Source organism: Ranitomeya variabilis, chromosome 5 (assembly GCF_051348905.1).
Source record: "Ranitomeya variabilis isolate aRanVar5 chromosome 5, aRanVar5.hap1, whole genome shotgun sequence".
NCBI classification, from domain to species: Eukaryota; Metazoa; Chordata; class Amphibia; order Anura; family Dendrobatidae; genus Ranitomeya; species Ranitomeya variabilis.
Genome location: NC_135236.1, coordinates 599891693 through 600180050, shown reverse-complemented (window position 1 = coordinate 600180050; position 288358 = coordinate 599891693). Strand labels below are relative to the sequence as shown.

The 288358-nt window shown below is 44.9% G+C and overlaps 1 protein-coding gene and 1 long non-coding RNA gene across 3 annotated transcripts; one reads left to right on the top strand and one right to left on the bottom strand.

Moving 5' to 3' along the window:
• Nucleotides 1-108093: 108093 nt before the first annotated feature.
• Nucleotides 108094-264855, top strand: FBXW11 (F-box and WD repeat domain containing 11). 2 transcript variants are annotated; one of them, XM_077266029.1, is made up of 14 exons: nt 108153-108294; nt 163771-163872; nt 167945-168007; nt 188860-189085; nt 196756-196942; nt 197037-197127; nt 200566-200703; nt 220028-220146; nt 222330-222579; nt 223857-223975; nt 238640-238750; nt 252033-252111; nt 254901-255086; nt 261472-264855. In XM_077266029.1, the coding sequence occupies exons 1-13, from the start codon at nt 108250-108252 to the stop codon at nt 255060-255062; spliced, it is 1692 nt and encodes a 563-aa protein (XP_077122144.1). In that variant the 5' UTR covers nt 108153-108249; the 3' UTR covers nt 255063-255086; nt 261472-264855. The 2 variants fall into 2 exon arrangements, with proteins under 2 accessions (XP_077122145.1, XP_077122144.1); XM_077266030.1 differs by lacking the exon at nt 163771-163872 and having other exon boundaries at nt 108094-108294.
• LOC143773875 (uncharacterized) lies at nt 226578-228623 on the bottom strand. Its single transcript, XR_013215419.1, has 2 exons — nt 228483-228623; nt 226578-227661 (listed from the first exon to the last, which is right to left on the bottom strand). It is a non-coding gene; the product is annotated as an uncharacterized LOC143773875 (long non-coding RNA).
• Nucleotides 264856-288358: the final 23503 nt, after the last annotated feature.

Genomic DNA, 288358 nt, shown 5'->3' with positions numbered 1-288358 from the left:
AGCTGTGATATCGGGGAAAGAAGGTGAAAGTTCCCCCCTACAGTGGGCAGCCCCAGACACATCAGGCAGCAGGCAGCTCAGCCCTGGGTGCAGAGGGGGGAGGAATGATATCAGAACGAGCTCACTGACAGATCCTCCGTTACCTCATTTCACAGTCAACAATATTGTAACCCTTAAGGTTTTACATGAACTTTGATATCACCATGTATTGATAATGAACAACTTCAGCACCGGTCAGAGCTGCCTACATTCACACCAACATAGAACTATAAGCCTAATCCACCGCAGCTTCAATCAGCAGGCCGGACCCCGCTGCCACTACAGTACCCATCATGTTGTCCACAGTAGCCAAAGGGATTGAGTCCCAACCAGGGGTGCAGAAGACAGCCCCTCTCATGGTGACCACTGACCTGGAAGCGCAACCACCCTACAAAGACAGAAGAAGTGTCAAGTGTTACATCTGTGGCAAGTTTGGCCATTACCAGAACCAGTGCAGGGCACCCACGCCCCCGAAGAGACTGGACCCATGCAACCCAAGAGTTGGTCCAGAGAAACAGGTCAAGGAAGAAGTGCAGAAAGCAGTGAAGTACCCCATCCGAAGGACAGGGGCAAGCAAGCCAGGTTCGCAAGACACTACGCTCCTGACATATAAAACTTCATCTGCAAGACCAATATCTCAAATAATCCTTAAAGTGGATGGCGTTGTCAGATCCAAAGTGGTGCAGCCAGAAGTGTGATGACACCTGTGGAACTCGCTGATCCCACCTGCCTATCAGAATCCTCTGTGTCTCGCATGGGCATTGATGGTCAAGTCAGACATTCTCAGCTTACAAAGCCACTGAGCGTGTGCACTCAGCCAGGACACTCTATCCTGTCCCAGTTTGTGGTGTAAAGGACCTGCCACTCAACCTGCTGGGAGCGAACCTACTGCAGAAGCTGAAGGCAACCACAGTGTTCCAGGAAGATGGGACAGTGACACTTTCTTCATCCCTGACCCGAGAAGAGTCATGCTGGCGGCCCTACAAGAACATTAAACAATCGATGAGGCCTACCCAAGGAGGTACTGGATGTAGTACCAGAAAGTCTATGGTCTAAGGGTCCCCAGCACATGAGAAAACCTCAAGTTGCCCCAGTACGGGTGTCACTCAAGCCATGTACCCCGTACCCTCGTAAGGCCCGATCTGTGTCCCTGCGAACTCTCTGTCATATCACCAGTCTGCTGATTGGATTGTTCCTGCATGTGTACACTTTGTACTTTCTTTTCATATGATTGAACTGTTTGTTTAAATTTGTGTAATAAATCTAACATTTTTATAATGATACCTGAGATTTTGTATTTACTCCATTGTTTTGTTGTGTTGGATCTATTAGGGAGTAATCTCATTCTAAACAAAGATTATGGTGACATTTTTGATGGAAGAGTGACATTAGTTCCCTCTTGGCCACGGTGTAATCTTGTGCTGTATGACCCATCTAATCGATATTTGCTTTCTGTGTTATTCACAGCGTCTGGTGTTATGGTTCTCAATGGCAAGAGAACATAGCCCAGCAAACATAAGAACTAGCTCTTGGAAGGATGGAAACTAAAACTGACCATGAACTAAACCTGCCGCACAACTAATAGTGGCCGGGTAGCGTGCCTACGTTTTATCCCTAGACGCCCAGCGCCAGCCGGAGGACTAACTAATCCTGGCAGAGGAAAATACAGTCCTGGCTCACCTCTAGAGAAATTTCCCCGAAAGGCAGACAGAGGCCCCCACATATATTGGCGGTGATTTTAGATGAAAATGACCAACGTAGTATGAAAATAGGTTTAGCAAAATCGAGGTCCGCTTACTTGATAGCAGGAAGACAGAAAGGGCACTTTCATGGTCAGCTGAAAACCCTATCAAAACACCATCCTGAAATTACTTTAAGACTCTAATATTAACTCATAACATCAGAGTGGCAATTTCAGATCACAAGAGCTTTCCAGACACAGAAACGAAACAACAGCTGTGAACTGGAACAAAATGCAAAAACAAACAAGGACAAGAGTCCGACTTAGCTGGGAGTTGTCTAGAAGCAGGAACATGCACAGAAAGGCTTCTGATTACAATGTTGACCGGCATGGAAGTGACAGAGGAGCAAGGCTAAATAGCGACTCCCACATCCTGATGGGAACAGGTGAACAGAGGGGATGATGCACACAAGTTCAATTCCACCAGTGGCCACCGGGGGAGCCCAAAATCCAATTTCACAACAGTACCCCCCCTCAAGGAGGGGGCACCGAACCCTCACCAGGACCACCAGGGCGATCAGGATGAGCCCTATGAAAGGCACGGACCAGATCGGAGGCATGAACATCAGAGGCAGTCACCCAAGAATTATCCTCCTGACCGTATCCCTTCCATTTGACCAGATACTGGAGTTTCCGTCTGGAAACACGGGAGTCCAAGATTTTTTCCACAACGTACTCCAACTCGCCCTCAACCAACACCGGAGCAGGAGGCTCAACGGAAGGCACAACCGGTACCTCATACCTGCGCAATAATGACCGATGAAAAACATTATGAATAGAAAAAGATGCAGGGAGGTCCAAACGGAAGGACACAGGGTTAAGAATCTCCAATATCTTGTACGGGCCGATGAACCGAGGCTTAAACTTAGGAGAAGAAACCCTCATAGGGACAAAACGAGAAGACAACCACACCAAGTCCCCAACACAAAGCCGAGGACCAACCCGATGCCGGCGGTTGGCAAAAAGCTGAGTCTTCTCCTGGGACAACTTCAAATTGTCCACTACCTGCCCCCAAATCTGATGCAACCTCTCCACCACAGCATCCACTCCAGGACAATCCGATGATTCCACCTGACCAGAGGAAAATCGAGGATGAAACCCCGAATTACAGAAAAAAGGAGACACCAAGGTGGCAGAGCTGGCCCGATTATTGAGGGCAAACTCCGCTAAAGGCAAAAAAGCAACCCAATCATCCTGATCTGCAGACACAAAACACCTCAAATATGTCTCCAAGGTCTGATTCGTCCGCTCGGTCTGGCCATTAGTCTGAGGATGGAAAGCAGACGAGAAAGACAAATCTATGCCCATCCTAGCACAGAATGCCCGCCAAAATCTAGACACGAATTGGGTTCCTCTGTCAGAAACGATATTCTCCGGAATACCATGCAAACGAACCACATTTTGAAAAAACAGAGGAACCAACTCGGAAGAAGAAGGCAACTTAGGCAGGGGAACCAAATGGACCATCTTAGAGAAACGGTCACACACCACCCAGATGACAGACATCTTCTGAGAAACAGGAAGATCCGAAATAAAATCCATCGAGATGTGCGTCCAAGGCCTCTTCGGGATAGGCAAGGGCAACAACAATCCACTAGCCCGAGAACAACAAGGCTTGGCCCGAGCACAAACGTCACAAGACTGCACAAAGCCTCGCACATCTCGTGACAGGGAAGGCCACCAGAAGGACCTTGCCACCAAATCCCTGGTACCAAAGATTCCAGGATGACCTGCCAACGCAGAAGAATGAATCTCAGAAATGTCTTTACTGGTCCAATCATCAGGAACAAACAGTCTACCAGGTGGGCAACGATCAGGTCTATCCGCCTGAAACTCCTGCAAGGCCCGCCGCAGGTCTGGAGAAACGGCAGACAATATCACTCCATCCTTAAGGATACCTGTAGGTTCAGAATTACCGGGGGAGTCAGGCTCAAAACTCCTAGAAAGGGCATCCGCCTTAACATTCTTAGAACCCGGTAGGTATGACACCACAAAATTAAACCGAGAGAAAAACAACGACCAGCGCGCCTGTCTAGGATTCAGGCGTCTGGCGGACTCAAGATAAATTAAATTTTTGTGGTCGGTCAATACCACCACCTGATGTCTAGCCCCCTCAAGCCAATGACGCCACTCCTCAAAAGCCCACTTCATGGCCAAAAGCTCCCGATTCCCAATATCATAATTCCGCTCGGCGGGCGAAAATTTACGAGAAAAAAAAGCACAAGGTCTCATCACGGAGCAGTCGGAACCTCTCTGCGACAAAACCGCCCCAGCTCCGATTTCAGAAGCGTCGACCTCAACCTGAAAAGGAAGAGCAACATCAGGCTGACGCAACACAGGGGCGGAAGAAAAGCGGCGCTTAAGCTCCCGAAAGGCCTCCACAGCAGCAGGGGACCAATCAGCAACATCAGCACCCTTCTTAGTCAAATCAGTCAATGGCTTAACAACATCAGAAAAACCAGCAATAAATCGACGATAAAAGTTAGCAAAGCCCAAAAATTTCTGAAGACTCTTAAGAGAAGAGGGTTGCGCCCAATCACAAATAGCCTGAACCTTGACAGGATCCATCTCGATGGAAGAGGGGGAAAAAATGTATCCCAAGAAGGAAATCTTTTGAACCCCAAAAACGCACTTAGAACCCTTCACACACAAGGAATTAGACCGCAAAACCTGAAAAACCCTCCTGACCTGCTGGACATGAGAGTCCCAGTCATCCGAAAAAATCAGAATATCATCCAGATACACAATCATAAATTTATCCAAATAATCACGGAAAATGTCATGCATAAAGGACTGAAAGACTGAAGGGGCATTCGAAAGACCAAAAGGCATCACCAAATACTCAAAGTGGCCCTCGGGCGTATTAAATGCGGTTTTCCACTCATCCCCCTGCTTAATTCGCACCAAATTATACGCCCCACGGAGATCTATCTTAGAGAACCACTTGGCCCCCTTTATGCGAGCAAACAAATCAGTCAGCAGTGGCAACGGATATTGATATTTAACCGTGATTTTATTCAAAAGCCGATAATCAATACACGGCCTCAAAGAGCCATCTTTCTTAGACACAAAGAAAAAACCGGCTCCTAAGGGAGATGACGAAGGACGAATATGTCCCTTTTCCAAGGACTCCTTTATATATTCTCGCATAGCAGCATGTTCAGGCACAGACAGATTAAATAAACGACCCTTAGGGTATTTACTACCCGGAATCAAATCTATGGCACAATCGCACTCCCGGTGCGGAGGTAATGAACCAAGCTTAGGTTCTTCAAAAACGTCACGATAGTCAGACAAGAATTCAGGAATCTCAGAGGGAATAGATGATGAAATGGAAACCAAAGGTACGTCCCCATGCGTCCCCTTACATCCCCAGCTTAACACAGACATAGCTTTCCAGTCGAGGACTGGGTTATGAGATTGCAGCCATGGCAATCCAAGCACCAACACATCATGTAGATTATACAGCACAAGAAAGCGAATAATCTCCTGGTGATCCGGATTAATCCGCATAGTTACTTGTGTCCAGTATTGTGGTTTATTACTAGCCAATGGGGTGGAGTCAATCCCCTTCAGAGGTATAGGAGTTTCAAGAGGCTCTAAATCATACCCACAGCGTTTGGCAAAGGACCAATCCATAAGACTCAAAGCGGCGCCAGAGTCGACATAGGCGTCCGCGGTAATGGATGATAAAGAACAAATCAGGGTCACAGATAGAATAAACTTAGACTGAAAAGTGCCAATTGAAACAGACTTATCAAGCTTCTTAGTACGCTTAGAGCATGCTGATATAACATGAGCTGAATCACCACAATAAAAGCACAACCCATTTTTTCGTCTAAAATTCTGCCGTTCACTTCTGGACAGAATTCTATCACATTGCATATTCTCTGGCGTCTTCTCAGTAGACACCGCCAAATGGTGCACAGGTTTGCGCTCCCGCAGACGTCTATCGATCTGGATAGCCATTGTCATGGACTCATTCAGACCCGCAGGCACAGGGAACCCCACCATAACATCCTTAATGGCATCAGAGAGACCCTCTCTGAAATTCGCCGCCAGGGCGCACTCATTCCACTGAGTAAGCACAGACCATTTACGGAATTTTTGGCAGTATATTTCAGCTTCATCTTGCCCCTGAACTAGGGACATCAAGGCTTTTTCCGCCTGAAGCTCTAAATGAGGTTCCTCATAAAGCAACCCCAAGGCCAGAAAAAACGCATCCACATTGAGCAACGCAGGATCCCCTGGAGCCAATGCAAAAGCCCAATCTTGAGGGTCGCCCCGGAGCAAGGAGATCACAATCCTGACCTGCTGTGCAGGATCTCCAGCAGAGCGAGATTTCAGGGACAAAAACAACTTGCAATTATTTTTGAAATTTTGAAAGCAAGATCTATTCCCCGAGAAAAATTCAGGCAAAGGAATTCTAGGTTCAGATATAGGAACATGAACAACAAAATCTTGTAAATTTTGAACTTTCGTGTTGAGATTATTCAAACCTGCAGCTAAACTCTGAATATCCATTTTAAACAGGTGAACACAGAGCCATTCCAGGATTAGAAGGAGAGAGAGAGAGAGGAAGGCTGCAATATAGGCAGACTTGCAAGATTCAATTGAAAGCACACTCAGAACTGAGGGAAAAAAAAAAAAAAAAAAATTTCAGCAGACTTCTTTTTTCTCTCCTTTCTCTGCCAATTAATTTAACCCTTTGTGGGCCGGTCAAACTGTTATGGTTCTCAATGGCAAGAGAACATAGCCCAGCAAACATAAGAACTAGCTCTTGGAAGGATGGAAACTAAAACTGACCATGAACTAAACCTGCCGCACAACTAATAGTGGCCGGGTAGCGTGCCTACGTTTTATCCCTAGACGCCCAGCGCCAGCCGGAGGACTAACTAATCCTGGCAGAGGAAAATACAGTCCTGGCTCACCTCTAGAGAAATTTCCCCGAAAGGCAGACAGAGGCCCCCACATATATTGGCGGTGATTTTAGATGAAAATGACCAACGTAGTATGAAAATAGGTTTAGCAAAATCGAGGTCCGCTTACTTGATAGCAGGAAGACAGAAAGGGCACTTTCATGGTCAGCTGAAAACCCTATCAAAACACCATCCTGAAATTACTTTAAGACTCTAATATTAACTCATAACATCAGAGTGGCAATTTCAGATCACAAGAGCTTTCCAGACACAGAAACGAAACAACAGCTGTGAACTGGAACAAAATGCAAAAACAAACAAGGACAAGAGTCCGACTTAGCTGGGAGTTGTCTAGAAGCAGGAACATGCACAGAAAGGCTTCTGATTACAATGTTGACCGGCATGGAAGTGACAGAGGAGCAAGGCTAAATAGCGACTCCCACATCCTGATGGGAACAGGTGAACAGAGGGGATGATGCACACAAGTTCAATTCCACCAGTGGCCACCGGGGGAGCCCAAAATCCAATTTCACAACAGTCTGGTCTTAAGCAGATGGATTTTCGTACTCGGGACCAGACCTGGTTGTCCCGTCTGCAGGACATATTCAAGGAGGATTCTGGTGGTGTTTTAACTACAAGTGGTGGTGACTCCAGGGAACGGATTGTGAGATTAAAATCTTTATTGTACAAACGCACCAAGTTATGGTGGAACAGGGCTTCCCTGGGACAATACCTGGCTCGTGGTTTGATCCCCAGAGGGTTAAGGGTTCAGATATTTCCATCATTCCCAGTGGAGGATGAAGAGTTTAAAAGGGACTGGGAGAACGTTGCCACTGGTTGTTCCCGTGGATTCATGGAGCTATTGATTAAACTTGATGAAGGCAAGCTGAATGACATTGAAAAAGAAATTGATACCATTCAGACGCTTGTGAAGGAGGAATTAACCCCTGATGCCCTGGACAAATTGAATGGGGATTTGGAAAGGGATTTCTCTAAATGGGAACAGGAGATAGGAGCTTTGAAAACTAAGAAACTACAGAGAGACAACGCTGATTATAAAGAAATGAAGGTGTATCGATGGAGAAATAATAAAATCAAAATACGTCCCCCATCCCAATTGAGATCAGGCTCTATCTCTTCACTTACTTCTATTGAAGATTCTAGTGTAACATCTGATCAATCTAGAACTACAGTAGGGGGGGAAAGGAATAAACGGATATTACCAATGAGAACAACAAAAGGAAAATTCAATAAAAGGAAACCTACATCACCTCCGGTCTATGACCGTAAGGCTAAGAGTTCAAATCTAGAGGTGATTAATCTATCCTCACATATTCTCTCCGAAACCCAAGTTGAACTTCTGAAATTAGGTTTAAATTTTGTACCAAGCAATAATTTTGATTTCTTCACAGCTCTGAAGGATACACATTTATTTTGTCGCAAGCTTGTCCTTAAAAAGCTCCATGGGCATGGGAACACCAGGTTGGATACATCCAGTGATATGGAACGTGAGACATTGACCATCTTGGAGGATCTACTAAGGGAGCAGCAGCCTGATTTTATAGGTAATTTTCCCCGCTCCCTTTTCCCCAGATCGCACACATTCCCTCCCTTGTCCCTGTGTCCACAAATTGAAATATTCTGCAGATTGGTATCAGAGGACCTGAAAAGGATCCCTAGTAGAGTACAGAGAGATAATCTTACATGTGCTCAAAGGAGTGCTCTGAAAGAGCTCCAATTGTTGGAGTCAGTGGTGATTAAACCGGCGGACAAGGGGGGGAATGTGGTGATCTGGCCCATTGATAAATATGAAAGGGAGGCTTTCCGCCAATTGAGGAATAGAGAAACATATCAGGTGCTGCATCAGAATCCTACACACCTTTTTTCTAGCAAATTGGAACACTTGTTGTTCTGTGCGAGGGAGTTGGGTGTTGTCCCAGGGAAGATTTTGGATGGATTATTACCTCTACATCCAAAAGTGGCCACTTTCTACCTTCTGCCGAAAGTGCACAAGGATGTTGCTAATCCCCCAGGCCGCCCGATTGTCTCTGGCATAGGAGGGTTGAGCGATAATGTATGTAAACTTATTGATCACTACTTAAAACCATTAGTGGAAACGCTCCCCTCCTATGTCAGAGACACTACGGATATACTGACTAAGGTTGACGGGCTGTTTCTGGAAAAGGGTATGTTGTTGGTAACAATTGATATTGAATCTTTGTACACTTCAATTAAACATGCTGACGGCCTTAGGGCGGCCCGCTTTTTCCTGGAGACGACTAACTGGGATGGCCATCTCATTGATTTGATTTTGGATTTATTGGAATTTGTGTTAACTCACAACTATTTTGTTTTCAAGGATCGATTTTATTTACAGGTGCAGGGGACTGCCATGGGGGCGGCATGTGCCCCGTCGTACGCCAACCTCTTCCTGGGGTTCTGGGAGAGGTGGCTATTCCATGGCGACGGGGCACAGGCCGCCGACCCAGTGGTAGGCTGGTATAGATACATCGATGATGTTCTATTAATCTGGAACGGAGATGATACCAGCCTATCTAAATTCATGCAGTACCTCCATACTAATCCATTTAATTTGAAATTTACTTATTTTTGGCACCGAACTAAAGTTGATTTTTTGGATATTAGCTTATGTGTCGGAGAGGACGGTGTGATTGAAACAGATCTTTTTCGGAAGGAGACTTCCGTCAATTCACTGCTCCATGCCTATTCGGCACATAGCTATTCAACAATTAAGGCCATCCCAGTTGGCCAGTTTCTCAGGAATAGGCGGGTCTGCTCGACAGAGGAGCGTTTTGAGAAACAGTCCGTCACCCTGACTGATCGTTTTCGTGCCAGGGGATATAGCCGTCGGTGCATTAAGGCAGGATATAGAAGGGCTAAACACACGAGAAGGGAGGATCTACTCGCTCAGCCTAAAAAAAGTAAACAAGATGAACCCATGGTTCGGTTCATCTCAACGTCGAATTGCTATTGGGATCGGATCCATGGTATTCTGTCTAAACATTGGTCGGTACTACGCACTGATCCTGTCTTGGCGGCAGTTCTACCGGCATCACCAATGATGACACAACGTAGAAGTAAGAATCTTCGAGATAATTTAGTCAGGAGCCACTATGTGGCAAAACAAAAAACCATTTTTGGCCTTGGCGGCCCCAAACATGGATGCTTTCCCTGTGGGTCATGTGTCGCGTGTCCTAACATTCTCAGATGTAAAACGTTCACATCCTCGGATGGCAAGAGAGAATATAAAATCCGTGATTTTATCTCTTGCAATACCACACATGTGGTGTATTATGCTACCTGTCCGTGTACACGTATATACGTTGGACTCACATCAAGGGAGCTCAAGGTTAGGACACGTGAACATGTAAAGGACATTGGGGCCGCCAAGGACATAACTGACATATCTACGCTGAAGACCTTGCCTAGACACTTTCGTGAATACCATGGGTCCGACCCTCGCTTTCTGATGGTGAGGGGGATCGAAGTTATCCATGGTGGTGTTAGGGGTGGCAATCTAAATAAGCTCTTAGCACAACGAGAGTGTAGATGGATTGTCACCCTAGACACCTTGACACCTAATGGGCTGAACGAGAACGTGAGTTTTTCTCCGTTTCTGTGACCTCTCTTCTCGTGTCTTTACTATTAATATTACGATATCCCTGTTCCACTATTTACTGACATGGTGCCTTTGTACTCAGTAAAGGATAAGGTATGGTTCTTTCCGATGTCCCTGGAATGTCACTTACCATTTGTTTTTAATTTTATTTTAATTTGTATATGTTTGTCTCTTTTAGTTTGTATATACACATAAAGGGAGTACCGGGCTTATATATGAGTCATTCGATGATGATCTTGGTCGTCATGAAGGAGAGAGCTAGAGGAGGAGGAAACCCACCACTATCCACTATCGTTCGTTTTATTTTTGTATATTTTGTAACTCTATTAATATTCTGTAGGTATGCTGGAAGGGCATACTCAGACGCACTATATATTGTTTCCTTGCAATATTGATTATGGAGGTATGCACTTTATTATTATTATTGCACTCTATGCAAATTTTGCACTATTATTGCACTTTATTTATCATTCCAATGGTACTTATATGCTATAAAAATTGTCTTTATGACACACGTCTTCTCCGCTTTATATGTGCGAGATATATGATTGTTGCACTATGGTGGGTTAACCCCTGCTCATCTCGATTTAACCCCAGTGTCTGAGCTGTACGATATGTTCCGCAAGCCTGTCTGTTTGTGCGCGCATGTATCCGGGCTTCAGTATTCCCACTTTCCTGGTGGCTATCTGTTTATGTGGATTGCGCATGTCCTAGTGACGTCAGAGGCTGGAGTTCCGCCCACATGTGCATTTCCTCTATGATGGCCGCAGGGATTGTGGGTAATGTAGTCCGGATCATGCGCGCCGCTACCTTCAGACACTTCCGGGTGTCTCCCTTTTTAAACTCACGAGATCTGCTCATATGCGTCTCCTGTTATGGTTCTCAATGGCAAGAGAACATAGCCCAGCATACATAAGAACTAGCTCTTGGAAGGATGGAAACTAAACTGACCATGAACTAAACCTGCCGCACAACTAATAGTAGCCGGGTAGCGTGCCTACGTTTTATCCCTAGACGCTCAGCGCCAGCCGGAGGACTAACTAATCCTGGCAGAGGAAAATACAGTCCTGGCTCACCTCTAGAGAAATTTCCCCGAAAGGCAGACAGAGGCCCCCACATATATTGGCGGTGATTTTAGATGAAAATGACAAACGTAGTATGAAAATAGGTTTAGCAAAATCGAGGTCCGCTTACTAGATAGCAGGAAGACAGAAAGGGCACTTTCATGGTCAGCTGAAAACCCTATCAAAACACCATCCTGAAATTACTTTAAGACTCTAGTATTAACTCATAACATCAGAGTGGCAATTTCAGATCACAAGAGCTTTCCAGACACAGAAACGAAACAACAGCTGTGAACTGGAACAAAATGCAAAAACAAACAAGGACAAAAGTCCACTTAGCTGGGAGTTGTCTAGAAGCAGGAACATGCACAGAAAGGCTTCTGATTACAATGTTGACCGGCATGGAAGTGACAGAGGAGCAAGGCTAAATAGCGACTCCCACATCCTGATGGGAACAGGTGAACAGAGGGGATGATGCACACAAGTTCAATTCCACCAGTGGCCACCGGGGGAGCCCAAAATCCAATTTCACAACAGTACCCCCCCCTCAAGGAGGGGGCACCGAACCCTCACCAGGACCACCAGGGCGATCAGGATGAGCCCTATGAAAGGCACGGACCAGATCGGAGGCATGAACATCAGAGGCAGTCACCCAAGAATTATCCTCCTGACCGTATCCCTTCCATTTGACCAGATACTGGAGTTTCCGTCTGGAAACACGGGAGTCCAAGATTTTTTCCACAACGTACTCCAACTCGCCCTCAACCAACACCGGAGCAGGAGGCTCAACGGAAGGCACAACCGGTACCTCATACCTGCGCAATAATGACCGATGAAAAACATTATGAATAGAAAAAGATGCAGGGAGGTCCAAACGGAAGGACACAGGGTTAAGAATCTCCAATATCTTGTACGGGCCGATGAACCGAGGCTTAAACTTAGGAGAAGAAACCCTCATAGGGACAAAACGAGAAGACAACCACACCAAGTCCCCAACACAAAGCCGAGGACCAACCCGACGCCGGCGGTTGGCAAAAAGCTGAGTCTTCTCCTGGGACAACTTCAAATTGTCCACTACCTGCCCCCAAATCCGATGCAACCTCTCCACCACAGCATCCACTCCAGGACAATCCGAAGATTCCACCTGACCGGAGGAAAATCGAGGATGAAACCCCGAATTACAGAAAAAAGGAGACACCAAGGTGGCAGAGCTGGCCCGATTATTGAGGGCAAACTCCGCTAAAGGCAAAAAAGCAACCCAATCATCCAGATCTGCAGACACAAAACACCTCAAATATGTCTCCAAGGTCTGATTCGTCCGCTCGGTCTGGCCATTAGTCTGAGGATGGAAAGCAGACGAGAAAGACAAATCTATGCCCATCCTAGCACAGAATGCCCGCCAAAATCTAGACACGAATTGGGTTCCTCTGTCAGAAACGATATTCTCCGGAATACCGTGCAAACGAACCACATTTTGAAAAAACAGAGGAACCAACTCGGAAGAAGAAGGCAACTTAGGCAGGGGAACCAAATGGACCATCTTAGAGAAACGGTCACACACCACCCAGATGACAGACATCTTCTGAGAAACAGGAAGATCCGAAATAAAATCCATCGAGATGTGCGTCCAAGGCCTCTTCGGGATAGGCAAGGGCAACAACAATCCACTAGCCCGAGAACAACAAGGCTTGGCCCGAGCACAAACGTCACAAGACTGCACAAAACCTCGCACATCTCGTGACAGGGAAGGCCACCAGAAGGACCTTGCCACCAAATCCCTGGTACCAAAGATTCCAGGATGACCTGCCAACGCAGAAGAATGAACCTCAGAAATTACTTTACTGGTCCAATCATCAGGAACAAACAGTCTACCAGGTGGGCAACGATCAGGTCTATCCGCCTGAAACTCCTGCAAGGCCCGCCGCAGGTCTGGAGAAACGGCAGACAATATCACTCCATCCTTAAGGATACCTGTAGGTTCAGAATTACCAGGGGAGTCAGGCTCAAAACTCCTAGAAAGGGCATCCGCCTTAACATTCTTAGAACCCGGTAGGTATGACACCACAAAATTAAACCGAGAGAAAAACAACGACCAGCGCGCCTGCCTAGGATTCAGGCGTCTGGCGGACTCAAGATAAATTAAATTTTTGTGGTCGGTCAATACCACCACCTGATGTCTAGCCCCCTCAAGCCAATGACGCCACTCCTCAAAAGCCCACTTCATGGCCAAAAGCTCCCGATTCCCAACATCATAATTCCGCTCGGCGGGCGAAAATTTACGAGAAAAAAAAGCACAAGGTCTCATCACGGAGCAGTCGGAACTTCTCTGCGACAAAACCGCCCCAGCTCCGATTTCAGAAGCGTCGACCTCAACCTGAAAAGGAAGAGCAACATCAGGCTGACGCAACACAGGGGCGGAAGAAAAGCGGCGCTTAAGCTCCCGAAAGGCCTCCACGGCAGCAGGGGACCAATCAGCAACATCAGCACCCTTCTTAGTCAAATCAGTCAATGGTTTAACAACATCAGAAAAACCAGCAATAAATCGACGATAAAAGTTAGCAAAGCCCAAAAATTTCTGAAGACTCTTAAGAGAAGAGGGTTGCGTCCAATCACAAATAGCCTGAACCTTGACAGGATCCATCTCGATGGAAGAGGGGGAAAAAATGTATCCCAAGAAGGAAATCTTTTGAACCCCAAAAATGCACTTAGAACCCTTCACACACAAGGAATTAGACCGCAAAACCTGAAAAACCCTCCTAACCTGCTGGACATGAGAGACCCAGTCATCCGAAAAAATCAGAATATCATGGGCCGGTCAAACTGTTATGGTTCTCAATGGCAAGAGAACATAGCCCAGCATACATAAGAACTAGCTCTTGGAAGGATGGAAACTAAACTGACCATGAACTAAACCTGCCGCACAACTAATAGTAGCCGGGTAGCGTGCCTACGTTTTATCCCTAGACGCTCAGCGCCAGCCGGAGGACTAACTAATCCTGGCAGAGGAAAATACAGTCCTGGCTCACCTCTAGAGAAATTTCCCCGAAAGGCAGACAGAGGCCCCCACATATATTGGCGGTGATTTTAGATGAAAATGACAAACGTAGTATGAAAATAGGTTTAGCAAAATCGAGGTCCGCTTACTAGATAGCAGGAAGACAGAAAGGGCACTTTCATGGTCAGCTGAAAACCCTATCAAAACACCATCCTGAAATTACTTTAAGACTCTAGTATTAACTCATAACATCAGAGTGGCAATTTCAGATCACAAGAGCTTTCCAGACACAGAAACGAAACAACAGCTGTGAACTGGAACAAAATGCAAAAACAAACAAGGACAAAAGTCCACTTAGCTGGGAGTTGTCTAGAAGCAGGAACATGCACAGAAAGGCTTCTGATTACAATGTTGACCGGCATGGAAGTGACAGAGGAGCAAGGCTAAATAGCGACTCCCACATCCTGATGGGAACAGGTGAACAGAGGGGATGATGCACACAAGTTCAATTCCACCAGTGGCCACCGGGGGAGCCCAAAATCCAATTTCACAACAGAATGGTACTTCGGCGAGTTCTGTCCATGGACTCCCTCTGGTGGCTGTGAGTGGAGCTGCTGGTTCTGAGGTTCCTTCTCCAGCTGATCTCGTTTAGGCCTTGGCTGGCTGCTCTATTTAACTCCAGTCAGATCGTTACCTGATGCCAGCTGTCAATGTCCTAGTACTGGTTCAGTTTTCGTGGATCTTTCAGATGACCTGTCTACTTCAGCAAAAGCTAAGTCCCTGCTAGCTTATTTGTTACCATTGTGTTTTTTGTCCAGCTTGCTATTATGATTTTGTCTTGTTAGCTGGAAGCTCTGGGATGCAGAGTGGCACCACCGCGCCGTGAGTCGGTGCGGTGCTCTCTTTTGCACACTCTGCGTGGTTTTTTGTTAGTTTTTTTATGCTGACCGCAAAGATACCTTTTCTATCCTCAGTCTATTTAGTTTAAGTCTGGCCTCGTTTGCTGAAACCTATTTCATTCCTGTGTTTGTGACTTCCATCTTAACTCACAGTCAATATATGTGGGGGCTGCCTATTTCTTTGGGGAATTTCTCTGCGGCAAGGTAGGCTGTATTTTCTATCTTTAGGGGTAGTTAGCTCTTAGGCTGTGAAGAGGTGTCTAGGCAGAGTCAGGAACGCTCCACGGCTATTTCTAGTTGTTGTGATAGGATTAGGGGTTGCGGTCAGCAGAGCTCCCACTTCCCAGAGCTCGTCCTGTATTACTAGTTTGCTCATCTGGTCATTTCTAGTGCTCCTAACCACCAGTTCTATCATGACAGTACAGCTGGCCCGTAAAGTGTTAATGCATCTCAATAGAGGGATAAGAGAAGTTCTGAGACCATTTTTTTTTTCCTCTGCAGCGTGTTTTGTTTCTCTTTTCCCCTAAATCTCTGGGTGGTTCAGGACACAGGTGTAGATATGGACATTCAAGGTCTGTCCTCTTGTGTGGATCAACTCACTGTAAGGGTACAAGGCATTCAAGATTATGTAGTTCAGAACCCGATGTTAGAACCCAGAATTCCAATTCCTGATTTGTTTTCTGGGGATAGATCTAAGTTCATGAATTTCAAAAATAATTGTAGACTGTTTTTTGCTTTGAGACCCCGCTCCTCTGGTGACCCCATTCAGCAAGTAAAAATCATTATTTCTTTGCTGCGTGGCGACCCTGAAGACTGGGCATTTTCCCTTGCGCCAGGAGATCTTGCATTGCGTAATGTAGATGCGTTTTTTCTGGCGCTTGGATTGCTTTATGATGAACCAGATTCAGTGGATCAGGCAGAGAAAATTTTGCTGGCTTTGTGTCAGGGTCAGGATGAAGCGGAGGTATATTGACAGAAGTTTAGAAAGTGGTCTGTGCTTACTCAGTGGAATGAATGTGCCCTGGCGGCAATTTTCAGAAAGGGTCTTTCTGAAGCCCTTAAAGATGTTATGGTGGGATTCCCCACGCCTGCTGGTCTGAATGAGTCTATGTCCTTGGCCATTCAGATCGATCGACGCTTATGTGAGCGCAAAAATGTGCAACATTTGGCGGTGTTTTCTGAGCAGAGGCCTGAGCCTATGCAATGTGACAGGACCTTGACCAGAGCTGAACGGCAAGAGTACAGACGTCAGAATGGGCTGTGTTTCTACTGTGGTGACTCCACTCATGCTATCTCTGATTGTCCTAAGCGCACTAGGCGGTTCGCCAGGTCTGCCACCATTGGTACGGTACAGCCAAAATTTCTTTTGTCCGTTACTCTGATTTGCTCTTTGTCGTCCTATTCTGTTATGGCATTGGTGGATTCAGGCGCTGCCCTGAATTTGATGGACTTGGAGTTTGCCAGGCACTGTGGTTTTTTCTTGGAGCCCTTGCAGTGTCCTATTCCATTGAGGGGAATTGATGCTACACCTTTGGCCAAGAATAAGCCTCAGTACTGGACTCAATTGACCATGTGCATGGCTCCTGCACATCAGGAGGATATTCGCTTTTTGGTGTTGCATAATCTGCATGATGTGGTCGTTTTGGGTTTGCCATGGCTACAGGTCCATAAACCAGTATTGGATTGGAAATCTATGTCTGTATCCAGTTGGGGTTGTCAAGGGGTACATGGGGATGTCCCATTGTCTATTTCGTCTTCCCATCCTTCTGAAGTCCCTGAGTTCTTGTCAGATTACCGGGATGTATTTGATGAGCCCAAATCCAGTGCCCTACCTCCTCATAGGGATTGCGATTGTGCTATTAATTTGATTCCTGGTAGTAAGTTTCCGAAGGGCCGACTGTTCAATTTATCTGTGCCAGAACACGCTGCAATGCGGAGTTATATAAAGGAGTCCTTGGAGAAGGGGCATATTCGCCCGTCGTCGTCACCGTTGGGAGCAGGGTTCTTTTTTGTGGCCAAGAAGGATGGTTCTCTGAGACCTTGTATAGATTACCGCCTTCTCAATAAAATCACTGTCAAATTTCAGTACCCTTTGCCGCTACTGTCTGATTTGTTTGCTCGGATTAAGGGGGCTAGTTGGTTCACCAAGATAGATCTTCGAGGGGCGTATAATCTTGTGCGTATTAAACGGGGCGACGAATGGAAAACAGCATTTAATACGCCCGAGGGCCATTTTGAGTACTTGGTGATGCAATTCGGGCTTTCTAATGCTCCATCTGTGTTTCAGTCCTTTATGCATGACATCTTCCGAAAGTACCTGGATAGATTCATGATAGTATATTTGGATGATATTTTGGTCTTTTCGGACGATTGGGAGTCTCATGTGAAGCAGGTCAGAATGGTGTCCCAGGTCCTTCGTGCTAATTCCTTGTTTGTGAAGGGGTCTAAATGTCTCTTTGGAGTTCAGAAGGTTTCATTTTTGGGCTTCATTTTTTCCCCTTCTACTATCGAGATGGACCCTGTTAAAGTTCAGGCCATTTATGATTGGACTCGGCCTACTTCTGTGAAGAGCCTTCAGAAATTCCTGGGCTTTGCTAATTTTTACCGTCGCTTCATCGCTAATTTTTCTAGTGTTGTTAAACCATTGACTGATTTAACCAAGAAAGGTGCGGATGTGGTCAATTGGTCCTCTGCGGCCGTTGAGGCTTTTCAGGAGCTGAAGCGTCGTTTTTCTTCGGCCCCTGTGTTGTGTCAGCCAGATGTTTCGCTCCCGTTTCAGGTCGAGGTGGATGCTTCTGAGATTGGAGCAGGGGCTGTTTTGTCTCAAAGAGGTTCTGATGGCTCTGTGATGAAACCATGTGCGTTCTTTTCTAGAAAGTTTTCGCCTGCTGAGCGCAATTATGATGTGGGCAATCGAGAGTTGTTGGCTATGAAGTGGGCGTTTGAGGAGTAGCGACATTGGCTTGAAGGAGCCAAGCATCGCGTGGTGGTCTTGACAGATCACAAGAATCTGACTTATCTCGAGTCTGCCAAGCGGTTGAATCCTAGACAGGCTCGATGGTCGCTGTTTTTCTCCCGCTTCAATTTTGTGGTTTCGTACCTTCCGGGTTCTAAGAATGTGAAGGCTGATGCCCTTTCAAGGAGTTTTGTGCCTGATTCTCCGGGAGTTCCTGAGCCGGCTGGTATTCTCAAAGAGGGAGTAATTTTGTCTGCCATCTCCCCTGATTTGCGGCGGGTGCTGCAGGAGTTTCAGGCTGATAGATCTGACCGTTGTCCAGCGGAGAAGCTGTTTGTCCCTGATAGATGGACTAGTAGAGTTATCTCTGAGGTTCATTGTTCGGTGTTGGCTGGTCATCCTGGAATCTTTGGTACCAGAGATTTGGTGGCTAGATCCTTTTGGTGGCCTTCCTTGTCACGAGATGTGCGTTCTTTTGTGCAGTCCTGTGGGACTTGTGCTCGGGCTAAGCCCTGCTGTTCTCGTGCCAGTGGGTTGCTTTTGCCCTTGCCGGTCCCGAAGAGGCCTTGGACGCATATTTCCATGGATTTTATTTCAGATCTCCCTGTCTCTCAGAGGATGTCAGTTATCTGGGTGGTTTGTGATTGCTTCTCTAAGATGGTCCATTTGGTACCTTTGCCTAAATTGCCTTCCTCCTCTGATTTGGTTTAATTGTTTTTACAGCATGTGGTTCGTTTGCATGGCATTCCGGAGAACATCGTGTCGGACAGAGGTTCCCAGTTTGTTTCAAGATTTTGGTGGTCCTTTTGTGCTAAGATGGGCATTGATTTGTCTTTTTCTTCAGCTTTCCATCCTCAGACAAATGGCCAAACCGAACGAACCAATCAGACTTTGGAAACATATCTGAGATGCTTTGTTTCTGCTGATCAGGATAATTGGGTGTCCTTCTTGCCTTTGGCTGAGTTCGCCCTTAATAATCGGGCCAGCTCGGCCACTTTGGTTTCGCCTTTTTTCTGTAATTCTGGTTTCCACCCTCGTTTTTCTTCAGGGCAGGTTGAGCCTTCGGACTGTCCTGGTGTGGATTCTGTGGTGGACAGGTTGCAGCAAATTTGGACTCATGTAGTGGACAACTTGACATTGTCCCAGGAGAAGGCTCAACGTTTCGCTAACCGCGGTCGCTGTGTTGGTCCCCGACTTCGTGTTGGGGATTTGGTTTGGTTGTCATCTCGTTATGTTCCTATGAAGGTTTCGTCTCCTAAGTTTAAGCCTCGTTTCATTGGTCCTTATAAGATTTCTGAAATTCTTAATCCTGTGTCATTTCGTTTGGACTTTCCAGCTTCTTTCGCCATCCATAATGTGTTCCATAGGTCGTTATTGCGGAGATATGTGGCTCCTATGGTTCCCTCCGTTGGTCCTCCTGCCCCGGTGTTGGTTGAGGGGGAGTTGGAGTATGTGGTGGAGAAGATTTTGGATTCTCGTGTTTCGAGACGGAAACTTCAGTACCTAGTCAAGTGGAAAGGTTATGGTCAGGAGGATAATTCCTGGGTGGTTGCCTCTGATGATCATGCTGCCGATCTTGTTCGTGCCTTTCATTTGGCTCGTCCGGATCGGCCTGGAGGCTCTGGTGAGGGTTCGGTGACCCCTCCTCAAGGGGGGGGGGTACTGTTGTGAATTCTGTTCTCGAGCTCCCTCCTGTGGTTATGAATGGTACTTCGGCGAGTTCTGTCCATGGACTCCCTCTGGTGGCTGTGAGTGGAGCTGCTGGTTCTGAGGTTCCTTCTCCAGCTGATCTCGTTTAGGCCTTGGCTGGCTGCTCTATTTAACTCCAGTCAGATCGTTACCTGATGCCAGCTGTCAATGTCCTAGTACTGGTTCAGTTTTCTTGGATCTTTCAGATGACCTGTCTACTTCAGCAAAAGCTAAGTCCCTGCTGGCTTGTTTGTTACCATTGTGTTTTTTGTCCAGCTTGCTATTATGATTTTGTCTTGTTAGTTGGAAGCTCTGGGATGCAGAGTGGCACCACCGTGCCGTGAGTCGGTGCGGTGCTCTCTTTTGCACACTCTGCGTGGTTTTTTGTTTTTTTATGCTGACCGCAAAGATACCTTTTCTATCCTCAGTCTATTTAGTTTAAGTCTGGCCTCGTTTGCTGAAACCTATTTCATTCCTGTGTTTGTGACTTCCATCTTAACTCACAGTCAATATATGTGGGGGCTGCCTATTTCTTTGGGGAATTTCTCTGCGGCAAGGTAGGCTGTATTTTCTATCTTTAGGGGTAGTTAGCTCTTAGGCTGTGAAGAGGCGTCTAGGCAGAGTCAGGAACGCTCCACGGCTATTTCTAGTTGTTGTGATAGGATTAGGGGTTGCGGTCAGTAGAGCTCCCACTTCCCAGAGCTCGTCCTGTATTACTAGTTTGCTCATCTGGTCATTTCTAGTGCTCCTAACCACCAGTTCTATCATAACACAGAGGGCCCTTGTAGCGGAATTACTTAAAAAATTCCCATGTGAGAACGCTGGCAGCAGACATCAGAGTTTGTTGTACAACCAAGGAGTCCAAAGCGAGAGAGACAGAAGTACAATCCAGCTCAGGCAGGGGAACAATGGCAAAGTTCTGGGACAGTTTTCTCAGACCCTCCCATCGTGCCGGCACAGAGGCAAGGGGTGCTGTCACAAGAAGTGCAATGTTTAGGAAGATGCCGAGGGAGTACCTTGCAGATCGTACAAACGTACTACTCTATGCCTTTTAATTATTGGGTATCCAAGCTGGACACGTGGCATGAACTTGCTCTCTATGCCTTGGAGGTCGTGGCCTGCCCTGCTGCTAGCATTCTGTCAGAGCGGGTTTTTAGTGCCACTGGTGGAATTATAACAGATAAGTGCATCCACCTGTCAACTGAAAATGCTGACAGGCTGACTATTATAAAAATGAACAAGGGCTGGATTGGGCAAGACTTCTGTACACCACCAAGTCAAAACACCGAAACATAACCGCTAATACGTTGCCTTTTTTGTTGAGGTGTATTCTCATGCAACTTTTCACAACCACACATGAGTATACGCTTCCTGATTTGGTCTGTTTTGTTGTTATCCTCCTCCTTATCCTCATCCTCATCCACAGCCACTAGGGTGAACGTATTTTGTGATGCAAAAGTCACTCAATTTTTGTGCAAGGGTGTTTTTATGATGCCTGGTACTAATTTGAAACCAAAACAAATGTTACTCCCCCAGGGGGAAATGCCATAAAAATGAGATGTACGCATATTCTTCCCAGTTATTCATACACTTTCCATTTTTCATATCTCAGGACCTTCCTCTTATGACCTAGTGTATACCTCTCCAATACAAAAAAATATTGAAATACTATTATATTATATTCTTATTTACCCACCACACCATCGGATGGGCACACACACAAGCCACAACAAGCAAGGAAACTATACGGGTGCAACATTCATGTACTGGTCAGAGCTGGCATGCATCATTTGGTCATAGTAGATATAATTTATCTAGTCCTCATTTTTATTTGGTGCATCTTTGGGGAATAGCAATTATAATTCCGCTGCTTATTGATCTCTGGCTTTGAACTCGTCTGGTACTCCTCTTGGGATTCCAATAGCATCAATGTACATGTGAGGGTTGAAAAGCGTAGAAATGCTAGTGTCTCTGCTTTTCCATTGCATATTCGTGGAGCTTGTTTGTATCCAGAGTCACAATCTGGAATGTTATCAAGAATTTAATAATAAGGCTGGGGTCACACTAGCGTAGAATACGGACGAGTGCTATGCAAGAAAATATTGCTTAGCAGTAGGACCACTGTTTATCTAAGGGGCAGCTTACATCACCATTTATTTTCTCGACCGTATTCAGCATGTGTGTAAAATCGCAGCATGCTGCAATTTTACGCATATATCGGTTGAGTCTCGCCAATGCAAGTCTATGGGTGCGAGAAAAAATCGGACACCACACGGACCATCAGTGTAGCTTGCAAGAAATACGCAAACATTTTCCAGGTAACAGGAAATTGCCTCATCCATTATCTGGAAGCTTTAGCATGCAACATGGGCTGACATATTAATGTGGAAATACTGATAGTTCTGGTGCAGGAGAAGCCGGAAATATGGGACCAACGTGATGCCCATTATGCGGACCGAACTCCGAACTCGTAAGGATGCATTTTGGAGATACATATGGTGCCAGATGTTCCCCAATTTTTAGGAAAGTCCATGTGAGGTGCAGCAGGAAATTAGTAAGTAAAGTAAAAAGTACACAATATTAATTAAGTAATAAGACACCAAGAAAATAAGATAACATTATCCTACTTAATGTTCTTTGAAATATCCGGTCTGTTTCTCACTTTACACTTGTCAAGCAACAACCACCTACACATGACTGGAAGCCAGGATGGGCATACAATAGCAATCACAGAACCACTTCCACCATGTATCCCATCACCACAGCCACATCAAGTCCCATACCAACAATGCCCACAACATGTGCAATTTACAACTCCAGCTGCACCTGCCCAATATGGCCACTTGAACATACCCACTGTAGGAGAGTGGTCACAACATGGGTATGCTCGACATGGCCATTCTGGGGGGTTTACACAAATGACAAACACCAATCCTCATAAGTATGTAAATCCTTACCCAAATACCATATTCCACAACAGGGCTCTCCCTTGGTCAATAAGAAATACCATAACAGAATTTGTAAGAAATATCTCCTAATGACTACACTGCTTTGTTTTAAGTTGAAGGTTGCCCTGTAATAGTAAGCTAAGTTGCCATATGTTTTGAATACGTTTTTTTTTCTTCAAAAAACCGTGTTAGGAAAGAAAAATGTTAATTCAATGTGTGGTTTCTGTTTTGAACAATATATAGATGATGTGTTTAATTTCTTTTTTTTATATTATTATTAAAAAACATCACACACTTAATTCACTTAACATAAGTTTATTTTGAAAAAAATAAATAAAAGCTGCATCATAACATCGACACGGCATTGTCTTGCCATGGAGTATATCCCTCTGGTGAAACAAAATAATTAGTAAACATGTCACGCATTTTAAGGCCATAGGGCTGACGATGTGAATGATGTACATGTGTTGGAGCCATGCCATTATTTCCATCATCTCCATCATCACCATCATTTGATGTACAGACAGTCATGGATCCTCGCACAGGACTAGGGAAGGGCAGCGACCGGGGTCCGTGGCAGCTGAGCATGTGGTCAAAGTGGTAACATGCAGGACTAGATTACATTGCACAACTTCAGGTATGAAGAAACAAAGTTTACTAACAAAGTCATGATACAGAACACAAGATATTACAATGCCAGGCTCCCGATTCCGCACATCAAGTAAGAGTGAACATCACAGGTCTGCAGATGTCAGACGATGGCAAGAGGTCATCACGGGTTGATGCAGTCCAGGGTCATCTGGCACGGGCATATCAGAAGAACCTCTCAGTATAATAGACCCCATATAATGCCCCATACAGTTTAATGGTCCCCATATATTACTCCATACAGTGTAATGGCACCAAATATTGCACCATACAGTATAATGGGCCCCATATAATGCTCAATACAGTATAATAGCCCCATATAATGCTTCATACAGTACAATGGCCCAATATATTGCTACATACAGTATATAATATCCCCTATAGAATGCTCTACACAGTATAATGGGCCCCTTATATTGATCCATACAGTATAATGGGCCCCATATAATACTGCATACAGTAATGTAAAACCTATGCATAGTTATGGAAACTAATAATACATACCGTATATACTCGAGTATAAGCCGACCCGAGTATAAGCCGACCCCCCTAATTTTGCCATAAAAAACTGGGAAAACTTATTGACTCAAGTATAAGCCTAGGGTAGGAAATGCAGCAGCTACCGGTGAATTTCAAAAATAAAAATAGATGCTCCATACCGTTGATTATTGCCCCATAGATGCTCCATATAAAGCTGTGCCATATATAATGCTCTGCACCGTTCATTATGGCCCCATAGATGCTCCATATAAAGCTGTGCCATATATAATGCTCAGCACCGTTCATTATGGCCCTATAGATGCTCCATAGAAAGCTGTGCCATATATAATGCTCTGCACCGTTCATTATGGCCCCATAGATGCTCCATAGAAAGCTGTGCCATATATAATGCTCTGCACCATTCATTATGGCCCCATAGATGCTCCATAGAAAGCTGTGCCATATATAATGCTCTGCACCGTTCATTATGGCCCCATAGATGCTCCATAGAAAGCTGTGCCATATATAATGCTCTGCACCATTCATTGTGGCCCCACAGATGCTCCATAGAAAGCTGTGCCATATATAATGCTCTGCACCGTTGATTATTGCCCCATAGATACTTCATATAAAGCTGTGCAATATATAATGCTGCTGCTGCAATAAAAAAAAAAAATCACATACTCGCCTCTCTTCGCTCAGGACGCCGGCACTTTCATTATTTACCTGCTCCTCAAGCGGCTCCGTCTCCAGCACTGACGCTCAGCAGAGGGCGCGCACTGACTACGTCACCGCGCCCTCTGACCTGAGCATCACAGCCAGAGGACACTGATGACTGAGCCGCACCGGAACGAGGAGCGGTAAATATCGCGCAGCGCTCCCCTCCCCGTATACTTACCTGCTCCTGGCGCGGTCCCTGCTTCTTCCACAGCTGCATCTTCTTCCTGTATTGAGCGGTCACTGTTACCGCTCATTGCAGTCATGAATATGCATCTCCACCTCTATGGGAGGTGGAGCCGCATATTCATGACTGTAATGAGCGGTACCATGTGATGGCTCAGTACAGGAAGAAGATGCAGCGCTGGAAGAAGCAGGGACCGCAGGGACCGTGCCGGTAGTAGGTGAGTATAACTAGACAGCCCCCGCTCCCCCTCCCCTGCCGACCCCCGAGTAAGACTCGAGTATAAGCCGAGAGGGGGACTTTCAGCCCAAAAAAATGGGCTGAAAATCTCGGCTTATTTCGAGTATATACGGTAACTATAATCTGAGCGGATTGGTTTCAATTAAGGTGTCCAGCATTTGGCATATACCCTAATGGAAAATAACCAGACCCACATTGTAAATAAAGGGATACATCTAGTGGTTTTTAGGCCTGTCATGTGACATATACAGCTTGCACAAAACTGATGGTTGTTCTCGTGATGTATTCCTGTACAGATGTAGTTCTTGGGATGTATTCCAGTTCTGCTGCCAAATTCTTGTAGTGGTTAGGGATGAGCAAACCTGAACAGTAAAGTTTGGAGTGGTACTGGACACCTAGTGTCTGGTAACCAACCTCAAACATGGACTTTTTACTGTACGTCCGGTTTCCTTTTCGGGTTCACCAGTCTAATAAAGTTTGTTGAAAGGCTACAGCTCAGCCAATCAACAAATTTTAGACTGTGGGCACATCCGAAGCCATCACATCCATGCCACGTATTATTATGACAGTAATTGGAGTGGGCACTATGTAACTCGGCCTGTATAACCCCTTTCTGACATCGGACGGTATAGTACGTCCGATGTCAGCTCCCCTGCTTTGATGCAGGGCTCCGCAGTGAGCCCGCATCAAAGCCGGGACATGTCAGCTCTTTTGAACAGCTGACATGTGCCCGCAATAGCGGCGGGTGAAATCGCGATTCACCCGCCGCTATTAACTAGTTAAATGCCGCTGTCAAACGCAGACAGCGGCATTTAACTACCGCATCCGGCCGGGCAGCCGGAAATGACGTCTTCGCCGACCCCCGTCACATGATCGGGGGTCGGCGATGTGTCAGGACAGTAACCATAGAGGTCCTTGAGACCTCTATGGTTACTGATCGCCGGTAGCTGTGAGCGCCACCCTGTGGTCGGCGCTCACAGCACACCTGCAATTCTACTACATAGCAGCGAACAGAAGCAGCAGAGGCGATCGTGCTGTGCCTGCTTCTAGCCTCCCATGAAGGCTATTGAAGCATGGCAAAAGTTAAAAAAAAAAGTTAAAAAAAAGTTAAAAAAATAAAAAAAATATAAAAGTTTAAATCACCCCCCTTTCGCCCCAATCAAAATAAATCAATAAAAAGAAAATCAAATCTACACATATTTGGTATCGCCACGTTCAGAATCGCCCGATCTATCAATAAAAAAAAGCATTAACCTGATCGCTAAACGGCGTAACGAGAAAAATCGAAACGCCAGAATTATGTTTTTTTGGTCGCCGTGACATTGCATTAAAATACAATAACGGGCGATCAAAAGAACATATCTGCACTGAATTGGAATCATTAAAAACGCCAGCTCGGCACGCAAAAAATAAGCCCTCAACCGACCCCAGATCATGAAAAGTGGAGACACTACGAGTATCGGAAAATGGCGCAATTTTTTTTTTTTTTTAGCAAAGTTTGGAATTTTTTTCACCACTTAGGTAAAAAATAACCTAGTCATGTTAGGTGTCTATGAACTCGTAGGCAGGTCAGTTTTAGCATTTAGTTAACCTAGCAAAAAAGGCAAGCAAAAAACAAGTGTGGGATTGCACTTTTTTTGCAATTTCACGGCACTTGGAATTTTTTTCCCGTTTTCTAGTACACGACATGGTAAAACCAATGATGTCGTTCAAAAGTACAACTTGTCCCGCAAAAAATAAGCCCCCACATGGCCAAATTGACGGAAAAATAAAAAAGTTATGGCTCTGGGAAGGAGGGGAGTGAAAAACAAACACGGAAAAACGAAAAATCCCACGGTCATGAAGGGGATAAAGGCCGGGTCATGAGTGCCGCCGTCATTCTGCTCTTATTAGTGTAGGGGGTTATAGGATGTTTCTCCCCCAGCAGTTTGCCCCGGGTACATTTTGCCCCTGTACATTTTGTCCCCAGCATTTGGCCCCAAGGATGATACTTACCCGTCGCAGCTGCAGCTTCTTGGGTCACGGAGTGCAGTCTAGCGGTTCCCCGTGACATCAGATGGAAACTGTTGATTTAACATGTCACAAAAGTGCAGCACTCTGTACAGTACTTTTGTGACATTTGGATTGATGACGGACGGGAATTCATGAACCACAGGGACAAACGAGGGCGAACTGCGGGGGGCGAAATGTACCCAGGGGCGAACTGCTGGGGGTGAAACATCCAAATCCCAGTGTAGGGATAGGATGCAGCTGGAGTGAGGGATAGATTCTGACTCTGCACTCTGCAAAAAAGCCGCTGTGTGTACTCTGCAACCCATATCTGTGGGAGTACTGTGCCAAAAAGCTACTGTGTGTACTCTGCACCCTACGCCTGTGGGAGTACTTTCTTTAAGCCACTATATGTACTCTGCCCCCACACCTGTGGGAGCACTGTGCCTTTAAGCCACTGTGTGCACTCTGCCCCCTGCCTGTGGGAGTACTGTGCCTTTAAGCCTTTGTGGGTACTCTGCACCCCCCCGCTTGTGGGAGAACTGTGCCTTTAAGCTGCAGTGTGTACTCTGCCCCCTTCTAAACCACTGTGAGATTTCTCGTAGTCTGGGAAATAAATTGGCATTAGCCATCTCATTGCCTTTTGTAGGCCAAATAAATATTTTTTACACTGTTGTGTGTTTTCTAGTAGTCTGGGAAATAAATAATTGGAAACAGCCTTACTATTGCCATTTCTAGGCCAAAGAAGTAATTTTTCTAAACCGGTTTAAGTTTTCTAGTAGTCTCGGAAATAAATAATGGGCAACAGCTGTATTATTGCCATTTCTAGGCCAAAGAAATAATTTTTCTAAACCGGTTTAAGTTTTCTAGTAGTCTCGGAAATAAATAATTGGCTCCCAGCAAATCACAGACTGCCTTGTCGTTGGCTGCTGGGCATGCATAAATTGGCACAATTATGTGCCAAGCGTCTCCATTTTTTCTTACTATCTAGAGCAGTATGGCTATTTATATTTGATATGTTACATATTTACATGCTATAGCACTACAGAGTGCAACTTTATTTGTTTTTATTGTATATAGAGGTGGTTGCTCCTAGTTCGCACCTGTATACACCAGTTTTTCGACTTGGAAGTGCCAATAAGTTTTTTGCAATTTGTATATCAGACCTCTGAATGAGCACTTCACCCTCCAGTCTGTTACAGAGATTGAAACCACACGAACGGGTAAAGAATATAAATAAAACCTAAATAATAATCAATTATATTACCCCTGGTGATAACAATAGGAGTGAGTGGAAACCACTCTGATCATGAGGAAAAAACCATACACCTAGAGCAAGGATGACAGTCCCAGAAAAGGAAAACAGAGCAGAGTATATGTATTAATATAAATTTTTATTAGTGGTAATGATACATACAAATAAAAAAGTGCACTTGTTGGATAATAAATTAAAACAAGATTGCCAGACAAATATATATAAGCCACATAAGCCTACGGTGTGCCAAAAGGATATAGATAGTAAAATAATTAAATATGTCTCCCTAATGTATAAAAACGTGAGGTAATAACGTTAAAAAGAGGTAACCCTAAATAGGGTTAGAAGGTGCCAAAGTGTGAAAAAAGTGCCATGTGCAATGTAAAACTAAGTATAAATCACTCAAAAAAGTATATGGTGCTTTACACACAAAGGAGAAAATATATAAAAGGAGACATATACCTTATAGGCCTCACCGTATCCAACAAAACGCACCCCGACGCGCGTTTCGGATACACGATCCTTCGTCAGGACGAAGGATCGTGTATCCGAAACGCGCGTCGGGGTGCGTTTTGTTGGATACGGTGAGGCCTATAAGGTATATGTCTCCTTTTATATATTTTCTCCTTTGTGTGTAAAGCACCATATACTTTTTTGAGTGATTTATACTTAGTTTTACATTGCACATGGCACTTTTTTCACACTTTGGCACCTTCTAACCCTATTTAGGGTTACCTCTTTTTAACGTTATTACCTCACGTTTTTATACATTAGGGAGACATATTTAATTATTTTACTATCTATATCCTTTTGGCACACCGTAGGCTTATGTGGCTTATATATATTTGTCTGGCAATCTTGTTTTAATTTATTATCCAACAAGTGCACTTTTTTATTTGTATGTATCATTACCACTAATAAAAATTTATATTAATACATATACTCTGCTCTGTTTTCCTTTTCTGGGACTGTCATCCTTGCTCTAGGTGTATGGTTTTTACCCTCCAGTCTGTGGTGTTTTTGATTGCAGCAGGATCCTACCTACTCAGAAATTCAGGCTTCAGCCTAAGAGAGGTATTCACACTACACACGCAGGTTGGTTCCCAGCAGATGGGAGACTGTAGAAGAGGAAGTGCCCCAAAATGTATATCTTTATATAGAGATGTGTTTAGTGCATGTATTTCCCCCACATGTATACCACATGGAGCAAAGCCCTCCCCCCTCCAGCCTGCTGTAGAACAAAGCTGCCATGAGCTGGAAATACACTGAGGAGGGGTATCTTAGTGGACAATAGACTCGTGACCTCATCTCACACACCTGGGGCTGGACACACCTCTTTTGGCTGGTCACATAAAAGGCACAAGACACATGTGCTCGCGCTCTCTGGCTGTGGCTGCTTTGCCTGGAATCGCCATGGATGGTGGATAAGTATAGTCTGTATCCCCTTTTCTTACTAGGCCCTGTAACCTCATGCCTTAGGGTTAGTAAGCTATAGATTGGGAGGGCTGATATTGCATGTGTGATTTGGGTAATCGGGCTGTTAATTGTGGTTTTTATATTGTGGTATAGTTGTGTAGTTGTGATATTACTGGATATTGTGGATTATTACTGTTTGATATTGTTATATTACTGCATACTGTAGTGATACTACTGTATTAGAGTTATAGTATCTGTATATTGTGTGTGTATATATATATTTATAGTCACCAGCTTGAGTATAAATATATATGTATGTTATATACTGCAGACTTGTGTGTGTGTGTGTGTAATAAATATCCTTTATTGATACACGGTTTTGTCTCAGTTAGTGTATAGTGTAAGGAATAGATAACGTTGTAGTATTATTAAGTGGATATTAATTGTTAATAGCCAAGTTCGGCATTAATAGTTAATATCGGACCTTAATTAGAGGTGTAAGGAGGTTCCCCCCTTTAGTAATTTGTGGAGGGAAAACCCTGTCCTTCTATAGAGACTGTCTTGTCGTTGGCCGTTGGGCATGCATCAATTGGCCAAATTATGTACTAAGCGTCTCCATTTTTTCTTATTATCTAGAGCAGTAATGCTATTAATATTTCATATATTACATACTTACATGCTTTAGCACTACAGAGTGCAACTTTATTTGTTTTATTGTACAAACTAAAATGTGTATGCAATACACAGAGCATGGAAACAAACAAGGAACATTGGAGCTGCTAACACAGGAAGAGAGATACGAAGTCATAGGCATCACTGAAACTTGGTGGGATGATGCACATGATTGGAATACAAACCTTGAAGGCTACAACTTATTTATTAGAAACAGACTTAACAAGAGAGGAGGAGGTGCATTGCATGTCAGGAAAGCGTATATCTCCATAGAGATCCAAGTTTCAAAGAATAGTAGCTCTGTAGAAACGGTTTGGGTAAGAATACAAGGAGAGAAGAACAGAAATGACACTATTGTTGGTGTTGTAAGATTGCTGACAGACATGTTCTTGAGGGGAGATATGTATCATCAAGGTTGATAGCTTCGGTGATGTAAGCTCCGGAAAGCATGCTCCAGCACGTATAGTGCTGAGAAAGTTAATAGGGCATTGCAGGGCCAAGGTATGGCAGAAATAATAGAGACCAAGTGTCTCATTGAGTGCCTGTGGCTGGAGGTGTGGAGGCCTTCAGTGTGTGTTGCTGATAGACACTGACATGAGCGGGCAGACCCACAGTACTATATGGACTGTTTATTTTTTGTTTGTTATCACTTGGTGCCGGAGAAGGCGATCTTTTGTTTGCTTATGCATGAGCAGATTTATGGAGTTAATAAACCTGATTGTACATTTTTATGAAACTGCTTCCTGTGCCTACCTCAACCGCAGTTGAGGGAGTAAAACACTACAATTGGTGCTAGAAGTGCGAGCACGAATCTCAAGGGGTAGTGTGACTACCGCAGAGATACCGCATGTCCTCAGTAAAAGCGACTGCAGGAGCAAAATCTGACAACATGGAGGAGAAGATAAAGCAACTGGTGCAGGATAATCTTCAGCAGCAATAGATACAAACACAAGCAACAGATGAAACTCTTAGCAGATGCGATCCATGGCAGGGCAACCACCCCAACCCCAAGTCCAGTTGATGACTCACACGTGAGAAAGACTGTAAGAAAAGCATTGCAAAATGATGACCCCAGGTGATGACGTTGAGGCGTTCCTTATGGTTTTCGAAAGGGTGACGGAACACGAGAAATTGTCTGCGGAGGTTCTGGCGCCATATTTAACAGGGGAACCGCAGAAGGCCTATTATGACCTGGTCTTGCAGGATGCAAAAGAGTATGCTAAGTTGAAGACTGAGATCATGGCATGCTTAGGAGTAACCCTAACTGCCTGGGCACAATGGGTGAACCACTGGCACTATTGCGGTGACTAACCTCCCCTTTCCCAAATGTTTGACCTCCTACACCAACTAATCCAAAAATGGTTACAACCTGACTCTTCCTCCCCGACAAAGATGATGGAGAGGGTTGTCATGGACAGGTTCATACATTCACTTCCAAGGCCAGTGCAATCCTGGGTTGCTGAGGGAGATCCCGGGAATGCCGATGAACTGGTGGGTCTGGTCAAAAGGTACCAGGTGTTTGAGAGAAGAAAGGGGTCCTAGCATCTTGATATTGGTGTTCCCAAAGGGGGTGGACACCCAAAAGAGGAGAACTAGAGCCACATCTGTTTGAGATGCCACACCCCAGGTCACATAGCGGCTCATTAATCAACATGAAACTTAGCACTCAACTTAGGATGCTGGAACAGAAGAATTTATTTTGCAGTATACTCAAAACGTTTCGGTTCAACATGAACCTTCTTCAGTTACGTATACGGAATACATGTGATGAATGGGACTAGCGGTGGACTCCGCGTCTGGCGGCATGCACGCCTACACCTCGCTCTCCTAAAGCACTTCTCTCTGCATATCTTTGCTGTGGTCTCCCAGCATAGAATTTGTGTGGCCCACTGACTTCCGGCCCCATTAATCACATGTATTCCGTATACATAACTGAAGAAGGTTCATGTTGAACCGAAACGTTTTGAGTATACTGCAAAATAAATTCTTCTGTTCAGCATCCTAAGTTGAGTGCTAAGTTTTATGTTGATTAAGTATATGGTGTGGGAGCCTAACTATAGCACCACTTCGTAGCTGTGCTCACGGTGTTGTTTCACATAGCGGCTCATTGCCCTATGATTACTGAGACAATGGACTGCAGCACAGGATGGTGCTGCTAGTATTTTGCACATCTTGCCTGCAGTGGGTGACCGAGGTCCCACGGAAACTGGAAAACAACAATGGGTAATTATTACCATTAACTCTTGACTTGTATATGGGCTTATGCATTCAATGTTATTAGTACACTACGGCGGGCAGTCGGTTGATGTAACACTAGACATATAGTGATAGACTTTTATAATAGTAATCACACCGAGTGGCTGCCCTTTTTTACCGATATATTGCATTAGCCTGTGTTTATCTGGTTTCTTTGTGTGGACCATAGGTCAATTTTACTCACCTGGGTAGTTCACGCAACATGTACTTGATATGTAATATCCATTTTCATTATGTAAATTCTCTTTTGAAGTAATAAATAGCATATTTAGTAAACTCCGTGTTCTCCTTCTTATGTAATTTGTGCATGAGTGACTCTAAATAAGTGGATATGGTAATTTTTACTTGTACTTTTCTAATGATCTTGCCTGCAGTGCTGTCTCTCAACCAGACGAGGGGCTGAAGGCATGACCGGTATCAGTGAACGGAGTGTAAATGGCTGGCCTGTTGGACTCAGCTAGTTTTGGCTGATTCTGGGGAAGATGGTGGGCATAAGTTGTATCCATGGAGATGCTAAGGACTGTCCTGTGGCCTGAGTGGTCATAGATGCAAACTGTAAATACAAAACCCGGCACTCAACTTTGTGATGAGAAGAAATGGGTAATTTATTGTATCCCAAGAAAAAAACTCTTCGGTCACACAAAAGGACCTTCGTCAGTAACTGTAAAGTGCATATACCAAAACAGTTAATACAATCAGGGTAACAAAAATATAAATTAAGAAAAAATAAAATAGAATAAAACAAAGTATTTACAAAACATATACATCAACTTGTGTACACGTTCATGGCAATAGAGGCTTGTCTTTAGTGAGTGCTGGTGATGGAGAGTTATACCTATACAGTGGCACAGTGACTGAGGGAAAGTGGAGGGGTACGTACCGTGTACTGGGATAGAAGTTGGGTACTTGTGGCTATAAAGGCTGCCTACAGGAGAAAAAGGCTGGTAAAGTTTGAGAATGGGGTGGTGTGATAGAGGGGATATCAAGGTATAAGCCTACCAGTAATGCCTGGAATGCAACGCTGGGTTAAAAGAGACTGTACAGCCTGCAAGAGGTAAGATGCAATATTATAAGTCCATGTATGGGTGATAGTATATGCGGCCAAGTAAGTGTAGGGCACAACTTGTAATTACCTTAATGTCGGCTGGCAGCTAGCACATTTGAAGTGAGTTCGGAGGGTCAATATACACTGTGTGCAGAATTATTAGGCAAGTTGTATTTTAGAGGATTATTATTGATCTACAACTATGTTCTCAATCAACCCAAAAGACTCATAAATAATAAAAGCTTAATATTTTTGGAAGTTGGAGTGTTTTTTTTTAGGATTTGGCTATCTTAGGAGGATATCTGTTTGTGAAGGTAACTATTACTGTGCAGAATTATTAGGCAACTTAATAAAAACCAAATATATTCCCATGTCACTTTTATTTTCACTAGGTAAACCAATATAACTGCTCAAAATTTAGAAATAAACATTTCTGACATGCAAAAACAAAACCACAAAAAATTAGTAACCAATATAGCCACCTTTCTTTATGATGACACTCAACAGTCTTCCGTCCATAGATCCTTTAACGAGCCTTGTCACGTGACTTAGGATAATAGCCAAACCAGAATCACAAGGAGAAACAATACTTCTTGGATATCAGTCAGATGCATCTCACTCAGCCAAACCAGATCTCCACTTTGCATTGACGAGGGGCAGTACCGCGAAACACAGCGTCTGCAAATTGAGATTCTGGTTTGGCTATTATCCTAAGTCATGTGACAAGGCTCGTTAAAAGGACGACATTGAGTTGTAGGATTGCTACCTTCCAAATAGGTGGTACTAATGATCTAGTTTTCTTCCTCTCTGAAGAGACATCATAGGGTACTGAAAGAGATGGCAGAGGAAGTTGCAGAACCACAAGCCAGAATCTTTCACAAATGCTGGAGAACAGGAGAAGTCCCAGAAGATTGGATAAGGGCAAATGTTGTCCCTATCTTCAAAATAGGAAAGAAGATGGAGTCAAGAAATTACTTCTATGCCAGGAAAGATCTTTGAACAAATTATTAAACAGCATGAATATAAGAACTTGGATTAGAATACAGTAATTAACCAGAGCCAGCATGTTTTTTTTAGCAAACAATTCATGCCAGACTACTCTAATTTCCTTCTATGATGGAATCACTGACTGGGTAGATCAGGTAAATGTGATAGATACAGTTGTAGCCAAAAGTATTGACACCCCTGCAATTCTGTCAGATAATACTCAGTTTCTTCCTGAAAATGATTGCAAACACAAATTCTTTTGTATTATTATCTTAATTTAATTTGTCTTAAATGAAAAACCACAGAAAGAATTGTCCTAAAGCCAAATTGGATATAATTCTACACCAAACATAAAAAAGGGGGTGAACAAAAGTATTGGCACTGTTCAAAAAATCATGTGATGCTTCTCTAATTTGTTTAATTAACAGCACCTGTAACTTACCTGTGGCACCTAACAGGTGTTGGCAATAACGAAATCACACTTGCAGCCAGTTGACATGGATTAAAGTTGACTCAACCTCTGTCCTGTGTCCTTGTGTGCACCACATTGAGCATGGAGAAAAGAAAGAAGACCAAAAGACTGTCTGAGGATTTGAGAAAACAAATTGTGAGGAAGCATGAGCAATCTCAAGGCTACAAGTCCATCTCCAAAGACCTGAATGTTCCTGTGTCATCCCGTGCGCAGTGTCATCAAGAAATTTAAAGACCATGGCACTGTGGCTAACCTCCCTAGATGTGGATGGAAAAGAAAAATTGACAAGAGATTTCAACACAAGATTGTGCGGATGTTGGATAAAGAACCTCGACTAACATCCAAACAAGTTCAAGCTGCCCTGCAGTCCGAGGGTACAACAGTGTCAACCTGTACTATCCGTCAGCGTCTGAATGAAAAGGGACTGCATGGTAGGAGACCCAGGAAGACCCCACTTCTTACCCCGAGACATAAAAAAGCCAGGCTACAGTTTGCCAAAACTTACCTGAAAAAGCCTGAATTCTATAGAACACCTGTGGAGAGATCTAAAAATGGCAGTTTGGAGAAGGCACCCTTCAAATATCAGGGACCTGGAGCAGTTTGCCAAAGAAGAATGGTCTAAAATTCCAGAAGAGCATTGTAAGAAACTCATTGATGGTTACTGGAAGCGGATGGTCGCAGTTATTTTGGCTAAAGGTTGTGCAACCAAGTATTAGGCTGAGGATGCCAATACTTTTGTCTGGCCCATTTTTGGAGTTTTGTGTGAAATGATCAATGTTTTGCTTTTTGCTTAATTCTCTTTTGTGTTTTTTCATTTAAGACAAATTAAATGAAAATAATAATACCAAAGAATTTGTGTTTGCAATAATTTTCAGGAAGAAACTGAGTATTTCACAGAATTGCAGGGGTGTCAATACTTTTGGCCACAACTGTATAGTATGTCTTGACTTCAGCAAAGCATTTGATAAAGTATCTCATACTATCCTTATTGAAAAAAATAACCAAGTATGTTATTGACAAGGCAACGGTTAGGTGGATTTATAACTGGCTCAGTGATCGAACTCAAAAAGTGGTAATAATTGGTTGCACAACCAATTGAAAGAGTGTTTCAAGTGGGATATCACAAGTCTCTGTCTAGATATAGATAAGGAAACTGAATGTAAACTAATAAAATTTGCAAATGATAAAAAGCTAACACTAGAAAAGACAGAGAAAAAATTCAGAAGAATCTAGATAGGCTTAAACAATGGGCAACGACTAATAGAAAGGTATTTAACTGGGAGAAATGCAAGATTCTACATCAGGGGAAGAAAAACAAAATTATATCTACAGAATGGGAGGAATGGAACTAAGCAACATAACATCTGAAAAAGACTTATACTAATCTATTAATAGATCATAGACTGCACATGAGTCGACATTGTGATGTAGCAGCAAAAAAAGGCAAACACACTTATAGGATGTATTAAGAGAAGTATAGGGTCTAAATTATGCGAAAAAATTATCCCCCTCTACTCCTCCCTGGTCAGGCCTAATCTGGAATACCGTGTCCAGTTCTGGGCACCACATTTTGAAAATGACATTGAAAATCTGGAGCAAGTTCAGAAAAGAGCTAATCGGATGGTGAGCGGACTGCAAAGTATGTCCTATGAGGAACAGTTAAAGGATTTGGTAATGTTTAGCTTGCAAAAAAGAAGGCTAAGAGGAGACATAATAGCTGTTTACAAATATCTAAAGGGATGTCACAGTATGCAGGGATTCTCCTTATTCTCATTTGCACATGGAAACACGAGAAGCAATGGAATGAAACTGAAAGCCCAGGCCGTAGCAAGCCGCCCCTTCCCCCCACGCGGCGTTAAGCGAAGGCTGTCATGACAGGGCTTTGGAGAGGGGTGAGTTACTCTAAGGGGGTGGGTTTATGTAAATGGGAGGGGGTTTAGTTCCATCGCTGCTTACTTACGATGGGATCTGTTGCGCAGGTGTTGGAGGCCCTCTGGTAGGCGGCGGAGAGGCAGCCGCCTGGTTGGCTGGAAAACCAGGTTGCTGGGATTTTAGAAGGCAGCAGCGAGTCGGTGTCGGGGGATTCTGGAGGGATGCGGACGTCCCGAAGGGTACGTCCCCCTGAGCGGCTGTCTTTGGGCATGCCTCCCAGGTCTCAGTGCTGACGCAGGAGCCCCTCCGGGCCAGGTGCCTGCATGCAAGCACCCCAGCAGGCCCTGGTCCAGGAGGAATCTGCCAGCCAGGCTGAGGCCTACGGCGTCACACGGGCCTTCTCCTCCTGTGCTGGGGTGGAGCCTACACGTGCCAGTGCTGCAGTAACTTCCCGGGATGTCATGGCAGGTCACTGGGGTGACACACCTGGCAGGCGACCTGCTTCTTCGCCTGGTGTGAGACGGCGTGGGATTTCCTCAAAAGATGCAGCCACAGGTAGCGCCTCAGTGGACTCGGGGCTGCCGGACCTGCCGGGGGATTGTGGTTCACCTGCACTTCAGCCCAGGAGAGCCGGTGAGGGCTCACGGCAATTAACAACATGAAGTGGAGCGGGCAGCGGGCCTGAAATTAGGGGAGGTGATTCCCCAGCCGGGTTTGCCGGCTCACCCGAAGGTTACAGATCCAGCGTTTTGAGGGTCGGCGGGCCTGCTGCAGCATCATCATCCAGATCTGCTGAGTCATTGGTAGGCGGACCTCCGGCCCCGGAGTGTCCTTTGGGAGGCGTGAAGTCATCGATCGGCTGGATGGATGCACGTTCGGTGGCTGGGGGGATCACAGCTCCTTCGCAGCCTGGTGAGTATAGCTCTATATCATGTTCGTCTCCGTTGTTTCTTTTATCTCAGTCGGTGGGGGTTGGTCAGGCAGGGTGCCGTTGGTAGCGAATCAGGGTGCTGCGGCTGTCGCTGATTTAGGGGACGTGGGCATTCGGGAGCTGCTGGGTAATGTGAGGGATTTGATTGCGCGTTTGGATGGTGATAGGTCAACGCCGGGTCAGCTAGCTGCCTGGGTCGGGCCTCGGGGTGTTCGTCACCTGTTTCCAGGTTGGGGTTTGGTTGCAGGTGTCAGTGCAGAAGGAAAAAGAAAAGGAATGCAGGATCCATTTGGATGACAGGGCACATGGTGAGGTGTATGTTTGCTTTGAGGACCCGCTTGGGGTTCATCTTAAGAAAGAAGTGAGAGAGAAGATTTGGAAGGATGAATATGTGAAAATCTTTTCCCTTCTTCCTTTGGAAAAATTTAATTTAGATAAAGGGAAAAAGGATGAGAGTAAAAAGGAGGCGGAGGAGAAGCGTAAGTGGCGCCTTATCCCGCAGACTTTTGTTAATTGGTTGCAGGCGTTTGCAATTCTGGCGAGCGTTATGGGTGAGAAAGCTCCAGAAAATTGCTCTGGTCTTTATTGCTACATGGATTCGATTGGGGAGGCGCACAGAGTGTATAGGGGCCAGGCATGGCTGCGATACGACGAGCAGGTCAGGCAGAGAAAAGCGATCCATCCGGCTATACGCTGGGATCAAAAGGATATTGATTTATGGCTGCGGGTGATGGCACCAACGCGGTTGGGCCATCCCTTTCAGCGGGGGGGCTGGGGGCACCGGCCTCACAAGGGATGGCTGCAGGGGCCGGGGGTCAGTCGGGAGTCCAGAAACATGGCTTATGCTGGCAATTCAATGAGGGCCAGTGTAAATTCGGATCCACATGCAAGTTCAAGCACGTATGCTCGCACTGCAGTGGTTCCTCCCACAGTGCCACGAGATGTTTTAAAAAGAACGAGTCGAAGCCAGAATCTGGTAATTCAAAAGGGTGTGATGCCAATGAAGCTGGGCACGATGGCCCCTTATCTAAATAGATACCCGGACAGGAATGGGGCTGAGCTTCTAGGGTCCGGTTTTCAGGACGGCTTTAGGATCCCGATTCCTCCTTTTGAGATTCCTAAGTCTTTAAAAAACTTCAGGTCAGCCGAGGAATATGCTGATATTGTTACGGAGAAATTGAATAAGGAAGTTGCTTGGGCAGAATGTCCGGACCTTTTCAGGACCCCCCTTAGCGGAATTGGTGGTCTTGCCTTCAGGTGTTGTGCCTAAGAAAGAACCAAATAAGTTCAGGCTCATTCACCATTTGTCGTATCCTCGGGGCAGATCGGTAAGTGACAGGATTGACCTCGAGCTCCGTTGTGTACACGTCTTTTGATGAAGTTGCACGTTGGGTACGTCGTTGTGGTAGAGGAGCCCTTTTGGCAAAAACTGATATTGAATCCGCTTTCCGTTTATTACCAGTTCACCCCGAGAGTTTGAGGTTGTTGGGTTGCTTTTGGAAAGGGTTTTTTTTTTTTTGTGGATAGATGTTTGCCAATGGGCTGTTCCTTGTCTTGTTTGTATTTCGAAGCGTTTAGTTCTTTCATTGAGTGGGTTGTCCGGGACACGTCGGGTTTTGATTCTTTAATCCAGTACCTGGATGATTTTTTGTGTATTGGTCCTGCAGAATCCAGGTGCTGTGAGTTAATTTTGTGAGCGGTTTGTTGGGTAGCGGAGCGTTTTGGTGTGCCTTTGGCTCCGGGTAAGACTGAAGGACCTTGTACATGCCTCTCCTTCTTAGGCATTGTTATTGACACGGTGAACTGGGAATTTCGGTTACCTGAAGAAAAGGTTGTTGCGTTACGGGATGAGGTCGCGAGGGCGAGGCTGGTGAAGTTGCAGTTAAGGGAGGTTCAATCGCTTCTTGGTAAATTGAATTTTGCTTGCAGCATCATACCGATGGGGAGGGTTTTTTCCCATAGGCTGGCCTGCCGCCACGAGCGGAGTCCGGGCACCACATCATTTTGTGCGCTTGTCGGGCGAGCACAGGCCAGATCTGGAGGTTTGGGATCGGTTTTTAATGGACTACAATGGTAGATGTTTGCTCATGGATGATGTAGTGGGCAACGCAGAATTGGATCTGTTTACGGATGCTTCCGGTGGCATAGGTTTTTGGGGCCTCTTTCAGAGGACAGTGGTGTGCTATGAGGTGGCCTGTTGAATGGTCTATGAATGGTTGGGTCAAAAATGTGACTCTGCAGGAGAATTTTCCCATCCTGGTGGCCATGCAGTTGTGGAAGGCTGAGTTTCAAAATAGGAGAGTCTGGTTCAATTGCGACAATATGGTTGTGGTTTGCGCTATCAATAGCCTATCGGCGTCTTCACTTCCAGTGATGCGGGTCCTGCGGCAACTGGTTTTGTCTTGCTTGTCAATAAATTCACATATTCCTGCCTCTCATGTTCCTGGCATTCAGAATTCCATTGCTGATTCATTGTCTCGTTTGCAGTGGGAACGTTTTCGCTTGCTGGCTCCAGAAGCGGAGGAACTGGGTTTGGAATGCCCACCGGAACTCTGGGGCGTGGTCTCAGGGCAGCAGAACAATTGATACGGGCTTCCTTGGCTCCCAGTACTTGGGCCGCTTATCAGTCGGTATGGGGGTTATGGGAAGGGTGGTTGGAATCATGTAAGTGCAGCGCCCCAGAGTCTGGTCGTTGCAGTAATGTCGCTCTTCCACCAGGGGGGAGTGATGGTACGTCTGATTGCACTAAAAGAGTTCACCTTGCCAGGTATCAGTCACACATTACACTTCACACTCCGGCCACCAGGGAGAGCAAAATGTCTATTTACTAGGCCACTCCTCACACATGGGTAAAACTGGGGGTTGGATAGGAAGTTGGAGAGAAAGGAGTTGGGGAGAGTTCGAGAGAGGGCCTGTCAGGGGTGGGATCCTGACAGTGGCCTAGCACAGACAGATCGTTACGGAGCCGTGCCTGTACCTTATAGCGGCAGTCTCCTAAGAAAGGACACGAAGTGAAGTATATTGTGGAGAAGTGAGAAACGGGATAACAGCACAAGGAGATAGAACCAGAAGGAGTCATGCCCCAAGATCGGCAACATCCTTCTGAGGTGCGTAGCCGGCGGCCGGAGCGCCGAGGAAGTAATAGACTCTACGCATTACTTTGAACTACGGCAGGGCAGTTAACTTTAGGTTGGCTGTCTCACTTTATACCTAACGAAGACAACGGAGGCAATTGTGGGAGAGGGGCGTCTCTAGGGTCCCTATAAAATAACTCCAGGCCTACCCCGTCATACGGGTGCATCCTATCCATATCATCTGGGGGACGGAGAGAAAGAACAGAAACATACACGACAGTTGTGAGGACTATCCCGTGGTGCTCAGCAGGGAGGTACAACAAACAGGCGCTGGTAGGAAGACTACTGATTTCCACCTGCAAAGGGAACTCTGGATGTGCCTTTGAACCGGCCGGTCTCAGCCAGCCCTGTTAGCAGTGCTCTGGATTGCGGATGCCGAAGCCTTCAGTAAAAAGGTAAAGAGACTGCAACCCTGTGTCCTCGTCATTTACTACGACCTACACCGTCACTTACATCTTTAATTGGGTGCCCCTTAGTAGAGCCACAGACCGGGTCGGACCACCGTGACATCCCCAGAACCGAGGGACCAGGTACCGAGTACCCCGCTTCCCTGCGTTTGGGGGCCGCTCCATAGGATTAGTGGTTCTGCGGAGGATCAGGTGGGAGCTTTATTGTTGTTGGTGAGTAATGGGGCCAGGGAAGGGTGGTCCGCTGTTAAGGCAGGGCGTATTTGTTCAGGGTTGGCTTTCGGCTGCGGTTACAGAGAGATTTGACTAAAGTGTTTTTGGTTCGGCAGGCTTTGAAGGGGTTCGGACGACGGAGCGGCCTGGGGGACCGCAGATGCCCGGTGTCTTTTCAAATGTTGGAACAACTGGGGGCAGCGTTTGTCGGAAGTCTGCGTCTCCGATTTTGAAGTTGCACTTTTTCATTTGGCCTTTTCGTTGGAGTTCTTTGGGGCATTAAGGATCAAGGAACTTGTGGCTCCGAGCAGGTGCAGGCGAGGAGGTTTGCTGGCCGAGGATGCGTTGCTTGCTAATGGTCAGCTAGAATTTTGGATTCGGCGGTCTAAAACCAATCAACTGGGAAGGGGTAGAAGAGTGGTGTTGGGTGCAGTGGCAGATTTTTTTTATGTGCCCTGTCCGTTGTTTTCAGGGGTTTATTAATTTTCAGCCGGAAAATATGGGTCATTTGTTGTGCCATTTTGACGTTCGTTTCTTTCAAATTTTCAGTTTGTAGCGTTTTTTCGGCAATGCTTGGCGCTGTTGGGTTTCGATACGTCTCGGTTCGCATCTCATTCATTTTGTATCGGGGCGGCGCCTGAGGCGGCTTTGGGTGGTTTGCTGCCTGAAGTGGTGCAGACAACTGGGAGGTGGGATTCCAAGCGCTATAGGAGCTACATTAGGCCTTAAAGGGCAGGGTTTTTTCCGGAGGTATAGTGCGTTTTCGTTGTCACTGTGTACATTGTTAAGTTTTCTCTTTTTGTTGTAGGTGCCAAACCCCTCTTGGTCTGGATCTTGGGCCATTCCTATGTCCATTGGGGCGCTCGGCGGGCAGATATGCGTCCATTTAAAAAAACAACAACAACAAAAAACAAACATTTTTTTCGGTTTCCATCGGGACGTGGCGGTAGCCGCTGGTTGGGTTTCAGGGACATGGAATGGAACAGGGTCACACAAGAGGTTCATAACAGCACTCGGCTCGATCGGCCTCCAGATATCTTGGTACCTCATGCCTCAGGTAACGACTTGGGAGTTCGCCCTTTCCGTGAATTGGTGAGGGACGTAAAACATGACCTGTTACGGTTGTGGCTGTCGTATAGTGGCATAACGGTGGTCTGGTCGGACATTGTGCCGCGCAGATGTTGGCGCTACGCAAGATCTGTAGACAGGATTAATAAGGCTTGCATTAAACTTAATCGGGAAGTGTCTGGTTTTGTCCTGCGGAATGGGGGTGTGGCCGTTTGGCACTTTGAACTGGAGGAAGGGGTGAGGAGTTTCTGTTGGGAGATGGGGTGCACTTGAATGCTGTGGGTATTGATTTATGGGCACTCGGTTTACAACATGGTTTTGAGAGGGCCATGGCGGTTTGGTGTGGTGGGGTCTCGGGTTTTTGAGGTGGTCAAAAGACCCTCGTTGTGGCGATTGGGAGGGGTCCTTGAAGTTGGTGCTAAATTGCTCTGTGGGGTCCGTGGGTATATGGATTCCTCAGTTGGTGTTATGTTGTGGTTATTTGGTCTGGTGATTTGGGGGGGATTTTGCCTAGTGTTGGCCTGATCCTCAGGAGTTGAGTGGACAAGGGCACCCTTCGGGGTTATTTGGTGCTCCCGAGCCGGAAGGGTAACGGCTGGGAGTAAGTTATGGTCGGTTTGTCCACTGCATTTACGGTTTGTTTAATCACCAGATTTCAAGCTTCAAGGAACCATCCCCGGTTTTTATTAATGGTTATTTATGTAATGTTTAATATTGTTTGTTAAAATAAAAGGCTGCTGTGGCCAGTTTTATCCAACATTGGTTTGGTGTCTTTTTTGGGTGAAGAGGGGGACCCTCGGGTCCAGGGGGAAGTTGGGCAAAGCAAAGTCACCCACCTAATATCGACTATACCAATGTCAAGGGAGAAGATACAGATTAGACATTACAAAAAAACTTTATGACAGTGAGGTTGATCAATGAATGGAACAGGCTGCCATGAGAGGTGGTGAGTTCTCCATCAATGGAAGTCTTTAAGAAGAGGCTGGACAGACATCTGTCTGAGATGGTTTAGTGAATCCTGCATTGAGCAGGGGGTTGGACATGATGACCCTGGGGATCCCTTCCAACTCTAACATTCTATGATTCTTTGTAATATTAACACCATAACAAAACAAAATTTAGTACATACAAGCATACTATATATACAGTGGGGAAAATAAGTATTTGATACACTGCCGATTTTACACATTTTCCCACCTACAAAGAGTGGAAAGGTCTGTAATTTTGATCATAGGTACACTTCAACTGTGAGAGACAGAATATAAAAATAAAAGGCAGAAAATCACATTGCATGATTTTTAAATAATTAATTGCATTTTATTGCATGACATAAGTATTTGATGAAATACCAACCAGAAAGAATTCATATCTCTGAGAGACCTGTTAGTTTTCTTTAAGAAGCCCTCCTACTCTGCACTTACTACCTGTTTGAACTTGTCATTTGTATAAAAGACACCTGTCCATACACTCAATCAATCACACTCCAACCTCTCCACCATGTCCAAGACCAAAAAGCTATGTAAGTAAACCAGTGACAAAATTGTAGAACTGCCAAAGGTTGGGATGGTCTACAGGACAATAGGTAAGCAGCTTGGTGAGAAGGCGACTTTTGGCATAATTATTAGAAAATGGAAGAAACATAGGATGACTGTCAATATCCCTTGGTCTGGGACTCCATGCAAGATCTCACCTCATAGTGTATGGATGATTCTGACAAAGGTCAGGAATCATCTCAGAACTGTATAGGAAGATTTGGTCAATGACTTGAAGAGAGCTGGGACCACAGTCTCAAACATTACCATTAGTAACACACTACTCATGGATTAAAATCCTGCAGGGTACGCAAGGTCCCCCTGCTCACACCAGCACATGTCAGGCCCATTTGAAGTTCGCCAATGACCATTGGGATGATCTAGAGGAGGCATGGGAGAAGGTCATGTGGTCAGATGAGACCAAAATAGAACTTTTTGGTATCAACTACACTTGCTGTGTTTGGAGGAAGAAGAAAAATGAGTACAACCCCAAGAACACTGTCCCAACATGGCGCATGGTGAGTGAAACATCATACTTTGGGGGTGCTTTTCTGCAAAGGAGACAAAATGACTGCACCGTATTGAAGGGAGGATTGATGGCATCATGTATCAGGAGATTTTGGCCAACAACCTCCTTCCCTTTGTAAGAGTGTAAGGAGGTGGTGGAGACCCTCATCTGCCCCCTCTCCCTTGTCTCATATGGTTCCCGGATGGTCTATCTGTATGTTCTTATATTGTCCTGTAATGTATTGCCGTGTTATCAATGCTATGTGTAATGTTCCTTTGTTTCTATATTGTGTAAACCCTATGCTAGGGTCAGGGATAGCAAGAGTTAATTTGGTGGGCTGGACTTGCAGCCTGAAAGTGACAGGACCTTCCTGTCTCCTGAGCCGAGCCCGGGCAAGTCTGTTCGTGGCAGGACGTGGGCCCCGTCTGGGACAGAAAGGACCTCCAGCTGGGGAAAGGACTGCCACAGGACTGTCAGGCAATAAGAACAGGAACTAGGATTAAGGAGGTGCCCTCCAAGAGACTGTTAGCTCCCAGGAGCCGATTGGGAGTAAATACTTCTGCTGCTGCTGTTGCCGATGGAACAGCATCTTTGAATAGGTACACCCCAGGGATTGTTATCTTCTTCTTCACTTCATCTTCATTAAACAAGTTGCCACTGTTGGGCTGTAAAAAGTGTGACGTGTGGTTCATCCAGAGGACGCCATTCCAGCATGGAGAGCAGCCGTGTGCCAGAGGTAACCAACTGTGCCATAGGGCTGGGACTTGAACTGTCTTTTCATGTGCAAGGGGCCGGGGTACTCACTGACTATTATCTAGTGGACTCAGCCATGACTACCACCCTGTGCTACCTTGTTACAGGAGCATTGAAGATGAATCATTGCTGGGTCTTCCAGCATGACAATGACCAGAAAAACACAGCTAGGGAAACTATGTAGTGGCTCCGTAACAAGCACTTCAAGGTCCTGGAGTGGCCTAGCCAGTGTCCAGAACTCAACCCAATACAAAATCTTTGGAAGGACCTGTAACTTAATGTTGCCCTGCGACAGCCCTGAAACCTGAAAGATCTGGGGAAAATCTGTATGGAGGAGTGGGCCAAATTCCCTGCAAACTTGTGTGCAAACTTGCTCAAGAACAACAGAAAATGTCTCACCTCTGTAATTGCAAACAAAGTTTTCTGTACCAAATATTAAGTTCTGCTTTTCTATTGTATCAAATACTTATTTCATGCAATACAATGCAAGTTAATTATGTAAAAATCATACAGTGTGATTTTTTTCTGGACGTTTTTAAAGTTCTGTCTCTCACAGTTGAAGTGTACCTACGATAAAAATTACAGACCTCTCCATCCTTTGCAGGTGGAAAAACTTGCAAAATCGGCAGTGTAGCAAATGCTTATTTTCCCCACTGTTATTGTGAACAGTTAAGCAAATTGAAGATGAAATGGTCTCTAAAAAGACTCAAGTTAAAGATGACATTTCCTTTGTATTTTTTTTTAGCAGTTTAGCAGATGCTATTCTAACAATACTCTTAAAACTAAGTGTTTACCCAGTGTAAAGAAAGTAAAACACAAGCATTGGTGTAATGTGTCTGACCATCAGTCAATGGCTGATGAAGAAGAACTGAAAGCAATCTTCCCCAGAGTAGGTAGATTATAATGCAGTTTATTATCAGAGAACTTATGAAAGCCTAAGGGTTTTTCCGTCTGTCTGTCTGTCTGTCCTGGAAATCCTGCGTCTCTAATTGGTCGAGGCCGCCAGGCCTCGACCAATCAGCGACGGGCACAGCATGGCGACGATGATGTCATAAAGGTTGCCTCGACCAATCAGCGACGGGCAGTCTGCCGCGAACTCGCCTCGACCAATCAGCGACGGGCACAGTATCGACGTAGATGTCATAATGGTTGCCATGGCGACGATGATGTCATAAAGGTTGCCTCGACCAATCAGCGACGGGCACAGTCTGCTGCAAATTCTGGAATCATCATTGTCCATATACTACGGGGACATGCATATTCTAGAATATCCGATGCGTTAGAATCGGGCCACAATCTAGTATGACATAATCTGTTAAAATAGCTGTAATCTCAAACTTGGCCACAAGATGGCGATGGATGACGTGTGAATAGCATGATAGATTATACAATGGGTATGTGCTGTATCTGTGAAAAAAACCCCAGATACAACATGGATGTGCAACATGGACGTATAAATAAGACCATTAGGCAGATACGAAAGAATCTATAGATTTATTAAATATACACCAAACATCCGAATATGATTGTACACTCAAACTGCATCCTCACACCAAAGTACACAATTGTATGCACCCAGACGCACATCTACAAACACATATGTAAACAATTCAGGATCGGACTGAAACTACAGAGCTGCCCTAACATACAATCCCACAAAAAAACACATACCACACCATCCCTGCATTATGGGTGATGCAAAAAAATAGTTTTGTTTGGTATTTTACCCAGAAGCAAAAGATAATTAAAAAATATATTTAGAAAAAGTGCTTTGCCATCTCTGGAGCTCGCATTGAGAATGAGGTTGCATTTTCGACCTCCACTCCAGATGGGGCACTGTCCTCATGGTTTGTGGGGGTCCTAGTGGTCAGTCTCCCAGAGATCAGAAAGTTTTCCCTTATTCAATAATTAGCGGATAACTTAAATACTTGGCACAACCTTTTTAATCTGGAGCGGGAACTGCTTCATGGGAGGAGACCGATGCTGGGCCTCTCAGATTAATCTCTGCATGCTCTTTAAAGGGTTTTCCAGAATTAATTAATTTTTTTTTGCTATGGGCCTAAGAAATAACAGGCAGGTAGATGTTAACTTCCTGTCTGTTCTACCCAGCGATGGGTCAGAACAGTCATTGAACGCTCTTCTCCTTCCGGTCTGCTCTGTTGACATGGTGTCATTGCTGCCAGTGTCATGCTGATTGACAGCCGGTTCACCACATTTAGGCAGCGGAGAGCCGGCTGTCAGTCAACATGACATTGGCAGTTATGCCCCATCAACCAACTAGAGGGGAAGAGAAGTTGCTGCTCTGCCGACGTAACATCAGTGGAAGCCACAGAATAGCCAGCAGGAGCGGTCTGTGACCATTCTGTGCTGGCACCAAGCACAACAGGTAGGTAGGAACTGCCTGCCTCTTAGTTCTTAGGCCGATAGTGAAAACAATAAATTAGTCCTGGATAACCCTTTTAATCAGCTCCACAATGTTCTCAGTCATTCATAGACATTACACCATGCTCCCTATATGGAGCGGCCCCCAAATGCAGGACAGCGGGGTACTCGGATCCGGGTCTCTCGGTTCTGAGGATGTCACGGTGGCCCGACCCGGTCCGTGGTCCTGCTAAGGGGCGCCCAATTAAAGGTGTAGGTGGTGGTGTAGGTCGCAGTAAATAACGAGGACACAGGGTTGCAGTCTCTTTACCTCTTTACTGAAGGCTTCGGCATCCGCAATCCAGAGCACTGCTAACAGGGCTGGCTGAGACCGGCCGGTCCGAAGGCACATCCAGAGTTCCCTTTGCAGGTGGAAATCAGTAGTCTACCTACTAGCGCCTGGGTGTTGTAGTACTTCCCTGCTGAGCACCACGGGATAGTCCTCACAACTGTCGTGTATGTTTCTGTTCTTTCTCTCCGTCCCCCAGATGATATGGATAGGACGCACCTGTATGACGGGGTAGGCCTGGAGTTATTTTATAGGGACCCTAGAGACGCCCCTCTCCCACAATTGCCTCCGTTGTCTTCATTAGGTGATTAAGGTGAGGCAGCCAACCTAAAATTAACTGCCCTGCCGTTGGTTTGAAGTAATGCGTAGAGCCCAATACTTCCTCGGCGTTCCGGCCACCGGCTACGCGCCTCAGTAGGCGATCTCGGGGCACAACTCCTACTGGTTCTATCTGTTATGATCTGGTGGCTTAGGAGCAACATGAGACGTGCTCTGGAGGAGGTGGTACCTGTACTGACCGCAGACCCTGAACTTAACACAACAACTAGAAGTAGCCGTGGGATGTACCTAACAAGGCCTAGACACCTCGACACAGCCGGAGGACTAGATACCCCTAAAGATAGAAACAGGAAAGCTATCTTGCCTCAGAGAATATCCCCAAAGGATAGACAGCCCCCCACAAATATTGACTGTGAGAGGAGAGGGAAATAACATACGTAGTATGAAACCAGGATTTAGCAAAGGAGGACACTTCTAGCTAAACAGAAAGGACAGGACAGAGTACTATGCGGTCAGTATTAAAATACTAGAAAATATCCACCACAGAGAATACAAAAAATCTCCACACCTATCTATAGGTATAGAGGGTAAATCTGCTTCTCCAGAGCTTCCAGCTTGACTGAATAAATCCACACTGACAAAGCTGGACAAAAAAAACATAGAAATGCACTGAACTATAAAGTCCACAGCATGCGGACTGCAAAAACAAAGCCAGGACTTATCTTTGATGACTTTGACAGAATAGCAGGAGAATCCAGGAAGAGATGTGAATCCACCAAGAAAGAATGGACAACTGGCACTAACTAAAGGATCTAGCCAGACTAAATAGCCCAGTCAGAATTGGTAATAAGTGGGAGCACCTGACACCTGCTGAAATCCAAAGGAGCAGCAGTACCACTTATAACCACCGGAGGGAGCCCAAGAACAGAATTCACAACAGTACCCCCCCCCCTTGAGGAGTCACCGAACCCTCACCAGAGCCCCCAGGCCTATCAGGACGAGCCAAATGAAAAGCACGAACCAAATCGGCAGCATGAACATCGGAGGCAACAACCCAGGAATTATCCTCCTGGCCATAACCCTTACATTTGACAAGATACTGAAGCCTCCGCCTCGAAAAACGAGAATCCAAAATTTTCTCAACCACATACTCCAGCTCCCCATCAACCAACACCGGGGCAGGAGGATCAACAGAGGGAACAACGGGCACCACATATCTCCGCAGTAAAGATCTATGGAAAACATTATGGATGGCAAAAGAGGCTGGAAGGGCCAAACGAAAAGACACAGGATTGATAATCTCAGAAATCTTATAAGGACCAATAAACCGAGGCTTGAACTTAGGGGAAGAAACCTTCATAGGAACATGACGGGAAGACAACCAGACTAAATCCCCAACCCGAAGCCGGGGACCAACACACCGACGACGGTTAGCAAAACGCTGAGCCTTCTCCTGAGACAACGTCAAATTGTCTACCACATGAGTCCAAATCTGCTGTAACCTGTCCACCACAGAATCCACACAAGGACAATCAGAAGGCTCAACCTGCCCTGAAGAAAAACGAGAATGAAAACCAAAATTACAAAAGAAGGGCGAAACCAAAGTAGCCGAACTCGGCCAAATGGCAAGAAAGCCACCCAATCATCCTGATCAGCAGACACAAAGCATCTCAAATAAGTCTCCAAGGTCTGATTAGTTTGCTCGGTTTGGCCATTTGTCTGAGGGTGAAATGCTGAAGAAAAAGACAAATCAATGCCCATCCTAGCACAAAAGGCCCGCCAAAACCTAGAAACAAACTGGGAACCTCTGTCAGACACAATATTCTCAGGAATGCCATGTAAACAAACCACATGCTGAAAAAACAACGGAACCAAATCAGAAGAAGAAGGCAATTTAGGCAAGGGTACCAAATGAACCATCTTAGAAAACCGATCACAAACCATCCAGATGACAGACATCTTCTGGGAAACAGGAAGATCTGAAATAAAATCCATAGAAATATGCGTCCAAGGCCTCTCAGGGACCGGCAAAGGCAAAAGCAACCCACTAGCGTGGGAACAGCAAGGCTTGGCCCGTGCACAAGTCCCACAGGACTGCACAAAAGAACGCACATCCCGTGACAAAGAAGGCCACCAAAAGGACCTACCAACCAAATCTCTGGTACCAAAAATCCCAGGATGGCCAGCCAACACAGAACAATGAACCTCAGAAATCACCTTACTAGTCCATCTATCAGGAACAAACAGTTTCCCCGCTGGACAGCGATCAGGTTTATCAGCCTGAAATTCCTGAAGCACCCGTCGTAAATCAGGGGAGATGGCAGAAAGAATCACCCCTTAATTGAGAATGCCCACCGGCTCAAGGACTCCAGGAGAATCAGGCAAAAAGCTCCTAGAGAGGGCATCAGCCTTAACATTCTTAGAACCCGGAAGATACAAGACCACAAAATCAAAACAGGAGAAAAACAGGGACCATCGAGCCTGTCTAGGATTCAGCCGCTTGGCAGACTCGAGTTAAATCAAATTCTTATGATCGGTCAAGACCACAACACGGTGCTTGGCCCCCTCAAGCCAATGTCGCCACTCCTCAAATGCCCACTTCATAGCCAACAACTCCCGATTGCCGACATCATAATTGCGTTCCGCAGGCGAAAACTTTCGGGAAAAGAAGGCACACGGTTTCATCAAGGAACCATCAGAATTCCTCTGAGACAAAACGGGCCCTGCCCCAATCTCAGAAGCGTCAACCTCAACCTGAAAAGGAAGAGAAACATCCGGCTGACGCAACACAGGGGCAGAAGTAAATCGGCGTTTAAGCTCCTGAAAGGCAGCAACAGCCGCAGAGGACCAATTCGTCACATCAGCGCCTTTCTTCATCAAATCGGTCAGGGGTTTAACCACAGTGGAGAAGGTGGCAATGAAACGGCGATAAAAATTAGCAAAGCCCAAAAATTTCTGAAGGCTCTTCACAGATGTGGGTTGAACCCAATCATGAATGGCCTGAACCTTAACAGGATCCATTTCTATAGACGAGGGAGAAAAAATGAAACCCAAAAAAGAAACCTTCAGAACTCCAAAAAGGCACTTAGACCCCTTCACAAATAAAGCATTATCACGAAGGATCTGAAATACCATCCTGACCTGTTTCACATGAGACTCCCAATCATCGGAAAAAATCAAAATATCATCCAAATATACAATCATGAATTTATCAAGATAATTGCGGAAAATATCATGCATGAAGGACTGAAACACAGATGGAGCATTAGAAAGCCCGAAAGACATCACAACGTATTCAAAATGGCCTTCGGGCGTATTAAACGCAGTTTTCCATTCGTCACCCTGTTTAATACGAACAAGATTATACGCCCCTCGAAGGTCAATCTTAGTAAACCAACTAGCCCCCTTAATCCTAGCAAACAAATCAGAAAGCAAAGGCAAAGGGTATTGAAATTTGACCGTTATCTTATTCAAGAGGCGATAATCAATACAGGGTCTCAAGGAGCCATCCTTCTTGGCAACAACAAAAAAACCCGCTCCCAATGGTGACGAAGATTGACGAATATGCCCTTTCTCCAAAGGCTCCTTAACATAACTCCGCATGGCGGTATGTTCAGGCACAGACAGGTTGAAAAGTTGGCCCTTAGGAAACTTACAGCCTGGAATCAAGTCAATCGCACAATCACAGTCCCTATGCGGTGGAAGGGAACTGGACTTGGGCTCATCGAATACATCCTGAAAATCAGACAAAAACTCTGGAATTTCAGAAGAGGAAGAAGAAGAGATTGACATCAAAGGAACGTCTTTATGAACCCCCTGACAACCCCAACTAGTCACGGACATAGACTTCCAATCCAACACAGGATTATGTACCTGCAACCATGGAAAACCCAGCACGATAGCATCATGCAAATTATGCAACACCAGAAAACGACAATCTTCCTGATGGGCTGGCGCCATGCACATGGTCACCTGTGTCCAAAACTGGGGCTTATTTTTAGCCAAAGGTGTAGCATCAATGCCCCTTAAAAGAATAGGGTTCTGCAAAGACTGCAAGGGGAAACCACAACGCCTGGCAAACTCAAAGTCCATTAAGTTCAAGGTGGCGCCTGAATCCACAAACGCCATGACAGAAAATGATGACAATGAGCAGATCAAGGACACAGATAACAGAAATTTAGGTTGTACAATACTGACGGTAACTGAACTAGCGATCCTCTTTGTACGCTTAGGGCAGACTGAAATGACATGAGAAGCATCGCCACAATAATAACACAACCTATTCTGACGTCTGAATCCTTGTTGTTCCGTTCTAGACAGAATCCTATCACACTGCATTGGCTCAGGCATCTGCTCTGAGGACAACGCCACAGCGTGCACAGTTCTGCGCTCCCGCAAGCACCGATCAATCTGAATGGCCAGAGACATAGAATCACTCAGACCGGAAGGCGTGGGAAACCCCACCATAACATCTTTAACAGATTCAGAAAGACCCTTTCTGAAAATTGCCACCAAAGCATCATCATTCCATTTAGTCAACACAGACCATTTTCTAAATTTCTGACAATACAATTCTGCCGCTTCTTGACCTTGAAACAGGGCCAACAAGGTCTTCTCCGCTTGATCCACAGAATTTGGTTCATCATATAATAATCCTAAAGCCTGAAAAAAGGCGTCTACATTAAGCAAGGCCGGATTCCCAGATTCCAGGGAAAATGCCCAATCCTGAGGATCGCCACGCAGCAGGGAGATGACAATTTTAACCTGTTGAATGGAATCACCAGAGGATCGAGGTCTCAGAGCAAAAAACAGTTTACAGTTGTTTTTAAAACTCAAAAATTTGGACCTGTCACCAAAAAACAAATCAGGAGTAGGAATCCTAGGCTCTAAAAGCGGAGTCTGAACAATTTAATCAGAAATACCCTGTACCCTAGCAGCAAGCTGGTCTACACGAGAAACTAATCGCTGAACATCCATGCTAGCACAAAACTCCTCAGCCACCCAGAGAAAAAGAAGGAAGGAAAGGCAAAGCAGGCTACAGAAAAAAATGGCTCAACACCTTTCTTCCCTTCTTCTGAGATGCATTTAACTCATTGTTGGCCAGTTGTACTGTTATGATCCGGTGACCTTGGAGCCGCATGAGACTTTCTCTGGAGTAGGTGGAACATGTACTGACCGCAATCCCTAAACTGACACCGCAACTAGAAGTAGCCGTGGGGTGTACCTAACACATCCTAGACAACTCGACACAGACGGAGGACTAAATACCCCTATAGATGGAAATGGGAATTCTATCTTGCCTCAGAGCAGAACCCCAAAGGATAGGCAGCCCCCCACAAATATTGACAGTGAGTATAAGAGGAAAGACACACGCAGGCAGAAAACAGGATTTAGCAAAAGAGGCACCTCTAGCTAAATAGAAAAGGATAGGACAGAATACTAAGCGGTCAGTATTAAAACCCTAAAAATATCCACAGCAGATAATACAAAAATTCCACCATATAACTAAAGACATGGAATGTATATCTGCATCTCCTGGGAATCCAACATGACTGAAAAAATCCAAACACAGTCTAAGCTGGACAAGAAAAAACAATGAATAGCACTGAATTGTAAAGCACACAGCATGTGTGCTGCAGAAACAAAAACCAGTCACTTATCTTTGCTGAATTGTAAGCAGGGCAGGAGGAACCAGACAGAGATGCAAAACCTCAAGGAACAATGGACAACTGGCAAGGGTGTTGTGAAATTGGATTTTGGGCTCCCCCGGTGGCCACTGGTGGAATTGAACTGGTGTGCATCATCCCCTCTGTTCACCTGTTCCCATCAGGATGTGGGAGTCGCTATTTAGCCTTGCTCCTCTGTCACTTCCATGCCGGTCAACATTGTAATCAGAAGCCTTCTGTGCATGTTCCTGCTGCTAGACAACTTCCAGCTAAGTTGAACTTTAGTCCTCGTTTGTTTTTGCATTTTGTTCCAGTTCACAGCTGTTGTTTCGTTTCTGTGTCTGGAAAGCTCTTGTGATCTGAAATTGCCACTCTGATGTTATGAGTTAATACTAGAGTCTTAAAGTAATTTCAGGATGGTATTTTGATAGTGTTTTCAGCTGACCATGAAAGTGCCCTTTCTGTCTTCCTGCTATCTAGTAAGCGGACCTCAATTTTGCTAAACCTATTTTCATACTACGTTTGTCATTTCATCTAAAATCACCGCCAATATATGTGGGGGCCTCTGTCTACCTTTCGGGGAAATTTCTCTAGAGGTGAGCCAGGACTATATTTTCCTCTGCCAGGATTAGTTAGTCCTCCGGCTGGTGCTGGGCGTCTAGGGATAAAAAACGTAGGCAACGCTACCCGGCTACTGTTAGTTGTGCGGCAGGTTTAGTTCATGGTCAGTTTAGTTTCCATCCTTCCAAGAGCTAGTACTTATGTTTTCTGGGCTATGTTCTCTTGCCATTGAGAACCATAACAGTTTGACCGGCCTTAAAGGGTTAATTAATTGGCAGAGAAAGGAGAGAAAAGAGAAGTCTGCTGAAGATTTTTTTTTTTTTTTTTTCCCCTTCAGTTCTGAGTGTGCTTATAATTGAATCTCTTGCAAGTCTGCCTATGTTGCAGCCTTTCTCTCTCTCTCTCCTTCTAATCCTGGAATGGCTCTGTGTCCACCTGTTTAAAATGGATATTCAGAGTTTAGCTGCAGGTTTGAATAATCTCACCACGAAAGTTCAAAATTTGCAAGATTTTGTTGTTCATGTTCCTATATCTGAACCTAGAATTCCTTTGCCTGAATTTTTCTCCGGGGATAGATCTTGCTTTCAAAATTTCAAAAATAATTGCAAGTTGTTTTTGTCCCTGAAATCTCGCTCTGCTGGAGATCCTGCTCAGCAGGTCAGGATTGTGATTTCCTTGCTCCGGGGCGACCCTCAGGATTGGGCTTTTGCATTGGCTCCAGGGGATCCTGCGTTGCTCAATGTGGATGCGTTTTTTCTGGCCTTGGGGTTGCTTTATGAGGAACCTCAGTTAGAGCTTCAGGCGGAAAAGGCCTTGATGTCCCTATCTCAGGGGCAAGACGAAGCTGAAATATACTGCCAGAAATTCCGTAAATGGGCTGTGCTTACTCAGTGGAATGAGTGCGCCCTGGCGGCGAATTTCAGAGAGGGTCTCTCTGATGCCATTAAGGATGTTATGGTGGGGTTCCCTGTGCCTGCGGGTCTGAATGAGTCCATGACAATGGCTATCCAGATCGATAGGCGTTTGCGGGAGCGCAAACCTGTGCACCATTTGGCGGTGTCTACTGAGAAGACGCCAGAGAATATGCAATGTGATAGAATTCTGTCCAGAAGTGAACGGCAGAATTTTAGACGAAAAAATGGGTTGTGCTTCTATTGCGGTGATTCAACTCATGTTATTTCAGCATGCTCTAAGCGTACTAGGAGGCTTGATAAGTCTGTTTCAATTGGCACTTTACAGTCTAAGTTTATTTTATCTGTGACCCTGATTTGTTCTTTATCATCTATTACCGCGGACGCCTATGTCGACTCTGGCGCCGCTTTGAGTCTTATGGATTGGTCCTTTGCCAAACGCTGTGGGTATGATTTAGAGCCTCTTGAAACTCCTATACCCCTGAAGGGGATTGACTCCACCCCATTGGCTAGTAATAAACCACAATACTGGACACAAGTAACTATGCGGATTAATCCGGATCACCAGGAGATTATTCGCTTTCTTGTGCTGTATAACCTACATGATGTGTTGGTGCTTGGATTGCCATGGCTGCAATCTCATAACCCAGTCCTCGACTGGAAAGCTATGTCTGTGTTAAGTTGGGGATGTAAGGGGACGCATGGGGACGTACCTTTGGTTTCCATTTCATCATCTATTCCCTCTGAAATTCCTGAATTCTTGTCTGAATATCGTGACGTTTTTGAAGAACCTAAGCTTGGTTCATTACCTCCGCACCGGGAGTGCGATTGTGCCATAGATTTGATTCCGGGTAGTAAATACCCTAAGGGTCGTTTATTTAATCTGTCTGTGCCTGAACATGCTGCCATGCGAGAATATATAAAGGAGTCCTTGGAAAAGGGACATATTCGTCCTTCGTCATCTCCCTTAGGAGCCGGTTTTTTCTTTGTGGCTAAGAAAGATGGCTCTTTGAGGCCGTGTATTGATTATCGGCTTTTGAATAAAATCACGGTTAAATATCAATATCCGTTGCCACTGCTGACTGATTTGTTTGCTCGCATAAAGGGGGCCAAGTGGTTCTCTAAGATAGATCTCCGTGGGGCGTATAATTTGGTGCGAATTAAGCAGGGGGATGAGTGGAAAACCGCATTTAAGACGCCCGAGGGCCACTTTGAGTATTTGGTGATGCCTTTTGGTCTTTCAAATGCCCCTTCAGTCTTTCAGTCCTTTATGCATGACATTTTCCGTGATTATTTGGATAAATTTATGATTGTGTATCTGGACGATATTTTGATTTTTTCGGATGACTGGGACTCTCATGTCCAGCAGGTCAGGAGGGTTTTTCAGGTTTTGCGGTCTAATTCCTTGTGTGTGAAGGGTTCTAAGTGTGTTTTTGGGGTTCAAAAGATTTCCTTCTTGGGATATATTTTTTCTCCCTCTTCCATCGAGATGGATCCTGTCAAGGTTCAGGCTATTTGTGATTGGACGCAAGCCTCTTCTCTTAAGAGTCTTCAGAAATTTTTGGGCTTTGCTAACTTTTATCGTCGATTTATTGCTGGTTTTTCTGATGTTGTTAAACCATTGACTGATTTGACTAAGAAGGGTGCTGATGTTGCTGATTGGTCCCCTGCTGCTGTGGAGGCCTTTCGGGAGCTTAAGCGCCGCTTTTCTTCCGCCCCTGTGTTGCGTCAGCCTGATGTTGCTCTTCCTTTTCAGGTTGAGGTCGACGCTTCTGAAATCGGAGCTGGGGCGGTTTTGTCGCAGAGAAGTTCCGATTGCTCCGTGATGAGACCTTGTGCCTTTTTTTCGCGTAAATTTTCGCCCGCCGAGCGGAATTATGATATTGGGAATCGGGAGCTTTTGGCCATGAAGTGGGCTTTTGAGGAGTGGCGTCATTGGCTTGAGGGGGCTAGACATCAGGTGGTGGTATTGACTGACCACAAAAATCTAATTTATCTTGAGTCCGCCAGACGCCTGAATCCTAGACAGGCGCGCTGGTCGTTGTTTTTCTCTCGGTTTAATTTTGTGGTGTCCTACCTGCCGGGTTCTAAGAATGTTAAGGCGGATGCTGTCATGATCTCTGCAGGCAGAGATCATAGCAAGCCTATAGAGGGACAAGCTCTCGGAAGATGGAACTATACTGACCATGAACTAAGCCTGCCGCGCAACTAGAAATAGCCAGGTAGCATTTCCTATTTATCGCTAGATGCCCAGCTCTGGCCTAAGACCTAAATAGCTAGCAGAGGGAAATATAAGACCTGGCTCACCTCTAGAGAAATATTTCAAAAGAAGACAGTAGCCCCCCACATATAATGACGGTGAGTTCAGATGAAACAACAAACGCAGCAGGAAAATAGTCTTAGCAAATTTGAGGTCCGCTTACTAGATAGCAGAAGACAGATAGTATACTTTCATGGTCAGCAGAAAAACACTAACAAAACACCATCCAGAGATTACCTTAAACTCTGGCATTAACTCATAACGCCAGAGTAGCAATCCCTGATCAACGAGAGCTTTCCAGACACAGTAACAAAACTTCAGCTGTGACCTGGAACAAATAGGCAAAACAAAACAAGGACAAAAGTCCAACTTATCTAGTAGTAGTCTAGAAGCAGGAACAAGCACTGAGAGGCATCAGATAACATTGTTGACCGGCAAGAAACCACCAGAGAAATGAGCTTAAATAGCGACACCCACTACTGATGGAACCAGGTGAAACAGGAAAGAGGATGACAAGTCCAATTCCACAAGCGGCCACCGGGGGAGCCCAGAATCCAAATTCACAACAGTACCCCCCCCTCAAGGAGGGGGCACCGAACCCTCACCAGATCCACCAGGGCGACCAGGATGAGCCCTATGGAAGGCACGAACAAGATCAGAAGCATGAACATCAGATGCATTGACCCAAGAATTATCCTCCTGGCCGTAACCCTTCCAGTTAACCAGATACTGGAGTTTCCGTCTGGAAACACGAGAGTCCAAAATTTTCTCCACAACGTACTCCAACTCACCCTCAACCAACACCGGAGCAGGAGGCTCAACTGAAGGTACAACAGGTACCTCATACCTGCGCAACAACGACCGATGAAAAACGTTATGAATGGAAAAGGACGCAGGGAGGTCCAAAATTGTCAGGTGCACACAGAGCATACAGAGATAGGAGGAGAGAGAGAAAAAAGACTGCAGCAAGGCAGACTGGAGGAAAAAAAAAAAAAAAAATTCCAGCAGACTTCTTATAACTCTCCTTTCTAAACCTGGGTCTTTATCACTTTAGAGGCCGGTCAAACTGTCATGATCTCTGCAGGCAGAGATCATAGCAAGCCTATAGAGGGACAAGCTCTCGGAAGATGGAACTATACTGACCATGAACTAAGCCTGCCGCGCAACTAGAAATAGCCAGGTAGCATTTCCTATTTATCGCTAGATGCCCAGCTCTGGCCTAAGACCTAAATAGCTAGCAGAGGGAAATATAAGACCTGGCTCACCTCTAGAGAAATATTTCAAAAGAAGACAGTAGCCCCCCACATATAATGACGGTGAGTTCAGATGAAACAACAAACGCAGCAGGAAAATAGTCTTAGCAAATTTGAGGTCCGCTTACTAGATAGCAGAAGACAGATAGTATACTTTCATGGTCAGCAGAAAAACACTAACAAAACACCATCCAGAGATTACCTTAAACTCTGGCATTAACTCATAACGCCAGAGTAGCAATCCCTGATCAACGAGAGCTTTCCAGACACAGTAACAAAACTTCAGCTGTGACCTGGAACAAATAGGCAAAACAAAACAAGGACAAAAGTCCAACTTATCTAGTAGTAGTCTAGAAGCAGGAACAAGCACTGAGAGGCATCAGATAACATTGTTGACCGGCAAGAAACCACCAGAGAAATGAGCTTAAATAGCGACACCCACTACTGATGGAACCAGGTGAAACAGGAAAGAGGATGACAAGTCCAATTCCACAAGCGGCCACCGGGGGAGCCCAGAATCCAAATTCACAACAGGATGCCCTCTCTAGGAGTTTTGAGCCTGACTCCCCTGGTGATTCTGAGCCTACAGGTATCCTTAAGGATGGAGTGATATTGTCTGCCGTTTCTCCAGACCTGCGGCGGGCCTTGCAGGAGTTTCAGGCGGATAGACCTGATCGTTGCCCACCTGGTAGACTGTTTGTTCCTGATGATTGGACCAGTAAAGACATTTCTGAGGTTCATTCTTCTGCATTGGCAGGTCATCCTGGAATCTTTGGTACCAGGGATTTGGTGGCAAGGTCCTTCTGGTGGCCTTCCCTGTCACGAGATGTGCGAGGCTTTGTGCAGTCTTGTGACGTTTGTGCTCGGGCCAAGCCTTGTTGTTCTCGGGCTAGTGGATTGTTGTTGCCCTTGCCTATTCCGAAGAGGCCTTGGACGCACATCTCGATGGATTTTATTTCAGATCTTCCTGTTTCTCAGAAGATGTCTGTCATCTGGGTGGTGTGTGACCGTTTCTCTAAGATGGTCCATTTGGTTCCCCTGCCTAAGTTGCCTTCTTCTTCCGAGTTGGTTCCTCTGTTTTTTCAAAATGTGGTCCGTTTGCATGGTATCCCGGAGAATATCGTTTCTGACAGAGGAACCCAATTCGTGTCTAGATTTTGGCGAGCATTCTGTGCTAGGATGGGCATAGATTTGTCTTTCTCGTCTGCTTTCCATCCTCAGACTAATGGCCAGACCGAGCGGACGAATCAGACCTTGGAGACATATTTGAGGTGTTTTGTGTCTGCAGATCAGGATGATTGGGTTGCTTTTTTGCCTTTAGCGGAGTTTGCCCTCAATAATCGGGCCAGCTCTGCCACCTTGGTGTCTCCTTTTTTCTGTAATTCGGGGTTTCATCCTCGATTTTCTTCTGGTCAGGTGGAATCTTCGGATTGTCCTGGAGTGGATGCTGTGGTGGAGAGGTTGCATCAGATTTGGGGGCAGGTAGTGGACAATTTGAAGTTGTCCCAGGAGAAGACTCAGCTTTTTGCCAACCGCCGGCGTCGGGTTGGTCCTCGGCTTTGTGTTGGGGACTTGGTGTGGTTGTCTTCTCGTTTTGTCCCTATGAGGGTTTCTTCTCCTAAGTTTAAGCCTCGGTTCATCGGCCCGTACAAGATATTGGAGATTCTTAACCCTGTGTCCTTCCGTTTGGACCTCCCTGCATCTTTTTCTATTCATAATGTTTTTCATCGGTCATTATTGCGCAGGTATGAGGTACCGGTTGTGCCGTCCGTTGAGCCTCCTGCTCCGGTGTTGGTTGAGGGCGAGTTGGAGTACGTTGTGGAAAAAATCTTGGACTCCCGTGTTTCCAGACGGAAACTCCAGTATCTGGTCAAATGGAAGGGATACGGTCAGGAGGATAATTCTTGGGTGACTGCCTCTGATGTTCATGCCTCCGATCTGGTCCGTGCCTTTCATAGGGCTCATCCTGATCGCCCTGGTGGTTCTGGTGAGGGTTCGGTGCCCCCTCCTTGAGGGGGGGGGTACTGTTGTGAAATTGGATTTTGGGCTCCCCTGGTGGCCACTGGTGGAATTGAACTGGTGTGCATCATCCCCTCTGTTCACCTGTTCCCATCAGGATGTGGGAGTCGCTATTTAGCCTTGCTCCTCTGTCACTTCCATGCCGGTCAACATTGTAATCAGAAGCCTTCTGTGCATGTTCCTGCTGCTAGACAACTTCCAGCTAAGTTGAACTTTAGTCCTCGTTTGTTTTTGCATTTTGTTCCAGTTCACAGCTGTTGTTTCGTTTCTGTGTCTGGAAAGCTCTTGTGATCTGAAATTGCCACTCTGATGTTATGAGTTAATACTAGAGTCTTAAAGTAATTTCAGGATGGTATTTTGATAGTGTTTTCAGCTGACCATGAAAGTGCCCTTTCTGTCTTCCTGCTATCTAGTAAGCGGACCTCAATTTTGCTAAACCTATTTTCATACTACGTTTGTCATTTCATCTAAAATCACCGCCAATATATGTGGGGGCCTCTGTCTACCTTTCGGGGAAATTTCTCTAGAGGTGAGCCAGGACTATATTTTCCTCTGCCAGGATTAGTTAGTCCTCCGGCTGGTGCTGGGCGTCTAGGGATAAAAAACGTAGGCAACGCTACCCGGCTACTGTTAGTTGTGCGGCAGGTTTAGTTCATGGTCAGTTTAGTTTCCATCCTTCCAAGAGCTAGTACTTATGTTTTCTGGGCTATGTTCTCTTGCCATTGAGAACCATAACACAAGGGCTAATGAATCCTGCACACCTAAATACCCCAGTCAGAGCTGCAATCAGCAGGGACACCTGCCCAGGATTGCAACCCAGGGACAACTGTATTACCACCAACAACCACCGGAGGGAACCCAAGAGCAGAATTCACAACAGGTACGGCAGGAAGAGAAGAGTTCCACCTAAGGCAAGACAGTACCACAATGTCGGACGCCAAGGAGAGGTGGAGAAGGTGTAAAGCATCTCTGGTGGAATGACTGCGCAGTCCCGACGCGTGAAGGCGAGCCTGGTGGAACTCCAGCCTGGGTCTGAAGGTTTTGTCTGTGAGACTCAGCCCAGAGGAAAAAAAGGGACGTCCACTCAAGAAGATCACCGAAGTGCTTTACTACCTTGCCCAGCACGAGTTCCCGAAGGAGAGAAAGTGCCAAGTGTTCCTGCGGCACTCGTTTTCGAAGCCCTCGTCGATGAGAAGGAGGAATCACTAATATCGTCCCCTGAGGTGAAGAGTGTGCTGGCTGTCAGCTCACAGGATCCTGATCGAACAGAGGAAATGGAACAGCTGTGTGAGACAGGGAGTGTGCCTGAGAAGCCCTGTGGAGTGATGCCCGCAGAGTCCGGCGCAGATGACGAAGAATCCGGCTTGCATGGTCTTAATCCATCTGATTCTACTTTGGACAAGAATGCTCCTGTCAAAGAGAGGGGGAGCTATGGAGAAGAATTACTTGTACTAAGCCCCCAAACTGAGGAGCAGAAGCAAAGAAGCCCCTAGAGTTTCCGATGGCGACAAGGAAGAGAATGAATCTTCTACGTAGACATCTGCTAGCGGCAAAGCTAAGAAGAAGAAAAAGAAGAGGCCAGCAGTTGTCGATGAAGCAGAGAAGGCATATCTCAACCTGACCGATGAACAACTCCTAGACCATTTAGTTTGGCAGTATGTGAAAGAAAGGCAGAAGGAGATGCGAGAATTGCAGTTATCTGACTCCCCTCAAAAGAACAAAGAGAAGCACGAAGAGCCCTCGCCTGTGGAATGGCGAGATTCAAGAGAGGGGGAATGTAAGGAGGTTGCTTTCCCTGCTCCTTACCTGGAACCACTTAGTCAGACAGCTGGGTTGTCGGGGGGGAAGACTTTCTGCCCTGGACAGAAGGGACCATGTGACTGCTGGGGGCAGAGAGGAAGAGAGGGGGTGTGGTCAGAAAAGAGCGGGAGAGCAGAGCGCGCCAGACAGAGGGGACAGCGTGCCAGAGAGAAAGCAGGCTGCAGCGCCGCGCTCCCCGAAAGAGAGTGCTCCCCGTGAGGGCACTGAGGCTGAGATACCAGCCATAGTGAAGGCTGGATGTGAGAGTGTGGACTTGGAAGCCTCCATAATCAGAGACGACATATCCCCTTACAGTGACCTGAGCGCGCAGCCCCGGTGACCGCACTGACAAGCCAGGACCCCTGAGTGTGACTAAGTAAACTGCTCAGTGTGTGTGAATTCTTGCTGCAGAGAGAGAGATGGTCAGCCTAATATACAGAGACTCGCAGCAGAGTGGCTGTGTGACTTCCTTCTTGCAGCTTCACTGGGACAAAAGACTTAACCCCGGAGTTTCCAGTTCCCAGGAAACAGAGAAGAGACTTCGACCCCCTGGTCCCCGCAGTATCAGTACAGAGACTGTGATTCTTGGTGAGAGACTTAACAGTGCAGAGCCCCTGATTCCTGGCTGTGCTGTTAAAGCTAAAGACTGCATCTTGTGAGTACATGAAAGCGGACTCTGCTGGTGACTGTACCCACTCTGGAATTAGGACCCTCCAGTCAGGACCTCCCTGGACTGATAAGTTACAAGAACACTCGTTAACCCTTTTGTTTTCGCTTAACTGTTTACTGTTTGATTTACCTCTATTAACCCCCTGTTTATTCCCTGCGAGGAGAATCTTACTCCTGTTAATAAATTCCCCTCAACAGTTGGTCTGTCTGTTCCGTGGTGACATACTCAACCCTGCACCCTATTACACTTTGACTGCGCCCCTACTTGTATATGTTTGAGGAAAAGGTGTGTAAATCGGTGTGGCTTAAAAAATGGGTGCGGTTTTCCTATACACAACACACAGAACCTGTTGTTAAAAATTTTAATCCCACCCCTGCAACACTGCGATCAAACATGATCACAGTGTTCAGGTGGCATAGGGAAGCATCACGCAGGGAGGAGGTTCCCTGCCTGCTTCCCTGAGACCCACAGAATAATGCGATGTGATCGCGTTGTTCCGAGCGTCTCCTCTGTCCTCCTCCCTGCAGGCCCAGGATGCAAGATGGCCGCGGGGTCCCTCTGGGTCCTGCAAGGAGGTGGCTTGCAAGCGCCTGCTTAGAGCACGCGCGACGGCAAGCCTCCTGCACTGCCTGTCAGATCGCTGATCTAACACAGTGCTTTGCAAAGTGTTAGATCAGCGACCTGATAATATATAGTGATGTCCCATCCTGGGGCAAAGGAAAAAAGGAAAAAAAAAAATATTAACGTGTAAAAAAAAAAAAAAAAAAAAAAATCCTAAATAAAAAAAAATAAAATAAATATTGTTCCAATAAATGCATTTCTTTATGTAAATAAAAAAAGCAATAAAAGTACACATACTAAGTAAAAAACGAGGCAAAAAACAATGCTTTATCATCATACCGCCGAACAAAAGTGAAATAACACGCGATAAAAAGACGCATATAAATAAACATGGTACTGAAAACGTCATCTTGCCCCGCGAAAAACGAACCACCATACAGCGTTATCAGCTAAATAAAAAAAGTTATAGCCCTCAGAATAAAGTGATGCAAAAATAATTATTTTTTATATTAAAGTTTTTATTGTATAAAAGCGCCAAAACATAAAAAAATTATATAAATGAGATATCGCTGTAAACATAATAACCTGTTATGGTCTGGTGATTAAGGAGCGACATGCGACTAACTCTGAGCAGGTGGTAACTATACGACCGCAGTTCCTGATCTTAACACGGACACTAGCAGTAGCCGTGGGATGTTCCTGTCACTCCCTGGACACCTCGTCACAGCCGGAGATCTAGCTACCCCTAAAGGTAGAAACAGGAAAGCTATCTTGCCTCAGAGAAAATCCCCAAAGGATAGGACAGCCCCCCACAAATAATGACTGTGAGAGGAGAAGGAAATGACATACGTAGTATGAAACAAGATTTAGCAAAGGAGGCCACTACTAGCTAGACAGAATTAGTACAGGACAGAACACTATGCGGTCAGTAATAAAAACTAGAAAAAGTCCACCGCAGAGAAATGCAAAAATCTCCACACCTGACTAAAGGCGTGGAGGGCAAACTCTGCTGCCCAGAGCTTCCAGCTTAGCTAAATAGATCCATACTGATAAGCTGGACAAATGAGCAAAACATAGAAAGTGCTGAACAACAAGTCCACAATAAGTGAACTGCAAAAAGACAAGCAAGGACTTAGCTTTGCTGAAATGGTCAGAGTGGCAGGGAAATCCTCAGAGAGCCATGACTCTAAGCTCAACAATTGACAACTGGCATTGAATTAGGGAAAAGGCCAGACTAATATAGCCGAGCCAGAAAGACGATCAGTGAGAACAGCTGCTGATGGCTAAATCTAAGAAGCAGCCATACCACTCAAAACCACAGGAGGGAGCCCAAGAGCAGAACTCACAAAAATGCTACTTATAACAACCGGAGGGAGCCCAAGAGCGGAATTCACAACAGTACCCCCCCCCTTGAGGAGGGGTCACCGAACCCTCACCAGAGCCTCCAGGCCGATCAGGACGAGCCAAATGAAAAGCACGAACCAAATAGGCGGCATGGACATCGGAGGCAACCACCCAAGAATTATCCTCCTGGCCATAACCCTTCCACTTGACAAGATACTGAAGCCTCCGCCTCGAAAAACGAGAATCCAAAATTTTCTCAACCACATATTCCAACTCCCCCTCAACCAACACCGGGGCAGGAGGATCAACAGATGGAACAACGGGTACCACATATCTCCGCAACAAAGATCTATGGAAAACATTGTGGATGGCAAAAGAGGCTGGAAGGGCCAAACGAAAAGACACTGGATTGATAATCTAAGAAATCTTATAAGGACCAATAAACCGAGGCTTAAACTTAGGGGAAGAAACCTTCATAGGAACATGATGAGAGGATAACCAGACCAAATCCCCCACACGAAGCCGAGGACCAACACACCGACGGCGGTTAGCAAAACGCTGAGCCTTTTCCTGGGACAATGTCAAATTGTCTACCACATGAGTCCAAATCTGCTGCAACCTGTCCATCACAGAATCCACACCAGGACAATCAGAAGGCTCAACCTGCCCCGAAGAAAAACGAGGATGGAAACCAAAATTACAAAAGAAAGGCGAAACCAAAGTAGCCGAACTGGCCCAATTATTAAGGGCAAACTCGGCCAACGGCAAGAAAGCCACCCAATCATCCTGATCAGCAGACACAAAGCATCTCAAATAGGTTTCCAAGGTTTGAATAGTTCGCTCAGTTTGGCCATTTGTCTGAGGATGGAACGCCGAAGAAAAAGACAAATTAATGCCCATCTTAGCACAAAAGGCCCGCCAAAACCTGGAAACAAACTGGGAACCTCTGTCAGACACAATATTCTCTGGAATGCCATGCAAACGAACCACATGCTGAAAAAATAATGGAACCAAATCAGAGGAGGAAGGCAATTTAGGCAAAGGTACCAAATGGACCATTTTAGAGAACCGGTCACAAACCACCCAGATCACAGACATCCTCTGGGACACAGGAAGATCCGAAATAAAATCCATGGAAATATGCGTCCAAGGCCTCTCCAGGACAGGCAAAGGCAAAAGCAACCCACTAGCGCGGGAACAGCAAGGCTTAGCCCGGGCACAAGTCCCACAGGACTGCACAAAAGAACGCACATCCCGCGACAAGGAAGGCCACCAAAAGGACCTAGCAACCAAATCTCTGGTACCAAAAATCCCAGGATGACCGGCCAACACAGAACAATGGACCTCAGTAATTACCTTACTTGTCCATCTATCAGGAACAAACAGCTTCCCCACAGGACAGCGGTCAGGTTTATCAGCCTGAAATTCCTGAAGCGCCCGCCGCAAATCAGGGGAGACGGCAGACAGAATCACCCCTTCCCTAAGAATGCCAACCGGCTCAAGGACTCCAGGAGAATCAGGCAAAAAACTCCTAGAGAGGGCATCCGCCTTAACATTCTTAGATCCTGGAAGATATGAGACCACAAAATCAAAACGGGAGAAAAACAGGGACCACCGCGCCTGTCTAGGGTTCAGCCGCTTGGCCGACTCGAGGTAAATCAGATTCTTATGATCGGTCAAGACCACAATGCGGTGCTTGGCTCCCTCAAGCCAATGTCGCCACTCCTCAAATGCCCACTTCATAGCCAACAACTCCCGATTGCCGACATCATAATTGCGTTCCGCAGGCGAAAACTTTCGGGAAAAGAAGGCACATGGCTTCATCAAGGAACCATCAGAATTCCTCTGTGACAAAACGGCCCCTGCCCCAATCTCAGAAGCGTCAACCTCAACCTGAAAAGGAAGAGAAACATCCGGCTGACGCAAGACAGGGGCAGACGTAAATCAGCGTTTAAGCTCCTGAAAGGCCTCAACAGCCTCAGAGGACCAATTAGTCACATCAGCGCCTTTCTTCGTCAAATCGGTCAGGGTTTTAACCACACTAGAGAAGTTGGCAATGAAACGGCGATAAAAATTAGCAAAGCCCAAAAATTTCTGAAGGCTCTTCACAGATGTGGGTTGAATCCAGTCATGAATGGCTTGTACCTTAACAGGATCCATTTCTATAGACGAAGGAGAAAAAATAAACCCCCAAAAAGAGACCTTCTGAACTCCAAATAGGCACTTAGACCCCTTCACAAATAGAGCATTATCACGAAGGATCTGGAATACCATCCTGACCTGCTTCACATGAGACTCCCAATCATTGGAAAAAATCAAAATATCATCCAAATACACAATCAAGAATTTGTCAAGATAATTGCGGAAAATATCATGCATAAAGGACTGAAATACAGAAGGAGCATTAGAAAGCCCGAAAGGCATCACCAGGTATTCAAAATGGCCTTCGGGCGTATTAAAAGCCGTTTTCCATTCGTCACCCTGTTTAATACGAACAAGATTATATGCCCCTGGAAGGTCAATCTTGGTAAACCAACTAGCCCCCTTAATCCGAGCAAACAAATCAGAGAGCAAAGGTAAAGGGTATTGGAATTTGACCGTGATCTTATTAAGAAGGCGATAATCAATACAGGGTCTCAAGGAGCCATCCTTCTTGGCAACAAAAAAGAATCCCGCTCCCAATGGTGACGAAGACGGCCGAATATGCCCCTTCTCTAAAGACTCCTTAATATAGCTCCGCATGGCAGCATGCTCTGGCACAGACAGATTGAAAAGTCGGCCCTTAGGGAACTTACAGCCAGGAATCAAGTCAATAGCACAATCACAGTCCCTATGTGGAGGAAGGGAACTGGACTTGGGCTCATCAAATACATCTGAAAATCTGACAAAAATTCAGGAACATCAGAAGAAGGGGAAGAGGAAATTGACATTGAGGGTATGTTTCCACTGTCAGGATGGCCGGCGGTATCGCCGCAGCGGCGAAGCCGCTCGGCACTAAGCCCCGCCCCCTTTCTGGGACGCGATCATGCCGGATGTGTTAACTCTTCACATCCGGGATGATCGCTCTCTCCCATAGCGCCCTGTGATATGCCTTGCGGGGACGCTGCGTCTCCGCAAGGTGTACGGACATGCTGCGATCTGAAAAGATGCGCAGCATGTCCGGAGTCGCAGGGCCGCCGCGTGCGGGTTTCCACGCATAGTGGAGACGGGATTTCATAAAATCCCCTCCACTATGCTGGAACATCTGGACGCTGCTTGTTTGACACTGCAGCTCTGCGCAGCGTCAAACAAGCAGCGTTTCCTGGCCGTGGAAACATACCCTAAAGGAACGTCACTATGTATCCCCTGACAACCCCAACTAGTCACAGACATTGATTTCCAATCCAGCACTGGATTGTGTATTTGTAACCATGGAAAACCCAGTACAACAACTTCATGTAAATTATGCAACACCAGAAAACGGCAATCTTCCTGATGTGCTGGAGCCATGCACATAGTCAGCTGAGTCCAATACTGAGGTTTATTCTTGGCCAACGGTGTAGCATCAATACCCCTTAAGGGTATGGGACTCTGCAAAGGCTGCAAAGAAAAACCACAGCGCCTAGCGAATTCTAAGTCCATTAAGTTCAGAGCAGCGCCCGAATCCACAAATGCCATGACAGAAAAAGATGACAATGAGCAAATCAGGGTCACAGACAGGAGAAACTTAGGCTGCACAGTACTAATGGTAACAGATCTAGCGACCCTCTTAATACGCTTAGGGCAATCAGAAATATCATGAGCAGAATCCCCACAGTAAAAACACAGCCCATTCTGACGTCTGTATCCCCTCTGTTCCGTTCTAGTCAATATCCTATCACATTGCATGGGCTCAGGACTCTGCTCCGAGGACGCTGCCATATGGTGCACCACTTTGCGTTCGCGCAGGCGCCGATCAATCTGAATGGCTAGAGACATAGACTCGCTCAAACCAACAGGTGTGGGGAACCCACCATAACATCTTTAAGGGCTTCAGAAAGACCCTTTCTGAAAATTGCTGCCAGAGCGTCCTCATTCCATTTAGTGAGCACAGACAATTTTCTAAATTTCTGGCAGTATAATTCTGCCGCTTCCTGACCCTGACACAGGACCAACAGTGTTTTCTCAGCATGCTCTACAGAGTTAGGTTCGTCATACAATAATCCGAGCGATTTAAAAAATGCATCTACATTAAGCAATGCCGGATCCCCTGACTCAAGGGAGAATGCCCAGTCCTGAGGGTCACCACGCAGCAGAGAAATAACTATTTTTACTTGCTGAATGGGGTCACCAGAGGAATGGGGTTTCAGAGCAAAAAACAATTTGCAGTTATTTTTAAAGTTCAAAAACTTAGATCTATCCCCGTAAAACAAATCCGGAGTAGGAATTCTAGGCTCTAAGGCCGGAGTCTGAACAACATAATCTTGAATACTCTGTACTCTTTCAGCAAGCTGATCCACACGAGAAAACAACCCCTGAACATCCATGCCTGCATCCAAATCCTGAATCACCCAGAGATTAAGAGGAAGGAAAAAGACAAAACAGACTAAAGAAAAAAAAAATGGCTCAGAACTCTTTTTCTTTTCCTTCTTTTGAGATGCATTCAGCTCATTTTTGGCCAGTTGTACTGTTATGGTGTGGTGATTAAGGAGCGACATGCGACTAGCTCTGAGCAGGTGGTAACTATACGACCGCAGTTGCTGATCTTAACACAGACACTAGCAGTAGCCGTGGGATGTTCCTGTCACTCCCTGGACACCTCGTCACAGCCGGAGATCTAGCTACCCCTAAAGGTAGAGACAGGAAAGCTATCTTGCCTCAGAGAAAATCCCCAAAGGATAGGACAGCCCCCCACAAATAATGACTGTGAGAGGAGAAGGAAATGACATACTTAGTATGAAACAAGATTTAGCAAAGGAGGCCACTACTAGCTAGACAGAATTAGTACAGGACAGAACACTATGCGGTCAGTAATAAAAACTAGAAAAAGTCCACCGCAGAGAAATGCAAAAATCTCCACACCTGACTAAAGGCGTGGAGGGCAAACTCTGCTGCCCAGAGCTTCCAGCTTAGCTAAATAGATCCATACTGATAAGCTGGACAAATGAGCAAAACATAGAAAGTGCTGAACAACAAGTCCACAACAAGTGAACTGCAAAAAGACAAGCAAGGACTTAGCTTTGCTGAAATGGTCAGAGTGGCAGGGAAATCCTCAGAGAGCCATGACTCCAAGCTCAACAATTGACAACTGGCATTGAATTAGGGAAAAGGCCAGACTAATATAGCCGAGCCAGAAAGACGATCAGTGAGAACAGCTGCTGATGCTAAATCCAAGAAGCAGCCATACCACTCAAAACCACAGGAGGGAGCCCAAGAGCAGAACTCAAAAAAATGCTACTTATAACCACCGGAGGGAGCCCAAGAGCGGAATTCACAACACTAACCCGAAGAATAAAACTGCTTGATCAATGTTACCAAACGCGGAATGCTATAAACGCCCCCCAAAAGAAATTCATGAATTGCTGGTTTTTGTTCATTCTGCCTAACAAAAACCGGAATAAAAAGCGATCAAAACATGTCATGTGCCCGAAAATGGTACCAATAAAAACGTCAACTCGTCCCGCAAAAAACAAGACCTCACATGACTCCGTGGGCCAAAATATTGAAAAATTATAGCTCTCAAAATATGGTGACGCAAAAACTAGTTTTTGCAATAAAAAGCGTCTTTTGGTGTGTGACAGCTGCCAAACATCAAACCCCTCTTCATCACCCCCTTAGATAGGGAAAATAATAAAATAAAAAAAATGTATTTATTTCCATTTTCCCATTAGGGTTGGGGCTAAAGTTAGGGTTAGGGTTGGGGCTAAAGTTAGGGTTGGAGCTAAAGTTAGGGTTGGGGCTAGAGTTGGGGTTAGGATTACGTGTACGGTTGGGTTAGGGGTGTGTCAGGGTTAGGGGTGTGGTTAGGGTTGGGATTAGGGTTAGGGGTGTGTTGGGGTTAGGGGTGTGGTTAGGGTCAGGATTAGGGTTAAAGGTTTGTTGGGGATAGGGTTGGAGTTAGAATTGGGGGGTTTCCACAGTTTAAGCACATCAGGGGCTCTGCAAACGCAACTTGACGCCCACAGACCATTCCATCGAAGTCTGCATTATAAAAAGCCACTTCTTCCCTTCCGAGCCACGACGTGCGCCAAAACAGTGGTTTACCCCCACATATGGGGTATCAGCGTACTCAGCACAAATTGGACATCAACTTTTGAGGTCCAATTTCTCCTGTTACCCTTGGGAAAATACAAAACTGGGGGCTAAAAGAATCATTTTTGTGGAAAAAAAATGATTTTTTTACTTTCACGGCTCTGCGTTATTAAACTGTAGTGAAACACTTGGGGGTTCAAAGTGCTCATAACACATCTAGATAAGTTCCTTGGGGGTCTAGTTTCCAATATGGGGTCACTTATGGGGGGCTTCTACTGTTTAGGCACATCAGGGACTTTGCAAATGCAACGTGACGCCCACAGACCATTCCATCAAAGTCCACATTCCAAAAGGGCGCTCCTTCCCTTCTGAGCTCTGCCATGCACCCAAACGGTGGTTTCCCCTCACATATGGGGTATCAGCGTACTGAGGACAAATTGCACAACTTTTGAGGTCCAATTTCTCTGGATACCCTTGGGAAAAATAAAAAATTGGGGGCGAAAAGATCATTTTTGTGGGAAAAAAATGATTTTTTAATTTTCACGGCTCTATATTATAAACTTTAGTGAAACAATTGGAGATTCAAAGTGCACACCACACATCTAGATAAGTTCCTTAGGTGATCTATTTTCCAAAATGGGGTCTCTTGCGGGGGTTTCCACTGTTTAAGCACATCAGGGGCTCTCCAAACGCGACATGGCGTCTATTCTCAATTCCAGCCAATTCTGCGTTGAAAAAGTCAAATGGCTCTCCTTCCCTTCTGAGCCCTGCCATGCACCCAAACAGTGGTTTACCCCCACATATAGGGTATCAGCGTACTCAGGACACATTGCACAACAACTTTTGGGGTCCAATTTCTCCTGTTACTCTTGGGAAAAAAAATTGGCGGCAAAAAGATCATTTTTGTGAAAAAAATATTTTTTTATGGCTCTACATTATAAACTTCTGTGAAGTACTAGGGGTTCAACATGCTCACCACACATCTAGATAAGTTCCTTATTGGGTCTACTTTCCAAAATGGGGTCACTTGTGTTTTTTTTTCACTGTTTAGGCACATCAGGGGCTCTCCAAATGCGACATGGCGTCCGATCTCAATTCCAGCAAATTTTGCATTGAAAAGTCAAAGGGCGCTCCTTCCCTTCCGAGCTCTGCCATGCACCCAAACAGTGTTTTACCCCCACATATGGGGTATCGGCGTACTCAGGACAAATTGGACAACTTTTGGGATCCAATTTATCCTATTACCCTTGGTAAAATAAAACAAATTGGATCTGAAGTAATTATTTTGTGAAAAAAAGTTAAATGTTAATTTTTTTTTAAACATTCCAAAAGTTCCTGTGAAGCACCTGATGGGTTAATAAACTTCTTAAATGTGGTTTTGAGCGCTGTGAGGGGTGCAGTTTTTAGAATGGTGTAACTTTTTGGTATTTTCTATCATATAGACCCCTCAAAGTGACTTCAAATGTGATATGGTCCCTAAAAAAAATTGTGTTGTAAAAATGAGAAATCGCTGGTCAATTTTTAACCCTTATAACTCCCTAACAAAAAAAAAATGTTAGTTCCAAAATTGTGCTGATGTAAAGTAGACATGTGGGAAATGTTACTTATTAAGTATTTTGTGTAACATATCTCTGTGATTTAAGGGCATGAAAATTAAAAGTTGGAAAATAGCGAAATTTTCAAAATGTTCGCCAAATTTCCGTTTTTTTTTAATACAAATAAACGTAAGTAATATCAAAGAAATTTTACCACTATCAAGAAGTACAATATGTCAGGAGAAAACCATGTCAGAATCACTGGATCCGTTGAAGCGTTACAGAGTTATAACCTCATAAAGAGACAGTGGTCAGAATTGTAAAAATTGGCCCGGTCATTAACGTGCAAACCACCCTTGGGGGTAAAGGGGTTAAAAAAGTTAATCTCAATATTTTGTTATATATCCTTTGTTGGCAATGACAAAGGTCATACGTTTTCTGTAAGTCTTCACAAGGTTGGCACACACTGTTGGTGGTATGTTGGCCCATTCCTCCTTGCAGATCTCTAGAGCAGTGATATTTTGGGCCTGTTGCTGGGCAACACGGACTTTCAACTCCCTCCAAAGGTTTTCTATGGGGTTGAGATCTGGAGACTGGATAGTCCACTCCAGGACCTTCATATGCTTCTTACGAAGCTACTCCTTCATTGCCCTGGCGGTGTGCTTGGGATCATTATCATGCTGGAAGACCCATCCACGTTTCATCTTCAATGCCCTTGCTGATGGAAGGAGGTTTGCACTCAAAATCTCACGATACATGGCCCCATTCATACTTTCATGTACAACAATCAGTCTTCCTGGTCCCTTTTGCATAGAACAGCCCCAAAACATGATGTTGCCACCCAAATGCTTCACAGTAGGTATGGTGTTCTTTGGATACAACTCATCATTCTCTTCCAAACACGATGAGTTTTGTTTCTATCAAACAGTCCTATTTTGGTTTCATCAGACTATATGACATTCTCCCAATACTCTTCTGGATAATCCAAATGATCTCTAGCAAATTTCTGACAGGCCCGACATGTACTGGCTTAAGCAGGGGGACACGTCTGGCACTGCAGGATCTGAGTCCATGGCGGCATAGTGTGTTACTTATGGTAGCTGTCATGACCCTGGACAGGATGGTTCCGCTTCCATCCTGGTCAGGTAAGGCTACTTTTACACTAGCGTCGTTTGGAATACGTCGCAATGCGTTGTTTAGGAGAAAAAACGCATCCTGAAAAGTTGTTTGCAGGATGCGTTTTTTCCCCATAGACTTACATTAGCGACGCATTGCGACGAATGGCCACACGTCGCATCCGTCGTGCGACGGATACATCGTGTTTTGGCAGACGGTCGGCACAAAAAAACATTCCATGTAACATTTTTTGTGCGTCGAGTCCGCCATTTTCAACCGCGCATGTGCGGCAAAAACTCTGCCCCCTCCTCCCCGCTCATCACACTGGGCAGCGGATGCGTCGTAAGACTGCATCCGCTGCCCACGTTGTGATTAATTAGCACACTGGTTTGCGACGGCCCGTACCGACGGACTAGTGTGAAAGTAGCCTAAGGGTTAACTTTAGTTCGCCTCTGTTTGGTTCTGGGGTGGCTATTTAAAGGGAACCTGTCACCACGTTTTTGGAAGATGGGATAAAAATAGCGTTAAATAGGGGCAGAGGTGGGCGTTACATTAGTGTGTTTGTTATGCGTTTATTACCCACCTAAGTTGCCGAAATACCTTTGCAAAGTCTCCGTTTTCGCCTGTCAATCAGGCTGGTCAGGTCGCATGGGCGTGGTGTCTTCACCCAGATTTGCCGTAGTTTTCCGTTGGTGGCGTAGTGGTGTGCGCATGCCCAAGGTCCCGAATCCTCTGCCAGGGGATTTCAAAGAGCGCGGTGTCCGTTATTGCATTGGTGATCGGTGGGCGCGGCCATCTTCCTTTGGCCGCGCGTGCGCAGAAGCGGCGCTCTGCTGGCCGCGGCGCTCTGCTGGCCGCGGCTTCAGGAAAATGGCCGCCGCGATATCCATCTGCGCACGCGCGGCATCCCGCGGCCATTTTCCTGATGCCGCGGCCAGCAGAGCGCCGCTTCTGCGCACGCGCGGCCAAAGGAAGATGGCCGCGCCCACCGATCACCAATGCAATAACGGACACCGCGCTCTTTGAAATCCCCTGGCAGAGGATTCGGGACCTTGGGCATGCGCACACCACTACGCCACCAACGGAAAACTACGCCAAATCTGGGTGAAGACACCACGCCCATGCGACCGGACCAGCCTGATTGACAGGCGAAAACGGAGACTTTGCAAAGGTATTTCGGCAACTTAGGTGGGTAATAAACGCATAACAAACACACTAATGTAACGCCCACCTCTGCCCCTATTTAACGCTATTTTTATCCCATCTTCCAAAAACGTGGTGACAGGTTCCCTTTAATGTTGGCAGTTCCTGGGTTTGGTGTCAGTGATAATTCCGTATACTCGGCTGGTGGTTGCTGACCCAGGTTACTTCCATAATTGTTGTGCCTCTGTACTTGTATGCCTTGCTGTGTATGACTCAGTTCATCCCGACTTTCCTCTGTATCCTGCTTTGTACTGCCCTGTCTCTCCTGGTTATCTGTCCCCCTTGGCTTGTGTCCGTTTACTCTTTGTGTTATCCCTAGGTACTAGGTTTCCCTAGGTTTTTGAGCCTCAGCTTTCCTTGACCACGTGTACTGTCTTTGCCTTGCACTCTGTGCATTCAATTGCCTTCCCTGCACTCACGAGGGGTGGCTCTACCCCCTGGTCACGTGACTGCTCAGTTCCAGGTCCTGTGCACTGCTCACTGCTTAGTCTTAGGTCCTTGTGCACTGTGTGCCTTGTCCCTGTACTTCCTGTGCTCGTTCACGTGACCTCCTGATAGCGCCCCCTAGGCAGCGAGAGTGACAGGATGGGTGTCATCACATTATCACCGACCTTATACAATTTTTCAGGGGGGTCTTGTGTGTTGTTATGGACCTGCTGCGTGCTCTGTCAGATCAGGTATCTAACCTAAGATGATGCAGAACTTGTCTGTAGAGCAGAGCGTTGGTTGCTTCACACCAACAGGTATAGAGGGAGCTGGCAGATACAGTTAATATCCTCGGCTGGCAATGGGGAGGGTACTGTGTTTGATGTTTGCCTATCCTCTCCTGAACCCGCTGTCAAACTTCTGGATACCTTTTCTGGGGATAAGAAAAAATTCTGGGTGTTTAAGGAAAGTTGTAAATTACTTTTTTCTCTGCGTCCTCGGGCAGAGAAAGTCAAAGGGTGGGGATAGTTATTTCCCTGTCATGTGAGAGGCCGTAATCCTGGGCTTTCTCCTTTTCCACTACCTCCCCGGAGAGAATGTCTGTTGATCGTTTCTTCGAGGCCTTGGGTCTTATTCATGATGGACCGGATCATGAGAGATTGGCAGAGGACACAATTATGAGTCTCACCCAGGGGAAGCGCTCTGTTGAGTGGTACTGTTCTGAATACAGGCGGTGGGCATCCGAGGTTTCCTGGAATGACTCGGCCACTCGTAGGGCCATCGCGGGGGGGTTTTGGTGGGTCTCGCTTACTTCTGATGTGAGGAAATTTGTATCTGCTTGTGAAGTTTGCACCCGCGCTAAGAGCTTTCATAACCGGCCGGCTGGGGAATTGGTGCCTTTGCCAGTTCCTGATACCAGACCACGGACACATTTGTCCATGGATTTTATCACCAATCTTCCTCCCTCCAAGGGTAATACTGTCATCTGAGTGGTGGTGGACAGGTTTTCGAAGCAAGCACACATTGTGCCCTTAGCATCACTACCTTCTGCCAAGACCTTGTCTAAGTTGTTCATTCAACATGTGGTTCGTTTGCATGGTGTGCCCTTGAATGTGGTGTCTGATTGTGGTGTGCAGTTTGTGTCCACGTTTTGGAGGGCGTTTTGTAAGAGGTTGGGGGTTGAGTTGTCCTTTTCGTCTGCATACCATCCGGAGACCAATGGTCAGACCAAACGGTCCAATCAGTCCTTAGAACAGATTTTGCACTGTCTTGCCACATCCAGTCAAGAGGACTGGTCCAATGCTTTGCCATTAGCAGAATTTGCTTTCAAGAACCGCATTAACCACTGTACAGGTACCTCCGCTTTCTATTGTAATTACGGGTTTAATCCACTCTTTCGTGAGATTTCTCATCAGTTGTCCGATTGAGGGTCTGATATTGCCGTACAGCAGTTGAGGAAGTTATGGCTGGAGGTCCAGAAGAATATTGGAGGGGGTCAGAGTAAGTTTAAGCTTTTAGCGGACAAGAGACAAACTGTCGGACCCACATTTCGGTTTGGGGATACAGTGAGGCTGTCAACCAGAAACATTAAGCTTAAGGTTCCTTCGGCAAAATTGGGTCCTAAGTTTATTGGCCCTTATAAAATCAGGGAGGTGATTAACCCAGTGGTGTTTCGTTTGCACCTTCCAGCATCTTTTAAGATCCCCAATGTATTCCACAGGGCCCTGCTGAAGGCATTGGGGGTTGTGGAAGAATCATTGGGTCCCCAACCACCGATATTGGTGGATAGTCAGGAGGAGTACGAGGTTGAGTGCATCATGGATTCCCGGGTGGTTCGTCATTAAGGAAAGAGGAAAAAGGTACCTGTGAGTCTGGGCAACCTAGACTTAGGCGTTTCCCAACACTTTGGGAGTAGGAGGACAGGAGGGACAGTCCTTCTTCCAATGTCCTGGGGCACCGCAGTAAAAACAAAGTTTACCCTCCCGTCTACGTCTCTTCTCCTTCTTCTTGGTGCCCCGGAAGTGATCATATGGGCATAGTGTTTATCTGGATGCCGGTAAAAAACGATAGATAGAACGATAGGCAGGCGAGCGATTTTGGCACCAAACTTACGCTCGCAGTTCGGGCTGAGAAAAAATTACCGGCATCCAGATAAACACTATGCCCATATGATCACTTCCGGGGCACCAAGGCTAAAGTTACGACCCGCGCATGCGCAATGATATAAAATATGCTATTCACTGCGCAACTGCTAAGAAAAAGCGCGATCTGTGCCATTCACAGATCGCGTTTACGAAAGACACGCCGAGAAGCAGGGGGGAGGAACCGCTATTTAACCACGCCCATCCGACCTGACCAACTTGAGTGACAGGACAAAACGGACACTTCACAAAGGTATTTCGGCAGCCTAACGGGGGAATAAAGGCAACAAAAAGGCACTAATGTAAAGCCCAGCTCTGCCCCTATTTCACACTATTTTTATCTAATCTTTAAAAAACGGGGTGATAGGTTCCCTTTAAATGCTTGGGTCAGTGATAATGTAATGCAACTGGAAGACAGTTGCACGCAACCTCCACCAGGGGACACAGGTAAGGGGAAAAAGGTAGCACTTACTGTGTAGCACCACAGTGCAAAGCGAGGAGCACCACTAAAAGGCGGCAGAGTAGTCAGACAGGCCGGTCAGCAATAAACAGGAAGACGAAGTACCAGAGGTCACAGCAATGCACGTGGTCAGAGATAAGCCATAAATCGGAACCAGAGGGGAGCACGGGATCCAATACATGAGACAGAAGAGGTAGTCAGGGTACGAGCCAAACAAAGCCAGACGGGAAATGTAGTAACAGAGACGGAAAGCAGGAGGCAGGGTTCAGAATTCAAGCCGAGTCATACAATGTAGGGAACCACCAAACACACACTAAGTCAGGGATAGGGAACGGGTCAGGCACAAATACGGGTAGTCAGAGGCAGAAGGATCACTAGGGTATAGGGGTCAGCTGCTCAAGCCAGAGACTGGAACTATCTCTGACAAATGCTACCAGAAATGGCAGCAATAAATATCCACCCATGAACCAAAGAGATGCAGGAAAGGTTAACCCCAACATAACCAGGCCAGGGAAAGAAAAGCAAGAAGCACACCCTGACCTGGATTATGACAAGGTTTCCAAAACAGGTTCACTTGTGGGGGGTTTCTACACTTTAAGCACATTGGGGGCACTCAAAAGGCGACGTGACCACTTCAGATTTCAGCAATTACGCATTCAAAAAGTCAAATGGCGCTCCTTCCATTCCAACCACTGCCATGTGCCCAAACACTAGTTCTTCACATACTGGGTACCAGCGTGCTCAGTAGAAATTGCACAAAAACATTTCTCATAAATCTTGCATTTTCTCCTGTTGCTCTTGTGAAAATGCAAAATTTGGGGCTAAAAGAACATTTTTGTGGGAAAATTTTTTATTTTTTTATTTTCACAGTTGTATGATATAAACTTCTGTGAAGCACTCAGGGTTCAAGGTGCTCACCACACATCTACAGGTGCTTCTCACCAAATTACAATATCATCAAAAAGTTAATTTATTTCTGTTCTTCAATGCAAAAAGTGAAACTCATATGTTATATAGGGTCTTTACAAACAAAGTGAACTATGTCAAGTGTTTATTTCTGTTAATGTTGGTGATTATGGCTTATAGCCAATGAAAACCCAAGTCATTATTCTCAGTAAATTAGAATACTTTATAACACCAGCTTGAAAAATGATTTTAAAATCTGAAATGTTGGCTTACTGAAATGTACAGTAAGTTTCAGTAAATGCACTCAATACTTGGTCAGGGCTCCTTTTGCATCAATGTGGCATGGCATAGAGGTGATCAGCCTGTGGCACTGCTGAGGTGTTATGGAAGCCCAGGTTGCTTTGCTAGCAGCCTTCAGCTCATCTGCATTGTTGGGTCTGGTGTCTCTCATCTTCCTCTTGACAATACCCCATAGATTCTCTATGGGGTTAAGGTCAGGTAAGTTTGCTGGTGTGGAAAGGTGCCAAGTCCTGCTGGAGAATTAAATTTCCATCTCCAAAAAGTTTGTCGGCAGAGGGAAGCATGAAGTGCTCTAAAATTTCCTGGTAGATGGTGAAGCTGACTTTGGTCTTGATAAAACACCATGGACGTACACCAGCAGATGACATGGCTCCCCAAACCATCACCGATTTTGGAAACTTCACACTAGACCTCAAGAAGCTTGGATTGTGTGACTCTTCCTCCAGACTCTGGGACCTTGATTTCCAAATGAAATGCAAAACTTACTTTTATCTGAAAACAACACATTGGACCACTGAGCAACAGTCCAGTTCTTTTTCTCCTTGGCCCAGGTAAGACGCTTCTGGCATTATCTATGGGTCATGAGTGGCTTTACACAAGGAAAGCGACACTTGCAGCCCATGTCCTGGATATCTCTGTGTGTGGTGCTCTTGAAGCAATGCCTCCAGCAGCAGTCCACTCCTTGTGAATCTCCCCAAAATTTTTGAATGGGCTTTCCTTTCAAGGCTGTGGTTATCCCGGTTGCTTGTGCACCTTTTTCTACCACACTTTTTCCTTACACTCAACTTTCCATTAATATGCTTGGATACAGCACTCTGTGAACAGCCAGCTTCTTTCGCAATGACATTTTGTGGCTTACCCTCCTTGTGCAATATGACAATGACTGCCTTCTGGACATCTGCCAAAGTCAGCAGTCTTCCCCATGATTGTGGAGTCTACTGAAACAGACTAAAGGACCGTTGTTAAATGTTTAGAAAGACTGTTGTTTTTTTGTCAAGCTGGTGTTATAAAGTATTCTAATATAATAGAATATATGGCGAAGGCGTGGTACAGCTCATGATCCAAAGCATACTACATCATCTGTAAAACACGGCGGAGGCAGTGTGATGGCTTGGGCATGCATGGCTGCCAGTGGCACTGGGTCACTAGAGTTTATTGATGATGTGACACAGGACAGAGGCAGCCAAATGAATTCTGAGGTATTCAGAGACATACTGTGTGCTCAGATCCAGCCAAATGCAGCCAAACTGATTGGTCGTCGTTTCATACTACAGATAGACAATGACCCAAAGCATAAAGTCAAAGCACCCCCAGAGTTTATTAACCAAAGAAGTGGAATATTCTTGAATGGCCAAGTCAGTCACCTGATCTCAACCCAATTGAGCATGCATTTCACTTGTTAAAGACTAAGCTTCAGACAGAAAGGCCCACAAACAAACAGCAACTGAAAACCACCGTAGCGAAGGCCTGGCAGAACATCAAAAAGGAGGAAACACAGCGTCTGGTGATGCCCATGAGTTCAAGACATCAGGCAGTCATTGCCAACAAAGGGTTTTCAACCAAGTACTAAAAATGAACATTTTATTTAAAATTATTGAATCTGTCCAATTACTTTTGGTCCCTTTAAAAACAGGGTGGCATATGTTAAGGAGCTAAAACTCCTAAACCCTTCATCCAATTTTAATGTGGACACCCTCAAATGAAAGCTGAACGTCTGAACTTCAACTGCATCTGAATTGTTTTGTTTAAAATTTATTGTGGTAATGTCTATGACCAAAATTAGAAAAATGTTGTCTCTGTCCAAATATATATGGACCTAACTGTATATCCCATATTGGGTGTTCGGCAGAATATTATAAACAATCAGGATGCTGTCCTATCTCAAAAAAATGGATAATCAGTCAGTATGATGTATGATAATACATTTCAACACATCCCTGTCAGGATGTTCTGATTCTAGTGTCTCATAATAAAAGTGCACATCTCAAAAAGAGGTACTGCCAATATTCGGGTTACTTATACCAAAGGACTAGTCTAGTCACAATACTGCTCATGTCCGTAATGGGGCGGCTATCCCTAAGAACCCACCATGGGAGGTATATCCCTAGTTATTGAGACCATCACTCACACTGTCTATCAAAGAGAACCATCTCCGGGAAAATTACCTCAAATGCCGTAGAATGTGGATGTCCAGATCCGCACGTCATCCCTGATGCGCGTTTCGGAGATTTTAGTCAGGGGGCGTGTATGTGTGAGAAGAAGTGTCGAGTTAAAATAACCGCCAGACCGGAAGTAGCGGCAACGGGCACTGGAAGTGACGCGACCGCTGCCATGACTACCCGGAACGCCTTGCAGCGTCGGTGTCAAGCGGAGGTGCCAGCGCAGATTGCCATGACAACCTCCCTGCAAGAGACGCCAAGGGCCACAAAGCGTGTAGGGGCCAGGCGCGGACATGGTCGCGCCCCCGTTAGCTCCACCTACCCATCGTCACAATGTATAATGCTGCCAAATAAGAAGAATCCTAGCAAATGGTACGTGATAGATCGTACCAAACGTGACGCGACTCAATTAACAATCACTATGCTGGAATTACAGGGGTACCCTCGCTACATCAACAATAAACCCTGGGCCCATAATAGCTGCCATGTTCACATTTTAGCAACAATTTAACGGTTTCCTAAATGGAATACATGCACAATACTTATTTCTTATCATATCATCCATACAGAGCATTCCAGTTTACATGTACTAAAATATGTCAACAATGCCTAGTATAACATGTATATCCCAATTCACATGCATATATATAAGTTAAGCAATGTTATTATAGAGTTATTCCAAAATCATAGCATATCATTAGATCACGGCTGTATTTCAAACTTTATGGGCAGAGTGAGACGATGTGGTGGCAGAGTCAAGTACCAACACCGGCCGAAGCGTGAATGTAAATCTAAAAAGATAAAAACTAAATTAAAATCAAGCACAATCACATGACTGCACGGACCAGCACAGTCTATTTAACGGAACACTGATCACAGGAACGGCACATAACTAATAATGCAAAAACGGCTGACAGCACTGCTGCATAAAGTGGTGCTCGTCCTAATTCCACAGGACCCAAGTGGAGAGGTACATACCAAAGCTTCAAAGTGAAGGACAGCATCCAATCCAGGTGAAGACAGAAAACACTTTATTGTGCCATTAGTGCGACGTTTCAACCTCACAGGGTCTTTATCAAGCATACATAACAATCCACATGACGGCCTTAACCCCTTAACGACCGCCGATACGCCTTTTAACGGCGGCCGCTAAGGGTACTTAAACCACAGCGCCGTTAATTAACGGCGCTGTGGAAAAAGTGAATAGCGCCCCCCAGAGTCGGATTTTCTCTGGGGTCTCGGTTGCCGAGGGTAGCCGAGACCCCAGAGAACATGATTCGGGGGGTTTTTACCGACCCCCGAGTTGCGATCGCCGGTAATTAACCGTTTACCGGCGGTCGCAACAAAAAAAAAAAAAACGCGATTTGCCGTTTAATTTCTCTGTCCTCCGATGTGATCGCACATCGGAGGACAGAGAAATGTGGTCCCCGATGGCCCCCAATAGCCCCCCAATACTTACCTACCTCCCCCGGTGCTCCTCGTGTCTCCCCATGGGCGCCGCCATCTTTTTTCCGGGAAAAAATGGCGGGCGCACGCGCAGTACGCCCGCCGCCCGGCACCCGGATGTTCTTTGGGGTCTCGGCTGCCGGGGGTAGCCGAGACCCCAAAGAACATGATCGGGGTCGATTTGCACCGACCCCTGCTTTGCGATCGCCGGTAATTAACAGTTTACCGGCGACCGCAAAAAAAAAAAAAAAAAAAAGCGATCAGTTATTTCTCTGTCCTCTGATGTGATCGCACATCAGAGGACAGAGAAATAGGGGGATTCGGGGACCCTATCATACTCACCCGGGGTCCCTGGGTCCTCTTCTGTCTTCTCCTGCCAGCCGGCTTTTTCATCATGGCGGGCGCATGCGCAGTGCGCCCGCCATCTGCTGCCATCTGCCGGCCGGCAGGAGAAGACAAGTTGGGGCTAAAATTAGGGTTAGGGTTAGGGTTAGGGTTAGAGTTAGGGTTAGGGTTAGAGTTAGGGTTAGGGTTGGGGCTAAATTTAGGGCTAGGGTTAGGGTTAGGCTACTTTCACACTAGCGTTTTTTGGCTTCCGTCGCAATGCGTCGTTGGAGAAAAAACGCATCCTGCAAAAGTGCTTGCAGGATGCGTTTTTTCTCCATTGGCTTGCATTAGCGACGCATTGCGACGGATTGCCACATGTCGCATCCGTCGTGCGACGGATGCGTCGTGCTTCAGCGGACCGTCGACACAAAAAAAACTACATGTAACTTTTTTGTGCGACGTGTCCTACATATTTCAGTGCCACGTGCCACGTATTTAAGTGCCACGTGCCACGTATCAAAGTGCCACGTGCCACGTATCAAAGTGCCACGTGCCACGTATCAAAGTGCCACGTGCCACGTATCAAAGTGCCACGTGCCACGTATCAAAGTGCCACGTGCCACGTATCAAAGTGCCACGTGCCACGTATCAAAGTGCCACGTGCCACATCTTTCAGTGCCACGTGCCACGTATTTAAGAGACACGTGCAACGTATCAAAGTGCCACGTGCCACATATTTCAGTGCCACGTATTTAAGTGACACGTGCCACGTATCAAAGTGCCACGTGCCACATATTTCAGTGCCACGTATCAAAGTGCCACGTGCCACGTATCAAAGTGCCACGTGCCACGTATCAAAGTGCCACGTGCCACGTATCAAAGTGCCACGTGCCACATATTTCAGTGCCACGTATCAAAGTGCCACGTATCAAAGTGCCACGTGCCACATCTTTCAGTGCCACGTGCCACGTATTTAAGAGACACGTGCCACGTATCAAAGTGCCACATGCCACATATTTCAGTGCCACGTATTTAAGTGACACGTGCCACGTATCAAAGTGCCACGTATCACGTATTTCAGTGCCACGTATTTAAGTGACACGTATCACGTATAAGTGCCACGTGTCACGTATTTAATTGCCACATATTTAAGTGCCACGTATCAAGATTTTCCATGGAGAACAGACACATCCAGAGATATGTCTGCTCTCCACGGCTGCAGCAACACACTGACAGGAGCCATAGTTCCTGTCGGTGTGTCACTGCGCATGCGCGAGCGAGTTTACCGGCGGTCATTGACCCCGGCACTCTCGCTTAACGGCAGTGCTGCGTGGGAAAGTTCAACGCAGCTGTACTGCCGTTAACCGAGACGCCGGAGTCATTGAACTCCGGAACAGTACGCGATACACTGCTAGGAGCTTCGCTCCTGGCAGTGTATCGCCGGAGAGCAGCCGATCGGCGTGGGACACTCGTTTTATGGATTCTGCGGACAGGGAGTATGAATTTGGTTTATTATTTTTGGATTTTTTCCTGGAGGATCGAGGGCTTCGCCTACAAGTGTGCTGTTGGTGAGTATATACTCTGTGTTATATGTTGTATGTACTGTGTGTCATGTATGTGTATTGTGTGTAGGTGTTTTGTGTAACTTTACAATTGTGCTAAGTCGCCGGACACAGGGACAACTCTCCCATCCTAATACCGGATGGGAGTAGTAGTCCCATACGGCGACTTAGCACAATGGTGGCACTAGCGTCGCATGGGGACACACACACGCACACACACACACACAGAAGGACTCCATGCTGCTTCACTGGGGGGCGGGGGCTTCCCTCTTCCTGTCCGACGTCACGTCCGGTCCTGGGTGTCAACCCCTCCGTACAAAGACGCCGACACCCAGGACAAAGGCGCTGTGTGTGGAAGGTAATATGGGGCCCTAGGGGGATACGCAGACACGCCGCTGCGTAAAGAATTGACATGTCAATTCTTTTTACGCCGGCGTGTTTGCAGACAAAAGCGCCGCGTTTTTTTGCGGTGTGTCTGAACGGCAAAGTGAATTTCTCATTCACTTTGCCGGCAGACGAAAATTACATTGCGCATTTTTGAAAAGCGCCCGCAAAATAGCGCTCAAAAATGCGCTGTGTTTGAAAGTAGCCTAAGGCTTCTTTCACACTTGCGTCGGTACGGGGCGGTCGCAATGCGTCGGCCCGATGTACCGACGCACGTTGTGAAAATTGTGCACAACGTGGGCAGCGGATGCAGTTTTTCAACGCATCCGCTGCCCAGTCTATGTCCTGGGGAGGAGGGGGCAGAGTTACGGCCACGCATCCGCGGAAATGGCGGACGCGACGTACAAAAAAAAGGTTACATTGAACTTTTTTTGTGACGACGGGGGCTAAAGTTATGGTTAGGGTTGGGGCTAAAGTTAGGGTTGGGGCTAAAGTTAGGGTTAGAGTTGGGATTAGGGTTAGGGTTTGGATTAGGGTTGGGATTAGTGTTACGTTTGGGATTAGGGTTGGGATTAGGGTTAGGGTTGGGATTAGGGTTGTGTTGGATTTAGGGTTTTGATTAGGGTTATGGTTAGGGTTGAGATTAGGGCTGTTTTGGGGTTAGGGTTGTGATTATCGTTAGGGTTGTGATTAGGATTATGGATCGGGTTGAGATTAGGGTTAGGGCTGTGTTGGGGTTAGGGTTGGAGTTAGAATTGGGGGGTTTCCACTGTTTAGGTACATCAGGGGGTCTCCAAACACGACAGCCAATTTTGCGCTAAAAAAGTCAAATGGTACTCCCTCCCTTCTGAGCTCTGCCGTGCGCCCAAACAGTGGTTTACCCCCACATATGGGGCATCAGCGTACTCGGGATAAATTGGACAACAACTTTTGGGGTCCAATTTCTCCTGTTACCCTTGTGAAAATAAAAACTTGGGGGCTAAAAATCTTTTTTGTTGGAAAAAAATATATTTTTTTATTTTCACTACTCTGCATTATAAATTTCTGTGAAGCACTTGAGCTTTCAAAGTTCTCACCACATATCTAGATAAGTTCCTTAGGGGGTCTAGTTTCCAAAATTTGGTCACTTGTGGGGGTTTCTACTGTTTAGGTACATTAGGGGTCTGCAAACGCAACATAACGCCCGCAGACAATTCTATCAAAGTCTGCATTGCAAAATGGCGCTCCTTCCCTTCCGAGCTCTGCCGTGCGCCCAAACAGTGGTTTACCCCCACATATGGGGTACCAGCATACTCAGGACAAATTGGACAACAACTTTTGGGGTCCAATTTCTCTTGTTACCCTTGTGAAAATAAAAATTTGGGGGCTAAAAAAATCTTTTTTGTGGGAAAAAAAATATTTTTTATTTTCACTACTCTGCATTATAAACTTCTGTGAAGCACTTGGGCATTCAAAGTTCTCACCACATATCTAGATAAGTTCCTTGGGGGGTCTATTTTCCAAAATGGGGTCACTTGTTGGGGGTTTCTACTGTTTTGTTACATTAGGGGTCTGCAAAGGCAACATAACGCCCGCAGACAATTCTATAAAAGTCTGCATTCCAAAATGGCACTCCTTCCCTTCCGAGCTCTGCCATGCGCCCAAACAGTGGTTTACCCCCACATATGGGGTACCAGCATACTCAGGACAAATTGGACAACCACGTTTGGGGTCCAATTTCTCTTGTTACCCTTGTGAAAATAAAAACTTGGGGGCTAAAAAATCTTTATTGTTAAAAAATATATATTTTTTATTTTCACGACTCTACATTATAAACTTCTGTGATGCACTTGGGCATTCAAAGTTCTCACTACACATCTAGATAAGTTCCATGGGGGGTCTAGTTTCCAAAATGGGGTCACTTTTGGGGGGTTTCTGCTGTTTAGGCACATCAGGGGCTCTCCAAACGCGACATGGCGTCCGATCTCAATTCCAGTCAATTTTGCATTGAAAAGTCAAATGGCGCTCCTTTGCTTCCGAGCTCAGCCATGCGCCCAAACAGTGGTTTACCCCCACATATGGGGTGTCGGCGTACTCAAGACAAATTGTACAACAGCTTCTGGGGTCCATTTTCTCCTGTTACCCTTGGTAAAATAAAAATTTGGAGGCAAAAAGATCATTTTTGTAGAAAAAATGTGATTTTTTTATTTTCACGGCTCTACGTTATAAACTTCTGTGAAGCACCTGGGGGTTTAAAGTGCTCACCACACATCTAGATAAGTTCCTTAAGGGGTCTAGTTTCCAAAATGGTGTCATATGTGGGGGGTCTCTACTGTTTAGGCACATCAGCGGCTCTCCAAACGTGACATGGCGTCCGATCTCAATTCCAGCCAATTCTACATTGAAAAAGTAAAACGACACTCCTTCTCTTCCAAGCTCTGCGGTGCGCCCAAACAGTGGTTTACCCCCATATATGGGGTATCGACGTACTCAGGAGAAATTGCACAACAACTTTTGTGGTCTAATTTCTCCTGTTACCCTTGTGAAAATAAAAATTTGGGGGCAAAAAGATCATTTTTGTAGAAAAAATGAGATTTTTTATTTTCACGGCTCTACGTTATAAACTTCTGTGAAGCACTTGGGGGTTCAAAGTGCTCACCACACATCTAGATAAGTTCCTTGGGGGGTCTAGTTTCCAAAATGGTATCACTTGTGGGGGGTTTCCACTGTTTAGGCACATCAGGGACTCTCCAAACGCGACATGGCATCCGATCTCAATTCCAGCCAATTCTGCATTGAAAAAGTCAAACGGTGCTCCTTCACTTCCAAGCTCTGCGGTGCGCCCAAACAGTGGTTTACCTCCACATATGGGGTATCGACGTACTCAGGAGAAATTGCACAACAACTTTTGTGGTCTAATTTCTCCTGTTACCCTTGTGAAAATAAAAATTTGGGGGCAAAAAGATCATTTTTGTAGAAAAAATGAGATTTTTTATTTTCACGGCTCTACGTTATAAACTTCTGTGAAGCACTTGGGGGTTCAAAGTGCTCACCACACATCTAGATAAGTTCCTTGGGGGGTCTAGTTTCCAAAATGGTATCACTTGTGGGGGGTTTCCACTGTTTAGGCACATCAGGGACTCTCCAAACGCGACATGGCATCCGATCTCAATTCCAGCCAATTCTGCATTGAAAAAGTCAAACGGTGCTCCTTCACTTCCAAGCTCTGCGGTGCGCCCAAACAGTGGTTTACCTCCACATATGGGGTATCGACGTACTCAGGAGAAATTGCACAACAACTTTTGTGGTCTAATTTCTCCTGTTACCCTTGTGAAAATAAAAATTTGGGGGCAAAAAGATCATTTTTGTAGAAAAAATGAGATTTTTTATTTTCACGGCTCTACGTTATAAACTTCTGTGAAGCACTTGGGGGTTCAAAGTGCTCACCACACATCTAGATAAGTTCCTTGGGGGGTCTAGTTTCCAAAATGGTATCACTTGTGGGGGGTTTCCACTGTTTAGGCACATCAGGGACTCTCCAAACGCGACATGGCATCCGATCTCAATTCCAGCCAATTCTGCATTGAAAAAGTCAAACGGTGCTCCTTCACTTCCAAGCTCTGCGGTGCGCCCAAACAGTGGTTTACCTCCACATATGGGGTATCGACGTACTCAGGAGAAATTGCACAACAACTTTTGTGGTCTAATTTCTCCTGTTACCCTTGTGAAAATAAGAATTTGTGGGCGAAAAAATCATTTTTGTGAAAACAAATGCGATTTTTTATTTTCACGGCTCTACGTTATAAACTTCTGTGAAGCACTTGGGGGTTCAAAGTGCTCACCACACATCTAGATAAGTTCCTTGGGGGGTCTAGTTTCCAAAATGGTGTCACTTGTGGGGGGTTTCCACTGTTTAGGCACATTAGGGGCTCTCCAAACGCGACATGGCGTCCGATCTCAATTCCAGCCAATTCTGCATTGAAACAGTCAAACGGTGCTCCTTCACTTCCAAGCTCTGCGGTGCGCCCAAACAGTGGTTTACCTCCACATATGGGGTATCGGCGTACTCAGGAAAAATTGCACAACAAAATTTGTGGTTAAATTTCTGTTTTTACACTTGTGAAAATTAAAAAAAATGGTTCTGAAGTAAAATGTTTGCAAAAAAAAGTAAAATGTTAATTTTTTTCTTCCACATTGTTTTAGTTCCTGTGAAGTACGTAAAGGGTTAATAAACTTCTTGAATGTGGTTTTGAGCAGCTTGAGGGGTGCAGTTTTTAGAATGGTGTCACACTTGGTTATTTTCTATCATATAGACCCCTCAAAATCACTTCAAAGGTGATGTGGTCCCTAAAAAAAACATGGTGTTGTAAAAATGAGAAATTGCTGGTCAACTTTTAACCCTTATAACTCCCTAACAAAAAAAAAAATTGTTTCCAAAATTGTGCTGATGTAAAGTAGACATGTGAGAAATGTTATTTATTAACTATTTTTTGTGACATATCTCTCTGATTTAAGGGCATAAAAATACAAAGTTTGAAAATTGCAAAATTTTAAAAATTTTCGCCATATTTCCATTTTTTTCATAAATAATCGCAAGTAATATCGAAGAAATGTTACCACTAACTTGAAGTACAACATGTCACGAAAAAACAATCTCAGAATCAGCGGGATCCGATAAAGCGTTCCAGAGTTATAACCTCATAAAGTGACACTGGTCAGAATTGTAAAAATTGGCTCGGTCATTAAGTACCAAATTGGCTCTGTCACTAAGGGGTTAAATAGGAAGTGGGTAATCACCACCTATTAGGTCCGCCCATATCATTTACATATACAATATCTGGTGATCAAAATAACAACATAAATATATAAAAAGTGAAACATATACATTTAAAACTTTATCATAATGTCACTAGAAGTATCAGTTATGAATAATGCTACACACGATCATAGTAGCAGGCACATGTGGAAGGTTAAGACATAAATAAACAACACTATCCGTCACCTCTCAGCCTATCAGAACAATATATACATGAACTACCTATACCTGGGCTCGTACCACAACCACCAATCAGTACCTGTAGTGATAAACCAATCCGGAACCGCGATGCATAGCCACCAACTTAGAATGAAGCCAATCCAGGCTTCATACCGGCTTCCAACGAACCTCCTCCCCAGCTAAATATCCATCGCAACGGAGGCGAGGTCCCAAGCCTGTTGCGCATGCTCGTCGGCTCCACAGCTGCGCACTACATGTAAAACATGCAGCGCCGCTGTCAAAGGCCGGCGGACACACCCACCTGCATCCCTTCTAGCCCCGTGTAAGAGAGCCAATCCAGGCTCATTCTACTTCCATTGGAGACGCCCCTTACATTGGTCACATGATCGGCCCTCAATGACATGATCCTCTCGCTGATGTCATTGAGGGCCAATCATGTGACCAATGTAAGGGGCGTCTCCAATGGAAGTAGAATGAGCCTGGATTGGCTCTCTTACACGGGGCTAGAAGGGATGCAGGTGGGTGTGTCCGCCGGCCTTTGACAGCGGCGCTGCATGTTTTACATGTAGTGCGCAGCTGTGGAGCCGACGAGCATGCGCAACAGGCTTGGGACCTCGCCTCCGTTGCGATGGATATTTAGCTGGGGAGGAGGTTCGTTGGAAGCCGGTATGAAGCCTGGATTGGCTTCATTCTAAGTTGGTGGCTATGCATCGCGGTTCCGGATTGGTTTATCACTACAGGTACTGATTGGTGGTTGTGGTACGAGCCCAGGTATAGGTAGTTCATGTATATATTGTTCTGATAGGCTGAGAGGTGACGGATAGTGTTGTTTATTTATGTCTTAACCTTCCACATGTGCCTGCTACTATGATCGTGTGTAGCATTATTCATAACTGATACTTCTAGTGACATTATGATAAAGTTTTAAATGTATATGTTTCACTTTTTATATATTTATGTTGTTATTTTGATCACCAGATATTGTATATGTAAATGATATGGGCGGACCTAATAGGTGGTGATTACCCACTTCCTATTTAAGGCCGTCATGTGGATTGTTATGTATGCTTGATAAAGACCCTGTGAGGTTGAAACGTCGCACTAATGGCACAATAAAGTGTTTTCTGTCTTCACCTGGATTGGATGCTGTCCTTCACTTTGAAGCTTTGGCACATAACTAATAGTCTCATTAAGACCTTGAGGATGTACTGTTTTCAGGGTCCATATCCAGTGGGTTTCTAATTGTGCTAGACGTTGCAAAGTCTTGCCTCCTCTAATACCCACATCAATCATGTCAATACCTTTAACACGGAGGACACTACTATCACAATTGTGATACTGTTGTAAATGTCTCGGTAGTGTCTTAAGAGAGGATACGTCCACTTCATTAGCTGCTGCTTGAATACCAAGCACGTGTTCCCTGACCCTGAGTGTTAACTGCCGGGTGGTCAATCCTACAATATATCAGTGGACAAGGGCAGGATGCATAATAAATTACATTTTTGGATGTACATGTAATAGTTTTTAATATCTTAAATACTTTTGCGCCTGAAGAGTCAACAAACGTGTCATCCCTGGCTATGTTTACACATGCAACACAATGGCCACAAGCTTTGCATCCACCCCTCCTCTTATCCCTGATACCGTCTAGGAAAGTTTTAGGGGGATCTCCCACATAATGACTTCGTACTAAGTGGTCACGCAGATTTTTGGCCCTCCGATATGTGATTCGTGGTTTGTCGGATATTCATTTTGCAAAGGTTGGATCCTTCTTTAAGACCAGCCAAGACTTTTCTCAATACTTTTCGAACATGTTCAGAGCGGGAATTGAAGTTGGTCACAAATCTAACTTCATCTGTTCTGTGTGCCACATTACTCGTCTTATACAGTAAAGAATCTCTATTACTATGTTTAGCCCGCAAATAGGCTTTTTTAATGAGACGGTGGCTATATCCCCGCTCCCTAAAACGGCTCTTGAGATCCCTGGCTTGTATCTCAAAGTCCTCGTCTGTTGAACACATACGTCTAAGATGCAAAAATTGAACAACTGGGACCGACCAAACCATAGGACCAGGATGGGAGGAGGACGCGTGAAGCAACATGTTTGTTGATGTGGGTTTCCTAAATACACTCGTCTGGATAGTACCCTTTCTAAATCGATTTAATGTCACGTCCAAGAATTCAATTTTGTCTTTGTCTGACGTGGCAGTTAGATGGATGTTAAAATTGTTGTCATTGAGGCCTGCAACAAACTCTTCAAGAGAACTCTGGCTACCCTGCCAGACCAAAAAAATGTAATCTATGTAGCGCGTCCAAAGTAGGATGCGCCCCATAGATGACTGTTGATCAGACAGTAGGAGGTCCCTCTCCCACAGCCCCAGGAACAGATTGGCATAGGAGGGCGCGAAGGCCGCTCCCATGGCTGTACCCTAGAGCTGCAGGAAGAAGGACCCCCCAAAGGTAAAGAAATTATGCATGAGTGTAAACTCAAGGACTTCCAGTAAAAAAGCTCTTAGGTCAGGGGAACAATTTGACATAGAAAGAAAAAATTCTGTAGCTCGCAACCCATCACTGTCTTATACTAGTGTATAAGGACTCAACATCTAGGGTTCCCATGAAAGTATCATCATCCAGTATGAGGTTATCTGTCTCGCGAAGGAGTTGATTGGTATCTTTGAGGAATGATGGTAATTCATCAACGAATGGTTGTAATATTGAATCAATCCATTTGTTTATGCATTCCAAATAGTTCCCCCTCCCTGAGATAATTGGGCGCCCCGGTGGAGTCTGCAGGTTTTTGTGTGTTTTGGGAAGAAGATAGAAGGTGGGTACGGTTGGTTCAGTAATAGTAAGTGATGTAAAGAGATCTTTAGTGATGGTGCAGTTATCTGTTATGACCTGGTGGTTACGGAGTGGTACTGAGATGACCTGGTGGGTAAAACCAATCATGGACAAGCTCAGAGGAGGTGGCAGCTCCACAGACAGTAATCACCTATCTGACCTAGTGATTACGGAGCAGCACTGAAATGACCTAGTGGGTAAAACAAATAAAGTACTAGCTCTGAGGAGGTGGTAGCTTTAGTGACCGCAATCCCTACTCCTAACACCAACACTAGAAATAGCCGTGGAGCGTTCCTATCTCTGCCTAGACACCTCTTCACAGCCTAAGAACTAGCTACCCCTGAAGATGGAAACGGAAAACTATATCGCCTCAGAGAAACCCCCAAAGGAAGGATAGCCCCCCACAAATATTGACGGTGAGTGAAGAGGGAAATGACAAACTCAGAAATGAAACTAGATTTTAGCAAAGGAGGCCACTACTATCTAAATAGACAGAGATAGAAAAGGCTACTGTGCGGTCAGTATAAAAACTCAATGTCCACGCAGAGTTTACAAAAATAACCTCCACACCGACTCACGGTGTGGAGGGACAATGTTGTGAATTAGACTTTTTTGGCTCCCTCTTGTGGTCACTAGTGATTTGACTCTGGGATTGTCTTTCCCTAGTTTGGCACCCACCTGGGTCGTTAATCCAGGGGTGTTGCTATATAAACTTCCTGAATTCTCAGTCTGGTGCCTGGCATCGTTGTAATCAGTTCCTTTCTGTTTGCTCCTGTCTGCTGGTCGCGGTTCTTGCAAAATTAAGCTAAGTCCTGTTCCTTGTTTTTTGGTTATTTGCATTGCTCTTATTTATTTGTCCAGCTTGTACTAAATGTGATTCCTGATTTTGCATGAAGCTCTAGGGGGCTGGTATCCTCCCCCCGGGCCGTTAAGACGGTTCGGGGGTTCTTGTATATCCAGCGTGGAAATTTTGATAGGGTTTTTGCTGACCGTATAAGTCATCTTACTATATTCTGCTATTAGTCAGTGGGCCTCTCTTTGCTAAATATCTAGTTCATTCTTACGTTTGTCTTTTCTTCTTACCTCACCGTTATTATTTGTTGGGGGCTTGTATCCAACTTTTGGGGTCTTTTCTCTGGAGGCAAGAAAGGTCTATCTTTTCCCTTCTAGGGTTAGTTAGTTCTCCGGCTGGCGCGAGACGTCTAGAACCAACGTAGGCACGTTCCCCGGCTGCTGCTATTTGTGGTGCTAGGATTAGTTATACGGTCAGCCCAGTTACCACTGTCCTATGAGCTGTTTTTTTGTGTTTGCAGACTTGGTAATTACTTCTGAGACCCTCTGCCATTGGGGTCATAACAGTATGCCAGGCCAAAATTGAATGTTTAATGCATTGCAGAAGTGGGATAATAAGAAAGGAAATTCTGAGTTTTTTTTTTTTTTTCTTTCTTCCTCCCCTTTACCTCTGAGTGGCTTGTGCTTGCTGCAGACATGAATGTCCAGACCTTGATTACAAGTGTAGATCAGCTTGCTGCTCGTGTGCAGGGCATACAAGATTTTGTTACTAGTAGTCCCATGTCTGAACCTAAAATACCTATTCCTGAACTGTTCTCTGGAGACCGATTTAAGTTTAGGAATTTCAGGAATAATTGTAAATTGTTTCTGTCTCTGAGACCCCGTTCATCTGGAGACTCAGCTCAGCAAGTTAAAATTGTTATCTCTTTTTTGCGGGGCGACCCTCAGGATTGGGCTTTCTCGCTAGCGCCAGGAGATCCGGCATTGGCAAATATTGATGCGTTTTTTCTGGCGCTCGGATTGCTTTACGAGGAACCCAATCTTGAAATTCAGGCAGAAAAAGCCTTGCTGGCTATTTCTCAGGGCCAGGATGAAGCTGAAGTGTATTGCCAAAAATTTCGGAAATGGTCCGTGCTTACTCAGTGGAATGAGTGTGCTCTGGCCGCTAATTTCAGAAATGGCCTTTCAGAAGCCATTAAGAATGTGATGGTGGGTTTCTCCATTCCTACAAGTCTGAATGATTCCATGGCGCTGGCTATTCAAATTGACCGGCGTTTGCGGGAGGGCAAACCCGCTTATCCTCTGGTGGTGTTGTCTGAACAAACACCTGATTTAATGCAATGTGGTAGAATTCAGACTAGAAATGAACGGAAAAATCATAGACGTCAGAATGGGTTGTGTTTTTACTGTGGTGATTCTACACATGTTATATCAGCATGCTCTAAACGCCTAACAAGGGTTGTTAGTCCTGTCGCCATTGGTAATTTGCAACCTAAATTTATTTTGTCTGTGACTTTAATTTGCTCATTGTCCTCCTACCCTGTTATGGCGTTTGTGGATTCAGGTGCTGCCCTGAGTCTTATGGATCTGTCATTTGCCAAGCGCTGTGGTTTTGTTCTTGAGCCGTTGGTAAATCCTATCCCTCTTAGAGGTATTGATGCTACGCCATTGGTGGAAAATAAACCGCAGTTTTGGACATAGGTAACCATGTGCATGACTCCTGAACATCGGGAGGTGATTCGTTTTCTTGTTCTGCATAAAATGCATGATTTGGTCGTTTTGGGTCTGCCATGGTTACAGACCCATAATCCAGTCTTGGATTGGAAGGCAATGTCTGTGTCAAGTTGGGGCTGTCAGGGAATTCATGGTGATTCCCCCCCGGTGTCTATTGCTTCCTCTACTCCTTCGGAAGTTCCTGAGTATTTGTCTGATTATCAGGATGTATTCAGCGAGTCCAGGTCCAGTGCTCTCCCTCCTCATAGGGACTGTGACTGCGCTATAGATTTGATTCCAGGTAGTAAATTTCCTAAGGGAAGATTATTTAATCTGTCTGTACCTGAGCATACCGCAATGCATTCGTATATCAAGGAATCTCTGGAGAAGGGGCATATCCGTCCATCCTCTTCCCCTCTTGGTGCGGGATTCTTTTTTGTGGCCAAGAAGGACGGATCTTTGAGACCTTGTATTGACTATCGGCTTCTGAATAAAATCACTGTTAAATTTCAGTATCCTTTGCCTCTGTTGTCGGACTTGTTTGCCCGGATTAAAGGTGCCAAGTGGTTCACCAAGATAGATCTTCGTGGTGCGTACAACCTTGTGCGCATTAAGCAAGGAGATGAATGGAAAACTGCATTTAATACGCCCGAAGGTCATTTTGAGTACTTGGTGATGCCTTTTGGGCTCTCTAATGCTCCTTCAGTGTTTCAGTCCTTTATGCATGATATTTTCCGGAAGTATCTGGATAAATTTATGATTGTTTATCTGGATGATATTCTGTTTTTTTCTGATGATTGGGACTCGCATGTAGAGCAGGTCAGGATGGTGTTTCAGGTTTTGCGTGAGAATGCTTTGTTTGTTAAGGGCTCAAAGTGTCTCTTTGGAGTACAGAAGGTTCCCTTTTTGGGTTTTATTTTTTCCCCTTCTGCGGTGGAGATGGACCCAGTCAAGGTCCGAGCTATTCATGATTGGACTCAACCCACGTCAGTTAAGAGTCTTCAGAAGTTCTTGGGTTTTGCTAACTTCTACCGTCGTTTTATCGCTAATTTTTCTAGCGTTGTTAAACCTTTGATGGATATGACCAAGAAAGGTTCTGATGTTGCTAACTGGGCTCCTGCAGCCGTGGAAGCTTTCCAAGAGTTGAAGCGCCGGTTTACTTCGGCGCCTGTTTTGTGCCAGCCTGATGTCTCACTTCCCTTTCAGGTTGAAGTGGATGCTTCTGAGATTGGGGCAGGGGCCGTTTTGTCGCAGAGAGGCCCTGGTTGCTCTGTAATGAGACCATGTGCTTTTTTCTCTAGGAAGTTTTCGCCCGCTGAGCGGAATTATGATGTTGGCAATCGGGAGTTGTTGGCCATGAAGTGGGCATTTGAGGAGTGGCGTCATTGGCTCGAGGGTGCTAAGCATCGTGTGGTGGTCTTGACTGATCACAAAAATCTGATGTATCTCGAGTCTGCTAAACGCCTGAATCCTAGACAGGCCCGTTGGTCATTGTTTTTCTCCCGTTTTGACTTTGTGGTCTCGTATTTACCAGGTTCAAAGAATGTGAAGGCTGATGCTCTTTCAAGGAGCTTTGTGCCTGACTCTCCTGGAGTCGCAGAACCTGTTGGTATTCTTAAAGAGGGAGTAATCTTGTCAGCCATTTCTCCGGATTTGCGACGTGTGTTGCAGAGATTTCAGGCTGGTAGACCTGACTCTTGTCCACCTGACAGACTGTTTGTTCCTGATAAGTGGACCAGCAGAGTCATTTCCGAGGTTCATTCCTCGGTGTTGGCAGGGCATCCGGGAATTTTTGGCACCAGAGATTTGGTGGCTAGGTCCTTTTGGTGGCCTTCTTTGTCACGGGATGTGCGGTCATTTGTGCAGTCCTGTGGGACTTGTGCTCGAGCTAAGCCTTGCTGTTCTCGTGCCAGCGGGTTGCTCTTGCCCTTGCCTGTCCCGAAGAGGCCTTGGACACACATTTCCATGGATTTCATTTCAGATCTTCCGGTGTCTCAGGGCATGTCTGTCATCTGGGTGGTATGTGATCGCTTTTCCAAGATGGTCCATTTGGTATCTTTGCCCAAGCTGCCTTCCTCTTCTGATCTGGTTCCTTTGTTCTTTCAGAATGTGGTTCGTTTACACGGCATTCCTGAGAATATCGTGTCTGACAGAGGATCCCAGTTTGTTTCCAGGTTCTGGCGATCCTTCTGTGTTAAGATGGGCATTGATTTGTCGTTTTCGTCTGCCTTTCATCCTCAGACTAATGGACAAACGGAGCGAACTAATCAGACTCTGGAGGCTTATTTGAGGTGTTTTGTTTCTGCAGATCAGGATGATTGGGTGACCTTCTTGCCGTTGGCTGAGTTTGCCCTTAATAATCGGGCTAGTTCCGCTACTTTGGTTTCGCCATTTTTCTGCAACTCTGGTTTCCATCCTCGTTTTTCCTCGGGACATGTGGAGCCTTCTGACTGTCCTGGGGTAGATTCTGTGGTGGATAGGTTGCAGCAGATTTGGAATCATGTGGTGAACAACTTAAAGTTGTCACAGGAGAAGGCTCAGCGTTTTGCCAACCGCCGCCGCGGTGTGGGTCCCCGACTTCGTGTTGGGGATTTGGTATGGCTGTCTTCTCGATTTGTTCCTATGAAGGTCTCCTCTCCTAAATTTAAGCCTCGCTTCATCGGTCCTTACAAGATATTGGAAATCCTTAATCCCGTGTCCTTTCGCTTGGATCTTCCTGTGTCGTTTGCCATTCACAACGTGTTCCATAGGTCTTTGTTGCGGCGGTACGTTGTACCTGTGGTTCCTTCTGTTGAGCCTCCTGCTCCGGTGTTGGTTGAGGGCGAGTTGGAGTACGTGGTGGAGAAGATCTTGGATTCTCGTCTCTCCAGGCGGAGGCTTCAGTATCTGGTCAAGTGGAAGGGCTATGGTCAGGAGGATAATTCCTGGGTGGTTGCCTCTGATGTGCATGCGGCCGATTTAGTTCGTGACTTTCACGCTGCTCATCCTGATCGCCCTGGTGGTCTTGGTGAGGGTTCAGTGACCCCTCCTTAAAGGGGGGGTACTGTTGTGAATTAGACTTTTTTGGCTCCCTCTTGTGGTCACTAGTGATTTGACTCTGGGATTGTCTTTCCCTACCCACCTGGGTCGTTAGTCCAGGGGTGTTGCTATATAAACTTCCTGAATTCTCAGTCTGGTGCCTGGCATCGTTGTAATCAGTTCCTTTCTGTTTGCTCCTGTCTGCTGGTCGTGGTTCTTGCAAAATTAAGCTAAGTCCTGCTTCCTTGTTTTTTGGTTATTTGCATTGCTCTTATTTATTTGTCCAGCTTGTACTAAATGTGATTCCTGATTTTGCATGAAGCTCTAGGGGGCTGGTATCCTCCCCCCGGGCCGTTAGACGGTTCGGGGGTTCTTGTATATCCAGCGTGGAAATTTTGATAGGGTTTTTGCTGACCGTATAAGTCATCTTACTATATTCTGCTATTAGTCAGTGGGCCTCTCTTTGCTAAATATCTAGTTCATTCTTACGTTTGTCTTTTCTTCTTACCTCACCGTTATTATTTGTTGGGGGCTTGTATCCAACTTTTGGGGTCTTTTCTCTGGAGGCAAGAAAGGTCTATCTTTTCCCTTCTAGGGTTAGTTAGTTCTCCGGCTGGCGCGAGACGTCTAGAACCAACGTAGGCACGTTCCCCAGCTGCTGCTATTTGTGTTGCTAGGATTAGTTATACGGTCAGCCCAGTTACCACTGTCATATGAGCTGGTTTTTTGTGTTTGCAGACTTGGTAATTACTTCTGAGACCCTCTGCCATTGGGGTCATAACAGGGCAAATCTGCAACCCCAGAGCTTCCAACTAGCCGGAATATTTCATATTGACAAGCTGGACAAAAGAGACATAACTTAAACTAAACAAAAGGTCATAAGCAGGGAAACACCCAAAAACTAGCAGAACTTATCTTAAGCTGAAATGGACTGGCCAACAGAGAACTTCCAGGAAAGGACAGAATCCACAGAAAGGAACATTGACAGCTGGCATCCACTACAGCCAAAAGCCCAGTTAAATAACAAGGCCAGGGAACCGATTAGTGAAAGCAGCTGCTAAGTTCCACTTGAAACCACCAGAGGGAGCCCAAGAGCAGAACTCCCAAAAATACCATTCACAACCACAGGATGGAGCCCAAGAACGGAATTCACAACAGTTATCTGTGGCTCTAATAAGTATCTCCCTGAGTTGTGAGCAGAAGGCGGACAAGGGATTGTATGTTAGTTTTTTATAGCAAATTGCATTCGACAGCTGGCGCATAGCTTCTTTTTCATACATTTTTTTAGGCCATATTACAATATTGCATCCCTTGTCCGCCGGCTTGATCACAACATCAGGGAGACTTCGTAGATAAACCGAGCAGCACCCTCTCCTCCCTAGTTAAGTTGTCAGATTGTATAAATTGAGGAATTTGAGCAAGTTCATTGCTTACGACTTTTACAAACAAATCAATGGTGCTACAACGGATGAGAGAGGATTTTGGTGCAATTAACTGGGACGATATCCTGAGACATAAAAATACACAAAGAAAATGGGAGATGTTTATTAGCATCCTGGATAGGACCTGTGCACAGTATATACCGTATGGGAATAAACATACTAGAAATAGGAGGAAACCAATATGGCTAAATAGAGCTGTAAGGGGTGCAAGAACTGACAAAAAGAAAGCATTTAGAGAAATAAAGGAAGTAGGTAGTGAGGAGGCATTAAAGAAATACAGAAAATTAAATAAATTCTGGAAAAAGCAAATCAAGGCAGCAAAGATTGAGACAGAGACACTCATTGCCAGAGAGAGTAAAAATAATCCCAAAATATTCTTTATGTAAATAGCAAGAAAGTAAAAAATGATAGTGTTGGCCCCCTAAAAAATAGTCTGGGTGAAATGGTGGATGAGGATGAGGAAAAAGCCAAAATGCTAAATGACTTTTTTTCATCAGTATTTACAAAAGAAAATCCCATGGCAGCCAATATGACTAGTGATAAAAATTCCCCATTAAATGTCACCTGCTTAACCCAGCAGGAAGTACGGCGGCGTCTAAAATTCACTAAAATTGGCAAATCTCCGGGCCCGGATGGGATACACCCCCGAGTACTGCAGGAACTAAGTACAGTCATTGATAGACCATTATTTTTAATCTTTAAAGACTCCATAATAACAGGGTCTGTACCACAGGACTGGCGTATAGCAAATGTGGTGCCAATATTCAAAAAGGGTAAAAAAATGAACTCGGTAATTATAGGCCAGTAAGCTTAACCTCTACTGTGGGTAAAATCCTGGAGGGCATTTTAAAGGGAACCTGTCACCTGAATTTGGCGGGACAGGTTTGCGGTCATATGGGCGGGGTTTTCGGGTGTTTGATTCACCCTTTCCTTACCCGCTGGCTGCATGCTGGCCGCAATATTTGATTGAAGTTCATGCTCTGTCCTCTGTAGAACACGCCTGTGCAAGGCAATCTTGCCTTGCGCACGTGCAGTATGCTTTGCCCATCTGCGGACAAAGCCGAAAAGCATTACGCCGGCGCACTATGTCCCGTACAAGTATCTCGCTGTGTTCCGGGACATAGTGCGCCGGTGCATGCGCACTAATGCTTTTCGGCTTTGCCCGCAGTTGGGCAAAGCATACTGCACGTGCGCAAGGCAAGATTGCCTTGCGCAGGCGTGTACTACGGAGGACAGAGCATGAACTTCAATCAAATATTGCGCCCAGCAGGTAAGGAAAGGGTGAATCAAACACCCGAAAACCCCGCCCATATGACCACAAACCTGTCCTGCCAAATTCAGGTGACAGGTTCCCTTTAAGGGATGCTATACTGCAGTATCTGAAGAGGAATAACCTCATGACCCAGTATCAGCAAGGGTTTATTAGGGACCGTTCATGTCAGACTAATTTGATCAGCTTCTATGAAGAGGTAAGTTCCAGACTGGACCAAGGGAACCCAGTGGACGTAGTGTATATGGACTTTTCAAAAGCTTTTGATACGGTGCCACACAAAAGGTTGATACATAAAATGAGAATAATGGGGATAGGGGAAAATATGTGTAAGAGCTGGCTCAGGGATAGGAAACAAAGGGTGGTTATTAATGGAGCACACTCGGACTGGGTCGCGGTTAGCAGTGGGGTACCACAGGGGTCAGTATTGGGCCCTCTTCTTTTTAACATATTTATTAATGACCTTGTAGGGGGCATTCAGAGCAGAATTTCAATATTTGCAGATGACACTAAACTTTGCAGGGTAATCAATACAGAGGAGGACAATTTTATATTACAGGATGATTTATGTAAACTAGAAGCTTGGGCTGATAAATGGCAAATGAGCTTTAATGGGGATAAATGTAAGGTCATGCACCTTCAACCTTAATAACTATGTTACTACAGTTGGACAAAGGGGGGAACGTTTTGGAGTGCACACGAACTGATTGAGGTATCCTACCTCCTTCAGTAGTCAGATGTTCGCTAGACAGTTCCTCAAGAATTCTCAGTGCTGACTGTTCAGCTTCTGTAGGGAACAATTTATGTAAGTCATCGTCATAGAAATAACGTTTGAATAACGGAGTTTCACTTTTTGTATAGAAGAACTGAAATAACTTAACTTTTTGGCGATATTCTATTTTTATGAGAAGCACCTGTAGATACATTCATTGAGCTGTCTGGTGACACTTGAGGCGGATTTTCATGGTTTAGGCACATCATGGGCTCTCTAAATGTGAGTTGACGTATGCTCTCGATTCCAGCCAATTTTGCGCTCAAAAAGTCAAACGGTGCTGCTTCCCTTCTGAGCCCTGCCATGCACCCAAACAGGAGATTTCCCCCACATATTGGATATTGGCGTAGTCATGAGAAATTGCACAACAAATTTTGGGGTTCATTTTTTCCTGATACCCTTGTGAAAATTAAAAAAAATGGGTCTAAAATATTTTTTTTGTGAAATAAAGTTATTCATTTTTTCCTTCCACATTGCATTAGTACATGTGAAGAACCTGAAGGGTTAATAAACTTCTTGAATGTTCTTTTGAGCGCCTTGAGGGGTGCAGTTTTTAGGATGGTGGCATTTTTGGGTACTTTCTGTCATATTGACACCTCAAAGTCACTTCAAATGTGATGTGGTCCCTAAAAAAATGGTTTTGTAAATTTTGTTGTAAAAATGAGAAATCGATGGTCATCTTTTAACCTTTATAACATCCAAACAAAAAAAACCTATGTTTCCAAAATTGTGATTATGTAAGGCTACGTTCACATTAGCGTTGTGCGACGCAGCGTCGGGCGCCGCTGCGTCGCCGCATGCGTCATGCGCCCCTATATTTAACATGGGGGCGCATGGACATGCGTTGTGATGCGTTTTTTGACACATGCGTTTTTTGCGGCGCACGCGTCAGGGCGCACAGGACGCAGCAAGTTGCATTTTTTTTTGCGTCCAATTTCGGCCAAAAAGGACGCATGCGTCGCAAAACGCAGCGTTTTAGCGTGTGTTTTGCTGCGTTTTTGTTTGCGTTGTGTCGCCGACGCTGCGGCGCACAACGCAAATGTGAACGTAGCCTAATGTAGACATGTGGGAAATGTTAATCATTAACTAGTGTATTTTGTGTGACATAACTGTCTTGACTTATAAAGATAAAGTTTGAAAATTTCTGATTTTTTCATGAATAAACACAAGTCACATCGAACACATTTTACCACTATCATAAAGTACACTATGTCACGAGAAAACAATCTCAGAATCACCGGGATTGGATAAAGTGTTCCAGAGCTATTACAAGGCGACAGTGGTCAGAAGGGTTAACTGTGGCTCTGTCATGAAACAGAAAACAGGCTTTGGGGGTGAAGAGTTGAGAGAAGTTTGGTGTGGGGAAGTTGCGGTCACTGTGAGTGCGGACAGTTCTGGGGTCATCGGACATTACGAGGTAACAATTCTGCGGACGGTTCTGGGGTCATCATCCGGAAGATGAAATGTGTTCTTTTAACACGTGAGGGTGCCATATTCTTGGCACACTGCACATGACAGGTCTGTGTGCACATGAAGAGACAGGAGCAGTACTAGTCATAGTCATGTAGTCTTCCCCTGCGCCATTCGCAGCAGCCCCACTGTCCTCCACAGTAGCCCCACTGTCCTCCCTTGCGCCATTCACAGCAGCCCCACTGTCCTCCACAGCGCCATTCACATCAGCCCCACTGTCCTCCCCTGGGCCATTCACAGCAGCCACACTGTCCTCCCCTGCACCATTCACATCAGCCCCACTGTCCTCTACAGCGCCATTCACAGCAGCCCCACTGTCCTCCACAGCGCCATTCACAGCAGCCCCACTGTCCTCCCCTGCGCCATTCACATCAGACTCACTGTCCTCCCCTGTGCCATTCACAGCAGCCACACTGTCCTCCCCTGCGCCATTCACAGCAGCCCCACTGTCCTCCCCTGCGCCATTCACAGCAGCCCCACTGTCCTCCACAGCGCCATTCACAGCAGCCCCACTGTCCTTCACAGCGCCATTCACAGCAGCCAGTCCTCCACAGCGCCATTCACAGCAGCCCCACTGTCCTCCACAGCGCCATTCACAGCAGCCCCACTGTCCTCCCCTGCGCCATTCACAGCAGCCTCACTGTCCTCCACAGCGCCATTGACAGCAGCCCCACTGTCCTCCCCTGCGCCATTGACAGCAGCCCCACTGTCCTCCCCTGCGCCATTTACATCAGCCCCACTGTCCTCCCCTGCGCCATTGACAGCAGCCCCACTGTCCTCCACAGCGCCATTCACAGCAGCCCCAGTCCTCCACAGCGCCATTCACAGCAGCCCCACTGTCCTCCACAGTGCCATTCACAGCAGCCTCACTGTCCTCCACAGCACTATTCACAACAGCCAAACTGTCCTCCACAGCAGCCCCACTGTCCTCCCGTGCCATTGACAGCAGCCCCACTGTCCTCCCCTGCGCCATTCACATCAGCCCCACTGTCCTCCACAGCGCCATTCACAGCAGCCCCACTGTCCTCCAAAGCACCATTCACAGCAGCCCCACTGTCCCCCCTGCACCATTCACAGCAGCCCCACTGTCCTCCACAGCGCCATTCACAGCAGCCCCACTGTCCTCCACAGCGCCATACACAGCAGCCCCACTGTCCTCCACAGCGCCATTCACAACAGCCCCACTGTCCTCCACTGCGCCATTCACATCAGCCCCACTGTCCTCCCCTGCGCCATTCACAGGAGCCCGACTGTCCTCCACAGCGCCAGTCACAGCAGCCAAACTGTCCTCCACAGCCCCATTCACATCAGCCCCACTGTCCTCCCCTGCGCCATTCACAGCAGCCCCACTGTCCTCCACAGCGCCATTCACAGCAGCCCCACTGTCCTCCAATGCACCATTCACAACAGCCCCACTGTCCCCCTGCACCATTCACAGCAGCCCCACTGTCCTCCACAGCGCCATTCACAGCAGCCCCACTGTCCTCCACAGCGCCATTCACAGCAGCCTCACTGTCCTCCACAGCGCCATTCACAGCAGCCCCACTGTCCTCCACAGCGCCATTCACAGCAGCCCCTGTCCTCCACAGCGTCATTCACAGCAGCCCCACTGTCCTCCACAGCGCCATTCACAGCAGCCCCACTGTCCTCCACAGTAGCCCCACTGTCCTCCACAGCGCCATTCACAGCAGCCTCGCTGTCCTCCACAGCGCCATTCACAGCAGCCCCACTGTCCTCCACAGCGCTATTCACAGCAGCCCCACTGTCCTCCACAGCGCCATTCACAGCAGCCCCACTGTCCTCCACAGCGCCATTCACAGCAGCCCCACTGTCCTCCACAGCGCCATTCACAGCAGCCCCTGTCCTCCACAGTAACCCCACTGTCCTCCCCTGCGCCATTGACAGCAGCCCCACTGTCCTCCACAGCGCCATTCACAGCAGCCCCACTGTCCTCCACAGCGCCATTCACAGCAGCCCCACTGTCCTCCAAAGTAGCCCCACTGTCCTCCCCTGCACCATTGACAGCAACCCCACTGTCTTCCCCTGCGCCATTCACATCAGCCCCACTGTCCTCCACAGCGCCATTCACAGCAGCCCCACTGTCCTCCAATGCACCATTCACAGCAGCCCCACTGTCCTCCACAGCGCCATTCACAGCAGCCCCACTGTCCTCCACAGCGCCATTCACAGCAGCCTCACTGTCCTCTACAGCGCCATTCACAGCAGCCCCACTGTCCTCCACAGCGCTATTCACAGCAGCCCCACTGTCCTCCACAGCGCCATTCACAGCAGCCCCACTGTCCTCCACAGCGCCATTCACAGCAGCCCCACTGTCCTCCCCTGCGCCATTGACAGCAGCCCACTGTCCTCCACAGCATCATTCACAGCAGCCCCACTGTCCTCCACAGCGCCATTCACAGCAGCCCCACTGTCCTCCAAAGTAGCCCCGCTGTCCTCCCCTGCATCATTGACAGCAACCCCACTGTCTTCCCCTGCGTCATTCACATCAGCCCCACTGTCCTCCACAGCGCCATTCACAGCAGCCCCACTGTCCTCCAATGCACCATTCACGGCAGCCCCACTGTCCCCCCTGCACCATTCACAGCAGCCCCACTGTCCTCCACAGAGCCATTCACAGCAGCCCCACTGTCCTCCACAGCGCCATTCACAGCAACCCCACTGCCCCCCCTGCACCATTCACAGCAGTGCCACTGTCCTCCATAGCGCTATTCACAGCAGTCTCACTGTCCTCCACAGCGCCATTCACAGCAACTCCACTGTCCCCCCTGCACCATTCACAGCAGTGCCACTGTCCTCAACAGCGCCATTCACAGCAGCCCCACTTTCCTCCACAGCGCCATTCACATCAACCCACTGTCCCCCCTGCACCATTCACAGCAGTGCCACTGTCCTCCACAGCGCCATTCACAGCAGCCCCACTGTCCTCCACAGCGCCATTCACAGCAGCCCCACTGTCCTCCACAGCACCATTCACAGCAGCCCCACTGTCCTCCACAGAACCATTCAGAGCAGCCCCACTGTCCTCCACAGCGCCATTCACAGGAGCCCCATTCTCCTGCACAGCCCCATTCACAGCAACCTCACTGTCCTCCACAGCGCCATTGACAGCAGCCCCAATGTCCTCCACAGCGCCATTGACAGCAGCCCCAATGTCCTCCACAGCGCCATTGACAGCAGCCCCACTGTCCTCCACAGCGCCATTGACAGCAGCCCCACTGTCCTCCACAGCGCCATTCACAGCAGCCCCACTGTCCTCCACAGCGCCATTCACAGCAGCCCCACTGTCCTCCACAGCGCCATTCACAGCAACCTCACTGTCCTCCACAGCGTCATTCACAGCAGCCCCACTGTCCTCCACTGTGCCATTCACAGCAGCCCCACTGTCCCCCTGCACCATTCACAGCAGCCCCACTGTCCTCCACAGCGCCAGTCACAGCGGCCAAACTGTCCTCCACAGCCCCATTGACAGCAGCCCCACTGTCCTCCACAGCCCCATTCACAGCAGCCCCTCTGTCCTCCACAGCGCCATTGGCAGCAGCCCCACTGTCCTCCACAGCCCCATTCACAGCAACCTCACTGTCCTCCACAGCGTCATTCACAGCAGCCCCACTGTCCTCCACAGCGCCATTCACAGCAGCCCCACTGTCCCCCTGCACCATTCACAGCAGCCCCACTGTCCTCCACAGCACCATTCACAGCAGCCCCACTGTCCCCCTGCACAGCAGCCCCACTGTCCCCCTGCACCATTCACAGCAGCCCCACTGTCCCCCTGCACCATTCACAGCAGCCCCACTGTCCCCCTGCACCATTCACAGCAGCCCCACTGTCCCCCTGCACCATTCACGGCCATTCTACGCGCTCAGTCACACAATGAAGCGACCTATGGCAGTTCCATTCTATCACAAAGCCTTAGCAACGAGCTTCACACCATCCACCGTGCTAGTTACAGTCACGTGACGCCTACGTCATTACGCCCGTGCGTCGAGCTTCCGCCTGCTTTTGCTGCGTTTCTCGGGGTGGGGGGAAGGGGAGACTCTCAGCTTCGGTGTTGGAGACCATGGAGCCTGACTCGGTTATAGAAGATAAAACCCTTGAGCTGATGGTAAGTACCGGACGCCGCGTCCTGTCCCGGGCCGCTGTGCTGTGCGGCGCCGGCTGGTGCCCAGCCTCTTCTCTGAGGAAGCAGACAGTTTCCGCCTTCCTCCATCTCCAAGCAGCCGTCATGTCTGCCGAGTGTGTGACTGCCTGTAGCAGCGGAGTTGTAGACTGAGGGGACGCCGTCTCCATCCTCCAGGCCCGGGCTGAGCAGCCATCCTCCCACAGAAGGGGCGGCCTCTCCTGCCCAGACTGCCGCATAGCGTCCACAATGGATGGCGGCTGGTGACGACACGAGCGGGGCTGCTCGGCCGCTGCATTGCTCTGGGCTTGTCTGCTCGCTACAGTCCGCCATTGTGATGGCCGAGGGGAGGCTGCCTGTAACCGCAGCGTGTGTATGGCCGTGTGTGCAGTGTGTCACTGACCCTGTGGTGGAGTGTGGGGATGTAGCATGAGGCCTCTCCCATCAGTAGGTCCTGTCCGGTGAAGGGTGAGAATAGTCCGCCTCTGGCCCCGTACACATTACAGAGCTGTCGCCACGTGAAGGCTCCGGTTTTGCTCTCGTTTTATTCCTGCTGCTCTCCGATTTCATTGCGTTTCTTCTTGTTATAATCCGCCATATAGAGATTTTTATTTAGCGCTAATTGTTTTTATCCAAAGGGGCGTGGCACACGGTAATAATGAGAGCATCCTAAAGACACCCAAATGAGGCCGGGTTCACATTAGCGTTCGGGGGCTTTGCGGAGGGCTGCGTATGTCCTCCACTAAGCTCCGCCTATTTCCGAATACTTCTGCATGCATCCTTCGTTCATGCGGATGCATTGTTTTGACGCACCCGCCGACCTTACGGCAACAAATTGCATTTTGTGTGGACGGGTGCGTCAAAACAACGCATCCGCATACACCCGCATGTCCTGCGTACCCAGTGTTAAAGATAGGTACGCAGGATGCATGCAGAAGTAGGTGAGGTTTAGCGGTGGACGTACGCAGCCCTCCTCAAAGCCCCCAAACGCTAATGTGAACTTGGCCTGAGCGCCAAATAAGAAGGTCCCATCTCTGCAAAGGGGAGTAGTGGGTATAAACAAAAACTGAGCACCTTTGACCCGGTGACAGATTGTCCTTGTGTCGACAACCATCTCTTTGGCCTCCCACAAACACATCAATCAGGGCTGCTGCCAGACTCCCCTGTCCTCGGTCTTCCCCAGTCCTCGAACCCTCCCCAGGCTCCCCTGTCCTCGCCCCACCTGGCTCCCTTGTCCTCGAAACCCCCCCAGGCTCCCCTGTCCTTGCCCCCTCCCCGACTACCCGTGTTGGCCTTTCTCTTGGAAAACAGAAGGATTGGTGTTTTAAAAGCTAATGTGGATCCCTCTTTCCTCTCCTTGATTTGTTGGGAAAATTCCAGGAGATCTCTGCAAAGGGGAGTAGTGGGCATAAACAAAAATTGACCACCTTTGACCCGGTGACAGATTGTCCTTGTGTCGACAACCATCTCTTTGGCCTCCCACATACACATCAATCAGGGCTGCTGCCAGACACTCCTGTCCTCGGTCTCGCCCCCCAGCTCCCCTGTCCTCGATCCTCCCCGCCAGCTCCCCTATCCTCGAGCCTCCTCGCCAGCTCCCTTATCCTCGAACCCCCCCCCCGGCTCCCCTGTCCTTGCCCCCCCTCCCCAGACTACCCGTGTTGGCCTTTCTCTTGGAAAACAGAAGGATTGGCCTTTTAAAAGCTAATGTGGATCCCTCTTTCCTCTCCTTGATTTGTTGGGAAAATACCAGGAGACCCTCCTTTACGCATTAAAGGGTTTGTTCGTCTTTAGGCCACAAGTCTGGAGTGACGATCTGACTGCAGACTTGTGAATCCTCACATCATGCGCACTGTGAGAATAATCTGCTGTCGTGGTTGAGTGCGTGGCCGTGGTCACGTGCTGACTAGATGTGCGCGACCTTGCTCAATGTAAGTGTTTTGTGCGAGGTCGGATACAGGCTAGACGGAATGTGGCCAGAAGTATTCAATCCCACACTTGTGGTCACAGGACTATCCACTCCCGGCATCGGAGAATCCTCACAGCATGCAGTGCTTGCAATGTGAGAATTCACAAGACTAAAGCTGGAGTCACACTAAACGACTTACCAACGATCACAACCAGCGATACGACCTGGCCGTGATCGTTGGTAAGTCGTTGTGTGGTCGCTGGGGAGCTGTCACACAGACAGCTCTCCAGCGACCAACGATCAGGGGAACGACTTCGGCATAGTTGAAACTGTTTTCAACGATGCCGAAGTCCCCCTGCAGCACCCGGGTAACCAGGGTAAACATCGGGTTACTAAGTGCAGGGCCGCGCTTAGTAACCCGATATTTACCCTGGTTACCATTGTGAAAGTAAAAAAAAAAACACTACATACTCACATTCTGATGTCTGTCACGTCCCCCGCCGGCGTCCACAGGGTTAAAACTGCTTTCGGCAAGAGTGCTGCTAATGCACGCGCTGCTGCCGAGAGCTTCCTGCACTGAATGTGTCAGCGCCGGCAGTAACAGCGGTGACGTCACCGCTGTGCTCTGTTTTACGGCCGGCGCTGACACAGTCAGTGAAGGGAAGCTCTCGGCCGGAGTGCGTGAATTAGCAGTGCACCTGCCGAAAGCAGTTTTAACCCTGTGGACGCCGGGGGACGTGACAGACATCAGAATGTGAGTATGTACTGTTTGTTTTTTTTTTTAACTTTTACAATGGTAACCAGGGGTAAATATCGGGTTACTAAGCGCGGCCCTGCACTTAGTAACCCGACATTTACCCTGGTTACAAGTGAACACATCGCTGGATCGGCGTCACACACGCCGATCTAGCGATGACAGCGGGTGATCAGCGACCAAATAATGGTCCTGATCATTCCCCAACGACCAACGATCTCCCAGCAGGGGCCTGATCGTTGGTCGCTGTCACACATAACGAGATCGTTAGCGGGATCTTTGCTACGTCACCAAAAGCGTGACGTTGCAACGATATCGTTAATTATATCGTTATGTGTGACTCAGCCTTAAGGCCGGCAATCCCTTTATAGGGAAGCTGTCTGCCATCTGTGTGGACACATGGGTTGTAGAATGTTGAATAAGATGCTTTCTGCAATCTGATGTCTTACTTTTAGAGAAATCCATGTTTTCTTACATGTAAATGATCTGTTAAGATCTATTGGCCAGACACTGACCTCCCGGGGAATCTGCCTCCAGAGCTTGTTTTACATGACAGTGCAATATCGGAGTGAGACATGAAGATCACTCGAGCAGACTGTCAGTCTTTATATGTCTCACGCTGGTAATGCCCCCTGTCATTTAAAGTAAAGGCTGAGTTACACATAACGATATCGTTAACGATATCGTTGCAACGTCACGCTTTTGGTGACGTAGCAACGATCCCGCTAACGATCTCGTTGTGTGACAGCGACCAACGATCAGGCCCCTGCTGGGAGATCATTGGTCGATGGGAATGATCAGGACCTTTTTTGGGTCGCTGATCACCCGCTGTCATCGCTGGATCGGCGTGTTTGACACCGATCCAGCGATGTGTTCACTTGTAACCAGGGTAAATATCTGGTTACTAAGCGCAGGGCCCCTCTTAGTAACCCGATATTTACCCTGGTTACCATTGTAAAAGTAAAAAAAAAAAACAGTACATACTCACATTCTAATGTCTGTCTTGTCCCCCCGGCGTCCACAGGGTTAAAACTGCTTTCGGCAGGAGCGCTGCTAATATGCATGCGCTGCTGCCGAGAGCTGCCCTGACTGTGTCAGCGCCGGCCGTAAAGCAGAACGTCACCGCTGTGCTCTGCTTTACGGCCGGCGCTGACACATTCAGTGCATGGAAGCTCTCGGCAGCAGCGCGTGCACAGCAGGGCTCTTGCCGAAAGCAGTTTTAACCCTGTGGACACCAGGGGATGTGACAGACATCAGAATGTGAGTATGTAGTGTTTTTTTTACTTTTACAATGGTAACCAGGGTAAATATCGGGTTACTAAGCGTGGCCCTGCACTTAGTAACCCGATGTTTACCCTGGTTACCCGGGTGCTGCAGGGGGACTTCGGCATCGTTGAAGACAGTTTCAACGATGCCGAAGTCGTTCCCCTGATCGTTGGTCGCTGGAGAGAGCTGTCTGTGTGACAGCTCCCCAGCGACCACACAACGACTTACTAACGATCACGGCCAGGTCGTATCGCTGGTTGTGATCGTTGGTAAGTCGTTTAGTGTAACGGTACCTTTAGTTCTAGAGGGAAATTCTTAGGGAGATCTGTGTCCATCACCATTGATCTTAATAGCTAATTTACATATTAAGAAAATTGTGTATTTCTCTGCAATAAGATATCTGAGAGGAGATATATTTTAATCTTTCTATGACCAAGGTGTCCTTTCAGACAGCTTACTGGGGTAGACCCCACAGGCAGTTGCCATTTAAGCCTCATTCAGATGTCAGAGTACAGAAAGCGATGCACAGACTGGCACTCGTCTCCTGACCCAAACTTGACATTTTCATGTATATCTGTGAGGCTGCTGAGTACAGGTCTCTGACCATGATACACAGACATATGAATGAGGCTGCCGTCACACTAGCAGTATTTGATCAGTATTTGTAAGCCAAAACCAGGAGTGGAACAAATAGAGGAAAAGTATAATAAATGCAGAAGTGGTGCATATGTTTCTATCACCCACTCCTGGTTTTGGCTTACAAATACTGATGTAAAATACTGACCAAATACAGCTAGTGTGATGGCAGCCTTACACGTAAAGTGAACCTGTCATGTAAAATAACGCTAAAAACATGCAAGTATGAGTTTAATCTGGAGGTTTATATCACTGACACGGTGCAGTGCCCGAACTGACAGCACCTCTGCTGGGAGGAAACAAACTATTTCCCATGGCAGCATTAGTCTTTCAGTCACAAATGTGGCATCGGCATGCTTTCAGTCAACACTCGGTGTACAGAAAGCTGTGACTGTAATCCCACCCCTGGCACTGACTGACAGCAGGCGCAGTTACAGCCTCCGCGCTCCAAAAACACAGCGATGACTGAAACTATGCTGTCGCCAGCCCTATGACTGGAAGTCGAATGCTGCCGTGGGGAATAAAGTTAATTTCCTCCCCGCAGCGGGGCTCTCAGTGTGGGCACATCACGGTGTCAGAACGCTATTAACCTGCAGAAAATTTCCATATCTACAGATTAAGGCTGCCGTCACACTAGCAGTATTTGGTCAGTATTTTACATGAGTATTTGTAAGCAAAAACCAGGAGTGGAACAATTGGAGGAAAAGTATAATAGAAACATATGCTCCACTGCTGCATTTATCACCCACTCCTGGTTTTGGCTTACAAATACTGATATAAAATACTGACCAAATACTGCTAGTGTGACGGCAGCCTAATAGTGTTCTTTTACGTGACCGGTTCCCTTTAAGACTGTGCTAATCCCGCCAATATAAGTAAGGGTGATTTACTTTAATGTTATGGGGGTTCTTCAGTCACACTCCACTTCCTGCTTAGCGCTTGTTGACATGCTGCAGGCAGCCTCACCAGCGATCTCGTGCTGTCAGTATCGGTATGACCATGTCGCTGGATGGTTTGCAGCCGCAATCAGTCACTTATGCTGTAATTGTGATGTCACTCTGCGCTCGGGCAGCTTTGGGTGAGTCCACTCCTGGGAAACCCCTTATTAGTTGGCCAGGGAGGTGTGAATACCTATCCCAAATAGTCATGTATTTTTACAACATCAACTAAGGGAATTGGGGCTTTGTTTTTTTGGCACAGTTGTGTCATGAATTAATATATAAAGAATAGGATCCCAGTAGGTGGTATGGTATGACAATATTGTAGTTACTCATGCCCATGAGGGCAAAAATTACCTAAAAACTTCCACCTATGCTAAAAATGATTGTCATTAAATAAGAAATCTCTAAAGTGCTGGTTGAAATAACAGGTAGAGCTTCCTACATTGTCTTTCAATATAGCATAAAGCAGATGTTGCGCCGGTGATTTGCAGTATCCAGCACCTTCACTATAGTTTCCTAGGCTGCTCCCTCAAAGTAAAAATTCTCTCCCTACATGTTTCACTGACTCAGCAGCTTCATCGGGGAAAAAATGGCGCACCACTCATTGCCCTGTTTTGCTTATTCAGTAAAGGTAATTTTTATTGTAGAAGGAAGCTGGTGGTTCTTTTGGGCACTAGTAAATACAGCATGGGTAAAAAGAGACACCACTGGAGGGGGGGGGGGGGGGGGTAAAATGGTGTTCAAAGTTTCACTTTTCAGACTCTGCCTCAATGAAGTCTGTGGATCTGTTGGCAGCTTCCATCTGAATGCCTGAAAAATAGAATTTATAAGGAAGAATCCCAGCAGAGTCACGAAAAGAGACGAAGACGGTGTAAATCTTTATGGGTACAACCCCTAGGCTAATATAGGTCGTAGGATCCAATCTAACAGCTTCATGTCTGCTATGATATTGTTTAGGTGACAAGATCAGAGTCGGGCTCAGGATTCTACTCTTAATATGGACGAGAATATACAGCCTTGGAAACCTCTATTTTTTAAATTTTTTTGTGTGTGTGAAACCCGTAGAAAAATGGACATGTTGCAGACTACAGGTTTGTTCCTCTGCTGTTTACAAACCCATTCACATGCCCTGGAAAAAATCCATGCAAAAGTGAGAGGATGCTGTGGATTTTAAAATAAGCAGTGTGCTCCTTGTGCGACTTTTGGCCTATTCAGTGGGGGGAATCTGCACCTAAGGCTATGTGCACACGTCAGGATTTCTTGCAGAAAATTCCTGAGAAAAACCTGAAATTTTCTGCAAGAAATCTGCATGCGTTTTTGCCGCGTTTTTTGCCGTGTTTTTGGTGCGTTTTTTTTTCCTGGATTTCCCAATGCATTTTATAGTGGGAAATCCGCAAAAAAACCTGCAAAATTAATGAACATGCTGCGTTTTTTACTTCGATGCGTTTTTTTGCGCAGAAAAAAACGCATCATGTGCACAAAAATTGCGGAATTCATTCTAAATGATGGGATGCATATTGTATGCTGTTTTTTTGCGGTTTTATAGCATTTTTATTGGGAAAAACCACCCGCAGAGTAAATTTTCCATACTATGTAAACATGCTCTTCAAATATGGACTATGGGCCGACCAATTAGGCTGTGTGCACAAGTTGCAGATTTTTCATGTTTTTTCCCGATAAAAACGCTATAAAACCGTAAAAAATCTGCATACATTGTGCATCCCATCATTTTTAATGAATTCCGCAATTTTTGTACACATGATGCGATTTTTCTGCGAAAAAAACGCATCGTGGTAAAAAACGCAGCATGTTCATTAATTTTGCGGATTTCCCACTATATAATGCATTGGGAAATGTCCGGAATAATCCGTGAAAAAACGTACTAAAAACGTGCAAAAATCGCATGCAGATTTCTTGCGGATTTCTTGCAGAAAATCTCAGGATTTTCTCAGGAATTTTCTGCAATAAATCCTGAACGTGTGCACATAGCCTTAAGGTACCGTCACATTTAGCGACGCTGCAGCGATCTAGACAACGATGCCGATCGCTGCAGCGTCGCTGGAGAGCTGTCACACAGACAACTCTCCAGCGACCAACGATGCCGAAGTCCCCGGGTAACCAGGGTGAACATCGGGTTACTAAGCGCAGGGCTGCGCTTAGTAACCCGATATTTACCCTGGTTACCAGTGTAAATGTAAAAAAAAAAAAACACTACATACTTACATTCCGATGTCTGTCGCGTCCCCCGGCGTTCTGCTTCCCTGCACTGTTAAGCGCCGGCCGTAAAGCAGAGCGGTGACGTCACCGCTGTGCCCTGCTTTACGGCCAGCCGGCGCTGACACAGTGCAGGGAAGCAGAACGCCGGGGGACGCGACAGACATCGGAATGTAAGTATGTAGTGTGTTTTTTTTTTTACATTTACACTGGTAACCAGGGTAAATATCGGGTTACTAAGCGCGGCCCTGCGCTTAGTAACCCGATGTTTACCCTGGTTACCAGTGAAGACATCGCTGGATCGGTGTCACACACACCGATCCAGCGATGTCTACGGGAGATCCAGCGACGAAATAGTGCTGGCCTTCTAGCTCCAACCAACGATGTCACAGCAGGATCCTGATCGCTGCTGCGTGTCAGACACAACGATATCGCTATCCAGGACGCTGCAACGTCACGGATCGCTAGCGATATCGTTGTTAAGTTGTTCAGTGTGAAGGTACCTTTAGCCCACCGGCATCAGGGGCTTATCTACAGCATTCTGTTAGGGTACCGTTACACTAAACGATTTACCAACGATCACGACCAGCGATACGACCTGGCCGTGATCGTTGGTAAGTCGTTGTGTGGTCGCTGGGGAGCTGTCACACAGACAGCTCTCCAGCGACCAACGATGCCGAAGTCCCCGGGTAACCAGGGTAAACATCGGGTCACTAAGCGCAGGGCCGCGCTTAGTAACCCGATGTTTACCCTGGTTACCATCGTAAATGTAAAAAAAAAAAAACAGTACATACTCACATTCCGGTGTCCGTCAGGTCCCTCGCCGTCTGCTTCCTGCACTGACTGTGAGTGCCGGCCGTAAAGTAAAAGCAGAGCGCAGCGGTGACGTCACCGCTGTGCTGTGCTTTTACTTTACGGCCGGCACTCATTCAGTGCGGGAAGCAGACGGCGAGGGACCTGACGGACACCAGAATGTAAGTATGTACTGTTTGTTTTTTTTACATTTACAATGGTAACCAGGGTAAACATCGGGTTACTAAGCGCGGCCCTGCGCTTAGTAACCCGATGTTTACCCTGGTTACAAGCGAACGCATCGCTGGATCGGTGTCACACACACCGATCCAGCGATGACAGCGGGAAATCCAGCGACGAAATAAAGTTCCAAACGATCTGCTACGACGTACGATTCTCAGCGGGGTCCCTGATCACTGCTGCGTGTCACACACAGCGATATCGTATGGATATCGCTGGAACGTCACGGATTGTACCGTCGTAGCGATCAAAGTGCCACTGTGAGACGGTACCCTTATGCTGTAGATAAGCCCCCGATGTATCCTGAAAGATAAGAAAAGGAGGTTATGTTATACTCACCCAGGGGCGGTCCGATCCGATGGGCGTCGCCTTTTATCTTCGTAGGATGTCGTCCTCTTCTTGTCTTCACGCCGCAGCTCCGGCGTACTTTGTCTTCCCTGTTGAGGAAAAGGTCAGAGAGGCCTGCGCACTGCAGTACTTTGCCCTGCCCTCATCAGGGCAAAGTACGCCCGCACCGGAGCTGCAGTGTGAAGACAAGAAGAGGACGTCATCTTATGAAGATGGGAGGCCCTGGACCGCCCCTGGGTGAGTATAATCTAACCTCTTTTTCTCATCTTTCAGGATACATTGGGGGCTTATCTACAGCATTACAGAATGCTGTGGATAAGCCCCTGATGCTGGTGGCCTTAGCTCGCCTTTCATTTTGGGGGTGACAGGTTCCCTTTAAACATGCAATTCACAGACAAAAAGAATGGTATGAGTAATGTAGTCTAGACCGTTTTCAAAACTCAGATATCCATGGTCCAAGTATAGACCTGCAATGTCCAGACTGACTGCTGGTCTGACAGCACGACAGTATCATAGCCATACATGAGACTGTTGAATTTGGGTGAGGAAACCAACTGTCGTTCTAGACATTGCGATCTGTACTTGGACCATGAATTATAGATGTTTGAAACTGGCCTATTTTTTTTTTTTCCCGTGAGATAAACCGCATTGGGCCTTTAATTAGAGCAGTTGAAAGGTGTGCAATGTCAGCTACCCTTCTTGGAGCAGTAGCCTGATGATGCACAAAATCACGCACCATGAAACTAAGAGCTCATTCAGACGTTGACTTTTCATGTATGAGCTCTGTATATCTGCAGAAGAACCCGGGGACATGTCTGATTTTGATAAGTCACGGATCAAATTCTTCAATGCAAGTCTATGGGCCTGTGGAAATAATCAGATGGCATGCAGATGATATGCGTTCTGTCCAATTTTCATGTTTAGTGAGGTGAAGTCACTGCATATTCTTGTGATGAATGCAATTCTTTTTTATTTCAAAACACAAGTGCAGGTAGGCATGTGCTCAGATTAAAGAGATTGTCCTCTACTAGGATAAAATAATAAAGGCTACTCACCTCCCGTGCTGGTGCCTTTCTCGCTGTGACAGCACTCGCTCTCCCTGTGGATGCAGCTCATCCCAGACTTCCTCTTGATGTTCAGCTTGTCCAAAGGCAGAGACAGTGATGCCAGCGCTGATTGCGCGCCGGTGTCACAACGCCTCATCACAGCCCCAGGGAGACTGAGTACTGACACCGCGGGAGCGGTGTTGGCATCGGAGGTGAGTATAGACTTTTTTATTTTATCAGGGCCAAACATTTAGTTAAAGAAGGGGTTGTCCTAGTAGCGGACAACCCCTTGAAGCATAAAAAGCAAATTATAAATGCAAATACTTCGACCTGGTCTAGTTTACAATGTTGCTCTTGGTGTGAGTGTATCCAAAGGTGCTGTCAGTCCCTGGAGGGGTAAAGTAGAGGTTTCTCCTTGGGTATGGTGTTCTGGTGTGCGAGCCATGAGGTGCAGGTGCGCACACCAGGACTCCGTAACAAGGAGAAACCTCTACTTTACCCTTCCAGGGACTAATGGCATCTTTGAACAAGACCCGGGATCGGGTCGAAATCTTTAGCCGCATTCATAATTTGCTGCTTATGATTAATCTGAGCCTATGTCTACCTGCACTTGAATTTTGAAATAAAATGGAATTGCATTCGACCCAATAGTGTGCGGTGGATGAATTAACCTCACTAGATGTCCCAGGGGCTCACTACCTCCATCCTTCACCTCGCCTCTACCACTGTGCGCTCGCGCCAATCCTCCTCTATTGCCAATTTTCATGTTTCTGTGATAAAAGCTTGAGAGCTTCTAGTATGCAAAATAGAAAAAGAAAAACTGGTTCCAAAAACTGACACCCTAAAGATCTTGTCCAAAACACTGAAAGTTTTTCTTGCACATGGAAAAGAAAATCTTGTCTGAAAAAGAATCACGGTCCGTTTACACGACCAACCACCAGCCCTACATGACAACTGATTGGTTGTTTAACACAAGCTGACCGAATTAAACAATGTGCTCTGGAATAGATCGCTCAGTACACATTGGCTGCCATTGTTCTCGGCACCGCGAGTCCTTACACAGGGTGATGCATGGCTGGGGATAATTCTCTTCTGTACTGCATAAAACATCATTTCAACCAATGAATGAGTTTGGCTCATCGATCTTTCTATTTTTCTTACAAACATAAGTTATGTTCCAGTTCTACCAGATGCTTTATATTGGCATCTGCTTTATTATCAACTCTGGATTTATTGAGGAGTGGCCCAATACACATTTAAAGGACATGCACATTGATAACCCTTGCCTGGTACTGCAGTTCAGCTCTTATTCTAGTGAATTCGAGAAATGGCCCGTACTTAACAACGGCTACTAAGCAATGTATGGGACTGCTGCTGTACACTGTTTATATCTAGCAGTCGATGGTGCAGATAAAAATTAGTGTGATTGTGTTTTCACCCTGTCTGATTTATATTGTTGGCCTGTCCTAAAGGATAATCACTAAGGCTACTTTCACACTAGCGTCGGGCCCGGCCCGTCGCAGTGCGTCGGGCCGAGGTTACCGACGCTAGGGTTCTCTGCGCCGCACAACGGGGGCAGCGGATGCATTTTTCCAGCGCATCCGCTGCCCCATTGTGAGGTGTGGGGAGGTGGGGGCGGAGTTCCGGCCGCGCATGCGCGGTCGGAAAAAGCAGACCGTCAGCAGCAAAAAACGTTACATGTAGCGTTTTTTGCAGCCGACGGTCCGCCACAACACGGTGCAACCGTCGCACGACGGTTGCGACGTGTGTCAATGCGTCGCAAATGCGTCGCTAATGCTAATCAATGGGAAAAAAAACGCATCCTGCAAGCACTTTTGCAGGATGCTTTTTTTTGCCAAAACGACGCATTGCGACGTATTGAAAAAAACGCTAGTGTGAAAGTAGCCTAAGTCCTAGACAACTCCTTTAGATCCTCATTTAGTGAAAATATGTTGCAAAACTGCTTTGTCCTAATGATATTTCCTGTTCTCATTTTTGTCAGGCAGTGTAGTCCTAAGGACTTTATTGATTTAAATCAGCAGATTAAAATTCTGGCTGATAAGTTAAAGTATTCATGTTTCAGCATAGATGTGCACAGAGGAATAGCTGTCAATACGTAATAACTTAACTTGAAAAGCGTTGTTATAGACCTAAAAAAAGAGGCCAGTAAATGGAAAATGAACTGCAACTTGGACCATCTTCCCATTTAAACCCACTAAAAACAGTTCATATACTGCTCAAATCTCAGTACGCAAGGCCCGATTACAATGCATTAGCACAAGGGTTCTTTTGATTAGACGTGTCCAGCTTCGATCAATTCATCTTCATTGAGTAAGGAGACACACGTCTAGTCAGCACGTGATCACACGTAAGCAAATCACAACTTGCGGTTTTGTGACCTCCCACTCACTGCCAACACCAGAGAATCCAGACAGCGTGCAATGCGCACTGTAAAGGCCCCATCTCACATAGCAATCTCGCTAGCGATCTCGCTATGTGAGATGGGGCCTTTACAGTGCGCATTGCACGCTGTCTGGATTCTCTGGTGTTGGCAGTGAGTGGGAGGTCACAAAACCGCAACACCAGAGAATCCAGACAGCGTGCAATGCGCACTGTAAAGGCCCCATCTCACATAGCGAGATCGCTAGCGAGATTGCTGCTGAGTCACAAGTTTTGTGACGCAACAGCGACCTCAGTAGCGATCTCGCTATGTGTGACACGTACCAGCGATCAGGCCCCTGCTGTGAGATCGCTGGTCGTGTCAGAATGGCCTGGACCTTTTTTTGGTCGTTGAGGTCCCGCTGACATCGCTGAATCGGTGTGTGTGACACCGATCCAGCGATGTCTTCACTGGTAACCAGGGTAAACATCGGGTTACTAAGCGCAGGGCCGCGCTTAGTAACCCGATGTTTACCCTGGTTACCAGCGTAAATGTAAAAAAAAAACAAACACTACATACTCACCATCTGTTGCCCGTCAGGTCCCTTGGCGTCTGCTTCCTGCTCTGACTGAGCCGCCGTAAAGTGAGAGCACAGCAGTGACGTCACCGCTGCGCTCTGCTCTCAGCTCTCACTGTACGGCGGCTCAGTCAGAGCAGGAAGCAGACGCCAAGGGACCTGACGGGCAACAGATGGTGAGTATGTAGTGTTTGTTTTTTTTTTTACATTTACGCTGGTAACCAGGGTAAACATCGGGTTACTAAGCGCGGCCCTGCGCTTAGTAACCCGATGTTTACCCTGGTTACCCGGGTGCTGCAGGGGGACTTCGGCATCGTTGAAGACAGTTTCAACGATGCCGAAGTCGTTCCCCTGATCGTTGGTCGCTGGAGAGAGCTGTCTGTGTGACAGCTCCCCAGCGACCACACAGCGACGCTGCAGCGATCAGCATCGTTGTCTGTATCGCTGCAGCGTCGCTGTGTGAGACGGGGCCTTTAGACTTCAGAAGTCTGCAGTCACTTAGAATGACTACAAAATCAGCACAAACTTGGAAAACCCCTTTTGCTCCTAATATAAATAAAAATGTTAACCCTTAACTTGTCAGTTAGTACAAAACTTTATTAACATAGCAATGTATCACGTAATCATCAGTGCATGGTACATCAATTGTAATGTCAGGTCAGACCCATATATATTTGTATGGCATGATTCTACAACTTTCAGTACATTCTTAGCAACAACTACCAGTATCTCTTTACCATTGTTATGTCATCATCAGGCTGCGGACCATACAGGAACTAGACAGAATTACAGTGTCACAAAAAAAATTTACATCCATGCACCTTAGGCCTCTTTCACACTTCAGTTTTTTTGTTTCCGTCAAAATCCATCGTTTTGTGGGAAAAAAACAAAAACCGATCCAGCAAATGTTGCTGCTGGATCAGTTTTTTTCTCAGACTTGCATTAGCGACAGATTGTGACAGAAGGCCTTCAGTTTCATCCGTCGTTTGACAGATCCGTCGTAAACTGTGTCCGTCGCCCCGAGACAATGGACATAGTAAGATTTTTTTCTGTACGTCGAAAAATCGGATAGCAACAGATCCTGCACTGTCCGTCATTGGCTATAATGGAAGCCTATGGACACAGAATCCGTCGCTGTCCATCAAGAGACGGAATCCAGCGACGGATTCAGTTTTTTTTAAAAACTGCGCTCTCTCTTTCTCTACAGAATTTTGTTCCTTTAAATTCCGGCAGCAGCTGCTTCGACAGATCCGTCAAAAAATGGATCCAGTGCATCAGTTTTTTTACTATCTGCACAGGATCCGTCTTTTAAACACCTTGACGGATTGTGACTGATTCTAAAAAAAAACTGATGTGTGAAAGAGAGATGACATCTCTGGAGTCGTTCTTTCTTCTTTGTCTTGACAAGATGAATAATGAGTTTTCACATTCATAGCTCATCTCTGCAGACTTCGATCTTCGGTCTTCTGCAGCACATCTCCACACAATACCCTTAAAAATAGCAGTGTCATTATAATGCTCCTGAATTAAAATATCTGCCCTACGCTGTGCACATGTATAAAATAATTGCCCCTAACTATATTTGCTGCTTAAATTATGACCCACACACTGTCCCTCTTATGGTATATACCCTTCAAACTGCCCTCTCCTCTCCATACTGGGTCCACTCTTCAAAACTGTGTGCCCCTACAACTCCCAGTCTCTATACTGTACCCCTCATCACACTCACCCCTTCTTGGCATACTGTCCCCTCCTGGCTGTGCCCTTACACTGTCCACCCATGCGACCTTCCACACACTACTCAGTCTATATTCTGTGCCCACTCACACTTTTCTCCCCCATACTGTCTCCTCACAATATTCCCCTTGATAGTCTTCTCACACATTACCCCCTCCATCCTCATACTGTCTCACGTCACCCTGCTAACCATACTGTGTTTTCATATTTTTACCCCCTCACTCCATACTGTCTTCTCCCACATCCCCCCGACTCCCTATACTGTGTCCGTTCCCATCGCCCTCGCTCACCCATACGTTGTTCGCATACATTCTTCTCGCTCCTTATACTATATCCTCACATATCCCACTCCCTCCTCATACTGTCCTCAAATTTTTCCCCGTTCCCCACAATTGTCTGCAGCCATCCAGCCCCCTGCTTCTCATACTGCCCTCAAATTTCTCCCCCCCCCCTCTCGCCATACATGTGTATGAACCTATCCCCCACTCATACTGTTTGTTCCCATTTTCCCCTTGTTCCTCATATTGAGTACTCATATTTCTACCACTGAGACTCCCCATATTTGCGTCTTCACCCATCCTTTTCTAGCCGCAAAAAACTGTCCTCATTTTGCCATTATCTCCGGTGTCCGCTTCATGGGTGACTGGAACACTTACTACCAATTCTGTCCCCTGTTGTCTTCGACTCTGCAGAGGCAGCGAGTGATATCAGAAGCGTGATCACATGACCTGATCATGCCGCTGATGTAGCCATGACTCGTAGGTGTCGGCGGTTGGGAGCTCAATTGTAAAATTTCCATTAAAAAAAGCAGCAAAAAGTCACATGAACGTACCCTTAGGGTCTATCACACTGATCAAAAGTCCGATAATAAGTAAATCATCCCCTTTAGATAAAAAAAAAAAAGGTTGTATATATTTTTCTCTAATTTTTTTTTTTGCTGTTCTGCTTGGGCTTAGGGTTGGGTTTAGTTTTTTTTTTTATGACGATACCACAACATATTCATTATGAGGACATAATGTTATCGAATTCTGTGAAATACGTTTGGGTTCAAAATCCTCACTATACCCATGGATAAAATCCTTGAGGGCGTGTAGTTTTCAAAATGTGGTCACTTGTGTGGAGGGGAGGGGGATGGTCTGCTGTTTAAAGGGAACCTGTCACCATTTTTGTCATACCGGCTAAAAATATAACCTTGATCGTCTGCTATGCATTCCCTAAATACTTATGTAACCCACTGACTCCCCTTGTATAACCCCAAAAAGCTTTTTTATTTCTCCCGCGCTGTATTCTAATCGAGTCCGTCTGGTCCAATGGGCATGGCTTCTGGCCAGATGGGGGTCCATCTTACAGTTCGAATTCAGCTTATCGGGGGGCATCGATAGCGCTGGTGGAGTGTGGTCACAGGGGGTGTTCGGTGGTGCGGCAGGTGTCGCAGGTTTGGCGGTGGTGCAGGGGGCTCAGCCGGCATTTTGTGAAAGCCCGGAGGCCCTCGCACATCCATTGCTGTGATGCGGTGGCCTCCTCTCCAGGAAATTGGCCGCCGGGGGCGGCGCATGCTGAGATTGAGATCTCGGCAACGAGAACTCATCTCGAGATCTTGGCAGACAAGTTCTCGTTGCCGAGATCTCAAACTGAGCATGGGCTGCCACCGGCGGCCATTTTCCCAGAGGCCACTGCATCGCAGCAATGGATGTGTGGGGCCTCCAGGCTTTCACAAAATGATGGCGGAGCCCCCCGCACCACAGAGCACCACCGCTGAACCTGCCGCACCAGCCTGGAAAGAGAGTGTGATCATTGGCCTGCAGTATCAGAACAGAACCGCCTCAGAATCGCCTGACTGCTGCTGCCGCCACAGTATTTGTAAGTACAGGGTGGGCCATTTATATGTATACACCTGGGTGGGCCATTTATAAAATTGCATCCAAAATGGCTGACTTCAAAATGGCCACCATGGTCACCACCCATCTTGAAAAGTTTTCCCCCTCCCATATACTCACCAACCATTCCCATTTTATTTAGGTGTATCCATGTACATGGCCCTCCCAAGTTTATCCTTATAAATGGCCCACCTTGTATATTCTGACTATAAGACGCACCCTCATTTTCCCCAAACAACAATTTTTTGGAAAAAAAAGTGCGTCTTATAGTCTGAAAAATACGGTAGCTCCCTAAATAAATACACTGCTAAAAAAAAAATGGGAACACTAAAATACCACATCCTAGATATCACTGAATGAAATATTTCAGTTGCAAATCTTTATTCATTATTTATCATTTATTATATAGTGGAATGTGAGAACAATAAATCATAAAAATGATCAATGTAAATCACAACTAATATCCCATGAAGGTCTGGATTTGGAATGATACTCAAAATCAACTTAAGTGGAAATACCTCAAGAGAAGGAAATTATGCTCAGTAGTGTGTGTTGCCTCCATGTGCCTGGATGACCTTCCTACAACGCCTGGGCATGCTCCTGATGAGGCGGCGGATGGTCTCCTGAGGGATCTCCTCTTAGACCAGGACTAAAGCATCCACCAACTCCTGGACAGTCTGTGGTGCAGCGTGACGTTGGTGGATGGTGGGAGACATGATGTCCCAGATGTGTTCAATCGGATTCACGTCTGGGGAACGGGCGGGCCAGTCCACAGCTTCAATGCCTTCATCTTGCAGGAACTGCTGACACACTCCAGCCACATGAGGTCTGGCATTGTCCTGCATTAGGAGGAACCCAGGGACAACCGCACCAGCATATGGTCTCACAAGGGGTCTGAGGATCACATCTCGGTACCTAATGGCAGTCAGGTTACCTCTGGCGAGCACATGGAGGGCTGTGCGGCCCTCCAAGGAAATGCCACCCCACACCACTACTGACCCACTGCCAAACCGGTCATGCTGAAGGATGTTGCGGTCAGCAGATCACTCTCTATGGTGTCTCCAGACTGTCACGCCTGTCACATGTGTTCAGTGTGAACCTGCTTTCATCTGTGAAGAGCACAGGGCGCCAGTGACGAATTTGCCAATCCTGGTGTTCTGTGGCAAATGCCAAGCATCCTGCACAGTGTTGGGCTGTGAGCACAACCTCCATCTGTGGATGTCTGGCACTCAGACCATCCTCATGGAGTCAGTTTCTAACCGTTTGTTCAGACACATGCACATTTGTGGCATGCTAGAGGTCATTTTGCAGGGCTCTGGCAGTGCTCCTCCTATTCCTCCTTGCACAAAGGCTGAGGTAGCGGTCCTTCTGCTGAGTTTGTTGCCCTCCTATGGCCCCCTCCACATCTCCTGGTGTAACACCTCCAGCCTCTGGACACTACTCTGACAGACACAGCAAACCTTCTTGCTACAGCTCGCATTGATGTGCCATCCTGGATGAGCTGCACTACCTGAGCCACTTGTGTGGGTTGTAGAATCCGACTCATGCTACCACGAGCGTAAAACACAACCAACATTCAAAAGTGACCAAAACATCAGCCAGAAAGCATTGGTACTGAGATGTGGTCTGTGGTCCCCACCTGCAGAACCTCTCCTTTATTGAGCATGTCTTGATAATTGCCAATAATTTCCATCTGTTGTCTATTCCATTTGCACAACCGCATGTGAAATTGTCAGTGTTGCTTCCTAAGTGGACAATTTGATTTCACAGAAGTTTGATTTACTTGGAGTTATATTCTGTTGTTTAAGTGTTCCCTTTTATTTTTTTTGAGCAGTGTATATTTTAATTTTTGGAAAAAATGAGAACTTGCTACTAAACTTTTCACCCTTCTGAAAATGGAGATGTAAAGTGATGTATGGAAAATGTTATTTATTACCGTATATACTCGAGTATAAGCCAACCCGAGTATAAGCCGACCCCCTAATTTTGCCACAAAAAACTGGGAAAACTTAATGACTCGAGTATAAGCCTAGGGTGGAAAATGCAGCAGCTACTGGTAAATTTCAAAAATAATACATACCAATAAAAGTAAAATTAATTGAGACATCAGTAGTTTAAGTGTTTTTCAATATCCATATTGAATCAGGAGCCCCATATAATGCTCCATACAGTTTATGATGGGCTCCATAAGATGCTCCATATTAAAATATGCCCCATATAATGCTGCACAAATGTGGATTATGGCCCCATAAGATGCTCCATACAGATATTTGCCCCCATATCATGCTGCACATGGCCCCATATAATGCTGCACATGGCCCCATACAGATATTTGCCCCATATCATGCTGCACATGGCCCCATATAATGCTGCACATGGCCCCATACAGATGTCCCATACAGATATTTGCCCCCATATCATGCTGCACATGGCCACATAAGATGCCCCATACAGATATTTGCCCCCATGTAATGCTGCACATGGCCCCATAAGATGCCCCATACAGATATTTGCCCCCATATAATGCTGCACATGGCCCCATAAGATGCCCCATACAGATATTTGCCCCCATGTAATGCTGCACATGGCCCCATAAGATGCCCCATACAGATATTTGCCCCCATATCATGCTGCACATGGCCACATAAGATGCTCCATACAGATATTTGCCCCATATGCTGTTGCTGCGTTTTAAAAAATAAAAAAATTACATACTCACCTCTCCGGCCCCTGGCACTTGCTATAGTCACCTGCTCCCCTTTCCACCGCTGACCGCCGCTGTGTCTTCCCATCCTCTGCACCGACGTTCAGGAAGAGGGCGGTGCGCACTAATCGTGTCACCGCACCCTCTGACCTGAGCGTCACTGCGGAAGACACAGCGGCACCGACGGTGGAACGAGGAGCCGGTAAATATCGCGCACTGCCCCCGTCATACTTACCTGCTCCTGGCGCAGTGGCTGCCCGTCTGTTCCCTGGCGCCGCATTTTCTTCCTGTAGTGAGCGGTCACCGTTACCGCTCATTACAGTAATGAATATGCGGCACCACCCCTATGGGAGGTGGAGCCGCATATTAATTACTGTAATGAGCAGTACCATGTGACCGCTCACTACAGGAAGAAACTGCAGCGCCAGGCAGCAGGGACCTGCAGGGACCCGCGCCAGGAGCAGGTGAGTATTATTAGACAGCCCCCGCTCCCCCCCTCCCCTGCCGACCTCTGGGTATGACTCGAGTATAAGCCGAGAAGGGGACTTTCAGCCCAAAAAAGTGGGCTGAAAATCTCGGCTTATACTCGAGTATATACGGTAATTAATTTGTACAGTATGACTAACTGGTTAAAGGATATAAAAGATTACACGTTTGAAAACTGCGATTTTTTTATTTTTTTTTAAATTTTTTTTATTTTCAGATTTTTGTCAAAATGGCGATATTTTCAGAAATGCAAATCACATAAAATAAATTTTACCGCTAACATAAAGTGCAATATGTCATGAAAAAATAATCTCAGAATCACTGGTATACATTGAAGCGTTCCAGTGTTACCTTATAAAGCGACACTGTTCTAAAATTTGGCCCAGTCATTGAAGGGGCATTCTCATCTGCAAGATCCTATCCCAATATGTAGTAGGTGTAATAATATTAGCAAATCCCTCCAATTAGAAATAGTTTTTATCTTATTCGCTATGTCTCTTTCCTTATGTGCAGGCATTGCAGGGCCTTAGGTATCCATTATATTATAATGTGGCCTGACATTAATATGAAGAACATTATGGTGCTCTTGATAAACTGGTTTAGAAAAACTAGTGAATGGTCGCCACCAAGCATAGTCAATGTGTAAGTCTTTTATCCATCCTGTAAATTAAGAAACATTAGGATAGACAACTGAAGTCTGCTTAAGGGCAGATACATGTAGAAAAGCCGCGGAGACACCATCACGTGTTTCTCAATGCAAGCAATGAATAGCCAGGTCTTTCACCGGGAAGGAACAACCACGGGAAGGGCAGCATCCAATAAAGGAAAACCACCTATGCCAAAACATGGTATCCATCCACAGACAGCTGTTTCTCCACACTGATGAGGGGCAAATACCCCGAAACAGCTGTCTGTGGATGGATACTATGTTTTGGCATAGGTGGTTTTCCTTTATTGGATACTGCCCTTCCCGTGGTTGTTCCTTCCCGGTGAAAGACCTGGCTATTCATTGCTTGCGTTGAGAAACACGTGATGGTGTCTCCGCGGCTTTTCTACGTGCATTTGCATATTTCCCATAAGGGATCGGGGCAGTGTTCTGGATCACTGCGTTGAGAAACACGTGATGGTGTCTCCGCGGTGTTGGATGTTTTGATCTCCCCAAGGTCATTCATCCTTATGTTCATTGCTTAAGGGCAGAGACAGACTGCCGTTTTTCTCGTGCGAGAATCGCCTCGTAAACCTCGTACTGGCTGTGTTGCTCAGGTCAGGAGAGGTGCCAGGCCAGTCCGTGCGGCGCGCAATGTGATTCTCGCATGAGAAATACAGCAGTCTGACTCTGCCCTAACTGGAAGAGTATAACAGACTTGTGGTCCAGACACTTCTTTTCCAACTACTGATATAGTAGTGTTCTGCCAGTGGTCATCCAGGTGAAGACAGGGTCTTGGGAGGGAAAGGTTCTTGAGATAGGACTGCTTTCATGGTGATCCCTACAGAGTCAAGGGCCCGTTTGCCATAATCTAAAGTTTTTATCACATGGAAACAATAGTCTTTCTGGAACTCTGCAGCGAAAGGTAAATTTTAACTGTTGTGTATTGGCCATTTGGAGAGTCATCGTGATGCAGTTGAACATTGCATATTTTCAAAAGGGCCAGTGGGGCAAAACATTCATAGAATCCACTAGGAGATGATTTTTTTTATTTCAGAGTAGTGCTGGTTGAGGTGTACATTTTCAAGGTAAATCCTGGTTTGCTGATCTGGTAATCGCACTGTGAATATGATCCATTCTGAGGGATGTTTTGTTCCATTTGTGTTAGAAAGGCAGAATATGTGTTTTAAAGTGAACCTGTCTGCAGGATTGTGCAGAGTGACCTACAGTGTCAGGTTGGCGCCGTTATACTGATTACAAGGATACCTGGGTTGATGAAATCCGTCTTGTGGTTGTTTAATCTTTGCGGTTTTCAGTTAATGAGATTCTCGTGCTCCAGGGCAGCCGGAGGGTGGGGAGGTGTCTTTCTGTGGGGCTGTGTCTTTCTGTGGGGCTCTGCTTAAGATATTCATCCCTATGGCTTATGACAGTTCGCTGATCCCTATTTTACATACTGAATATAATATGGTTAAAAAAAAAAAAAAAAAAAAAAAATCAGTCATCAGGCGGGTGATGGTGTGGTGGATAATATGCATATTTTTATTTTATTTAGATATACAGTTTTGTTTAAGAATTTTTTTCTTCAAACAAAATGGTGCCGGCGGCCGCAACTGCACTTGTAGCATCTGTTGGGACACGATTTTGGCAAAAGGAAAAAAAATTAGGCTCCATCTAGATGGACCTGACACTGTCCGTAGTTTACTCAGCGCAATCCTGCTGACAGGTTCACTTTAAAGCAGCTTCTCTGAGGTTGGTAATATGGGGATGTTTTCATTCTGATCAGGAGACGTACTTGACCACTGAATCACCTTCTCCCTGTTCTTCTTAAGAAATGTAGCAATAGCTCTAGATGTGCGAATTGTTGTCACGTTGGACAAGTGCGTGTCTACCGTGGGCACAGAGTCGTGCATCTTCTTTCAGTAGTAGTACATTTGAGAATTCATGATCCCTTCAATAAAAATATAGCTCACTTGATGTCAGCAGCATTCACGCAGCCCCACATAAAGCTACTGCCGACACCATGCATCTCTCTTTGTACTCATCATTTTCAGCTGCGTTTTTCAGTACCAGGAAAGCCTGAGATTTCAGAAATCTCATGCACACTGTTTTTTTTTTTGTCATCAGTATTTTATGCTTTGCATGTTTTTTTTTTTTTTTTTTTTTTTTACATAGAGCATTTCACTTCTTTCAGCGTTTTTCACCCATTGAAAGCAATAGGTAATGAAATAAAGCAAAGTACAGCAGTATATGAAACACATTTATTTTTGTGATTTTTCCAGGTTTACCATGTTTTGGTCACCTGAGATGGCAGTTTAATTAGTCACAAAACGGAAGATCGAGCTCAATGAACATCATCCTGATTAGGGGTGGGTAGTCACCTGAAACAAGTTGATGTTGCATACCATGTAACTTACATCCCTGATGCGGTTTTATCCTCTACTGAGCACTTTCAGTGAATAAAGAAGGAAGTTTGTTCACAAGTTTGTTGAGATGGATTTTCTTCTGTTGTGATTGCTCCACGCCTTGACACAGTGTTTGCTGTGCTCCAAACGCCTAAAGGTACCTTCACACTAAACGACTTTGCAACGATAACGATAGCGATCCGTGACGTTGCAGCGTCCTGGATAGCGATATCGTTGTGTTTGACACGCAGCAGCGATCTGGATCCCGCTGTGATATCGCTGGTCGTTGCTGAAAGTCCAGAACTTTATTTGGTCGTCAGATCGTCGTGTTTGACAGCAAAAGCAACGATGCCAGCAATGTTTTACAATGGTAACCAGGGTAAATATCGGGTTACTAAGTGCAGGGCCGCACTTAGTAACCCGATATTTACCCTGGTTACCATTGTAAAAGTAAAAAAAAAGACACTACATACTCACCTTCTGATGTCTGTCACGTCCCCCGGCGTCCGCGCTGCTGCTCAGAGCTTCCTGCACTGAATGTGTCAGTGACGGCCGTAAAGCAAAGCACAGCGGCGACGTCACCGATGTGCTTTAGGGCCGGTGCTCACACAGTGCAGGGAAGCGGACGCCGGGGGACGCGACAGACACGGCAATGTAAGTATGTAGTGTTTTTTTTTTTTTACATTTACACTGGTAACCAGGGTAAACATCGGGTTACTAAGCGCGGCCCTGCGCTTAGTAACCCGATGTTTACCCTGGTTACCTGGGGACTTCGGCATCGTTGATCGCTGGAGAGCTGTCTGTGTGACAGCTCTCCAGCGACCACACAGCGACGCTGCAGCGATTGGCATCGTTGTCGATATCGCTGCAGCGTCGCTTAATGTGACGGTACCTTAAGGATGTCCATTATGGTAGCTGGACTCATTTCTAATTAGAGATGGACATAAAGTAAACATTCGTCAACAAGGGAGGGAAATTAACCCCTTCATGACCCAGCCTATTTTGGCCTTAATGACCTTGCCATTTTTTGCAATTCTGACCAGTGTCCCTTTATGAGGTAATAACTCAGGAACGCTTCAACGGATCCTTGCGGTTCTGAGATTGTTTTTTCGTGACATATTGGGCTTCATGTTAGTGGTAAATTTAGGTCGATAATTTCTGAGTTTATTTGTGAAAAAAACGGAAATTTGGCGAAAATTTTGAAAATTTTGCAATTTTCACATTTTGAATTTTTATTCTGTTAAACCAGAGAGTTATGTGACACAAAATAGTTAATAAATAACATTTCCCACATGTCTACTTTACATCAGCACAATTTTGGAAAGAAATTTTTTTTTTGCTAGGAAGTTATAAGGGTTAAAATTTGACCAGTGATTTCTCATTTTTACAACAAAATTTACAAAACCATTTTTTTTAGGGACCACCTCACATTTGAAGTCAGTTTGAGGGTTCTATATGGCTGAAAATACCCAAAAGTGACACCATTCTAAAAACTGCACCCCTCAAGGTGCTCAAAACCACATTCAAGAAGTTTATTAACCCTTCAGGTGTTTCACAGCAGCAGAAGCAACAAATAGGGGAAAAATTAACATTTAACTTTTTAGTCACAAAAATGATCTTTTCGCAACAATTTTTTTATTTTCCCAAGGGTAAAAGGAGAAACTGGACCACGGATGTTGTTGTCCAATTTGTCCTGAGTACGCTGATGCCTCATATGTGGGGGTAAACCACTGTTTGGGCGCACGGCAGGGCTCGGAAGGGAAGGAGCGCCATTTGACTTTTTGAATTAAAAATTGGCTCCAATCTTTAGCGTACACCATGTCGCGTTTGGAGAGCCCCCGTGTGCCTAAACATTGGAGCTCCCCCACAAGTGACCCCATTTTGGAAACTAGACCCCCCCAAGGAACGTATCTAGAAGCATAGTGAGCACTTTAAACCCCCAGGTGCTTCACAAATTAATCCGTAAAAATTAAAAAGTACTTTTTTTTCACACAAATTTTCTTTTAGCCTCAATTTTTTCATTTTCACATGGGCAACAGAATAAAATGGATCCTAAAATTTGTTGGGCAATTTCTCCTGAGTACGCCAATACCTCATATGTGGGGGTAAACTACTGTTTGGGCACATGGTAAGGCTCGGAAGGGAAGGAGCGCCATTTGACTTTTTGAATGAAAAATTATCTCCATCGTTAGCGGACACCATGTCAGGTTTGGAGAGCCCCTGTGTGCCTAAACATTGGAGCTCCCCCACAAGTGACCCCATTTTGGAAACTAGACCCCCCAAGGAACTTATCTAGATGCATAGTGAGCACTTTAACCCCTCTGTGACCTTTGACGTACTATCCCGTCGAGGTGACCTGGGCCTATCTGACCCTTGACGGGATAGTACGTCATAGCCGATCGGCCGCGCTCACGGGGGGAGCGCGGCCGATCGCGGCCGGGTGTCGGCTGCATATCGCAGCTGACATCCGGCACTATGTGCCAGGAGCGGTCACGGACCGCCCCCGGCACATTAACCCCCGGCACACCGCGATCAAACATGATCGCGATGTGCTGGCGATGCAGGGAAGCATCGCGCAGGGAGAGGGCTCCCTGCGGGCTTCCCTGAGCCCCCCGCAGCAACGCGATGTGATCGCGTTGCTGCGAGGGTCTTACCTCCCTCCCTGCCTGCTCCAGACCCGGATCCAAGATGGCCGCGGATCCGGGTCCTGCAGGGAGGGAGGTGGCTTCACAGACTCCTGCTCAGAGCAGGCACTGTGAAGCAGCCTGCACTTCAATCAGATCGGTGAGCTGTCAGAGTGCTATGCAAACTGGCAGATCACCGATCTGTATTGTCCCCCCCTGGGGCAAAGTAAAAAAGTAAAAAAAAAAATTTCCAAATGTGTAAAAAAAAAATAAAAAAAAATATTCCAAAATAATGAAAAAAAAAAAAATATTATTCCCATAAATACATTTCTTTATCTAAATTAAAAAAAACAAAACAATAAAAGTACACATATTTAGTATCGCCACGTCCGTAACGACCCAACCTATAAAACTGCCACACTAGTTAACCCCTTCAGTAAACACCGTAAGAAAAAAAAAAAAAAAAAACGAGGCAAAAAACAACGCTTTATTACCATACCGCCGAACAAAAAGTGGAATAACACGCGATCAAAAAGACTGATATAAATATCCATGGTACCGCTGAAAACGTCATCTTGTCCCGCAAAAAACAAGCCGCCATACAGCATCATCAGCAAAAAAATAAAAAAGTTATAGTCCTGAGAATAAAGCGATACCAAAATAATTATTTTTTCTATAAAATAGTTTTTATCGTATAAAAGCGCCAAAACATAAAAAAATGATATAAATGAGATATCGCTGTAATCGTACTGACCCGACGAATAAAACTGCTTTATCAATTTTACCAAACCCGGAACGGTATAAACGCCTCTCCCAAAATAAATTCATGAATAGCAGGTTTTTGGTCATTCTGCCTCACAAAAATCGGAATAAAAAGCGATCAAAAACGGTCACGTGTCCGAAAATTTTACCAATAAAAACGTCAACTCGTCCCGCAAAAAACAAGACCTCACATGACTCTGTGGAGCAAATGTGGAAAAATTATAGGTCTCAAAATGTGGAGACGCAAAAACTTTTTTGCTATAAAAAGCGTCGCTGGTTTCACACTTGCGTTTTTGTCTGCAGCGTTTTTTGCACAAAAAAACGCATGCGTTTTTTCCCTATATTTAACATTGAAAACGCATGCGGTTTTTTTGTACGCGTTTGGTCGCGTTTTCAAACGCATGCGGTTTTTTTCTGCATGCGTTCATTTTCAGAAATACAACCTGCAGTATTTTCTTGCGTTTTTAAGCACATGCGTTTGTTTGCGTTAAAAACGCATGCATTTTTATCGAAAAAAACAGAAAACACACTGAAAAGCCACCCACCACCATCAAGGTGATAGAGATCCAAACCCTAACCCTAACTCTACCCCTAACCTCACCCCTAACCGTTTAATGAACATTTTCTGACAGTCATAGTGCCACGTATTTCAGGGCCACGTATTTCAGTGCCACGTATTTCAGTGCCATGTATTTCAGTGCCACGTATCACGTATTTCAGTGCCACGTGTTTCAGTGCCACGTATTTCAGTGCCACGTATCACGTATTTCAGTGCCACATATTTTAGTACCACGTATTTCAGTTGCACGTATTTCAGTGCCACGTATTTCAGTGCCACGTATTTCAGTGCCACGTATTTCAGTGCCACGTATTTCAGTGCCACGTATTTCAGTGCCACGTATTTCAGTGCCACGTATTTCAGTGCCACGTATCACGTATTTCAGTGCCACGTATTTCAGTGCCACGTATTTCAGTGCCACGTATTTCAGTGCCACGTATTTCAGTGCCACGTATTTCAGTGCCACGTATTTCAGTGCCACGTATTTCAGTGCCACGTATTTCAGTGCCACGTGTTTCAGTGCCACGTGTTTCAGTGCCACGTATTTAAGTGCCACGTATCACGTATTTCAGTGCCACGTATTTCAATGCCACGTATTTCAGTGCCACGTATTTCAGTGCCACGTATTTCAGTCACGTTTAGGGCTAGGGTTAGGGGTAGGGTTAGGGCTAGGGTTGGAGGTAAAGTTAGGGTTGGGGCTAAAGTTAGGGTTGGGGCTAAAGTTAGGGTTAGGGTTTGGATTACATTTACGTTTGGATTAGGGTTGGGATTAGAATTATGGGTGTGTCAGGGCTAGGGGTGTGGTTAGGGTTACCGTTGGGATTAGGGTTAGGGGTGTGTTTGGGTTAGGGTTTCAGGTAGAATTGGGGGGTTTCCACTGTCCAGGCACATCAGGGGCTCTCCAAGCGCGACATGGCGTCCAATCTCAATTCCAGCCAATTCTGCGTTGAAAAAGTAAAACAGTGCTCCTTCCCTTCTGAGCTCTCCCGTGCGCCCAAAAAGGGGTTTACCCCAACATATGTGTTATCAGCGTACTCGGGACAAATTGAACAACAACTTCTGGGGTCCAAGTTCTCTTGTTATCCTTAGGAAAATAAAAATTTGGGGGGCTAAAAATCATGTTTGTGGGAGAAAAAAGATGTTTTATTTTCACGGCTCTGCATTATAAACTGTAGTGAAACACTTGGGGGTTCAAAGTTCTCACAACACATCTAGATAAGTTCCTTGGGAGGTCTAGTTTCCAATATGGGGTCACTTGTGGGGGGTTTGTACTGTTTGGGTACATCAGGGGCTCTGCAAATGCAACGTGACGGCTGCTGACCAATCCATTTAAGTCTGCATTCCAAATGGCGCTCCTTCCCTTCCGAGCTCTGTCATGCGCCCAAACAGTGGTTCCCCCCCACATATGGGGTATCAGCGTACTCAGGACAAATTGGAAAACAAATTTTGGGGTCCAATTTATTCTGTTACCCTTGTAAAAATACAAAGCTGGGGGCTAAAAAATCATTTTTGAGAAAAAAAAAAAAAATTATTTTCACGGCTCTGCGTTATAATCTGTAGTGAAACACTTGGGGGTTCAAAGCTCTCAAAACACATCTAGATAAGTTCCTTAGGGGGTCTACTTTCCAAAATGGTGTCACTTGTAGGGAGTTTCAATGTTTAGGCACATCAGGGGCTCTCCAAACGCAACATGGCGTCCCATCTCAATTCCAGTCAATTTTGCATTGAAAAGTCAAATGGCGCTCCTTCCCTTCCAAGCTCTGCCATGCGCCCAAACAATGGTTTACACCCACATATGGGGTATCAGCGTACTCAGGACAAATTGCACAACATTTTTTGGGGTCCAATTTCTTCTCTTACCCTTGGGAAAATAAAAAATTGGGGGCAAAAAGATCATTTTTGTGAAAAAATATGATTTTTTATTTTTACGGCTCTGCATTATAAACTTCTGTGAAGCACTTGGTGGGTCAAAGTGCTCACCACACATCTAGATAAGTTCCTTAGGGGGTCTACTTTCCAAAATGGTGTCACTTGTAGGGAGTTTCAATGTTTAGGCACATCAGGGGCTCTCCAAACGCAACATGGCGTCCCATCTCAATTCCAGTCAATTTTGCATTGAAAAGTCAAATGGCGCTCCTTCCCTTCCAAGCTCTGCCATGCGCCTAAACAATGGTTTACACCCACATATGGGGTATCATCGTACTCAGGACAAATTGTACAACAACTTTGGGGGTCCATTTTCTCCTGTTACCCTTGGTAAAATAAAACAAATTGGAGCTGAAATAAATTTTGTGTGAAAAAAAGTTAAATGTTCATTTTTATTTAAACATTCCAAAAATTCCTGTGAAACACCTGAAGGGTTAATAAACTTCTTGAATGTGGTTTTGAGCACCTTGAGGGGTGCAGTTTTTAGAATGGTGTCACACTTGAGTATTTTCTATCATATAGATCCCTCAAAATGACTTCAAATGAGATGTGGTCCCTAAAAAAAAATGGTGTTGTAAAAATGAGAAATTGCTGGTCAACTTTTAATCCTTATAACTCCGTCACAAAAAAAAATTTTGGTTCCAAAATTGTACTGATGTAAAGTAGACATGTGGGAAATGTTACTTATTAAGTATTTTGCGTGACATATGTCTGTGATTTAAGGGCACAAAAATTCAAAGTTGGAAAATTGCAAAATTTTCAAAATTTTCGCCAAATTTCCATTTTTTTCACAAATAAACGCAAGTTATATCGAATAAATTTTACCTTTAACATGAAGAACAATATGTCACGAGAAAACAATGTCAGAATCGCCAAGATCCGTCAAAGCGTTCCAGAGTTATAGCCTCATAAAGGGACAGTGGTCAGAATTGTAAAAATTGGCCCGGTCATTAACGTGCAAACCACCCTTGGGGGTGAAGGGGTTAAACCCTCAGGTGCTTCACAAATTGATCCGTAAAAATGAAAAAGTACTTTTTTTTCACACAAAATTTTTTTTAGCCTCAATTTTTTCATTTTCACATGGGCAACAGGATAAAATGGATCCTAAAATTTGTTGGGCAATTTCTCCTGAGTACGCCGATACCTCATATGTGGGGGTAAACCACTGTTTGGGTGCACGGCAAGGCTTGGAAGGGAAGGCGCGCCATTTGACTTTTTCAATGGAAAATTAGCTCCAATCGTTAGTGGACACCATGTTGCGTTCGGAAAGCCCCTGTGTGCCTAAACATTGGAGCTCCCCTACAAGTGACCCCATTTTGGAAACTAGACCCCCCAAGGAACTAATCTAGATGTATAGTGAGCACTTAAAACCCCCAGGTGCTTCACAGAAGTTTATAACGCAGAGCCATGAAAATAAAAAAATATTTTTCTTTCCTCAAAAATGATTTTTAGCCCGGAGTTTTTTATTTTCCCAAGGATAATAGGAGAAATTGGACCCCAAATGTTGTTGTCCAGTTTGTCCTGAGTACGATGATACCCCATATGTGGGGGTAAACCACTGTTTGGGCGCACGGCAGGGCTCGGAAGGGAAGGCACGCCATTTGGCTTTTTGAATGGAAAATTAGCTTCAATCATTAGCAGACACCATGTCGCGTTTGGAGAGCCCCTGTGTGCCTAAACATTGGAGCTCCCGCACAAGTGACCCCATTTTGGAAACTAGACCTCCCAAGGAACTAATCTAGATGTGTGGTGAGCACTTTGAACCCTCAAGTGCTTCACAGAAGTTTATAACGCAGAGCCATGAAAATAAAAAATTATTTTTCTTTCCTCAAAAATGATTTTTTAACCCACAATTTTTTATTTTCCCAAGGGTAACAGGAGAAATTGGACCCCAAAAGTTGTTGTGCAGTTTCTCCTGAGTACGCTGATACCCCATGTGTGGGGGTAAACCACTGTTTTGGCACACGTCGGGGAGCGGAAGGGAAGTAGTGACGTTTTGAAATGCAGACTTTAATGGAATGCTCTGCGGGCGTCACGTTGCATTTGCAGAGCCCCTGATGTGCCTAAACAGTAGGAACTCCCCACAATTGACCCAACTTTGGAAACTAGACCCCCCAAGGAACTTATCTAGATGTGTGGTGAGCACGTTCAACCCCCAAGTGCTTCACAGAAGTTTACAACGCAGAGCCGTGAAAATAAAAAATAATTTTTCTTTCCTCAAAAAAGATGTTTTAGCAAGCAATTGTTTATTTTCACAAGGGTAACAGGAGAAATTGGACCCCAATATTTGTTGCCCAGTTTGTTGTGAGTACGCTGATACCTCATATGTGGGGGTAAACCACTGTTTGGGCACATGGCGGGGCTCGGAAGGGAAGTAGTGACGATTTGGAATGCAGACTTTGATGGAATGGTCTGCGGGAATCATGTTACGTTTGCAGAGCCCCTGATGTGCCTAAACAGTAGAAACCCCCCACAAGTGACCCCATTTTGGAAACTAGACCCCCCCCAAGGAACTTATCTAGATGTGTGGTGAGCACGTTCAACCCCCAAGTGCTTCACAGAAGTTTACAACGCAGAGCCGTGAAAATAAAAAATAATTTTTCTTTCCTCAAAAAAGATGTTTTAGCAAGCAATTGTTTATTTTCACAAGGGTAACAGGAGAAATTGGACCCCAAAAGTTGTTGTGCAGTTTCTCCTGAGTACGCTGATACCCCATGTGTGGGGGTAAACCACTGTTTTGGCACACGTCGGGGAGCGGAAGGGAAGTAGTGACGTTTTGAAATGCAGACTTTAATGGAATGCTCTGCGGGCGTCACGTTGCATTTGCAGAGCCCCTGATGTGCCTAAACAGTAGGAACTCCCCACAATTGACCCAACTTTGGAAACTAGACCCCCCAAGGAACTTATCTAGATGTGTGGTGAGCACGTTCAACCCCCAAGTGCTTCACAGAAGTTTACAACGCAGAGCCGTGAAAATAAAAAATAATTTTTCTTTCCTCAAAAAAGATGTTTTAGCAAGCAATTGTTTATTTTCACAAGGGTAACAGGAGAAATTGGACCCCAATATTTGTTGCCCAGTTTGTTGTGAGTACGCTGATACCTCATATGTGGGGGTAAACCACTGTTTGGGCACATGGCGGGGCTCGGAAGGGAAGTAGTGACGATTTGGAATGCAGACTTTGATGGAATGGTCTGCGGGAATCATGTTACGTTTGCAGAGCCCCTGATGTGCCTAAACAGTAGAAACCCCCCACAAGTGACCCCATTTTGGAAACTAGACCCCCCAAGGAACTTATCTAGATGTGTGGTGAGCACGTTCAACCCCCAAGTGCTTCACAGAAGTTTACAACGCAGAGCCGTGAAAATAAAAAATAATTTTTCTTTCCTCAAAAAAGATGTTTTAGCAAGCAATTGTTTATTTTCACAAGGGTAACAGGAGAAATTGGACCCCAATATTTGTTGCCCAGTTTGTTGTGAGTACGCTGATACCTCATATGTGGGGGTAAACCACTGTTTGGGCACACGTCAGGGATCGGAAGGGAAGTAGTGACATTTGAAATGCAGACTTTGATGGAATGGTCTGCGGGCGTCACGTTGCATTTGCAGAGCCCCTGATGTGCCTAAACAGTAGAAACACCCCACAAGTGACCCCATTTTGGAAACTAGACCCCAAAAGGATCTTATCTAGATGTGTGGTGAGCACTTTCAACCCCCAAGTGTTTCACATAAGTTTATAACGTAGAGCCGTGAAAATAAAAAATAATTGTTCTTTCCTCAAAATTATGTTTTAGCAAGTAATTTTTTTTTTTTTGCAAGGGTAACAGGAGAAATTGGACCCCAATAGTTGTTGCCCAGTTTGTCCTGAGTACGCTGGTATCCCATATGTGGGGGTAAACCACTGTTTGGGCGCACGTCGGGGCTTGGAAGGGAGGGCGCACCATTTGACTTTTTGAACGCAAGATTGGCTGGAATCAATGGTGGCGCCATGTTGCATTTGGAGACCCCTGATGTGCCTAAACAGTGGAAACCCCTCAATTCTAACTTCAACACTAACCCCAACACACCCCTAACCCTAATCCCAACTGTAGCCATAACCATAATCACAACCCTAACCCCAACACACCCCTAACCACAACCCTAACCCCAACACACCCGTAACCCTAAATCCAACCCTAATCCTAACCCTAATCCCAACCCTACCCACAACTGTAACCCCAACACAACCCTAACCCTAACCACAAGCCTAATCTTAACCCTATTTCCAACCCTAGCCCTAATTCCAACCCTAAGGGTACCGTCTCACATAACGATTTACCAAAGATCACGACCAGCGATACGACCTGGCCGTGATCGTTGGAACGTCATTGTGTGGTCGCTGGGGAGCTGTCACACAGACCGCTCTCCAGCGACCAACGATGCCAAGGTCCCAGGTAACCAGGGTAAACATCGGGTTACTAAGCGCAGGGCCGCGCTTAGTAACCCGATGTTTACCGTGGTTACCAGCGTAAAAGTAAAAAAAAAAAAACGTACATACTCACATTTCGGTGTCCTTCAGGTCCCTTGCCGTCTGCTTCCCGCTCTGACTGAGTGCCGCCATACAGTGAGAGCAGAGCGCAGCGGTGACGTCACTGCTGTGCTGTGCTCTCACGGGAAGCAGACGGCAAGGGACCTGAAGGACACCGAAATGTGAGTATGTACGGTTTTTTTTTTTTTTTACTTTTACGCTGGTAACCACGGTAAACATCGGGTTACTAAGCGCGGCCCTGCGCTTAGTAACCCGATGTTTACCCTGGTTACAAGTGAACGCATCGCTGGATCGCTGTCACACACACCGATCCAGCGATGACAGCGGGAGATCCAGCGACAAAAGAAAGTTCCAAACGATCTGCTACGACGTACGATTCTCAGCAGGGTCCCTGATCGCTGCTGTGTGTCAGACACAGCGATATCGTATGGATATCGCTGGAACGTCACGGATCGTACCGTCGTAGCGACCAAAGTGCCACTGTGAGACGGTACCCTAACTCTAATTCCAACCCTAACCCTAAGGCTATGTGCCCACTTTGCGGATTCGTGTGAGATTTTTCCGCACCATTTTTGAAAAATCCGCAGGTAAAAGGCACTGCGTTTTACCTACGGATTTACAGCGGATTTCCAGTGTTTTTTTGTGCGGATTTCACCTGCGGATTCCTATTGAGGAACAGGTGTAAAACGCTGCGGAATCCGCACAAAGAATTGACATGCTGCGGAAAATACAACGCAGCGTTTCTGCATGGAATTTTCCGCACCATGGGCACAGCGGATTTGGTTTTCCTTAGGTGTACATGGTACTGTAAACCTGATGGAAAACTGCTTCGAATTCGCAGCGGCCGATCCGCGGCCAATCCGCGGCCAATCCGCGGCCAATCCGCGGCCAATCCGCGGCGTATCCGCTGCCGATCCGCTGCGGATCCGCTGCCGATCCGCGGCCGATCCGCTGCGTATCCGCGGCCGATTCGCTGCCGATCCGCTGCGGATCCGCGGCCGATCCGCGGCCGATCCGCTGCGTAACCGCGGCCGATCCGCTGCGTATCCGCTGCGTATCCGCTGCGTATCCGCGCCCGATCCGCTGCGTATCCGCTGCGTATCCGCTGCGTATCCGCTGCGTATCCGCTGCGGATCCGCTGCCGATCCGCTGCGGATCCGCTGCCGATCCGCTGCGGATCCGCTGCCGATCCGCTGCGTATCCGCGGCCGATCCGCTGCCGATCCGCTGCGTATCCGCTGCCGATCCGCTGCGGATCCGCGGCCGATCCGCTGCCGATCCGCTGCGTATCCGCTGCCGATCCGCTGCGGATCCGCTGCGGATCCGCGGCCGATCCGCTGCGGATCCGCGGCCGATCCGCTCTGTGTGCACATGCCATAACCCTACCCCTAACCCTACCCGTAACCCTAACCCTACCCGTAACCCTAACCCTACCCCTAGTTCTAACCCTTCTAACCCTAACCCTAGTGGAAAAAGAAAAAAAAAATTTCTTTATTTTATTATTGTCCCTATGGGGGTGATAAAGGGGGGGGTTATTTATTATTATTTTTATTTTGATCGCTGTGATAGAACCTACCACAGCGATCAAAATGTACCTGTAAGGAATCTGCCGACTGGCAGATTCGGCGGGCGCACTGAGCATGCGCCCGCCATTTTCCAAGATGGCGGCGCCCAGCGAGGAGACGACCGGACACCGGGAGGATCGGTAAGTATGAAGGGGTGGTGGGGGGGGTGATCGGACCACAGGGGGGCTTTATTCACACAAGGAGGGAGCGGACAGGAGGACGGGGGAGTCGGCAGGCGGACGGAGGGGACCGGAGGACTAACGGAGGACTGGGGGGGCGATCGGTGGGGTGGGGGGGGTCCACTTAAGTATTTCCAGCCATGGCCGATGTTATTGCAGCATCGGCCATGGCTGGATTGTAATATTTCACCAGTTTTTTAGGTGAAATATTACAAATCGCTCTGATTGGCAGTTTCACTTTCAACAGCCAATCAGAGCGATCGTAGCCACGGGGGGGTGAAGCCACCCCCCCTGGGCTGAAGCACCACTCCCCCTGTCTCTGCAGATCGGGTAAAATCGGAGTTAACCCTTTCACCCGATCTGCAGGGACGCGATCATTCCATGACGCATACGCTGCGTCATAGGTCGGGAAGGCACAGACTTTCATGACGCAGCGTATGCGTCAAAGGTCGGGAAGGGGTTAAACAATGCCTCTGGCTGACCAAGGTGTGACATTGATCAATGAGTGAGCAACTCAATGGGAGACCAAAGTGTAAAAGTAAATAGTGTCCTACAAACTCAATGCTCTGCCTGTCTGGTAAATTATTCCAGACCAATTCACCTCCTTCAGCTGTTATAGTCCTATGTGTATTTTTTCATGAATATCTTGTATTGGTGGACTGTGTTCATTCTCCTGTGGTGGAAGCAAAGCTGAACTTTAAGATGCTGAAAAACACACACAAAAAAAAAACACACCAAAACATGCGTTTTTGGCACTGATTCTTTTCTGCCAAGAGTGTAGGTTTTGCTGCAGAAAAAAAAGCAGCAAAAACGCCTAGTGTGAACCTGGCCTTACAGTTCTGAATCTTGAGTGATGAGGCTAAGATACATGTTTTTGGGGCTCAGATTATAGAGTCCCTGTAGACTTTTTTTCATCATGGGCCCTGGTAAATTGTAGGTGGGTGGCTTTTTTGTGCATAGGCTTTGAGAGGCTTCCTTGGTGGATCACTCCCATGCATGCCATTTCTCTGCACTGTACACTGTACCGTTATGTCAGTGGAAACACTTGCCTCATTTGGAATGTTTGCTTTTGCGAACTCTAGTGAACTTGCATATTATACATTTCCTCCAACCTTTCTCATTGGAATTGCCACTGCCGACTGCATAAAATAGAAATGGTCTTCTTTAAGTGACAACCTTAGGGTTTTAGGCCGGGTATTGATGTGAGAGACTCGTGCGAGTTTCTCGCATTGAACTCGCAAGTGTGACCCCGGCCTAATTGTAAAAAAGCACTCACTAACAATTACCCATTTATTACCCTTCCCAATCCCCCCAGTGAAGGCAACTCCATAGACTGGAGCCGCAGCCGTTGCCAGGTCTCACGCTGCACAGCGTTTCTCCGCCTAGGCTGACCTGAACCTGTGGTTTTGGGATGGACATTGTTCCCCACCATTGTACCGCACGTTACTTCCAAGCGGTTTATCTTCTTATCCTTCATTCAGATAAGTGATATTTTTCTAGTATGTCTCCTGATGAACCGACCTCGGAGAAACGCGTCGAGATGAACATACTGTTAAATTATATGCCTATATACTAGATTGTGGATTTACACTCACATTGTGTGTTCCTATTTATTTTTCTTACTAGGTGCCATAGTTTATATCTATTAGCCTTTTACACGTTCTCCCTTGTCTAGCAACCAGTTTGCAATTTTGCAGCCGTTACCATCTGGCAGCGTTAGGGCATATTAGGGCCAGCCGACGAGAGCGGGGGCGCCAATTGCGCAGGAATTTGTAGGGTGCCAACCCCCCGCAAATAGGCAGGGCGTGTATAGGTACAGATTATCCCATAGGGAATCTATAGGCTGGATAGGGTTATGTGCAATTATGTACTAAACGTGTTACTGGTGAACCAGAAAGAACACACGTACGCACTATTTATATATGCGTTTAGTACATGGCACACTAGTCATTGTTATCTGTCTGTCTGTTTGTATGGTCTGCTGTTTGCCTATCACTCTGCACTTGAGGGTTGTTTAGGGTGAGTTGGGGCGAGTCCACGTTGAGCGGGGGCGCCATTGCGCAGGTTTCATAGGGTGCCAACCTCCGCAGCAAGGTAGGGCACAGATAGCCTACGCATTAGGGACTGAGAGCACCCTGTATCTTTATTTAGCCAAACAGTAGCCTTTTTAGGTCGTGTCTGTTGTGTATTTTATCTTGACTATTAGTAAATGTTACGTTTTAATGTGTATTGGATTTATTTGAGAATTGAGTGCTTTAGTCGGTGAAATAATTGTCTTTTTGGGCACTTACATTTATTGCTTCTGTGATACTGCCTCTCTGACCTTTCCCTGTGCACTGCAGTACTTTGCTCTGGCATTTCGATTGCCTGCTCTGTGCGGCACTCACTTAACAGTGCGTGATAAATGTAACAGCTCCCTGCACCGGAAGCGAGTGACCTCAGGGAGGATATAAATTAACTTTGTGAAGCCACTGCTCCAGTGAGGCAGCCTAATGTGATTAACCTTATAACTGCAGGTAAATGTCATTTTTGGACTTGACGGGTTACCTTTAAACTGTAGTGTATGGGTGCCTTTAGTGTGAATCTTCGGCCTCAACTGTAATTAAGTCATCTAGGATTGTGTTTTTCCTTCTGATCTTTTCCATTCTCATCTGACAAATAATGAGGTAAGATTTTGGCAGTTCTGGTCTTCATGAGGCAAGGGTTGGGATGGCTGTTCTCTTGAGACACATACAGAAATCTCTTCTAATATTCTAATATTACTTGAGATCCAAGCTGAGGAGGATTTTAACCCTCTGAAACTGCCCACATGTGGTTTAGTTGTGGTCATTAGCAGGCCTTATTCTGAAATATCCTGTTTCTTACAGCTCGACAGAATAAGCCCAACGTTGGTGTCATGTGCGGCTTTGGAGTAGCTGCCCTGCCTCTTTTTGGTGAAGACAGGAGGCTCCGTCATAGTTGTAGACAGCACAGTGTGCTATAGTAAGCGGTCAGTTGCCTGTTTGTGACACTGTTGAAGTACTCCAAAGTATGGTGACCGGTTTTGTAATGGGCATGATCAGAAATCCACCACCTGATTAGGTGGCTGATAGCCATGCCCCCATGGTGCGATTACCGTATAATAGTGGCTCCCTGAGCATGCCTAGACTGCAAGGATCCCAGAATGTTGTATTCTCTATTTTTATCCCTAGAATGCCATTTAACGAAGAGACCACCGTATCGATGTTACTATGGAATCTTTGTGTTGTAATCATACCTAGGAGGACCATTCACTAGGTAAATAGTAGCCAGTGCTCTCATTTTATTCCTGCTGCTCCCCTGAGCATACTTTTTTCTTGTTGTTTTTTAAATCAGCCACATGGTTCCGTAGATATTGGCACTTTTTTATTTTGAGCACCACTATTTATGATCTCTACTAAGGGGGCGTTACTGACAGGATTCTGTCTTTGGAGGGGTGTCTTTAGGCTACTCTGCATAATTCCACTGTGAGCAACACCCCTTGATAATCTTTATGGTGTTTAGCATATTGGGTGTATTAAAGGGTCATTCAGACGTTGGTGCAGATCTGTTCAATCTTGAAGTGCAGTGCACGGACTGGCCACCTCCTAGAAATACATGATGCTCCTTTTGGGAGACTCACGATCAGACTGTGCCATGCGGTCCAAGCTCTGACCGATATACAATTGCATCTGCATGAGACCCAAGACACTAAACCCCCAGTCCGGCAGTGACCATCTCCTGCTGATTTTTTTTGGAAACAACAACACAATCTAGTGCTCTCAGTTCATACTGCGAAAACCTTTAATACCTTTAATATCTTGTATTTTAGGTGTTATGGCATCTGAATTAATGTTCATGGAAAATATATTAATATTAGAAAAAAATTACATACTGGGAATTAGAATCAAAGCTTAGTAAACATATATCCCCTTAAAACAAGATTTTTATTTCAAAATTTATTTAAAACTCCACACCCAGTGCTTTTGGCAGGAAAAATCTGCTTGAAAAATACAAAAAGACCAAGGTCTAGCACATACCCTACAATAACCTTTCCTGTCCCCTGCCTGGCTGTGGAGGTTGGCACCCTGATAACGATTTTTTGGTGCCCCCACTCAACGTAGGCTACCCCTCACTGCCCTAACATACCCTACTATGCAGGTGAGAAAACAATAATATAAGAACAGAGATGAAGAAAGACAAAAAATGGTCAAAAAAATCCAAAAAAACTTAATATAATGAAATTAGCAAAAGAGGGACAAAGGCAAGGAACAGGGTAAATACTATCATCTCCTTGCAGGGATCCAGCCCCTACGATAATCACTATTAGCTGCTAAATTGCAGTGGGTATGCTATCAGATATGCCACATACACATAATGCTTCAGCAAGAAAAATATATGAACTATTGTCCATATCACAGAATAAGTATATCCTATGAGCTGTCAAGCCAATTCAAACACAGATATCATTTATAGGGCCAGTAACTGCCCAGCAATGAGGCAGACAACATCAATAAACATTATAGAATGCCCATACAGATACACTGGGTCACACTACAGGGTATGTCAATAGTATCCGCAATATTGCATGTTATTTATACGTTACGCCTCAACGCGTTTCCCCGTGGTTCGGTTCATCAGGAGGCACATCAAAGAGGATGACAGATACCGGATGCCATGGATAAGTAGCATAGCCCGCGGTCTGAACGGGTGGGATTAAATACCCCCGTTCATGCAAATGCTCCAATCAGCGTCAGCCTTAATTAATGCTGGCGAAAAGCAACCTGAGTGATAAGATGTTTACCTGCCAAAACAACATCGTGCTGCTCCGGCGTGGATATAAACTTACTGCGCAAGTGCGGAAGTACTATTAGAGTACTATTACCGCAGGTTCAGAATGAAACGTACCTACATTCTACTGCGCATGCACGAAGATAATGATGGCCTCGTCTTAGTGCGCATGAGCTGAAGTGATGATGACCTCAGTGTTCCACGGTACGACTGCAGCATGCGTGCCACTTCATTGCGCAAAACCAGAAGTAACAGAATGGATGTATAGGTTACAATCTATGTCCCCCAAGGGCCTTAATGAGTATCTCTCATATACGTGCTTTATATAATAGTTTCCTTTCTCTGTGTATTTTGATGAGTGTTGGGGTTGTTAGTGCCCTATGGAATGTGGGGACTATAGGCTTAAGCCCCTGTCACACTAAGCGAGGTCGCTAGCGAGATCGCTGCTGAGTCACAAGTTTTGTGACGCAACAGCGACCTCAGTAGCGATCTCGCTATGTTTGACACGTAGCAGCGACCAGGCCCCTGCTGTGAGATCGCTGGTCGTGTCGGAATGGCCTGGACCTTTTTTTGATCGTTGAGGTCCCGCTGGGTAGCACACATCGCTGTGTTTGACACCTTACCAACGACCTCGTTGACTACAGCGTCACACAGGACGTCCCTCATCGAGGTCTGAATCGTCATAATAGCTGCCATGTGACAGGGTCACAACGACCAACGACATCGTTGTACAGGTCGCTACAGGTCGCCGCATCGCTGCTGCGTCGTTGGGAAGATCTCACTGTTTGACATCTCACCAGCGACCACATAGCGACGCAGCAACGATCCCTGACAGGTCGTATCGTTGTCGGGATCGCTTTAGCGTCGCTAAGGCTACTTTCACACTAGCGTTAACTGCATTACGTCTCAAAACGTCTTTTTTCAGAAAAAACGCATCCAGCAAAACTTTTTGCTGGATGCGTTTTTTTCCCATAGACTTGTATTGGCGACGTATGGCGACGGATTGGCATACGTCGTGTACGTTTTACGACGTATGCGTCGAAATTTGGCGACACGTCGTCTCAAAAAAACGTTGATTGTAACGTTTTTTGTCTCCGCCTAAAAAACGTGTCGCGACGCATCCTGCGGCATACGTCGTTGGCTGCAATGGAAGCCTATGAGCGACGGATGCGTCGGGACACGTCGTACGACGCAATACAGCGCTGCAATACGTTTTTTTTACACTGAGCATGCTCAGAAGCAGAATTTTGTTGCCAATTGGCCAGACACCCCCAAATCTATATAAACCTGGCCTGGGCCTTCAACCCCACATATGCCAGCAAGAAGACAAAAGAGAGAAGCCTGCCAGCAACAGGACCCCAGCCACAACAGGACCCCAGCCAGCAACAGGACCCCAGCCAGCAACAGGACCCCAGCCAGCCACAAGACCCCAGCCAGCCACAAGATCCCAGCCACAGGACTCCAGCCACAAGACTCCAGCCACAAGACTCCAGCCACCATAGAGCCAGTGTGAGTATTGCAATTTTTGTGTGCATCTGTGTGCCTGTGCATTTCTGTGTGTATGAGGTACTACTGACTACAGCAAGAGCTTAAAACCTGAAGAGAACCTGAGGCCTGCCATCGTCCTGCACCAGCCAGTGCCATGCTAGAGTCCAGATCCACCATGATGCCAGCCACTGTGAAGACCTGCTGCTTCAGCCAAAGGATTGTCAGCCTTTTGTATGTGTGTGTGTGTGTGTATGCGTCTTCTGATTGAGTTCACCTTTCTGCCTTTGTTGTACATATGTGTATTTGCATAAAGCTATGTGCGTGCATGTGTATGTGTGTATTTTTGGACGGCTGTGTGCTTTTGTATCACGTGCCTGCACCTTATTATGCCTTTGTCAATTTTATGCCTGTTCATGTGGGAGGGTATGTGTCCCTGTTCAGGATTGCATCAGGATTTGGTCAGGATTTTCCATCAGTATTTGTACGCCAAAACCAGGAGTGGGTGATAAAAGCAAAAGTGTGCCTGTTTTCCTATTATACTTTCCCTCTTGTTACACTCCTGGTTTTGGCTTACAAATACTGATGGAAAATCCTGACCAAATTCTGATGCAATCCTGAACGTGGACACATACCATGCATGTTTGTGTGCGTCTTGTTGATTGCATGTGCATTTGTCCATGCTTTAATTAGTTAATTGCCTTTTTCTGATGTATTGACTGTATAGTGGTCTGTGCAGCATGTGGTTTAAAAGTGTGTTTTTTTTTTTTTTTTTTTTTTTTTTTTTTTTAATCTGATGTATTTTTTTAAAAAGTCTAGCGGTCTGCAGCTTGTTGTTTGAATGTGTGAGTGTGTTTTTTTTTTTCTATTTAAAGGGAACCTATCACCCCGTTTTTTCGGCATGAGATAAAAATACTGTTAAATAGGGCCTGAGCTGTGCATTACAATAGTGTAGTTTGTGGACCCCGATTCCCCACCTATGCTGCCGAAATACGTTACCAAAGTAGTCGTTTTCGCCTGTCAATCAGGCTGGTCAGGTCAGATGGGCGTGGTGTCTTCCCCCAGATATTGCGTAGTTTTCCATTGGTGGCGTAGTGGTGTGCGCATGTCCAAGGTCCCGAATCCTGCACAGGGGTGTGAAAATAGCAGCGATGTCCGTTATTCCATTGGTGGTCGGTGGGCGCGGCCATCTTCCTTTGGCCGCGCGTGCGCAGAAGCGGCGCTCTGCTGGCCGCGGCGCTCTGCTGGCCGCGGCTTCAGGAAAATGGCCGCCGCGATAGCCATCTGCGCACGCGCGGCCAAAGGAAGATGGCCGTGCCCACCGACCACCAATGGAATAACGGACATCGCTGCTATTTTCACACCCCTGTGCAGGATTCGGGACCTTGGACATGCGCACACCACTACGCCACCAATGGAAAACTACGCAATATCTGGGGGAAGACACCATGCCCATCTGACCTGACCAGCCTGATTGACAGGCGAAAACGACTACTTTGGTAACGTATTTCGGCAGCATAGGTGGGGAATCGGGGTCCACAAACTACACTATTGTAATGCACAGCTCAGGCCCTATTTAACAGTATTTTTATCTCATGCCGAAAAAACGGGGTGATAGGTTCCCTTTAAAAGTGTTGATTTTATTTTAATTACTGTTAAAACCATTTGCAGTTGATGTACTTGTATTTAAAATAAAGAGCATGTCAGCTCCTAATTGTGATTTTAAAAAAAAGAGTGAAAAAAAAAATAAATAAATTTTTTGTTAAAAAAATGTCCGTAGTATCATTTCATACAGGTAAATTTAAAACAGGTGTATGTACCAATGGTTATACTTGCAATACACAGTTGGTTGAGGGCACTTTTTTTTTAATAAAGGTTACACTTAAAGGTTTTTTTGGGGAGGTGATTTTTGAAAATAAAATGTGGTAAATATATGTTTACATGGTGGGTTCACATTTAAAAAAATTTTTTTGGGAACATGGAAATGAATGGTATACCGTGCACCTGTTTTGGGGTTTTGGTGTTCACATTTAATGAACTTTTCTCACATCATTTTAGCAGGGTGTTTATTAAAACATTACCTAGTTTAGGGGGTGGTCTAACTAGAAATCCATTATACTTATTATAGATACACCAGGGCCCAGGACCACAGCCGCCGCCGCCTGTCAGCCCAGGACCAGCCCACCAGGACCACAGCCACCAACTGTTAAAAGTAAGTTTTGAAGACCCCAAATCTGCTGCTTCAATGTGTAGAGCAGATTGCAAGTGTCTTTAAACTTACAGAAAAACCAGGACCACAGCCGCCGCCTGTCAGCCCAGGACCACAGCCGCCGCCTGTCAGCCCACCAGGACCACAGCCACCAACTGTTAAAAGTAAGTTTTGAAGACCCCAAATCTGCTGCTTCAATGTGTAGAGCAGATTGCAAGTGTCTTTAAACTTACAGAAAAACCAGGACCACAGCCGCCGCCTGTCAGCCCACCAGGACCACAGCCACCGGCCTTTACTTACACAACAATGTTCTCTTCTGACAGCCCTCCTCCACAGCAACAGCGTGTATCGGTAAGTTTACACAAAATTTTTTTTTTTTTTTTTTTTTTTTTTTTAAATTTACTTTTTTTTTGATAACTACATGCATAAATTATGTTTCAACAGGAAGCTGAATCAGATGAGGAGCTGTCAGAAGGGGGCGAGATGGGTGGAGAGATGCAAGTGGAGGAGGAACCAAGTGTAAGTAGTGGTGAAACAGTTGCTTCGCACATCACACTGCACCATACACAAAACAGATTACTAAACACAGAAAATATATGCCTACCTTAACTGAGAATTTGTTTACTTTATTTCAGGCTGCTGCTGCTGCCGCTGAAGGCTCTCCCAGACACTCCCAGAGTCGGCGGACTCGTCGCTGCGGTCGGCCATCAGTGAGTTGTTTTTTTTTTGGGGAGGGGTATTCTATTGGTACTTTAGTGTTTCAGTGTACTAATTTGTTTGTTTTCCTTTTTTTTTTTTTTTTTGGCACAGGCTTCACAGCGTGCTCCCGCAGAAGAGGATGATGATGATGACGACATTGATATCGAGAATCTCATCGAGGAGGTTCGCGAGCGGGAGCCGCTGTGGAACATGGCTGACCGCAGGCATGCCGATACCGGTGTCACCCGTCGGCTCTGGGACGAAGTGTGTCGCAACCTGTTTCCAAGGCGGGAGAGCCTTCATCCTCAGCAGCAGAGCAAACTAGGTAAGTATTCACTTTCCAGTGATGTTTTGAGCTGACTGTAATGTATTGCATTTACCAATTTTTTGTTTTTTCTTTTGATTCTTGTCTTCACAGTTGGAAAGGTTAGGAAGCGGTGGCGGTCACTGAGGGATCGCTTTAAGAGGGAATTCAACGATGAGATGAAGGCCCCGAGTGGCTCTGCAGGAAGGAAGAGGAGCAAATATAAATATGGCCCGGCCCTCTCCTTCCTGAGGCGAACCATGCTAAGCAGAGTGTAAGTATTCTACAGCCCACTAATAACCATGTTAACCTGTCTACTTAGTTTGCTTTCAGTCAGGGCTTTTTCATTCCAATGTATTAATTTCTTTTGTTTTTTCTTTCACAGCACCTTCTCCAGCCACCGGGCGCCTGCATCTTCCTCTGCGCCCTCTGGAGCGATCCCTCCTGAGTCCGCCACTGAGGGCCACGTCAGTAGGCCCCACACCTCTGTCCCCTCCTCTGACCCCTCTGTCCCCTCCTCTGACCCCTCTGTCCCCTCCACTTCATCCGCCCCAAGCAGTGGAGCATTATTGCAGGCTTCATTGCTCGCATCTGATGCTGAACAGTTAGCGTTCCCTTTACCCCACCCCTCTGATCCTGCCACCTCGACACCACCATTAGGTTCGTGGCGGCAGCGACAGAGGGGTCAGGAAAGGAGCTATGCTCCTGAGTTCTTACACCTGAATGCATCCTTCCAAGGCTCTTTCAAAATTTTGGGAGAGCAAGTGACTGCTGGTTTCAACATGGTGCAGTCACGCATCAGTGAAACAAGCCGTGAAACCAGCAGTCGCTTGGATAGGCTGCATTCAGTTGTAAGTCCCGATCCGGCCAATCTTTTTTTCCAAACCATGCTCATGAGCATGGAGAAGCTTTCTTTTGAGCAACAGATGTGGGTAATGAATACCTGCCATAATGCTGCACTGCAGGCCGTTAATGAAGCTACCCACACACCTCCCCACACCTCCACTCCAATTCCACCCCAGGCCCCATTTCCACACCATACCCCCCATTACCAAACCCAGCCCCAATACCCACACCAGCACCATTACCAAACCCAGCTCCAATCCCCACACCAGCACCATTACCAAACCCAGCCACAAACCCCACGCCAGCCCCATTACCCAACCCAGTCCCACTACCCTACCCAGTCACAATACCCAACCCAGTCCCCACAACAATCCCGGCCCCCAGACCAAATTACTTCCCCAATGTTTTCTTTACTCAGCTTTTCTCTTCCCCCTACCCCAACACCACCCCCCTCTGGTTAGCCTCTTGGTTTAACCCCCCCTTCCACTGCACCCCAAACAAGTAGGGTTTCCCCACCTATCGACGTGGTCCAACCTTCCTGCCCCTCCTCCTCTCATATCTCCACCCAAAACTTTGAAGACTTGTAAATATGTTTTTTAAATGTTTATGTCAAAAAAATTTTGCTAAGTTTTCCCCCAAAAAAATTGGAAAATAAAAAAAAACTATTTTTTTGGCAAAAAAAAAGAGTTAAAATAAAATTCTGATTATAATTGTACTCTTTGTGTGTGTGTGGATTTATTAAGGTAATATAATAAAAAAGGTTTAATAAAAACAAACACCAGACATGTTAAAGGTATAACATAATGGTTTTACTAGCAAGAAAACCACGCTTTTGGGCCTTTTTTTTGGGGGGGGGGGCAGAAACACATTTTTTACATAAACAAAACACATGGGAAACAGGTTACACATGGGAAACAGGTTACACAATCATGTCTTGCCACGGGATCCGCCCGACAGGTGAGACAAAATAATCGGCAAACTGGTCCCTCATCCTTGTAACTGAACTTGTAGAGCGAACCGAGCTGCTGCGGTAGTCCCACAAGGTGGTCTCCAAATCTTCATCATCCAAGGAAACGGGCTCCTTTGAAAGGACAAAGTTGTGGAGCACCACACAGGCTTTAACTACCTCGTCTATAGTTGTTGTTTTCAGCTTGATAGCCGTCAGCAAAACTCGCCACTTCGCCGTCAATATGCCAAAGGAACACTCCACTACTCTTCGTGCTCTAGTAAGCCGGTAATTAAAGACCCGCTTGGTACGGTTTAAGTTCCGGCTACTGTACGGTTTCAGTAGGTGCGGCGACAGTTGAAAGGCTTCATCACCTACAAAGACATATTCCAGGGCTGGGTCATTTGTTCCTGGCAGTGGTCTGGCTGGCGGTAAATCGTAGCTCTCTCCATAAAGGCAACGACCCATTGGAGAGTTTTTAAGAACTTGCGAATCGTTGGACCGTCCATATGCTCCGATGTCCACGGCAAGGAACCTGCAGTTGGCATCTGCAATAGCCATAAGGACGATGGAGAAATACTTCTTATAATTATAATACTCCGATCCTGTTCCTGCCGATTTCGCAATCCTTATATGTTTCCCGTCAACTGCACCCACACAATTAGGGAAATTGCAAATTTGCTGAAACTCTTCAGCTCTTCGCAACCAGATTTCCATGGATGGTTGGGGGATATACTCTGGTTGCAAAGTGGTCCAAACAGCCTGACATGTGTCCTTCACTATTCCAGAGATAGTGGAAATGCCCAGCCTGAACTGATAATGGAGCGAAGTCATAGATTCACCCGTAGCTAGGAAACTTTAAAAAAAAAAAAAAAACATGTTAGAAAAAATTCCACAGACCAACAAGTTTTAATATGGCACTGTTAATTTTTTTTTAAGGACGGGACACACAATAAAACCAGCATGAAACCGGTGTAAAAAAGCAGTGGAATGTCCGCCAAGAAAACCCAAATTACATGCTGCAGAAAATAGTGCGCAGTATGCCAGCGCAGTATTGTCTGCAGCATGTAATATAACATTAAAAATGACCAATGACAGAAAAAAAAGCAGTTGCATGTCATCAAACCCAAAAAACTTAAAAAAAAAAAAACTGCAGAAAATGCAACGCAATATTTCAGCGCAGTATTTTCTGCAGTCTGTTATCTAACATTCAATATCAGCAATGACATTTAAATAAAGCAGTGGAATGTCCGCCAAGAAAACCCAAATTACATGCTGCAGAAAATAGTGCGCAGTATGTCAGCGCAGTATTGTCTGCAGCATGTAATATAACATTCAATATCAGCAATGAAATAAAAAAAGGAGGCTTACCGCAGGGTCACCATCAGCCGCTCTGCCGGTGTGATGGCAAGCCTCATCCTTGTATCCTGTCTTCGGATGACATCCTCCAGTTTTGCAAGCAAAAAATCAAAATGTTCAATCCTCATCCGCACGTAGTTGTGGAATTTGTGTGGATTGTGCCGCAACTCCAGGTACAGAGTGGACTGGACACCCCGGGTCATCCGTAGTTGATTAATCGGATGAATCCACAGTCGTCTCCGTCTCCGTTGCTGCAGAAGCATCCTACGCCTTTCTGCTGCCGCCTCCTTCTCCCGCAGTATGATATCCAGGCGATTTGTCTCAAAGATAACGTCGGTAACCAAACTAGCAATCCTCCCAAGAACACCTTCCATCGCTGCCACAAAACTAAAACCCTCAAAGATGGGCTGTAAAAACAGTACTATATAGTTTTTCAAATTTTCCAGTAGCCAATCAAATTTGGGAGCCTCCCATTTTAAAAACGGATCCGTCGGAAAAACGGATACAACGGATGGTAAAAACGTATGCAACGTATGCAACGCATCCAGTATTTTCGACGGAAACGTTTAGCGGATTTGCGACGTATCCGTCGAAATGCTGGATGCGTGGCATACGTTTGTCACCGTTTTTCACTTTTTTGACGCATCCGTTTTTTCGGCAAAAAAACGGATTTGCGACGTTATCCAGTTAACGCTAGTGTGAAACTAGCCTAAGTGTGACGGGGCCTTTATAGTCAAAGCGGCAAATGTTTAAGCATGTTTGTACATGCGCCACATTGCATGGAATATTTATTAAAGAATTTTTTGTCCTTTTTTGGACGTTATATCTTTAATTAGCTCTGTATATATTTGTCCTTCCAACTATTTTCTGACCTAGCAAGAGATTATGCCTTATGCATTTAAGCATTTGTGAATGATATCTGAGTAGCATTTTATGAATGGGTTACTGGCACCCGATATATGACTGGATAATAAGGTATGGTACATATAATACATGTAAAACCCTTGCTGGGTACTGGAGGGTCTGGTGAACCGAATTCAGCGATCCAGAACCTTTAGGGTATGTGCACACTTTGCGGATTCTTCTGCGGATTTTTCCGCTGCGGATTTGGAATATCCGCAGTGCAAAACTGCAGCGGTTTTCACTGCGGATTTTCCTGCGGTTTCTTCTGCGGATTCCTCTGCGGGTTTTCAACAGCACTTTCCTATTGGTGCATGTTGAAAACCGCTGCGGAATCCGCAGAAAGAAGTGACATGCTCCTTCTTTTTTTCCGCAGCGGTTCTGCAATGAATTTTCTGCATCGTGGGCACAGCGGTTTTTGTTTTCCATAGGGTAACATTGTACTGTACCCTGCATGGAAAACTGCTGCGGATCCGCAGCGTCAAATCCGCTGCGGATCCGCAGCAAAAACCGCAAAGTGTGCACGAGCCCTTATACATCAGTAACCTGTTTCCGGCATTCAGCTTACTGTGGGCGCACGGAACATTACTTCCGGTTTTGCGCAATGAAGTGGCACGCATGCTGCAGTCGTACCGTGGAACGCTGAGGTCATCATCACTTCAGCTCATGCGCACTAAGACGAGGCCATCATTATCTTCGTGCATGCGCAGTAGAATGTAGGTACGTTTCATTCTGAACCTGCGGTAATAGTACTCTAATAGTACTTCCGCACTTGCGCAGTAAGTTTATATCCACGCCGGAGCAGCACGATGTTGTTTTGGCAGGTAAACATCTTATCAATGAGGTCGCTTTTCACCAGCATTAATTAAGGCTGACGCTGATTGGAGCATTTGCATGAACGGGGGTATTTAATCCCACCCGTTCAGACCGCGGGCTATGCTACTTATCCATGGCATCCGGTATCTGACATCCTCTTTGATGTGCCTCCTGATGAACCGAACCACGGGGAAACGCGTTGAGGCGTAACGTATAAATAACATGCAATATTGCGGATACTATTGACATACCCTGTAGTGTGACCCAGTGTATCTGTATGGGCATTCTATAATGTTTATTGATGTTGTCTGCCTCATTGCTGGGCAGTTACTGGCCCTATAAATGATATCTGTGTTTGAATTGGCTTGACAGCTCATAGAATATACTTATTCTGTGATATGGACAATAGTTTATATATTTTTCTTGCTGAAGCATTAAGTGTATGTGGCATATCTGATAGCATACCCACTGCAATTTAGCAGCTAATAATGATTGATTATCGTAGGGGCTGGATCCCTGCAAGGAGATGATAGTATTTATCCTGTTCCTTGCCTTTGTCCCTCTTTTGCTAATTTCATTATATTGAGTTTTTTTGAACATTTTTTTGTCTTTTCTTCATCTCTGTTCTTATATTATTGTTTTCTCACCTGCATAGTAGGGAGAGTTAGGGCAGTGAGGGGGTAGCCTACGTTGAGTGGGGGCGCCAAAAAATCGTTATCAGGGTGCCAACCTCCACAGCCAGGCAGGGGACAGGAAAGGTTATTGTAGGGTATGCGCTAGACCTTGGTCTTTTTGTATTTTTCAGGCAGATTTTTCCTGCCAAAAGCACTGGGTGTGGTGTTTTAAATACATTTTGAAATAAAAATCTTGTTTTAAGGGGATATATGTTTACTAACATGGAAAATAAGAATGAAGAAAATATAACTTTAAATGGAGACGATAACAAACCAGATGTACTCTTTACGATTGATAACTCATATTGGGCAAGTTGTGTAACATACATGCCAGTAATATAACAACTTAAAATACTTTTTTGCAAAATGGTATTGCAGAGAATACAATTATGAAACCTGATAAATGGCATTGATGTGATGGCATAATATCCAATGTTCCCATTTTACACAAGTGGCATTGATACAGAACCACAATGACTAAAACTGCCACCATACAGGTTCAATATAAAATACATTTGCTCTAAAGCGGTGACATTGCTGGGATGTTAGAGCAGGGTCAAAAGTGGTGCACTCATCAAATGTAGGTGGTGCTCAAAGGACAAAAAGCAAACACGAGAAAAATAACCTTCGGCACTCAACAAGTCCACAATTTTTTCCTCAAAACGGATGAATTTATTAGTAGACAGCCGGCAACAAAATAACAGACATCAATATTCCAACGTTTCGGCACACTCTGCCTTTTTCAAGGAAGTCTGTATGTGATTGATAACGTGCATAATATGTCACCTGCCAATATGACATACGGGAAAGGCAGCGTAACTGCAATAGATGATGTACCTGCGTGCGTCCAATGGCTCCAAAAACGCAGGTTTAGGTGTGTTTTTGGTGCGTTTTTTTTCTCTCTATCCAGGCTTAATATCCCTGGTTTTTCAGCAGCAACAATGCAGCAAAAAATGATCCCTACGTTTTTGCTGCTTTTTTTTCAACACCCATTCAAGTCAATGGGTGAAAAAACGCAGCAAAAACGCTGAAAGAAGTGACATGCTCTATGTCAAAAAAACGCAGCAAAGCACAAAATACTGATCAAACTAAAAACCAATGTGTGCGTGAGATTTCTGAAATCTCATAGGCTTTGCTGGTACTGTAAAAAGCAGCTGAAAATTGGCATTAAAAACGCAGCAAAAATACGCAGCAAAAACGTCCTGTGTGAACTTATACCCTTATACTGCATGACGAACAGCGTAAGAATAAATAAAACCAATTCTTCACCTGTAGTTGATTTCTCCATTCTGCCTCCCAAAGATTGCACTAAGGCCCGCCTCACATTTATCCTGCACTTTACGCTGAGCTCTTACACTGGGATTTCCGTGTAAATCTCTGAAATGTGATTCAGATGTATCCTCTGGTGAAATATTCCCTATAATGAGGCAGACTGATGCACTGTTGACGTTATCTGGCTTTTGATCCAGCAGTGTCTGTTTTGTTTTTCCCTTGTGATCATATAATTTTTATTGTGTTTTTTTTTTTTAAAGTCCTATATACCGTAACATTAACCACAGCAAACAGGACATCACTGACACAAAGATGCTCATGATATATGGGATTTGTATATAGATTATTCCCCAAGGGAACTAGTAGACCAGATCTCTATTATTCAGAAAGAAATATGTGAGTAGCATGACAAGCATATTGTTCCATGTTTGGTGGCCCTAAAATGCTGTAGATAACAGATTTATCCAGGGTGGATTGATTTAAATCACGCCGATTTAAATCATGATTTAAATCACGATTTAAATCAAAAGATTTTTTTCTATTTAAATCGGATCGATTTAAATCATGATTTTAATCATGATTTAAATCACTGATTTAAATCAAAAGGTTTTTTTTAATATAAATCACGATTAAAATGAGAAGTGAGAGATGTGCGCCCATAGTTACACGGACGAAACTAGGGGCAACGATCTAACGCCAGGGTGAGGGGGGGACCCCAAAGTAAGTAAAAATCTTTTTTGTTTTACTATATGGCAATAGGTAGGTGTTTAAAAGCAGCATGTCTTAATTGTATAAACTATTAATAGCCTCCACATTTTGTTCATACTGCCCCTTTAATTCCACACTTCTAGCTTGGTTTCACTTTCTTTTGGTTTAGTTTCTCTTTCCATTCAGTTGACATGCCCAAACTTGTTGGATAGTCAGCATCCTACAGAAACCTCTGGAAGAGCATGGCATTGTGAATGTTACACATATACAGCCTTTATTCTACTGAGTTAAACAACTCAGCTTTATCTCATGATGGAAGAACCTTTGGATGGTAAAATATTTTCCTCAAAAAGCAGTTTATTGAAAAAAATCCGATTTAAATCAAAAAAATCCGATTTAAATAAAAAAAATACGATTTTTTTTATTTTTTTAAAAAAACATTGATTTTTATCCACCCTGGATTTATCACATTTTGCATATCAGTCATTTTAAATAGGCAAATAATATTTTTGAAAGACATATTTCTAAAATACCATGTCACGTTAAGATCAGGTAAATAAGTCAGTCTGTCTCTCCAATAACTCTAAGGGGCAGATGAGGAGTATTTAACCATGGACCCCATATTTTCTCAAATTTGTTCAGTGCAGTACATTTTTTGTATATACCTTATTCCAATGTAAGGAATACGGGCAGACCTGGAGGTCGTCATGATAATGATCGGGCCCTCGCAATGACACAGGGATGCCAGACAGGAGAGGGGGACCCCCATCCCTCTCCTAGCCTCCCAAATGCTGCAATCGATATTAATTATATAAATCAGAAACCAAAAGATGTGAAACAAGGAATGTAATTAACAATAAGCAAAATTTATTTTACATTTACTTCAAAGATAAAATAATGAAATGGATGCCTCATGTCAGAATATAGAAACACAGAGAAAATTGACGGACACCCTTTCTATGGTTACAATCACAGGCACTTTTGGCCGCATGAATAGATATATATTGCACACTATATTTCAATCCTAGGCTAAAGTGCCTGTTGTACCATGCAATGAAAAGTGGATGTGACTATACAAAAAAGAAACTGCCAATCAAATTGGAATGGAGGTATGGTAATATTTATATTCACATAGACGGATAGGATTAATCAAAGTGTCACAGGGCATAGAGAGTCTATTGCTATTTGTCTGGAGTACATCAAATATATATTCATAGAATAGGGCTGACTAAATGGTCATAAAGCACCACTGCGCATGGAAAAAAGACTTGTTGCTTTGAATACAGCAATATGGTAACTCACACCATCGCATATAAAGTATGACAGCGCAGGTAGGAACCACATTGAATAAAGTGCATACTGAATTATACCTGGGTTTGAGCCAAGATTTGCTGTCTCCCACCCCAACGTGCGTTTCCCTGATTCTTCAAATTTATTTTTTCCCTCGGACTATGTGGTCTGGAAAAAATTGGACATGTGCATGGCTTCATTGAATAACATGGGGACTGGTGTCCGTTAAAATGACACATTGCATGTCTCTGATTTTCACAGTTGTGTGCACGAGGCCTTAAGCGCATGGATGTACCCCCTCTGATTATTGGGAACAAGTGCTCCTATGATTGCTTGCTTTCCATTAATCAGCCTGAATAAGGCCTCTTTCACACTAGCGTCGGTACGGGTCCGTCGCTATGCGTCGGCGCAACGCACGTTGTGAAATTTATGCATGACGTGGGCAGCGGATGCAGTTTTTCAACGCATCCGCTGCCCAGTTTAAAGTCCGGGGAGGAGGGGGCGGAGTTTCGGCCGCGCATGCGCGGTCGGAAATGGCGGATCCGACGTACGAAAAAGCGTTCACCAAGTCAATGGGCAAAAAACGCATCCTGCGAGCACATTTGCAGGATCCATTTTTTGCCCAAAACGACGGATTGCGACGTACGTTGCACGATGCTAGTGTGAAAGAGGCCTAAGCAGGCAGCCAGTACAGACAACTGAGTAAAAAACTCCTTAGTTGGGTGAAATGAATTTTCATCTTGCTTACATATCATTGTCCTCCGCAGTCGATGTCCAACTGGTCAAGTGCTGCCGAGAACAATGGTTTGTGTTTTTACTATCGTTTTATGCACATGAGCACATTCGGCCTGTCCAGATAGGTTATCAAACAACTGCTTATACACTTGTGTGCAGCCGGCCAGCAGTCGGTTACTGGCCACAGGGCGGCAAGTGTAAACCCACCCTAAGCTTCTGTCAGACATTGGTCTTTTGGAATAGTGTGGCAGTTACACATGCTTGTTATGGCTTCACAAGTGTTTCCTTAGCAGGATTGTCACTCCTTTTACACAGGTATCTTCACTGGTATTTTTGAGTTTTTATTGAAAAGCCCTGTGTAACAAGTGTTACATTGTGATTATATAGATCAGTGACCCCAAAATAAAAGCTTGATACCCCATATTTCTCTCTAGATATTTGGCTGCAAACACAATCACCACAATGAAACCAGCCTAAGGTCTCTCACACGTCGGTTTTTCTCGTACAAGTGCTATGTGGTTTTCTATGATGGCCTATGGGTACTTCACATGTCCAATTTTTCATTTCTTCCTTCCTCGGCCAATTGATCCGCGGAACAGCACATATACTTGTCTGATAGGGATCGGATTATCAGGTTATTTTCACCAATGCGTGATTATGGATCTGTGAAAAATTGATAGGAGAAGCTGGGGAGCCTCCATCAGTGTGTTTTTTTTTTTTTTTGCAAATTTGAGAAAAACTTGGTGACACTCTCATGGTAAAAACCAATACACTGCCCAAACTGTGACCAAAAATCAGATGGAATTTGGACTGTCTTTTTGCGTACAAGGACAAGCGGGACATGTGATGAAGCCTTTAGGCCACTTACACGAGTCAGTGTTATAAATCTGCATTTATAAGTCATAACCCCTTAGATGGAAGTGCTGAGGCAATAATCGTGTCACTTTATTATAAGTACCATGAAACTTATCCAAGAACATCTCTTTAAGAAGAAGGTTTTATTTCAACTCGATCTCCTGTGACAGATATTCAGATTCACCATTTAATATATACACTGGCCTTTTTTTTAAAGACCACTAGCCTAGTGGACAACTTCAGTGCAGTTTTGATTTGTAGGCTGAGGTTTCCCTGAATTTATAAACCTTTGTCTGTGAATGTAGTTATAGTGATGGCAGAGTGTTAATAGATGTGTGTGACAGCTCTTTTCTGTTAGTGTAAATGCATGCATTGCTCGTCCATTCTGACATACATTTAATATTCTCATAAGTTGCCTGCCTGAAAAATTTTTTGTGGCATCTAACGGCTTCTTTTCTCCTTCCTTTTTGTCACCCTGCAGTGTTCTGTGCCAAGGTCTTTGTGGCTAGGCTGCTCCAACCTGGTAGAGAGCATGTGCGCACTGAGATGCCTGCAGAGCATGCCCAGTGTCAGATGTCTCCAGGTGCCTTTCTTCTTTCTTGTACTGTTGTTTGTATGCTTTGTCTATGCACGACCCATCACTTTTTATGTTTTGACATGAAGGTCTGAACAGTACATTCATTTTGCATGACTTTTGTTTGGTATGTAATTTGGTGTGTTCGTGTAAATGTGAAACCCATAGAGCATGGTGTTTATTTTCCTTTTTAACACAAAAATGGCATGCCTTTTTAAGTTCTCTGCATGAGAATAACATGAACTCATTTCTTTTAGAATGAACTGTGGTCTATTGTTTTGGCTCCAAAATCGTGTTGGTCTATACTGACTCTGTACCCCCTGTTTAGCTTCCCGATAGCACGTCTTTTAGTAGTGATTATCAGGGCCAGTTCCAGCTACAATATTAAAGAATGTTCTTCGCCCATGAGGTTGCCCTTTGTCCTTGCTCTGTGCTCTTCTCTTGGGTAGTGGGTGGTTATCCTCTTATTGGTAGCTGGTTGAGATCGATTAGTGACTTTCTTCTCAGTATTTTTAAATGTTGTCACTTGTGCTCATATATTTTCAACGTTTTTAACTTTAGTAAGGGTGCTTTTAACTAGCCATTGTTCTTAGTGTAGCCCCTGTAACTTTATGAACTTTACTCAGCTGATATATACCTCCTGTAGTGTCCGGAGCTGACGAGCTCGATAGACACCAATGCGCTTATACCAAGAAATTCTGCAGCAGTGTATTTGCTGTCGGGATGCATTCACTCATTGCTTTTGAGTAGTACGTTCCAAAAAAAAAGTTCATGGTTTTACTTCAAATTTTGACTGCATTTTTTTTTTTTTTTTTTAACAAAAGATGTTTCACCTATAAAAAAAAATAAATTAAAGTCTGTGACTGTATTGGCAGACGCCAGCAGATGCATTGAGTCTGTGTGCTTGCATAACTGTGTTTGCTTTATCCGTAGAAGCAGTAACCGTAGTGTGAATTGAGCCTACAGCTATTTATTTCTTTACGTACAATAACCGGATTCAATAGCATTTTAGCAAGATGGTGACTACCAGATTCTGCACTTCAAATTCCCAGCAATTTAGAGTACAATACAAGTAAATGGGTTTTTAAAAATCCCAGTCACATATTGTGGTAAAACATTCACACGCATGGTGTGGGTTTAATATCGGCAGCATACTTATTATATGGAATTCTATTGAGATTTTCACCCTATTCAATGCTTACAACGTGGAACAGACGAGCGGCGGATACCGCACCCATTACCCCCTGACCATCACTGCAGCCCCTGGAGGACAGACATATATTTATAGGTTGACTGTGCCCTCACCTTATTTCCACAGCAGGGAGCACATTAAGCCCCTGTGGCACCAGGACTGGGATCCCATTATAGGCACATTCCAGGCCAGTACAGACAGCAACCCAATAAGGTCTACCATATGCTATCTTGCTACAGTTATACCTATTCTCTACACATGAATTCTGATAGGAGTAACTCCTTTACCGAACTTCATAAACACTTTGAGGAGCTCATTACTCCAATCCTGTGTATACAATTTTACACCATAATCTTCCTGTGACAGGCAGTCGGACTGATGAAGGTCTAGATAAGACCGAAACGTTTACAGACTGCAAAAATAATTTAAAAAAAATCCTTTTGCAATGACATGCTAAGTTGAGTGCCAAGTTCTTTATTTTACTAAAACATGGAACAGGCAGAAAGCTGCAACAAATGCCGCATGTTAGGCTACCTTCACACTAGTCCATCGGTACGGGCCGTCGGCCCGATGTACCGACGGACAGTGTGTTAATGTAGCACAATGGGGGCAGCGGATGCAGTTTTACAACGCATCCGCTGCCCCATTGTGAGTTTCGGGGAGGAGGGGGCGGAGTTTCGTCCACGGTCGAAAATGGCGGATACGACGCACAAAAAAAGTTACATGTGCCGACGGTCCGCCAAAACACGACACATCCGTCGCCCGACGGATGCAACGTGTGGCAATCCGTCGCAATGCGTCGCTGATGCAAGTGTATGGAGAAAAAACGCATCCTGCTGGCAACTTTGCAGGATGCGTTTTTTCTCCAAAATGACGCATTGCGGCAGACCGCAAACAACGCTAGTGTGAAAGTAGCCTTACTTGTGTATTTTGTTGCGAGTTTGTAACCTAATCCACTGTGGATATTTTGTACCATGCGTGAAGCTTAAAGGGTAACTGTACAACCTTTCAGAATTATCTATTGTGTATATACTGTACATATAGAATTACTGTATTTTCGCCAGTTTCTCTCTTTAGACTCTCATAAGCTACAATTGTCTTAGCTGGTGAGAGGAGATGAGCATATTGGCGTTATGGCTCCTGCCCTGTTGTTTAGGTTTCTGCTATGGCTTATCACACTTTTTTGTGGACATTTATGCAAGAATTTTATTTTTCTTATTTTTTTCTGACTAAAAATCGATCTAATATGGACTAAACTAGGCAAGCCAACCTGTAGAGTGCACAAATGACTGCCGTTAAGCTATAACCTCTATAAACATGTGCATTGGACAGCTTACTGTCCATATTTATTGCGCTAACCTAAGAAGTGACAAATGAGAATCTTCCTTCCTCACATGGGGAATCTTACAGTTCTGTGCCTTGTTTTTTTTTTTTTCTTTTTTTTTTTTTTTTTTTACAAAATCACTGCAACAAATCCATGATGTGTGAATAAGCACCAATGGGCACAGGTACCGTCTGCGGTTTCATGGCGGTGAAAGTTCTGAGGTTGAGTAGATATTTATATTTTCTGTGACCACGTTTCCTAGTTTTCATTGTATTTAGCATGTAAGCACATGAAGCCATAACACTCATGATATTTCAAGGCTGCCGATATAATGGCACGTTTAGTTGGGCTACGCATGGTTTTTATACCTTGAGAAAAGCGCGGGCCAGCACAGACACTCTTTTGGCTAAATATTTTGGAATCTCAAGGCTCTTTATTCCTGCCATACCGCCTGCCTAAACGCGCCAGCATCCATTTTCATCTTTATACCTCTGGAAGGGCCCTTTCCTCCAGCCATGGGGCTGCCGCAGCCGCTTTCTGTGCCTTGATAGGTCTTGTGCCTGCCCACAACACCTTCACGTGGGCGCTACCATCGCTTATACTTCTCCTTTGCCAGACGGTGTTGCACTATTTTGTGTACGCTTTTGTTCCTCTCCAGAGCTTCTCTAGGATGCCAGTATGTGATACATTTAGTTTTGTATCTAACGCTGGTCATTAGATGCACCATCACACAGCAGAACGGCACTATTTTGCTATAAAATAATGGTACTTGAATTCCCCCCAAAAATGAACTTTTATTTTAATGCAGTTTTCCAGCTTTTGGGGATGCTGCAGTATCAGTAGGATCTGACATCTTCTCTGGCACCACAATGATGTTAGGATGGCATCAGATGGGAAGTAGAATCGCAGAATAATGCGTTCATTTCTATTGAGTGCTATTGCTGTTCCCAAGACAGCAAGTGACGTGCCAGAGGGATGTCTGAAGTCTTGATGGCTGCATGTAGTGGCAATATACCATAATGTTGTAAGAACAGAATACCTTTCTAATACTTCTCATTCCAACTATTATATTTATATATATATTTTTTAAAACTAGCAATGTGAATGATTGAGATGTTTCACAGTTTAATTAATTGATAAGTGAATCTCCATTGTGCTGTTTTCTCATACATTTGCTCTTTCCACCACTAAAGCTGTGTGTAGGCTGCCGAAGGCCGGTCGTTAGACCACCCTAAACAATAGATGGTGAAAATAGAGCTACAAAGTGTGGCCACCCTAAAGCATGAACTGTATATGTCTCCCATTGGCTTGAAGAGGAGCTGAATATAAATTAATAATTTAGTAGCAGCAAACCAGCAGGTTACACATATGTAAGGTACTGTGTACTATGGAAGTAAATCACTAGTATTTTGCATCCTGCTAAGCACTGATGTCTTATTGATTCCAACAGATCTTTTTTTCTTAAGTGAAAACTGTAGTGTTTTTTTATATTTTGCATGCTAATTATTTTTTTTTAAATGTAACTCAAGTTTTTACAATATTTATCTTCTCTTTTCTATTATTAGACAACTTCTGTTATGGATGATCAAAATGAAGATGAATCTCCAAAGAAAAACACTTTATGGCAGGTAGGAACAGGGAATTGTTTTTCTAAGTATGTTCTGTTTGGTATTGAATTTACATTTAATGTCCTGTGTTGGGTCCTCATGATTGGACACCCTCTAAGGACAGATCATCAATATCTGACCCTGAGGGTTTTGACACCCAGCCCCACCATCGGTCAGCTGTTGTTTGCTCCAGCAGCTGCCAGATGTGAACACATGGGGAGCGGAGGTGCTCTGTGCAACTCTAATGTGTAGCAGTCGTTGCAGAGTACGACAGAACAACAGTACCCAGCTGCACATTACATTATGTTTTGGACTTGGAGTCAGAGGCGCCTCTTTCATTAAGAGGGGAATGGAGTAATATTTGTGGCGTAAAGTACGAAGCAACTCGTTATGAATTAGATAGGCTTTGGCATGACTCCCATATCCCGCCTCAGCTCTGCCCATTTTCTTGAAGCGGGGAGATACTGTTGTGAAAATGACAAAAGTTGCAACATTTTTGCTGAACTCCACATTGTGCAAAAATGTTGTGACTTTTCAAAGCAAATGACAGCAGCCATAGTGTAAGGCTCGGGTGTTCATGTAAAGCTGCATGAACCAGTTAACTGCCTACGTATGTAGCAGTACAGACACAGAGGGCTATTAACTGCATAAAGTGTATGAGAACATGATGAAAGGAACCTGATTATGTATTTTTTGTTTTGTTTTTTTGAATGGGCCACACAGGGATGGTTAGGTTAATGTGTTGAGGCAGTAGGCCATTCTGAACAAACGAGTTTTTAGGGCACGCTTAAAACTGTGGGGATTGGGGATTAATCGTATTAACCTAGGTAATGCATTTCAAACTACTAATCTGACGTTGAAGTCTTATCCTATTATATTCTGACTGGGCAACTACTTTACTTCTCAGTTGACTTGCATTCAAGTGATATGCCTTTCATGTTGAAGGGAAGGTTCAGTCACAATTTGTTTTTAACAATTGAAAAAATGTAAAGTATTAATATTTTAATAAAAAAAAATCATTTGTTTTTAATGCAGTAAAAAATGAAGAAAAATGTTAAGTTTTTGATATTTTCCATTCTTGTACTCTAGGGAGAATAGCTGCTGAAATTTGCCATGAAAACCTAGTGTACAATTAGCTTGTGGGCTGCAGTAAATGTGGGCTGGATCTGCTCTCATCTCTGACCTCGCTCCTCCTCTCCCCTTCTGGGTGTTTGCAAAAGGATAAGGGAGGATGAAGTTTATGATCACATTGTGGAGACATTATGTTGGTTACTGTAAAGTGATATTGAGATGTGGACAGTGTGACGAGAGACGGCTGCTGGCGCGTATTCTGTTAGTTGGTGCTGCTTGCTGGATCAGTCTCTGCGGTTGGGTACGCAGAGCGCATTACGTGCTGAGATTTAGATGCATGAAGTGTAAAGGTACCTTCACACTGAACAACTTAACAACGATATCGCTAGCGGTCCGTGACGTTGCAGCGTCCTGGATAGCGATATCGTTGTGTTTGACACGCAGCAGCGATCAGGATCCTGCTGTGACATCGTTGGTCGGAGCTAGAAGGCCAGCACCTTATTTAGTCGCTGGATCTCCCGCTGACATCACTGAATCGGCGTGTGTGACGCCGATTCAGCGATGTCTTCACTGGTAACCAGGGTAAACATCGGGTTACTAAGCGCAGGGCCACGCTTAGTAACCCGATATTTACCCTGGTTACCAGTGTAAATTTAAAAAAAAAAAACACTGTGTCAGCGCCGGCTGGCCGTAAAGCAGGGCACAGCGGTGACGTCACCGCTCTGCTTTACGGCCGGCGCTTACAGTGCAGGGAAGCAGAACGCCGGGGGATGCGACAGACACGGAATGTAAGTATGTAGTGTTTGTTTTTTTTTTACATTTACACTGGTAACCAGGGTAAACATCGGGTTACTAAGCGCGGCCCTGCGCTTAGTAACCCGATGTTTACCCTGGTTACCCGGGGACTGCGGCATCGTTGGTCGCTGGAGAGCGGTCTGTGTGACAGCTCTCCAGCGACGCTGCAGCGATCGGCATCGTTGTCTAGATCGCTGCAGCGTCACTAAATGTGACGGTACCTTAACAGAAGAGTAACACTGCTTGGAGGCGTATTGCACATGATGGGATTAGATACACGGCTCTAGGTCCAGGGGTCTTGCCCATGTCACAGCTGGAGGCAGCCTCAATGCAGGATATGCAGTTGGTGACTGGTCGTTTCATATGCAAGGGATGATGAATTTGAGGTGTGTATGTGTTTTGTTCAGACACTTGCACACCAGCAAATGCTAATTGCAGCCCCCGTGGTTGAAGAAAAAAATGAATAAATGTAAAACAGTTAAAGTAGTGCATTTAATTATGTATTAAAACAAATTGATTATAAAATGTAAAAGTCACAGCATCTTCCCTTTAAGGTTTTGTAATCATGTTGGAAATTGACATCTATATATTTTGTAACTTACATTTCTAGGTTCATAACAAATGTAATTGTTTATATTCAGTAGCGGTATATCTAGCAATTATATGATATACTACTATTAATTGAGTTTTCTCCCTTTTAACCAGATATGACCATCAGAGATCTATAGCCAATCCACAGGCTTAGGTTGTGTGCAGTTAATTTTCATAGTGCATATATGTATGTGTGTGTGTGTGTGTGTGTGTATATGTATAATATATAAATACATACTATAAAAATTAACTGCACAAAACTCTGAATATCAATCTATCTACCTATGCAGCATCAATAGTAAAAAGATCTAATGTTAAAAATAATAAAAAATCATTATATTCTAACCTTCCGGCGCCTTTCCCGCTCCTCGCTATGCTCCGGTCCCAAGAATGCATTGCGGCAATGACCGCATTGCTATATACTACGTGGGCTGTGTTATGCACTACGTGGGCTGTGTTATGCACTACGTGGGCTGTGTTATGCACTACGTGGGCTGTTTTATGCACTACGTGGGCTGTTTTATGCACTACGTGGGCTGTTTTATGCACTACGTGGGCTGTGTTATGCACTACGTGGGCTGTGTTATGCACTACGTGGGCTGTTATGCACTACGTGGGCTGTGTTATGCACTACGTGGGCTGTGTTATGCAGTACGTGGGGTGTTATGCAGTACGTGGGCTGTGTTATGCACTACGTGGGCTGTTATGCACTACGTGGGCTGTTATGCACTACGTGGGCTGTGTTATGCACTACGTGGGCTGTGTTATGCACTACGTGGGCTGTGTTATGCACTACGTGGGCTGTGTTATGCACTACGTGGGCTGTGTTATGCACTACGTGGCAGGGTGGATAAAAATCAATGTTTTTTTAAAAAAAAAAAAAAATCAAAAAAATCGGATTTTTTTTTATTTAAATCGGATTTTTTTGATTTAAATCGGATTTTTTTCAATAAACTGCTTTTTGAGGAAAATATTTTACCATCCAAAGGGATAAAGCTGAGTTGTTTAACTCAGTAGAATAAAGGCTGTATATGTGTAACATTCACAATGCCATGCTCTTCCAGAGGTTTCTGTAGGATTAGTGGGCAGTTTCTCTCCTATATTATCACAGACGCTCGCTTTACTTACGCAGTTCTCAAAACTGAATTTGACTCCGCAGAGGTCCCAGCCTCTTCTTCACGGCAAAAATGTTACAACATGAACAGAGTTGAGAAAAAGACCTTAATCCTATTGTTCTACAAACCTATGAATACAGAATCAACCCCTTCAGTGCCAAGTCCAAGAAGTTAGACAATATGTTTCTGATTGTTTGGAGTGGAATAGATCTGCACAACACAAGAAGAATGTGAATCTAAGTGTGAGGAGGAGGAAGGGCAAGCAGACAAGAAAATGAAAGTGAAACTTTGAGCACAATACTGCAGCATAGCCACAGACAGACAAGTCTGGATCTGTTTGTGTGTACGATCTGAGGTTTATTACATTCTTTCCTTATAATGGCAGCAGGCCGTAAAAGAGACCCAGTTTGGGAATATTTTAATGAAGCTCCTTCGCCTATCGGTAAGGCAGGCATGAGTGCAAAATGCAAACGATGCAACAAAGAGATGCAAGGCCTGGTGGCGCGAATGAGGCAACATCATGAGAAGTGCGGTGATGAAGATGACCAAAGAAACACTTCTGAACAGGCAGGATCTTCAGGTTGGTAAACATTTTTATTGAATCCTATTTCTAAAGACTGAACTGTCATGTGTGAGAAAAATTATATTTCTTATTATTACTGCATGTTACTGTCATTTGGTACAGTTATGAAGAAAAACAAATATTTCTTTTGGGGCAGGGGCAGTGATATGTTGTGTACAATAAGCAGAAATTGTATAAACAATAAAATAACAGCATTGACTTTTTTTTGTTTAGGGGAATTCATGGATTCTGGAAACTATCCACCTCCAAGATCACCATCATCCTGTTCTACAGTTTCAGAGTTATCCATCCAGGATAGTGCTTCATTAGCAGCAGCATCATCATCAGACACCCACAGCCACATATCACCATCACCCAAAAGGAAGAAAAAACCTTTACCTCCTGGAACCACCATAGATAGGTTTGTGATAAGAACTAGCAGATTAGAAAAAGAGTTGATTGATGAAAAAATTGCCCAGTTTATTTATGCAACGAACTCCTCTTTCCGTCTGACTGAGAACCCACATTTCATTAATATGGTTCAGTCACTGAGACCAGGATACAGTCCACCCAGCAGAGCTGATGTTGCAGGGAAACTGCTGGATCAAGTGTATGACAGAGAAATGGAGCAATGTGCAACAGCTCTGGAGGGTAAAATTGTTAACCTAAGTATTGATGGGTGGAGTAATGTCCACAATGATCCTATTGTATGTGCTTGTATAACAACAGAAGAAGGTAAAGTCTTCCTTGCACAAACAACTGATACGTCAGGAAATGCACACACAGCAGAATACTTACAAGAAGTGGCAGTAAAAGCTATAACGACATGTGAACAAAAATTCAAATGTCTAGTACGCAGTTTGGTCACTGACAATGCTGCAAACGTATCCAAGATGAGAAGAGATTTAGAAGAGCAGGGAGGGAATACAAAGCTGCTAATAACATATGGTTGCTCATTTGCTGCACCTCTTAGCCAAAGACTTAAGTGTTCCAGAAATAAAGGCTAATGTTGTTGAAATTGCTAAATACTTCCGTAATAATCATTTTGCTGCAGCAGCTCTGAAAAGGATGGGTGGAACCAAGCTAACGCTCCCACAAGATGTTAGATGGAACTCTGTGGTGGACTGTTTTGAGCAGTATATCAAAAACTGGCCTATTCTGATGACACTTTGTGAAGAAAATCGAGATAAAATAGATGGCACTGTCACGGCCAAAATCCTCAACATTGGGCTTAAGAGAAATGTTGAACATGTGCTGAGCTTCCTGAAACCCATCTCTCAAGCTTTAAACAAAATACAGAAAAATAGCTGTTTTATTGCGGATGCTGTTGAAATTTGGAAGGAACTGAGTGAACACTTAAAAACAGAACTACACATGGACAGAATTAAATTACAAGCAGTAAACAAACGAATGGGACAAGCACTGACTCCAGCTCATTTTTTGGCAAATATTGTCAATATCCAATATCGGGGTCAAAACCTAAGTGCTGAGGAAGAGGAGTTAGCTATGACATGGGTATCCAGCAATCATCCATCTTTAATGCCAACTATAATAAACTTCAGACCTAAGGGGGAACCATTCAAGAAATATATGTTTGCTGAAGATATTTTAAAGAAGGTCACACCAGTAAACTGGTGGAAGTCACTTAAGCGCTTGGATTTAGAGACTGTTCAAGTAATGATTTCACTTTTAACAGCAGTAGCTTCTTCTGCAGGCGTTGAAAGAATATTCTCTTCCTTTGGACTCATTCATTCTAAATTGAGAAATCGGTTGGGACCCAATAAAGCAGGAAAGCTTGTTTTTCTTTTCCAGATTATGAATAGGAACAAAGAAGATGATGATGAAGATGACGACAAGTGAGCTACAGAGGACAGCAGGGACAGTAGTATTTAAGTTTTTCATGTGTCGGCTGGGCTGACAGTCTAAGTTTCTTAAAATAAATATATATTTTGTTTGGCCAAATTAGTTAACAAACATGGATTTTGTTTAAGCAAATAACTTATGCTGTAATGTTATTGTTTCAGTTGAACAAATCTATTTAAATTGTTATTAAGGTCAGGATTATTTTTCTCCTTCCTAAGTACAACAGAACAGTGGTGTCCAAATATGAATGATTAACCCATTAAACTGGGGAGAAAAAAGTAATATAAAAAGTGATAATAAAAATATTCATCTACTTGCATGTTAAAGTAGCAAGAACTAGTTTAGGTAGAAACTTTGATTTAAATCAAGCCTTACTGACTAGTGATTTAAATCGTGATTTAAATCAGTTAGATTTAAATCAAATCCACCCTGCTACGTGGGCTGTGTTATGTACTACGTGGGCTGTGTTATGTACTACGTGGGCTGTGTTATGTACTACGTGGGCTGTGTTATATACTGCGTGGGCTGTGCAATATACTACTATACATATTCTAGAATACCCGATGCGTTAGAATCGGGCCACCATATAGTGTATATGTGTGTGTGTGTATATATATATTATATACACATACACTAGATGGTAGCCCGATCCTAACACATCGGCTATTCTAGAATATGTATGTAGTTTATTTATGAAGATTTTAGAATAATACATTGAATACACAGGATTCGGCCGGCTGCGACGAATTAGCGAAGCGTGGTTCAAAATCCCGTGCCAATTCGCGGCCGGACTGTTCCTGCCGCTGATTGTTCGTGGCCGGCCATGTAGTATATAACAGCCCACGTAGTAAGTAGCGCAGCCCCCGGAGGGTGTAGCTCAGCCCCCGGAGCGTAGTATATAGCAATGTGGACTTCATATCCCTGTTAAAAAAAAGAATTAAAATAAATAGTTATATACTCACCTTCCGTTGGCCCTGGATCCAGGCGATGCGGTTACCGACGCTCCTCGTGCGCTCCGGTTCCAAGAGTGCAGTGCGGTCTCACAAGACCGCTACGTCATCATCTCACGAGACCGCAATGCATGTCACCGGAGCGTCGCAAGGAGCGGGAAAGGCCGGTTCTGGACCTGAGGGGCCGACGGACGGTGAGTATATAACGATTTTTTTTTATTATTTTTAACATTAGATCTTTTAACTATTGATGCCGCATAGGCAGCATCAATAGTAAAAAGTTGGTCACACAGGGTTAATAGCAGCGGTAACGGAGTACGTTACCCGCGGCATAACGAGGTCCGTTACCGCTGCCATTAACCCTGTGTGTGTGAGCGCTGACTGCGGGGAGTAAGGAGCGGCCATTTTGCCACCGGACTATGCTCGTCGCTGATTGGTCGCGGCAAAACGGCCACGACCAATCAGCGACTTGGATTTCCATGACAGACAGAGGCCGGTAAGTGACCCATAGACAAATATATATATATATATTAGCTGTACTACCCGGCTTCGCCTGGGGTAATAACTGCTGTTAGCAAAATAGAATGTGTTAACAAAAATTTATTCTGCACAAAAAAACCACAAAACAAATAGATAGAAGCATTTTACAACATATATAATTCAACACCAGAGATATTCCACACAGATTTAACTAAATTGGCCAAGTAATGTGAAGTAATCTTCTACTACTTATTCGAGAGCCTTTTGATAAACGACATTCTTAGTTTTTCCTTCAGGTGCAAAGACAAACAGATTTTTGGCTGTTCCATCTCTTGAACAGGCCACATAAAGTTGACCATGAGAAAAGCATGGAGATTGTAAATCTAATCTAGCTGAAGAGCCCGGCATTGCCTGGGCATAGTAAATATCTGTGGTTAGTTATAGCACCTCACTTCTCTTATTTTCCCATCACGCCTCTCATTTTCCCCATCACATCTTTCATTTTCCCCCTCACATCTCTCATTTTCTCCCTCACACCTCTCATTTTCCCCCTCACTCCTCTTATTTTCCCCCTCACTCCTCTCATTCCCCCCCTAACACTTGTCATTTCGACCTCACATCTGTCATTTTCCGATCACTCCACTATTTTCCCTCACTCCTCTCATTTTGCACTCACACCTTTTCATTTTCACCTCACACCTCTCATTTTCACCTCAGTATATACATGTTTGTCATCTCCCTTATATATAGTATACACCTGTATGTCATCTCCTGTATATAGTATATACCTGTGTCATCTCCCCTGTATATAGTATATACCTGCTGTGTCATCTCCTCCTATATATAGTATATACCTGTATGTAATCTCCTCCTGTATATAGAATATACCTGTGTCATCTCACCTATATATAGTATATATCTGTGTCATCTCCTCCTGTATATAGTATATACCTGTATGTCATCTCCTCCTATACATAGCATATACCTGTATGTCATCTCCTCCTGTATATACTATATACCTGTAGGTAATCTGCTCCTGTATATAGTATATACCTGTGTGTCATCTCCTTCTGTATATAGTATATACCTGTATGTCATCTCCTGCTGTATGTAGTATGTACCTGTATGTCATCTCCTCCTCTATATAGTATATACCTGTGTGTCATCTCTCCTGTATCTATATATATAATTGTCTAAGGGTTTTTCTGTCTGTCTGTCTGTCTGTCTTTCTGTCTGTCCTGGAAATCCCATGTCTCTGATTGGTCGAGGCCGCCAGGCCTTGACCAATCAGCGACAGGCACAGTATCGACGTAGATGTCATAATGGTTGCCAAGGCGATGATGATGTCATAAAGGTATACTACGGGGACATGCATATTCTAGAATACCCGATGTGTTAGAATCGGGCCACAATCTAGTATAGTATATATCTGTGTCATCTCCTCCTGCATATAGTATATACCTGTGTGTCATCTCCCCTGTAAATAGTATATACCTGTGTGTCATCTCCTCCTGTATATAGTATATATCTGTATGTCATCTCCTCCTGTATTAGACCTCGTTCACACGCTATTTGGTCAGTATTTTTACCTCAGTATTTGTAAGCTAAATTGGCAGCCTGATAAATCCCCAGCCAACAGTAAGCCCACCCCCTGGCAGTATATATTAGCTCACACATACACATAATAGACTGGTCATGTGACTGACAGCTGCCGGATTCCTATATGGTACATTTGTTGCTCTTGTAGTTTGTCAGCTTATTAATCAGATTTTTATTTTTGAAGGATAATACCAGACTTGTGTGTGTTTTAGGGCGAGTTTCGTGTGTCAAGTTGTGTGTGTTGAGTTGCGTGTGGCGACATGCATGTAGCGACTTTTGTGAGATGGGTTTTGTGTGGTGACATGCGTGTAGCAGTTTTTTGTGTGTCGAGTTGCATGTGACAGGTTAGTGTAGCAAGTTGTGTGCAGCAAGTTTTGCGCATGGCGAGTTTTGCGCGTGGCGAGTTTTATGTGTGGTGCCTTTTGAGTATGTGCAAGTTTTGTGTGAGGCAACTTTTGCAACTTTTGTGCATGTGGCAATTTTTCCGCGTGTGCAAGTTTTGCGTGTGGCGAGTTTTCCATGAGGTGAGTTTTGCACGTGTGGTGAGTTTTGCATGTGGAGAGTTTTGCGCGTGGCGAGTTTTGAGCGGCGACTTTTGTGTTTCAACTTTTATGTGGCGAGGTTGGTGTATGTGTGGTGAAATGTGCGCTGAGGGTGGTATATGTGTTCGAGCACGTGGTAGTGTGTGGCGCATTTTGTGTGTGTGTTCTTATCCCCGTGGTGGTGTGGTGATTATCCCATGTCGGGGCCCCACCTTAGCAACTGTACAGTATATACTCTTTGGCGCCATCGCTCTCATTCTTTAAGTCCCCCTTGTTCACATCTGGCAGCTGTTAATTTGCCTCCAACACTTTTCCTTTCATTTTTTCCCCATTATGTAGATAGGGGCGAAATTGTTTGGTGAATTGGAAAGCGCGGGGTTAAAATTTCACCTCACAACATAGCCTATGACGCTCTCGGGGTCCAGACGTGTGACTGTGCAAAATTTTGTGGCTGTAGCTGCGACGGTTCAGATGCCAATCCCGGACACACACACACACACATACATACATACATACATACATACATACATACATACATACACACATTCAGCTTTATATGTTAGATAGATAGATAGATATATATATATATATATATATATATATATATATATATATATATATATATATTAGAAATAGTAAAAAGCAGCAAAAAAGAATAAATGTGTGTGTGTGTGTGTGTATGTATATATATATATATATGTGTGTATATATATATATATATATATATATATATATATATATATATATATATATATATATATATAGCAATCATTCATAGGTACATGCCAGTCCTTCTAGACAAATCTAAATTAAAAAAAAGTTGAAGCAGCTCCTTATAGATCAATTATAAGGTGCTATTTATTAGCACATGCGGCGATGCTACACACACACACACACACACACACACACACACACACACACACACACACACACACACACACACACACACACACACACACACACTCTCTCTCTAATGGAATTGTTGATGATTATATCTATATAAAGCAGTGGAGGCGGACCCCAGAGACTTAGTCACAGGTTTTAATCACAGTTTACTTAAAATGTGGAGTTACATTTTTAGAGTAGATCTGTTGCCAAATTTTACAATACAAACTGCATACATTATTAAACAGATCTTAACCTGTTGAGACTGATGTGTTTACTTTAAAAACCATGTTGGTGGGTTCTATAAGGCTATTTGTACACCGTCTTTTTGACAAGTTTCCGGAACAGAAACTAGGAAGAAACTCCCAAATTTTTTAGGAGAGTTTCCGCTCAATTTCTTGTCTAAAAACTAATTGAAAAATTGTGTGTGCACATAGCCTGATCCTGAGAGAGAGCACCAAGAATACATGCAGTTTGTATTGTGAAATCTGGGGAGCGGCCCGCTTCTACAGTAGCATCAGATGACTGTCTATATATGAGTGCTGTGAACTTGTAGCATATTTGGCTGAATAGTGAAGCCAAAACGCGCTAGATATGGCACCCTTGCCCTCACTGTGCCAGTGGCGGACAGACAGACGAGGGCCCAGGAACAATATTTGGGCCCCACATTGTGAGACATAAGCTGCTGTTGTTTTAGAGGTGCAGGTGGACCCCTTTACACCTTGGGCCCCTGTGCAGCTGCACTGTTTGCACCAATGGTATGTTCGCCCTGTCTCAAGTCCGCCCTGTCTCATGGTCGTGTAAAAGAGATGAAAATAATCCAGAAAATTAAGCATTTTGAAAAATAACTCGCTTCTGACTTAATAGTGACAGACACCCTGTCGCCAGGTATTTTCTAACCCATCTGAGTATTGCAAGATTTGGAAGCAGAGATCCTGATTCCAGCGATGTGTCACTCACTTTTCTGATTGCTACAGATTTGATTAAAACCTGTTATAGCTGCTGGAGCTCTACCAGTTCTCTGAATGCTTAGCCCTGTATAACCCCACCACACCACTGATTGGCAGCTTTTGTGTACATTATTCATGGACAGAAAGCTGCCAATTGGTGGTGGTGTAGATGGACTAGGAAGCTGAGTTTCAAACCTCCTTTCATTTGGTGTGGGTGCTGTGTGGCGGCCATTATTGCTGTGGTTTCTCTGACGCCCATGACGGCACCACGGAGAGAGGGGATCCGCCCACCAAGGACAGGAAACCTACAGATAAAAAGGCGGTATCTCTCTCCTGCATCAGTTGGTTTCCTGTCCTTGATGGGAGACCTACAGATTCACCTCCGTGGTGTCATCAAGAGAAGATTCGTCGTGGACAATGCCGGGGCCAATCAGCTCGATTCAGGCAGCGGGGGCCCCCCTGCCTCGGCTGGTGTGGTGACCCGAAGCGCCACCGCTGGGGCTAGTAGGCCTTTAGGGTGCGCGGAGAGAGGTGGCTGGTCTATGGCCACCTCTCTAGGTAAGACTCACCGGCAGCAGCATTATCCAAGGGGGGTCCCTCTGTGGATAGGAGCCAACATCTTGTTCCTCCTGCGTAAATCTGCAGGCTGTAGTTCCCGGGGGTTCCGGGAAGCCAGCAAGAAGGTAAGGTGATGCGCGGTGCCATCTTGGATTCCGCTGCGCACGCGCGAGATTCCCCGGGATTTTAACAGGAGGAGTCTCTGCGCACGCGCGGCTGGCTGCGGCATCGCTCAGGGCTAAATGAGCCGCGCAGGCGCGGGACTTGGCTGTGCAGCCGCGGTCTGGGAACTCGCTACATCGGCGCAGGCGCGAGATTCTGTGCGATCGCGCCGGAGCTGCGCATGCGCGGGAATATTTTTTTTAAAAAAATGGCGCCTTCCACCGCTATTTAGTGAGCACACACGTGGGGGCAGACGCTTCCTATGGAGACCGTCCAGCGCTCACCAGTCATGAGCGACGTCGAACAGGCATCTCCCCTGTCCAGGGCATCTCCGCCGCCGCCACAGCAGCAGCAGAAGCAACGTCCCCAGAAAGGGCACCAGGATACCGGTAAAGGGCGTTCTGGATCACTGCGCAGCAAGGAGTCCAGCACAGCGTCCGGCTCTAAGGATAGACTGACATTGGATCACTCCCAACCGGTATTTATGGGTCCATAAGGTGGTAAGTGATCTACGTGATAGTGAGGGCCTATCTTTGTGCTTCCTCACTATAGGGGAAGAAATGCACAGGCAAGTCTAAGCATAAGATTTGTGCTCTGTGTAGAGAAGATCTTCCATCTTCGTGGGAAAAGAGACTTTGCAGTGTCTGTATCCAACAGACAGTGTCAGAGGGCCTCCCCGGGTTCGCAGCGGACCATAAAAACCTGATCAAAGTCCAGGTAGAAGAGAACTTTAAGTCCCTTAAAGGGGGGAAAAAGCGGAGGAAGACCAAGCACAGATCCCAGTCTCCTGAGTCTGGGGATTCAGGGGAGGATATGGATTCAGACACCTCCACCTCTTCTTCCTCCTCGGCCTCATCATCATCATCCTCGTCCACTTCTGGAGGGCGTAGTTGCTTTCCCTTAGAAGAAACAGACAGTCTGGTTAAGGCTGTCAGAAGCACTATGGGGTTGGCAGACTCTCACCCCAAAAAATCTGTTCAGGACATAATGTTCGGGGGGCTCGACCAAAAAAAGAGAAGGGCCTTCCCCCTTAATGAAAAAATCCAGGCTTTAATTAAGAAAGAATGGAAGAAACCCGTAAGAAAGGCACTACTCACACCATAAAGGAAATACCCATTCGATGATCAATCTTGCTCCTGTTGGAATAAAGCGCCTAAGTTAGATGTGGCCATCGCTAAGGCATCAAAAAAATATGCCCTCCCATTCGAGGACATGGGGGTCTTGAAAGACCCAATGGACAAAAAGGCAGATGCCTTCCTCAGAGGCTCATGGGAGGCAGCTGGTGGAGGCCTTAAACCAGCAGTCGCGGCTGCATGTATATGGTTAGACCAATTAGAAAGCCAACTCAAAAATAAATCATCTCGTGACTCAATTTTAAATACTTTACCACTTATGCGTGGAGCTGCTGCCTTCTTAGCGGACGCTTCAGCCGATTCAATCAAATTATCAGCAAGAGCGGCGTTTTTTTCTAATGCCGCTAGACGAGCCCTTTGGCTTAATTGTTGGCCAGGAGATCTCCAAACAAAGTCTAGATTATGTACCATCCCCTGTGAAGGAGAATTCCTATTCGGGCCCACTCTAGATGATATCTTAGAGAAAGCTGGGGATAAAAAGAAATCCTTTACCTCCCTGAGTTTTCCTTCGTACAAGAGGCCCTTTCGGAGCAAGAGGTTCTTCCGAAGGAAACCGGGAAAAAATCAAGATAAATGAGAAGATAAGCGAAACAAAACCAAGGGGTTCATATTCAATAGGAACCCCAACGACAACAAAAAGCCTGCCCAATGAATGCTTGCCCCAGGTGGGGGGAAGGTTGTCCCTCTTCCTCTCGGCCTGGGAGAAAATTACCAGCAGTCCTTGGGTGTTGAGTATAATAAAATCAGGACTGAAGTTGAGGTTCCAAAAATCCCCTCGCCCCTTCTTTATGACAACATCGCTAAGGTCTTCGGAGGAAGAACAGCTAGCGTTGGAAAAAGAAGTCATGGGACTAGTAAGCAAAGGGGTTCTTACGGAAGTTCCCCTACAAGAAAAAGGACAAGGATATTACTCTCCTCTGTTCTTGAGAAAGAAACCGGACGGTTCTTTCAGGACGATCATAAATCTGAGAAATCTGAACAAATTTCTGGAGATTCAGTCTTTCAAAATGGAAACAATAAAGACCTCGATAAAAATGTTGTTCCCATTGTGTTTCATGGTAGTCCTGGATCTAAAGGACGCCTATTATCACGTCCCCATTCACAAAGATCACCAAAAATACCTCAGGATAGCAGTCTACATCAGAGGGGTGTTATGCCACTTTCAGTTTTTAGCCCTTCCCTTCGGGCTGGCCATAGCGCCACGGGTTTTCACAAAATTAGTGGCAGATGTAATGGCTCACCTGAGGGAGCAAGATACCCTGATAGTGCCATACCTCGACGATTTTTTGATAATCGGTTCCTCTCCGCAACATTGCGAGGAACAGCTGACGACAATCAGACATTCACTAGAAAATCTGGGCTGGTTAATGAACTTAAAAAAATCCAGGTTGTTACCATGCCAAATCCAGGAGTACCTGGGCCTTACTCTGGACTCTATAAAACAAGAATGCCGTCTCCCAGAGGGGAAAATTTAAAACATCATAAGTCTAGTATCCAAAAGGCGAGACACCCCTTACATAACCCTCCGTCAAGCTATGTCCCTCCTGGGATCCATGACGGCCTGCATCCCGGCAGTCCAATGGGCTCAGTTACACTCAAGGGATCTTCAATGGCAAATCTTGTCAGAAGAAGTCTCTCTAAAAGGAAATTTAGAAGGTCGGCTCAACTTGTCTCCAAGCACAATTCGGTCACTGAGTTGGTGGACATCGCTAGACAATCTTTCTCAAGGAATCCCATGGGTAACTCCAGTCTCACAGATAGTAACAACGGATGCGAGTCCCAGCGGGTGGGGTGCACACCTGAACGACCTGTTAGCCCAGGGAGCTTGGCCACCTCATCTGAAGAAGGTGTCCTCCAATATGAAGGAACTGCTGGCGGTCAAGTTTGCACTATTGGAGTTCCTGGGTCCCCTTCGGTCTCACCATGTCAGAGTAATGTCGGACAACAAAGTGGTGATAGCGTACCTAAATCGCCAGGGGGGTACCTGTTCTCAGAGTCTGATGGAGATAACCAAATCAATCTTCCACATAGCCGAAACCAACCTTCAATCCCTATCGGGCCTTCACATAAAAGGGGTGGAGAACTACAGGGCAGATTATCTAAGTCGCTCTCGCTTGAAACAGGGAGAATGGGAACTGAATCAGTCAGTGTTCTCTCAGATCTCAGTAAGATGGGTCAAACCGAATATAGACCTTTTCGCAAACCATCTAAACAAAAAAGTGAACACTTTTTGCTCAATAACACCTTTGGGGAACCCTGTATCTCTAGATGCGTTCCTGATTCCCTGGAACCATCAACTAGCATATGCCTTTCCCCCTATTGCTCTGATTCCGGCAGTGCTGAGGAAGATTCGGGAGGACGGGGCTCACATAATCTTAATAGCCCCGTTCTGGCCGAAGAGGCCTTGGTTTTCCTGGATGATGAGAATGTCCAACTCCGATCCATGGGTACTGCCGGATCTCCCAAACCTCCTCTCCCAAGGCCCAGTTCATCATCCACAGGTGGAGAGTTTGCACTTGACAGCTTGGCATTTGAAAGGGAGTTACTAGAAAACAGGGGTTTTTCTCCGGGGCTGGTATCTACACTACTGAAAAGTAGGAAGCCTGTTACAACCAAACAATAGGGGAGAATATGGAAAAAATGTCTTTCATCTTCAGGTGCCAAAATGGGGGAGGGTGTCCCTCTTAAAGCCATACTTGAGTTTCTGCAGAAAGGGTTAGAACTGGGTCTGGCCACAAGCACCTTAAAAGTTCACGTAGCGGCTCTAGGAGCCTTATTCAACTATGATTTAGCAGGGAATCGGTGGATTTCTAGATTCATCAGAGCAGCCGGTAGATCAAGACCTCTACCTGTGAAGGTTACCCCTAACTGGGATCTAAATTTAGTTCTTAGAGCATTATCTAAACCTCCCTTTGAACCCTTAACGGAAGCTCCAATCAAAATCTTATCCCTTAAAACTTCCTTGCTCGTTGCTCTCACTTCCGCACGTAGAGTCAGTGATATCCAGGCCCTATCCGCTAACCCCCCTTTCATGCAAATCCTCGATGATAGGGTCATCCTGAAAATTGACCCAGCATATCTCCCAAAAGTGGCATCCCGTTTCCATAGGACGCAAGAAATATCTCTGCCCTCCTTCTGTCCTAATCCCAAAAACAAAGAGGAAGAGGCATTGCATACATTAGATGTGAGGAGATGCCTGATGCATTACATAGAAGCCACTAGGGAGAGTAGGGAGGATACCTCTCTCTTTGTGTGTTTCCAGGGCCCCCGGAAGGGGAAGAAAGCATCTAAGGGCACCCTGGCAAGGTGGATTACAGAAGCCATCAGCCTGTCATACTCATCGAGTGGCATGCCCGTCCCGGGAAATATCAAGGTGCACTCAACAAGAGCAGTGGCAACCTCTTGGGCGGAGAAGGCCGGAGCTTCTATTGAGCAGATATGTAAAGCTGCTACCTGGTCTTCACCGTCCACTTTCTACAGGCACTATAGATTGGACCTTACCTCCTCTTCGGACCTTACCTTTGGTAAAAGGGTTCTGGAAGCGGTGGTCCCTCCCTAATGTACAAATCTCTGCAATTCTCTCCGTGGTGCCGTCATGGGCGTCAGAGAAAATAGTAGTTACTCACCGATAACGGTGTTTCTCTGAGCCCATGACGGCACCCGTACATTCCCTCCCTTCACTTCTTGGGTGTGCACAGAAATATAGTGCCTTATGCTAATAGTGTAAATAGTCACGCGGTATCTCAATTAAGTAATGTTAAATAAATAAGTCTCCGTTCATAGTCTCCCATCGTTCTCTAGTAAACAACTGATGCAGGAGAGAGGTACCGCCTTTTTATCTGTAGGTTTCCTGTCCTTGGTGGGCGGATCCCCTCTCTCCGTGGTGCCGTCATGGGCTCAGAGAAACACCGTTATCGGTGAGTAACTACTATTTTTGTGCTGGTGGGGCGGCGTGGTCTGGAGTCATGGTGACTCAGTCTTGCAGCATGGGTGCTGTGGGGCAACAGGCCGTCTGCCCTGCTGGTGCATTGCCGCTGTGGCGATGGTCGCCTCACGGCTCCGCTCCGTTAGAGCGGTAGGACCCACTACGAGATTTCTTTTTTTTTTTTTTTTTTTCTTCAGCATTTAGCTTTGTGGTGTTGGGTTTAGGGTTGTGGTTAGGAGTGGGTTGGGGTCAGGGCTGTGTTAGGGTTGCAGTTAGAATTGGGGGGTTTCCACTGTTTAGGTACATCAGGGGGGTCTCTAACCCATTCACCCCCGGAGCTTTTTTCGTTTTCGTTTTTCGCTCCCCTCCTTCCCAGAGCCATAACTTTTTTTATTTTTCCGTCAATATGGCCATGTGAGGGCTTATTTTTTGTAGGACGAGATGTACTTTTGAATGATACCATTGGTTTTACCATGCCGTGTAACAGAAAATGGGAAAAAAATTCCAAGTGTGATGAAATTGCAAAAGAAGTGCAATCTCACACTTGTTTTTTGTTTGCCTTTTTTGCTAGGTTCACTAAATGCTGAAACTGCCGTTATAATTCTCCAGGTCATTACGAGTTCATAGACACCTAACATGTCTAGGTTCTCTTTTATCTAAGTGGTAAAAAAAAATTCCAAAGTTTGCTAAAAAAAATAAAATAAATTGTGCCACTTTCCGATACCCGTAGCGTCTCCAATTTTTCGTGATCTGGGGTCGGGTGAGGGCCTATTTTTTGCGTGCTGAGCTGGCGTTTTTAATAATACCATTTTGGTGCAGATACGTTCTTTTGATCGCCCATTATTGCATTTTAATGCAATGTCGCGGCGACCAAAAAAGCGTAACTTTGGCGTTTTGATTTTTTTTCTCGCTACGCCATTTAGCGATCAGGTTAATCCTTTGCTTTTATTGATAGATCGGGCGATTCTGAACGCGGCGATACCAAATATGTGGTTTAATTTTTTTTATTTTTTTTATTTTTTTTTTATTTTGAAAGGGGGATGATTTGAACTTTTATATTTTTTTTATTTTTTTTATATTTTTAAACACTTTTTTTTTTTTAACCCCTTTCTGACATTAGACGTACTATCCCGTCGAGGTGGGGTGGGCCCGTATGACCACCGACGGGATAGTACGTCATAGCGATCGGCCGATCGCGGCTGGGTGTCAGCTGACTATTGCAGCTGACATCCGGCACTATGTGCCAGGAGCGGTCATGGACCGTCCCTGGCAAATTAACCCCCGGCACACTGCGATCAAACATGATCGCAGTGTTCCGGCGGTATAGGGAAGCATTGCGCAGGGAGGGGGCTCCCACTGCATGCTTCCCTGAGACCCCCCCGGAGCAACGCGATGTGCTCGTGTTGCTCCAAGGGTCTCTTACCTCCTCCTCCCTGCAGCAGGCCCGGATCCAAAATGGCCACAGCATCCAGGTCCTGCAGGGAGGTGGCTTCACAGCGCCTGCTCAGAGCAGGCGTCGGGAAGCCTGGAGCTGTGCACGTCAGATCGCTGATCTGACACAGTGCACAGCAAAGTGTCAGATCAGCGATCTTACACTATAAGGCCGGTTTCACACTTGTGTTTGGAGAAGCTGCGGAGGGCTGCGGACTTCCTCCGTGAAGCCCCGCCCTCCGCCGCTAGCTCCGCCTACTTCTGCATGCCGCCCGCATGCGGCCTGCGTACCTATCTTTAACATTAGGTACGCAGGTCGTGCGGCTGTATGCGGAGGCTGCCGCATGCGTCGTTTTGACGCTGCAGATAAAAAAGAAAAAAATGCTACAGGCTGCGTCATACGCTGGTCGCCGCAGCGTCAAAACGACGCATGCGGCAGCCTCCGCATACAGCCGCACGACCTACATACCTAATGTTAAATATAGGTACACAGGCCGCATGCCGGCCGCATGCAGAAGTAGGCGGAGCTAGCGGCGGAGGGCGGGGCTTCACGGAGGAAGTCCGCAGCTGCTCCAAACGCAAGTGTGAAACCGGCCTAACATGATGCCCTCCCCTGGGGCAATGTTGTAGTGTTAAAAGAAAAAACATTCACATGTGTAAAAAATAAAAATAAAAAAAAAATTCCAAAAAAAAAAAAAATTGTTCCTATAAATACATTTCTTTATCTAAATAAAAAAAAAAACAATAAAAGTACACATTTAGTATCGACCGACCTATGAAACTGTCCCACTAGTTAACCCCAACGCTTTATTATCATACTGCCAAACAAAAAGTGGAATAATACGCGATCAAAAAGACGGATATAAATAACCATGGTACCGCTGAAAACGTCATCTTGTCCCGCAAAAAACGAGCCGCCATACAGCGTCATCAAAGAAAAAATAAAAGTTATAGTCCTCAGAATAAAGCGATGCAAAAATAATTATTTTTTCTAGAAAAGTTTTTATTGTATAAAAGCGCCAAAACATAAAACAATGATATAAATGAGATATCGCTGTAATCGTACTGACCCGAAGAATAAAACTGCTTTATCCATTTTGCCAAACGTGGAATGGTATAAACGCCCCCCCAAAAGAAATTCATGAATAGCTGGTTTTTGGTCATTCTGCCTCACAAAAATCGGAATAAAAAGTGATCAAAAAATGTCACGTGCCCGAAAATGTTACCAATAAAAACGTCAACTCGTCCCGCAAAAAACAAGACCTCACATGACTCTGTGGACCAAAATATGGAAAAATTATAGCTCTCAAAATGTGGTAACACAAAAAATATTTTTTGCAATAAAAAGCGTCTTTCAGTGTGTGATGGCTGCCAATTATAAAAAATCCGCTACAAAACCCACTGTAAAAGTAAATCAAACCCCCCTTCATCACCGGCTTAGTTAGGGAAAAATTAAAAAATTTAAAAAATGTATTTCCATTTTCCCGTTAGGTTAGGGCTTGAGTTTGGGCAAGGGTTAGGGCTAGGGTTAGGGTTGGGGCTAGGGTTAAGGCTACAGTTTGGGTTGGGGCTAAAGTTAGGGTTAGGGTTGGGGGTAAAGTTAGGGTTAGGGTTTGGATTACATTTACGGTTGGGAATAAGGTTGGGATTAGGGTTTAGGGGTGTGGTTAGGGTTACCATTGGGATTAGGGTTAGGGATGTGTTTGGATTATGGTTTGTTATTATTGGGGGTTTCCACTGTTTAGGCACATCAGGGGCTCTCCAAACGCGACATGGCGTCCGATCTCAATTCCAGCCAATTCTGCGTTGAAAAAGTAAAACAGTGCTCCTTCCCTTCCGAGCTCTCCCGTGGGACCAAACAAGGGTTTACCCCAACATATGGGGTATCGGCGTACTCGGGATACATTGGACAACAACTTTTGGGGTCCAATTTCTTCTGTTACCCTTGGGAAAATACAAAACTGGGGGCTAAAAAATTTTTGTGGAAATTTTTTTTTATTTTCACGGCTCTGCGTTATAAACTGTAGTGAAACACTTGGGGGTTCAAAGTTCTCACAACACATCTAGATAAGTTCCTTGGGGGGTCTAAGCCAGGTATAGAGCATATCGAGCTTACAGGTTTCTGGATCCTTTTCTCATTCTGCTTTCACTTGACACAAAAGTTTGGAATGTATAATGTATCAGAATATGTATAATTAGTCAGTCTGTGTGCATAGCCTTATTACAAATGTCAATTATTCCCCATCCACTTTCTTTTACAGATAACTAATGGAACATCATCAGTGATTGTATCCAGAAAGCGCACATCTGATGGAAATTATGAGAAAGAGAAGGACTTGTGTATAAAATTTTTTGATCAGTGGTCTGAATCAGATCAGGTTGAATTTGTTGAACATCTTATTTCCCGAATGTGTCACTACCAACATGGTCATATTAATTCTTACTTGAAGCCCATGTTGCAACGAGACTTCATCACGGCACTACCAGGTAAATATTGTGAAACGCTCCACAAGTCGCTAGAGAAATGGTGTTAATGTTCACAAATGTCTATTGAAAACTCAGAAAAATGTTGCCACTTTCCTTTTTTTTTTTATCCCTTGTTCTTAAACTTTTCCCACAAAAAGACATTTCTGTCCGTCCTGATGGAGTGTAACTTGCCACATCAAGATTTGTGTCCCAGAGATGGCGCAGATATAGTGGTGTCTAGCTTTAATTCCAGCAGTTTCAATCTTCCTCCATATTACCACTGTATTGATGGGTTGCTACAGCAACTGGTGGCCTAACAATGGGCTCTGTGTCTGCCTAGGAAAAGAGAAGACCACACTCTCGAGCTTCAATGCAAAACAAGTGTTTGTGATCCCATATACAACATGGTGGCTTACCTCCCAGCCTTTCAGCAATGCTTCAAAACACTCTGGGTGTAAGCTGAAACATTGCAGATTGGGTGACAAATGCACTTGCTTAGAAGCTTGCGAGTGCTGCCTTTGTGTCTTTTCCTTTGTTACTTTGTCGATTGGTTTAGCTAGAGGATAAGGTTTAGCCAAGGACAAGGTATCCCACTCATACTCCCCCTTTTACTAATAGGCTGCCTGCTACTATGCCACTGTCAAAAAGACTAAAGAAATATCCAAAGGCCTCTACTATTGTCTCTCATACAGTGTGCAAGATTAACCCCTTAACCCCCAGAGCTTTTTTCGCTCCCCTTCTTCCCAGAGCCATAACTTTTTTATTTTTCCGTCAATATGGCCATGTGAGGGCTTACTTTTTATGGCACAAGTTGTACGTTTGGACGGCACCATTGGTTTTACCATGTCGTGTACTAGAAAACAGGATTAAAATTCCAAGTGCGGTGAAATTGCAAAAAAAAAGTGCAATCCCACACTTGTTTCTTGTTTGGCTTTTTTTGCTAGGTTCACTAAATGCTAAAACTGACCTGCCATTATGATTCTCCAGGTCATTATGAGTTCATAGACCTCAAATATGTCTAGGTTCTTTTTTTATGTATGTGGTGAAAAATTCCAAAATTTGCTAAAAAAAATAAATAAAAAATTGTGCAATTTTCCGAGACCCGTAGCGTCTCCATTTTTTCAGGATCTCTAGTTGGATGAGAGCTTATGCTCATCAGATCACTCCTATGTAGCAGATTTACTGCATTGCTTTGAGCGCCGTCCACAGGGTGGCGCTCACAGCAATCTGGCATCAACAACAATAGAGGTGTACAGAAGACCTCTGGTTGTTATACCAACGCACCGATGACGCCCGATCACGTGACTGGGGTCACAGGTGCGTGCGTTTCCGACCCGATGGCCGGAAACACTTGTTAAATGCCACTGTCAGTGTTTGACAGCGGCATTTAACTAGTTAATAGCGGCGGGTGGATCGCGGTTCCACCCGCCACTATTGCGGGCACATGTCAGCTGTACAAAACAGCTGACATGTCCCGGCTTTGATGCGGGCTCACCGCTGGAGCCCGCATCAAAGCGGGGGTTCTGCCATTGGACGTACTATTCCGTCCAATGGCAGAAAAGGGTTAAACAATCCAGGGAATCTTCTTTAGCAAAGCCATCCAAACAGATGAAAGTAACAGTGTCAACTGTGGTAAAAGAAAGTGAAAAATGTCTATTTCTCCAGCATCTTACACCAGCAGTGTTAGTGCTTGACAAAAACAGCTGTGTTCGTCAAAATGTAGTTCTATGATTTTTGGAGGAATAAAGTTTTTGTTTCACCTGCATCACTGAAATGGACGCTGTCATTTCTTATATTTGTCTTCATAAAGTTGGACTCATACATTCATGTTTCAGTGAGAACAAACTGACTGTGGGTCTCCTGATAAAACCCTACAGCCCTGTATATGCTTGTGAGACTGAACGGCTAGCTTGCACTTGGACCATGAAATGTGTGAAACTAGCCTAATACTGACATGCAGGGTTTATTACACTGCACTGCATACATTTTGCATTGTATTATCTAAGGAGCACATAGTCAAGTCCCCTTGTGGGATGAATAAGTATGGTGAAAATTAAAAATATTTAATTAGTACCCAAAAATTCCCAAATTTATCAGTGAAAATTGGCTTATTCTGGAAAATACAAATGCCCCCCAAAAGACACACATTTGCTATAAGCTCTTTCATAACGACCCATACTTAAAAAAAACAAAAAAACCCAAAACATTTCATTATGTATCTGGCACAATCCACAACTTTAAAAAAAAAAAATCAATAATCCTTGCCAGAAATGCTGTTTTGTTTTAGCCAGCCTCACAAAAAATGTTACGTAAAGAGATCAAATAGTCATAGGTATGCCAGAATGATGCCAAAGAGAAGACATTTCCGGCTGTTCTACACACAAAATCAAGTTCTCACACAGTTCAATCAACAGGGAAAATGAGTTACCCACATTTTTTTGGGCTGAAAAGGCCCCCCCTCGACTTATGCATGAGTCATGGTAAGAAAGCCGGCGGAGGAGGGGGTCGGCGGAGCAGCGGGTGCCAGGAGCTGGCGCACACATCATACTTGCCTACCTGCGCGCCCTCGGTGCTGGCACCCATAGGGGTGGAGCGCATATTCATCACCTTAATGAGTGTTACCACGTGACCGCTCAGCACAGGAGAGCTGCCAGAGCCGCGGCGGGACAACGGAGATGCAGGGACCTGCAGCAACGGACCGAGGAGGGTGAGGAGGATGGTGGAGCCATGGAGAGGACTGGGGAGCCACGCATATGATGGGGGAGCCACGCATACAATGAGGGGACCGAGGGAGCCACACAGAGAAGGATAGGGATGAGGGGGACAATGCATACTCGTCTTATACTCGAGTCAATAAGCTTACCCAGTTTTCTGTGGCAAAATTAGGTGCCTCGGCTTATACTTGGGTCGGCTTATACTCAAGTATATACGGTATGTCTCAGAATATGGAAATTGCAGGGAAAAAAGTGTTTTGTCTTTTTTTTTTTTTAAGGTAAAATAAATCTAAAAAACTATGTAAGTTAACTACAAATTAGAGAAACAGACTAGACATTGATCAAATATTCATATCTACCCAAAACTAGCACCACGTAAAAACTACAGCTGGTCCCACTGGAGCCAGTCAGTGTGCATAGTGGTCTTGAGCAATCTCTCTGCATCACTGATTAGCCAAGTGATTGGCTGCAGCTGTCGCATGCTGCAATCTTGTCAGCATGTGACAGTCTGTCATGCACATCACATAGCATTCACTGAGACTGCTGTATACATCACAGGATGCACTCAGACTGCTGTATACATCAAATAGGATACACTGAGACTGCTGTATGCATTACATAGAACACAGTGAAACACTACTGTATATATCAAATAGGATACAATGAGTCTGCTGTATACATCATATAGCATATGCAGAGACTTCTGTATACATCATATAGCATATGCAGAGACTGCTGTATACATCATATAGCATATGCAGAGACTGCTGTATACATCATATACCATATGCAGAGACTGCTGTATACATCATATAGAATACGCAGAGACTTCTGTATACATCATATAGAATACGCAGAGACTGCTGTATACATCATATAGAATAGAGACTCTGCTGTATACATCATGTAGAATACTGAGACTCTGCTGTATACATCATGTAGAATACTGAGACTCTGCTGTATACATCATATAGAATACACTGAGACTCTGCTGTATACATAATATAGAATAGAGACTCTGCTGTATACATCATATAGAATACACTGAGACTCTGCTGTATACATCATATAGAATACACTGAGACTCTGCTGTATACATCATATAGAATACACTGAGACTCTGCTGTATACATCATATAGAATACACGGAGACTGCTGTATACATCATATACCATATGCAGAGACTGCTGTATACATCATATAGAATACGCAGAGACTGCTGTATACAACATATAGAATAGAGACTGCTGTATACATCATGTAGAATACACGGAGACTCTGCTGTATACATCATATAGAATACACGGAGACTCTGCTGTATACATCATGTAGAATACACGGAGACTGCTGTATACATCATGTAGAATACACGGAGACTCTGCTGTATACATCATATAGAATACACAGAGACTCTGCTGTATACATCATATAGAATACACGGAGACTCTGCTGTATACATCATATAGAATACACGGAGACTGCTGTATACATCATATAGAATACACGGAGACTGCTGTATACATATAGAATACACGGAGACTCTGCTGTATACATCATATAGAATACACGGAGCCTCTGCTGTATACATCATATAGAATACACGGAGACTGCTGTATACATCATGTAGAATACACGGAGACTCTGCTGTATACATCATATAGAATACACGGAGACTCTGCTGTATACATCATATAGAATACACGGAGACTCTGCTGTATACATCATATAGAATAGAGACTCTGCTGTATACATCATGTAGAATACACGGAGACTCTGCTGTATACATCATATAGAATACACGGAGCCTCTGCTGTATACATCATATAGAATACACGGAGACTGCTGTATACATCATGTAGAATACACGGAGACTGCTGTATACATCATGTAGAATACACGGAGACTCTGCTGTATACATCATATAGAATACACGGAGACTCTGCTGTATACATCATATAGAATACACGGAGACTCTGCTGTATACATCATATAGAATAGAGACTCTGCTGTATACATCATGTAGAATACACGGAGACTCTGCTGTATACATCATATAGAATACACGGAGACTCTGCTGTATACATCATATAGAATACACTGAGACTCTGCTGTATCCATCATTTAGTGGTCACTTAAACTCCTGTATACATCACATAGAATATACTCCGATCGCGGTACACATCATACAGGCTACACTGAAACTGGGGCAAAAGAAAAGTCCAGCTCACCATAGTCTTTATCCCAGGAAGCTCGGAGCACGGAAACGCTGTGTCAGGGCGTGAGGAGGCCAGAAATGAAGAAAGAATTCCAGCTCAACCAGGCGATGAAAAGTAAACACTTGGTACTTTATTCACTTCATGTCAGAAGCAGAGGATAAGACATCAGCACAATACAATTAAAAACACTATCTACGCGTTTCAGGTGACAGAGCACCCTTAATCATGATATCATGATTAAGGGTGCTCTGTCACCTGAAACGCGTAGATAGTGTTTTTAATTGTATTGTGCTGATGTCTTATCCTCTGCTTCTGACATGAAGTGAATAAAGTACCAAGTGTTTACTTTTCATCGCCTCGTTGAGCTGGAATTCTTTCTTCATACACTGAAACTGCCATACATATCACAGAGGATACACTGCATATTCCTTTTAATTCTGCGTTTTAATTTGTATGCAAATGAGATGTTAAGTGTTCTGTCATGCCCAGAGATTTTAATGAGCCACTACCACCTCAGGTTGTCTCCCCACTTAGTTCCATCCTCTTCAGCTTGATTACTGGTGTCTGCCCTGTGATGTCACGTGTCAGGCACGGAAGCTAGACTGTGAGCTGCCAATCTGCTGAAGAGGCTGGTACTATGAAGGAAAAAATTTGGAGGGAGTGGCTCCTTAAAGCAGCGCTCCCATCAAAATGTATATCCTCTTAATATATTGCAATCATATTCTATCCCACTGTGCACTTACAGTTGCTCATTTTTCCCTCTTACCCAGCTAATTCTTTTCTTTTCCATTAGGACTATGACCTCACGTAATGAAAAACTGACTAGCTGAATCCTTCTAAGGCCGGTTTCACATTAGCGTTTTGAGGAGCTGCGGACGGCTGCAGACTTCCTCAGTGAAGCCCTACCCTCGGCCGCACCTCCGCCGCTAGCTCCGCCTACTTCTTTATGGGGCCTGCATACCTTTCTTTAACATTAGGTACGCAGGTCGTGCCGCTGTATGCGGATGCTTCTGCATGCGTCGTTTTGACGATGCGGCGACCAGCGTAGGACGCAGCTTGTAGCAATTTTTTTTTCTCTGCATCATCAAAACGACGCATGCGGAAGCATCCGCATACAGCGGCACGACCTGTGTACTTAATGTTAAAGATAGGTACGCAGGCCGCATGCAGAAGTAGGCGGAGCTAGCGGCCGAGGGCAGGGCTTCACGGAGGAAGTCCGCAGCTCCTCAAAACGTTAGTGTGAAACTAGCCTAAGCTGTATGTAGAAACAGGAGTACATTTTCCCTGTATGAGTCACTGCAAAGTCACTGGGAGGAAACAGAAGGCAGCAGCTGGGTCAGGAGCTAAAGAGGGGGAATGATAAATGCAGGGACCAGAGACTTCTGTTTCTACATAGAGCAGAGAAGAAATAGCTGTGTAGGAAGACGAAATGAACAATAGTAAGTGAACAGTGCTATATAATATGATCGCAACATATTGAAAAAACTTTAATGGGAGGAGTGCTTCTTTAAATGTGTTGTCATTCCCAGAGCAGTTACCTCGCTTGCGTATGAATTATAATACTAATTTTTCGGGAAGCAACAAATAGGAGATTTAAAGATGTCATTGGATTTACAATTCAAGTACCTGCGTGTTCTTGCAATTTGGGGGTTAGATATTGCTGACAGATTCTCTTTAAAGTAGAGTCTATAACTGATAAGAAGGTGGGGAAAAAAGATTGAAAAGAATGCAATTATAGATACAACTTTTTTATTGAAACCATAATTATGTATTTTATTTTTGTTACTCTATATAATCAGTGTGCGTGATCCTGACTTATGGATACCACAGTCCAGTTTTTTTTGTCTGAGGAAGGTCGTCTCCTATACCTACTGTATATATTGTACAACCACTAAATTGTACCGTCCCATTCCACGTTATATTATCCAGATGGTAATAAAGTCCAGGAGGGGGCCATAGAATTTAGTGGCCGTCCAGCATGTTAGGGGACCACGTGCCAAGAATTCTAAACTATGGTATCTATAGGTAATAAAGCTATGTTTCAATTAATCACATTCTTTTCAATCTTTTTTTTTTTTTCCCCTCTTTGTTCTGTATGTTTTCTGTATGCAATTTGTTGGTAGTACTAAGGCCTCTTTCACACTTCCGTCGTTTGCAATCCTCTGCAATCCGTCATTTAGGGCAAAAAACGGATCCTGCAAATGTGCTCGCAGGTTGCGTTTTTTGCCCATAAACTTGTATTAGCAACGGATCGCGACGAATTGCCACACGTCGCATCCGTCGTGCGACGGATCCGTCGTGTTTTGGCGGACCGTCGCCACAAAAAAAGTTCAATGTAACTTTTTTTGTGCGTCGCGTCTGCCATTTTCGACTGCGCATGCGCAGCCGAACCCCCCCCCCCCCTACTCCCCGGACTGCAGAATGGGCAGCGGATGTGTCGAAAAACTGCATCCGCTGCCCACGTCGTGCAAAGAATTCACAACGTCTGTCGGTACGTCGGCCCGACGCATTGCGACGGGCCTGTACCGACGGAAATGTGAAAGGGGCCTAAGCAGTGAGGAGAGGGCAAGTGTGAGCTTTAGGATTGGAGTATTAGGTAGAGATAAGGCGCTTGTGGCCTCCTGGAACTTTATAAGAACGCTGTGTCAGTGGTTCATTTATACAAAGGCTTAATAGATCAGACACGTTTCTTTTATATCGTAAATGGTCTTTAAAATGTTAACCTGATCTGAGATTTCTTTATGGTTGTCCTCACTTACAGAACAGGGCTTGGAGCATATTGCAGAAAATATACTTTCCTACTTGGATGCTCGATCACTGTGTGCAGCAGAACTTGTATGCAAAGAATGGCAAAGGGTGATTTCAGAAGGCATGCTCTGGAAGAAGCTTATCGAGAGAATGGTCCGTACTGATCCATTATGGAAGGGTTTATCAGAAAGAAGACAATGGTATGTATTCCTCTTATGTCATTCAGTCCAGTCATTGCCCCAGGGTTTTACTACAGAATGTATGGTAATTGATTTTTTTTCCTCCCTCCTCCAGGGATCAATATCTTTTTAAAAACAGACCTACTGATGGCCCACCAAATTCATTTTACAGGTCACTTTACCCCAAAATTATTGAAGATATTGAGGTTAGTAATGTTTGCACTGGTGATTAATTTTAATTTTGTAAATAAAAATACTGTACAAAAAATAGGGCATGTGTAGGGCATAAAGAGATGGTCATAGCGCCCAATACTTTCCTTTTTTTTATGTAGTGCGGCCTTATCCGTGAACTTTCTGATGTAAACTGGTTGCCATGCTTTTAGGCCAGGGTTAGACGAGTGTATGTTCTCTCATGCAAAATATTCTGCTCGATTATGTTAATGACACTCTGCTCCAAATATGAGCCAAGTGTCAGTTTACTGAATCGGGCCTCTAGGGAAAAAAAAACCCCTGCAAATGTTCACTACCCCATAGTATAACATTGGTCCGAGTGCTATCCGTTAAAACATCAGATAGCACTCAGCCGTATTATACACTGTAAGCGAGCCCTTAATCAGCCCTTACTGTGAGCACTGCTCCTCTATCTCACAGCACCCTGCTTTCTGGGGAACGGTGCTCTTGCTCGCTCTCTTTCTCGCCCGCTCTCAAAACTGCTATTATCAATGTAGTTTCTGCTGTAAGCACTGAGGGGCTGTAAAGCTACGTTTCTAGGATGAGTGTTTGGTGAGTTTTTTTTTTCCTCTGAAGCTGCATATTTTTGCTACGTCAGACGCAAAGACACAATGTCTTACAATTCCAGCTAAGTGATGTGATTTATAGAAATCTCATGCCAGCGATGCTTCTTTTTTGCATGGTGTAAACTGACCTGCGGTGTGAGTTTCAAATCCGCAGCATGTCAATTACTCATGCGGATACGCTATGGAAACGCATCAAATTAATGTAATCTGCCGCAAAGTATGTCAATAAAGTTTCGTCAAATCCAAATACCAGGAAGTATCAAAAACAAACCAGCTTTATTTAAAGCGTGACACACGACACAATAAACGCATCGTCAAAAACACAATAAAAAACAAAATGAAAAACACAATTAAGGTTAACCTTATTTTTCGGACTATAAGACGCACCTTTTTCCTCCCAAAATATGGAGGATAATGGGGGTGGTGCGTCTTATAGTCCGGATGTATGGGCTCTGGCTGTGGTGGGAAGGTGGGGGAGCGGTTTCGGTGGAGCATTGGGTCACAGGAGGCTGGAGCTGGCGACTCTGGCTAACTCATGTGCCTGCTGCTAAAGAGAAATGAATATGCACCGCATTCCACGCCCATGGGCGTGGAGGGAAATGCATATTCATTTTTCTGGCATCCCTGGTATAACTGGCCCCATCTTGTTCCTGGAATTTTGGCCCCATCCTTTTTTCTTTTATAATTGGCCCCATCCTGTTCCTGGTATCCATGGCCCCATCAGGAAACATAAAAAAATAAAATAAAAAATTACCCTCACCTATACAGCGCTCCCTCGCAGCATCCTGCTCCGGTGCCAGCAGCTTCTTAATGCTTGTAAGAAGCGCATGGCAGGGGCGTCATGCGCTGCTCACAAGCAGAGCGAGCACAGCTGCCAGAATACTCACCAGGACCGTTCATCGAAGAGAGCGGTGAGTATTAGTGATGAGCGAATATACTAGTTACTCGAGATTTCTCGAGCATGCTCGGGGGTCCTCCGAGTATCTTTTTAGTGCTCGGAGATTGTTTTTCTTGCCGCAGCTGAAAGATTTACATCTGTTAGTCAGCATAAGTACATGTGGGGATTCCCTAGCAACCAGGCAACCCCACATGTACTTATGCTGGCTAACAGATGTAAAACATTCAGCTGCGGCAAGAAAAACTAAATCTCTGAGCAATAAAAAATACTCAGAGGACCCCCGAGCATGCTCGAGAAATCTTGAGTAATGAGTATATTCACTCATCACTAGTGAGTATCCATTCCATTCCTCTTCAGTGGCGAGGAATGTCAGCAGCCTGCTTCCTGCTGGGGCCGGTGGTCACGTGTGCCAATACTTAAGAGAAATGAATATTCAGAATATTCATTTCTCAAGTATCGGCACACGTGACTGCTGGCAGGAGCAGGAAGAAGGCAGCTGATAGTGCGCGCTACTGAAGAGGAATAGATACTCACCGCTCTCTGTAATGAACGGTCCTGGTGAGTATTCTGGCAGCTGTGCTCGCTCTGCTTGTGAGCAGCGTATGGCTTCCCTGCCATGGGCTTCTTGCAAGCATTAAGCAGCTGCTGGCACTGGAGCAGGACGCTGCGAGGGAGCGCCGTGTAGGTGAGTGTAATGTTTTGGGTTTTTTTTATGTTTCCTGATGGGGCCATGGATACCAGGAACAGGATGGGGCTAATTATAAAAGAATAAGGATGGGACCAACATTCCAAGAACATGATGGGGTCAATTATAAAAGAAAAAGGATGGGACCAACATTCCAGGAACAGCATGGAGCCAATTATAAAATAAAAAGGATGGGACCAACATTCCAGGAATGGGATGGGGCCAATTACAAAAGAAAAAGGATGGGGCCAATTATAAAAGAAAAAAGGATGGGGCTAATCATACCAGGAACGGGAAGGGGACATTATAAAAGAAAAGAGATGGGGGGCTAATCATACCAGGACCGGGATGGGGACAATTATACCAGACTAGGGATGGGACCAATCATACCAGGACTGGGATGGGGTCAATCATACCAGGACTGAGATGGGATCAATCATACCAGGACTGGGATGGGGTCAATCATTCCAGGACTGGGATGGGGTCATGCATACCAGGACTGACGTGGTGCCAATCATACCAGGATAAGGATGGAGCCATGCATACCAGGATAGGGGATATTACATTACAGAACTGACCATTTTTTTGCTTCAATTTTTTTTTCCTAATTTCCTCCTCTAAACCTTAGGTGCATCTTATGGTCCGGTGCGTCTTATAATCCGAAAATATAAAAAAGTGCAATTTTGTTCGAATGGATGCCTGGATTGGGGTGGTTTTCTCCCCCTTCCATCACTCCCTTTTTTATTTTTTTTTATTTTACTCTAATTTCTCACTTTTATTTTTCACAGTCTACTCTTCTTTTTGTCTTTCTTCATGCCTGAAGTTCTGCTTTTTTCTCTTCGCTCTCCTTCCTATGTTAATATGAAAATTAGTCGAACCTAAGGTCACAATGTGGATTCTTGTTCACGTTACAGATGTTTTGGAAAATGTTTAATTTAATGGCTTTATCTAATTATTTGCTGTGTTTTTGTTTCTCCTAAATAAAAAAAATATATATATATAATAGATGCAGAAATTCTGCAACATTAAAATTTCTCCAAAAGCTGATCTTTGGTACGTAGTCTAAGGGAGTGGGGGCCGTAAGCAATTGCCCAGTTTGCCGCTAACATCAGCTGGTTGCAAACCATGCATCACATTTAGCTCCCATTGTGGTGGATTTTGGTTTACGTTTCCATCCAAAGTTGCAGATTTGGCATTTGTCATTTCTGTTGGATGCTTATTCCTTTATTTGTACTTAGTTATTTGTTTTTTGTTCCCGATTTAGACAATAGAAGCAAACTGGAGATGCGGCAGGCATAATCTTCAGAGAATCCAATGCCGTTCTGAGAACAGCAAAGGTGTTTACTGTCTTCAGTATGACGATGAGAAGATAATCAGCGGACTGCGGGATAACTCCATTAAGGTAAGATGTGGTCAGTGATGAAACAGGAATTCTGCTGATCAGTGGCAGGGCGTGTGGAGCTGGATACCTCATGCTGAACGCTTATGGAGGAAAGCTCGCACACCAGAAGACTTCATCCTCTGCAAATTTATGTTAAGAACCTATAATTCTGCCCTTCACCTCGCCAAATAGACCTACTACACCACCCTGATCTTCTCACTATCTAACAACCCAAAAAATCTTTTTAACACCTTTCACTCCTTCTTCAGTCCAAAAGCACAGGCCCCTATCACAGACATTTGTGCTGATGACCTGGCCTCCCACCTTAAAGGGAAAATCAACTATGTAATTATCTAAGGGTCACTTCCGTCTGTCTGTCCTTCTGTCTTTCTGTCACGGATATTCATTGGTCGCGGCCTCTGTCATGGAATCCAAGTCGCTGATTGGCCGTGGCAAAACGCCCACGACCATTGCCACGACCAATCAGCGACGGCCACAGTCCGGCGGCAATATGGCCGCTCTTTCCTCCCCGCAGTCAGTGCCCGTTCCATACTCCCCTCCAGTCATCCAGTCAGCCCTCACACAGGGTTAATGCCAGCTATTAACCCTGTGTGACCACGTTTTTACTATTGATGCTGCGTATGCTGCATCAATAGTAAAACTATCTATTGTTACAAATAATAATAATAAAAAAAAGAAAAAAGTGTTATTCTCACCCTCAGACGTCGCGTCCTGTCCGCCGGCAGGTTCCGGCGCAAAGGATGCTATGGGAGAAGGACCTGCCATGACGTCACGGTCATGTGACCGCGACGTCATCACGGCCTGCGCGTGAAGGACCTGCCATTACCTTACGGTCATGTAACCGCGACGTCATCACAGGTCCTGCGCGTGAAGGACCTGCCATTACGTTACGGTTATGTGACCGCGACGTCATCACAGGTCCTGCGCGAGAAGGACCTGCCATGACGTCACGGTCATGTGACCGCACCGTCATCACAGGTCCTGCACTGATGGTCATACCAACCCTGGGACCGGAAGCTGCCGCGTGCACCGTACACAGGAGCCAGGAATAAGGTGAGTATATGTTTATTTTTTATTTTATGTCACTAGCCAATATACTACACTACTGGGCAATATACTACGTGGCTGACCATTATACTACATACTACGTGGCTGTGCAATATACTACGTGGCTGTGCAATATACTACGTGGCTGTGCAATATACTACGTGGCTGTGCAATATACTACGTGGCTGTGCAATATACTACGTGGCTGTGCAATATACTACGTGGCTGGGCAATATACTACGTGGCTGGGCAATAAACTACGTGGCTGGGCAATATACTAAGTGGCTGGGCAATATACTAAGTGGCTGGGCAATATACTAAGTGGCTGGGCAATATACTAAGTGGCTGGGCAATATACTAAGTGGCTGGGCAATATACTAAGTGGCTGGGCAATATACTAAGTGGCTGGGCAATATACTAAGTGGCTGGGCAATATACTAAGTGGCTGGGCAATATACTAAGTGGCTGGGCAATATACTAAGTGGCTGGGCAATATACTAAGTGGCTGGGCAATATACTAAGTGGCTGGGCAATATACTAAGTGGCTGGGCAATATACTAAGTGGCTGGGCAATATACTAAGTGGCTGGGCAATATACTAAGTGGCTGGGCAATATACTAAGTGGCTGGGCAATATACTAAGTGGCTGGGCAATATACTAAGTGGCTGGGCAATATACTAAGTGGCTGGGCAATATACTAAGTGGCTGGGCAATATACTAAGTGGCTGGGCAATATACTAAGTGGCTGGGCAATATACTAAGTGGCTGGGCAATATACTAAGTGGCTGGGCAATATACTAAGTGGCTGGGCAATATACTAAGTGGCTGGGCAATATACTAAGTGGCTGGGCAATATACTAAGTGGCTGGGCAATATACTAAGTGGCTGGGCAATATACTAAGTGGCTGGGCAATGTACTAAGTGGCTGGGCAATGTACTAAGTGGCTGGGCAATGTACTAAGTGGCTGGGCAATGTACTAAGTGGCTGGGCAATGTACTAAGTGGCTGGGCAATGTACTAAGTGGCTGGGCAATGTACTAAGTGGCTGGGCAATGTACTAAGTGGCTGGGCAATGTACTAAGTGGCTGGGCAATGTACTAAGTGGCTGGGCAATGTACTAAGTGGCTGGGCAATATACTAAGTGGCTGGGCAATATACTAAGTGGCTGGGCAATATACTAAGTGGCTGGGCAATATACTAAGTGGCTGGGCAATATACTAAGTGGCTGGGCAATATACTAAGTGGCTGGGCAATATACTAAGTGGCTGGGCAATATACTAAGTGGCTGGGCAATATACTAAGTGGCTGGGCAATATACTAAGTGGCTGGGCAATATACTAAGTGGCTGGGCAATATACTAAGTGGCTGGGCAATATACTAAGTGGCTGGGCAATATACTAAGTGGCTGGGCAATATACTAAGTGGCTGGGCAATATACTAAGTGGCTGGGCAATATACTAAGTGGCTGGGCAATATACTAAGTGGCTGGGCAATATACTAAGTGGCTGGGCAATATACTAAGTGGCTGGGCAATATACTAAGTGGCTGGGCAATATACTAAGTGGCTGGGCAATATACTAAGTGGCTGGGCAATATACTAAGTGGCTGGGCAATATACTAAGTGGCTGGGCAATATACTAAGTGGCTGGGCAATATACTAAGTGGCTGGGCAATATACTAAGTGGCTGGGCAATATACTAAGTGGCTGGGCAATATACTAAGTGGCTGGGCAATATACTAAGTGGCTGGGCAATATACTAAGTGGCTGGGCAATATACTAAGTGGCTGGGCAATATACTAAGTGGCTGGGCAATATACTAAGTGGCTGGGCAATATACTAAGTGGCTGGGCAATATACTAAGTGGCTGGGCAATATACTAAGTGGCTGGGCAATATACTAAGTGGCTGGGCAATATACTAAGTGGCTGGGCAATATACTAAGTGGCTGGGCAATATACTAAGTGGCTGGGCAATATACTAAGTGGCTGGGCAATATACTAAGTGGCTGGGCAATATACTAAGTGGCTGGGCAATATACTACGTGGCTGGGCAATATACTACGTGAACATGCATATTCTAGAATACCCGATGCGTTGGAATCGGGCCACCATCTAGTAGAGAATATCCGTCAGGAAATTCGCTCCCATCCACCAAGTGCAGTGACTCCCATCCCTCCCTGCATCTCCCCTGGCTCACTCTCCACATTTAATCCAATCACAGAAGAAGTCTCCAGGCTCCTCTCTTCCTCTTTTCCGACTGCATGCACTACTGACCCCATTCACTCACATCTCCTCCAGTCTCTCTCCAGTCGTCACAACTCGCATAACTACAATCTTTAACCCCTTAAGCCCCGAGGGTGGTTTGCACGTTAATGACCGGGCCAGTTTTTACAATTCTTAAGTGAAAACACCGTGTGCACAGTCACTATATGGTGCATAGACTAGGTTCCCAGACCATCAATACAAATCAAAAAAGAAGTCTGGCACTCATCTTCAGCAAACGTGGAATAGATTTATTTGTAGCACTTGAAACGTTTCAGTCCAAAGGGACTTTCATCAGTCACGTGCTAATGATAGCCAGTAGGGCTGTGTTCATGGGGAAAGAAACAGTACCCAATCAATATACAAAGACGCCGCCACACTATAGGGCACAAAGGATAGGAGTGATATAACTTAGGCAGAGTGCTAGTATGGTGGGGCGATGACCACCTATAAAGTAAAACACCTGCAGTCTGAGGATGATGGTAACAGGAGAAAGAGAGGCACGGCCTCCAGACACGGAATCCACCGCAAGACTTGCACGTGACTGATGAAAGTCCCTTTGGACTGAAACGTTTCAAGTGCTACAAATAAATCTATTCCACGTTTGCTGAAGATGAGTGCTAGACTTCTTTTTTAATTTTTACAATTCTGACCACTGTCTCTTTATGAGGTTATAACTCTGGAACGCTTCAACGAATCTTGGCGATTCTGACAGTTTTCTCGTGACATATTGTACTTCATGATAGTGGTAAAATTTATTCGATATAACTTGCGTTTATTTGTGAAAAAAATGGAAATTTGGCGAAAATTTTGAAAATGTTGCAGTTTTCCTACTTTGAATTTTTATGCCCTTAAATCACAGAGATATGTCACGCAAAATACTTAATAAGTAACATTTCCCACATGTCTACTTTACATCAGCACAATTTTGGAACCAAATTTTTTTTTTTGTTAGGGAGTTATAAGGGTTAAAAGTTGACCAGCAATTTCTCATTTTTACAACACCATTTTTTTTTAGGGACCACATCTCATTTGAAGTCATTTTGAGGGGTCTATATGATAGAAAATACCCAAGTGTGACACCATTCTAAAAACTGCACCCCTCAAGGTGCTCAAAACCACATTCAAGAAGTTTATTAACCCTTCAGGTGTTTCACAGGAATTTTTGGAATGTTTAAATAAAAATGAACATTTAACTTTTTTTCACACAAAATTTAGTTCAGCTCCAATTTGTTTTATTTTACCAAGGGTAAAAGGAGAAAACGGACCCCAAAAGTTGTTGTACAATTTGTCCTGAGTACGCTGATACCCCATATGTGGGTGTAAAGCATTGTTTGGGCGCATGGCAGAGCTCGGAAAAGAAGGAGCGCCATTTGACTTTTCAATGCAAAATTGACTGGAATTGAGATGGGGCGCCATGTTGCGTTTGGAGAGCCCCTGATGTGCCTAAACATTGAAACCCCCCCACAAGTGACACCATTTTGGAAAGTAGACCCCCTAAGGAACTTATCTAGATGTGTTTTGAGAGCTTTGAACCCCCAAGTGTTTCACTACAGTTTATAACACAGAGCCGTGAAAATAAAATTATTTTTTTTTTCACAAAAATGATTTATTAGCCCCCAGTTTTGTATTTTCCCAAGGGTAACAGGAGAAATTGGACCCCAAAAGTTGTTGTCCAATTTGTCCTGAGTACGCTGATACCCCATATGTGGGGGGGAACCACTGTTTGGGCGCATGGCAGATCTCGGAAGGGAAGGAGCGCCATTTGGAATGCAGACTAAGGCTACTTTCACACTAGCGTTAACTGCAATCCGCCACAATGCGTCGTTTTGCCGAAAAAACGCATCCTGCAAAAGTGCTTGCAGGATGCGTTTTTTCCCCATAGACTAACATTAAGCGACGTATTGCGACGGATTGTCACACGTCGCAACCGTCGTGCGACGGTTGCGCCGTGTTGTGGCGGACCGTCGGGACCAAAAAACGCTACATGTAACGTTTTTGCTCACGACGGTCCGCTTTTTCCGACCGCGTATGCGCGGCCGGAACTCCGCCCCCACCTCCCCGCACTTCCCCGCACCTCACAATGGGGCAGCGGATGCACTGGAAAAATGCATCCGCTGCCCCTGTTGTGCGGCGGAGACAACGCTAGCGTCGGAAACCTCGGCCCGACGCTAGTGTGAAAGTAGCCTTAGATGGATTGGTCTGCAGGCGTCACGTTGCATTTGCAGAGCCCCTGATGTACCCAAACAGTACAAACCCCCCACAAGTGACCCCATATTGAAAACTAGACCTCACAAGGAACTTATCTAGATGTGTTGTGAGAACTTTGAACCCCCAAGTGTTTCACTACAGTTTACAACACAGAGCCATGAAAATAAAAAATCTTTTTTTTTCCCACAAAAATGATTTTTAGCCCCCCAAATTTTTATTTTCTCAAGGATAACAAGAGAACTTAAACCCCAAAAGTTGTTGTCCAATTTGTCCCGAGTACGCTGATACCCCATATGTTGGGGTAAACCCCTGTTTGTGTGCACGGGAGAGCTCGGAAGGGAAGGAGCACTGTTTTACTTTTTCAACGCAGAATTGGCTGGAATTGAGATCGGACGCCATGTCTCGTTTGGAGAGCCCCTGTTGTGCCTGAACAGTGGAAACTCCCCAATTCTACCTGAAACCTTAATCCAAACACACCCCTAACCCTAATCCCAACCGTAAATGTAATCCAAACCCTAACTTTAGCTCCAACCCTAGCCCCAACCCTAGCCCCAACCATAACCCTAGCGGGAAAATGGAAATAAATACATTTTTTTTTTATTTTATTATTTTTCCCTAACTAAGGGGGTGATGAAGGGGGGTTTGATTTACTTTTAATAGCTTTTTTTTATATCGGATTTTTATGATTGGCAGCCATTACACACTAAAAGACGCTTTTTATAGCAAAAAAGTTTTTGCGTCTCCACATTTTGAGACCTATAATTTTTCCATATTTTGGTCCACAGAGTCATGTGAGGTCTTGTTTTTTGCGGGACGAGTTGACGTTTATATTGTTAACATTTTCGGGCACATGACATTTTTTGATCGCTTTTTATTCTGATTTTTGTGAGGCAGAATGACCAAAAACCAGCTCTTCATGAATTTCTTTTGGGGGAGGCGTTTATACTGTTCCACGTTTGGTAAAATTGATAAAGCAGTTTTATTTGTTGGGTCAGTACGAATACAGCGATACCTCATTTATATCATTTTTTTTATGTTTGGCACTTTTATATGATAAAAACTATTTTATAGAAAAAATAATTATTTTGGCATCGCTTTATTCTGAGGACTATAACTTTTTTATTTTTTTTTTGCTTATGATGCTGTATGGCGGCTTGCTTTTTGCGGGACAAGATGACATTTTCAGCGGGACCATGGTTATTTATATCCATCTTTTTGATCGCGTGATATTCCACTTTTTGTTGAGCGGTGTGATAATAAAGCGTTGTTTTTTGGCTCGTTTTTTTTTTTTCTTACGGTGTTCACTGAAGGGGTTAACTAGTGGGACAGTTTTATAGGTTGGGTCGTTACGGACGCGGCGATACTAAATACGTGTACTTTTATTTTTTTTTTTCATTATTATTTAAAGAAATGTATTTATGGAAATAATATATATATATTTTTCTTTATTTAGGAATTTTTTTTTTTTTTTTTTTACACGTGGAATTTTTTATTTATTTTTTACTTTGTCCCAGGGGGGGACATCACAGATCGGTGATCTGACAGTTTGCACAGCACTCTGTCAGATCAGCGATCTGACTGACAGCACTGCAGGCTTACCAGCGCCTGCACTGGACCCGGAAGTAGTCCCTGCAGGACCTGGATGCAGCCCTGCGGCCATTTTGGATCCGGGGCCTGCAGGGATAGGAGGTAAGAGACGCTCGGAGCAACGCGATCACATCGCGATGCTCCAGGGGTCTCAGGGAAGCACGCAGGGATCCCCTTCCCTGCGCGATGCTTCCCTATACCGCCGGAACAGTGCGATCATGTTTGATCGCAGTGTGTCGGGGGTTAATGTGCCGGGGCTGGTCCGTGACCACTCCTGGCACATAGTGCCGGATGTCAGCTGACACCCGGCCGCGATCGGCCGCGCTTCCCCTGTGAGCCCGGCCGATCGCATATGACGTACTATCCTGTCACTGGGAATTAAGTCCCAGGTCACCTCGACGGGATAGTACGTCATATGGGATAAAGGGTTTAATCTCTCCCTCTCCTCTGGCATTTTCCCCTCCTCCTTTAAACACTCTATCATTACTCTATTATTAAAAAAACAAAACCTCCCTCAATCCATCCTGCACAAATAACTATAGACCAGTCTCCAATCTCCCCTTCATCTCTAAACTCTTGGAGTGCCTGATATACTCCCGCCTTACCCGTTACCTCTGCACTCTCTCCTAGATCCATCACAGTCCGGATTCTGACCCCTACATTCTACAGAAACTGCACTAATCAAAGTGACCAATGACCTTCTGACAGCAAAACGTAACAGTGACCACTCTCTGCTCATTCTTCTCGACCTTTCTGCAGCTTTCGACACTGTTGACCACTATCTCCTGCTCTTTATGCTCCAGTCAGTAGGCATTAAGGACACTGCTCTCTCCTGGTTCTCTTCCTTTTTTTTCTGTCCGCTCCTTCAGTGTATAGTTTGCTGGCTCCACTTCATCTCCTCTTCCTCTCACTGTTGGGTTCCCTCAGGGCTCAGTCCTTGGCCCACTTCTCTTCTCTCTACACGTCCCCAATTGGACAGATCATCAGCAGATTTGGCTTTCAGTACCATCTTTATGCTGATGACATGCAACACTACACATCAACCCCTGACCTTACCCCCGCTGTACTACAGAACACCAGTGACTGTCTGTCAGCAGTATCTAACAACATGTCCGCTCTCTATCTGAAACTCAACTTCTGAACTTCTTCTGCTCCTTCCATCTACTATCCTCCCTAAGGCTATGTGCACACGTTCAGGATTTTTCGCGATAAAAACGTGATAAAAAGCATACAAAACGCATACATATGCATCCTATCATTTAGAATGCATTCTGCAATTTTTTGTGCACATGATGCGTTTTTTTGCGCAGAAAAAACGCATCGCGGTAAAAAAAAATCAGCATGTTCATTAATTTTGCAGATTTTTTAAGTTTTTCCCGCTATTTAATGCATTGGGAAAAAAAAATTGAAAAAAAGCAAATAAAATGCATGCGGATTTCTGGCAGAAATGTCCGGTTTTTGTCAGGAAATTTCTGCAAGAAATCCTGACCGTGTGCACATACCCTAATTCTGACATTTCCCTCTCCCTCTCCGTGGGTGGCACCAAAATAACGCCTAAGCAGCAGGCACGCTATCTGGGTGTTTTGTTTGACACCAGTCTCTCCTTCACCTCCCAAATACAATCTCTTGCCCGCTCTTGCCGCTTAAAGAACATCTCTAGAATCCACCCTTTTCTCACCATGGAAACAACAAAAACTCTCACTGTCGCCCTGGACTACTGTAATGCTCTATTAACCCCTTCATGACCCAGCCTATTTTGGCCTTAATGACCTTGCCGTTTTTTGAAATTCTGACCAGTGTCCCTTTATGAGGTAATAACTCAGGAACGCTTCAACGGATCCTAGCGATTCTGAGATTGTTTTTTCGTGACATATTGGGCTTCATGTTAGTGGTAAATTTAGGTCGATAATTTCTGAGTTTATTTGTGAAAAAAACGGAAATTTGGCAAAAAATTTGAAAATTTCGCAATTTTCACATTTTGAATTTTTATTCTGTTAAACCAGAGAGTTATGTGACACAAAATAGTTAATAAATAACGTTTCCCACATGTCTACTTTACATCAGCACAATTTTGGAAACATTTTTTTTTTTTGCTAGGAAGTTATAAGGGTTAAAATTTGACCAGTGATTTCTTATTTTTACAACAAAATTTACAAAACCATTTTTTTTAGGGACCACCTCACATTTGAAGTCATTTTGAGGATTCTATATGGCTGAAAATACCCAAAAGTGACACCATTCTAAAAACTGCACCCCTCAAGGTGCTCAAAACCACATTCAAGAAGTTTATTAACCCTTCAGGTGTTTCACAGCAGCAGAAGCAACATGGAAGTAAAAAATGAACATTTAACTTTTTAGTCACAAAAATGATCTTTTAGCAACAATTTATTTTCCCAGCGGTAAAAGGAGAAACTGGACCACGGACGTTGTTGTCCAATTTGTCCTGAGTACGCTGATACCTCATATGTGGGGGTAAACCACTGTTTGGGCGCACGGCAGGGCTCGGAAGGGAAGGAGCGCCATTTGACTTTTTGAATGAAAAATTGGCTCCAATCTTTAGCCCACACCATGTCACGTTTGGAGAGCCCCTGTGTGCCTAAACATTGGAGCTCCCCCACAAGTGACCCCATTTTGGAAACTAGACCCCCCAAGGAACTTATCTAGAAGCATAGTGAGCACTTTAAACCCCCAGGTGCTTCACAAATTGATCCGTAAAAATGAAAAAGTACTTTTTTTTCACAAAAAAATTATTTTAGCCTCAATTTTTTCATTTTCACATGGGCAACAGGATAAAATGGATCCTAAATTTTGTTGGGCAATTTCTCCTGAGTACACCAATACCTCACATGTGGGGGTAAACCACTGTTTGGGCACATGGTAAGGCTCGGAAGGGAAGGAGCGCCATTTGACTTTTTGAATGAAAAATTATCTCCATCGTTAGCGGACACCATGTCGCGTTTGGAAAGCCCCTGTGTGCCTAAACATTGGAGCTCCTCCACAAGTGACCCCATTTTGGAAACTAGACCCCCCAAGGAACTCATCTAGAGGCATAGTGAGCACTTTAAACCCCCAGATGCTTCACAAATTGATCCGCAAAAATGAAAAAGTACTTTTTTTTCACACAAAATTTCTTTTAGCCTCAATTCTTTCATTTTCACATGGGCAACAGGATAAAATGGATCCTAAAATTTGTTGGGCAATTTCTCCTGAGTATGCCGATACCTCATATGTGGGGGTAAACCACTGTTTGGGTGCACGGCAAGGCTCGGAAAGGGAGGCGTGCCATTTGACTTTTTGAATGGAAAATTAGCTCCAATCGTTAGCGGACACCATGTCGCGTTTGGAGAGCCCCTGTGTGCCTAAACATTGGAGCTCCCCTACAAGTGACCCCATTTTGGAAACTAGACCCCCCAAGGAACTTATCTAGATGCATAGTGAGCACTTATAACCTCCAGGTGCTTCACAGAAGTTTATAACGCAGAGCCGTGAAAATAAAAAAAATAATTTTTCTTTCCTCAAAAATGATTTTTAGCCCAGAATTTTTTATTTTCCCAAGGGTAATAGGAGAAATTGGATCCCAAATGTTGTTGTCCAGTTTGTCCTGAGTACGATGATACCCCATATGTGGGGGTAAACCACTGTTTGGGCGCACGGCAGGGCTCGGAAGGGAAGGCACGCCATTTGGCTTTTTGAATGGAAAATTAGCTCCAATCATTAGCGCACACCATGTCGCGTTTGGAGAGCCCCTGTGTGCCTAAACATTGGAGCTCCCGCACAAGTGACCCCATTTTGGAAACTAGACCTCCCAAGGAACTAATCTAGATGTGTGGTGAGCACTTTGAACCCCCAAGTGCTTCACAGAAGTTTATAACGCAGAGCCGTGAAAATAAAAAATGTGTTTCCTTTCCTCAAAAATATTTTTTTAGCCCAGAATTTTTTTATTTTTGCAAGAGTAACAGGAGAAATTGGACCCCAAAAGTTGTTGTCCAGTTTCTCCTGAGTACGCTGATACCCCATATGTGGGGGTAAACCACTGTTTTGGCACACGTCGGGGTTCGGAAGGGAAGTAGTGACGTTTTGAAATGCAGACTTTGATGGAATGCTCTGCGGGCATCATGTTGCGTTTGCAGAGCCCCTGATGTGCCTAAACAGTAGGAACTCCCCACAATTGACTCCATTTTGGAAACTAGACCCCCAAGGGAACTTATCTAGATGTGTGGTGAGCACTTTGAACCCCCAAGTGCTTCACAGAAGTTTATAATGCAGAGCCGTGAAAATAATAAATGTGTTTGCTTTCCTCAAAAATATTTTTTTAGCCCAGAATTTTTTATTTTTGCAAGAGTAACAGGAGAAATTGGACCCCAAAAGTTGTTGTCCAGTTTCTCCTGAGTACGCTGATACCCCATATGTGGGGGTAAACCACTGTTTGGGCACATGCCGGGGCTCGGAAGGGAAGTAGTGACGTTTTGGAATGCAGACTTTGATGGAATGGTCTGCGGGCATCATGTTACGTTTGCAGAGCCCCTGATATGCCTAAACAGTAGAAACCCCCCACAAGTGACCCCATTTTGGAAACTAGACCCCCCAAGGAACTTATCTAGATGTGTGGTGAGCACGTTCAACCCCCAAGTGCTTCACAGAAGTTTACAACGCAGAGCCGTGAAAATAAAAAATCATTTTTCTTTCCTCAAAAAAGATGTTTTAGCAAGCAATTTTTTATTTTCACAAGGGTAACAGGAGAATTTGGACCCCAATATTTGTTGCCCAGTTTGTTGTGAGTACGCTGATACCCCATATGTGGGGGTAAACCACTGTTTGGGCGCACGTCAGGGCTCGGAAGGGAAGTAGTGACATTTGAAATGCAGACTTTGATGGAATGGTCTGCGGGCGTCACATTGCATTTGCAGAGCCCCTGATGTGCCTAAACAGTAGAAACACCCCACAAGTGACCCCATTTTGGAAACTAGACCCCCGAAGGAACTTATCTAGATGTGTGGTGAGCACTTTCAACCCCCAAGTGCTTCACAGAAGTTTATAACGCAGAGCCGTGAAAATAAAAAATAATTGTTCTTTCCTCAAAAATTATGTTTTAGCAAGTAATTTTTTATTTTTGCAAGGGTAACAGGAGAAATTGGACCCCAACAGTTGTTGCCCAGTTTGTCCTGAGTACGCTGGTACCCCAAATGTGGGGGTAAACCACTGTTTGGGCGCACGTCGGGGCTTGGAAGGGCGGGAGCACCATTTGACTTTTTGAACGCAAGATTGGCTGGAATCAATGGTGGCGCCATGTTGCGTTTGGCGACCCCTGATGTGCCTAAACAGTGGAAACCCCTCAATTCTAACTTCAACACTAACCCCAACACACCCCTAATCCTAATCCCAACTGTAGCCATAACCCTAATCACAACCCTAACCCCAACACACCCCTAACCACAACCCTAACCGCAACACACCCGTAACCCTAATTCCAACCCTAATCCTAACCCTAATCCCAACCGTAACCCTAATCCCAACCCTAACCACAACTGTAACCCCAACACACCCCTAACCCTATCCGTAACCCTAACCACAAGCCTAATCTTAACCCTATTTCAAACCCTAGCCCTAATTCCAACCCTAACTCTAATTCCAACCCTAACCCTAAGGCTATGTGCCCACGTTGCGGATTCGTGTGAGATTTTTCCGCACGATTTTTGAAAAATCTGCAGGTAAAAGGCACTGCGTTTTACCTGCGGATTTACAGCAGATTTCCAGTGTTTTTTTGTGCGGATTTCACCTGCGGATTCCTATTGAGGAACAGGTGTAAAACGCTGCGGAATCCGCACAAAGAATTGACATGCTGCGGAAAATACAACGCAGCGTTTCTGCACGGAATTTTCCGCACCATGGGCACAGCGGATTTGGTTTTCCTTAGGTGTACATGGTACTGTAAACCTGATGGAAAACTGCTTCGAATTCGCAGCGGCCAATCCGCTGCGGATCCGCGGCCAATCCGCTGCGGATCCGCGGCCAATCCGCTGCGGATCCGCTGCCAATCCGCTGCGGATCCGCTGCCGATCCGCTGCCGATCCGCTGCCGATCCGTTGCGGATCCGCGGCCGATCCGCTGCGGGTCCGCTGCCGATCCGCTGCGGATCCGCGGCCAATCCGCTGCCAATCCGCTGCGGATCCGCGGCCAATCCGCTGCGGATCCGCGGCCAATCCGCTGCCAATCCGCTGCGGATCCGCTGCGGATCCGCGGCCGATCCGCTGCGGATCCGCGGCCGATCCGCTCTGTGTGCACATGCCATAACCCTACCCCTAACCCTACCCGTAACCCTAACCCTACCCCTAACCCTACCCCTAGTTCTAACCCTAACCCTAGTGGAAAAAAAAAAAAAAAAAAATTCTTTATTTTATTATTGTCCCTATGGGGGTGATAAAGGGGGGGGGGGGTTATTTATTATTTTTTTTATTTTGATCGCTGTGATAGAACCTACCACAGCGATCAAAATGTACCTGTAAGGAATCTGCCGACTGGCAGATTCGGCGGGCGCACTGAGCATGCGCCCGCCATTTTCCAAGATGGCGGCGCCCAGGGAGGAGACGGCCAGACACCGGGAGGATCGGTAAGTATGAAGGGGTGGTGGGGGGGTGGATCGGAGCACAGGGGGGGTGATCGGAGCACAGGGGGGGGGGGGGATCTGAGCAAGGAGGGAGCGGACAGCAGGACGGGGGAGCCGGCAGGCGGACGGAGGGGACCGGAGGACTAACGGAGCACTGGGGGGGCGATCGGTGGGTGTGGGGGGGGGCACTTTAGTATTTCCAGCCATGGCCGATGTTATTGCAGCATCGGCCATGGCTGGATTGTAATATTTCACCAGTTTTTTAGGTGAAATATTACAAATCGCTCTGATTGGCAGTTTCACTTTCAACAGCCAATCAGAGCGATCGTAGCCACGGGGGGGTGAAGCCACCCCCCCTGGGCTGAAGCACCACTCCCCCTCTCCCTGCAGATCGGGTAAAATAGGAGTTAACCCCTTCACCCGATCTGCAGGGACGCGATCATTCCATGACGCATACGCTGCGTCATAGGTCGTTTTGGCACCGACTTTCATGACGCAGCGTATGCGTCAAAGGTCGTTAAGGGGTTAATTGGCCTCCCCCTCACTCGACTTTCCCCTCTCCAGTCAATCCGTAATGCAGCAGCCAGGGTCATCTATCTGGCTAATCGGTACTTAAACGCATCTGTACTGTGCGAGTCATTGCACTGGCTGCCCATTCATTATAGGATCCAATTCAAACTGCTCTCACCCACAAAGCTCTCCCCTTGCACCTCCTCCCTCATTTCTGTTTATCAGCCTTCCCGCTCGTTACGCTCTGCAAACGACTTTTGATTAACCTCTTCACTAATCCGTATCTCCCACTCCCATCTTCAAGACTTCTCCCGCGTTGCGCCAATCCTCTGAAATGCTCTACCCCAAGAAATTAGGGCTATCCACAACTTACACAGCTTTAGGCGCTCCCTCAAAACAGATCTCTTCAGAGTGGCCTATCATGCCGCGCAAAAAATAAGATCTCACCCAACCCGAAATCACAAAAAATGGAGACGCTACGGGTATCATAAAATGGCGAATTTGTTTTTTTTTTTTTTTTTTTTTTTAACAAACTATGAAATTTTTTTCACTACTTAAATAAAAAAGATTCTAGACATGTTTGGTGTCTATGAACTTGTAATGACTGGGAGAATCCTAATTTAATCATAAAATAGAGTCACTTATCGGGCGTTCTGCTGTTCTGGAACCTCATGGGCTCTCCAAAGGGGTCATGGCACCTGCAAACCATAACAGCAAAATCTGGCGCTCCTTGCCTTCTGAGCTTTGCCCTGTGCCTGAAAAATATTTCCCAATTACATGTAGGGTATTGACCCACAACCCGGCGTTGTGTTATTGGCGTACTTGGGAGAAATTGCGCTACAAATTGTATGGTGTCATTTCTCCTGTTACCCTTATGAAAATGCAGTATGGGCTAAAAACATATTAGAAAATTAGAGTTTTTTATTTTTACAAGTCAACGTTATAAACTTCTGTGAAGCGCAGGGGGGGTTCAATGTGCTCACCACATATCTAAATCCATTCCCTGAGGGGTCTAGTTTCCAAAATTATCACTTGTGGGGGATTTTCACTGTTTCGGCACATCAGAGGCTCTCCAAACGTGACATGGCGTCTGCCAATTGTTCCCGCAAATTTTGAATTAAAAAAGTCAAATGGCGCTCCTTCCTTTCCGAGCTTTTCCATGCGCCCAAACAGTGGTTTTCTCGCTCATGTGGGGTATCTGCATTCTCAGGAGATATTACAACACAAGTTTTGGGGTCCATTTTTTCCTGTTACTCTTGTGAAAAAAAAAAAAATTGGATCTGAAATACTGTATTTTTCGGATTATAAGACACACTTTTTTCCCCCAAAATTTGGGGGGAAAATGGGGGTGCGTCTTATAATGCGGATATACCTTACCAGTACCGTTGCTGCAGGCTGGGATGAGGGGGTGTCCGGCGCTGCTGCTGGGATATCCTGCGCTGCTGCCGTGATCTCCGGTGCTGCGCGGGGGCTCTGCTGACATTTTGTGAAAGGCCAGAGCCCCCCAAAGTTCCATGGTTTCTTGTGCAGTGGACTCGGGGAAAATGGCTCCCGGGGGGGCAAGATCTCCATCTGCCCATGCATACAAGGATAGGAGATAAGGAGCCATGCATACAAGGATAGGAGATAAGGAGTCATGCATACAAGGACTGAGATGGGAAGCCTTGCATACAAGGATAGGAGATGGGGAGCCATGCATACAAGGATAGGAGATGGGGAGCCATGCATACAAGGATAGGAGATGGGGAGCCATGCATACAAGGATAGAGATGGGGAGCCATGCTTACAAGGGTAGAGATGGGGAGCCATGCTTACAAGGGTAGAGATGGGGAGCCATGCATACAAGGACAGAGATAAGGAGCCATGCATACAAGGATAGGAGATGGGGAGCCATGCATACAAGGATAGGAGATGGGGAGCCATGCATACAAGGATAGGAGATGCGGATTCCATTGCGGATTTTTCCACGTGGAATCTGCAGAATCCGCAGGTAAAATGACCTGCTTTTTACCGGCGGGTTTTCTGCGGATTTTGTGCGGATTTCTCCTGTGTTTTTACACCTGCATATTCCTATAAAGGAATAGGTGTAAAACGCTGCAGAATCTGCACAATGAATTGAAGAATTGACATGCTGTGGATCCATGCATACAAGGACAGAGATGGGGAGCCATGCATACAAGGACAGAGATGGGGAGCCATGCATACAAGGACAGAGATGGGGAGCCATGCATACAAGGATAGGAGATAAGGAGCCATGCATGCAAGGACAGAGATGGGGAGCCATGTATACAAGGATAGGAGATGGGGAGCCATGTATACAAGGATAGGAGATGGGGAGCCATGCATACAAGGATAGAAATGGGGAGCCATGCATACAAGGATAGAGATGGGGAGCCATGCATACAAGGATAGGAGATAAGGAGCCATGCATGCAAGGACAGAGATGGGGAGCCATGCATACAAGGATAGGAGATAAGGAGCCATGCATAGAAGGATAGGAGATGGGGAGCCATGCATACTAGGATAGGAGATGGGGAGCCATGCTTACAAGGATAGAGATGAGGAGCCATGCATACAAGGATAGAGATGGGGAGCCATGCATACAAGGATAGAGATGGGGAGCCATGCATACAAGGATAGAGATGGGGAGCCATGCATACAAGGATAGAGATGGGGAGCCATGCTTACAAGGGTAGAGATGGGGAGCCATGCTTACAAGGGTAGAGATGGGGAGCCATGCATACAAGGACAGAGATGGGGAGCCATGCATACAAGGACAGAGATGGGGAGCCATGCATACAAGGATAGGAGATAAGGAGCCATGCATACAAGGACAGAGATGGGGAGCCATGCATACAAGGATAGGAGATAAGGAGCCATGCATACAAGGACAGAGATGGGGAGCCATGCATACAAGGATAGGAGATGGGGAGCCATGCATACAAGGATAGGAGATGGGGATCCATGCATACATGGATAGGATATGGGGAGCCATGCATACAAGGATAGGAGATGGGGAGCCATGCATGCAAGGACAGAGATGGGGAGCCATGCATACAAGGTTAGGAGATGGGGAGCCATTCTTACAAGGATAGAGATGGGGAGCCATGCATAGGATAGAGATGGGGAGCCATGCATACAAGGATAGAGATGGGGAGCCATACATTCAAGGACAGAGATGGGGAGCCATGCATACAAGGACAGAGATGGGGAGCCATGCATACAAGGACAGAGATGGGGAGCCATGCATACAAGGATAGGAGATGGGGAGCCATGCTTACAAGGATAGAGATGGGGAGCCATGCATACAAGGACAGAGATGGGGAGCCATGCATAGAAGGATAGGAGATGAGGAGCCATGCATACAAGGATAGAGATGGGGAGCCATGCATAGGATAGAGATGGGGAGCCATGCATACAAGGAGAGGAGATGGGGAGCCATGCATACAAGGATAGGAGATGGGGAGCCATGCATACAAGGATAGGAGATGGGGAGCCATGCATACAAGGATAGGAGATGGGGAGCCATGAATACAAGGATAGAAATGGGGAGCCATGCATACAAGGATAGAGATGGGGAGCCATGCATACAAGGATAGGAGATAAGGAGCCAGGCATGCAAGGACAGAGATGGGGAGCCATGCATAGAAGGATAGGAGATAAGGAGCCATACATAGAAGGATAGGAGATGGGGAGCCATGCTTACAAGGATAGAGATGGGGAGCCATGCTTACAAGGATAGAGATGGGGAGCCATGCATACAAGGACAGAGATGGGGAGCCATGCATGCAAGGATAGAGATGGGGAGCCATGCATACAAGGATAGGAGATGGGGAGCCATGCATACAAGGACAGAGATGGGGAGCCATGCATACAAGGATAGGAGGTAAGGAGCCATGCATACAAGGACAGAGATGGGGAGCCATGCATACCTGGCTTATACTCGAGTCAATAAGTTTTCCCAGTTTTTCATGGCAAATTTATGAGCCTTGGCTTATACTCAAGAATATACAGTATTTTGTGTGACATATCTCTGTGATTTAAGGTCATAAAAATTCAAAGTTGGAAAATTGAGAAATTTTCACCAAACTTCCTTTTTTTTCACAAACGCAATTCATACTGAAGAAATTTTACCACGATTATGAAGTACAATATGTCATGAACAAACAATCTCCGAATCAGTGTGATCCTTTGAAGCGTTCTAGAGTTATAACCTCATAAAAGGACAGTGGTCAGAATTGTAAAAATTGGCCTGCGTTAGAGCCGGCTGTCGATCAGTGCTGGGGACGTAGTTACTGTTATCACTCAGTGTATGTGCACACGTTGCGGATTCCATTGCGGATTTTTCCACGTGGATTCTGTAGAATCCGCAGGTAAAATTACCTGCTTTTTACCGGCGGGTTTTCTGCGGATTTTGTGCGGATTTCTCCTGTGTTTTTACACCTGCATATTCCTATAAAGGAATAGGTGTAAAACGCTGCAGAATCTGCACAAACATTTGAAGAATTGACATGCTGTGGAAAATAAACCGCTGCGTTTCTGCATGGAATTTTCCGCAGTATGTGAACAGCGGATTTGGTTTTCCATAGGTTTACATGGTACTGTACACCACATGGAAAACTGCGGATCCGCAGCCAAATCTGCAATGTGTGCACATACCCTTACTATCTACTGAGCGATGAGTGAAGCCCAGCCAGCCCACTCCTATGATTGAAAGCCCAAGGCAGCTGAAGTTTATTCCCACTAATCAGATAATGATGACGTAAATTTAAATTAGGCCATCAATAAAAAAAATATATATATAATAAAAACTAACATCTGAACAGTAAAATTATTAAATCATAATCTTGGTGTCCTGTATTTATTCTTTTTGTAGAGAAGTACGCTTAAAATCAAGATGCCTGTTCAGTTGTCTTTGATTTCTATTGCTGAAAACAGAAATAAACATTTTAATTTTTGTTTTGACAGAAAAACGGCCTGTCACATATTTAGCATATTCTGTTATAGATTAGTTCATTACAAATAACTGTACTTATTGTGCAAAAAAGAGAAAGAAAAAAATTGTAGAACCATTTTTAAAATAGTTTTTAAATGTTTTTCATAGATATGGGACAAAACCTCCTTGGAGTGTCTAAAAATCCTAACAGGACATACTGGGTCAGTCCTGTGTTTACAGTACGACGAAAGAGTCATAGTTACTGGTTCTTCGGACTCCACTGTCAGGTATGTTCTGGTGTTCAATAATCGCAAATCTGCTCAAATCTGTCTACTGATAGGTCTTCATTCTTTCGGTTCAAACTGCACCTTCTACCTATAGAATCTATGTATATGCGTGGGAAAGCTATACTATGAAAAACTGTCAAGGCTTTTGTTTTTTTGCAGTGTTTCACAAAACAATTACTGGTATGGCTGAATGGCAGCTCAGTGGTTAGCATTGTTGCTTAGCAGCTTTGGGGTCCAGGGTTTAAATCCCATCAGGGACAACTTCTTCACATTTTTGTTCCTGTATTGATGTAGGTTTCCTTCCACATTTCAAAGGCATTGTGATAGGGAATTCAGAATGTGAGTCCCAATGGGGACATAATGTTTGTAAAACGCTATAGAATATGGTAGCATTATACAAGTAATATAAGTAAAGCATGCAGAATACAGATAATGGGCCTATTCTCAAAAATGCCGTTACATTTTGGGCAGGCAGAGGTGGCACCACATGTTTTACAGCAGGGTAAGAAGTGTGCTCCCAAAGATGAAACTTTAGAACTCCTCCTTTAAAGTAAAAGGCTAAGTTCACATGTTGCATTTTTGCTTGGGTTTTTTGCTGTGCTTTTTTAATGCAAATTTTAAGCTGCTTTTTACAGTACTATCAAAAGCTATGAGATTTCAGAAATCTGATGCATACAATTTTTATTTTCCTGACTTAATTTGAAAACTGATGCATCTCACTTCTGTCGGTGTTTTTTTCAGCCTTTTTTCACCCATAGAAAGCAATGAGTTGGTGCTAAAAAGCAGATGTCAAGTATTGCTGTTTGGTGCAGAAAACTCAAGATGTTGCATCATGTTTTTTGAGGAGCTACTAAACTTTCAGTATGCTCAAAAGACAAATGTACCTGATAAAAAAATGCAGCAAAAAACGCAGTAAAATGTACTTTTACTGCCAAGAGAGCAGGTTTTGCCTGTATAGAAGTAAACGCAGCAAAAGCGCAACTTGTGAGCATAACCTAACCGTACAAGGGATCCTGTTGCACAACATTTTAGAGAACTTGAGGGTGTTTTTTTTTTTTTTTTCCTCAGTTGGTTGCACTGCCCTATCCTTGGCTCGCCCTGCCCAATCTTTGGCTCGCCCTCCCTATCTTTGGCTCGCACTGCCCTATCTTTGGCTCACACTGCCCTAACCTTGGCTCGCACTGACTTGTCTTTGGCTTGCCCTGCCCTATCTTTGGCTTGCACTGCCTTGTCTTTGGCTTGCACTGCCTTGTCTTTGGCTTGCACTGCCTTGTCTTTGGCTTGCACTGCCTTGTCTTTGGCTTGCACTGCCTTGTCTTTGGCTTGCACTGCCTTGTCTTTGGCTTGCACTGCCTTGTCTTTGGCTTGCACTGCCTTGTCTTTGGCTTGCACTGCCTTGTCTTTGGCTTGCACTGCCTTGTCTTTGGCTTGCACTGCCTTGTCTTTGGCTTGCACTGCCTTGTCTTTGGCTTGCACTGCCTTGTCTTTGGCTCGCACTGCCCTATCTTTGGCTCACACTGCCCTAACCTTGGCTCGCACTGCCTTGTCTTTGGCTCGCACTGCCCTAACCTTGGCTTGCACTGCCTTGTCTTTGGCTCGCCCTGCCCTATCTTTGGCTCGCCCTGCCCTAACCTTGGCTCGCACTGCCCTATCTTTGGCTCGCACTGCCCTAACTTCGGCTCGCACTGCCCTATCTCTGGCTCGCACTGCCCTAACCTTGGCTTGCACTGCCTTGTCTTTGGCTCGCACTGCCCTGTCTTTGGCTCGCACTGCCCTAACCTTGGCTTGCACTGCCCTAACCTTGGCTTGCACTGCCCTAACCTTGGCTCGCACTGCCCTAACCTTGGCTCGCACTGCCCTGTCTTTGGCTCGCACTGCCCTGTCTTTGGCTCGCACTGCCCTGTCTTTGGCTCGCACTGCCCTGTCTTTGGCTCGCACTGCCCTATCCTTGGCTCATGAAATCTTCTTTAATGTGCACAAGAATTATTATGTTTGATTATTTAATGTTTTAAACATTTTTATTTTCATATTTTTAATACTGTGATGTCTTGGTGTGCTGCTTTAAAAGTGGTTGGAAAATATTGAGCAGCAATTACAAGCTGATGACTTATTATTTAGTAAGCTGTTATAATTCCTTTTTATTTGATCTTAATTCTTTGATTTAACACCGTTTTTCTTTGTAGAGTTTGGGATGTGAAAAGTGGGGAGGTGCTGAACACACTCATTCATCACAATGAAGCAGTACTTCATCTGCGATTCTGCAATGGTTTGATGGTTACCTGTTCTAAGGACCGATCTATAGCTGTCTGGGATATGGCATCTCCTACAGATATCACACTGAGGCGTGTCCTGGTTGGCCATCGTGCTGCAGTTAATGTTGTTGATTTTGATGATAAATATATTGTATCAGCGTCTGGAGATAGGACAATTAAGGTGAGTGGAATACTTTGCTTTGGAACCCTGTAAATGGCTGAGATTTGTGGTTTGTCTACCTAGAACTGAGCCTAAATGTCATATTACCATGTGTAACACAAGTAAGAATAACACATCACCGCAATTGTGAATGAATATTTTCATGTGCCATTTACCTAGCCAAAAGTGACTCTTAAACCTGGCAATTATTTGCCTAAAGAACTTTACAGCCAGGTGTCTGGTTGTACTGCCAGACAGGATCTTATGTATATAAAACTCACAAACAAGAAGATTAAATCTTCATCTATAGAGACCAGAAAGAAATGTTCTATGGCTAATGTTTCACATGACCAAAGCACCTTCATTGTTTTAAAAAAAAAAAAAAGTTAGGAATGTAATTTTTTTTTTTTTTTTTTTTTTTTTTAGAAATTTAATTTTATTGCAAACAAAGTGCTAAGCTATCTATACATTATACATATTTGGCATCAGTGTCTGTAATGTCCCAAACTATAAAATGAGCATGCTATTTATCCCAACCAGTTATCACCATTAACAAAACTGTGCCAGAATTGCTATTCTATATTTCCTTGTCTCACAAAATGTAGAATAAAAATTAATCAAAAAGTCACATACGATCCAAAATGGTACCAATAAAAGCTACAGGAGTTATATACAGTGTGGGCCATGTATATGGATACACCGAAATTGGGAATGGAAAAAATAAAGTTGGACCCAAAATGTCCGACTTCAAAATGGCCGCCATGGTCTCCACCCATCTTGAAAAGTTTTCCCCCTCCCATATACTAATGTGCCACAAACAGGAAGTTGACATCACTGACCATTCCCATTTTATGTTGGTGTATCCATATACATGGCCCACCCTGTAAAATGTAGAGCTAGGCCTATGTGGTATATATGGACTCGGCACTTAATAAACTTTTATTTTATGGAGGTGTGCGGTTTCATTTTCCGTTTAGGTTTCACTTTTTGCCATCAAAACATTTTTATTCCTTTTTTTACCTAAAAAAATAGCTTTATACTTTGTGCTTTAAGTGCTCAATGATATGCTGACTGTGCTTGATGTCTACTTCTAGAAAATATATAAGTGCCTACGAGATATGCAAAATGTTAAGAAATGCCTGGCAGTGAAAGGGTTAGTCGTAAATATGAGGGGGGTGATATCCCAAATATCTTCTTAGTTTGAGCCTTTGTTTTCTCATACTAGTAGTTTTTTAAATAACGTATGAAAGTGAGGATTTGTGTGTTCTACTTCTCTTCTTTCCTCTCCTTTATCCTAGGTTTGGAGCACTAGTACTTGTGAGTTTGTTCGAACACTAAATGGGCACAAACGTGGGATTGCTTGTCTGCAGTATCGGGATCGTTTAGTTGTAAGTGGCTCTTCGGATAATACCATAAGGTAAGCTGATGTATATATATTTTTTAAGTAAACACACATTTAAAAGTATAGGTCTCCAGGCTTAAAGGGCCACTGTCACCCCCCTCCAGCCGTTATAAACTAAAAGAGCCACCTTGTGCAGCAGTAATGCTGCATTCTAACAAGTTGGCTCTTTTAGTTTTTGGTGCATGTATTCCCAAAATAAAGTGTTTTATAACTTCTCCAAAATACCTGTCTTTCGCCAGGGAGGCAGGTCCTCATCCCCCTGCTTGAAACGCCACACTGCCGTCACTCAAATCTTCAGGGGCCCTGGGCGCTGCGCCCTCCGCGCTGTTTTCATGAAATCCGGCGCCTGCGCTGTGTAGTACTGTCTGGTACAAGCGCAGTGAGCTCTGGCCGTCTGACGTCACAGCCAGGCTTGCAGACTGCGCCTGTGCGGACAGTGCGGCCACCCACCTTGTGAATTCCAGCCCCGCAGTGTGTTATGCATTATGCAGAGTGCAGGGCTGGGATTCACAAGCAGGGCGGCCGCACAGGCGCAGTCTGCAAGCCTGGCTGTGACGTCAGACGGCCAGAGCTCACTGCGCCTGCACCAGACAGTACTACACAGCCACAAAAAAACTGGGAAAACTTATTGACTCGAGTATAAGCCTAGGGTGGAAAATGCAGCAGCTACCGGTGAATTTCAAAAATAAAAATAGATGCTCCATACCGTTCATTATGGCCCCATAGCTGTGCCATATAGTGCTCTGCACCATTCATTATTGCCCCATAGCTGTACCATAGAAAGCTGTGCCATATAGTGCTCTGCACCGTTCATTATTGCCCCATAGCTGTGCCATATAGTGCTGTGCACCGTTCATTATTGCCCCATAGCTGTGCCATATAGTGCTCTGCACCGTTCATTATTGCCCCATAGCTGTGCCATATAGTGCTCTGCACCGTTCATAATTGCCCCATAGCTGTGCCATATAGTGCTCTGCACCGTTATTGCCCTATAGCTGTGCCATAGAAAGCTGTGCTGCTGCTGCTGCAATAAAAATAATAAAAGACACCTCTCTTGCTTGCAGCTCCTCACGTCCCGTCCCGGCGTCTCTCTGCACTGACTGATCAGGCAGAGGGCGGCGCGCACACTATATGCGTCATCGCGCCCTCTGACCTGCACAGTCAGTGCGGAGAGAGAGACGCCGGGAAGACAGAGCGGCGCCCGGCGTGTGGAACGCGGACAGGTGAATGACATACTTACCTGCTCCCAGCGTCCCGCTCCTTCCCCCGGACAGCTGGTCTTCGGTGCCGCAGCCTCTTCCTCTGTCAGCGGTCACCGTTACCGCTGATTAGAGAAATGAATAGGCGGCTCCGCCCCTATGGGAGTGGCGTCCATATTCATTTCTCTAATGAGCAGTCCCACGTGACCGCTGAACAGGGGAAGAGCTGCGGCACCCGGAGACTGTGGGACGGGCAGAGGGAGCGCCAGGAGCCCCGGAAGCAGGTAAGTATGCCTCAGCGCCCTCTCCCCCTCACCCGCCGACCGTGACTCGAGTATAAGCCGAGGGGGCACTTTCAGCCCAAAAATTTGGGCTGAAAATCTCGGCTTATACTCGAGTATATACGGTAAGTTAAAGTCCCTTTGAGGGACTAAGTAAAAAAAAGTTAAAATAAAAAATGTAAAAATATATATAAAAAAACACGAAATAAAAAAATTATTATTTCATTAAAGTTGTTTTTATTGTGTAAAAGTGCCAAAACATAAATTTATATAAATGTGGTATCGCTGTAATCATACTGACCCTAAAAATAAAGTTGTCTCATCACTTTTACCATATGGTGAACGGCAAAAAAAAAAAAAACCCTAAAAACAATTCCTGAATTGCTGTTTTTTGTTAATTCTGACTCTCAAAAATCAAAATGGAAAGTGATCAAACAATGTTATGTGCCTGAAAATATGATCCTTAAAAACTTTGGTTTTGCACATTTTGTTGGAAAAAAGAGAAATTGCTAATCAACTTTCAACCCTTCTACCTCCCTAACAAAAAAAAAAAAAATTGTATCAACGATTATGCTGATGTAAAGTATTGTATATACTCGTGTAAAAGCCGAGATTTTCAGCACATTTTTTTTTGTGTTGAAAACGCCCCTCTCGTCTTATACATGAGTCATTGCCGGCGGGGGAGGAGGGGTGGGGGAGCAGAAGACATCATACTCACCCTCCTGGTGTCATCGCTGCATATCCGTCCCATCATCTCTGGGGGCCAGCATCTCTCTGTCTTCCTTCCTGTGCTGAGCGATCACGTGGTACCCCTCATTAAAGTAATGAATATGCACGCGTCTCCACTCCCATAGGCGTGGAGCTCATATTCATTACTTTAATGAGCGGTATCACTGACCGCTCAGCACAGGAAGGAAGACAGAAAGAGAGATGCTGGCACTGATATGCAGAGCCAGAAGAGTGAGTAGGACTGGAGGAGGGTGAGGAACTCGATATTCACCTGTCCCCGTTCCACCACCACGCTGTGACGTTCAGGTCAGAGGGCGCAATGACGTGGTTATTGCGCGCCCTCTGCCTGAACAGTCACTGCAGACAGCCGGCGACGCTGAGGAGGAGCGACGAGAGGTGAGTATGTAATTTTTTTCTCTTTTTTTTTTTTTTAATCGCAGCAGCATTATATGGGGCATATTTTAATATGGAGCAGCTTAGGAAGCCATCATTAACCTTTGTGCAGAATTATAGGGGGCATATTTTAATATGGAGCATCTTATGGGGCCATCATTATCCTTTGTGCAGCATTATATAGGGCATATTTTAATATGGAGCATCTTATAGGGCCATCATTATTTTTTTTGTGTAGCGTTATATGGGGCATATTTTTGTATGGAGGATCTTATGGGGCCCAACATGAACTTTATGGAGCATTATATGGGGCGTATTTTGTACGGGGCATCTTATGGGGCTCCTAATTCAATATGGATATTCAAAAACTTTAACCTACTGATGTCTCAATTAATTTTACTTTTATTGGTATCAATTTTTATCTTTGAAATTTACCAGTAGCTGCAGCATTTCCCACCCTAGGCTTATACTCGAGTCAATAAGTTTTCCCATTTTTTTTGTTATAAAATTAAGTGCTTCGGCGTATACTCAGGTCGGCTTATACTTGAATATATATGATAGACATGTTTCAACTGTTATTCATTATGTATTTTGTGTGATATAACTCTCATGTTTAAGGAAGGAAAAGTGCTAGGAGACAAATAGATAGGTTTTTGTCTTGATGAAGGGGTCCAGTGTGACCTTGAAACGCGATGACCTGTAAACCTTTTAATAAAATCCATTGAATTTATCCTGGTTTTGAGTCCTTATCAGCAGCGCAGTTGATGACACCTCCTTCTTACTTTTTTTCCTCAGGTTTAAGGGCATAAAAATGTTAAAGTTTAAAACTTTTCACAAATAAACACAAGAAATGTCAGCCCCAAAAAATAAGCTACAATGTGTCACAAAAAAATGCCTCAGAATCACTGGGATTTGTTGAAGCGTTTCAGAGTTATTACTACATAAAGTGATACTGGTCAGAAATGTAAAATTTGACCTGGTCAGGAAGATGAAAACAGGCTGGATGGTGAAGGGGTTAAAGGGAACCTGTCAAGTAAAAAACAAAACAAAAAAAAAAACACTATTAACCTGCAGATACTGCGTTCTGAAGCAGTGCAGCCTTTAAGGCCCCGTCTCACACAGCGACGCTGCAGCGATACAGACAACGATGCTGATCGCTGCAGCGTCGCTGTGTGGTCGCTGTGTGGTCGCTGGGGAGCTGTCACACAGACCGCTCTCTCCAGCGACCAACGATCAGGGGAACGACTTCGGCATCGTTGAAACTGTCTTCAACGATGCCGAAGTCCCCCTGCAGCACCCGGGTAACCAGGGTAAACATCGGGTTACTAAGCGCAGGGCCGCGCTTAGTAACCCGATGTGTACCCTGGTTACCAGCGTAAATGTAAAAAAACCAAACAGTACATACTCACCTTCTGTTGCCCGTCAGGTCCCTTGGCGTCTGCTTCCTGCTCTGACTGAGCCGCCGCACAGTGAGAGCTGAGAGCAGAGCGCAGCGGTGACGTCACTGCTGTGCTCTCACTTTACGGCGGCTCAGTCAGAGCAGGAAGCAGACGCCAAGGGACCTGACGGGCAACAGATGGTGAGTATGTACTGTTTGTTTTTTTTACATTTACGCTGGTAACCAGGGTACACATCGGGTTACTAAGCGCGGCCCTGCGCTTAGTAACCCGATGTTTACCCTGGTTACCAGTGAAGACATCGCTGGATCGGTGTCACACACACCGATTCAGCGATGTCAGCGGGACCTCAACGACCAAAAAAAGGTCCAGGCCATTCTGACACGACCAGCGATCTCGCAGCAGGGGCCTGATCGCTGGTACGTGTCACACATAGCGAGATCGCTACTGAGGTCGCTGTTGCGTCACAAAACTTGTGACTCAGCAGCGATCTCGCTAGCGATCTCGCTATGTGAGACGGGGCCTTTACACTGAAAGCCCGGCTACTGAGAAGAAATGAACTTTATTCTTTTAGGCAGGCTCCGGCTTTCAGTTGTAGAAGTGAGCTTGTGCGACTTCAGTCACCGCTCAGCACATAGTGAGCGGTGGCTTTGACCACCCCCTACCGCCCCCGGTGCAGATTGACATCCGTGCAGAGCTGGCTGTCAGTCAATGCTGTGGCATGGTTACATCCACTTCTCACTATGCACTGAGCAGTGACGGAATCCCCAGTAGCCAACCCCTACGATTGAAAGCTGGAGGCTGTCGGGAAGAATAAACTTCATTTCCTCTTGGAAGCAAGGCTGCACTCCTTTAGAATGCTATTACCTTATTATATTAATCCCATATCTGCAGCTTAATAGCATTTTAGGATATGACCGCTTTGCTTTACACCCCCAAGCCTGTTTTCACCTTCATGACCAGGCCAGAGTTTACAATTCTGACCAGAATCAATTTCTGGTAATAACTCTGTAACTCTTTAGCGGATCCCACTGATTCTGAGGGTGTTTTTTCCTGACCTATTGTACTTCATGATACTGGTAATATTTGTTCAATAGAACTTGCGTTTATTTGTGAAAACTTTGGAAATTTTGTAAAAATGTTGAAAATGTTAGTTTCCAAACTTTTAATTTTTATGTCCTTAAACCAGAGTTATGTCACAGAAAATAGTTCTTAAATAATATTACCCACATGTGTACTTTACATCAGCACAAAGTTGGAAGCATAATTTTTTTGTTAGGAAGTTAGAAGGGTTAAAAGTTGACCAGCGATTTTTCAAACAAAATTTACAAAACCATTTTTTTGGGGACAACGTCACATTTGAATTGAATTGAGCCTATATGAAGAAAATACCCAAAAGTGGCAGCATTCTAAAAACTGCACTCTTCAAAGTACTCAAAACCACATTCAATAAGTTTATTAACCCTTCAAGTGCTTCACAGGAATTAATGGAATGTGGAAGGAAAAAGTAAACATTTACCATATTTTTTGCTTTATAAGATGCTCCAGATTATAAGACGCACCCCAAATTTTGAGGCAAAAAAATAGGAAAACATTTTTTTTTAAATAAAATGGTGGTGCTTCTTATAATCCATGCGTCTTACTGCTTACCGGGGAGGGGGGGAGGTGGCTGTGGTGAAGCGGGGACCCAGGGTCGCTGCTGGAGGAGGCAGGATTGGGGTGATTCTGCAGGCTGGGATGAAAAGATGTTCGGTAGTGCTGCTGGTGTCTGGCGCTGGTGCCCGGCGGCGCTGCAGGGGGTGTCCAGCAGTCCCGCTGCCCTTGTCCGGCACTGCTGCCCGGTGCTCTGCTGGTGTACCCAGTGCTGCGGGTGCCCGGACAGCGCTGCCCGTTGCTGTGGCGGTCTCCAGTGCTGCCGTGCCTCTGCCGACATTTTGTGAAAGACCAGAGCCCCGGCAGTCCCATGGTTTCCTGTGCGGTAGATTCCTTTAAAATGGGCGGCGCTTGGGCAGATGGAGATCTCGGGAGATGACATTTCAGCGCTGGACACCCGCAGTAGCACCGCCGGGCAGTGGAGACACCCGCAGAGCACTGAGTAGCAGCGCCGGACACCCGCAGCACTGCCGGATACCCCTTCATCCCAGCCTGCAGCAACGGTACCAGTAAGGTACATTCGCATTTAAAGATGTACCCCCATTTTCCCCAAAAAAAATTTGGGAAAAAAATGCGTCTTATAATCCGAAAAATACGGTACATTTGTTTTTTTTTCTCACAAAAATTTTACTTTAGACCTAATTTTTTTTTTTAACAAGGGCAATTGGAGAAAATGGACCACAAAATTTGCTGTGCTATTTCTCCTGAGTGCGCATATGCCCCATATGTGGGGAAAACTACTGTTTGGGCGCACATCAAGGCTCAGAAATAAAGAGTCGCCATTGGATATTTGTAGCACAAAATAGGCTGGAATCATTAGCGGACACCATGTTTCCTTTGGAAAGCCCCCGATGTGCCCAAACAGTGGAAATCCTCCACAAGTAACCAGTTTGGAAACAAGACATGTTAAGGAATGTATCTAGATGGGTAGGGAGCACCTTGAACCCACAGGTGCTTCACGGAAGTTTATAACATAGAGCCGTGGAAATAAAAAAATGTTTTTAGCCCCAAATTTCGCATTTTCACAAGGGTGACAAGAGAAAACTGACTCCAAAAATATGTTGTGCATTTGTTCCTGACTACGCCGATGCCCCATATATAGGAAAAAAACTACTGTTTGGGCACACAGCAGGGCTCGTAATTGAAGTAGTGATGTTTTGGAACGCAAATTTCGATGGAATGGTCCGCAGGTGTCATGTTGTGTTTGGAGAGCTCCTGATGTACCTAACAGTGGAAACCCCACACTAGTGACACCACTTAGGAAGCTAGACCCCTCAAGTGCTTCACAAAATTTTACAACGTTGATCTGTGAAAATGAAAAAAAAAATATTTTTTTTCCACAAAAATGTTTAGCCCCAAATATTTTCATTTTTCAAGGTTATCAGGAGAAAATAAACCCCCAAATTTGCCATTTTTCCTGAGTGCACTAATACCCTATATGGGGTCGAAAACTACTTTTGAGGCACAGTACAGAGCTTAAAAAAGAAGAAACACCATGTTGGAGTTTAGATTTGGCAGGAATGGGTTGAGGGTACCATGTCACATTGGCATAGACCCTCAGGTGCCAGAACAAGAGAACCTCCCCCCTCCTCCCCATAAATGACCTCATTTTATAAACAGAACTGGTCTCAGTTAAGCAGTGTCTTTTACAGAAGTGCACAAAACTTTGGCAGACCTCGATTTATGCATGCCTAAACAGACACTTCTGGACCATAGGTCAGACGGCGTCCACTGTGCCTAAATCTGCCTCACTATAGGGAATCTTCTGCCTGGGGTTTTGTCTGAATCATGAATTTCAGAGATTTATACCCCGGTGTAAGTGCCAGGGTTGATGTGAGCCGAACCTAACTGTCATCTTTGGGAGGCAGAATGAACAAATCAACAGCAAGTGAAGAATTGGTTTTACTTATTTTTTATGCTGTTCTTCATGCGTTAGAAATGATTAGACGACTTTATTCTTCTGGCTGGTGCAATACCAGATTTATAGTGGTTTTATATGTTTGGCTGCCATCACTCACTAAAAAAAACCTTTTTTTGTAATAACTAGTTTTTGCATCAATATATTTTGAGAGCTATAATTTTTCCATATTTCGTCCAACAAATTCATTGAGGGCTTGTTTTTTTGTGGGACGAGTTAACATTATTATTGGTACAATTTTCGGGCACATGACATTTTTTGATTTCTTCCTGTTCCAGTTTTTGGGAGGCAGAATGAACAAACGCCAGGAATTCAGGATTTTTTTTTATTTTTTGAAAATGCAATATCGTGTGGTAAAATTGATAAGGCAGCTTTATTCCTCTGGTCAGTACGATTAGGCTGTGTGCACACGTAGCAGATTTTTTGCGGTTTTTCGCTATAAAAGTGCTATAAAAACGCGAAAAAAAATGTATACATTATGCATCCCATCATTTAGAATGCATTCCGCAATTTTTGTGCACATGATGCATTTTTTTTTCTGCGAAAAAAAACCCGCATCACGATAAACGCAGCATATTCATTAATTTGGCTTATTTTTTGCGGATTTCCCACTATATTTATTGCATTGGGAACCTCCGGAAAAATCCTTAAAAAAAAAAAACGCACCAAAAACATGGTAAAAAACATGAGAAAAACGCATGCAGATTTCTTGCAGAAAATGTCCTGTTTTGCTCAGGAAATTTCTGCAAGAAATCCTGAACGTGTGCACATAGCCTTACAGCGATAACACACTTAAATCTTTGTTTTGCCGCTTTTATTTATACAATAAAAACTATTTTATAGGAAAAAAAATAAATATTTTTGCATCGCTTTATTCTACAAGCAGGACAAGTGTCATGATCTCAATGGCAAGAGAACATAGCATAAGCATATATAGGAACTAGCTCTTGGAAGATGGGAACTGAGCTGACCATGAACTAAACCTAACGCACAACTAGCAGTGGCCGGGTAGCATGCCTACGTTGATTCTAGATGCCCAGCACCAGCCGGAGGACTAAATAATGCTAGCAGAGGGAAATATTAGTCCTAGCTCACCTCTAGAGAAATACCCCGAAAGGAGACAGAGGCCCCCCACATGTATTGGCGGTGAGTTGAGATGAAATAACAAACGTAGTATGAAAATAGGTTTAGCAAATTTGAGGTCCACTTACTACATAGCAGAAGACAGAAAGGACACTTTCATGGTCAGCTGAAAACCCTATCAAAAATACCATCCAGAAATTACTTTAAAACTCTGGCATTAACTCATAACACCAGAGTGGCAATTCCCGTTCACAAGAGCTTTCCAGACACAGTAACGAAACTACAGCTGTGAACTGGAACAAAATGCAAAAACAAACATGGACAAGAGTCCAACTTATCTAGTAGTTGTCTAGGAGCAGGAACAAGCACAGAGAGGCTTCTGATAACATTGTTGACCGGCAAGCAACTAACAGAGCAGCAAGGTTATATAGCGACTCCCACATCTTGATGGGAACAGGTGAACAGAGAAGATGAAGACACCAGTTCAATTCCACCAGTAGCCACCGGGGGAGCCCAGAATCCAAATTCACAACAGTACCCCCCCCTCAAGGAGGGGGCACCGAACCCTCACCAGAACCACCAGGGCGATCAGGATGGGCCCTATGAAAGGCACGAACCAGATCGGAGGCATGAACATCAGATGCATTCACCCAAGAATTATCCTCCTGGCCGTATCCCTTCCACTTGACCAGATACTGGAGTCTCCGTCTGGAAACACGAGAGTCCAAGATTTTCTCCACAACGTACTCCAACTCACCCTCAACCAACACCGGAGCAGGAGGCTCAACGGAAGGCACAACCGGTACCTCATACCTGCGCAATAATGACCGATGAAAAACGTTATGAATAGAAAAGGATGCAGGGAGGTCCAAACGGAAGGAAACAGGGTTAAGAATCTCCAATATCTTATACGGGCCGATAAACCGAGGCTTAAACTTAGGAGAAGAGACCCTCATAGGGACAAAACGAGAAGACAACCACACCAAATCCCCAACAGAAAGCCGAGGACCAACACGACGGTGGCGGTTGGCAAAAAGCTGAGTCTTCTCCTGGGACAACCTCAAATTGTCCACCACCTGCCCCCAGATCTGATGCAATCTCTCCACCACAGCATCCACTCCAGGACAATCCGAAGATTCCACCTGACCAGAGGAAAATCGAGGATGAAACCCCGAATTACAGAAAAACGGGGACACCAAAGTGGCAGAGCTGGCCCGATTATTGAGAGCGAACTCCGCCAATGGCAAAAAAGCAACCCAATCATCCTGGTCAGCAGACACAAAACACCTCAGATATGTCTCCAGGGTCTGATTAATCCGCTCGGTCTGGCCATTCGTCTGAGGATGGAAAGCGGACGAAAAAGATAAATCTATGCCCATCCTAGCACAGAATGCCCGCCAAAATCTAGACACGAATTGGGTCCCTCTGTCAGAAACGATATTCTCAGGAATACCATGCAAACGAACAACATTTTGAAAAAACAGAGGAACCAACTCGGAAGAAGAAGGTAACTTGGGCAGAGGAACCAAATGGACCATCTTAGAAAAACGGTCACACACCACCCAGATGACAGACATCTTCTGAGAAACAGGCAGATCTGAAATAAAATCCATCGAGATGTGCGTCCAAGGCCTCTTAGGAATAGGCAAGGGCAACAATAATCCACTAGCCCGAGAACAACAAGGCTTGGCCCGAGCACAAACGTCACAAGACTGCACAAAGCCTCGCACATCTCGTGACAGGGAAGGCCACCAGAAGGACCTTGCCACCAAATCCCTGGTACCAAAAATGCCAGGATGACCTGCCAACGCAGAAGAATGAACCTCAGAGATGACTCTACTGGTCCAATCATCAGGAACAAACAGTTTATCAGGTGGGCAACGATCAGGTCTCTCCGCCTGAAACTCCTGCAAGGCCCGCTGCAGGTCTGGAGAAACGGCTGACAATACCACTCCATCCTTAAGGATACCTGTGGGCTCAGAGTTACCAGGCGAGTCAGGCTCAAAACTCCTAGAAAGGGCATCCGCCTTAACATTCTTAGAACCCGGTAGGTATGACACCACAAAATTAAACCGAGAGAAAAATAATGACCAGCGCGCCTGTCTAGGATTCAGGCGCCTGGCGGTCTCAAGATAAATCAAATTTTTGTGGTCAGTCAATACCACCACCTGATGTCTGGCCCCCTCAAGCCAATGGCGCCACTCCTCAAAAGCCCACTTCATGGCCAAAAGCTCCCGATTCCCAACATCATAATTCCGCTCAGCGGGCGAAAATTTACGGGAAAAGAAGGCACAAGGCCTCATCACGGAGCAGTCAGAACTTTTCTGCGACAACACTGCCCCAGCTCCGATCTCAGAAGCGTCGACCTCAACCTGAAAAGGTAGAGCAACATCAGGCTGACGCAACACAGGGGCAGAGGAAAAACGGCGCTTAAGCTCCCGAAAGGCCTCCACAGCATCAGGGGACCAATCAGCAACATCAGCACCCTTCTTAGTCAAATCGGTCAATGGCTTAGCAATATCCGAAAAACCAGCAATAAATCGACGATAAAAGTTAGCAAAGCCCAAAAATTTCTGAAGACTCTTAAGAGAAGAGGGCTGCGTCCAATCACAAATAGCTTGAACCTTGACAGGATCCATTTCAATGGAAGAGGGGGAAAAAATATATCCCAAAAAGGAAATCCTCTGTACCCCAAAAACACACTTAGAACCCTTCACACACAAAGAATTAGACCGCAAAACCTGAAAAACCCTCCTGACTTGCTGGACATGAGAGTCCCAGTCATCCGAAAAAATCAGAATATCATCCAGATACACAATCATAAATTTATCCAAATAATCGCGAAAAATATCATGCATAAAGGACTGGAAAACTGACGGAGCATTAGAAAGACCAAAAGGCATCACTAAATACTCAAAGTGGCCCTCGGGCGTATTAAATGCGGTTTTCCACTCATCCCCCTGCCTGATTCGCACCAAATTATACGCCCCACGAAGGTCAATCTTAGAGAACCACTTGGCCCCCTTTATGCGAGCAAACAAATCAGTCAGCAACGGCAATGGGTATTGATATTTAACAGTGATTTTATTCAAAAGCCGATAATCAATACATGGTCTCAAAGAGCCGTCTTTTTTTGACACAAAGAAAAAATCGGCTCCTAAGGGAGATGACGATGGACGAATATGTCCCTTTTCCAAGGACTCCTTTATATATTCTCGCATAGCAGCATGTTCAGGCACAGACAGATTAAATAAACGACCCTTTGGGTATTTACTACCCGGGATTAAATCTATGGCACAATCGCACTCTCGGTGCGGAGGTAACGAACCAAGCTTGGATTCTTCAAAGACGTCACGATAGTCAGACAGGAACTCAGGAATTTCAGAGGGAATGGATGATGAAATGGAAACCACAGGTACATCCCCATGAGCCCCCTTACATCCCCAGCTCAACACAGACATAGCTCTCCAGTCGAGGACTGGGTTGTGAGATTGCAGCCAAGGCAATCCTAGCACCAAATCATCATGTAGATTATACAGCACCAGAAAGCGAATAATCTCCTGGTGATCCGGATTAATACGCATAGTTACTTGTGTCCAGTATTGTGGTTTATTATTAGCCAATGGGGTGGAGTCAATCCCCTTCAGAGGAATAGGAGTCTCCAAAGGCTCTAAATCATACCCACAGCGTTTGGCAAAGGACCAATCCATAAGACTCAAAGCGGCGCCAGAGTCGACATAGGCGTCCGTGGTAATAGATGACAAAGAGCAAATCAGGGTCACAGATAGAATAAATTTAGACGGTAAGGTGCAAATGGAAACAGATTTACCAAGCTTTTTAGTGCGCTTAGAGCATGCTGATATAACATGAGTAGAATCACCACAATAGAAACACAACCCATTTTTCCGTCTAAAATTCTGCCGCTCGCTTCGGGACAGAATTCTATCACACTGCATACTCTCTGGCGACTTCTCAGTGGACACCGCCAGATGGTGCACTGGTTTGCGCTCCCGCAAACGCCTATCGATCTGAATAGCCATTGTCATGGACTCATTCAGACCCGCAGGCACAGGGAACCCCAAGGCCAGAAAAAACGCATCCACATTGAGCAACGCAGGATCCCCTGGTGTCAATGAAAAAGCCCAGTCTTGAGGGTCGCCCCGGAGCAAGGAAATCACAATCCTGACCTGCTGTGCAGGGTCTCCGGCAGAGCGAGATTTCAAAGACAAAAATAATTTGCAATTATTTCGAAAATTCTGAAACCCGGATCTATTCCCCGAGAAAAATTCCGGCAAAGGAATTCTCGGCTCAGATACAGGTGCATGACAAACAAAATCTTGCAAATTTTGTACCTTCGTGGCGAGATTATTCAAACCTGCAATTACACTCTGAAGATCCATTACAAACAGATGGACACAGAGCCATTCAAGGGTTAAGAGGAGGTAAGAAGCAGCTAGACAGCAATTAAGGGCTAGGCAGCAAAACTCTGAGGGGAAAAAAAAAAAAAAAAAAAAAATTTCCCTTCAACACTTCTTTTTCTCCTGCTTCAGCCCAAACAATTAACACTTTGTCGGCCGGTCAAACTGTCATGATCTCAATGGCAAGAGAACATAGCATAAGCATATATAGGAACTAGCTCTTGGAAGATGGGAACTGAGCTGACCATGAACTAAACCTAACGCACAACTAGCAGTGGCCGGGTAGCATGCCTACGTTGATTCTAGATGCCCAGCACCAGCCGGAGGACTAAATAATGCTAGCAGAGGGAAATATTAGTCCTAGCTCACCTCTAGAGAAATACCCCGAAAGGAGACAGAGGCCCCCCACATGTATTGGCGGTGAGTTGAGATGAAATAACAAACGTAGTATGAAAATAGGTTTAGCAAATTTGAGGTCCACTTACTACATAGCAGAAGACAGAAAGGACACTTTCATGGTCAGCTGAAAACCCTATCAAAAATACCATCCAGAAATTACTTTAAAACTCTGGCATTAACTCATAACACCAGAGTGGCAATTCCCGTTCACAAGAGCTTTCCAGACACAGTAACGAAACTACAGCTGTGAACTGGAACAAAATGCAAAAACAAACATGGACAAGAGTCCAACTTATCTAGTAGTTGTCTAGGAGCAGGAACAAGCACAGAGAGGCTTCTGATAACATTGTTGACCGGCAAGCAACTAACAGAGCAGCAAGGTTATATAGCGACTCCCACATCTTGATGGGAACAGGTGAACAGAGAAGATGAAGACACCAGTTCAATTCCACCAGTAGCCACCGGGGGAGCCCAGAATCCAAATTCACAACAGACAAGCCCCTCAGCCAACTTTCTCGGGATTCAGCACTCGGAATATAATAAGCTCCACTATGGCCTGATAAGGTGCTGTTTTGGGAAACTGGGCGCCTCATTGTAAATACTGTTTGCATTGCAAGGGTTTGGGCAAAAATGTAAAGGCAATTTGTCCGTAGCATCAACCTTCCTGTTTGATGGGCATGAAGGTCATAATGAGCTAAATATAATGATACTTGATAACGGCAATCTGATATCTTATTCCAGAGCAAATTCTATTTTTCTTTTATGGAAATGAGCTGTTAAGTCCTTTGACATAAATCTCACCGAGGATCTACCTCCAGATCTTATTTTAAATGAAAGAGGGTGTTACCAGTGTCAGACATGTAGATCAGGACAGCAGACTGTTAGTCATTACATGTCTTACACTGGTAACGCCTCATCCCTTCATTTAAAACAAGCCTTGGAGGTAGATTCTCAAGATCTATGTCCGACCCAAAGATCTTAGCTCATTTACATATTAATAAGAATGTGGCTTTCTCTGCAATCAAACATCCGATCACAGATATGAAGGTATCATTTTATTCAGCTCTGTTCTGCATGCCCATGTAGACAACTTGATAGGGTTGATCTTAGTGACAAATTTCCCGTAAGGATCTTTTTTTCTTAATGCAAAATCTGTACTGCATATAACTGTTATTCTTTGTAAAACTTTTTTTTTTTTCACAATAACAGATTATGGGATATAGAATGTGGAGCATGCTTACGGGTTCTAGAAGGCCATGAAGAACTTGTGCGTTGTATAAGATTTGACAACAAGAGGATCGTCAGCGGAGCATATGATGGGTAAGTATTAGACTATAGTGTGTGTGTATTACAGAGTAAAAGGATCTTTTCAAATTACTATTAAATGATGAGCACCATAGTGGTTAAAATAAAAGCCTACAAATCTGTAGATATAAAATTGTCGTTAGTCATATCATTAGACTCATATTTAGCAATGGAAATAATCAAATCAATATCACACCCTTTCACACTGGAATGAAGTACAGATTTCTCACTCACAGATTATACTGTTTGTTTGTTTGTTTTTGTTTTTTTAATACTGACAGCTAAACAGGACAGGGTTTTCTACAGTAAAGCTACCGTCACATTAAGCGACGCTGCAGCGATAGCGACAACGATGCCGATCGCTGCAGCGTCGCTGTTTGATCGCTGGAGAGCTGTCATACAGACCGCTCTCCAGCGACCAACGATGCCGAGGTCCCCGGGTAACCAGGGTAAACATCGGGTTGCTAAGCGCAGGGCCGCGCTTAGTAACCCGATGTTTACCCTGGTTACCAGCGTAAAAGTAAAAAAAACAAACAGTACATACTCACCCAGCGTCCCCCAGCTTCTGCTTCCTGACACTGACTGAGCTCCGGCCCTAACAGCACAGCGGCTTTCACTTTCACTTTAGGGCCGGCGCTCAGTCAGTGTCAGGAAGCAGACGCTGGGGGAGGTATGACGCTGGGTGAGTATGTACTGTTTGTTTTTTTTACTTTTACGCTGGTAACCAGGGTAAACATCGGGTTACTAAGCGCGGCCCTGCGCTTGGTAACCCGATGTTTACCCTGGTTACCAGTGTAAAACATCGCTGGTATCGTTGCTTTTGGTGTCAAACACAACGATACACGACGATCGGACGACCAAATAAAGTTCTGGACTTTATTCAGCGACATCACAGCAGGATCCTGATCGCTGCTGCGTGTCAAACTAAACGACATCGCTAGCGAGGACGCTGCAACGTCACGGATCGCTAGCGATATCGTTTAGTGTGACGGTACCTTTAAGGTACCTTCACATTAAGCGACGCTGCAGCGATAGCGACAACGATGCCGATCGCTGCAGCGTCGCTGTTTGATCGCTGGAGAGCTGTCACACAGACCGCTCTCCAGCGACCAACGATGCCGAAGTCCCCGGGTAACCAGGGTAAACATCGGGTTACTAAGCGCAGGGCCGCGCTTAGTAACCCGATGTTTACCCTGGTTATCAGCGTAAAATGTAAAAAAAACAAACAGTACATACTTACATTCGCGTCCCCCGGCGTCCGCTTCCTGCACTGACTGAGCGCCGGCCCTAACAGCAGAGCGGTGACGTCACCGCTGTGCTGTACTTTCACTTTCACTTTACGGCGCTCAGTCAGTGTGGGAAGCGGACGGCGGGGGATGCGAAGGTGAGTATGTACTGTTTGTTTTTTTATATTTTACACTGGTAACCAGGGTAAACATCGGGTTACTAAGCGCAGGGCCGCGCTTAGTAACCCGATGTTTACCCTGTTTACCAGTGTAAAACATCGCTGGTATCGTTGCTTTTGGTGTCAAACACGACGATACACGCCGGTCTGACGACCAAATAAAGTTCTGAACTTTGTTCAACGACCAGCGATATCACAGCAGGATCCTGATCGCTGCTGCGTGTCAAACTAAACGATATCGCTAGCCAGGACGCTGCAACGTCACGGATCGCTAGCGATATCGTTTAGTGTGAAGGTACCTTTAGAGCAGGCTGACTGTGGAATGCCGACCACAAGAGTTAGTACTGGCAGACACTATAAGGGTATGTGCACACATCAGGATTTCTTGCAGAAATTTCCTGAAGAAAACCGGAAATTTTCTGCAAGAAATACGCATTTTTTTTTTTGCGTTTTTTTGCGTATTTTTTTTTAGCATTTTGCAAGCTAAATTAGCTTGCAGAATGCTAAAGTTTTCCAAGCGATCTGTAGCATCGCTGTGAAAACTGACTGACAGGTTGGTCACACTTGTCAAACAGTGTTTGACAAGTGTGACCAACTTTTTACTATAGATGCTGCGTTTTTTTTCCGCGATGCGATTTTTTTCGCGGAAAAAAATGCAACATTTGCACAAGAAATGCGGAATACACTTAAAATAATGGGAGGCATATGTAAGCGGTTTTTTCACGTTTTTTTGCGTTTTTATCACATTTTTATAGCGAAAAAACACGAAAAAACTTGAAAAATACTGAACGTGTGCACATGGCCTTACATCTTTTAAAAAGGGCTGGTGATTTCCTCAATACAATTGGTGGAGAAAGGTTGAACTTGATGGACCTAGGTGGACATTGGGTAACGTTTCAGTTACAAAAAATAAAATTAAGTACAACTCTTATCAAATCTACTTATGAGATAAAAACCCCTAAAGATAGGGTATACAGGCAATATATACACACCAGAAAGCAGTGCCATTTTGACTTGCATATCGAGCATTCTCGAAGGTTACTGATGAGGGATGCTTGCAAAATATGTATTGATGTTTTCTGATTCCCTAACTTCCCACTTATGAAGATTAGGGGTCTCCTCACTCTAATCAGTAGCCACTCTAAACGCTACGTTTCCAGGCACGTTTTTGCTGCCTTTTAGTTCTGCAGCCAAAACCACCTCTCTTGGCATTTTTTTCAGTGTTTTTAAACTTTTTTTTTAATATACAGTGGTTTTTGGGTGCAGATTAAATGTGTGCTTTGTCTACAGAACATGTTTAATAAAGTTAGTTTTATTCACCAAAAACGTAGCAAAGTACTGTAAAAAGCAGTTTCCCTGACTTCGACTCCACAGCACTGCCTCACTACTAAGCAAGTACAGTTGGGAAAATAAGTATTTGATACACTGCTGATTTTGCAAGTTTTCCCACCTACAAAGATTGGAGAAGTTTGTAATTTTTATTGTAGGTACACATCAACTGTGACAGACAAAATCTCGCATTTTATTGCATAAAATAAGTATTTGTTACAGTAGGAAAACAGAACTCTGTTTGGCATAGAATCCTTTGTTTCCAATTACAGAGGTCAGATGTTTTCTGTAGTTCTTGACCAAGTTTGCACACACTGCAGCAGGGATTTTGGCCCACTCCTCCATACAGATCTTCTCCAGATCTTTCATGTTTTGGGCTGTTGCTGGGCAACATTGAGTTTTGCCTCCCTCCAAAGATTATCTATTGAGTTCAGGTCTGGAGACTGGCTAGGACACTCCAAAACCTTGAAATTCTTCTTACGAAGCTACTCCTTGCCCTGGCTGTATGTTTTTGGGTCATTGTCTTGCTCTTACTGAGGAAAGGAGGTTGTTATAAAAAATCTCACGATGTATGACCCCATCCATCCTCCCTTCAATACTTTGCAGATGTCCTGTCCCCTTTGCAAAAAAGCACCCCCAAAGTATGATGCTTCCCTCACCATTCTTCATGGTTGGGATGGTGTTCTTGGGGTTGTACTCATCCTTCTTCCTTCAAACATGGAGAGTGGCGTTAATGCCAAAACGTTTTATTTTTTTCTTATCTGACCACATAACTGTGACAACCCAGCACTTTATCTTAATTAACCAGACGTCTATGTTCAGTAAACCAGCAGTTATTGACTATTATCTATACGTTTGGAGAAAGCCAGAATTGGGACCCACCGGCCACCTGGCTCTATGGAGATGTTTAGAGAAGCCAGGATGTCACCGTTCCGGTCACCTGGCCTTGTACCTCAATGGACTGTTATCTTCCTTAGCTTGCCATTTCCTCCTCTCTGCGTGACACAGGTGGGGGTAGTCAGCCCTGGAAGTTCTGAAGTCACAGCTGCTGTTATCCCGGCGAGTCAGCAGAATGATGAGACTCTGTAATTTATTTTGCACCATCTTGGATATTTTGATGGGACTGTTCTATATGCTATTGTTTGTTGGTGGTTCAGTAAACTATTGCCACACTGGTTTACCCTCCCCTGTGTTGTTTGAGTAGTATTATGCCCATGGTAAAAGGAGAGCGGGCATTCAGTGGGATGTGACCTGGTCCATGTGGTTTCAGTTAGTGGACTAGGGCACCCACTAACCCTCCATGTCTCCACAATGACCTTCTCCCATGCATCCTCTGGATCATCCATTGGTGAACTTCAAATGGGCCTGGACATGTGCTGACGTGAGCAGGGGCACCTTGCGTGCCCTGCAGGATTTTAATCCATGACTGCTTAGTGTGTTACTAACGGTAATGTTTGAGATTGTGGTCCCAGCTCTCTTCTGGTTATTGACCAGGTTCTTGGCCAGGTCCTCCTGTGTAGTTCTGGGCTGATTCCTGACGTTCCTCAGAATGATCCTTTCCCCATGAGGTAAGATTTTGCATGGAGCCCCAGACCTAGTAAGATTGGCAGTCATTTTGTGTTTCTTCCATTTTGTAGAAAAATATTTAGAATTGAGAGTCCTCAGTGGTTGATACCTTTTAATGGCTAACTGAAAAGATGGTAACAAATTGCAAGCTTTCGAGACTACACAGGTCTCTTCATCAGGCAAAGACTAAAAGAAAGTCTGAAGAATCACATATTTATGCACAACATAGTGCAGAAAAAAAAAACCATGGATAAGACAGGTGACATGAAGCAGAATTACCATGCGTGATAAACAGTTGTCCATGGTTTTTTTTGTTTTTTTTTCTGCGCTATGTTGTGCATAAATATGTGATTCTTCAGACTTTCTTTTAGCCTTTGCCTGATGAAGAGACCTGTGTAGTCTCGAAAGCTTGCAATTTGTTACCATCTTTTCAGTTAGCCATTAAAAGGTATCAACCACTCCACTAAGGACAATCAATTCTAAATATTTTTCTAGGAAGGCTGGGATGGTATTCTGGGAGGGTATGTAGTGCAAAAAGGGGACTGTACCAGACCCTGCGCCCGGCGAGCGCCGTTTTCGCTAACTAGCTTCTTCTCGCCCCCTTTGTGAAGAAGCTAGTTAGCGAAAACGGCGCTCGCCGGGCGCAGGGTCTGGTACAGTCCCCGTTTACTCCACATACCCTCCCAGCATTCCATCCCAGCTTTCCATTTTAGGTAATGTTTTCCGATTTACAGCCAATATCTTTACATTATGGTGTTATTCCTTGTCTGTGTATGTACTCTGTAACAGCCGCAACAGGAGTTCCACAAATACACCATAGCCATCTCACCTCAAGTGTCTTTGCTATATATAGTGATTTGTTTTTTCCTTCAAGCAGGATCTTATCTACAAAGTATTTTACTTTATCCTGGTTTTGGTTGCTGTAATGCTATATGTATAGTTCTGGAAAAGCCGCTGAAATAATGCTAATGAGATAATATTTCTGCATAGGTGGATTTTTTCTTTTTCCACCCAGCAGGCTAACACATAGTTTTTTCCTAAATTTGCAGTATTGTTGATTCATTCCATCTGACTGTATCATTCCCGGAATATTTTGGAGGTATTTTCCCTTTCCCCTGTCTTTTTAATTTTTAAATTTTTGTATTTAATAAAAATTATTCTTTTATCCTCTTAACATTTTCCTAGTCACTTTGTACCATTGTTTGGTAGATTGTGTTTAATTGCCAACAGTTGTTGCCTTCTCACCAAGCTGCTTGCCTATTGTCCTGTAGCCCATCCCATCATTTTGCAGGTCTACAATTTTGTCCCTCGTGTCCTTAAGCTGGTCTTTGGTCTTGGCCATGGTGGAGAGTTTGGAGTGTGATTGATTTGAGTGTGTGGTCTTTTATAAAGGTAACAGATATTCATGTAATGTAATAAAATGAAATTGAGTATTCAAAAATCATACAATGGTATTTTCTGTTTTTTTATTTTTAGATTCTGTCTCTCACAGTTGAAGTGTATCTACGATAAAAATTACAGACCTCTCCATTCTTTGTAGGCGGGAAAACTTGCAAAATCTTCCGGTTATTAAATACTTATTTTCCCCACTGTACATAAAGTGCAGCACAGATTCAGCTCAACTAAAAGCTTAACATCCAGGAAGTATCTGAGGGGCTGTCACACTGTAGAGGGATCATCTTTATTCTCATTTTCACAAGGAAAGACTAGAAGCAATGGGATGAAACTAAATGGGAGGAGACACGCATTAGATATTAGAAAAACATTTTGAGAGTTAGGGTGATCAGTGAGTGGAATAGGCTGCCACGAGATGTGGTGAGTTCTCCTACAATGTCTTCAAACAGAGGCTGGACAGACACCTGTCTGGGATGATTTAGTGAATCCTGCTTTGAGCAGGGGAGGGTGTTGTGAATTTGGATTCTGGGCTCCCCCGGTGGCCGCTTGTGGAATTGGACTTGTCATCCTCTTTCCTGTTTCACCTGATTCCATCAGTAGTGGGTGTCGCTATTTAAGCTCATTTCTCTGGTGGTTTCTTGCCGGTCAACAATGTTATCTGATGCCTCTCAGTGCTTGTTCCTGCTTCTAGACAACTACTGATAAGTTGGACTTTTGTCCATGTTTTGTTTTGCCTATTTGTTCCAGTTCGCAGCTGAAGTTTTGTTACTGTGTCTGGAAAGCTCTCGTCGATCAGGGATTGCTACTCTGGCGTTATGAGTTAATGCCAGAGTTTAAGGTAATCTCTGGATGGTGTTTTGTTAGTATTTTTCTGCTGACCATGAAAGTATACTATCTGTCTTCTGCTATCTAGTAAGCGGACCTCAAATTTGCTAAGACTATTTTCCTGCTGCGTTTGTTGTTTCATCTGAACTCACCGTCATTATATGTGGGGGGCTACTGTCTTCTTTGGAATATTTCTCTAGAGGTGAGCCAGGTCTTATATTTCCCTCTGCTAGCTATTTAGGTCTTAGGCCAGAGCTGGGCATCTAGCGATAAATAGGAAATGCTACCTGGCTATTTCTAGTTGCGCGGCAGGCTTAGTTCATGGTCAGTATAGTTCCATCTTCCGAGAGCTTGTCCCTCTATAGGCTTGCTATGATCTCTGCCTGCAGAGATCATGACAGTTTGACCGGCCCATAAAGTGTTAAAGACCCAGGTTGAGAAAGGAGAGTTATAAGAAGTCTGCTGGAATTTTTTTTTTTTTTTTTTCCTCCAGTCTGCCTTGCTGCAGTCTTTTTTCTCTCTCTCCTCCTAATCTCTGTATGCTCTGTGTGCACCTGACAATAATGGATCTCCAGAGTGTAACTGCGGGTTTGAATAATCTCATCACGAAAGTACAAAATTTACAAGATTTTGTGGTACATGCTCCGGTATCTGAGCCGAGAATTCCTTTGCCGGAGTTCTTCACAGGGAATAGAGCTAGCTTCCAGAATTTCCGAAATAATTGTAAGCTTTATTTGTCCCTGAAGTCTCGTTCAGCTGGAGACCCTGCTCAGCAGGTTAGGATTGTGATTTCCTTGCTCAGGGGTGACCCTCAAGATTGGGCCTTCTCATTGCCAGCAGGGGATCCTGCGTTACGCGATGTGGATGCGTTTTTTCTGGCCTTGGGCTTGCTTTATGAGGAACCTCATTTGGAACTTCAGGCAGAAAAAACTTTGATGGCACTATCTCAGGGGCAAGACGAAGCTGAAGTTTTCTGCCAAAAATTCCGTAAATGGTCTGTGCTTACTCAGTGGAATGAGTGCGCCTTGGCGGCAACTTTCAGAGAAGGTCTCTCTGATGCCGTTAAGGATGTTATGGTGGGTTTCCCTTTGCCTGCAGGTCTGAATGAGTCCATGACAATGGCTATTCAGATTGATAGGCGTCTGCGGGAGCGCAAACCGATGCACCATCTGGCGGTGTCTATGGAAAAGACGCCAGAAAGTATGCAGTGTGATAGAATTCTGTCCAGGAGCGAGCGACAGAATTTTAGACGGAAGAATGGATTGTGTTTCTATTGTGGGGATTCTACTCATGTTATATCGGCATGCTCTAGGCGTACAAAGAAGCTTGATAAGTCTGTTTCCATTGGCATCATTCAGTCTAGGTTTATTTTGTCTGTAACCCTGATTTGCTCTTTGTCATCCATTGCCACGGACGCCTATGTTGACTCTGGCGCCGCTCTGAGTCTTATGGATTGGTCCTTTGCCAATCGTTGTGGTTTTGATTTAGAGCCTTTGGAGACTCTTATTCCTCTGAAGGGGATTGACTCCACCCCATTGGCTAATAATAAACCACAATACTGGACACAAGTAACCATGCGTATCAATCCGGATCACCAGGAGATTATTCGTTTCCTGGTGCTGTATAATTTACATGACGATTTGGTACTGGGATTGCCATGGTTGCAGTCTCACAACCCAGTCTTGGACTGGAGAGCTATGTCTGTGTTGAGCTGGGGATGTAAGGGTATTCATGGGGACGTACCTTTGGTTTCTATTTCGTCGTCCATTCCCTCTGAAGTCCCTGAGTTCCTCTCTGATTATCAAGACGTCTTTGACGAACCCAAGCTTGGGTTGTTACCTCCGCACCGTGAGTGCGATTGTGCCATAGATTTGATACCGGGTTGTAAATATCCAAAGGGTCGTTTGTTTAATTTGTCTGTGCCGGAACATGCTGCTATGCGGGAATATATAAAGGAGTCTTTGGAAAAGGGACATATTCGTCCATCTTCTTCTCCCTTGGGAGCTGGGTTTTTCTTTGTCTCAAAAAAAGACGGCTCTTTGAGACCATGTATTGATTATCGGCTTCTGAATAAGATCCTTCTGGTGGCCTTCTCTGTCACGAGATGTGCGAGTCTTTGTGCAGTCATGTGACGTTTGTGCTCGGGCCAAGTCTTGTAGTTCTCGGGCTAGCGGACTGCTGTTGCCCTTGCCTATTCCTAAGAGGCCTTGGACACACATCTCGATGGATTTTATTTCAGATCTGCCTGTTTCCCAGAAGATGTCTGTCATCTGGGTGGTCTGTGACCGTTTCTCTAAAATGGTCCATTTGGTTCCTCTGCCCAAGTTGCCTTCTTCTTCTGAGTTGGTTCCTCTGTTTTTTCAGAATGTTGTCCGATTGCACGGTATTCCTGAGAATATTGTTTCTGACAGAGGTACCCAATTTGTGTCTAGATTTTGGCGGGCATTCTGTGCTAGGATGGGCATAGATTTGTCTTTTTCATCTGCTTTTCACCCTCAGACTAATGGCCAGACCGAGCGGACTAATCAGACCCTTGAGACATATCTGAGGTGTTTTGTCTCTGCTGACCAGGATGATTGGGTTGCTTTTTTGCCATTGGCAGAGTTCGCCCTCAATAATCGGGCCAGTTCTTCCACCTTGGTGTCCCCGTTTTTCTGTAATTCGGGGTTTCACCCTCGATTTTCCTCCGGTCAGGTGGAATCCTCGGATTGTCCTGGAGTGGATGCGGTGGTGGAGAGATTGCATCACATCTGGGGGCAGGTTATGGACAATTTGAAGTTGTCACAGGAGAAGACTCAGCGTTTTGCCAACCGTCATCGTCGTGTTGGTTCTCGGCTTTGTGTTGGAGATTTAGTGTGGTTGTCTTCTCGTTTTGTCCCTATGAGGGTCTCTTCTCCTAAGTTTAAACCTCGGTTCATCGGCCCTTATAGAATATTGGAGATTCTTAATCCTGTTTCTTTCCGTTTGGACCTCCCTGCGTCCTTTTCCATTCATAACGTTTTTCATCGGTCGTTATTGCGCAGGTATGAGGTACCTGTTGTACCTTCTGTTGAGCCTCCTGCTCCGGTGTTGGTTGAGGGTGAGTTGGAGTACGTTGTGGAGAAAATTTTGGACTCTCGTGTTTCCAGACGGAAACTCCAGTATCTGGTCAACTGGAAGGGTTACGGCCAGGAGGATAATTCTTGGGTCAATGCATCTGATGTTCATGCTTCTGATCTTGTTCGTGCCTTCCATAGGGCTCATCCTGGTCGCCCTGGTGGATCTGGTGAGGGTTCGGTGCCCCCTCCTTGAGGGGGGGGTACTGTTGTGAATTTGGATTCTGGGCTCCCCCGGTGGCCGCTTGTGGAATTGGACTTGTCATCCTCTTTCCTGTTTCACCTGATTCCATCAGTAGTGGGTGTCGCTATTTAAGCTCATTTCTCTGGTGGTTTCTTGCCGGTCAACAATGTTATCTGATGCCTCTCAGTGCTTGTTCCTGCTTCTAGACAACTACTGATAAGTTGGACTTTTGTCCATGTTTTGTTTTGCCTATTTGTTCCAGTTCGCAGCTGAAGTTTTGTTACTGTGTCTGGAAAGCTCTCGTCGATCAGGGATTGCTACTCTGGCGTTATGAGTTAATGCCAGAGTTTAAGGTAATCTCTGGATGGTGTTTTGTTAGTATTTTTCTGCTGACCATGAAAGTATACTATCTGTCTTCTGCTATCTAGTAAGCGGACCTCAAATTTGCTAAGACTATTTTCCTGCTGCGTTTGTTGTTTCATCTGAACTCACCGTCATTATATGTGGGGGGCTACTGTCTTCTTTGGAATATTTCTCTAGAGGTGAGCCAGGTCTTATATTTCCCTCTGCTAGCTATTTAGGTCTTAGGCCAGAGCTGGGCATCTAGCGATAAATAGGAAATGCTACCTGGCTATTTCTAGTTGCGCGGCAGGCTTAGTTCATGGTCAGTATAGTTCCATCTTCCGAGAGCTTGTCCCTCTATAGGCTTGCTATGATCTCTGCCTGCAGAGATCATGACAGGAGGGGGTTGGACCAGGTGATGCAGAAGGTCCCTTCCAACTCTAACATTCTATGATCCTTAGATCAGGAATTGAATAGATATTTATAGGACATTTCATAACTACCAAATTATGAAAAAATATTCAGCATATTCTGCATTGAACTACTGTTCCCAATTTATTATATACCAGATGGTGGCCCGATTCTAACGCATCGGGTATTCTAGAATATGCATGTCCACGTAGTATATTGCCCAGCCACGTAGTATATTGCCCAGCCACGTAGTATATTGCCCAGCCACGTAGTATATTGCCCAGCCACGTAGTATATTGCCCAGCCACGTAGTATATTGCCCAGCCACGTAGTATATTGCCCAACCACGTAGTATATTGCCCAGCCACGTAGTTTATTGCCCAGCCACGTAGTTTATTGCCCAGCCACGTAGTATACTGCACAGCCACGTAGTATACTGCACAGCCACGTAGTATACTGCACAGCCACGTAGTATATTGCACAGCCACGTAGTATATTGCCCAGCCACGTAGTATATTGCACAGCCACGTAGTATATTGCACAGCCACGTAGTATATTGCACAGCCACGTAGTATACTGCACAGCCACGTAGTATACTGCACAGCCACGTAGTATATTGCACAGCCACGTAGTATATTGCACAGCCACGTAGTATATTGCACAGCCACGTAGTATATTGCACAGCCACGTAGTATATTGCACAGCCACGTAGTATATTGCACAGCCACGTAGTATATTGCACAGCCACGTAGTATATTGCACAGCCACGTAGTATATTGCCCAGTGACGTAGTATATTGCACAGCCACGTAGTATATTGTCCAGCCACGTAGTATATTGGCCAGCCACGTAGTATATTGGCCAGCCACGTAGTATATTGGCCAGCCACGTAGTATATTGGCCAGCCACGTAGTATATTGGCCAGCCACGTAGTATATTGGCCAGCCACGTAGTATATTGGCCAGCCACGTAGTATATTGGCCAGCCACGTAGTATATTGGCCAGCCACGTAGTATATTGGCCAGCCACGTAGTATATTGGCCAGCCACGTAGTATATTGGCCAGCCACGTAGTATATTGGCCAGCCACGTAGTATATTGGCCAGCCACGTAGTATATTGGCCAGCCACGTAGTATATTGGCCAGCCACGTAGTATATTGGCCAGCCACGTAGTATATTGGCCAGCCACGTAGTATATTGGCCAGCCACGTAGTATATTGGCCAGCCACGTAGTATATTGGCCAGCCACGTAGTATATTGGCCAGCCACGTAGTATATTGCCCAGCGACGTAGTATACAGCACAGAGCCACGCAGTATATTGCACAGCGACGTAGTATACAGCACAGAGTCACGCAGTGTATTGCCCAGTGACGTAGTGTATTGCCCAGCCACTTAGTATATTGCCCAGTGACGTAGTATATTGCCCAGTGACGTAGTATACAGCCCAGAGCCACGTAGTATATTGCACAGCGACGTAGTATATTGCCCAGTGACGTAGTATACAGCACAGAGCCACGTAGTATATTGCCCAGCCACGTATGTCACAGGTTAAAGAATAGAAAATAAACATATACTCACCTTCCGAGGGGCCCCTTGTAGTTCTGTCGCCTGTGTTCGGTTCAGGCGGCAGCTTCCGGTCCGAGGGTGTGATGACGTCGCGGTCACGTGACTGTGACGTCATGACAGGTCCTTCTCGCGCAGGCCCTGTGATGACGTCGCGGTCACATGACCGTGACGTCATGGCAGGTCCTTGTCGCACACCAACCTTAGCACCGGAACCTGCCGCTTGCTGGACCGGTCAAGGAAGGCGGCGGAAGGTGAGTATATAATAATTTTTTTTTTTTTTTTTAATTATTATTTTTTTTAACATTAGATGTTTTTACTACTGAGGTTGCATAGGCAGCCTCAATAGTAAAAACTTGGTCACACAGGGTTAATAGCGGCGGTAAAGGAGTGAGTTACCCACGGCATAACGCGGTCCGTTACCGCTGGCATTAACCCTGTATGAGCCGTGACTGCGGGGAGTATGGAGCGGGCGCCGACCACTGACTGCAGGGGAGTAGGGAGGGACTAATCGGACTGTGCCCGTCGCTGATTGGTCGCGGCAGCCATGACAGGCAGCTGGCGAGACCAATCTGCGAATGAATATCCGTGACGGAAGTTGACGACAGAAAGACGGAAGTACCCCTTAGACAATTATATATATAGATTTTTGGAGTCGGTCCATTTTATACCAACTCCACCAAAATGGACACAGACTCCAACTCCACAGCCCTGATAAAAAGCCTTTTTTAATGTGCACAAAAAATGCTGTATGTGAACATAGCCTAGCAGGTTGGTAAAATTGGTGGTGTTAGATATAGAAATTTAGTAAAACCTCGTGCGCTCACACACCCAGCTTCCTTCAAAGCCAGAAGCAGATCACAAAAAAGGAAACTTGTAAAGGAAAGGCTTTCCATCTTTAAAGCCACTCCCTGCCTCTGATAAAAAAAAAAACTGTGTATGGATAAAGGATAACTTGCATTTCTGTGAATAATTTTTTTAAAGCCCCAGCGTAATCCATTCAAAGAAGGGACCACAACATTCTTCAATAGAATGTGATAATAGCTACCTTAGATTTTAATTTACCAAATATAGCAATGTTTTAAGTTATTATTTTTTATTTTACAGGAAATTTTTGTTCAACTTCTTTCATAAGCAATTATTCTTTCGGGTGAAATCAAATTTCCTTTTACCTTTTTCTAGGAAAATAAAGGTTTGGGACCTGCAAGCTGCCTTGGATCCACGAGCACCTGCCAGCACATTATGTTTGCGTACTTTGGTGGTATGTATAAATGACAAAATAATTTTCCATGTTAACCCATTTAACCAATAATATATATAAATATATATGTGTGGTCAATACAAAGGACTGGCACATGACTTATTCCTTCTAAAGACCATATTAAGGACGGGGGTGGAAGAAAGGGGATTCTGGCAGCTAAATAGGAAAGGGTTCTTTACAGTTAGAGCAGTCAGACTGTGGAATGCCAACCACAAGAGCTAGTAAAGGCAGACACTATAACAGCTTTAAAATAGGGCTGGATGATTTTATCAATACATATAACATTGTGGGTTATAGATAATTTAGTGCCAAAATTAACAATTGGTGCAGAAAGGTTGAACTTGATTGACCAATGTCTTTTTTCAACCTATATAACTATGTAACCCCTCAACAACTGTGCCCAAAAGAAGAAATAGGAGAGCATCGAAAGAGTAATATAAAATTGTTCCTTAATTGAAAGGTTACATGAACATAAAGTATACAATAATAAGTTTAAATAATTAATATAAGGAGACCAAATTAAAGAAACGAACATCAGGGAAGTAACAGTCCAATGATCCGCAAAGGAGACCAAAAGTCAGAATGCAGAAGGCATAAGTAGGCCTCTTCCCACCCACCTTTTTAGTTTGTAATCTATTTGTTTAGAATGGTAATATGGCACTAGGAATAATCTGTTTGGAAGTCTTATAAAGTGACAGACATACAGATGCAACTCCATGATTAAGACCTGTTCGGGTCGAAACATGTTGGTCTCTGCCTTTTTTTAAATCATGAGTGTATCCAAACTGCCTGACCTTTTTGCTACCTGTTTTTAATATGAAGAAATAAATAGATGTTTTAAGAAACCTTGGATTTCCTGGGATCATTCGTCAGAGGCGCTGGATGTTAACTATTTGTTGTTTCCATCCCTCCTTCTAAGAGCAAACGTTTGAATTTTTTTTTCCCATTGACATAGCTGTATGAGGTCTTGTTTTGTTTTGCTGGACGAATTGTAGTTTTGAATGACACTATTACTTTTAAAATGGCATTTTCTGAAAAACAGAAAAAAACTTCAGAGTATGGTGAAATTGAGAAAAAGTAAATGTAATTCTGCCATGTTTTTTTTGGGGGGGGTTTGTTTTTACAGCGTTAATTCTGTGTTAAAATGACTTTGAATCATGATTCTACTGGTCAGTATACCTGTCAAACTTTCACAAGTTTGTTAAAGACCTCAAACTTTTTATTTATTTATTTTTTTCCGTCAATTTGAGCTGTGAGGGAGCTTGTTTTCTGTATGGTGAGCCAACTGTTTTATTGATACCGATAAAACACAATTCAGGTGTTCTGGGGGATTTTTTTTTCCATTTTTGTTTAGTGATCATGTTAACTAATTATATATTGTGGGATTGGACTTTTTATTATCCATCAATGCACTTATTTTTATAGAGTATGTATAAACCAAGTTTTTCAGCACATGTTTTTGTGCTGAAAATGCCCCCCCCCCCTGGACTTATACTCGAGTGAGGGTCCCTGAAGATGGAGGGGGAGTGGCATCGGTGGAGCAGCAGGTCATCGGAGTCAGGGGCCATCTGCTGCACCTAACTCCTGTGCCTGCTGCTAAAGAGAAATTAATATTCACTGCACTGGCAATGAATATTCATTTCTCTTTAATAGCAGGCACAGTGTCAGCCGCAGCAGCTGGCCCCTGCAGCTGCCAAGCAGTCACGTGTGCCCGCTACTTAAGGGAAATGAATAATCACCTCTCTCCACTCCCATGGGCGTGGAGAGAGGTGATTATTTTCTTCTCTTAAGTAGCGGGCACACGTGACCGCCCGGCGGATGACACTGTGCACGCTACTTAATAGTCACTGCCCTCCACACACATCGTTCCAGCGTGGGGAGCGGTGAGTTTTCCGGCAGCTGTGCTCTGCTTGTGAGCAGCGCATGACGTCCCTGCCATGCGCTGCTTACGTGCATAAAGCATCTGCTGACACTGAAACAAGATGCTTCGAGGGAGCGCAGAAAGTTAAATATAATTTTATTTTTTTTGTTTTTTGATGGGGGCCAATCATACTAGGATATGGATGGATCCATGCATACATGGATAGGGGTGGGGTCATGCCTACAAGGATAGGGATGGGGCCATGCATACAAGGATAGGGATGAGGAGCCATGCATTCAAGGATCGGGATGGAGCCATGAGTTCAAGGATGGGGATGGGGCCATGCATACAAGGATAGGGATGAGGATCCATGCAGACCAGGATAGGGATGAGGTGCCATGCAGACCAGGATAGGGATGAGGAGCCATGCATACAAGGAATAGGATTGAGGAGACAATGCATACAAGGATAGGGATGAGGAGCCATGCATACCAGGATGGGGATGTGGAGGCCGTGAATACACCTCGATGGGGATGAGGGGACAATGCATGCCAGGCTTATACTCGAGTCAATACGTTATCCCAGTTTTTTGTGGTAAAATTAGGTGCCTCGCCTTATACTCGGGTTGGCTTATACTGGAGTATATACGGTACTTAGATTGATAAGATCTTTACTTTTATCAGCCAGATGCTACTTCTTCCAATACCTTTATTTTTGTAAGTGATGACAACCTGACACAGCCCGGTAACTACCCCATACTCGCAGTCTTGGGATACTACACACTACACCATAAATCTGTATGCACTTGGGTTGCACTTTTATGTTAAATTATTGACCACAGCTTTTAATTGTAAACTTGTGATTGCATTTGAGCTTTATTTTTAGCTACTTTTATTTTAATTTTAATCAAATCTGTAATCCCTTTTAGGAACATTCAGGACGTGTATTTCGGCTTCAGTTTGATGAATTCCAAATCATTAGCAGCTCCCACGATGATACAATTTTGATCTGGGATTTTTTAAATGTTCCTACAAATGCTCCAAATGAAACCCGCTCTCCATCTAGGACATATACCTACATCTCCAGATAGCATCATGCACTTTTTCCTTACCAGGTAATTTTCTATGTTATTAATGTTGGATAAAGAGTTGCGTTTCCTGGAGAGTTCGAAGTGTGGCATTCATATGAGCGAACACAGAGTATTACAGCAGCAATCTCACTCACACTCTGCGGATAGCATCCTCAGCATCCATTAACCAGTGATGTTAATTTAAGAAGTGGGCTGCTTATCCACACTATAGATATGTATGCATGTAAAAAACATGGTAGAAAGTTCAGTAACTAAAAATATTTAGATTTTCTAATTTGTGTTGGTTTCATGTTTCATCATATCATGTTTATTCCATTCATACACATAGCTGCTTACAATACTATGGCTGGGTCTATACTTCGGCTGCAATTATCTGAGCCCCCACATCACATTTCTCTCTCCAGCCCAACTGTTTTTATACTGTTGTCTGAACTGTCAAATGTCCATGTAATTGAATTATGATGCCATGTACTTAAAGCAGAATACTAGGGCTATGTTGAAACGTTTCATTTTTGCAGCCTTATTTTATTCAGCATTTATGAAAATGCAAATTAAAAGCTGCAGAATTTTACTCCTGACTGAATTGGAAACCAGCAGCATTTTTGCAATCTAAATCATGTCAATTTTTGCAGCATTTTATCACACATATAAGGCAACGAGAGAGTGCAAAAAATGCAATCAAGTGTTTTTGCTGCATTTTTGGAGAATAAAACTAAGTTTATTAAGCATGTACAAATGACACACATAATCTGCACCAAAGTACTGGAAAAATCTGCTTTTTATAAGCCGCTTCCTTACTGCCAAGAGAGCAATCTGTTGCCTGATGAAAAAACGCAACATGTGAACATGGTTTAAGTTACCCATTTTTCATACTGTGCTGTGTTTTGACAACTGTTTTTATTTTAAGTTGTCACAGATCCTAAATAGCTGGCATTTAACTGGATCTTAACAGCTGGCATATTATTCTACCAGAAAGAATCTGCAATGTATTACATGTCCTAACATTGATGCAGGAAAGATATACTGTATGTCTTGGTACCTGTTAGCCAGTAGATAGAAAAATGTTTAGAACTGAGAATCTTCAGTGGTTGATACCGTTTAATGGCTAACTGAAAAGATGGTAACAAATTGCAAGGTTTCGAGACAGGCATAGACTAAAATAAATTCTGAAGAATCATATATTTATGCACAACACATCACAGAAAAAACGCCATAGATGAGACAGGTGACATGAAGCAGAATTACCATGAGTGATAAACAGTTATGTCCATAAATATTGGGCCAGTTCCTAGATAAGGAATGTTTTATTGTCCTCTGATTGGGGTCTGGTTCTCTTGTGATGACCCCACATGGTCTGAGGGGCAAATTCCTTAGTTTATGTAAAAAGACATAAATCCATGCGACACATTCATTCCTGCAGTGAGAGTGTCAGAGGTCATCATCAGCTTATATTCCCATACTCTTCTGTCTCTCTGAGATTTGAAGTTACCTTTTAAAACAAGTAATTTCATGTCCATAATTTTATGATTGGGGAGACAAAAATGTATTGCCACAGGTATATCCATTCTTTTTTCTCTTATCGTATGGCGATGAGAGTTCATTCTTGTTCTCAATTTCTGCCCTGTCTCCCCCACATACAGACCCCCAATTGGACATTTAGTACAAATAATTAAGTACACCACATTAGAAGTGACGCAGCTGAAAGTACCCGGGAACTTGTAGTCCTGATGTGAATTGGGGATCTTTATCTTGTCCGTGGTCATTATAAATGGACAGGTTTTACATTTTTTCGGATTGCAAGGAAAGGTTCCTGCAGCTGTTGGAGAGCACAGGGAGCTTCTGACAATGATGCTTCTTAGATTTGGGGGCTGCTTAAAACACAGTAGTTTCGGGGGTCTGGAAAAATGGATTGTAATCCGGCATCTTTTTGTAGTAAAGGTTGTAATTTCTGTGCAGCTCCCCTTAGCACCTCCACATATGGATTGTAGGTAACTACTAGAGGTACCCAGTTGTCGTCTTCTTAAGATTTGTAATGTAGAAGGTGATTTCTTGATATTTTGGTGGCTCTTGTAATTTGGTTTTGAATTGTTCTTGGATGGTAGCCTTGATTCAAAAAGGTCTTTCTGAGACGACCAAGGTCAATTTATATATGGACATAACTGTTTATCACTCATGGTAATTCTGCTTCATGTCACCTGTCTCATCTATGGCGTTTTTTCTGTGATGTGTTGTGCATAAATATTTGATTCTTCAGAATTTATTTAAGGCCTCTTTCACACTAACGTCGTACGACGCTCGTCGCAATGCGTCGTTTTGGAGAAAAAACGCATCCTGCAAAATTGCTTGCAGGATGCGTTTTTTTCTCCATAGACTAACATTAGCGATGCATTGCCACACGTCGCAACCGTCGTGCGACTGTTGCGTCGGACCGTCGGCACAAAAAACGTTGCATGTAACGTTTTTGGGGTGCGTCGTGTCCAGCATTTCCGACCGCGCATGCTCGGCCGGAACTCCGCCCCCTCCTCCCCGGAGCTCACAATGGGGCAGCGGATGCGTTGAATAACTGCATCCGCTGCCCCCGTTGTGCGGTGCTTTCACAGTTTGCGTCAGTACATCGCATTGCGACGTGCATCGTACGACGCTAGTGTGAAAGTAGCCTTAGTCTATGCCTGATGAAGAGACCTGAGTAGTCTCGAAAGCTTGCAATTTGTTACCATCTTTTCAGTTAGCCATTAAAAGGTATCAACCACTGAGGACTCTCAATTCTAAATATTTTTATGTCCTAACATTGTATTTGTATAATGTAGTTGTCATGTTTCCTCTAACCTTCTAAAACCCAATGTAATAAAGGGGTATTCACAAGTTTGGGAGTTATTGCCTATCAATAAGATAGGTGATAACTTCACGATCACTGGAACTCCCACTGACCCATGAATCGGGAGGTCAATCATGCACACTTTATTTTGGTAGTGCCTAAGACTAGTGATGAGTGAATATACTCGTTGCTCGGGTGACCTCTGAGTATTTGACTGCTCAGAGATTTAGTTTTCATCGTGGCAGCTGAATGATTTACAGCTATTAGCCAGCTTGATTACATGTGGGGATTCCCTAGCAACCAGGCAACCCCCACATGTACTCAGCCTGGCTAGTAGCTGTAAATCATTCAGCTGAGGCGATGAAAACGTAATCTCCGAACACTAACAAATACTCGGAGGACACCCGAGCGTGCTCAGGAAAACCGTGCAACGAGTATATTCGCTCATCACTACCTAAGACCCATTGAGCGCAGCACTTGGCTATCTGCAGTAATCCCATTAAGGCTGAATGGAGCAGCAGTACACATGAGTAACCTCCTGGTTCGGTGGGAGTCCCTGCAGTTGGACCCCTTGTGGCTTCCATGCGTGACAATACCCCTGTAATATACAGAGCCCTGTTCCCAGGCAGCATACTCCATACTCTCTATTACACCTGAGAATGTGCATGGCTCTATCTACAGTGCCTACAAGTAGTATTCAACCCCCTGCAGGTTTAATAAGATGCAAATAAGTTAGAGCCTTCAAACAAGAGCAGGATTTATTAACAGATGCATAAATCTTACAAACCAAAAAGTTTTGTTGCTCAGTTAAATTTTCATACATTTTAAACATAAAAGTGTGGGTCAATTATTATTCAACCCCTAGGTTTAATATTTTGTGGAATAACCTTTGTTTGCAATTACAGCTAATAATCGTCTTTTATAAGAACTGATCAGGCCGGCACAGGTCTCTGGAGTTATCTTGGCCCACTCCTCCATGCAGATCTTCTCCAAGTTATCTAGGTTCTTTGGGTGTATCATGTGGACTTTAATCTTGAGCTCCTTCCACAAGTTTTCAATTGGGTTAAGGTCAGGAGACTGACTAGGCCACTGCAACACCTTGTTTTTTTGCCACTTGAACCAGGCCTTGGTTTTCTTGGCTGTGTGCTTTGGGTCGTTGTCTTGTTGGAAGATGAAATGACGACCCATCTTAAGATCCTTGATGGAGGAGCGGAGGTTCTTGGCCAAAATCTCCAGGTAGGCCGTGCTATCCATCTTCCCATGGATGCAGACCAGATGGCCAGGCCCCTTGGCTGAGAAACAGCCCCACAGCATGATGCTGCCACCACCATGCTTGACTGTAGGGATGGTATTCTTGGGGTCGTATGCAGTGCCATCCAGTCTCCAAACGTCACGTGTGTGGTTGGCACCAAAGATCTCGATCTTGGTCTCATCAGACCAGAGAACCTTGAACCAGTCAGTTTCAGAGTCCTCCAAGTGATCATGAGCAAACTGTAGACGAGCCTTGACATGACGCTTTGAAAGTAAAGGTACCTTACGGGCTCGTCTGGAACGGAGACCATTGCGGTGGAGTACGTTACTTATGGTATTGACTGAAACCAATGTCCCCACTGCCATGAGATCTTCCCGGAGCTCCTTCCTTGTTGTCCTTGGGTTAGCCTTGACTCTTCGGACAAGCCTGGCCTCGGCACGAGAGGAAACTTTCAAAGGCTGTCCAGGCCGTGGAAGGCTAACAGTAGTTCCATAAGCCTTCCACTTCCGGATGATGCTCCCCACAGTGGAGACAGGTAGGCCCAACTCCTTGGAAAGGGTTTTGTACTCCTTGCCAGCCTTGTGACCCTCCACGATCTTGTCTCTGATGGCCTTGGAATGCTCATTTGTCTTTCCCATGTTGACCATGTTTGAGTGCTGTTCACAAGTTTGGGGAGGGTCTTAAATTGTCAGAAAAGGCTGGAAAAAGAGATAATTAATCCAAACATGTGAAACTCATTGTTCTTTGTGCCTGAACTACTTCTTAATACTTTAGGGCAGAGGTTCACAACCTTTTTTGCACCAGGGACCGGCTTTAAGCAAGACCAGTTTTCCATGGCCCGGTGGGGGTGGGGCAGAGGCGGGGCTTTGGTCATATGGGGGTGGGGTTATGGAGGGATGGAGCTTAGTGCATACTTATCATATAATTATGACATTTATAATGAGAATGTGATTCAAACTGATTCAATGTGATTCAAACCTATAAAGCTGTGCCTTTATATATAGTGCTCTGCACCGTTGCCCCATAGATGCTCCACATAAAGCTGTGCCTTATATATAGTGCTCTGCACCGTTGCCCCATAGATGCTCCACATAAAGCTGTGCCTTATATATAATGCTCTGCACCGTTGCCCCATAGATGCTCCACATAAAGCTGTGCCTTATATATAATGCTCTGCACCGTTGCCCCATAGATGCTCCACATCTGTGCCATATATAATGCTCTGCACCTTTGACCTTTGATTATGGCCCCGCCATAGATGCTCCACATAAAGCTGTGCCTTATATATAGTGCTCTGCACCGTTGCCCCATAGATACTCCACATAAAGCTGTGCCATTGCTGCTGCTGCTGCAATAAAAAAAAAAAAACACATACTCACCTGTCTTGCTTGCAGCTCCTCAGCGTCCGGTCCCGGCGTCTCTCTGCACTGACTGATCAGGCAGAGGGCGGCGCGCACACTATATGCGTCATCGCGCCCTCTGACCTGAACAGTCAGAGCGGAGAGACGCCGGGAAGATGGCGCGACGCCCGGCGTGTGGAACGAGGACAGGTGAATATGTAATACTTACCTGCTCCCGGCGTCCCGCTCCTTCCCCCGGACAGCTGGTCTTCGGTGCCGCAGCCTCTTCCTCTGTCAGCGGTCACCGGCACCGCTGATTAGAGAAATGAAGCTAGCTGTCAGCGGCGCCGCGGACCGGCTGAAAAACCCCAACGGCCCGGTCTTGGTCCGCGGACCGGCGGTTGGGGACCTCTGCTTTAGGGGAACCAAACAGAATTCTGGTGGGTTGAGGGGTTGAATAATAAATGACCCTCTGAAAAAACTTTTCCCAATTTAAAAAAAAAAAATAAACAAAGAAATAACATTCTTTTTTGCTGCAGTGCATTTCACACTTCCAGGCTGATCTACAGTCCAAATGTCACAATGCCAAGTTAATTCCAAATGTTGTAAACCTGCTAAATCTGCAGGGGGTTGAATACTACTTGTAGGCACTGTACATCCTGTACAATTAGCAATTTGGCCTCTTATGTTTTGCCAAACACATATGTACAGCAGCTATATATCCAAAACATATTCTCATATCTTAAAAAGCGTACATTTTGATTAATAGAGAACATTACATGATGTGCTGCCAGCTGCATGGCCTTGTTTCCATTAATGTTGTTTCTCATACCTGGAGTATTTTAACCTGACTGCATCTATTTTAAGCATTTTGGGATTTTTGTTTTTCGTCTAAACTTATCTACATTTGGAGCACAAACCTATTCTCGGTTTGCATGAGCAAAGACTACATTAAATATGTAATTCTAATTTTTATTGCATTTTTTTGTTTTTTTGTTTTAGGATTATCTATTCTGAACTACTGTACTGGATATGTGGATACTGCGAGAAGCTAATGTACCAGTAATTATTGGAAATTGTTACTGGTGCCACTTATAAGTAAAGTTTAAATTATATTGTCTCTTATTACTATGAAGTTACAAGCCACTTCAATAGATGCATATCTGTTCTGTTCAATAATTTGCATCTAGAATCCAAAGCTGAAATGTAAATTTTCTAGAAGAACTGAACATTTGCCGAGGGGAATAAGTACAAAAGGATGCAACCTCATATGTTTTGCACTTTGTGACTCTGAAGGAGAATGTTTCCCAATAGATTTTGGGTGCCAAACATATCCAAATGTTCTTTGTGCTTTATTTTTTTCAACTTTAAAGACAAAAAATTCTTTGTTTAGCATGCTTGTGGTAGGAAATCTAACTGTATATGCCAATTGGAATGTTGGAATACTTTCACTCATGTACATCGATCTTGTTTGTTTTGTAGCATCTCCTCTATTTTTTTTTTTCTTGTGTTTTTATTTTTATTTTTTTTGTGAATTGACACAACCAAGGTAAAGGATTAGCCATGCAACACTAGTGGAAAAATAAGCTGCGTACTCTGTTGCTTTAATGTACCCCAGAGAACAAGCTTTAAAAGTTATGTATTCTGAAAGTTGAACCTGTTATGTAAACTGGAAAAAAAAAAAGTCAAAAAATGTTTCTGCATTTCTGGACTGTTGCGTTACTGTCTCTCTCATACATTGTGATGTTAGAACTTCAGTTCCCATATTGGACATTTCTGATCCATCACTCAAATAAATACCTACATATCACAAGCGGCTCTAACTACTAGCACCACACCTCTTTCATCTATGGTAAAAAAGGTATTTGTCGTTGAGAGAACTCATAATGTTAATAATCTATAAAAAAACATGTTTCCTTTTTCCCGGGAAATGGGGTTTAATCATTCCAGGTGAGATTTCTAAAGATCTTTAGTCCTCTTTTTCTCTTGTATAATAAGTATTGTATGATCCATTGATAAATTTGGTTGAAAGGTGCACTTTACAAAAAAAATATATTAAGGGGTTGTCCAAGATATGAAAAACATGGCTGCTTTCTTCCAAAATCTGCACCATTTCTGTTTGCAGTTAACATCTAGTATTGTAGCTTTGAGCCATTCACTTCAATGGAGCTCAGCTCCATTACCACACACGACCTGTAGTCCGGAAAGCCCATGTTAATGCAGTCAGTATTCGGGTGGAACAGGTTTTAATATAGAACGCCATAACATTTTAAAAGTTGTGTTTTGATTTGTGCCAAATTGAACTTGTTAATTTTCCTTTTCCCCCTTTTTTCTTTTAAGTTGCAGTTAATTTGTAAGATACATTTGGTCTTCAGATTGCTCTAATGACATTGGATATGTTGGCTTTTAACTATAACTTGGCTTTTTCTTGGTAATTCTGTTTATATTTGATTAAAATGTAATATAAGTTTGTGCGGATGTGAATAGAATATTAATATGCCATTAATGTGTAAATCTCCGACCTATTGAACAACGTGACTTCAGCAGTCAGAAATGTACTGCAGTTGTCATAGAACAAATGTGTACAGTCTGATTCCTGTGGTCTCCCGATGTAAATAGCCTCTGAGACGCGTTCTGTGTGTAAAGGTTGTCAGTGCTTATCCTAGCCGAACATTGAAATCTACAATGTCTGCCATTTACGTTGTTTTTGGAATCCGGGCTCTCTCAACTGTTACATGAAAAGTATAGTACGTTGATCATCTTTCTTTGTATTAAGTGCACAAGAAATGTTGAGTGAATTATAGAACTCATATGTAGGAATTTCAGTTGTAAGTACATTATGTATTTGGTATTCTCCTAGTATAAAAAGGAAAAAAAAAAGTCCTTACAGTGAAGCTCCTCTTTGGAGTGATTAGTTTTCACTAGTGATGAGCGAGTGTTCTCGTTGCTTGGGTTTTCCGAGCACGCTCGGGTGGTCTCCGAGTATTTGTGACTGCTCGGAGGTTTAGTTTTCATCAAGGCAGCTGCATGATTTACGGCAGCCTGAGTACATGTGGGGGTTGCCTGGTTGCTAAGGAACCGCCACATGTATTCAAGCTGTCTATCAGCCTCAATTCATGCAGTTGCATCAACAAAAACTAAATCTCCGAGCAGTCACAAATACTCGGACCACCCGAGCGTGCTCGGAAAACCCAAGTAACGAGTACACTCGCTCATCACTAGTTTTCATCCATTAGTCCACGTTCACATGTTCAGTATTTGGTCATTATTTTACATCAGTATCTGTAAGCCAAACCAGGAGTGGGACGGTCATAGGAAAAGTATAATAGAAACAGTCACTACTTCTGGATTTATCACCCACTTTTGTTTTTTTCTTGCAAATACTGAACATGTGATTGTGACCTAACCTGGGTATTGTAATAAGTCTATCTACTCTTATTACCAGAAAGTCTCCCGAAATAAAGCTACATTACGCCACACACAGCTGTGCTGTGGGCACCCGTCTTTACCACCCTGTTCTCATCAGCACGGTCATCCACTATGGACTTCCAGGTAGAGATCCATATGAAATCAGCTAGTTCAGTAGACCGAGAAGGGCAGTGTGGAGCATTAGATTATTTCTAAAGTAAAGAGATGAACGATTTCCCACAGCAGCACTTAGGGAATAAGTGTATAACACAGTTGTGTTTGGCCTTTAATAGCTGGAGCTGTTACACTTGAAGGTGAAGATATTTGGATTTCCTCCTAATTTGCTGAGAGCTACATTTTCTTAATTTTCAAACCTTACAATCACTCAGAAGCAACATATTTGCTCAGAATTTAGCTATGTATAGGTAACCGTTTTTGTGTATTTTCTTGCTTTTCCAGTTAATGAAATCTGTAATTGTTACTTTACATTTGGATACATCTGAAGCAGGTAGTAACAACCTAGCTAACAGTGATGGCAGTGTCGTCCAGTCACCCTATATTTCTGTAAAATATTAGCAGTGAGCACAAGTTGCTTATTCTATTTACCCGGAATTATTGCTCATTTGATGATATGTATAAAGCTTGTATAAAATATACATGTGTCCCCCTAAAACATGTTGTCTAAAAAATATATTGGTAACTTTATTTAGTGTAACTTGCAGGTGAAATTTCATTCCCTTAGAAATTCTGAAATACACTAACTTACTGGCTGCGCTCTTGATATTATTTTGCTAACAATTACTGGACATATGTACATGAATACTATTTAATTAGAAGCACTGGGAATTTTTTGGTTCTGTGTTTTCTCCTTTATTTGAGCATATGTGTATGAATAGCTTATTGAAACTGTAAATATATTGTTTATCAAAAGCTTTGTACTGTGGAATGTGCTTAATAAAAAATCAATTCCGATAAGCATTCAATTATACATGTGTAATACAAACAGAAAAGTATGATGGTTGTGGACTGTATCTGAACAGAAATCTGAACATTATGGTATGTGACTGCAAACCCCCATATAGTCTAATCCTGTAGTCACTCGCATCTGTCCTGACATAAAATTGGTAGACTAACAAGGGGGTACAGAAATCTGATTGTAAGATCAAACTGTACAGTATTTACCGGAAGTGTTACCTTTGATACAAGTGGTGTCAGACTGGGGGTGCCTAGGGCCCACAGGTAGAAATGCCTGTAGGATCCTGATAAAGGGCTACGCTTGGCCCCATCCCTGTTATAGTGGAACAGTGAAGGAAAATACCGGGGACTTCAGAAAATCTACTGTTACCACACCATAACTGTGATGTACAATTACATTGTGTTTTGCGTTAACAGTGTTCATTGGTGAAAACATAGTATTGGTGATCACCACACCGAACTAAAGAGTAAACTTGAACTTTTATCCCTCACAGGATATTCTTATCCCGGTTTCAAAATGGCTAGTCACGTTGAATGCACGATCGCTGCTACATTCATTGTTTAAGGGGCTGCCATAATATGCTGAGCACAGCACTCGGTAGTCCCATAGGAACTGAAGGGAGCAGCAATCAAACATGCACCTACATTGTAATCGGAATGAAAGTTTATCGTTCTTCCGATCAGTGCAGGTTCCAGCAATCTGACCCCTTCCTATCATCAAGGTATCGCCCTTCCTATGGATAAGTGATAACCTGTCTTTTCCGGAGAACATCTTTTTAAGTAGCTGTCTGATATTGAGTAACAATCTGTCAGAGTCCAGAGAGGGGTCAAACTTAAATGTATTTAATAGTGGAAATGAATCTTCTCCTATATTCATAGCAGAGAGAACATGTTATCTCCATACACAAAACAATCCACTATACCAAGACCAACATGCCAATACCAGATATTATGGACCAATACTGCCACAGTGTGACCAAACCACATATTACTTCCACATTGTAACTGAATAATCCCACTATACTGATCAGTAGTGGAACTAGTATCGCCAGTGCCAGTTATACACCGGATGTCTCTGTATACGTGTACAGGTAAATCCAGTAACATGTTATGTCACTAATTTTCATTTTTCTTCATCCAGTACAGACCTCTGACTTCTTCCAGCCAGGACTCATCTCTGCAGAATGTAAAACACTAGTGATGAGCAAATATACTCGTTACTCGAGATTTCCAGCCAGATTTAGCCAGCATAAGTACATGTGGGGGTTGCCTGGTTGCTAGGGAATGTCCACATGTACTTATGCTGGCTAACAGATGTAAATCATTCAGCTGCAGCAAGAAAAACTAAATCTCCGAGCACTAAAAAATACTCGGAGGTCACCCCCAAGCATGCTCGAGAAATCTCGAGTAACGAGTATATTTGCTCATCACTATAAAACACACATTTATGTTGATCACTTCTAGAGCATTTTCCCTCTTACTTATACTGCACCCAATGAAGAAAAAAGTGTCACACTGATTCCCTGTATATTAATAGTACCGCCCTTTTGTTCCCCCCCGCCCCCACAATAACACTGAATTTCAATAGTGATGTCTTCCTTTAAAAAAAATGTTGTCCTGTGTCTCCACACAATATTAATGTATGTCCTCTTTTGTGGCCCTGTCCACGACCCCTAAACCTCTGTGCAATAGTAAAATTTAATTGTGCCCCTATACATTAGTAATCTACATATGTCTTCTTGGGCTATGTGCACATGTTGCATTCTTACAGCTACTTGCTGCTTTTTCTTTTTACAGTAGCAGCACAGTCACATTAGTTTTATTTTCCTGACGAATATGGAAAACTGCTGCATTTTTTGTGAACTGCAGCTTGTCCCTTCTTTCAGCGATTTTTTAACCCATGGGAAAAAATGGGTAAGTGAAAAACACATGGCAAAAAATTGCAGTTATCATCTTTTGCTGCAAAAACCTAAGGAAGTTAAATCATGCTTTTTTTGGGGAGAGGCACAAAACTTTATCAGCATGCACAAGAGACAACAAAACCACAGCAAAAAACTCAGCAAAACCTGCTTTTTGTAAGCCGCTTCTTTACTGCCAAGAGAACAGGTTTTGCCTACAAAAATACACATCAAAAACGCAGCTTGTGATTATAGCCTAAGTGTTCACCTTTTATATTCCAATATATTAGGAACATTTGAAAATTGTGTCCTCACAAGTTGATAGTACGAGGCCTCAAGTGGGACATGGTTACTAAAGTGTTCACCTTTTATATTCCAATATATTAGGAACATTTGAAAATTGTGTCCTCACAAGTTGATAGTACGAGGCCTCAAGTGGGACATGGTTACTATGCACTGCTCAAGAAAATGAAGGGAACCACTTACATTGTGTTTAACTCGAAGTCAGTCACACTTCTGTCAAATCAACCTGTCCTGTTATGAAGCAACACAGATTGTGAATCAATTTCCCCTGTTGTTGTGCTAATGGAACAGACAACAGTTAGAAATGATAGGCAATTGGCAAGACAACCCCTATAAAGGAGTGGTTCTGCAGGGGGTGACCACAGACCATTTTGCTGTTCTCATACTTTTTTACTGTTGTTTTAGTCACTTTTGCATTTTTATCATTGCTTTCACGCGCCCCCCAAGAGGTACTATACCGTAGTATGAGGCCGTGTCTACAACCCTCAGAAGTTGCTCATCAGAATGGCACATCAACGCAAGCTGTGGCAAGAAGGGTAGCTGTGTCTGTTTGCACAGTGTCCAGCGCATGAGGCAGATACCAGGAGATGTGGAATGGGCTGTAGGAGGGCCACAACACAGCAGCAGGACTTTTACCTTCTCCTTTGTGTAAAGAGTAACAGGAGGAGCAATGCCAGAGCCCTGCAAAATGACCTCCAGAAGGACACTAACCTCCATGTGTCTGCACAAATTGTCAGAAACAGACGCTGTGAGGGCCCGATGTCCACAAGTGGGTGTTGTGCTTACAGCTCAACACCATGCAGGGCGATTGGCATTTGCCAGATAACACCAAGATTGGCAGATTTGACATTCGTTCCATGTGCTCTTCACAGATTACAGCAGGTTCACATGGAGCACATGTGACAGAGTCTGGAGAACGTTCTGCTGCCTGCAACATCCTCCAGCATAACCAGTTTGGCAGTGGGTCAGTAATGGTGTGGGAGGCTTTTCTTTGGAAGGATGCACAGCCCTCCATGTGCTAGCTAGAGGTACACTGACTGCCACTACGTACCGGGATGAGATATTCAGACCCATTGTGAAACTATGCAGGTGCACTGGGCCCTGGGTTCATTCTGATGCATGACAATGCTAGGCCTCATATGGCTGAGGTGTATCAACAGTTCCTGCATGATGAAGGCATTGATGCTATGGACAGGCCTGCTTGTTCCCCAGACCTGAATCCAATTGAGCACATCTGGGACATCATGTCTTGTTGCACCACAGGCTATCCAGGAGTTGACGGATGCTTTAATCCAGGTTTAAGAGGAGATTCCTCAGGAGGAGATTCCTCAGGAGCACATCCGCCACCTTATCAGGAGCATGTCCAAGTGTTGCAGGGAGGTCGTACAGGCACTTGGAGGCCACACACTACTGAGCATTATTTCCTTGTCTTGAGGTATTTTCACTGAAGTTGGCTCAGCCTGTAATTTGATTTTCCACTTTGATTTTGTATCATTCCAAATCCAATGCTCAATGGGATATTAATTTTGATTTATATTGATCATTTTTATGTTTTATTGTTGTCATTCAACTATGTAATGAATAAAGATTTGCAACTGGAACATTTCATTCAGTGATATCTAGGATGTGGTATTTTAGTGTTCCCGTTATTTTTTTGAGCAGTGTATATGGCCAAAATGGGGGACATTAAATGGAATGTGTCTGCAGGTTTTTGTTACCTCATCTTAAAGCAGCCTGATGTAGGCAAAGAGAATTGGAATCCAATGATGTATCACTTAGATTACTGGGTGCAGCCGTTCTGAAACAATCAGAACTTTTAGGGTATGTGCACACGTTGTGGATTTGCCTGCAGATCCGCAGCGGATTGGCAGCAGTTTTCCATCCGGTTTACAGTACCATGTAAACCTATGGAAAACCAAATCCACAGTGCCCATGCTGCGGAAAATACTGCGTGGAAACGCTGCGGTTTATTTTCCACAGCATGTCGATTCTTTGTGCGGATTCCGCAGCATTTTACCCCTGCTCTTCAATAGGAATCCACAGGTGAAATCAGCACAACAAATGCTGTAAAGCTGCGGGTAATCCGCAGGTAAAACACAGTGCGTTTTACCTGAGGATTTTTAAAAAACTGAGCGGAAAAATTGGAAACGTGGGCACATAGCCTTAGATTTAGCAGAAGCAGAGCTGTTAAATCTTCCCCTGCCCACACCAGGCTCTGTATATACAAAGTCCATGGACAGTGAGCTGCCTATCACCGGGAGAGGCATGTGGGACCCCAGGGCTCACTGACCAGCTAGTCACAGCAATGATAACCTACTGGTACTAACACAATCATTGTAAGCAAACAAAACCTTGAAGCTTGATAAGAGGCTTTGATGAAATCTGTTTTTCACCCCTACCTCATGCTGTTTTTGGCTTAACCCCTTCACGACCTTGCCCTTTTCTGTTTTTGAGTTCTCGTTTTTTGTTCCCCTCCTTCCCAGAGCCATAACTTTTTTATTTTTCCGTCAATATAGCCATGTGAGGGCTTATTTTTTGTGGGACAAGTTGTACTTTTGAACGACATCATTGTTTTTAGCATGTCTTGTACTAGAAAACGGGAAAAAAATTCCAAATGCGGTGGAATTGCTAGAAAAGTGCAATCCCACACTTTTTTTTTTTTTGCTAGGTTCACTAAATGCTAAAACTGACCTGCCATTTTGATTCTCCAGGTAATTACAAGTAAAAAAGTGGTTAAAAAAAATTCCCAACTTTGCTAAAAAAAAAAAAAAATTGCGCAATTTTCCAATACCTGTAGCATCTCCATTTTTCGTGATCTGGGGTCAGGTGAGAGCTTATTTTTTGCGTGCCGAGCTGGCGTTTTTAATCCCATTTTGGTGCAGATACATTCTTTTGATCGCCCGTAATTACATTTTAATGCAGTGTCGCGGTGACCAAAAAAAAAGTAATTCTGGCTTTTCAGATTTTTTTTCTCGCTAGGCTGTTTAGCGATCAGGTTAATCCTTTTTTTAATTGATAGATCAGGTGATTCTGAATACGGCGATACCAAATATGTGGAGGTTTGATTTTTTTATTGTTTTATTTTGAATGGGGCGAAAGGGGGGGGGGTGATTTAAACTTTCATATTTTTTTCATATTTTTTAAAACTTTTTTTTTTTTTTCTACTTTCGCCATGCTTCAATAGCCTCCATGGGAGGCTAGAAGCTGGCATAGCCTAATCGGCTCTGCTACATAGCAGCGATCATCAGATCGCTCCTATGTAGCTGAATTACAGGCTTGCTATGAGCGCCGGCCACAGGGTGGCGCTCACAGCAAGCCGGCATCAGCAACCATAGAGGTCTCGAGGAGACCTCTGGTTGCTATGCCGACGCATCGCAAACCCCCGATCATGTGACAGAGGTCGGCGATGCAATAATTTCCGGCCGCGCTGCCGGAAGCGCCGGTTAAATGCCGCTGTCAGCATTTGACAGCGGCATTTAACTAGTTAATAGTGGCTGGTGAATCGCGATTTCATCCGCCGCTATTGCGGGCACATGTCAGCTGTACAAAACAGCTGACATGTCCCGGCTTTGAGGTGGACTCAGCGCCAGAGCCCACATCAAAGCAGGGGATCCGACCTCCGCAGTAAGGCTGTCGTCACACAGTCAGTATTTGGTCAGTATTTTACATCAGTATTTGCAAGCCAAAACCAGGAGTGGGTGATAAATGCAGAAGTGGTGCATATGTTTCTGTTATACTTTTCCTCTGATTGTTCCACTCCTGGTTTTGGCTTACAAATACTGATGTAAAATACTGACCAAATACTGATAGTGTAACGGCAGCCTTATAGTACGGCGGAGGTCGGTAAGGGGTTAAATAGCAAAAACCTTTTGACCGATTTCCTTTACCTCATTACCTTATTAGCATCTTCATGAGCTATGACATACTGCCCTGGCAAAAATTAAAGGGAACCTGTCACCCCCTCCAGGCGTTTGAAACTAAGAGCCACCTTGTGCAGCAGTAATGCTGCATTCTGACAAGGTGGCTCTTTTAGTTATTGGTGCTGTAACTGCAGAAATAATCCGTTTTGTAATTTGTCCTAAATACCTTTTCTTCAGTCAAGGAGGCAGGCCTTTCCCCCCTGCTGCAGACGCCACACAGCCGTCTTCTTGGCGCTGGGCGCCGCCTCCTCACCGCTGTTTTGAAATGAGTCGGCGCCTGCGCTCTTTTCTCCTGCCTTGGGCAGGCGCAGTGAGCGCTGCCCGTCTGTCCTCATATGCAGTCTAGCTGACTGCGCCTGTGCGGCTTCCCTGCCTGTGAATCCCAGCCCCTCAGTGTCTTCTGATTTATTCTCACTGCGGGGCTGGGATTCACAGGCAGGGCGGCCGCACAGGCGCAGTCAGCTAGACTGCATATGAGGACAGACGGGCAGCGCTCACTGCGCCTGCCCAAGGCAGGAGAAAAGAGCGCAGGCGCCGACTCATTTCAAAACAGCGGTGAGGAGGCGGTGCCTGGTGGCAAGAAGATTTCAGTGACTGCTGTGTGGCGTCTGCAGCAGGGGGGAAAGGCCTGCCTCCTTGACTGAAGAAAAGGTATTTAGGACAAATTACAAAACTGATTATTTCGGCAGTTGCAGCACCCAGAACTAAAAGAGCCACCTTGTCAGAATGCAGCATTAGTGCTGCACAAGGTGGCTCTTTTAGTTTCAAACGCCTGGGGGGGGTGACAGGTTCCCTTTAAGAGACCACTGCAAAATGTTCAGTTGGTCTGATTTTTCTCTTTATAGGTATATTTTTGAGTAAAATGTAAATTCTTTTATTCTATGAACTACTGACATGTCTCCGAAGTTCCAAGCAATACATTTTGTATTTATTTTCTGAAAATGACAAATGGTCAAAATAACAAAAAACTGCATTGCTTGCAGACCTCAAATAATGCAAACAAAAAAAAAAAAAAGTTCTGAAAACTTTGCAATGGTCTCTTAATTTTTGCCACAGCTGTATATACGGCACAGGTTCTGTCCCTGCACTCGATATGGGCTCTTGTGATGAGCCTGCGTGTTTTATGGCACATGTCTGCTGATTTCATCATCTTAGGCTACGTTCACATTTGCGTTGCGTCGGGCGCGGCCGTGGCGACGCATGCGTCATGCGCCCCTATATTTAACAAGGGGGGCGCATGGTCATGCAAAGTGTTGCGTTTTGTGAACCATGCTTTTTTTGGCGCAAGCGTCAGGGCGCAGAGGACGCAGCAAGTTGCATTTTTTGTGCGTCAAAAAACATGCCAAAAAAGGACGCATGCGTCACAAAACAATGCGTTTTGCATGCGTTGTGCGTTGCGTCGCCGACACAGCGCCCAACAACGCAAATGTGAACGTAGCCTTATATGTGCCAATAAAAGCTGCGAGTGAAAGCACGATCCACACACGGCTGTTAACATGTTAAATGCCACTGTCAATCTCAGACAGCAGCATTTAACATGCTTGCCCCGGAAGTGAGTCACAAACCCCGCAGTCATGTGATATGGGCACCGATGGGTTGGCATGACAACCTGGGTCTGCAGAAGACCCCTGTGGTTGTCATTGCCGGATTGCTATGAGCGCTGTCCCGTGGCTGGCGCTTATAGCAGATGAACATTTTAGCTACACATAGGGCTGAAGCCCTGCTATGTGTAGCACCGGCGATCGAATGAAGCAAGTGAAAAGTAAAAAAAAATTTGCACCATTCAAGATAAAAAGTACACATACTTGGTATCGTCAAGTCCTGAAATGCCCAGTCTATCAAAATATAAAAATAATCCGATCGGTAAACGGCGTAACAAAATCAAACCCCCAAAATTATGTTTTTTTGGTTACCGCAACATTACAATAAACAGCAATAGCAGGCGATTAAAACATCTTATTTATACCGAAATGGTATCAATAAAAACATCACCTTGTTACGCACAGCCTCAATGGCCCACTGGAGGATTCCCTCTTGGGGCAGTCACAGCCTCAATATGAGTAGTAGGTACATGAATAGTAGAAAAAAATGCTATATTTGGTGCTGTTACTCTAACAGAATGTACAGTAGTGTTCAAATTAATAGTCCAATATAACTAACCATGTGACTAGCAAAAAATGGAACAGCACAAATCCTCTACTTATCTTCGGGTGCAAAGCCCCAGTCAACCCGTCCGCTGGTTATCCACAGTCCATATACTTCAAAAAAGCAGGCAGCACTCCATGTTTCTTTTGAAAATATGCAGGATTTATTCAGACCCACATGTCAATGCGACGTTTCGGCTCTAAGTGAGCCTTTCTCAAGGCCGCACGCTCCGGTCCAAGTGCCAGCAGCAGTGCCGGGTATTGATGCTAGTTTCTCGCATTACACTCGTAAGTGTGACCCTGGCCTAACCATTGACAGGTGCCAGTAGTTGGTTGACTCTATAAAACATAGATGTGAAGTAATTCTAAAAAAAAAAAAACTATGGGTATACAACTAAATGTTGTGTTAGTGATTCACAGGAATGCTAAATCCACAAAAAAATACATACTGGGTTTGTAAAGACAAATGCAGACACTGCTGTTTTATAGAACAGCCCAATGTTCAATTTTTATTTTCTGTAAAGCATTTAAAAAAAAAAATAGACATTTCTTTTCATCCTTATATATTATTTCTAAACACTCTTTTTCGGTGATTACTTTGTATCTCCGTTCATACTGTACCCACACACACAAATTATACACCATTTGAAAGGTAAACTTGCCCCCCTTCAGCAAGAAAATAGCCAAACAAAGCACACATCCACGATGTGAACACAAAATACAGTTTAACCATTAATTTTCATAAACCTGTAGTAAGGAAAAATGACCTGCAGGTGGCACCACACTACCCCAAAGCACACTACCACAAAGCTGCTTACAGGCATCACAAACATCACAAACAAATCCTTGGGGGCTTTCCAGCTTGCCGAACTCCTTGCCCAGCTGATTTCAGGCAAATTCGAGGATTGCACACTTCACTGCAGGTGACTCACATATGCAAACACATTTGTAAACATACACTGCTTTTTCGGTGATTACTTTGCCCCACACACACAAATACACCATTTGAAAGGTAAACTTGCCCCCTTCAGCAAGAAAAGACACAAACAAACCACACATTCACGATTTGATCAATAAATACAGTTTAAACATTCATTTTCAGAAACCTGCAGAAAAAAACCTGCAGGTGGCACCAAAACCTCAAGACATTTTTTTAGCCTCTACTTATCAAACCAATTTATTGTATTACCAATCTACATATATAAATACCTCTGTTCATCATCTCATTAAATACATTAACATTTGACCAGCTTGATTTTCCTGAAATTGCCTGCGCTCCCTGACAACCAATGTGCGAAAACTTTGCACGGGCCAACTAGTGTTTTGAATTAGAAAACTGTACAATGTTCCCAATGCATGGAAATAAAAACTAGTGTAAAGACTTTGTGATTAACTAATGGTTTTGAACACTGCTATTATTTTGAACACTATTGTATACTAGATGGTGGCCCGATTCTACAGTATCGGGTATTCTAGAATATGCATGTCCACGTAGTATATTGCCCAGCCCACGTAGTATATTGCCCAGCCACGTAGTATATTGCACAGCGACGTAGTATACACCAAAGAGCCACGTATTATATTGCCCAGTGACGTAGTATATTGGCCAGTCACGTAGTATATTGCCCAGCTACATAGTATATTGCCCAGCTACATAGTATATTGCCCAGCCACGTATGTGACAGGTTAAAAAATAAACATATACTCACCTTCCGAGGGTACCCTTGTAGTTCTTGTGAACAGCGCCACATACAAGTCTTTTATGTGCAGCAATGTGCCAAGCAGCCACCCCCTCCATTAGTTTGGCAGGTCATGAGTGGCTGCCTCATTGGTTATGCTGCACTTGTGTTTTTTCTATCTTAACCACATGGGTCCACTGCATTTGTTTGGAGACCTAGGCAGGTAAGCATCTCTGCCTTGTTTTGCTGTTTTTTCTAATTTTACCCTTGTAGTTCTGTCGCCTCCTCTCGCAGGCGCGCAGGACCTGTGATGACGTCGCGGTCACATGACCGTGATCTCACGGCAGGTCCTTCTCGCGCAGGACCTGTGATGACGTCGCGGTCACATGACCGTGAAGTCACTGCAGGTCCTTCTCGCACAGGCGCGCAAGAGCTGTGATGACGTCGCGGTCACATGACCGTGACGTCATGGAAGGTCTTTTTCGCAGACCATCCTTCCACCGGAACCTGCATGGAACGTCGCGAGGAGCGGGAAAGGTGAGTATATAATGATTTTTTTTTTTTTTTTTTTACCAGTAGATGTTTTTAAAATTGAAGCTGCATAGGCAGCATCAATAGTAAAAACTTGGTCACACAGGGTTAATAGCGGCGGTAACGGAGTGAGTTACCCGTGGCATAACGCGGTCCGTTACCGCCGGCATTAACCCTGTGTGAGCGGTGACTGCGGGGAGTATGGAGCGGGCACTGACTGCAAGGGAGTAGGGAGGGACTAATCGGACTGTGGCCCTCGCTGATTGGTCACGGCAGCCATGACAGGCTGCTGCCGAGACCAATCAGCGACTTGGATTCCATGACAGACAGAGGCCGCGACCAATGAGTATCCGTGACAGAAAGACAGAAGGACAGACAGACGGAAGTGACCCTTAGACAATTATATAGTAGATGTCGAATGCTACAATAAGGTTTCTTTTCTGCATAGTGCTAATGCATGATCCACCATTGTCCTGGGTACTAGGGTATCCTATTGACTGCAAACATCCTACTGCTGACTTTGATGTAGGGCATCGCTATCTTAGTGTTGGCAGGGTGAGATCAGTGCCCAAATTAATTTAAATATTTACCAACTTGAGTTTTTTCAAATCAGTAACAATTGGCCATATGCCCACTGTGATGCTAGCTTTTATGCCTAGAACCCATTTGAACCAGTGTGACGACGCTGTTGTCAGGTGTCACTAGGACCTGGGGCTCCTTCCCTGTCCCTAACGCTAGGGGCACTCTAGCTTGCCCTGTTCTCTGGATTACTTCTAATGGTTAAGACGCCAGAGCCACATACCTTGCCTTAGCTCCTTCATCGGCCCGCACCCTGTACTCTTCGTACCTTTCTCCCACCCATGGAAGAGGCGAGTAGTAGTGTACCGTAATACACCACCCAAGGAATTACGAACAGGGATGAAGGAAAATACTAATCACACAAATAAACAGAGGTAAACAGCGGGGAGTGGAGGATGAGGTTAAACCAAAGTAGTAGAAGAAAGGGAATTATCACACTCTCAAACCCTAGCAACAGTCACAGATAAAGCCACCAAATGCCTACTCAAATAACCAACAACCTACAGCCATGCAGCATAAGTCTGCTCTGACAATGAGTGCTAGCTAGGGCTCGGTTTATATAGTAGATGGGAGTAGTTAACAGTGCACAACTGAGAGCCTTAATGCAGGAAAGCTTCCAGGCGCGCTCAACTGTGCTGATTAATCCCTCACTGCTAAAAGAAATTTACACCGTTTAATGTGAAGTTGAAGTGCTTCTAATCAGACTCTAGATATACAAGATCCGTGATTACTATAACCGCTTGAACTGGCCCCCCCCCCCCCAAAAAAAAAACCCAATGCTACTCTTCAAAGGCCGATTTGATTGCCAAGAGTTCCCTGTTACCAATGTCATAATTCTCTTAGCAGATGAGTTTTTTAGTAAAGTTTGCACATGGATGCCATTTACTGGGAGATGGACCCTGCAACAATAGAGCCCCCACTTCAGATGCGTCAACTTCTAAAAGGCTGAGTGACATCAGGCTGTATGAGAATCAGCGCAGATGCAAAATACTCCTGTCATGCTCCAGTCTGAGGTTTGTTTCTGTTTATCCTCTCCCTGGGATGGTCATGCGGGGGTTAATCTAATCTGCCTCGTTTTGGGATCTGTCTGCTTGCAGGTAACAGCGGACTGAAATAGCCAGTGTCAGTTATAGTTCCTGTCTCTAGCTTGAGCAGCTAACCCCGTTATACGCTGATTTTTCCTCTGCCCATTTACCTGGGTCCCGTTCCTGTGTTCCCCTGTGACTTTGCCTGTTGCAGTAGTCTTTCCCTGCTCCCAATTGGCACTGACTTTGGCTTGTTTCTGACCACGTGTATTGCTGTGACCTCTGGTACTTCGTTCCCTCTCTGCTGACCTGGCTTTGTCTGACTATTATTTCGCAACCTAGTGGCTCCTGCCTGCTGCTCTGTGATTTCACTGTGAGTGTACCTGTTTTCCTTCACCCGCACCCCCCTGGTGGAGGTTGTGTGCTACTGCACTGCAGCAAGCATTAAAACTCCTTCAAGGTATTGAATTCCTCCCTGGCCAGACAGGACCACTTGGAAAAGTTTGTTCCTTTCCTGGTCCTATCCAGAGAGATTTCGCCACTACCGAAAAGTTTTTGATGAACTTACGGTAGTAGTTGTCAAAACCAAAAAACCTTTGAAACACCTTCAAATCCTCAGGAAGATCCCAATCCAGTACCACCCGGACTTTTGCTAGATTCATGCGAAAACCGGTGGACAATAAAACATATCCTAGAAAAGGAATCTCCTCAACCAAAAACATAAATTGTCAAACCAGAGAAATGTATATTATTATCTGTGAGTATCTGTAAGACCTGCCTGACATGTACCTGATGTGATTCAAGGTCAGGGGAACAAATTAATATGCCATCAAGAAAGATTACTACAACTCTACCTACCAGGTGACTAAAGATGTCATTTACAAAGTGCTGAAAGAAGGCGGGAGCATTAGTCAACCCAAATGGCATCACAAAGTTCTCATCATGTCCCTCAGACATATGAAAGCTGTTTTCCACTCATCTGCCTCTTTAATGCGAATGAGGTAATACGCCCCCCTGAGATACAGTTTAGAAAACCATTTTTCTGCCACAATCTGATCAAAGAAGTCCGTGATAAAAGGGAACGGATATGGACCCCGGACCGTGAACTGATTGAGTTCACGGAAATCTAGGCATCCCGGAATCCCCGCACATCCATTCTGGGCTGGTGCGTGGCACTTTTGCAGATGATCGATTTTTGTGAAAGGCCGGAGCCCCCTCACTTCCATTGCTGTAATGATGAGTTGATCTTCATGAAAATGGCCGCCAGAGCGGCGCATGTGCAGAATGAGATCTCGGCACCGATATCTCGTTTCCTGAGATCTCATTTTGCGCATGCACCGCCTATGGCGGCCATATTCATGAAGATCAACTCATCATTACAAAAATCGAAGTGCGGGGGCTCTGGCCTTTCACAAAAAGCCGGCTGAGCCCCCACACCACCGATCATCTGCAAAAGGGCCGCGCACCAACCCGGAATGGATGTGCGGGGGTTCCGGGATTTCCACAAATGTCGGTGGAGCCCCCGCACCACCGATCATCTGCCAAACTGCCGTGCATCAGCCTGGGATGTGTCTCCTGGTAAGTGCATCCCGACCATAAGACGCACCCCCATTTTCCAAAATGCGTCTTATGGTCCAAAAATATGGTAGTCTGCTCCTTGTCAGCTTGGACCCAGGGACAAGATTAACGGCGCAGTCATAAGGACAATGGTAAGGAAGTTCTTGGCACCCATGCTCTGAAAAAACACCCAAAAACAGATAGATATTTAGACACAAACTGGGTATCCACCATTGCAAGCCGGGTGCCTAAGCAATGTCCTTGACAATACTCACTCCACTTTACCACATCCTGAGTCTGCCAATCTACCACAGGGTTGTGCTGAATGAGCCAAGGAAGTCCAAGAACCACAGGAGAGAGCAGACCCTCTACCACCTATCAGTCAATACCTTCTGAGTGCAAGGCCCCTCTATATTGATGTAACCCGCTGATGACTTGAATAAAATGCCCCTGTCTCAAGAGTGCAGAGTCAATGGAAACTATGGGTGTAAGTCTGGACAGTATGTGGTTTGAGGCCCTGGACCTGGACAAACCTAACTTTGATCAAGTTAAACACCGCCCCACTGTTCAAAAAGACAGAGACAACCACCTTATTTTTGCAAAGATGGATTTCAGCAGGCATAAAAAATTGTGTCCTACCCACGGAGAAGATATGTACACCCGGGTTGCTAACCTCCCCACAACTCAGGCTCCTTAGTTTTCCGGCGCCTGTTTACAGTGAGATAAGGAAGGACATGTGCCCATGAAATGGCACTTTCTACCACAGTAAAACATACTTCCCCTTTGCGCCAAACATACTGTTTTCCAGAACGAGTTGCCCCACCCAACTGTATAGGTTTCTCAGATGAAATAGACCAGGTTTCCCTTGGCCCTGGACGTCCCGCACATTTGGGTGTTTCTTTATGTCTTTGGCAAAGACAGCAATCCTTGCGGATAGCTAAAGACATGGACGCCTCAAGGGAAACGAGTCTCACACAGAGCTAAGACATCCTTCACCCTTACTGATAGCCCTTCACAGAACTGGCTACAGAGTGCTGGGTCGTTCCACTTAGTGTCAGTGGACCACCTCTGAAACTCAACAATACTCCTCCAGCCGGTCTCTCTGCTGAAGCTGACGTAGTGTGGTCTCAGCCAGGGAGATGTGGTCGGGGTCATCGTATATAAGTGCCAGAAAAAAATTCCTCCACCATCTTGAGCAACTGGGAGTCAGACAGGAGAGCGATTGCCCATGCTTTGGGTTCACACTGAAGGAGAGAGATTATTATCCCCACCTGTTGCTCCTCAGTTCCTGACGAGCAAGGACGTAACCTAAAGTACAGTTTACAGACCTCCCGGAAAGCAACAATCTTGTCATGCACCCAGAGAAGCTATCAGGCAAAGCAGTCTTGGGCTTCATTAAGGGTTGCCTGGGAGACATGGTCTTCAAACCTGATGTGTTAGGGTGCTGTAAAATGACAGTATGTAGATCTGCCACCTCCAGGCTGAGCTGTTGCCCTGTCAGAGCATTAATAGGATCCATAATGGATTAAAAATGGTTTCGGACAGAGCTAATGTCACAGCTGTTGTCGGGTGTCACCAGGATCAAGGGCTCCTTTCCTTTTCCTAACGCTAGGGGCACCCTAGCTCGCCCTGTTCCCCAGGTTAGTTCTGATGGTGAAGACACTGGAGGCCACGTACCTTGCCTTAGTTCCTGAATCCGCCTCAGTCTGTACCCTTCCCCCATGCAGGGAAGAGGGGAGTAATAGTGAACCGTAATACACCAACCAGACTAACAAGGTAATACACACAGGGATAAAGGAAAATACCAATCATACAAATATACACACATAAACAAAGGTACCCAATGAGTGGAGAATGGGCTTAAACCAAAGTAGGAGACGAAAGGTAATTATCACACTCAATCCTAGCAACAGTCACAGATAAATCCACCAAATGCCTTCTCCAACAACAACCTCCAGCCATGCAGCATAAGCTATCTGACAATAAGTGCTAGCCAGAGCCTGGTTTATATAAGAGATGGGAGTGGATAACAGTGCACAGCTGAGATCCTTAATTGCAGGAAAGCTTCCAGGAGCTCTCAGCTGAGCTGACTAACCCCTGCACTGCTAAAAGAAATTTACACCGTTCAATATGAAGGTGAAGTGCTTCTAATCAGTGCAGGAGGAGGAGAAATCAGATGCTGTGGTCTTCTGGCTCCTCTGTCTCTGTAATCTATGACAACCAGCCTAGAGAGACCGGTAATGTAACTTTTTTATTACTTTTCTGAATGCCCATTGTTGTGCAAGTTAGTTATTTTTTTGTTAGCTGCTTTCAAGTCGATTCACCTCAAGGCACCCCACTGCACTGTATTTTATCATTCTGATAATTTGTTAGCCCATATGCTTTCTTCCCTAGCTGCAACCTTTGTGTTCTACCCACTCAAAGCTTGAATGCTTGCACTTCTCTCTGCCATGAACATACCTCTCCCTATTGTTATAGTGACTGAAGGAAGGAGGGGAGCAAAAATTCAGAAATAGCAAGCCACATTTTCTTGTCCAAAGGAGCAGTGCAACCAGCTATGTTGAAGGGGTTGTGCAGGTGTAATGGGATGGGTGGTGAAACCACTGCGCCAGAGCCCAAGGAGAGCCTGAAGGGGCGTAAATAGGAGCCTCACCCAATCTGACCACAGATGCGCAGCAGTGTACAACACCAAGATCCATGGAGAGACCAGGGAAGTGGTACAGGTGCTACTCCAGCACTGACCTTGTGTAAATTGCAGCTGACCCTCTAGGAACGGGTTGCTGGTGAGGCCCGAGGGAAAGTCTAATAGATGCAGGCATGCGAAAAAGGTGACAGGACCAGCAGATGAGAGTATAAGCACTGGAGGGTGCAGGCAGGAACGGAGGGTAGACAGGCTTGCGTGCACAGCTGGAAGACAGGCAGGTGGGCACAACTGATGGACAGGCTGGCGGCAAGACTCACAGACAGGCTGTGAAAATACACATCTATATAAGTTCCCTGAGGGGTTTAGTTTCGAAAATGGTGTCACTTGTGGGGGAATTTCCACTGTTTAGGCATATGAGGGGCATTCCAAACGCGACATGGCGTCCGCTAATTATTCCAGCAAATTTTACATTCAAAAAGTCAAATGGCGCTCCTTTTCTTTCGAGCCCTGCCGTGCTCCCAAACAGTGGTTTTCCTCCACATATGGGGTATCGTTATGCTCAGGAGAAATTACACAACAAATTGTACTGTACAATTTCTCCAGTTACTCTTATGAAATTGCAAAGTTTGGAGCTAAAAAAAATCATTTTTGTGGGAAAGATGTGTTTTGTTTTTTTTGTATTTTCAAGGCTCGACGTTATAAACTTCTGTTAAGCACCTGTGGTTTCAAGGTGCTCATCACACATCAATATAAGTTCCCTGAGGGGTTTATTTTAAAAAATGGTGTCACTTGTGGGGGAATTTCCACTGTTTAGGCATACTAGTGGCACTCCAAATGCGACATGGCGTCCCCTAATTAGTCCAGCAAATTTTACATTCAAAAAGTCAAATGGCGGTGCTTTCTTTTCGAGCCCTGCCGTGCGCCCAAACAGAGGTTTTACCCCACATATGGGGTATCGTCATGCTCAGGAGAAATTACACAACAAATTGTATGGTACAATTTCTCCAGTTACTCTTATGAAAATGCAAAGTTTGAAGCTAAAATCAATTTTGTGAGAAAGATGTGATTTTTTTAATTTTCACGGCTCAATGTTAAAAACTTCTCAGAAACACCTGGGGTTTTAAGGTGCTCAGTACACATCTAGATAAGTTCCCTGAGGGATCTAGTTTCCAAAATGGTGTCACTTGTGGTGGGGGGGGTTTCCACTATTTAGGCACATCTGGAGCTCACCAAACGCGACATGGCATCTGCTAATTATTTCAGCAAATTTTGCATTCAAAAAGTCAAATGGCACTCCTTCCCTTCTGAGCTCTGCCATGTGCACAAACAGTGGTTTTCCCCCACATATGGGGTATTGGCTCAAATTGTATGGTGCAATTTCTCCTGTTGAAAATTTAAAAAAATTGTGTCCAAAGGAAATTTTTTGTGAAAAAAAAGATAAATGTTTCTTTTCCTTCCACATTTCAATAAATCCTGTAAAGCACCTGAAGGGTTAATAAACTTCTTGAATGCAGTACATTGAGGAGTGCTGTTTTTAGGATGGTGTCACTTTTGGTATTTTCTGTTATATACAGTTGTGCTTAAACGTTTACATACCCCAGCAAAATTTTTGCTTTCTTGTCATTTTTTCAGAGAATATGAATGATAACACCAAAACTTTTTCTTCACTCATGGTTAGTGGTAGTCCTTTATAGTCAAACTACTGTGTTTTCTTTTTTAAATCATAATGAAAACCCAAAATATCCAAATGACCCTGATCAAAAGTTTACATACCCTGGTGATTTTGGCCTGATAACATGCACAGAAGTTGACACAAATGGGAGTCATTTGCCGGGTATGTAAACTTTTGAGCACAACTGAAGGCCTCCAAAGTCACTTCAAATGTAATGTCCCCCAAAAAAACTGTTTTGTAAATTATGTTTCAAAAATTGTGCTGATGTAAAGTAGACATGTGGGAAATGTTATTTATTAACAATTTTGTGTGACATGACTCTCTGATTCAAGGGCATAAAAACTAAAAGTTAACATTAACCACCTTAACCCCCAAGGGTGGTTTGCATGTTAAATGACCGGGCCAATTTTTACAATTCTGACCACTGTCCCTTTATGAGGTTATAACTCTGGAATGCTTGCATGGATCCCGGTGATTCTGACATTTTCTCGTGACATATTGAACTTCATGTTAGTGATAAAATTTCCTTGACCTTACTTGCGTTTATTTGTGAAAAAAACGGAAATTTGGCGAAAATTTTTGCAATTTTCCTACTTTGAATTTTCATGCCCTTAAATCACAGAGATATGTCACACAAAATACTTAATAAGTAACATTTCCCACATGTCTACTTTACATCAGCACAATTTTGGAACCAAAAATTTTTTTTGTTAGGGAGTTATAAGGGTTAAAAGTTGACCAGCAATTTCTCATTTTTACAACACCATTTTTTTAGGGACCACATCACATTTGAAGTCACTTTGAGGGGTCTATATGATAGAAAATAACCAAGTGTGACACCATTCTAAAAAGTGCACCCCTCAAGGTGCTCAAAACCACATTCAAGAAGTTTATTAAACCTCAGGTGTTTCATAGAAATTTTTGGAATGTTTAAAAAAATGAACATTTAACTTCTTTTCACAAAAAATTTAATTCAGATCCAATTTGTTTTATTTTACCAAGGGTAACAGGAGAAATTGGACCCAAAAAGTTATTGTACAATTTGTCCTGAGTATGCCGATACCCCATATGTGGGGGTAAGCCACTGTTTGGGCGCATGGCAGAGCTCGGAAGGGAAGGAGAGCCATTTGACTTTACAATGAAAAATTGGCTGGAATTGAGATAGGACGCCATGTCTCGTTTGGAGAGCCCCTGATGTGCCCAAACAGTAGAATACCCCCAAAAGTGACACCGTTTTGGAAAGCAGACCCCTAAGGAACTTATCTAGATGTGTGGTGAGCACTTTGAATGAGTACGTTGATACCCCATATGTGGGAGAAAACTACTGTTTGAGCGCATGGCAGAGTGGCGTTTTGAAATGCAGACTTTGATGGAATGGTCTGCGGGCGTCATGTTGCGTTTGCAGAGCCCCTGATGTACCTAAACAGTAGAAACCCGACACAAGTGACCCCATATTGGAAACTAGACCCCAAAGGAACTTATCTAGATGTGTCGTGAGAACTTTGAACCCCCAAGTGTTTCACTAAAGTTTATAACGCAGAGCCGTGAAAATAAAAAAATCCTTTTTTTTTTCCACAAAAATGATTTTTTTTAGCCCCCAGTTTTGTATTGTCCCAAGGGTGACAGGAGAAATTGGACCTCAAAAGTCATTGTACAATTTGTCCTGAGTACGCTGATACCCCATATGTGGGAGAAAACTACTGTTTGGGAGCATGGCGGAGCTCGGAAGGGAAGAAGTGACGTTTTGGAATGCAGACTTTGATGGAATGGTCTGCGGGCGTCACATTGCGTTTGCAGAGCCCCTGATGTACTTAAACAGTAGAAACCCCACAAGTGACCCCATATTGGAAACTAGACCCCCCAAAGAACTTATCTAGATGTGTTGTGAGAACTTTGAACCCCCAAGTGTTTCACTACAGTTTACAACACAGAGCCGTGAAAATAAAAAATCTTTTTTCCACAAAAATGATTATTTAGCCCTCAGTTTTGTATTTTCCCAAGGGTAACAGAAGAAATTGGACCCCCAAAGTTGTTGTCCAATTTGTCCTGAGTACGCTGATACCCCATATGTGGGGGTAAACCACTGTTTGGGCGCACAGCAGAGCTCGGAAGGGAAGGAGCACTGTTTTACTTTTTCAACACAGAATTGGATGGAATTGAGACAGTGGAAACCTCCCAATTCTAACTCCAACCCTAACCCCAACACACCCTTAACCCTAATCCCAACCCTAACCACACCCCTAGCCCCAACACACCCCTAACCTCAACACACCCCTAATCCTAACCACACCCCTTACCCGAACACACCCCTAATCCCAACACACCCCTCGCCCTAATCCTAACCATGCCCCTAACCCTGACACACCCCTAACCTAACCGTAAACGTAATCCAAACCCTAATCCCAACCCTAACCACACCCCTAGCCCCAACACACCCCTAATCCTAACCATACCCCTAACCTGAACATAACCCTAATCCCAATGCACCCCTAACCCCAACACACCCCTAGCCCTAATCCTAACCATACCCCTAACCCTGACACACCCCTAACCCAACCGTAAACGTAATCCAAACCCTAACCCCAACCCTAACTAGCCCCAACCCTAACCCTAATGGGAAAATGGTAATAAATACTTTGTTTTTATTTTATTATTTTTCCCTAACTAAGGCGGTGATAAAGGGTGGTTTGATTTACTATTTACAGTCTAGTCCATATATATTTGGACATAGACAACATTTTTCTATTTTTGGTTATAGACATTACCACAATGAATTTTAAACAAAACAATTCAGATGCAGTTAAAGTTCAGACTTTCAGCTTTCATTTGAGGGTATCCACATTAAAATTGGATGAAGGGTTTAGGAGTTTCAGCTCCTTAACATGTGCCACCCTGTTTTTAAAGGGACTCTGTCACCTGATTTTGGCGGCCCCTGTGTTCGGTCCGATGAGTGGTGTTTTCTTTTGTTTCATGCACCCCTTCCTTTCCCGCTGGCCGCACTATTTTCTTGAATGCGTTAGTGCGCATGCGCCGCCGCACTATGTCCCGGAACACAGCGAAATACTTCTGGGACATAGTGCGGCGGCGCATGCGCACTAATGCTTTTCGGCTTTGCCCGCAGTTGGGCAAAGCATACTGCGCGTGGGCAAGGCAAGATTGCATTGCGCACGCGTGTACTACGAAGGAAACCAACTCGCATTCAAGAAAATAGTGCGGCCAGCGGGAAAGGAAAGGGTGCATGAAACAAAAGAAAACACCGCCCATCGGACCGAACACAGGGCCCGCCAAAGTCAGGTGACAGAGTCCCTTTAAAGGGACCAAAAGTAATTGGACAATTGACTCCAAGGCTATTTCATGGACAGGTGTGGGCAATCCCATCGTTATGTCATTCTCAATTAAGCAGATAAAAGGCCTGGAGTTGATTTGAGGTGTGGTGCTTGCATTTGGAAGGTATTGCTGTGAAGTAAACATGCGGTCAAAGGACCTCTCCAAGCAGGTGAAACAAGCCATCCATAAGCTGCGAAAACAGAAAAAACCCATCCGAGAAATTGCTACAATATTAGGAGTGACAAAATCTACAGTTTGGTACATCCTGAGAAAGAAAGAAAGAAAGCACTGGTGATCTCATCATTGCTAAAAGACCTGGGCGCCCACGGAAGACAACAGTGGTGGATGATCACAGAATAATCTCCATGGTGAAGAGAAACCCCTTCACAACAGCCAACCAAGTGAACAACACTCTCCAGGAGGTAGGCGTATCAATATCCAAATCTAACATAAAGAGAAGACTGTATGAAAGTAAATACAGAGGGTTCACTGCACGGTGCGAGCCACTCATAAGCATCAAGAATAAAAAGGCTAGACTGGACTTTGCTAAAAAACATCTAAAAAAGCCAGCACAGTTCTTTGGACAGATGAAACCAAGATCAACCTCTACCAGAATGATGGAAAGAGAAAAGTATGGCGAAGGCATGGTACAGCTCGTGATCCAAAGCATACCACATCATCTGTAAAACACGGCGGAGGCAGTGTGATGGCTTGGGCATGCATGGCTGCCAGTGGCACTGGGTCACTAGTGTTTATTGATGATGTGACACAGGACAGAAGCAGCCAAATGAATTCTGAGGTATTCAGAGACATACTGTGTGCTCAGATCCAGCCAAATGCAGCCAAACTGATTGTTCGTCGTTTCATATTATAGATGGACAATGACCCAAAACATAAAGCCAAAGCAACCCAGGAGTTTATTAAAGCAAAGAAGTGGAATATTCTTGAATGGCCAAGTCAGTCACCTGATTTCAACCCAATTGAGTATGCATTTCACTTGTTAAAGACTAAACTTCAGACAGAAAGGCCCACAAACAGCAACTGAAAACCACCGCAGTGAAGGCCTGGCAGAGCATCAATAAGGAGGAAACACAACGTCTGGTGATGTCAATGAGTTCAAGACTTCAGGCAGTCATTGCCAACAAAGGGTTTTCAACCAAGTACTAGAAATGAACATTTTGTCTAAAATTATTTAATCTGTCCAATTACTTTAGGTCCCTTTAAAAACAGGGTGGCACATGTTAAGGAGCTGAAACTCCTAAACCCTTCATCCAATTTTAATGTGGATACCCTCAAATGAAAGCTGAAAGTCTGAACTTCAACTGCATCTGAATTGTTTTGTTTAAAATTCATTGTGGTAATGTCTATAACCAAAATTAGAAAAATGTTGTCTCTGTCCAAATATATATGGACTTAACTGTATAGCGGGTTTTTATGTTTGGCAGCTGTCACACACTAAAAGACGCTTTTTATTGCAACAAATATTTTTTGCATTACCACATTCTGAGAGTTATAATTTTTCCATATTTTGGTCCACAGAGACATGTGAGGTCTTGTTTTTTGCGGAACGAGTTGACGTTTTTATTGGTACCATTTTCGGGCACATGACATTCTTCATTGCTTTTTATGCCGATTTTTGTTTGGCAGAAAGAACAAAAACAAGCAATTCGAGAATTTCTTTTGGGGGCGTTTATACGTTCCACGTTTGGTAAAATTGATAAAGCAGTTTTATTCTTCAGGTCAGTACGATTACAGCAATACCTCATTTATATTTTTTTTATGTTTTGGTGCTTTTATACAATAAAAACTTTTATAGAAAAAATAATTATTTTTGCATCGCTTTATTCTGAGGGCTATAACTTTTTTATTTTTTTACTGATGAGGCTGTATGGCGGCTCGTTTTTTGCGGGGCAAGATGATGTTTTCGGCGGTACCATGTTTATATCTGTCTTTTTGATCACGTGTTATGTTGTGAACTCCGTTTTCAGGCTCCCTCTTGTGGTCACAGATGGTATTGTGTGACTTTGGTTTTTGGCTCCCCCTGGTGGTTTGGTTTATTATCCTGCGGGTCTGGCTGGATCAGCTGCCTCGTTATTCACCAGGGAGGCTCCTATTTAGCTCTGCTTCACTTCCACTTGTTGCCGGCTGTCAATGTATTCAGTGCTATTCTGATTACTCCTGATTATCTCGTTTTCTGCCTCTTCAGGATAAGCTAAGTTCTGTTTGA

Bases quoted from the DNA above. Each gene is read 5' to 3' on its own strand.
- FBXW11 (XM_077266029.1), top strand. From the start codon at position 108,250: ATGGAGCCTGACTCGGTTATAGAAGATAAAACCCTTGAGCTGATG. The intron at 189,086-196,755 runs GTAAATATTGTG...CCTCACTTACAG, and splicing joins CTTCATCACGGCACTACCAG to AACAGGGCTTGGAGCATATT. The intron at 252,112-254,900 runs GTATGTATAAAT...AATCCCTTTTAG, and splicing joins TATGTTTGCGTACTTTGGTG to GAACATTCAGGACGTGTATT.